The sequence below is a fragment of the Ambystoma mexicanum genome, chromosome 1q (assembly GCF_040938575.1).
Source record: "Ambystoma mexicanum isolate Mex_15411 chromosome 1q, UKY_AmexF1_1, whole genome shotgun sequence".
Taxonomy (NCBI): Eukaryota; Metazoa; Chordata; class Amphibia; order Caudata; family Ambystomatidae; genus Ambystoma; species Ambystoma mexicanum.
Genome location: NC_090922.1, coordinates 725,984,637 through 726,272,994, shown reverse-complemented (window position 1 = coordinate 726,272,994; position 288,358 = coordinate 725,984,637). Strand labels below are relative to the sequence as shown.

Here is a 288,358-nt window from a genome sequence, read left to right as displayed (position 1 = left end):
GAAGTTTCACACGTGATTCCAGCAGGGTAAGTGTATTTCAGGTGCGTGGGAAGTTTCACACGAGATTGTGCTGGGTACGTGTATTTCAGGGGTGCGCGGGAAGTTACACACACGATTGTGCCGGGTACGTGTATTTCAGGGGTGCGTGGGAAGTTTCACACACGATTCCAGCAGGGTAAGTGTATTTCGGGGTGCGCGGGAAGTTTTACACGCAATTGGGCTGGGCACGTGTATTTCAGGGGTGCGCGGGAAGATTCACATGCGATTGTGCTGGGTACGTGTATTTCAGGGGTGCGTGGGAAGTTTCACACGTGATTCCAGCAGGGTATGTGTATTTCGGGGTGCGTGGGAAGTTTCACACGAGATTGTGCTGGGTACGTGTATTTCAGGGGTGCGCGGGAAGCTTCACACGCGATTGGGCTTGGTATGTGTATTTCAGGAGTGCGCGGGAAGTTTCACACGCGATTGTGCTGGGTACGTGTATTTCAGGTGTGCGCGGGAAGTTTCACACGCGATTGTGCTGGGTACGTGTATTTCAGGGGTGCGCAGGAAGTTTCACACACGATTCCAGCAGGTTAAGTGTATTTCGGGGTGCGCTGGAAGTTTCACACGTGATTTGGGTGGGTACTTGTATTTCAGGGGTGCGCGGGAAGTTTCACACGCGATTGTGCTCGGTACGTGTATTTCAGGGGTGCGCGGGAAGTTACACACGCGATTGTGCCAGGTACGTGTATTCCAGGAGTGCGCGAGAAGTTTCACATGCGATTCCAGCAGGGTAAGTGTATTTTGGGGTGTGCAGGAAGTTTCACACGCGATTGGGCTGGGTACGTGTATTTCGGGGTGCGCGGGAAGTTCCACACGCGATTGGGCTAGGTCCGTCTATTCCAGGGGTGCGCGGGAAGTGTCATACACAATTTCATCAGGGTACGTTAATTTCGGGGTGCGCGGGAACTTCCACACGCGATTCCAGCAGGGTATGTGTATTTCGGGGTGTGCGGGAAGTTTCACACGCAATTCCATCAGGGTACATGTATTTCAGGGGTGCGCGGGAAGTTACACACACGATTGTGCCGGGTACGTGTATTTCAGGGGTGCGCGGGAAGTTTCACACGCGATTCGAGCAGGGTAAGTGTATTTCGGGGTGCACGGGAAGTTTTACACGCAATTGGGCTGGCTACGTGTATTTCAGGGGTGCGCAGGAAGTTTCACATGCGATTGTGCTGGGTACGTGTATTTCAGGGGTGCGTGGGAAGTTTCACACGTGATTCCAGCAGGGTAAGTGTATTTCAGGGTGCGTGGGAAGTTTCACACGTGATTGGGCTGGGTACGTATATTTCAGGGGTGCGCAGGAAGTTTCACACACGATTGTGCTGGGTACGTGTATTTCAGGGGTGCGCGGGAAGTTTCACATGCGATTGGGCTGGGTACGTGTATTTCAGGGGTGCGCGGGAAGTTTCACACGCGATTGTGCTGGGTATGTGTTTTTCAGGGGTGCGCGGGAAGTTTCACACACGATTCCAGCAGGGTAAGTGTATTTCGGGGTGCGCAGGAAGTTTCACACGCGAATGCAGCAGGGTACGTGTATTTCAAGGTGCGCGGGAAGTTACACACGCGATACGCCATGTGCGAGTGGGGTACATGTGTTTCAGGGGTGCGTATGAACATTCACACGCGACTGGGCATGGGAGCGCGGGGTACGTGTATTCCTGGGGTGGGCGGGAAGAATTACACACGATAGGGCTGGGTACGTGTATTTCAGGGGTGGGCGGGAAGAATTACACGCGATTGGGCTGGGTACGTGTATTTCAGGGGTGCGTGGGAAGTCACACACGCGATTGTGCTGGTTACGTGTATTTCAGGGGTGCGTGGGAAGTTTCACATGCGATTCCAGCAGGGTAAGTGTATTTCGGGGTGCGCGGGAAGTTTCACACGTGATTGGGCTGGGTACATGTATTTCAGGGGTGCGCGGGAAGTTTCACACGCGATTGTGCCAGGTACGTGTAGTCCAGGGGTGCGCGGGAAGTTTCACACACGATTCCAGCAGGGTAAGTGTATTTCGGGGTGCGCAGGAAGTTTCACACGCAATTGGGCTGGGTACGTGTATTTCAGGGGTGCGCGGGAAGTTTCACATGCGATTGTGCTGGGTACGTGTATTTCAGGGTTGCGTGGGAAGTTTCACACAAGATTGTGCTGGGTATGTGTATTTCAGGGGTGCGCGGGAAGTTACACACACGATTGTGCCGGGTACGTGTATTTCAGGGGTGCGTGGGAAGTTTCACACGCGATTCCAGCAGGGTAAGTGTATTTCGGGGTGCGCGGGAAGTTTTACACGCAATTGGGCTGGGTACGTGTATTTCAGGGGTGCGCGGGAAGTTTCACATGCGATTGTGCTGGGTACGTGTATTTCAGGGGTGCGTGGGAAGTTTCACACGTGATTCCAGCAGGGTAAGTGTATTTCGGGGTGCGTGGGAAGTTTCACACGAGATTGTGCTGGGTACGTGTATTTCAGGGGTGCGCGGGAAGCTTCACACGCGATTGGGCTTGGTATGTGTATTTCAGGGGTGCGCGGGAAGTTTCACACGCGATTGTGCTGGGTACGTGTATTTCAGGGGTGCGCGGGCAGTTTCACACGCGATTGTGCTGGGAACGTGTATTTCAGGGGTGCGCGGGAAGTTTCACACACGATTCCAGCAGGGTAAGTGTATTTCGGGGTGCGCGGGAAGTTTCACACGCGATTGTGCTGGGTACGTGTATTTCAGGGGTGCGCGGGAAGTTTCACATGCGATTGTGCTGGGTACGTGTATTTCAGGGGTGCGTGGGAAGTTTCACACGAGATTGTACTGGGTACGTGTATTTCAGGGGTGCGCGGGAAGTTACACACACGATTGTGCCGGGTACGTGTATTTCAGGGGTGCGTGGGAAGTTTCACACGCGATTCCAGCAGGGTAAGTGTATTTCGGGGTGCGCAGGAAGTTTTACACGCAATTGGGCTGGGTACGTGTATTTCAGGGGTGCGCGGGAAGTTTCACATGCGATTGTGCTGGGTACATGTATTTCAGGGGTGCGTGGGAAGTTTCACACGTGATTCCAGCAGGGTAAGTGTATTTCGGGGTGCGTGGGAAGTTTCACACGAGATTGTGCTGGGTACGTGTATTTCAGGGGTGCGCGGGAAGCTTCACACGCGATTGGGCTTGGTATGTGTATTTCAGGGGTGCGCGGGAAGTTTCACACGCGATTGTGCTGGGTACGTGTATTTCAGGGGTGCGCGGGAAGTTTCACACGCGATTGTGCTGGGTACGTGTATTTCAGGGGTGCATGGGAAGTTTCACACACGATTCCAGCAGGGTAAGTGTATTTCGGGGTGCGCGGGAAGTTTCACACGCGATTGTGCTGGGTACGTGTATTTCAGGGGTGCGCTGGAAGTTTTACACGCGATTCCAGCAGGGTATGTGTATTTCGGGGTGCGCAGGAAGTTTCACACGGGAATGCAGCAGGGTACGTGTATTTCAAGGTGCGCGGGAAGTTACACACGCGATACGCCATGTGCGAGTGGGGTACGTGTATTTTAGGGGTGCGTGTGAACATTCACACGCGACTGGGCATGGGAGCGCGGGGTACGTGTATTCCTGGGGAGGGTCGGGAAGAATTACACACGATTGGGCTGGGTACGTGTATTTCAGGGGTGGGCGGGAAGAATTACACACGATTCCAGCAGGGTAAGTGTATTTCGGGGTGCGCGGGAAGTTTCACACGCGATTGTGCTGGGTACGTGTATTTCAGGGGTGCGCGGGAAGTTTCACATGCGATTGTGCTGGGTACGTGTATTTCAGGGGTGCGTGGGAAGTTTCACACGAGATTGTGCTGGGTACTTGTATTTCAGGGGTGCGCGGGAAGTTACACACACGATTGTGCCGGGTACGTGTATTTCAGGGGTGCGTGGGAAGTTTCACACGCGATTCCAGCAGGGTAAGTGTATTTCGGGGTGCGCAGGAAGTTTTACACGCAATTGGGCTGGGTACGTGTATTTCAGGGGTGCGCGGGAAGTTTCACATGCGATTGTGCTGGGTACATGTATTTCAGGGGTGCGTGGGAAGTTTCACACGTGATTCCAGCAGGGTAAGTGTATTTCGGGGTGCGTGGGAAGTTTCACACGAGATTGTGCTGGGTACGTGTATTTCAGGGGTGCGCGGGAAGCTTCACACGCGATTGGGCTTGGTATGTGTATTTCAGGGGTGCGCGGGAAGTTTCACACGCGATTGTGCTGGGTACGTGTATTTCAGGGGTGCGCGGGAAGTTTCACACGCGATTGTGCTGGGTACGTGTATTTCAGGGGTGCACGGGAAGTTTCACACACGATTCCAGCAGGGTAAGTGTATTTCGGGGTGCGCGGGAAGTTTCACACGCGATTGTGCTGGGTACGTGTATTTCAGGGGTGCGCTGGAAGTTTTACACGCGATTCCAGCAGGGTATGTGTATTTCGGGGTGCGCAGGAAGTTTCACACGGGAATGCAGCAGGGTACGTGTATTTCAAGGTGCGCGGGAAGTTACACACGCGATACGCCATGTGCGAGTGGGGTACGTGTATTTTAGGGGTGCGTGTGAACATTCACACGCGACTGGGCATGGGAGCGCGGGGTACGTGTATTCCTGGGGAGGGTCGGGAAGAATTACACACGATTGGGCTGGGTACGTGTATTTCAGGGGTGGGCGGGAAGAATTACACGCGATTGGGCTGGGTACGTGTATTTCAGGGGTGCGTGGGAAGTCACACACGCGATTGTGCTGGTTACGTGTATTTCAGGGGTGCGCGGGAAGTTTCACATGCGATTGTGCTGGGTATGTGTATTTCAGGGGTGCGTGGGAAGTTTCACACGCAATTCCAGCAGGGTAAGTGTATTTCAGGGTGCGCGGGAAGTTTCACACGTGATTGGGGTGGTTATGTGTATTTCAGGGGTGCGCGGGAAGTTTCACACGCGATTGTGCTCGGTACGTGTATTTCAGGGGTGCGCGGGAAGTTACACACGCGATTGTGCCAGGTACGTGTAGTCCAGGGGTGCGCGGGAAGTTTCACACGTGATTCCAGCAGGGTAAGTGTATTTTGGGGTGCGCAGGAAGTTTCACATGCGATTGGGCTGGGTACGTGTATTTCGGGGTGCGCGGGAAGTTCCACCCGCGATTGGGCTAGGTCCGTGTATTCCAAGGGTGCGCGGGAAGTGTCATACACGATTTCATCAGGGTACGTGCATTTTGGGGTGCGTGGGAACTTCCACACGCGATTCCAGCAGGGTACGTGTATTTCGGGGTTTGCGGGAAGTTTCACACGCAATTCCATCAGGGTACATGTATTTCAGGGGTGCGCGGGAAGTTACACACACGATTGTGCCGGGTACGTGTATTTCAGGGGTGGCGGGAAGTTTCACACGCGATTCCAGCAGGGTAAGTGTATTTCGGGGTGCGCGTGAAGTTTTACACGCAATTGGGCTGGGTACGTGTATTTCAGGGGTGCGCTTGAAGTTTCACACGTGATTCCAGCTGGGTAAGTGTATTTCCGGGTGCGTGGGAAGTTTCACACGCGATTGGGCTGGGTACGTGTATTTCAGGGGTGCGCAGGAAGTTTCACACACGATTGTGCTGGGTACGTGTATTTCAGGGGTGCGCGGGAAGTTTCACACGCGATTGGGCTGGGTACGTGTATTTCAGGGGTGCGCGGGAAGTGGATAAAAAATTGTATTTAGTGCCGTGTGTTGGTGTGTAAGAGTGTTTGGGGAGGGTGGGGGAGTATGAGATAGGTTCAATGTTTTGTTTTTTGATGTGCTAGATGTTTTTGTTGCGTTTGATTTGTCCACAGAGAACACGGCTGTTCTGACATTTTGTAAATAAACTAAATGGTGGGGTGTTTAGAGGACGGAGTTTGTGTCATTTTTTGTTCGCAAGGAAGGTAAAAATGAGCTATGAACACTCGCGGTGTACTTAATTGTTTGTAAATACACAAACTGGGGGTGTCCTCAGGACGCTGTCCGTATTGTAATCTGTCTAGTTGAATGTGTTCTAAGAACACTCGCAGTGTCCCGAAATGGTTGCAATTACACAAAATGGGGGTGTTCTGAGAAAGTTGTTTGTATTGTTCGTTGTCAGGGTGAAAGTGTTTTAAGAGCACTCCTTTTGTCCGCTAATAGTACAATTTCCTAGGGGCGTCAACCGACTTTTTGTCCACTAAAGAAACGATAAATCCGGCTGGTGTGCGCCGACATTATGTGATAATCCTATGACTGGCGCTATTGACCTGGTTGACTTGCTTTTGCGACACTAAATCATATATCCCGCCCCTAAGCCTGATATTATCAAAGCATTCATATTCCCCGCCTCTCTCCGTGACATTACAGGGTGCGTAATCAAACGCGCCCAGTCGTCTCTAGTACTACGCAACTTTACACAGAACCCGGAAGACAACACACATTATGTCACAACACAGCGCGCCACAATTCGGAATATGAAACTGTGATTTAAAAGCAAACAGCAAGATTGTAAATGTTGTAAAGTACATTTATTTGACATCAAATGTTTAGAGAATATTCAGCAATTTGCATTTGTCTTTGTTGTCGATCCGCAAAAGTTCATGTTGAGACACGCGATGTTCCTTTGCGGTACAGAGAGTGTTAGATCAGCTTACAACTCAGTGCGCCACAATTCGGAATATGAAACTGTGGTTTAAAAGTAAACAGCAGGATTGTACATTTGGTAAAGTACATTTATTTCACATGAAATGTTTAGTGAATATTCAGCGATTTGCTATTGTCTCTGCTGTCGATCAGCAAAAGTTTATTTGGAGCCACGCGTTGTTCCTTTGCGGTAGATAGGCTGTTGGTTTATGATAAAAGCAGTAAATGGTCGCTCTGATAATCGGAAGGTTGCTCCAACAACAAGCCATTAGACCACCCTATTGGTTGGTATGTTGTTTGTAGCCGCTAGTACTTCGTAAGGGCATATTAGTCCTTGGCGATTGCCCCATAAAATGGTGAGGGTCATGAAGTTGCATATTTGGACCTGCACCTGGCAGTTGAAGACCCCATCCGCTGGAGTCTGTAAATCGTGACATAGGCAAAATGGAGCCACACACCTGTTTTAAAAAACATAAATTAGCATCACCAGCAGATCTTCATTAAAAATCATCATTTTATTTATTAGGGCGTGAAGATAGTGCAACAGAGTATGTTAATAATAAAATAATAATATTTTTCCATTCATATAGCGCTATGAACTGTGAGGTATCTAAGCAGTGCTTATTATTAACCACGGTGTGTGGTGCTCATTTATCGACCACGGAAGGATGAAAGGCTGAGTTTGGCCTTGCCGGGATTCAAACTTGCGTTAGCAAGCTGGGCACGGATGTCAAAGCGAGCGCTGTACTCGCTGTGCCACTTGACAGGCTACAGTGAAGTGGCACAGCGAGTAGAGCGCTTGACCGCCTATAGACCGGTTAAATTATTTCTATTAACCCACCTTGTGTCGTCTGCCTTTTTCAGAGCCCTCTAAACGACAGGGGATCAATTCGGCTGTGATAGTGCGCGGTAGAAAACATTATGCCACTTTCAAGGAACAAGTTCAACTTGAGCAGTCTTTAATGCTACGCTATTGTAATTATATTTGGTATAAAGTAATCTAAAGGGTAACTTACAGTACAATTGCAATTTCCATTGTCTACGAGTGGTGCAGTCCCAAAATACGACTCCGCGTGTGCCAACGATCTTTCGCATAGTGATATAATATATAAAAGTGGTTTCATTTCAGAAATTTCATCTTTATCTTCTCTTACGTTTTAGCAACACTCCTTCAAGAGAAGTCTTTCATCACAATCTCTGTCGGTCAAGTTCAAAACACAATACAACCTTATAGTCCGCTTCGTGGGCCTCTCCGGGGCCCGAGAAAAAAATGGAAGCAGCTGACCTTCACTGTGAACGAGCATAAATTCTTACTTTGCAACATCTGTGTAAAGCCATCTGTAGAAGTTGTTTTTTGCACGCCATGTTTGTATATTGTTTGCGTGATATTAAAAAAAGTTTGTTTAAAGGACGTTATGGTTCTAAGTACAGCCGAAAGACCCCTGAAAATCGCGTTATGGTAAGCTTTGAAAAATAACTGGCGCCACCACCATGCACTGCTAAGACTAACACCCAGGACATTAAAGATGACATCGCAAATGTCATTGATGAAATCACTGATGACATCATGTGTGTATGTACTTTTCATGGAATTTGTGTACTAGAGATTTTTATTATAATGTTGCGAAAAAAGTGTCAAGGATATTGCAATAAATATCATACCGTTATTAGTGCTTTGAACAATGCATTGATATAAATAGCATTGTGTTATGGGATTCTATCTAGTATACTGAGCTACTAATGGAGAAACATAGCATTGTGTGCAAAGTACAAGATGAAAGTATAATATGTGTAATGTTAATATGTTGAATAATGAAATAATAATTGTCCTGAAATGTTCGAAAATTCACAAAATGGGGTTGTTCTGAGGACGTTATTCGTATTGTGTGATTGCTTAGCTGTATGCAATGAGGGAATGGCACAGAGAGTAAAGTGGACGGTGTCCGCGGACACCGCGGCTGTTCGTGGACAGGATGTGCTACATCCGGGTTTTTCCAGGAAATCCAACATGGAAAGAAGACTGTACGGATCAGCCAATCAGATGTCGAGGTTGTGGATTTGTGTTGAAAGAGACTGTGTGTGGTGAAGATGGCAGAAGTGGAGAAAGTCAGGGTGTTGGTGCTCGGAGATATGTCTGTGCATGGTTTACAGCAGTACGCTGAATGCAGGCATGTTGCAAAGAACTTTGATGTGAAAGGAGTGGAGGTGGTGTGGAGCAGTGTGTCTGATTGCAATGTACAGCGAATTGTACAAGTTTGTGAGGATATGGCCACGATGAACAGTCCGCATGTGGTAGTTTTGCACTATGGTGCTTTCCATTTGGGCAACGTCAGTGCCCCTACTTTGTTGGCTGATTTGGAACGCTAGGTTCAAGCAGTCATGAAGATCCTTCCAAATGCAAAAGTAATTTTTTCTGGATTACTACCTAGGGCAATATGGGACAATAGTTCAGTTTTTTGTCCTCAGCAAAATATTGCTAGGTGTGTCATCAACCGAGGCATGTGTGCCTTCATGCTTAGAGCTGGTATGTTCTTCTGTAACAATGAGAATATTGATGCCAGTAATGCTGTTAATTTTAAAGAAGATGGCATTTCTTTATCTTTTACGGGAAATGCCTTTCTATTTTGGAATGTAAGGGTTGCTTTGGAGAAGGTTATGTGAAGATTTTAGGAGTAAAGTAAGAAAAAAACAAGAAAAAAAATACAAAATAACAGGCGTCTGTCTAGCACCTGTAAAAAAAAAAACGGCCAACTTCCAAGGGGAAATGGGGCACACTATTTAAATTTACATTCACCACGCTCAGATTTTCGATGTGTCTGCGGACATGGCGGTAGTCCGCGGACATGAAAATCACTACGAGGGGGTTAGTATGTTCTATGTTACATGTATATGAAGTCAGGGATATTATGGTTAAGTTGTGCACTAAAAACCTATGAAATTCAGTGAAAACATTTTGTTAAAGGGACGTTATGGTTAAGTTGCGCTACTAAAAACCTATGAAATTCAGTGAAAAAACTTTGTTAAAGGGACGTTTTGGCTCAAAGTAAAACCGAAAAACCCCTGAAATTCGGCAGTTATTGTAACATAAGCAACCATAACTCGCGCCACCGTGCACTGCTAACATTAACACCCAGGACATCAAAGATGACATCACAAATGTCATTGATGACATCACTGATGACATCACATGGCTGGCTCTCCCTTTTTATCCTTTACTGACATATCAAAGCCACATAGTTTTCTTCAGTATCAGTCAGGAAGTAAAAATTGAAAAGGTACTATATGTGTAGACTTAGGGTCCAGTCACATCATATGAAACATATACATAGCGGAAGATACAGGCTTGAAAGAGAGCAATCCTTTCTGTGCATGAAGATAATCATTATGGTTATCAGCACTTTCTCATAGTTTGATTTTTATTACTCTACCTTCCCTCTATATGCTCATATTTGTATACATTATACTCACTCTCCAGAGAGTGAATGGGAAAAAAATGTTGCTCGCGCCTACAGCCCAAACCGCTGGACGGATTTCCACCAAATTTGGACCAGGAGCAGCGGCTTGGTCCCGAAAGCGTGCTTTTGCAAATTTGGTGAAAATATGTCCAGTAGTTTTTTTTAAAATGACCAAAAAGTAGGTAAAAACAAAATAGTGATATCTGTGTTGGGTTTGCGGACACACTTCCCTGTTCGCTCCGTGGAAAGTGTCCTGATTGGCCAATCGTCTTGCGTGATGTTCGCGAACATGCAAAGTGTTTGCTGATTGGACGGCGTGGAGCGTGAAGCGCGTCAGATTTTTCGGTAGCGCCCGCCATCTTGGATTCGCGGACGTCCCTGGACAGCGCGGTGAAACTTTGTTCAAAATGTGTATTTTGTAGAGTGTGTTGGTGTGTACGAGTGTTTGGGGAGGGTGGGAGTGTATGAGATAGGATGAAAGTTGTGTTTTTTATGTGTTAGACGTTCTTTTTCCTCTGCCTCATTCTCATCATCCTATTCTTCCTCCTCTGCATCCTCAGTCCTGTTCCCCTCTTCAGGCTCTTGGGGAGGTGGTGATGGTGGAGGGGGTGGTGGTGGTGCTGACGCAGGTGCAGCACCAAGTGGCAGTTCAGCAGCCAAGGATGCCATCTCGGTGATGGTGTAGTCTGCAGGTGGCAGCAAAAATCACTGTGTTCTGAAGAATAGCCAGAAACACAATGGGAATAAGCTCTTGGGCGTGGTCTTTTATAGGGGTGCTTGTGCGCGGTCCGCAGACATGCGCACTGTGCGCAGACAGATCGAACACAAAAAAAGGATCAGAAAGTTTCAAAAGGTATATAGAAACTCAGGATTGCTATGTGGGACTTGTGGCATGGTGAGATTTTATTGAAAAATATTATGGATTAACTGAAAATGTACTTTTAAATTGTTTGGGGACACGAACAGTGTCCGCATTTCAGGACACACGATGAGCGTGGGCGCGGTCATATGATCCGTTTGCGAACTAGTCCGCAAAGGAAGCGCCTGTCCGCAGGACACCAAGTACACAGAGATTGGTTAGCGCATGCGCATTGATGTCCTACGGACACTGTTCGGGTTCTGAAGTAATTAAAAGTGCGTCACACGTGAAACAAACATTTCAGGACACCGCGTGTGTTCTTAGAACAGTTTAAACTTGGTAGCGAACAGTAAGGACAGATATAGTGTTCTTCAGGACACGTGTAATTTAGTTTATGTACGAACATTTCAGGACACCAATTGTGTTCTTAGAACAGTTTCAATTGGGTAGCGAACACTACGAACAGGTATAGTGTTCTTCAGGACACCTCCATTTTCGTTTACGTACGAACATTTCAGGACACCAATAGCGTTTCTAGAACAGTTTGAACTTGCTAGCGAACTGTACCGGACAGGTATAGTGTTCTTTAGGACACTTTAATTTTTGTTTGTTTACGAACAATTCAGGACACCGCGTGTGTTCTTAGTACAGTTTCATGTTGCTAGCGAACACTACGAACAGTTGTACTGTTGTTCAGGATACATCATTTTCGATTATTTACGAACATTTCAGGACACCAATTGTGTTCTTAGGACAGTTTTAAGTTAATAGCGAACATTACGGACAGATATAGTGTTCTTTAGAACACTTTAATTTTTGTTTCTTTACGAACATTTCAGGACACCACGTGTGTTCTTAGAACAGTTTCAACTTGTTAGCGAACAGTACGAAAAGGTGTGGTGTTCTTCAGGACACCTCAATTTTCGTTTATGTACGAACATTTCAGAACACTCGCACTGTCCGCAGACACTTTTATTGTTTAAAAAAAAAATGGAAACTATTCACAATACAATATAAAAATTAAACTTTATTTAACATATATTAATAATTTATGACAGAGAAGGTGAGGCAGAAACAGAAACAAAAACAGGAGAATTTGGGGTTTCAACATGATTGGTATTAGGTGAAGAAGGGATGGAAATCTCATCAAAACGTTTTGGATTATGGAGAGGGTTTGGGGATAATTGACTGGGATATGGTGAGGAGGGACAAGTACATGTGGGGCAATGGTATGACGTTTTTGTTTTAAAATGATCTTCAACAAAAGTTTTCAAATTATTAAAATTGGTCAACAGTAAATCAATTTTTTCTTTTATGTTGTCAAGCGTGTTTTCCATAACAGCTTCTTCAGAGGTAGTTTCTATTTTGTTATGCTCTGTACAAAAAAAAAATATATATGTTAAATGTATACAAAATAATAATATTTAAATGGTTTATATTATAAAGTGTTTACCATTAGTTTCACTATCTTGTGACATTTCTTCATGTGGGAAATTGTCCTCTAGCCATTCCAGAGTACTAGACATTTCTGTGAGAAAAAAAGGTAATATATTTTTAATCTAATACAGAAAGTTTATAAATATATGAGTAAAATGAAGTACACTTACTATTTCTGGTAAGATAAGTCCTATGTATTCAGTGGGTCTGGTCTTGTTCTCAGTTCTGTTGTGTCTGTGAGGTAATTATGTTGGAAGCCAATTTATGTTCTTTTGGTATATTCCATTTCAGAACATATTGTATTTGAATGAATGGTTAGTGTGTTACATATATGGGTTACATTTCTTATGTATTACTATATATAATGTGTTTGTGTGCTGCTTTTTGAATTTGTTAAATGTTCCTATATTATGATATAACAATCAAACATACCCCACCACCCCCACCAACAGTTTTTAGGTAGTGGTACTGTTCTCCGAACATGTCCGCGAACATTAAATAAGTTCACGGACATTACGTTCATAAGAAGAGATCTAGTCAGTTCCATATGACATGTATATAAAGTCAAAGTCATTATTGTTAAGTTTTGCTACTAAAAAACTATGAAATTCAGTGAAAAAACTTTGTTAAAGGGACGTTATGGTTAAGTTGCGTTGCGCTACTAAAAACCTATGAAATTCAGTGAAAAAACTTTGTTAAAGGGACGTTATGGTTCCAAGTAAAACCAAAAAACTCTTGAAATTCGCCAGTTATGGTAAGCTAAGCAACCATAACTCGCGCCACCACTGTGCACTGCTAAGACTAATACCCAGGACATTGTGTTTTGTCTATAGTAATGCAATTATGTAATACATGGGTTTTATTAGCTACTTATTACATATTTCACAGTACACAAAAATCTATTAAGAAAACAATTATCATTTCATTATTCAACATATTAACATTACGAATATCATACCTTCATCTTGTACGCTGCACACAATGTTATGTTTCTGTATGAGTAGCTTAGTATACTAGATAGAACCCCATAATAGGATGCTATTTATATCAATGCATCGTTCAATGCACTTATTAGGGTATATTTCTTACAATCTTGACACTTTTTTCGCAACATAATAAGAATCCCTTCTACACATATTTCATGAGAAGTACATACACTTGTGATGTCATCAGTGATGTCATCAATGACATTTGTGATGTCATCTTTGATGTCCTGGGTGTTAGTCTTAGCAGTGCACGGTGGTGGCTAGCTTACCATAACTGGTGAATTTCAAGGGTGGCTGAGCAGTCAGACTTCCCTCAAGAAGAGTTAGGCAGTATGTGGAGTATACAAAATAGGGCAATCTAGACAGTAGAAGAAGTAGACACGGAACAAGGCTTCGGTGTACAGATATAAAGGTATTTATTTATAACGACACATCTATGGAAAACACTCTGGCACTAATGCGGCAAACAACTTTAATCACAATTACTAATACGAAGAAAAGGATCAATCCCCCTAATAATAGTTCGACCAGTCAAGGTTCACCGGCATCACTTATTTGCAGACAGAGGTGTATGCTTTAACCTAGATGACACTCTAGTATTCGTTAGGACGTGAGAGAAAAATAAAGCAGGTCATTAAATCAACTCGGTACCAATACTTTACGGACAAATGCAAGGCAAGTAAGGCAGGGTCTACTGTAGATCACAAAGTTCAGAGGCCAACCCACTCGCAGAGAGGCAAGGCGATATGTCCCAAAAAGTGTCTCAGTGGAAATGCGCTTCAAGTCTTTATCGCAAATTGTTATGGAAAGATTGGACCAGTTCAGAACAGTAAGTTAAAGAAAGCTTGGAGGCGACCCAATGGACAAGCGAGGATTAAGACACCTCACTATATCCGGCAGAATGGGAAGCCAAACTCCAGAAATCCAGCAAAGCTGCTGGGGGACTCACTAAGTTAGGAAATTCAGCCTAAACAGAGAATTCTCCCTAACACTCTCCCCCCCCCAGACTAAGGGACAGGAGGATTTAATCCACTCCTGGATGAATCTCATACCTCTAGTCGATGACATGCATCCTAGAGAGACCATCAGCATTTTGGTGGTGACATCCTGACCTGTGCTCAATGGTGAAATCAAACCCTTGCAGGCAGATCGACCATCTCAATAGTTTTGGGTTCTCCCCTTTCATTTGCATTAACCGTCTCAAGGGTTGGTGGTCAGTCTGAATGACAAAAGTAGACCCATACAAGTATGGCCTAAACTTCTTCAGAGCCCACACGATAGCAAAGCACTCTCTTTCGATTGTTTCCCACCTTGTTTCCGGATCCTTCAGCTTGCGGCTGATGAAGCAAACGGGGTGCTCCCTACCTTTCCCATCCAGTTGACTGAGTACAGCACCTATTCCCACATTTGAAGCATCTGTCTGCACAATGAAGTATTGGCGGTAATCAGGAGCTCTGAGTATTGGGGCTTGGCAAAGAGCCTTTTTCAGGTTTCCTCGTTCCATCTAACCTTTTTAGGAAATGTGGGCGAGGAGATGACATTCAGTGGAGAAGCTATGGTGCCATAGTTCTCGATGAAATTCCTGTAATACCCAGTGAGGCCTAGGAAGGCTCTCACTTGGGTTTGAGTAGTAGGTGTTGTCCAATTTTGCACAGCTTAAATCTTACTGAGCAAAGGCCTTATTTCTCCACCTCCTAGCTCATGTCCAAGATAGACTACCTTACTCTGTCCAATTTGGCATTTACTCGCCTTTATGGTCAGATTGGCTCGTCCAAGAGCCTGCAAAACATCTCTCAGGTGGGTTACATGTTCTTCCCACGAATTGCTGAACACTGCTATGTCATCCAAGTATGCCATGCAGAAGTCCTCCATCCCATTCAGAACCTGGTTTACCATCCGTTGAAATGTAGCAGGTGCATTCTTCAATCCGAAAGGCATTACCTTAAACTGGTATAAGCCAACGGGGGTAGAAAATGCAGTTTTCTCCTTGGCGTGGTCTGTCAGGGCTATTTGCCAATAGCCTGACGTCAAGTCAAATGTGCTGAGGAACTTGGCGGCGCCAAGTTTATCCACCAACTCATCTGTTCTTGGCAAAGGGTGAGCATCAGTCTTGGTGACTGCATTAAGAGCTCTAAAATCCACGCAGAATCTAAGCTCTTTAGATCCGGCCTTTGGTACTAACACAACTGGGCTAGACCATGAACTAGTAGAGGGCTCTATTACCGCGAGATCGAGCATCTTGCTGACCTCACCTTTGATGTGGGTTTGTACGTGTTCTGACATTCGGTATCCTCTGCTTTTGACTGGCAGACAGTCACCAGTGAGTATGTCATGCTGGCCCCAAGGGGTCAAGCCTGGCGAAAGCGAGAACAGAGAGGCAAACTGATTCAACATAGATTTGCACACTTCTTGTTGCTCGAGTGTCAATTTGGAGGAGAGATTTACTCCTTCAATTTTTTCGTCTAAAGGTAAGCCTCTGAGGAGATCCGGAAGAGCTTCACTCTCTTCTTCTTCCTCGGATGATGCTAGAAGCAACGCTCCTACATCCGGTCTTGAGACATACGCTTTGAGTCGGTTGGTGTGGAAGACTGTCGGAGCCTCCTTGGGATTGCCCAAGTCCACCAGATAGTTGACCTCTCCGAGTTTACCGACATCTCTGAAGGGTCCCATCCATTTGTCTTGCAAGGCCCTCTGCCTTGTTGGGATCATAACGAAAACGAGCAGGTCTTGGCGAACTCAACCATGTTAGCTTTTTGATCGTGCCAGTGCTTGACCAATGCTTGTCCAGCTTTCAAGTTATCGCTTGCTTCTGTCATCATGTGCGACATTCTCCTCCGGAGACCTATCACGTAGTCAGTCACTCTGACTGGCTTGGGGGAAGGAGCACTCTCCAACCCCTCCTTAATCAGGGCCAATGGACCTCTGACGGGATGACCATAGAGTGGCTCGAAGGGAGAATAACCTACTCCCTCATGAAGGGACTTCTCTATAAGCAAATAGAAGGCATGGCAGTAGCAGGTCCCACTTACGTTTAAGGGGTTCCTCTAAAGCACCTATCATGCTCTTCATGGTTTGGTTGAACCGTTCTACCAATCCATTTGTTTGTGGGTGGTAAGCTGTTGAGAACTTGTAAGTAACTCCACAGGTTTTCCACATGGCTTTCATGTAGTGGGACATAAAGTTTGACCCCCTGTCAAAGATTACTTCCTTAGGAAACCTGACCCTAGTAAAAATACCAAGGAGGGCCTTAGCCACAGCCAGAGCTGTAACAGTCCTCATAGGAATTGCCTCAGGATACCTAGTAGCATGGTCTACTACAACAAGTATAAACCTGTTGCCTGAGGAGGTTGGAGGATCAAGGGGACCAACAATGTCAATCCCTACTCTCTCAAATGGGACTCCCACAACTGGGAGAGGCACTAAAGGTGTCACGTTCTTGGAGCCAACCTTACCAGAGGTCTGGCAGGTGTGGCAGCTCCTGCAGTGTTTTTCTACTTCGGCCCCCATCTTTGGCCAATAGAAGTAGAGAGAGAGCCTTTCCTTAGTCTTCTTAAAACTTAAGTGACCAGCCAAAGGAATCTCGTGGGCTAACTGCAAGAACTGTGGTCTGTTCCCTTGGGGTACTACAAGCTGCTTGCAGTCCCCAGGTGCAGACTCGGTCGGTTCACTGTAGAAGAGGCCATCTTCCCAGTGCAACCTGTATTTCCCAGGCTCTTGCCCTTCAGCCTGAGCTTCTGCCTGGTGGCGAAGACTTTCCAGAGTTGGACATTCTCTCTGTCCCTTACTGAAGTCTGCCCTGTTGGGTCCACCTTCTGCCAGTAAAGACCGCAGCTCAGGATGGTCAACAGGATCCAGATCTCCAATGAGTTCCTGGCCTTCCATTAGCTCTTCATCAGAGTCTAATCCTACCACACAGGGTTGTACCTCCCTCTCAGCCTCAGCTGGAGGTGGAGTTACGGGTGTAACTTTGGACAACCGCGGGGAAGTCCTTGTTGGCTGCACTGAACCGCTGGCTGCTGGTTTCGGGATAGAAGTCTTAGGTTTCCCTTTCACTTCTGATTTCTTCGAGATAGCGGCCGACAATTCTAGTGGAGCAGGAGTGATTTCTTTCTTCATCATCTCCGGGAGAGTACCGTGCATGGTCCTCTCTCTTGCAGGTCTGGTTAGCTCCTGTAACCGTTTACTAGGAGGTCTGGGAGTATGCGATACAACTCCAAGAGTTTTCAAATCGTTACACAACAGTACGCGTCCTGGTCCCTCACTCTGTATGCTGACAGGTATCTTCACAGTCATGTCGTTACACTGGATGAGAACTGGTAATTGGGGAAGCATCTGCACAGGCCCTCCCGCTAACTTGGTGAGGCATTTGGGTGCCTTAGCAACATCCTCAGCCTGAAAAAATGATGTATCCACCACAGTTATGCTGGCCCCAGTGTCCCTAAAGGCAGGAGTCTCCTGACAATTCACCTGGACACTGTCCTTATAATACTCTTTAGTATTATCGGGGGTGGAATTATAGACATCTAAATTCTGTTGGTCCCACAAACCCAGAGATACTAAAGAAACACTGGCTGAGACTCCAATGGGTTCATCAGCTGGCAGTAGAAAGTTTCCACTTGCCATTTGGACTTCCTCCTCTGGAGCGAAGGCTAAGGAGACAAGCTGGACCCCTGAAGGTTTACCTTTACATCTGGGATCTCCTTTCACGTGGTCAGTCGAGCCACAAACAAAGCATTTACCGAATGCTTTCTGAAATGGGGGCTTGTTCTGGCCCCCTTCCGGTTTGGCACCAGAAGACACACTATTCTGCTGCGGTTTTCCTTGTGGCTTACCCTTCTGGTTTTGTTTGGGGCCCTCTTTGGAATTTGACTTATTTGAATTCTCTTTTGAGTCTTTTTTAGGCTGTTTTCCCTCATCCTTCTTCTGAGTTGCCCCAGAATCCTTATGAGTAGCCCTGTTGGCAACCCATAAGTCAGCAGCCTTAGCCAGCCTACGGAAATCCAATTCCTTCGAATCAGCCAAGTGCTGTCTGAGCTCAGGAGAACAGGCATCATGAATCGACTCCAACATAAAAAGATTCTTCATACCCTCATAAGTGTTCACTTTGTAACCCTTATTCCATCCCTCTAAGTTTTTCAACCCTTCACTCACCCAGGTAGCCCAAGGGGTACCATCATGCTTTTTGAGGGTTCTAAACCTCTTAAGATACTGGGAAGGGGTCTTCACGAATCTAGCTATCAAAGCTAGCTTCACACTTTCGTAATCCGTCTTATCCGCCTCCCCCAACTCCATTACCACATCAGTCGCAACAGGGGGGAGCCTAGAGAACAACCAGGGAAGTAAATCACTCCCGGTGATGTCCTGGAGCCCATGATTGTACTCAAACAATTTTAACCAATCCAATACATCCAATCTCGGTTCATACATACCCACTAATTCCTTCGGCATCTGGGGTCTTTTGGGACTGGAGCTTCTAGAAGAGCCAGAGACAGAAGCAGTTTCGACAGACAACTTTTTCATTTCTAACTCATGCTTGAGCTCCATTTCTCGGAGCCTAAGAATTTGTTGCCTTTCTTGGTGTTTTTGTTCAGTTTGAGCAGTAATCCTTCTGAATTCCAAGTCTATTTTCATTTTTTCTAGTTCAAGGACTTGAGGACTTAATGTGGGACCTGTTCTAGGCCCGGTAGGTACTGCTGGTAAGGCAGGTAGAGGAGCAGGGGGGACCGTTTCGTTAGCCTCTCCCTCCTCTTCAGCCTCTTCATCACTATTGTCAGAATTACGATTTAGATCAACACCATCACTGTTATCTACATCTGCTGGAGAATTTGGTTCCTCTGAACCAGTACCCAGACTTTGGTTTTCCAGCAATCTCGCTATTAGTTCTAACTTCTTGTCTCTTACAGAAAGGTTCTCTTGTCTACAGAGAGCTCATAAACTCTCAGTATTTTCACCTGACAAGGATTCTTGACTGTAAACTTCCATAGTAGACATGTTTTTGAAAGTTGCTTTTTAGTGCTAAGCTTTGTGGTTAGTTATCCTAAAGTGTCGAAAAGCACTTTAGGATAACTAACCACAAAACTGTTTACTCGATACAAATCCGACCGCTGTACACCAGTGTTAGGCGGAAACCTGTGCAGTTCCCTCTGGGACCACTGCAAAAGATTTAGGACTACAGGTGTTTGGCAGTAAACCCACTTGGTAGCAGCCTGTACCACACAGATTCACTTGGTAGCTGTGGCTGAGCAGTCAGACTTCCCTCAAGAAGAATTAGTCAGTATGTGGAGTATACAAAATAGGGCAATCTACACAGTAGAACAAGTAGACACGGAACAAGGCTTCGGTGTAAAGATATAAAGGTATTTATTTATAACGACACATCTATGGAAAACACTCTGGCACTAATACGCCAAACAAGTTCAATCACAATTACTAATACGAAGAAAAGGATCAATCCCCCTAACAATAGTTCGACCAGTCAAGGTTCACCGGCATCACTTATTTGCAGACAGAGGTGTATGCTTTAACCTAGATGATACTCTAGTATTCGTTAGGACGTGAGAGAAAAATAAGGCAGGTTATGAAATCAACTCGGTACCAATACTTTACGGACAAATGCAAGGCAAGTAAGGCAGGGTCTACTGTAGATCACAAAGTTCAGAGGCCAGGCCCACTCGGAGAGAGGCAAGGTGATATGTCCCAAAAAGTGTCTCAGTGGAAATGTGCTTCAAGTCTTTATCGCAAATTGTTATGGAAAGATTGGACCAGTTCAGAACAGTAAGTTAAAGAAAGCTTGGAGGCGACCCAATGGACAAGCGAGGATTAAGACACCTCACTCTATCCGGCAGAAAGGGAAGCCCGGCGGACACGGTACCTTGTTTGTGGAGAGACTGCTCCGGCTGGGGCAGTTGTTCCTGGTGGTGGATGCACGTCGGGTCTTTGCCAAGAGTAGAGATGATCTCGTCGTCGAAGAAAAGTGAAGTCCGGTGCACCACCAGGGAAGAGACCAGCCGCGGAGTGCTCCGTCACAAGGCACGACCTTTTGGTCGCGGTACAGGGGTAGTGGCTATCCGGTTGCCGAGGTGCTCTGCACGGGCAATTCGACCACTTCGTCCTGGAGTGAAGAAAAAGCAAAGGTGACTGGTTGTTCCCACCAGTCAGGGGAAGAGACTCTCCGGCAGGGAGATCTCCTCTGTCGTTGGGAAGTGGTGAGTCGGTTCAGCAGGGTTCCACCGGAGGTGTCGTCGTTGCAGGTCGGGTCAGCTTTACCCTTGTCGGATTCTTAGGTCCTGTGGAGACTTCTGAAGATCCAGTCCCAAAAGCCCTGCTTTTATGCAGAAAACCCCCATTCAATCAGCCTAGCTGTCAATCACAACACGCTAAGTGGTGAGCGGGGAGGCTCACCACTTGGGCCAATCACACCAGAGTGCGACCGGAGTTGGCAAGGCAACTCGGTCCAGGGTGCCTAAACGCCCCCTTCCACACCCCTATGGTAACCCAGACAGAATGGCGCCACTTTGGAGGGTCTCTGTACAGAAGCCTGCCAAAAGTGGAATAAAGGGCTCAACCTTTGGTTTAGGAGTCACAGAGACAAACACAGACGCCATTTTAAAAACCGAGTTCTGGCAGAAAATACCATCCGATAGGCTTATTTAAGATAAGTAAACCGGTGGTATGTTAGAGATTAACGAGGAAAAGTATCAATCTCCAACAATGGGAAGAATCCCATACGGTTATATTCGGGGTCGAATATAACAAGTAGTTTCCACTGCCACCAGCCAAAACTCGACAAGGGGGGACGGGACAGTGCCCCCTCGCATAACAGACCCAGTAGTAATCAAATTACCCCTACTAGTACGTCCACAATAGGATGGTTTGTACTATTTCTGTTAGTAAATTTAGGTCTAGTAAAGCCAATGGTGACTTTACATGCCCGGGGAGACAGTAGTCAGTCCCCGGGTATGGAGTCTATGATGGAGGTCCGCTAGGATGCCCCAGTGCTACGGCATGGAGGGTGCAGTGTAACACACATAGCAAAACATATGAGACCCTATGGAGTAAAAGACCCCATAGCCCATAGAACACATTGATGGTTAAAGGAATTACACACATTCATGTCCAAGAGTGGGAGAAAAAGAGTCTCACTCTTGGCAGGATGGAAAAACCAAACTCCAGAAATCCAGCAAAGCTGCTGGGGGACTCACTAGGTTAGGAAATTCAGCCTAAACAGAGAATTCTCCCTAACACAGTGCGTCTGGCTTCAGAGACGCCCGCCATCTTTGTTTGTCGCCGCCTGCACAGTAAGTTTTGTGTCTGTCTCCTGTTCCTCCCACCCCCACTCATGCCCCGTGTATCCTTCTTGTCCTCCCCACCCCCACTCATGCTCCGTGTCTCCTCTGTTCCTCCAGCCCCCCGCTCACGCCATCGGCACATGGTGGCCAGCGGAGGGCCGAGGAGCAGGATCTGCCGCCTGAACACAAACGCTGTATGTCTCTCCCCCCCACCCCCCGCTCATGCCCCGTGTGTCTCTCTCCCCTTCCCCCCACCCACCGCTCATGCCCAGTGTGTCTCTCTCCCTCCCCCCACCCCCGCTCATGCCCCGTGTGTCTCTCTCCCTCCCCCCACCCCCGCTCATGCCCTGTGTGTCTCTCTCCCTCCCCCCACCCCCCGCTCATGCCCCGTGTGTCTCTCTCCCCTTCCCCCCACCCCCCGCTCATGCCCCGTGTGTCTCTCTTCCTCCCCCAACCCCCGTTCATGCCCCGTGTGTCTCTCCCCCTCCCGCCCACCCCCCGCTCATGCCCCGTGTCTCTCTCCCCTTCCCCCACCCCCCACTCATGCCCCGTGTCTATCTCCCCTTCCCACCACACCCGCTCATGCCCCGTGTGTCTCTCTACCTCCCCCACCCCCGCTCATGCCCCCTGTGTCTCTCTCCAAATTCCCCACCCCCTGCTCATGCCCCGTGTGTCTCTCTATCTCCCCCCCACTCCTGCTCATGCCCCGTGTGTCTCTCTCCCTCCCCCCCACCCCTGCTCATGCCCCGTGTGTCTCTCCACCTCCCGCTCATGCCCCGTGTATCTCTCTCCCCTTCCCCCCACCCCCCACTCATGCCCCGTGTGTCTCTCTCCCCTTCCCCCACCCCCTGCTCATGCCCCGTGTGTCTCTCTCCCTCCCCCATCCCCGCTCATGCCCCGTGTCTCTCCCCTTCCCCCCACCCTCCGCTCATGCCTCGTGTGTCTCTCTCCCTCCCCCCCCACCCCCGCTCATGCCCCGTGTGTCTCTCTCCCTCCCCCCAACCCCGCTCCGTGTGTCTCTCTCCCTCCCACCCACCCCCCGCTCATGCCCCGTGTGTCTCTCCCCCTCCTGCCCACCCCCGATCATTCCCCGTGTGTCTCTCCCCCTCCCGCCCACCCTCCGCTCACGCCCCGTATGTCTCTCCCCCTCCCGCCCCCCCGCTCATGCCCCGTGTGTCTCTCTCCAACCCCCCCACCCCCTGCTCATGCCCCGTGTGTCTCTCTCCCTCCCCCCAACCCCCGCTCATGCCCCGTGTGTCTCTCTCCCTTCCCCCCACCCCCGCTCATGCCCCGTGTATCTCTCTCCCTCCCGCCAACCCCCCGCTCATGCCCCGTGTGTCTCTCTCCCTCCCGCCCACCCCCCGCTCATGCCCCATGCGTCTCTCTCCCTCCTGCCCACCCCCCGCTCATGCCCCGTGTGTCTCTCTATCCCTCCCGCCCACCCCCTGCTCATGCCCCGTGTGTCTCTCTCCCTCCCGCCCACCCCCTGCTCATGCCCAGTGCCTGTCTCCTGTTCGCCCCACCCCCCACTCTTGCCCCGTGTCTATCTCCTGTTGCCCCCCACCCCCCTGCTCATGCCCCGTGTCTCTCTCCCTCCCACCCACCCGCTAATGCCCCGTGTGTCTCTCCCCCTCCTGCCCACCCCCCGATCATTCCCCGTGTGTCTCTCCCCCTCCCGCCCACCCTCCGCTCATGCCCCGTATGTCTCTCCCCCTCCCGCCCCCCCCGCTCATGCCCCGTGTGTCTCTCTCCAACCCCCCCACCCCCTGCTCATGCCCCGTGTGTCTCTCTCCCTCCCCCCAACCCCCGCTCATGCCCCGTGTGTCTCTCCTCTTCCCCCCACACCCGCTCATGCCCCGTGTGTCTCTCTCCCTTCCCCCCACCCCCGCTCATGCCCCGTGTATCTCTCTCCCTCCCGCCCACCCCCCGCTCATGCCCCGTGTGTCTCCCTCCCGCCCACCCCCCGCTCATGCCCCGTGTGTCTCTCTCTCCCTCCCGCCCACCCCCTGTTCATGCCCCGTGTGTCTCTCTACCTCCCGCCCACCCCCTGCTCATGCCCCGTGTCTGTCTCCTGTTCGCCCCACCCCCCGCTCATGCCCCGTGTCTGTGTCCTGTTCCCCACACCCCCCACTTCTGCCCCGTGTCTATCTCCTGTTGCCCCTCACCCCCCTGCACATGCCCCGTGTCTGTCTCCTGTTCCCCCCACCCGCTCATGCCCCGTGTCTGTCTCCTGTTCCCCGCTCATGCCCTGTGTCTGTCTCCTGTTCCTCCCACCCCCCGCTCATGCCCTGTGTCTGTCTCCTGTTCCTCCCACCCCCCGCTCATGCCCCGTGTCTGTCTCCTGTCCCCCCACCCCCCGCTCATGCCCCATGTCTCTCCTGTTGCCCCCCACCCCCCGCTCATGCCCCGTGTCTGTCTCTTGTTGCCCCCCACCCCCCGCTCATGCCCGTGTCTGTCTCCTGTTCTCCCCACCTACCCGCTCATGCCCCGTGTCTGTCTCCTGTTGCCCCCCACCCCCCTCTCATGCCCCGTGTCTGTCTCCTGTTTCCCCCACCCCCCGCTCATGCCCCATGTCTGTCTCCTGTTGCCCCCCACCCCCTGCTCATGGCCCGTGTCTGTCCCTGTTGTTCCCCCCACCCCCCGCTCATGCCCCGTGTCTGTCTCCGGTTCCCCCCACCCCCCGCTCATGCCCCGTGTCTCTCTCCTGTTGCCCCCCACCCCCCGCTCATGCCCCGTGTCTGTCTCCTGTACCCCCCACCCCCGCTCATGCCCCGTGTCTCTCTCCTGTTGCCCCTCACCCCTGCTCATGCCCCCTGTCTGTCTCCTGTACCCCCAACCCCCTGCTCATGCCCCGTGTCTGTCTCCTGTTCCCCCCACCCGCACATGCCCCGTGTCTCTCTCCTGTTGCCGCCTGCTCATGCCCCGTGTCTGTCTCCTGTTCCCCCCACCCGCTCATGCCCTGTGTCTCTCTCCTCTTGCCCCCCACCCCCCGCTCATGCCCCGTGTCTGTCTCCTGTACCCCTCCACCCCCCGCTCATGCCCCGTGTCTCTCTCCTGTTGCCCCCATCCCCTGCTCATGCTCCGTGTCTGTCTCCTGTACCCCCCACCCCCGCTCATGCCCCGTGTCTGTCTTCTGTTCCCCCCACCCCCGCTCATACCCCATGTCGGTCTCCTGTTGCCCCCACCCGTGCCCCATGTCTGTCTCCTGTACCTCCCCGCTCATGCCCCGTGTCTGTCTCCTGTTGCCCCCCACCCCCCTGCTCATGCCCCGTGTCTGTCTCCTGTTCGCCCCACCCCCGCTCATGCCCCGTATCTGTCTCCTGTTCCCCCATCCCCCGCTCATTCCCCGTGTCTTTCTCCTGTTCTCCCCACCCCCCCGCTCATGCCCCATGTGTGTCTCCTGTTCTCTCCACCCCCCGCTCATGCCCCATGTGGCCCCACCCCCCACTCATGCCCCGTGTCTGTCTCCTGTTGCCCCCAACCCCCCGCTCATGCCCCGTGTCTCCCTCGTGTTCCCCCACCCCCCGCTCATGCCCCGTGTTTCCCTCATGTTACCCCCCACTCCCCCGCTCATGCCCCGTGTCTCCCTTGTGTTCACCCCACCCCCGCTCATGCCCCTTGTCTCTCTCCTTTCCCCTCCACCCCCGCTCATGTCCCGTGTGTGCCCTGTACCCCCCCACTCATGCCTCGTGTCTCCCTTGTGTTCCTCCCCACTCCCCGCTCATACCCCGTGTCTCCCTCATGTTCCTCCCCACCTGCTGCTCATGCCCCGTGTCTCTCTCGTGTTCCCCCCACCACTGCTCATGCCCGGTGTTTCCTTCCTTTTCCTCCCCACCCCCTGCTCATGCCCATGTGTCTCCCCTGTTCCCCCCACCCCCGCTCATGCCCTGTTGTGTTCTTTATACACCCCGCCTTCCCTTTCCATGGTGGCCATCTTTTTGTTTTTTTCACCACCCGGCGTTCCTACTTTGAGGACATAAGATGTTAGTGGTCTTTATCTATTGAAAAGGATGTTATGGTGACGTTGCACTAATAAATACCTTTATAATTTAGTAAAAAAAAAAGTTACAGGGACGTTATGGTTAAGTTGCACTAAGAAAAACCTATGAAATTCAGTGAAAAAACTTTGTCAAAGGGATGTTATGGTTCCAAGTAAAATCGAAAAACCCTTGAAATTCGCCAGTTATGGTAAGCTAAGCAACCATAACTCGCGCCACCACCATGTACTGCTAAGATTAACACCCAGGACATCAAAGATGACATCACAAATGTCATTGATGACAACACCCGCTCTCCAGGGTTGGTATTTTGCAATATAAGTGACCAAATTGCCCTGAAGGTCAAATCACCCATGCAAAAATGATCAAATTGGTCATTAGGTCAACTGTTTTAAGTCAAATAGGCTAATACTAGGAGAGGGACATGTGGGAGGGAGTGGGGAGTGACTGCTGGGTGAAGCTAGCATGCAAGTGGAGGCGAGTGGGCACAGGGAAGGGGGGATCAAGAAGTGGGATGCCAGGTTTTGATGGCTTTGCCAAAGGTCAGGTGATCCCCAATGAGGCAGAGTGCGAAGTGGAGGGAGTTCCAGAAGGTGGGTGTAAGGACAGAGAAACAGTCCGAGCCTAGTCTGGAAAACTTGAAAGTGGGGACCACCAGGAGGTTTGCAGAGCCTGATCCGAGAATTTGGGTGCAGCAGTAAGGTGTGAACTTGTGGTTCCCTTTAATGTGGATGGCATTGTGGGTAATGCACATGGCTTTTAAAGAGGCCCATCAGCAGATGGGTAGCCAGTGAAGTATTATGAGTGAGGGGAGATGTGTTCTCTGGGGGAGATGTAAGAAGGAAACTTTCTGCAGAGTTTTAGATCCATTCGATATTTCTGAGTTGACATGCAGGTGTACCTAGGTAATGGGAGTTAGAGCAGTCTAGACATGAGGATGATGGCTACTATGGGGGTAGTAGAGATGTGGAAAGATCCACTTGAGAATGCGAAGGTGGAAGATGCCACATGAGGAGGGATAGTGTAGCCCTCACCCTTATGCCCTGGCAGCTAAGACACAGTTCCATCCTGCACTTGGAGGGCATGGAGGGTGTTAGGATGTCATGGGCAGGAGCTGGGACCTAGGATTGTGGTGGTAAGTACACAAAAAAACATGTAAATGCTATTCCTGCATACAAATGCATGCATCCACAGACAGAGAGTCCAACACGTGTCAGAAAGAGCAAATAGCCCATCAAAGACACATGCAAGGTCATGCGGTTAGTGGTAGTCTTGCCCAAGCAATGTTGCCAAAATGTACAGTCCCAGACATGTGTGCCAAACGGAGGACAGGACATGAATCATAGGCCCACCGCATGCACAACAACAGGCCTCATTGACAGACCAACATGCAATGTGCACTCCCACGACCCGCATTTAGATGCACATGTATATGTACACTCAGAGCCAAAAGACAAAAGAAGCCTCATGACAAGACCACTACACAAATGTGGCCTGAATGTAATGCAAGTCCACAGTCTTGAAAACCTGAATACTTACAGAATACTAATCTCTTCCCAACAGGCACACAGTCCTCCAACAGTTACGCCCCAGGACCGTCACCAGCCGAGCAGCTGCAGGCAGACCTACAAAGGCAAGCAAGCCCAGGCACCAGGGCAGTACAACTGCCATATCACAGTCATCATCAACCCCACGACCAGCACCATAGCCACCATTGCCACCCACTGCTGCCTGAGGCTCAATTGCAAACACCACACCTGTAGTCAGTGGCCCCACTGTCCCTCCTGTGCCCTCCACACTACCACTAGGTCATCATGGTGGGGCACCACATACTCCTCAGCTTGTTACAGCTCCACATCACCCCATGGCCCCCCCACTATTACCACTGCCCAGCCTCCGTACCATAGATACAAGCCTGCATGCAATAGAACCCCAGAAGGGAGAACTCACTGTGATAGCACAGGAACAATAGATTAAAATCATGAGAGAAAAGTATGCAAGTCTCCCACACAGGAGTCTGCCAAGAGCCCCATGGCTAAGAGGGCCTGCAAGTGACAATAACCATGACCGGGTGCTCCACTAGGTGTGTTTGGGGAGGAGGAGGGCTTAGGGTGTTTGGGGAGGGGAAGAGGAGAGTTTGGGGATTGGAAGGGGGTGTTAAGGGCAGGGGTTGTTTGTGGAGGGGAAGGGTATGTTTGAGGAGAGGGGAGGCCAGTGTTTGAGGACAGGGGTTACAGGTTGTCGGGTGCATTCAGGTTTCTCTCAAAAACATTCTTTTCACTTAAAGCAATGACTGGACAATACTTTTTTTTCAAATAAGTGTTTACTGTGATTGTGCATGATATACTGTAAGGTGCAATTAAAGTGCTGAGTTGAGGGGGAACTGAGAAAAAGTTCTCAATTAGTTATTGTCAGGTCCTGCCTCCATCCCTGGCCTCAATGCATTCAGTGTGCGAGTGTATGTGACTGACTGGCACAGCATCATCATACTCTGAGGGAGGAATGTCAAGATCAGAGGGCAGGGGTATGCTGTGCCTGATGCATATATTTTGCAACATTGCACATGCCAATACAATCTGTGCCACCTTATTTGGCCTGTACATGAGCGCACCTTCAGACCTGTGCAGGCACCTGAATTGGGCCAAAGCTCCACTCAAACACCACCCGGGTCCTCACATGGGGCCAGTTGTGCTCCACTTCCTGCAGCATCTGGGGACTCCCCAGAGGAGTCATCACCCACAAAAGCAGTGGGTATCCAGAGTCACCTACAAGGTGGAGAGACACAGGTGTGAGTACTGTAGATTGGTAACAGCATTGACCGTTATGTTAGCATTTCAATGGTCAGTCTATGCATGCATGCCCCATTTCACATTGTACTACACTGTTTCACATTCCAGTTCTTACATGCGTATTGCACTGCTAAGAGTGCTGTCCAGAGTCACATGGTTAAACGTTGATACAGCTCAGTGCCACGACTCATATTGCTAAAGGTATCTGACTGAGAGGGTGGCATGCAAGGTCGGTGGGGGGCTGAGCCTGTGAATGGTTCCCATGTATAATACCTGATGGCAGTCTGATTTGTAATTGTAGGTATTCAGTTGGCCATGATGGTGTGTGTAATTTCCAGTGTACCAAGTGCATGCCAGTCTGATGGCAGGGTGGTGTCACTCAGTAGTTGTTTTACTGTCTGTCATTCTCTGTAAGGGGTAGTCATTGGGTGCCTCATTTTACAGCCACGCCATGTGTGGCATTGTACTTTGTGGGCCCTGTACCTGGCCCTAACCTGACCCCCATAGCTTGCAACTAGTGTGTGTGCATGTGCTGCCTATTCATTATGTGTGTGTCATTGGATAGGCACTGCTACTTGTGCATGTTAGGGAGAATTCTCCAAAATGGCTAATTTCCCTTACCTACTGAGTCCCTCAGCAGCTTTGCTGCATTTCTAGGATTTCTTTTTTTCACCTGGTAGGAGTGTGAGCCTTTTTTCCCACTCTTACATGTGTTCTGCTGTATGTGTTTAACATTTTTTGTTTTCATAGACTGTGGAGCTTCACCTACTCCATAGCCACCATCGTTTTACTGTGTGTTACACAGCACCTTCAGTGCAGTGACACAGGGTTGTCTTTTTCAGACTTCCCAACTCCGACTCCATTTTCTGAGACTGACTACTGTCTCTCAGAACATGTAAATTTGCCATTGACTTTATTAGTCTTTTTAAACTCACAGGCCCAGTACAAACTACCTTACATAGAGTTCTGTAAAGGGTTAATACTAATCCCTTTTGTCTGTTTCTCATGGAACATTGTTTCGTTCCCTTTTCATTAAGATTTGGCTTGTGGCAGTGGTAACTACCCTATTCTTCCTACCGCAGTTATTTTAAATAGCCTTAGTATTGTTTTAGGCTATCTTGGTAGTCTCGAACTTAAACACGCTGGACCATATTTACTATCATACAGTTCCGGCTGGGTTTATTCACCATTTCTTTTTGTAAAAGTCTTTATCGTGTTTTACTCTGCGCGCAAACCAGGTTTGGTTTCTTTCTTCACTGGCCTTTCACGGGCTTCTGCACAGAAGCCCTCCTTAGGTGCCTGAATGTCTGAGGGCTACAGGATGTGAGGGAGGGGTTTGAGACTCCCTGCACAGGGTCTCCTTGGAGACCAATGTCGAACTCTGATCTGATTGGCTGAGGTGACTGTCCCAGGGGGACAGGCACCCTGCTGTGTGATTGACAGTCAGGCTGTGTAAATGGGGGAAAACTGCATAAAAAGCAGGTCTCTGGGGCTGGAAAGGCAGAGTCGCCACTGGATCGAGAGAACCGAACAGAAGATGACAGAAAAAGACCTCTTCTACTACTGCACCTTCCGGTGAAGCCCTGCTACGGGTCCGAATCTTCAAAGTTTGACGACAGGGAAGAACTGCAAGGAATCTTCTCCCCTTGAGCTGGTCGGAACAACCAGTTTACCAAACTGCAAGCTAGGCCTCCCTTCTCTGGTCAAATTTGCTGTATAGAGCTACAGTGAACCGGATAGCCAGGAGGAACAAACCCTGCTTACGTTTTAAGAAGCGCACCTTTTATTTGTCGCTTTGCTCCGCTGCTGGTTTTTTCCCCGAGCAGTGCATGTCCCTCCAATCTTCCTCCTTCTTGTCAGTCTGACAGTCGCTTCAGGAACCGTGACCCGGCAGGACCTGCCATGAACGTCTGCCGCAACTACAGCATTATTCTGTTCTAAAGGTACTGTGCTAACCTGGTTGTTCTTTTCGTTCAGCCATGGTGAAAGTGTGAAATCTTTCGCCAAACCGAGGGCTTGTCCTTCTCTCTTCTTTAAAGTAACTTTTCATCCGACCAACTTCGTTCTGAACTCTTGGCAAAGACTTAACCGCAAACTACCCTGAACTGTGTGATCCTCTGAAAAGACTTTGGGCCAGGCCCTTTTAATTTGATTTCCTCACTGTAGTTCCTTTTCCTAGATTGCCCTGCCTACTTACTTGTTTGTGCTGCTCAACCTCTGTCTATCTTTGTCTTTCCCTCCCTTTTTATTTATGGAGTGCCATTTTGCTCACACTTCATTTTGACCCTAACTTGTCCAGAACCTATTGGGTGTGGTGTAGTGTATTAGAATCGTTATTTTTCAACTGCTTGATAATAGTGAAATGTTTAATAACTGATGTGTAAATTAATGTATATTCTTTTACTCAGACACCTTGAGACAATGTGTGTTTGAATCATAGTAATTGCTGTCCTTTGTGCAACTATTGATACTGCTCACTTTAATCTTGAGATAAGTCTGGCTGCTCAGCCATCACTACCACTTTACTGTGTAGTACAGGCTTGTACCAAAGGTGAATTTGTACTGTCACGTATAGTCCTAATTGTGTGTGGTGTTCACAAAGGGTACTGCATATAATTCTGCCTAACAGTGCACCAATGGACTGTGTTGTTTCCTGTGTGTGTACCGTTGTCTTGGTCTTGGTTGTTGCCACATGTCATCTTCAGTCCCGCCCTATGCTCCTGGGGTTGCCCCGGGACATGCAATTGGTGACCCTAGGTGGCCATGTCTGATAATACACTGCCATTGCAATTGGGAGGGGGTGGTGTTGCATCCCTATACCTGGAGTGCATTGTGTGCGGCTGTCCTGTTGGGATTGAAATGGCCTGCTTAGTGACTGATACATCTCAAGTCATGTGCTACCCCTGTGAGTTGTGCCCTGTAAGTTTAGGGGTGTGCCGGTGGGTCCTGCTTGCATTCCTTACATTGTTACATCCCCATTGCCTGACACTCAAGCTGCAAGGTAGATTGGAATGTGCATGTACTCACTGTTAGGTGTCTCACCGGCTAGTTCCCGGGCATCTCTCTCTTAGATGGGCAGGACACGGCCATCACCTTTGGATCCAGACCCTGGCGGTGGATCAGTGTGGTAGGATCACCTGGGTGAGGGGTCTTCAGGGAGTTGGGTTGAGATAGCCGACGGCGAGATGCAGTGTTCCACCCTATTTTGCTTATCCAACCCATCCTTTATTTTAGGATGCTCTGAGGTCCCAACTCCACATCCCCTTTTTGCACAAACACTGGGCCGAGGAAGAGGGTGACAGAGAATAACCAGACTAACTATCCCCCATCGTACTGGCCATGTCATGTTAATCGGGTCAGGCAAATCCAGGAACTTTACACTAATTGCATACACCTGATACCAGTTAGCTATCCTCACATAATTAAAAGGCAACACCTAAAGACACACTCTGAGCAAAGTGGAACACGAGAATGAACAGAGCTTCTGGGATGAAGGAAAACCTATTGGAGCAGAGCAAAGGACCAAGGGGTGAGAGCAGCGCATCAGAAAATCCCACGGTTCGCTACTGCCGGTCATTGCTCTGACAGATTGTGAGAGACACGTGGAGAAGGCCAGATCCAGCAAGTTAAAACTGCATTGTGTTTCAAGAACACCAGCAACCCTCCAGGGTGAACATCAAGAGTTGGGGAGGCGAGGCTAAGCCTGTGGTAGTAACCTTGACTCATGAATTGGAAATCATAAAGCAAAGAAGAAACATACACAACCTGAAAGACCGGGGTGTATTCGAGCTTGAAATAGCAACATTTTATCACAAGTGAAGGTTGCATGCATGTGAATGAAATGCGAGGAAAGGCAGACCTGTGAATGAACTTTGAAGTAAAAGGCAGCTGTGAGTTCAGTGATACTAAGTAATGGAGTGGTCCGGCTAAAGGAAGTAGCCCTCTCGACTCTCTGTGAAAGGTACATTGTTTGAAGCGAAAAGGTGAATATACAGCAACAGTGATGTGGAAAGGTTTAACTCCTAGAAAGGGGAAAGTAAAAGTTGAACTGTACATTTTGAGTCGAAGTGGTCCTGCAGTGGTGTGAAAAGTAGGCGATGGACATTCGAAAGCCTTTGACATCCGAAAGTGCTCTGACCCATATAGAGGGGACCTTTCAGAATTTTTTGGTTGAAATGTTATTTTTGGAAGTCGAGAAAAGAGACATAAATGTGGACTTGATCCACGTTCAAGGACTGTATTTGTGTTGGAAGCCGAGCCAGGGTGTGCCATTCTGCCTACAGGGACAGCCTTACTCTATGAGGTCTAGTGTGAGGAGGAGAGCTGGTACAATCACATTTATTCATTTGAACACTGATCTTTCCTTTTGCATACATTTCTCCTTTATTCACTAGAGATAGGGCCGGCATTAGGTTTTGTTAACATATGCCATTTTGATTTGACAGACTGCACTAGGACTGCATTATTTATTATTTGATGGTCAAGATTACTCCCATTTTATAGGGCACACTAGGAGTTTCTCCAACCCCAACCATTTCAATAAAAGTTTTATAAATTGCAAAATTGCACCCATTGTGTCAGTGTCATACTTGTGATACCATGACTCCCCTATATCACCCAACATCAAGGATCCATGCCTCTGTGATGCTCCATGTACACCAGCAGAGTGCTGTTCCACAGGATCCTAGCATGGTTGGTTGATCCTGGGATTCGAGCACAGCAGTGAGTGATGGTCAGGTCAGCATCACAGGTCACCTGGACATTGAGGCAATTAAACTGTTTTTGGTTCCTGTAGACCTCCTATGAGGCGTGAGGGGACACTAGATCCCCTTGTGTGCAATCCAATGCTGCCACCACATTAGGTATTCCTTCAAAGGCATAGAACAGGGCCTTGTCAGTGTTGAGCTGTGCCAGGGTGGTAGAGAGGGCAATGTGTTTGCCCACATGGCTCAGGAGGGCTTCCAGCACCAGCGCCAGCCCTATAGAGCATGCATGCTGCGATATGCCCATGAAGCTTGTTCACAGACTGCTGGATCGTGCCAAAGGCCAGGAAGTCCAGGACCTACATCATCTTTACCAGCTGTGGTATGAATGTCCTGATGCCGATCCTGCTCCCCATGTGCTCCTGGATGTGGGTGAGAATTTCTCTGATGGTCTCCATGTCAAGGTTGTACAGGGTGAGGATTTGTGAGTCCATTAAGGTCCATGGTGTGGCCGTTGTATGAGGGATCCCTGCACACCTCTTCCTCTTCCACCTCCTCACCACCTGCATCCCCATCTGCATCCTCCTCCTCCTCGTTCTTTCCCTGGTCTCCTCTTGCCACTGCTGCTACTCCAGCCCTAGCAGCTATAAAGAAGCATGGAGCACCACCAAATCCATGTTAGCAGCAATGAGTGGCAGCATGTTCGTGTTGGTAAGTGTTTTAATGGAAGGAATGACTCTGAAATACTCTTTCTGTGTGCATTGGGGCACCTGGATGTATTGGGTCTAGCTTAGATTTGTCAGTAATACCGGTTAATTATTGCATTGTACGCTGGTAAATCCGTAATACCTTTGCCGGGGTCTTGGACATCTGATATTCTGGTGCCAGTATTACCAGTGACTGTAATTCCGGGAGTCTGGTATCCGGTGCCAGTATTACCGGCAACAGTGTATCTGCCTAGTTGTAATTTGTCCAAACGTTAAATACATTTACAGGCAAAGTTGAAATGAGGCCTGTTACCTAGCTCTAATAGAAGATAAGATAAGAACAGGGAGATATTAATGATGGATATGCAGGCATTGTCGCTCTGATTAGGGAAAATATAATTTCCACAATGCTACGCAAGCCAGAAACTACAATTAATAGGTTGCACTATCAGTCAGTCAACATGTTTATTCGGATAAAAAAAGGGTCCATCAAACACATACAATATACAATAATCAAATACAAGGTAACTTAACATTTCTGCTCATAGCTACATATCAAACCCTTTTCCTAGAAACAGAGACCAATCAAAACACGGCGCTCTGTAAAAAGAGATAAAATCACATAGCATACAGAAAAACATAAAGACATAAAAGCAGTGAAGATTAAATTCATACATTTTAACAAGTCTTTGCATAAAGTTTATATAAGCAGCCCTTTTCTTTGGTCCATAGCGCTTTTTGGAAATGTTAGTAGTGCCCATGCTGTAAAAACAGGATCTGCTATCAGGAAATAAATAACCGCCGTCCTATAGGTGCAGATATTGGCTGACCTAAGCACCGTCAGTATAGTAGACTGTCTGATGTTGGTATAAGCAGGACAGAACAATAAGAGATGTACCATGTCCTCTCTAGCAGTACCACATGCTGGACAACCAGCCTCATTGGGAAATCCACACCATTTTGCTGTGTTATCCCTCAGCTCTAGGCAGTAAAATCTTGCACCATTGATCAGCCAGCAGTCTCTCATAGTAGACAGCTGATCACTGCATGTGCTCTATCTGCAATAGTTACAGTCTCCATGAGCTCTCGTTGCCTCTTAGACATTTCTTGTAGAATCCCTTTGTAGGATTTCATTAGGCTTTTGGTCAACAGGCTCACTGGTGGTGAAAGTGCCTGAATATTTCCACTAGACAATGCTGTGTCAATGTAGGAGAGTCACAGCATTTTCCGCCAATTGTCCTTGACATTAGGGACTTAATGATAAAATGGCATACAGATGCATACTCATTCGCCCAAAGCCTAATCCAAAACATTAAAGGGGCCAAAGCCCACTGTTCCTCCCAAAACCACTCCCAGTTCTCTATGAACAGAGATAAAGGGAACCGCTCCAGGAAGTCCCAATAGCCTTCTAAAACATTATTTCTCTTTTACCTGAATCTCGGTGGCTGTCCCAGAGTGGTGCTCCATACAAGGTGACTGCTTTCGTCTGGGCAGAATACATTTTTTAGGACAACATCCAAGGGTTGTCCTTTACAGCGGACACAAATTGAAAAATCCCTCACACTTGATGGCTAAACTTGGCAGATTGTGGCTTAATATGTGCAATACTCGTGATTCATTCTGAGAATGTGACCCCCACATAATCAAATTCCTTCACTCTGGGAATAGCATATCCATTACAAATCATTACAAATCATCGGGAGCATCTTCACCGGCCTCCTTCGTCCCGTACATCCCATCACTGCAGAATTCATTGTGTTAATTGTGAGCCCTAGATCTGCCATGAAGGCTGCTTTAGCGGAGATCAGCACCTCGGTACCCTCGAGAACTGGAAAAGCCCTCTTCCCCCTCCCCCCGTACGGACAATCCACCCTTGTAGCCACCAAAGCCTTTAAAAGGCCATTTATATGCTGTGTCAGGCATTCAAGTATTCCTGCTTTTTCATCTTACAAAATACACTGAAACATTGCATATGGACGTAGAGCACCTAAAACAATGTATAACGATCTACGTAAGAGCAAGCTTTTACAGATTCACCAAAAAGCAAATGAAAAGTGAACACATAGATCATTTTTTGTGAAATGTGTGAGATTGGTTGTCCCAGGATATTTAATTTGCTCCATATACCATTTTAGTGTGCAGTGTGACTAATTATTTGCTATTTGAGTTAGATCAAGCTAGGTTAGCAACATGCAAATTGTGGAGGACAGATTCGAACTGACACCATTTTCAGTGAGCAAGGTATGTTACAGCAGATACCTGTAGAGGTAGGTCAAGGTTATGTTACATTAATGGTATTTATACGAGGCACCGCTGGCAATTGCTTGGTCTCCAGGCAGATCTTTAAAAAAGATAAAGGGGTGGGTATGTTAGTGGGGGGATGAGGGAGAGCACACAAGTGATTTTGCTGACATGTTTGTAGTTCCAGTTCAGAGCAAACAGGTCAATCAATGTGTGTGGCTTTGTTTCTAGGTGGTGTGGGCCAATGGGAATGCATCAGTTGAGTAACTATGGGTCTCTGTGTGTCTGCCATTTAGTGTTTGCTAGGGCATTGGCCATTTTGGGATTGTATGGGTCATTGCAAAGTGTAGAGTTTCGCTATTCGGTGTAGGTGTGGGTGTGTGTTTAGTGTAGTTTGTCAGTGTATTTCGCTGGGTATTGAGAGTTGTTGTTGGGTTAGTAGGGGATACGGGAGAAATTCCAGTACCTGCGTTAGGGTTGAATAAGTATTGTACAGGTTATTTGTTTTTTAAACAGAAACCCATTGTGCAAATGTTAGCTCTGTTAGGTCTCTCATTTCCTGATAATCCAATTTGCTTCAATCATGTGACCCTGGATTCCTGAGCAACGTCTTGTACTTTGTGCTGTACCTCTTTTAACAAAGCTTCACTTTTCTTAGTCCTTTTGGCCATAGTTTGGGGAGTTAGGTTGGCAAATCAAGAGCCATGATTTTAGTGTGTTCCAGAAGGCCACATATTCCTACAAGGTTTGTGTAAAGTTGGGGAGGGAGTTGCAGAGTTTAGTTGAGATGTTTGAAAATTTCATTTTCCAATATTGTTTCGGTTCAAAATGTATGTCATGGCTAGAACGTGAGGTATTTGTTGCTCTGTAGATGGAGATATATTCATGTCTTGCTTAATTTAACTATTCCGAATAGCATTTTGAAATAAATCCTTTCTTCACTGGTAGGATGTGTAGGAAACTTAGTACTAATGTGATATCTTCTCTCTTATCTAGTCTTAGATGGAGTCTTTTGGTTTAGGTAGTCAGGGAATCCAAGGAACATACTATTGGCAAAGGCTATGTTTAACATGATGAGAGAGATGATAGCATGTGTTTTGTTTGGGAAGGTGAGAAAGGGCTATATCCACTTTAAACTACGTAGGTGGAAGAAGCATTTCTGTACTACTGTGTTGATTTGAGGTTTCAGTGTTAGCCTATTGTCCAGCAAATTCTGAAATGTTTACTTATTTGGATGCTTCTGGTCTGCTTCCCATTTCATTAGGCCATTGTATATGCACTTGCATTAAAAAGGGTTCCATGCCATTTCATCGCCTGCCTGTTCATCCACGGCTTTTTAACGAGCACATTCCATCATTTTCTTTTGTGGAGTACCCCCGAAACCCCTTCCCACACTTATTTTTTGCTGTTGCCCACCCTTATCTGCCCTTTCCCATAGCCCCCTAAAAAATGTGAACGTTAAAAGCCTGGGGATGAACAGGCAGGCGATGAAAGGACGTCGTACCTTAAAAAGTCAGTGGGCGTGATCATGATTTTGTTTTTTTACAGTTTGAGTTTGAGGGTGTTCTTGCGCATCCATGTATTGATTTGTGAGAGACAGTTAAGAAGGGTTTTGTCTCTGTCCTTACTGGTTTCGATGTTATGGATGATTTGAGCATCATCTGCATAGCTGTAGCATGTTAGTCTGTGCCCCTTAATGGTTTTTATGACTGGGGTCATGTAAATGTAAAGGAATAGCTGTTAGAGGGATGAGCCTTGTTTTAGGTAAGTGTGTGTGTGTGAGTGTTTGAGCTGAAGGGTGGCATACAGATGGTTTCCTTGCTATCTATAAGGGAATATTGTATTCTTTGTAGTGCAGTGTTGCTTATTCCTGCTTCTTGTTTCCTTATGAAGAGGGTTGCATGGTTGGCTGTGTCAAAAGCCACTGAAAGTGGCAAAATATTGCAGCAGTGAACTTTCAAAGTGGACAAATATCACTGTGGAAGATTATTACATTATCAAAATGGAAAGTTATAGATGTTCAAATGCCACAGTCACAATTGGTAAAACGTCACAGTGGCAAACCGTCAAAGCAGCAAACCATCAGAGTAGCAACATTTCAAAATGGTAAAGAATGTCAGTGCCAATTTATTGGCAAAATATCAAAGTTGTCAAGTATCACCATGCTCAATTATCAAAGTGGCAAATTATCCAAGTATTAAAGTGGCCAAGAATCACAGTAGTCAATTGTCAAAGTAGCAAATTATCACAGTGTGTATGCTGTGTGGCACTGTGGATCTGGTTAGATGGTGCTGCAGAGCAGGGTTATGTCATCAGGAAAACAATAGGCACCTTACCTAATTGTCTTGATCTTCCATGGAATGCGATCAGGTGTGTTCTGGGAGAGGTACTGGAACAATTTGTGCATGCTTGATCAAATAGGGAAATCAAATATCTGGGTACTAATTGTGTGCATGGGGAGCCATTGGTTTGTGCCAAGGTGGCCTTGCTGTCATCATTGAAGAATTCAAGAGTAGGGCCTATGATCTGATAAATCTTGATATTAGCGTTCCGGACGTCTACTTCAAAGTATGCTAAACTCCCCTCAGGAACGAGCAAGAGAAGGGAAATTATTGCTGTGACGCTGGCTTGTTTTATTGTAGAAACAGCGGATATACGAGAGTACATAATAAAGATTGAGGACGAAGTGTAAATACAGGGCCCTTAATAAATAACATTATTTGACCTCATACAGTCATTTAACCCCATAAATCAATGAATACATTGGGAATAATCTGCAGGCTTGTTTATGGACAGGGCACTCTTGCAGGCTGCCAGCATCTCTACTTTATGAAACAAGCATGAATACATGCCAGGGCACAGAGTCAGTTAATGCAAGATTCGTTTTTTAGTTTTGCAGGTAGAAATGCAACGTTATGCCCTACACCACATCCACTGAGCTTCTCCAACAATTGCATTGTCCTATATATAAAAAGAAAATGTACGTCTGCAATAATTTGGAGTAACGTATTGAGAACACCTAGACCTATGGCATCTTACCTCACTATCTTCAAATCAATTGTGAGTTTAAAAAGAAAGTTGTTACATTGTAGACCAGGCGTCCCCGGCCATTTGTGGGCTATGGGAAACATTTGCGTATCAGATTAAATGGTGAGCAACATCTGACCATATCAGCGTTCAGTTGGTGGGAAAATTATTGCAACACAAATTGTAACTAGTAAACGTAATATTGCCAATGCAATAGGTCAATGTGTAGTTATTTAGAGTAGCTGAGACTAGATGCAATTCCAGTCAAGGGCGCTGACAACAGCCTTTAACTTATGTTGACACTAAGTGAGTATTTAAAGGAACGTTTAGGAAATTAAGCGGCAAGTATTGTATTTTTAGATACACGAGACACTCCATTTTTTTATTTTTTATTTTTTTATCTAGTAGCACTTGCAAAGCACTACAAAGCATTTGTGGTTCTCCCCTAAACATTTTCAGAATGTCAAAAATGATGAAAGTCATGATGAAGTGGAAGAAATAAAGAGCCAAATGAATGTTCAATCGTGTGGATATGACATTGTAAGAAGTCACAGCTTTAACTGTTTTTAGGTGATAGAATCACTTCCTGCCCAGCTAAGTGTCAATAATTTACCTTTTGTGACCCACATGGCAAGGTCATGCTGAGGTGGCCTTCATGGCTGGGACATAAATGAAACAATTGAATAATACATTGGGTGGACTTTACAAGGCTTTATTTTGAGAACCCATGTTTGGATCAATAAGAACATCAACTCCTTAGCCAAGTTGAACATGCCTTCCTACGCAAGGGTCTAGCTGACATGCAAGGAGCCTCATCATTGGTGCTGGGAATTAAATCCTTCCAATATAACCACTGGGTCCAACATCCACTAGCTTGTGTAGTAACCTGGCTCCCTTTTTCACCCCCATTTCGACACCAAGAACGGGGCAGCTTACTTCATCACATATGTGACATTGTCACACTCAGTGTTGTTGGGGTCCCACCATCCTCCGCATGGGTTCTCCTCCACTCAAGCTGATGCCAGTCTTGCCTGTGCCGACCTCCTGTCTGGGCTCAATGCAGGTCCCTTCTCCGGTGTCCTCTCGAGGGTCACACTGTCGCCCACTGCAGCCCAGAACCTTGTACCACTGTGCACCAGCTTAAAGGCACCTCTGCTGGCCTCCTGCAACTGGGGGGTCTCTAACCAGTGCTCCTCTACAGACCTACTGCTTCATGGCACACCCACAGGCAGGTTACCTGGCCCCAGCTTCATATTAATGCCACCAGTGATCTGGGCTGTCCAGGTTGCTTCACCTGATACACTTCACCCTGGGAAGTCCTCCATCTGGCTCCCCCCTGCTACATTCCTGACCACTCCCTGCTCCCACCTCTGAGGCGTACATGTGTGGTGGAACAGAGCACACGGTGCAGAAAAAGTGCAAGTGGGCTCCATGACAAGAAACATAGAGTGCAGAGGGAAAAGCAGTGTTTTGCAAGTGAAACTCCAAGATTCACCATAAATGACATTTACTTTGCTACTAAAACTCCAAAATGCCTGTACACAACACTTCCCAACACTCAAAATCTTGTCTGGCGCTAACATTCATTTAACCTAATGAAGCACTGTAAATGTACAAAGTTCTAAAATGTTGAGAGCAAAACCTCCTCAGCAAAACTGTATTGCATGCGAATGACAGATCCTGTCAAAAATCTGAGTGCAGCACACTGGGCAACCTCTGAATGACAGTTCCTGTCAATTGGGCTCTCCTGATGAAACTTTAAAGTTATTTAAACTAAAAGCCTGCCTGATTAGCAAATATAAAAGGAGTGTTGCTGAAAGAAACACAGATTTCAGTTGTTTTTGATCACACAGGTTTAAATCCAAGAAAGTAATTTACCTATGACATTTGATGCAACAAGTTTGTTTTCTGCTCATTTTTAAGTCAAGAAATTAAGAATAAATTAGCCTGGCTGGGCTGCAAGAAGTGGAAAAACAGGTTTCCCCCAAGGGGAGGGCATTCCTCTCAGCAGATACTCACTGACATATGATAAAAATGGGTTAGGACAGACTTTTGTCTGCAGCCAGAGATTGAACAATGGCAGATTCTCCAGGCCAGGAAATGGAGGTGTGAAGAGGTTGTAAACTTGGCTTCTAGAAGGTTCCCAAAGGTGGGGGCTACTCCTTGAGCTCCAGGGAGAGACAAAAGTTGGACCATTTGCTGCTAAGAACATGTAATGAACAATTGTTTAGAGACTTATAAATTGTTATGAGAAATGGTGAAAAATATCAAAAGGGCAGATTTGTTAGTCTAATTTTTGGCACCACATTTCAAAATGGGGTGTAACTGTGTAGCATATTCTGAACAGGAATGGCGATATATGTGATTTTATGCGAACTGAATTTATGCTAGAATTGTTAAACTTTACACACACATCCCTATGTTAAACACACATATGTGTGGCAATTTGGAGAAAGGTTAGAAATTGTCTTCATGAAGAAATGGACAAAATGCTGCAAAAAGGTGAAACAAGAACTCACAGCTGCAGGATTTTGATGAACAGATACTACATAAAACATGAAATCCTTGTGTGTGATTATTGTAGAGGTTACAAATGTATAAATATTTATTTAGGACAAAATTCAATTTTGATAATAGTGGCTAGGGGAGGCTTCTAAGGACTGTAAAAGCCAAACCATAAATGTGACAGCATCCGTCCTTTAGCCAATCACTTGGGTGCAAGGCGGAGATAAGGCTCTGATCCAATCCCCAACCGCAGGGTCGAGCTTAGTTAGGCCGGCCCTTACACCAATTTTTGTGATGTCATTTGAAAGGATAAATAGAGACAGCTGACAAAACATAGACACTCGCTCTTCTGATTCCAGGAAAGCACTCTGATCCAGCATTCAACATCCAGCATTCAACATACTTCCAGATCCAGATGCCAAGGACCAGGCCCAGCAGTAGCTGAACCATTTTCAGTTAGGCCTCAATCCTCAAAATAATCCTTACAACCCAGTGAAGTGCTGTGGTGTGAGAAAGCATCCTGAAACTAGCATCCTGAAACTATCTGGCTTGCTGCCCTAAATGTTTGCCTGATGAACTCGCCATCCTGCTGATTTGAAATACCCAGAAACAAGAAGGGCAGATCCTGTGCAGTTCCGGTGACCGGCCTAGCTGATCCAGTCCTGCGCCTGATGTGCTGTCTTTCCTTGATAGATCCAATCCATTGACCAGAACCGTGACTGTCTAAAAATCGTAAACCCCAGTGGATTGTGAGTATTAATAGGATGCTAGAGAACTATTGTATACCTTGCATGATCTTGATCCATTCTGATCTCTGAACTATCCCTACTTTCCCAGCCAGTAACAGTGTCAAAATCTGTAGTGCTATCTTATTCTGTCTAGTTGCTAAAGCGCCATTTTCATAGTCATCTTAATTTGTGTAACTCTGATCCATGATCCCACTTTGAGTGTTTGGACTGGTGCCGCCGGGGAAGGTGATGGGGATCTGTTACTGAAGTCATGAATCAGTCTCAGAACCTACTTCGTCCGGACTTGGTTGCCTCGGCTGAACGTGCTAGCCTTGAATGAAAGCATAAGCCATATTTTCTGATTCTAAACTTAAGTCTGTGACCAAATTTGTGATAGAAGCGAAATTTCAACTCCCACTTGTACCTAACATCCTTAGCTACCTCAACAACTCAAAATCAAAACAGTGCAATTGACCAGTTATATCAAAATCGCATAAGTTAAAGTTTACCGCAAATTGACATTTGGAAAAGTTTTACACGTGTGAATTACCTTTAAATTATTTCCCACTTGGCCGTTGAGATCCCAACTGTTTCCTTTTGATCAAATCATTGCTTGTGTTTGCTTGCATCTGTTCAAAGTGGCTCACATAGGAATTTATAATAATGTAAGCATTTTGAACATTTTTTGTGTTTTTGATCGATCCATTCCCAAGCTTGCAGAATCAGGGAGAGCCTAGAGGATCAGATAGCCACCTCCTGTAGCAGTGCCTCTGAGTCAGAGGATGAGAGGACAAGGTTGATCAAAACTAAAAAGGCCAACAAAATTAAGAGGGCCCTACTGAAAGATCCCCTGAAACAAATCAAGGCCATTAGGAGCATCATAACTCCTTATCATAAAAATGCCAAATATTCAGTGTGGGAGCACCTTGTGCTGTTTGAGCAAATGATGGATACTTTCCACCTGAAGGATAGCCAAAGTTGCATTCAATATGTCAAGTGGACATTTTCCCCTGAATACTCCAGCTTCTTTGCGGGGCTGGAGGATCAGAACCACTCAAGATGGTCCACCTATAGGGCGGCCATCTTAAAGCACTTCTCTATACAGAGAAACCCTCAGAAGGCCTGCCAGGTGGCCTACAATCTGCAATGTGGGGAAGACCAGGCCCCACAAGAATATGTACAAGACTTGAAACATGCCTTTGCGCAGACCACCAGGAGGGTGCTCTCAGACAGTAGAGAGCTCATCAATACCTTTGTTCATGCCCTCCCTAAATACATCATGACCCGGCTGGTGAGGGACTTTCATGAGAAGAGATCAATAGATTGGGTCATTGAACAGGAAACTCTTATTTATGAAGTGCAGAAACCGGTAGAAAATACAAGTACCAATAAAAACCCCAAACCAACCAACACCCTGCTGCTGCTAAGGTGGCAGGGGTGAAGGTTGCCCCCATGTTAGATTTGGAAATGGGGGGGCCTAAAAATATTCCTGTGCAAAATCCTCCTAACCAGAGACCCAGAAGGCCCTCGGGGCAATCCCAAACAGGTAGTCAGGAAGGTAACCCCAAAAATGGGACCCCTAACTCCCCTGACTACATCAGCCCCCGTTACAAGGGCAGCAGACCCATCCTGGGCTATGTGTGGTATCCCCCAGCCCGGGGGGTTGTCCAACCAGGCAGCTTCCAACCCAGGAAACTTCCCTCCTAACTTCCCCCAGGAGGGCATTAATTCCGCAAATGTCGGGTTGAGTTTCTTTCCCCGCTACCCGCCAAACATCAACCCCCAAAACAATCCTTCTTTCTTTACGCACTTTCCTGAGCACAGACAGCCCAATCCGGGAGAGGGGAGGCCAAGGGTGGAGGGGTGCCAGAACTATTCCAACCAAGGGTATTATGGGAGAAGGGATAGTTACCCTTCCCGTGATCAAACTAGGATAGACCAGAGAACCCCGTACCAGCCAGAGCAGGTGTCCCAAATGGAGCGCCAGGTCCAGAACTTGGCACAGGAACTGGGTCGCATGTTGAGGGCTCAGCAGAAACTTCAGATGAACATAGAAGCCCAGAACTCCTCAAATCAAGGGTCTGGTACTCCAGAGCAATGACAGGGAGAGAACCCTGACAACCCATCAGTTTCCAGGGAGGAGGCACAGGGGGAAGGGGGGTGTAAAGCCTTAGAGGAAGCTTCCTTCCCCACTTGTGAAAAGCCTCTGGAAACCCAGGAACTGGAACCAAAATCTCATGTCCCAAGAGATCCGAATCCAGACTGGGTAGATGTGGGGACTGAGTTAAAACCACCCACCATTGAACCCCAGAAAATCACCTTGCCCAAACCAATTCTGGTGACTGCCTCCAAAAAGAGGGGGCAGCCCAGAATCAGAACTAGGGGAGTCCAAAACTCCCCCAATATCTAACTGTCACCTTTTTCTTACAGGTTCACAAAATCCCAAATAAAATCCTGCCCAAACTACCCCTCTGTCAGAATCCAGAGCAAAGAAATTAACCCCCAATTGGTCCAAAATGCACATTATCTTTGCCCCCTTGAGGAAAAGGAGGGAAGATTTTATGCCCCGGTCCAAATACAGGGGCAATGTACTTTTTTGGCACAGGTGGAGACTGGATCGTAAGCCACCCTCCTGTCAAAAAGGGCCTTTGATCAGCTAAATTCAGGAAGGGGGAGAGATACCACATCCCTCTCACCCCTCTTCCTGGACAACTTCGGAACTTCGATGGGAATGAAATTCCTGTTGAGGGGACTGCAGATTTGAACATTAAGATTGGGTGATACAAGGTGAGACACCGAGTCATAGTTGTGACTCCAGAGGGTACACTATGTTTACTAGGGAATGACATCCTGCGTATATTCTCTCCCCTCATAGATTGTGTAAATAAGGTCCTCTGGACCCAGATTAACCAACCCAAAAAATTAAAGCATAGTGTCAACCATGTTAGTTTAAGTGGCACATACTGCATGGTTGAACAAAAACCTGGCCAAATTGAATTCTATTTCCAAAACAACCAAACCCCTGACGTGACAGTTATTGCAGTAGGACAACAAATTGGTGATGGGAAGTCCTCTCTATTTCTGAAAATAAACCTTCCTTCCAGTCTCAAGTGGCATTCCACAATGGAAGGGAATACTCTGAAATTCTACACAAATTCACAATCAGAAAATGCCACTACTATAGTCCAAAATGATGAGAAATCAGCTCAAAGCTTGGCTGACATTCAGAAAATTGGAGAACAGTTGTTCATCCCTATTCAGTTAAATGAGGGGAAGGACTCTGTTCTCGCCCGAGTGTGCGTGAACAACGGTAAGAGCTTCATTAGAGAGGCCATGTTCCGAAAACTCCCAAAAGATCCAGCCATTCCCACATTTAAATTGATAGACAAATGGGAAATGGACCTGGAAACACCCATTTCCAAACATCTCCTGCCTAGCCGGTGTATACTTAAGATTTCCATAGGCAGCAAGAGCATAGTCCATAATTTTTGGGTCGTGCGAGATGTCCCTGATGCATTTTATTTAGGCAGTGACATTTTCAATCGCTTTGCCATTAGTTTGGACTTAATAAACTTCAAAGCCTGGTCCCGATTAGCGGGTAATCCCATGGACTTTGATGACCCATAGAAAGCATTTTGGTCAGCTCAATTGCTGCCCTATGCAGTTGAAAATCAGATTGGAGAGGAAGTCACCATCCCAGAACGGACCTGACAATTTGCACTTAAAGTAAAAATTAAAAGAGGACAGAAACTGAAAAATCCTGACGCATATGTTCACCTCAATGCCCAACAGCAAGGGTTGGGGTTAAACCCAACACCACTAGTCAATACAGAACACAACACCATTCCAATAGTGGTGGATAACAGCGACCTTAGGAGTATCACTCTGGGCGCAGGCACCATTATTGGAATGGCGGTTGATGACCAACATTTTTTCATAGATTTCGGTAATTAACTGGTAGTACAAATCCCCAGTGACTGTTTTGACAGTGATAGCGACAATGACACAACAATAGACAGGATCTTCACCCGTCATGGGGGAAATATCCTGTTGTACTCCTCCTGCCCTTATGGTAAGGAAGAAGTGACCTGTGACTTCAGGAGGGATGAGGTGATCTTTCAAGTCCACCTGGAATGCCTTCCCAACCTGAAGCCATCAGTCCAAATAAGTACTTTAACCAGGGACTTCTCCACCCAGCTGGAGGAGGCTGCTGAGATAGCCAACCAGAAGTCTTTCCAGGCTTCAGGCAGATGGTTGAAGAGAGGGCCAACCTAGCTGATGCCTGTGAGACTCTGGAGCAAAATCAAAAACTGAAACACGTTTTCTTAGATTTTCAAGATCTCTTTGCGGTGGACTCATATGACTGTGGTTGCACCGAAATCCACACAACAACAATTCCCACAGACCCTGGCATGACTCCAGTGTTTGTGAATCAATATCGCTAGCCTCTCGCATCAATGGAGTTCCTTACAGAAATAATTAAGAACCTTGAGTCCCGTGGGATAATTCGTCCAGTCCACAGCACCTTCAATGATCTGGTGCTGGTGATTTTGAAACCAAACGGCCAGTGGAGACTCTGTGCTGACCTAAGGGAGCTCAACACATAGGTCCACATTTCCCGATGGCCTCTTCCCTACATTGAACAAGGGCTGACCCAGATCCAGGGATCAAAGGTATACACTGCCATCTATTTGACCAATGGGTACTGGACTGTACCCGTCAGTAGGGAGGACCAATACAAGCTGGCCTTCACCTTCAGCGGGCAGCGGTACACTTGGACCCATCTCCCTTCAGATACATCTGCTCCGGCAATTAATTTAAAATTCTGCTGCATAAGGCCATGCCCGACTTGGGTGAGAGGTGTAACCTGGCCTATGTAGATAATGTTCTAATCAAAAACTCAAATGGGGAGGAACACATAGCAGAGATCTGTTATGTTCTGAGACAGTTGAGGGCTGCCGGAGCAAAACTCTCTTTCCAAAAGGCACAGTAGTGCAGGACCCGTGTCAATTTTTGGGGGCATGAGATAACTCCTGAAGGTCTCTGTCCCCAGGAAAAGAAAGTATAAGCAATTAAGAAGCTAAAAGACCCCACAGCTCTGCGGAAGCTAAGGAGCCCCCTTGGACTGACTAATTGCAGCAGAAAGTTCATTGAGGACTACGCAGAGATCACAAGACCCCTGATCCATCTGTTGAAGCGGGGTGTCAAGTGGGAGTGGGGTACAGAACAAGCTGAGGCAGTAAAACAAAAAGAGCCTTGCCTAGCTTGCCCTGTCAAAAACAAGGAGTTATTCTTGGAGACATGGTTCTCAAATACATGCCTGACTCAGTATTATACCAAAAGCATGACAAGTACAATAAAGTAATCTCCTATGCGAGTAAGACTTTATCCTCTGTGGAGGAAAAATTCTACGATTATGAGAAGGCACTCCTGGCAATGGTGTAGGCATTGGAAAATTACCACCCGTTTATCCAGGGGGAACACATCATAGTGGAGACTCCACACCAGCCTCTGCAATATCTTCAAAGTGACAGAATCCGGGCCGGAAATGTGAGTAATTCCCGAATTACTTCCTGGATTCTGTCAATGCAAGGCTTTCTTGTGGAGGTCAGATATGGCCAAAACAAGAAGAATCCCCTCGCACAAGGTATGGCTGACTTGCATGATTGTGCCAGAGAAAACTGTCTCGAGGAGGAAAGTATTAAAATCAAGGACAACATGGAGGTGTACCTTAATTCCCCACACAAAGTCTACGAAGAAGACCAGTGTGAGGGAATGCCCACTGCCTACGTGGATGGGTGTTCCTTCCATGTTGACAACAACTGGGAAAAGGAACTTGTGGCCGGCTAGGGGAATGCATGGGTGAATGATGCCCTAGAACCCTCCGCTGGGTACAAAAGCGGTCCCCGTAGTAGTCAAATGGCAGAGCTGATGGCTGTGCATCAAGTCATCCTCACTGCTGTCCAAAACCAACTCCACAAACCTGTCATAATCATTGATTCGGATTATGTACCGAACGGGTTCGTGGAGCACCTGGTTAATTGGAAAAACAGAGGCATGATATGTGCTAACAATAAACCACTAAAACATGGAAAACTGATACAAAATATTGATGATCTGATCTCCTCGAATGGGATGACCATCTACTGGAAAAAGATTGAGGGTCCTTCTAAAGTAGAAGGACCAGACAAAACTGGAAATGACCTAGCTGATCAGCTGGCCTAAGCCAGAGCCATCCAAGGGGATCTACTTGAGATTGAGCCCCTGTTGGGGGAAATCCCAGTCACTGCTATCACTAGGTCCCAGACAAATGTTCACAAGGAATTCTCAACTGCCCAATGGAGTAAGGAGACCCCATATGCTGATTTGATTACGGTTCAAAAAGGGGATCCAAAAATTGGTAAGTTTTATCAACACTATGAGGACCCTGAGAACTTTCCCCTGACGGATACCGATTGCATTGGAAAAGAGGACCTCAGAGTATTTATGAAATGTCCAAAAATGTTCCGAATCCTAGATGGTTTGTTGGTGAGGAGATCAATATCTGGTCATGACCAGTGGTTGGTCCCTACCTCATTCTGAAGCGTGATGTTAAGTCATGCCCATGATGCGGCCACAGCCGGTCACCGGCGGTTTCATACAACATTAGAAATCTTGCAAGAGGTTGCATACTGGCCACACATGGGGCAGGACCTCAACCAATACTTGAAGGGGTGTCTTGTGTCTGCACAATTTCAGCCAACATCACTCACACACCGTGCTCCCCTCCAAAAGAGGGGGATGAGACTGCCTTGGTCAGATTTGCAAGACGATTTTATCGGGCCTGTGATTTTCTCCTCTAGGGGGAACAAGTACATGTTGACCGTAACATGCTTGTTTACTAAATGGGTGGAATGTCTCCCGGCCCCAAATTGCAAGGCAGAAACAGCAGCTGCCCTGATAATCAATCACATCTACTTGCGTTTTGGACTACCTCAAAGGATTGAGTCAGACCGAGGTAGCCACTTCACTAGCAAAGTGATGACAAAGATGTGGGAGATACTTGGGGTAAAAAGGAAACTACGCATTGCCTAGCGGCGGTCCTCTAGTGGTGGAGTTCAGAGGTACAATAAATCCATTGTGTGCATATTAAAAAAGTTTTTGGCAGATTCTGGGCCAAGTTGGGACTTTCCATTAACCCATGTCCGGATGGCCATCAGATCTACCCCTTCTTCTGCAACAAAAATGTCTCTATTTGAGCTGATGATGGGATGAAGGATGGTGCTACCCCAATAACTGCTCTACAGAACCCAAGAGCAGACCTTGATAAATGCCTCCACAACTCATAAGTATGTTGAGAATCTGAGAAAACACATTGAACATGATTTTGCGTATGCTCAACGGAATCTAGAAAGATCTGCGGACAGTATGAAGACCCGATATGACCTTAAGACAACTAAAAAGGAATATCAAGTAGGAGACCGGGTCTACTTGTACAATTTCCAAAGGAACCATGCCAAAGAGCACCCATTTTTGCCAATTTGTCGAGGTCCATTTGAAATTGTGGACAGAATCTCACCAGACGCCTAAAGAATATGCATCCCCAAGGGCAATTTGACAGAAGGGGCAGACATGTTGGTCCACATACACCAGGTAAAGAGTTGCCACCCCAGGCATACTTTGCAGCAGATGGAAGAGCATACAGGAAACCCAGAGGGGTACAATCTGGACAGTTAGAAAAAGTATTAAATATTCATTGATTACACCTAAGAAAATGAGTAAATGATCACTGAATAATACATAGGGAATATTGTCAATTGTTAAGGAATGCAAGTGTCTTTCCCACTGCTGACATCCCCTTAAAATGTGTGGACACAGTAGTGGGTAACATTTCCATAACCATGCTATGTTCTGTTTTCTAGCATTTGAACTAAGAATCATCCCAAGAATCACACAGGAGGACCACTCGGGGACCGGGAGAAAAAACCCAAGGAATCCGGAGTATCATCCCTGGGCCGGTTTTAGAACAGATTGCACCCCAGGCAGGAAACATCATTGGTGCCCTTGCTCCCCAAAATATATCCCTATATACAGGACCTAGATATCACATCTGCCAGTCACTGCCTTTCTCTAGCCTTGTGCCACAACCACATCTGTTGTTTCAAGGCATTTTGCATCACCCACAAGTCCTTGTGTGGCAATGGATGTGAATTCCTACTGTTCAAATTGTTCAAATTGTTGTGATATAAGGCACAGGCTCCATTAAACAGCCACAGACATGTGTCAATACCACATTTCATAAGCGTGCATGCAGTGTGTGGGGACCTCCTTCCCCATAAAGAACTGCTCTTTTGTTTTGCCTACCGTGTTGGTGCCAAATGCACCGCCTCAGTTATCATAAGTGTTGAAAGGAATGTTATTTTGCAACAGTGTTGAAGGGTTGAAATACCCATAGAGACGTGTTTGGTGCCCGGGGTGTGACATGAAAGCGTATGCTTAAGCTGTGACTAGTTGGTTTTGTATAAAGGCAGTGCACATTCAATTTAAGCCATTGCCAAACAATACCTGTACTGTTGGCCATGCAATGAGGCCAAGCAGAGGTGGTCTGAAATGTGCGGGTCATATTTGGGGGTAATCACACAAATGTGAAATCCGACGGCAAAAAAAAAAAACTCTTCCATGGTTTGTGTACGCACATGTGTTGCATGGTTCATGGTGTTATGTTGTGACCGAGAACAAGAATTGAGCGTGCTTTTGGTGCAATATGTTTCATAAAATGAGTGGCATGGCAAAGATTGTGGCCAGTAGAAATGGTTTTGTTTGTGCTGTAATTTTTCTCAAAACAGAGAAAGCCCCCCCCCCACCGAACTGGCACCCTCCCCTAGCTGCTATAGCAGCCCATTGATGAATCTCCTCCTGTTTCCTTTCCCTGCCACATGCAGTGTGTAGGGCGATGTGTCCCGAATGGGTATGAAAGAGGAGGGCGTCTGAGGGGTAGTTTGGGCATACCTAGCTACGAAACAATTAGGTAACTAGTTTATTTCCACAGCGCATTGGTCGCCTCCTCTTTGTTGGAGGCACCAGAGAACATGGCATGTTAACAGAGAAGTGACAAAAAAATAAAGTTCTGAAGTGAGCATTTTGAACTACAACTTTTGGTGTCTAAATTTACCCAAACTAGTGGAGAGCCACAAGAGTGGTCTTGGCACAGCACTGATATCTATGGATGGCAGTTAATATGTTTATAAAAAGATAATTGAGCCGGGCGTGAAGCAGAGCTTCCAGAACTATAGCACCCTGGGTACATTTCATAGCGCTATGTCGATGGCAGTGCCAAAAGTGTATTTTTGCAATCTCTGCTGTGGGCATTGTTTACACAGCAAAGCTGTTTTGTTTGTTTAGTGATGTTACCGGAATAGTAAAGGAATTTCTAGTGCTAAGTTCTGGGTATTTTTACAGCAAGCAGGGCAGGATAAGGGATAAGGCGCATACATCTAGCGTGAGAAAACAAACCATGAGCAGCATTCATTAGTAGGTAACCCCAACATGGCCAGAAATGCTCAAGCAGGCTTAGAGCCTGGCCATATGGGCTATTCAACATTTTCTCTGATAAGAAAGGCAGCATCTTCAGCTGCTGATAGAAACTGTGCAGGCATTTCTTGATGTATTATGTAAATGAGAAAATGCCAATATTTAGACCGAGCAATGGTGGCACAGGGGTTAAGTGCCGGGCATTAGCCATTTGCGTTCTGAGTTCTAAGCCCGCTTTCAGAACACCATTGATGAGCGTTTACATTGTATATGCCATTACTAATATGAACTTTCTTTTGCATTTGTGTTTTTTTATGGAAACCACACAGTAAAGGGGCTGGGGGTGCTAGTATGTTAATGTTAATGTTAATGGATATTTGTACCGCACACTTTCACCACCGGAGTGGTCCCCTGGTGCTCAGGTGGCTCTGAAAGAGGGGGAGGTGGGTGAGTTAGTGGGAATAGGCTGGAAAAGTGCAAGAGAGCAGTGATGTGCTGATGGCAGCCTCAGCCCGGTGGGTCCATCGGCTGGGCTTGGGGTGTTTTACGGTCAGTAGTCATTGTGTGCTGTTGTGCAAGTCTATGTGTGGTTTGTTTTGTTTTTGCAGTGTAGTGAAGTTTGTGCGGATTGCTGCTTTTTAGGCTCATGGTTGTGTTGGGTTAGAGTTTGAGAGGTGTATGCAGAGGGATGAAATTGTTAGTGGATTGGTTAGTTGGCATTGCTGTTATTGCAATTATGTCTAGGTGTGATGCTTGCTATCATTTACTATTCCATCGTTTCAGTTTTCAATCTTCTATCTAGATGTGAGGCAGGCTGGTGATCACGATTCCAATTGATTGTTGCACTTATCTTCATTCGCAGTTTCATCCAAGTGTGGTTCATGCTAACAACCACAGACCTGTCTACATGTGACACAGGTTAAAGTTAAGAATTCCATTTACGTTTGGTGAATGCTAACATTCACAATCCCATCTACCTGTGCCGTGGGCTAAAGTTAAGAATTCCAGCTAAGTGTGGTACATGCTAGCATTCACATTTCTATCTAGATGCGACGCAAGCTAAAGTTAAGAATTCCAGCTAAGTGTGGTACATGCTAAAATTCCCATTTCTATCTCGATGCGACCCAGGCTAAGTTACGAATTCCAGCTAAGTGTGGTACATGCAAACATTCACTCTTCAATCTAGATGCGATGCGGGCTAAAGGTAAGAATTCCAGCTAAGTGTGCTACATGGGTTGCCAGACATTTGGTCGAAAAAAATTGGTCGACCAGACAAATGGTCGAACCAATTTGGTCGAAAACCAAATGGTCGAATTTTTTTTTTTTATTATTTTAACCCTTTTTTATATTTTTTTTGGGGGGTCCCCCCGCAACCCCCTTTTTTCTCTAAAAACCTCTTTTTTTACTAAACGAAAACCTGAAAAATAAATATACAAATAAATAAAAAAATTCGACCAAATTGCGTCGACCAAATTGCAGTCGACCAGTTTTTTTTCGACCAATTGACTGGACACCTGCTACATGCTAACATTCACATTTCTATCTAGATGCAACGGGGGCTAAAGTTAAGAGTTCCAGCTAAGTGTGGTACATGCTAATATTGTTACACCTGTCTAAAGGTGACGCAGGCTAATCTTGACAGTTCTCTACGGTTGTGGCACTAGTTAACATTGGCTAGTGTATTAGTGCGTAATGCAATGCAACATTTACAGTGAGGCCAAGAATGGAGTTAGGCTGGTGATGACAAATCTCTCTAAGTATGCATGGTGTAATTCTATGGCAGTCTGCATTTTGACACCCCACCCATGCCACACCTACAGTTTTATTGGTGTCTGTTGGCTGCTGACTTCTTTTTGCTCCCCCTGTGGACACCTGCATACACTTTTTGTAGCCGCCCTTCGCCTCAGGGTCCTTAGCCGCATGGGCTTCCGGGCAGGGGGCTGATGCGTTGATGGTCTTAGCGGATGAATTTCAAGAAGCCAAATGCTGTCCCCTCCTGAGTAAACAAACAAAAAAATTTAAAAAAGGGGGTGTGCCGGCAGACTTGCTATCTGCAGATGTAAGAGACAATGCTAATGTGTACAGCAAAGCAAGGATCAAGTGCCTGTGACTTTTTAAAGAAGCCAATGTACCGTAAATGACAAAGGCAGCATCCCTAACTCATGAATTTGACTTCGGTGAATGTGTGCATTTGCTAGAAATTTTGCAATGAAAGATGGCTGTGATAAAAGTGCCAGTGATGGCACATACATTCTCCCCACAGCTTCCTCAATGTTCAATCATCATTTTGGTTTGGCCTTCTCATTTTGCCGTATATCTGATGCCCTCCTTGCTATTGTTATTGCCCCACTTCTTAATTTGGCATTCTGTTTAGCAAGGAATATGTTTATGCTGTTACTGTCTCTGCCTCCTGTTCTCTCTCTTGCTATGCACAGTTCTCTTTTTTCAGGGCCCCATTTATTCATGTATTTGAAGTGTTGTAGCATCATACGCCGCTCACACTCATAGATTCATTAGGACAAGGGGCAGAGAACCCTGCCCACGTACCTTCAATTTGTGCAATACACTGTCTGCAGCCAGCAGCAGGTCGGGTCAACCAGCGATCCATCTACCACTGGTAGGCCAGTTCAGTTTGTGGTAGCGGGTGACCATTGGCTTGGCAGTGGTTGGCCTGCCCTGCTGCCTGGACCTTGTTGATCTTCCCGTCAAACCTGATGGCAGGCTTAGGCTGCGTGCTTCTATAGAGATTCTAAAAGTAGTCCCTGTCCGACGACAGGGACTACCCAATCAACACAATGGCACCCAACTCTAGCACATGCGCCCAGGATGAGACACATGCAGTCAGGCCAGGGCTGGGCCTGGGAACCGATAAGCAACAGATGTTGCTTTTAAGTCTCGGTGCAGAGGTTTTGCAGAGACCCCAGGAGGGGGTAGCCTGGATTTGCCTGGACCACTGTGTGCTGACAGCAGACATGCTGCTCTGGCTGAATGAGAGTCTGAATATGATTTCATAGGTAGCATTTTATTTTTTGTGTGCATACTTTATTCCAATAATTAAATGGTGCATCATACGGCATGGCAGTGGTGTTGTTGGAATCTGACTGGCGCCCCTACAGGCTTGCACCTCAAGCAGCCACCTGCACTGCCTGATGCAAAGACCGGCCCTGTATCGTCCCATCCAAACATGACCGGCGAGGAGAGAATGTCGCCCCAATCACTGACGGTAACTGAATTTCTCCACATGGACAGAAAAGAACATCCCAATCACCTGACTCTCTCTTGACTGGAAGTCAAAATGAAGTCGTGAGGAGGGGATTTGTGCAATGTATTGACCCACTCTGCTATACTATGCGGCATCGCTCTGCTAGCTATGGTGCAAGAAACAGCAAAAATGGCAGCAAAACCTTTGTGCGTGACAAAACCTCCAAAACCGCGTTTTTCAACACACAAAAAGATGGCTGCACAACTTGCCACCCATGGTGCATGTGTGGTGGAACAGAGCACACACTGCAGAAAAAGAACAAGTGGGCTCCATGACAACAAACATAGAGTGCAGAGGGAAAAGCAGCGCTTTGCAAGTGAAACTCCAGAATTTGCCGTAAATGACATTAACTTTGCTGCTAAAACTCCAAAATGCCTGTACACAACACTTCACAACACTCACAATCTTGTTTGGCGCTAAAATTCATTTAACCTAGTGAAGCACTGTGAATGTACAAAGTCCTGAAATGTTAAGAGCAAAACCTCCTCAGCAAAACTGGATTGCATGTGAATGAGAGTTACTGTCAAAAATCTGAGTGCAGCACACTGGGCTAACTGTGTAAGACATTCCTGTCAATCAGGCTCTCCTGATGAAACTTTAAAGTTATTTAAAATGGAAGCCTGACGGATTAGCAAATATAAAAGGAGTGTTGCTGAAAGAAACACAGATTTCAGTTGTTTTTGATCACACAGGTTTAAATCTAAGAAAGTAATTTATCTATGTCATTTGATGCAACAAGTTTGTTTTCTGCTGGATTTTAAGTCAAGAAATTAAGAATAAATTAGCCTGGCTGGGCTGCAAGAAGTGGAAAAACAGGTTTCCCCCAAGGGGAGGGTATTCCTCTCAGCAGATACTCACTGACATATGATAATTGTGGGTAGGACTGACTTTTGTCTGCAGGCCAGGAAATGGATGTGTGAAGAGCTTATAAACTTGGCTTGCAGAAGGTTCCCAATGATGGGGGCTACTCCTTGAGCTCCAGGGAGAGACAAAAGGCAGACCATTTGCTGCAGAACATTTAATGAACAATTTTTTAGAGACTCATAACTTGTTATCAGAAATGGTGAAAAATATCAAAAGGGCAGATTTGTTAGTTTAATTTTTATCACTACATTTCAAAATGGGATAGAACTGTGTAGCATATTCTGAACAGGAATGGTGATATATGCGATTTTATGGGAACTGTATTTATGCTAGAATTGTTGAACTTTACAAAAACATCCCTATGGTAAACACACATATTGTGGAAATTTGAAGAATGGTTGGAAATTGTTTTCATGAAGAAATGGACAAAATGATGCAAAAAGATGAAACAAGATCTCACAGCTGGGGGATTTAGATGAACAGATACTAAATACAATATGGAATCCTTGTGTGTGATTTTTGTAGATGTTACAAATGTATAGATATGTATTTAGGACAAAATTCGATTTTGATACTAGTACTAGTGGAGGTTTCTAAGGACTGTAGAAGCCAAACCATAAATGTGACATTGCATGAGGTTTTGTGAAAAAGGCCATATGCTGGAAGTGCGTAATCCTTTTCTAAGTTAAGTAGACAAACCGTCATCTAGAGTGTGGTGCAGCAGTGGGGAAGATTAGGTGATTTTTCACTATCTCCTAAAGCAATGTATGGGAACTTGGATGGGTATCCTCACTAACTGTGCTCACTTGCTAAACATACAATGGAACAAACATTGTTAGCACATGAAAACACTTGGTGAGTGTTTAATGTAATCGTATTAGTGAACAGCACAAAAGAGGTAATAGACAACGATAATCTAGGAGTGCAAATTGGTATTAGAAAGTTATCATACCAATCGTGTGCATCACACCTTATTTTCAACATCTGTAAGGGTATACAATTTAGACCACGTAAAAACAAATGCTAAGCAAACCAAAAATATATAGTTTGCAAATTCAGATTGGTATTAATAGGTTGTCATACCAATAATGTGTATCACGCTGTCTTTCACTCGGACTCAATCAGGAACATGAGCTCAATGTCTTTCTTTAAATTAGTTGACAAATTCCTCAAATGTTATAACATTATAATGTTATAATGGCCCATACACCCATTTTTGTAATGTCATTTGAAAGGATAAATAGAGACAGCTGACAATACATAGACACTCACTCTTCTGATTCAAGCGAAGCACTCTGATCCAGCGATCAACATCCAGCATTCAAAATCCTTCCAGATGCCAGGGACCAGGCCAAGCAGTAGCTGAAAGATTTTCAGTTAGGCCTCTATCCTCAAAATAATCCTTACAATCCAGTGAAACCCTGTGGTGTGAGAAAGCATCCTGAAACTAGCATCCTGAAACTAGCTGGCTTGCTGCCCTAAATTTTTGCCTGATGAACTCGCCATCCTGCTGATTTGAAATACCCAGAAACAAGAAGGGTAGATCCTGTGCAGTTCCGGTTACCGGCCTAGCTGATCCAGTCCCGCATCTGATGTGCTGTCTTTCCTTGTTAGATCCAATCCATTGACCAGTACCATGACTGTCCAAAAATCTTAAAACCCCAGTGGATTGTGAGTATTAATAGGATGCTAGAGAACTATTGTATACCTTGCATGATCTTGTTACATTCTGATCTCTGAACTATCCCTACTTTACCAGCCAGTAACAGTGTCAAAATATGTAGTGCTATGTTATTCTGTCTAGTTGCTAAAAAACCATTTTCATAGTCATCTTTATTTATGTAACTCTGATCCATAATCCCACTTTGAGTGTTTGGACTGGTGCCACCGGGGAAGGTGATGGGGATCTGTTACTGAAGTCATGAATCAGTCTCAGAGCTTACTTCGTCCCGACTTGATTGCTTAGCCTGAACGCTTGTAGGGGAGTATATGTCAATAGGACCCCCCCTCCCACTGAATTTCCCACCCTGGTGAAGACTCATGACTCGTCGGCAGCCCACCGACCCCCGGGCCCGGGCGGCAGGGCGGCTGCAGACCGACACATGAGGCTGCACCACCACGTTATGTGACAGAGCACAGACGCCATCTTGTACTAAGCCAACTCCATTTTGCTAGAAACGGTCAGATCTAGCCCAGGCAGAGCCAACGTGCACACTGAAAGCTGCAGCTTGACCCCCACTTGACCGCGCTCACAGAGGCCCACACTTCCCCCACCGCATGGCAGATCCGCTGAGGACTCGTTCTCACGAGCCACCAGACATGAACAAACAACAAAATAAAACACTGTAGCTGTTAACCTTCCGCAGTACATCATTGCCCCAGCCATGAACAGGAACATCAGGAAGTAAATGAAACCAGCCCAAAACCTGCATGCCCTGACCCTGTACCAAGCCCCCAACGTTAGACTGTGTGGCAACTACACCCTTACCTACCCGGAAAACCCTTGTAATGTGCAGAAACCATTTATGTAGTATATGTTATGTTGACTAATGTTCGCTGCTAACGTGAAGAGGAATGGGTAAAGAGGAATACGCAACAGATATTATTTATAAATGTAAAGATGTGCGAAGACTGGCTAGCTGATGACAATATACAATAACATGTGTTACCCTCTTTATACATACACCTGCCTAACACTACCTCATGTTCGTATGTCAACTATAGATGTGAATTTTTGTGCTAAAGGGTATGGCCCCCAGGTAGTATCCCTTCTAATGCAAATGCATATGAGTCCTCTTAGAGACCCTGCGTGTTGTTATTCGCCCCTCCCCCATGGGACAGTATACCGCCTTGTGCAGGATGCCGCGCACAGAGCTGCAAGGCCATCTCTCCCTCCTCCCGCCCAGGCCCTCTAGAGATAGCTGGTGTTCAAACAGCACAGCTTCGCCTCCCCTCCCGACCCTGCTGGATCCATTTCAAGCATCCGCCTCCCCCATGTCAGAGGCCGCCACAGTCTGACTCCATGATTTACGGGCTACCTGGTCCTAAATCCCACCGTCTCTCAGGCACTAGTTCCATGCCCACCACGGGCCACTGGTATCTCCGCCAACCCCAAGTTAATGGCCCTCAAAAGGGGGACTCCCACCCTTGTACCAACAGATCGTAATACCATCCCTCACCAAATCTACCAAGACAGGATGGCCAAGTGACCCCTCCCATGCCCCTGACTATGCACATGGGACCAGATTGTTTGAACCTAAGGTATCCTCAGAACTGATGTATTGGGACATTTCAAATTGCATATTAATGTTCCTGTCTGCGTATTGATCTAAGGTCAGTTCAAACTAACAGAAGCATGAAGTGTGACAAATGGGTGTGAATGTGTGGCCAAAAGGGCACATGTTAGTTTAGTTACCAATCATCGTAACAAGGCATGTCCGGCCCGGCACTCCACCCCGATGAGCCCAGCTGACCTTCCAAACCCACGTGGCGCAGCACCTACATCAGCCAATCCTGAAAGAGAAGCTATCTACTGTGTATACCCCCTAGACATCACCACCCAATCCCCACGATTATGTGTCCCCTATAGCTGGTGTCACCCATGATGTTTTTTGGAAATAAGTAGGCCTGTCCTTGCTATTGTCAGACAGAGCGCTCTCAGAGTTTGCAGAGTCCTTTGCATGCCCTATATTGATCTATATAAAGCTCTTTTGATATCACCCGCACTTGGTCCTGGTCTCATTCCCCTCCTGGGATGTGTCCTTTATTGCCTCTCACTAAGGAGGGTGCATTTCTGGGGGCGCTTACATTCAGTGGTGACCCCATAGACGTGATTTGTTTTTTAACTTTAAACTGTCCCCTTGGCACGAGGCGGCCCTGGTCGCAGTGGAGACGCACGGCACGCCCGCTCAACAGGGCCACCCACCTTTGGCAACTGGTACACAGAGACGTGCGCACGCATTAAGGGTGAGAGGGTACGGGTCCCGTTTGAAAAAACCCTTAGTACCGCTCGCCGGAGCCGGGTGGGGCCATTGAGTGCGAGGCCGCGCTGCTTGGATGGACCAAGTCCGGAGAGTCTCGGATCAAGACGGGCACATGAATATTTAGTGCGAGTGATACTAAAAGGGGAAAAAATCTAGAGGACAAAGGGAAACAAGTCGGGGACATAGATGGCACTTTTAACTTCTAATACTTTCTCTTTCTTTGCTTATGGCCATTAGGATACAAAAGTGAAAAACGGAAAAGGGGACGGGAACCTAACTCTGCAAGGGGGTAGAAGACGGCACCGCGTAGTGCTATCTCGACTAGTGCTAGGAATAAGTAAAAACAGTGAAAGAATAAATTAAGTGTGTCTGAGTAAAGTGACACGGAAAATACGTTAGGACTAGCTTTTCTTTCTCTTATTCTTCTCTAATTCCTCTCATCTGGGGTAAAATCAGGTCTCAAAAAATAATATATATATATATATATATATATATATATATATATATATATATATATATATATATATATATATATATATACAAAAGAAGCTGTGTGAGGGTTAGAGGGGGTCGCCGTAGAGGGAGAAGGGTAAGACAGGGAGGGTAAATGCAGTATGTGTATGCTGAGGTATGATGAATGTCTGTTATGTGTTGTGCACATTGTGTGTTTATGTTTTTTTTGCAATCAATTGTTTCTATATAATAATACTGATTTAAGTGTTTTTCTAGGGGGTACGGTCAATGTGAGTGTGACCTGGTAAGATTTGTCAAAGCAGTGTCTTTTGTTGAGTAAAGGTGTAAATTAATTATTAGAACCTGAAAGTGACTAAAGCCCCATGCACACAGTTACCCACGCATAGTGAAAGAAAAGATTGACACAAGAGAATAGAGTAACACAGGTCTAGGCATGGGAGCGGAGACACCCTTAGCGCACATTTGTAAAGGTTTGCTGGGACATGCGGAAAGACTAACTAAGTACCATGACCAGTGGGTCACAGAACTAAAGGGGGAGGGTCTCCCCCAGGTTTGGCCACAAGAAGGGTCCTTTGATAAAAGTGTTCTGGACATGGTAGCCACCTGCATATTCCTAAAATACAAAAGGAAAACACTTTCATAACAGGAGAGAGATACTAGATCTATGGCGATTATTCAAGGAAATACCTCCACCAAAGAAAATAGATACCACACTTGATCAACCTGCCCTCACGGCTACCCCATCAGCACGAGCAGAGGGTGGCAAGGAGGACGGGGGGAAAGAAGAAGCGATAGAGGTGACTCGATTGTACCCACTTCTGAATAAGCCCCCACCTACTGAAGGATACAGTGATCCCACATACGTGCCCACTAGTACCCCTACCCCCACAGCACGGTCAACTGCACCACCACCATATGAGTGCCCCCGATCAAATGGACAGGTGAGTACCCCCTCAGTAAACATATGTAAACTAACAGAAGACTTAGACGCCAGGCTCTCGATAGCCAGAGAAGAGTTGCCGAGGATACAAAGCATATGTGACCAAGGTGAGCCCAGTACGACAAGAACAGAGCGATTGTCCCGGTCCCTCACCTTAGATAAGTCAAATGAGGAAGGGTGGAAGAAAGGGGAGATACTATTCAGGATACAAGAGGAGCCCACCCAGATAGTAGAACTGGGAGCAAACAATACAGGAGGAAGTGTAGAGGGAGGAGAAGTGGAAGGTGATGGGAGAGAAGAGCTGTGGTGTGACATAGAAGAAGACGAGCAGGAAGCTGGGAGATTGGGAATGGCGGCAGGAGGTAGTTTTGTGGAATTCGGGGAGACACCGCTGGGGAGGACAATGGAACAGGAGTGGACAGGGAGATTAAGAAACAGGACGGGAAGGATAGCTATGGTGGGGAAAAAAGGAACAAAGGTGAGTATTGGGAAAGGAAGTAAGGGACGATTACAACTCCCACTAATACATCGGGGGCGGGAAGACCAAATTACATACCCTGGGCACAGATGGACAAGGCAAACTTACTAAAATCACTGCCCCGCTATCAGGTGGTGCTAGCAAGTGGATATATGCCTTCGAGAAACACACCGCAGGGGTGCCCCTGGGCATAGGAGATGTTAAAAGTTTACTCGTGTCAGCAGTAGGTGACCAATCAGACCGGGTGCGGGCAAAAGCAGGTTTCCCGGGAATAACACTGGATAGTGACAGACATGATGGGGCTGCCTTCAATACAGTGCGCGCGTGTGTTTGGGACGCATTAAGGGAAACATTCTCAGACACGCCAGATTTACAGTCAGTAATGCAATGCACTATGAATGATGGGAAAGAGGTTATGGATTACATTTTTCGAGTACAGGTGATGTGACGAGCTGAAATGGGTACACCATATGACCAGTCAACATGTTATTTTACTTCATAATAAAGAGGGGGGTCCCAAAAGAAGTGCAAAAGCGCTTGACAAAATAGCAGGGATTGAAGTGAAAGGATGGCCAGAGATACAGAGCATAATAGTGCACCATTGCAAAAGAATCAAGGAAAGGGAGAAGGAGGTGGCACAAAAAAGGCTGGCAGACGAAGCCAAACGAAACTGGTGAAGGTCCCTGCAGCTGTGGCAGCACTCCCACACGATAGAGACACAGAGGAGGAGGAGGGACTGGTAGCGATACAGGGGAGGATGGCTGCAAATTGGGCAGACAATGGGCAAAGACAGTGGAATGGACAGGAGGAATACGGAGGGCAGCAGTGGCAATTGTGGCACCCCCGCAACAGGAGAGGTGGGTACAGAGGGCGACGAGGTGGTGGACAGGGATACGGAGGTAATGGCGGAAATGGGGGCCGGGACCCAGAGGGGGACAAGGAAACTGTTGGAATTGTGGGAGGTGGGGACAATTCTCGCGCGAGTACAGAAGCAGGCCTAACTCAAGTTACCAAGATACGGTTTGCCCCGGGTGGGAAGAGAACAGCAAGACCAACGGGGGCAAGAGCAATACAGGGAACGACCACACAACATTCAACAACATTCACAAAGCAGTGAGCACCTTCCCTACACTCAAAACAACCCCTTCACTACAACATCATACGATGCGCCTGCCCCATATGGAGGAGTAGCGGTAGTTTCAGGTAACGTTTTCAGCCAGGGGGGTACAACCAGGCATCCAGCATAGAACAGCCCACAGAGAACACTCGTGTGTCCAATCCTATCGACAACCTTCAATGCAAGCGAGGAACCATTAATAGGGGCAGAGATAGGAAATAAACAATTCATCTTTATGGTAGATTCGGGAGCCGAAAAATCATGCATACGTGAAGGTCGGGTTCCGCTATCTAATCGTAAATTGGAGACTCAGGGGTTCTCTGGGGCGGTGGTCGAAGTTCCTTACACACAAGATTTGGATGTGACAGTGGGGGAAAAACAGTAAGGGCACCCCGATTGTATTATGAGCAATCCCCTGTCAACCTGCTGGGAAGGAATCTTCTCAGCAAACTGAACATGACTATTTCATTTACCAAGAGAGGAGGGATTGAGAAATGGCCTCTGAATGGGCACATCTAAAATGTGTCCATTCCAGCTCACTATGTTGATTGGGCTGCCCCATTCTTGGTGCATGCGATGAGTAATTGATTATATTTAAAGTAGTCACTTTTTTAATGTTTCGGATGTGGTTTATGGTGGGTCCATCATTACTAGGACCAGATGCGCTAGGGCATCACATCTCGAAAAAGGTTTGATAAAAAAGGCTCATATTCTCCCACACAGCATATGCCATATACCGGAAATGCTAATGGACCACTTCAGTGTAATAAATAACACATCCATGAAAAATGCAGATAACTGAAGAAATCCAGTAGCAAGTGAACATAATGTTGGGATGCATGTACAGTGTCCCAGTCAGAGAAACGGGTTCAGGTTGAGGAAAATCTATTAGAGTGTAACATTGTGGGAACAGAGTGAATGGTGTGCCACAGACAACACGTACATTGTCTTAGTTAGGTCTGATAAATATCTGATACTCACATATAGCAACACAGAAAGAGCAACACATGTATTAAGGTTGTGATTGCAGAGGACATAGATAGGGCAGCATTATAGGCCCAGTGTCAGTTAGTTTACTGTAGTGATGTAGGAGAGCGAGATGTATGTGAAGTATTGAAATAAGCAGAAGAGGAGTTAGAAAGATTGTGTGATACAAGTCAGGCCTGTGCGTTAACTTGGCAGAATGTATCCATTTTGTTAAGTTAAGGCCTAGCACATGATGAACAGAAGTGAACACAGTCCTTGGTGTGGAGCTGTGGCTCTGGTAGTTCAGCTACAAAAAATAGTCTGGATTCACTGACTGAATGTGAATGTGTCCTGTCAGGGCCAAACACGAGTTAATGCGGCAGTAATAGCAGTACTGCTGCATTTAAGGTTCTTCCTGTCTGCCTGCCAGTCTGCCTGTCTGCCTGCCCTGACTGGTCTCCATGTACACTCAGAGTCTCACAGGGTATCAGGCCTCTCCATGACCAGTCTTCCTGCACTGCCCCCGGGCCTACTTCACACTTACGGCTGTAATTTTAACTCCTACTGACCTCCATGCACTTACCCAAAGCTGCATTGCTCTGGCTTCACTCATCCAGAAAAATGGTGCTCTGACTCACTTTCCCTTCCCTCTCCTCTGCACTTTCCCCCCTTCCTTTCCCACATTGCACTTTTTTGGCACTTGCGTGATCTGAATTACACAAGGACTAATAGGATTGTTTGTCCTGGTTCCCTCTGTCCCCCATCCCTTGTCTTGTGGCACCTATGATTACTTTTGTAGAGGCGTGTTATATATACTAAATCATATCTTATCATATGTTGCGTTAGGCATAGTATGTGAAAAATGCAAAATACAGTGGCCCTCATTACGACCCTGGCGGAAAGTGACTGACCGGACCGCCACAGCGTAAATAGCGTTTCCGCCATTGCACGAAGGAGCAAAGTGGGGCCCATTCCGACCCATCGGGCACGAGCACCACGGCATGGCGGAAGTGCAAAGTCCGCGATGGCGGAAATGACCCCAAAACGGCCCACACCGCCGCCGTACGGCGCCCTAGGTGCAATACCGCCACCCATCACAGCGGACACCGCAGTGTGCGCCTACCGGAAAGTACGGTGACCGGAAATATACGGAAACGGAAGTAAAAACATGGGCCCGGAACGGGAAACCTATAAAACCACTAAAACCACACAACCACCAAAAACACTACCCTGAGACACACCCCAACCCGTCAACCACCCTAGCGAAACCAAGAAAAATGGGAAAAGTAGCGAAGAAAGCGTGCGACCGCAAGCGGCAGGTCCACTTCTCCCGTGAGGAACTCACCGTGCTAACAGAGACCCTCCAGGAGAATGCAGCCGTCGTCTTCTCCACGCAAATGACCAGGACGGCACTTGCGAACAAGAAGGCCATATGGGCTCTGGTGGCACAGCGGGTAAGTGCGGTGGGGACCGCACCCCGCAACCCACAGAAATGCAGAAAGCGATGGGACGACCTGCGGATACGCGTCCGCAGCATACTCTCTGCCAACCGCAACATTGCCACAGCCACCGGGGGAGGCCCTGAATCACCCATCAAGTTGACCCCCTGGGAAGAAATCTGTGCCTCCACCATCGGAATGGAGAGCATAGAGGGAGTCGGAGGGATGGAGAAAGGAGTGCAGACATCCGAAGATTCAGGTAGGTGGGCCAGATAAAACAATGCCAAATCCACAAAGTCCAATCATGTGAAGCACCATGTGTCCACATAGTGCAACAGAAACACATGTCCAGGAGAACGTCCACACACATCGGCCTGATAGCGCACGTTAAAACCCACAATAAATACATAATTAATTAAAAACCCCTAAAACACGCACTACACGTGCAGCAGGCACACCCTAACTGCAGGCTGCCAAACAACTGCACCCTCACTCCACACACAAATGAAAGCACCTCCAAGGCCCCGACCCAAATCACCCTCAGGTACCACCCCAATGCATGTGATACAATGCCATTCCATTTCCCACAGACCCATTAATAACCCTCGCCCTCCTTTACTCCACCACAGGGTCCGATCCAAACGACGAGCATCAGGACACCCCTACCAGCACACCTGCAAAGAGGGCCAAGACCAACGGCCAAAGACCCTCCACCTCAGCTGCACGCATCAAGACACGGCAGCAGCACAAATCAGGTGGCAGCACAGAGGAGGGAACATCAACAGGCACCCCAGCAACCAGCATGCCCACACCACCACCACCACAGGTCCCCCCAACGGATGCCACAGAAGGCACTGCCTCTGGTGGCAGCAGCACCATAGGTGACACCCCATTGATGGCAGCATGCTCCGACACAGAAGACGGGGATGTCGAAGTCAGATCCATCCATGACCTGTCCCAATCCCCCTGTCTGTCCCATCCCGTACAACATGAGGATACCACGCAGGGGCACCCACAAGACGACGACTGGCCATCCCCCACAAGCCCTGTGGCAAGGCAACATGAGGTCAACAGCCCCTCTGTGACACCCCCGCAAATGGCCATGGCCCAGCAGAGGCAACAGTCCCTCGACCAGTTAATCGTGCAACAGCAGCAACTGGCCACGCTCCTCAAGGACCATGCCGATGAATGTGGGGGCACTAAGGCAGACATAGAAACATCAACTGAGACACTTAGGGCAGAAATGGAGAGAGGTACAGAGACACTAAGGGCACAAATGGAGAGTAGCACCGAGAGCCTGAGAGTCCAAATGGAGAGAAGCACCGAGAGCCTGAGGGGGGAACTGCATGCGACGTCCAAAGACGTATGTGCCGAACTTGCCGCAGTGCGCCGTGTGCTCACTGAGCTCTCGCAAACCCTTAGGGACATGCATGGACGTGAGCAGGCAGAGACATCATCTGTTGCAAGTTCCGTCCAGGGCAGCCCCCAACGTAGATCTGGGAGGAACCTGCGCTCCACAGGCAGGGGTGCCCCTGATACCCGCAGAGGGGGCTTGCAATAGCGACAGCCCACTGACAATGAGCATCTTTGGACACTGGTGTTCGGGGGGGAGGTAGGAGGGTGGAGGGGGTGTGTTGGGCTCACTTGGGTGGCGGGTCGATAGGGTGTTCAACATGATATCACATATGCCATAAACAGTGCACGATCAACCAATGAGATGTGTGGACATTGATCTTTGTGTACTAGGCCATCATAGGCGTACAGTCCATATTGTGCATGTCCCAGACACACACAGTGCCACGAGTCCCGTGTCCATGTATCAGCCACCAGGCGTGAGTGCTAGAAGCATGCATCAATGAGATGCTGACGAATGTCACGGCCCTCCGGTGCCTCGCAGACTCCTTGAGGTGCTGCCACATCCCCACCCTCATCATGACCATCATCAGGTGCTTGCAGTTCTGCGTCAGGGGGCATGGGCACATTTCTACGTACGCACATGTTGTGGAGCATGACACATGCCATCACCATCTTTGCAACCTTCTCATGGCGGTACAGGAGTGCCCCGCCAGACCTGCTGAGGCAGCGGAAACGAGTCTTCAGTAGGCCGAATGCCTGTTCTATGACTACACGGGTACGTGAGTGGTCATGGTTGTAGTCCTCCTCATGCTGGTCCCGTGGGTTCCGGACTGGTGTGAGGAGCCATCTCTTCAGTGGATACCCAGCATCACCTGTATGTGGACGAGAAACGTATGATGTGGAATGCCATTGCTACGTACGCACACCCCCCCCCCTTCCTGCCAGGTCATTGCCGCATCACATACCCCACATCATCATGCATGAAATGAGACACAACGAGTAGCCAGGATCTGTTCCCTGCGTTTCGCTCCATGTAGCGTGGTATAGTAGAGTTCCTCAAGACCATAGAATCATGGGTTGATCCAGGGAATCTGGCACAACAATGTGTAATGATCCTGTTGGAGTCACACACCATTTGTACATTCAGGGAATGAAATTGTTTACGGTTGCGGTACTGGGCCTCCATGGCATGTGGGACGACCAATTCCACATGGGTGCAGTCGATGGCACCAATGCAACCCGGTATGCCGGCAAGTGCATGGAATCCCACTTTTGTGTTTGTAATTTCCTGCTCCGAGCGTGGTAGAGAGATGTAGTCGTCTGCGTGCTGCAGGAGGGCATCGAGCACTTGCAATAGTGTCCGTGAGAACAGTGGCTGGGAAATGCCATGCAACTGTCCGACTGTGTGCTGGTAGGTGCCTGTGGCCAGGAAGTGGAGTACAGACACCACCTTCAGTAGGGGTGGGATGGCGGTTGGGCTATCTATCATGTTGACAAGGTCAGCCTGTGTCATGTCCACAATGGTGGCTATGGTGTCCCGGTCCAGACGGTAGAGGGTGTGGATCTGCTCATCAGTGAGGTTGAACGGATGTGCTCGGAGGCGTGGGATTGCGGGCTGCCTGCGTGGTGGTAGTGGCTGTGCTGGCGGCCCTTGCTGGCCCTGCCTTGCCCTCCTCCTCCTCCTGCGTCTCCACCGTGCGGCCGGTTGTAGTTGGTGTTCGTCTTCTTCTTGGAGTTGGAGTACTTGCAGTGCTATCAGGTCCCCCAGGGCCAACATCGCGAGTCCTGCCGGTAGCATTTCGGAGTGGGTGTGGTTGTGGGAGGAGACTGGGTGTGCAATTTATGTGTTTTCAGGCTGTATGGCCTCCACCTGTGGTGATTCATTCCACCTGTGCAAACTGCTCTCCCCTTTGGCCGAGCACGTCCCGCACACAACGCTGCAATTCGAGTAATGGCATCTTGCTATTGCAATCATGTATTTGTACCCGATGGCCGTGTAACATTGGTTGATATGTTCATTCTGCTATGGTCCCATTGTTTCACATACTATCTGTGCAGTCGCGAACAGACTTGTGAAGGGTCAGTGGAACGTAGTACTCGAGTAACGGTGGGCCCTCATGCATCACTGTACCGAGTTGCAACGACGGGCGGGGCGTCCCATTTGTGGGTGAAGGCAGTTGCCATTTTCACACACAGCCGCACTAGATGGATTAATTAGTGATTTCAAACGGCCACAGATGCCTCTTCGACGTGATGTTGCAAATGAGGAATTCGAAGGGCGGCGCTTTCGGTTTTCAGCTAGCGGCGAGGAAATGCCCACAGGTCTGACTGCAAATATAACGTTCTATTGTTCAATGTCCTTGAGACAGGGGCCATGGCGAGGATGCAATGATTGATATGAATGGTTTGGGATGCGCAATAGCGACTTGGGCGATGAGGCCGGACGTTCCCAAATACATGTTACTTCACTACACTGGAAATACGGGCTGGGGCACAGTGGATTTTGCAGGCTGCATAACGCACAGACTCAATGGATATTTCTAATGTTATGTGAGTAAATATTCAGGCGTTTTAATCCCGGGATGAGGGAATGATGAATGGATGCATGGGCAGGTGATTTGATACAGAGTTTGCCATGTACAGGGCTTCTTGGAATCTATCCGCCTCCCCTGCGCTATGTGATGCAGGGCTGCCATAGTGGGACCATCGTCTATCTGGCCTTGTTGAGCCCTCCCTGTCTCGACGCGCCCTCAGACACTTGTGTCCATGCACGTTACCAATCCCATCTGATGGATTCTGTTTTGACAGACGCATGCACAGGTACACTCGTTTGTGATGGTGTTTACACCTCGATATAGATGGTTATGAGTCGCAAGTGGTTTTGGGGTGGTGATGATCCTTTGGAGTGGGCTAGCATGCATATGGCTGTGGATTTAGTGTGATCATTGAAGTGAGTTGTTCGGATGTAGTTCTGATTGCCATTCTGTTCTTTTTCTTTTCTTTTGGTTGACAGGTATCTCCTCCCCTTTTGCCACTGCCATCTGTATGCCACTCCTGCAGATGGCTTTTACTCCCGACACCTGCTGCTTCGTGTTAATCAGTGGAGCAGCATTACGATCTTATGGGACGATCGCCAATGGGCCACATGCCCTTACGCAGTACTAGTGGCTCGGAGCAACATTTCGGCCTTTCAGCTGGACTAGTGCCTCCCCATTGGGACGGCCCTGCGGTTCTGTGCGCTTCCATGTTGCCTTTTCGTACGTGAATGTGGCTCTGTGTACCATGATGGAACAGGGCGTCACACAAGTAGTGGCTGGTCATTTCTTGCGGATGCAGCCCACAATGGTGAAATGTGTTTTGGAGTTAATGGCCTAATGGCTGTATGGGCTTGGTGATTTTGTTGTGCATTAAATTTCTATTCTGATTTGGCCCGTGTAGCGTTCTTCTTTGCAAGTGATGTGGCATATTCCTATTTGGGGAGCGATGTATTGGGAGGAGATCTGCATTGGGTTCCAGCTTCGGAGTTTAGTTGCGTGGTACTGTACTGGGTGCGTTTGCCTACGAAGCCCAGTGAGGCCAGGGATGGGGGCTGCCAATATGACTGTTTGAATGTTGTCATGCTCAGGGGCGGGGGATTGGGTTTGGTGTAACAGATGCCGGTCAGCCAGGTGGACTGGTGGAATGATGTGATTTTCGGAATATTGCTGGTCACAGGTGCCTGTGTTTGCGTGCGTTTCGGGGGGGGGGACTGTGGTCATGTCCATTGGATTGGCTTCTGTATTCGTGCCATCTGTGCCCTGCAGCTCCCATTGGCCCCTCTTGTGTTTCTTTTGTTCGTTGGCATGCATGGGTGACTTGTACATTTCACTGGTTGCATTGTGACTTCATTGCACCTACGGGGAGTTGTACTTTGTGGGCAGGGAGCGGTGTACAGGCACTCAGTGGGGCCGTTTACGGTTGATTCGCGATGCCGTACTTCTCACCATGGCGGAATGGTACATTCCGCCATGCTTGATGGCGTTAGGTACATGTCCGCTAGGGTCGGAATTAGCGTACCCTTGCGCCATGGTGGTATTTACGGTTTGGCATGGCGCGCGCGCGCGTGCTTGGTGCAGTTAGCGTTGGCGTTCACTACGGTGTCGCTAATGGCTTCGTACTTTGCGGTGACGGGTCATAGTCGCACCGAGCGCTATTCGATGGCGGTATTGCATTTCCGCCATCGTTTTCCGAATTCCGCCAGGGTCGTAATGAGGCCCAGTGCATTTAATAATTCAGACAAAATCAAAACGTTGATTTTTCGTATCCTTTTTTCTCTCCTCATGTGATTGTTCTCAATGAGAACACTTATTGGTTCTTGTTTTGGAATAAGCTTACAGGGTGTGTTTGAGAAATAACAGGCTTTCTGTCTACATACTGCAATCTGAGATCATTGATAAGTGCGCAGATAAGAGCTAATGCATTTCAGTAACTCTAATAGTTCAGTTCTTTCTTGAGATACTGTTTTGCCCTTTGCTAAACGCATTTGATCAGCATGTCACCTCTGTAAGTAGTACACCAATGTTCGGAAACCTTTCATGTGCTCTTGAGGCACAGTCATGAGTGTTTTGCTGCTGTGCCTTGAGAACAATCCAAGTCTCCTCTTTTTAGAGAGTGTAGCAATTATTATCATACTGTGCTTTAGCTGCAGAACTTGTTGAACAGATAAAGGGCACTTCTTGGCAAGAGTATCAGATTCTGAAGCTTTTTAGTCTGTCAATGTATATGTTCTTGGAGCATACACCATGTTTCATTTACTAAAAACTGACATTAACAATGTGATCAGTATAAATTAAAGTGCACACAGTTATCTATTTTCTATCAAAGTAATCAACTAAATAAAATAATGAAACATAAATCAATTTTTTGAATTTGAATAACAATTTAGCCTGAACATTCTTTTAGGTTTTCAACTTTTCCTCTTAATATTTCACATTTAAGACATATGTTAAAATTAGATATCCATTGATGATTCATTATCAGGAGTAGACCTGGACAAACTGTCCCACAATTAACGTGTATCACCTGCATGTGTTGGTGTTTCATCAAGGATGCACCTGTGTTACAATGGCACTAGGTTGGTTGGCAGTTTCCCTTTGATTACAGGGTTCTATGATGTAAAAAAAGATTCAAATGTTTGACGTTTATAATTTTATAGGAAACTGTGAAATGTAAAAATGTTTACGAGCTTGCTGGTCCGGGTACAACGGGACTGGTAATCTTGCCGGTATCATTGTGTTCGGACCAGCAAACTCTGAGTTGTGCTTGTGGGTGCCATTCATTCTGCCAGGTCTGACCTGGCAGAATGAAAGGCACCTGCAAGCACAGCATGCCTGTAGCACAGGCACCGTTATGAACAGTGCTGGGCTACAGGCATCCCCATTCCCATTGAGCCCTATTGGGCTCAAATGGGAATGAGGATCACCCGATTCCAGCACCCGCACAAGGGCAATTACCGGGTCCGGTGGGGCCGGAATACCCTGGTAATTGCCAATTCACAGGTGCCAGACTTTCTTGCAAATGTGGAGGTAGCCTTGCCGGTTTTACCGGCAAGGCTACCTCCACCTTGTAATGCGGCCCAGAGAATTCGTTATTCATTGGTGGAAAACACTGGATACTCGTGGCCTATTGGGAAAGTCAATCACCACATGAACGTTGATGTTTTCTCTTGCAGAGCAGTACTAAAAATGTACAACACTATTATGAATACATTGGGGTAAGCACTGTTTCAGCAGGTGGGGTAAAAAGTCCACTTTACCATGGAAACATCGATGAGTCATCAGAGCATTAACTATATGACCATCACAGCACAGCAAGGGTTCTTTCCTTCCACGCATATACAAGAAGTCCTTGAGTAATGCGAGAAGCAGGTGTGTGCAAATCTTCACCATCCAACCTTAATCATTGGAGGGATATAGGGCAAAAGTTACGGGGGATTTGACATCTGCGAAAAGGGGGGCTAACTTGGAAACATAGTGAGTAAGACCTTCAAAGTTGCAATTGGAAGACAATGAATGTCACCGGCTTTGCACATATTTTTCCTCTCATGACCATACATTTTATGAGCAATTGTGAGAATGTTGAATAATGTGTTGCTGTGGATAAGAAGATCAGCTCCCATTTCAGCCAGGTTTACCATGCCAAAATATAACAGTGTGAGCTTCAAGTGAGACACAAGTTGCCACTGCACAACTTGAACACCTGTTGGAAGTCTAGTATAGGTGATCAATGCAATGACATTGCTTAAGAGGACAAGACAGCAGAGCTCTAAATCGGGTATTTATAATATTGTGTCAACAGCGGCTGATGTCTAATGTCTGCTCCATCCTGTAACTTTTCGAGGAGGCCACCAAGCAGATTAGCCATCAATAACCATACATGCTTGAGGATTTCCATATGATCTACCTGCATGATCTTAACCTGACGAACATGGCGAGGACCCATGTTTTGGAAGTTGATGCCAATGTGTCATGAAGTAATGGACCTGATTACCTGATTTTAAATACAAAAAATGAAGCTGGTGCCTCTCTCTAGAATGAACACGGCATGATAACCTGGTATCTGTTTTTTTCCCACTTAGAGAGTCCACAGCCATCGCTTTTAGCTCACTGTGCCTTTCACAAAGGAGGAATAATAATTTGCAAATCAGTATTTGTCCCACCCACAAGGGTAGACCAGCACCGAAATGCCAGTCAAACCTCGTTTGCAACAAGCGTAACAACAGCAATCCCAGACACATGTTTCAGCTTTGTTGGGCCTCATCAGTGTTGAGGAGCTGTGCCTCTCTGAGCACAGTGAGCAAGGGATACACGTCTGGGTTCCCCCAGGTAAATTAGGGTGACCAACCTCAAGTTCCTTGCACAATACAAAAGAAAAGGTAGCAGACGCCCCTCTCTAGAAAGAACATGGCATGATAACCTGCTCTGTGGTTTCTTTCCACCTTGAGAGTCTGCAGCCATTGCTTTTAGCTCACTGTGCCTTTCACAAAGGAGGAATACACATCTGCATATCAGACCAGCACCCAAATGCCAGGCAAACCTCCTTTGAACAAGAGTACCAACAACAACCCCAGACACGTGTTTCAGTGATGTGGAGCTGTATCTCTCTGAGCACAGTGAGAAAGGGGTCCATGCCTGGGTTCCCCCAGGTAACATAGGGTGACCAATGCCAAGTTCCTTGCTAAATACAAAAAAAAGTAACGGGTGTCCCTCTCTAGAAAGAACATGGCATGATAACCAGTTCTGTGGTTTTTTCCCACTTTAAGAAGCTACAGCTTCACTTTTAGCTCAATGTACCTTTCACAAAGGAGGAATATCCATTTCCATATCAGTCTTTTTCCCAGCACTGAAATGCCGGGCAAACCTCCTTTGAATAACAATGCCAAGAGCAGACACATGTTTCAGCCTTGTTGGGCCTCATCAGTGAGGTGGAGCTATGACTATCTGAGCACATGGAACAAGGGGACCACGCCTGGGTTCCCCGAGGTAACTTAGGGTGACTGACCCCAAGTTCCTTGCAAAATACAAAAAAGGTAGCAGGCACCCCTCTCTCTCTGAAAGAACATGACACCTGTTCTGTTTTTTTTCCCACTTTGAGAGTCTGCAGCCATCACTTTTCGTTCTATGTACCGTTCACAAAGTAGGAATATTTTTAATGTGTGTAGTGTTTGGTGGGTAGTTTAAGGGTGGAGAAGTAAGGCTCATACACAAAGGTGACATAATTCTGGTTATGTAAGGAAGGCATGGTATCACTACACTACAGACACAATGGATACAAGTTTCGAAAACCATTGTTTGATAATTTGGTTTGGTTGGTAGTATTCCAAACTGACCTTAACTGTAGAATGGGAGTAATCTTGACCATTAAATACATGTCTTCATCAGTCTAGTCAAAATAAAAAGGTCTATAATAAGAAAACATATACTTGCCCTCCTTGCCAAAATGCCAAATGTTTTAAGGAAATACAAAAGGAAATTAGTCTCTCAAAAGAAATGTCAGATTGGCTTAAGATAACAACTCCCTTCCCCACCTGTAGCACCACAGGGTTTACAGAGTTTCTTAAAAAGTGTAGGTGGATGGCACATGCTTTTTTGCAATAGCTTGGTTTACCCTCTTACGAAGCATATGCGTTCTTTCTGACTGCCTGTTCCTCTCAGAGTCCTAGCCCTTTTTATTAGTTGGCTCTCATATGGTTGCATGTCTCAGAATCGCAATGTGATGTCACAATAACTTGGTTTACTCTCCTGCCAAGCATTTTTCCTTCTGTATGGTCACTGTTTCTTTCAGTACCAGACCCTCTGTTTCTCTGGCTCTCATATGGGTGCAAGTCCCATACCTGCATAATTCCTCTTGCCTGCTTGGTTTACTCTCCTGCCAAGCATACAAGTGTTTATTCTTTTATCTCCTGTTCCTGGGGTCTCAGATCCTCTTATCTTGTGCTCTGCAGCTCTTTCATAACTCCTGCCGGACCTCTTGCACCTCTTTGTCTGTCTGCGTACCTGTTTCTGTGGTTAGCATCTTTCGAGCACCAGTGCTTCACTGGGAGGCTCCAGCAGTGTTGTTTAGGTCTTCTCTCATGTCAGCAGTGTTTCCGTCAATCAATTCTTCTTCCTTGGGCTGGACCCTTTGTCTCAAGCTACATTCAGGTTTTCCTTTTAGTCAGTGTGCTCCGTCAGTTGCTGCTCCCACCCTGAGCTGTGTTCTTCCCAGCAGTGTTCTGGAGGATTGTTCAGGCAGCCAACAAAGTAGCTCCCTTTGTATGTGCTCCGGCTCGGGTCCCTGCACAGTGTCTACATGTGTTCTTCCCTGTTTACCCGTTTGGCGTTGCTTGGGATTCCTCATCGGAGGATGGCTCTCTCCATGTTTGTTTCCCTCTACATTTTAGTATTTCCTTTGACCAATCAAATGCCATCGGAGACTATACTGTTCACTTTGGTTCACTGGAGTGATCTTCATACTTCTGACATCTTCTTCATGGTATTTTTATTGGAGCAACATAGAAAGTAACTTGTATTTTATGGGCTACTTGTCAGGTCTAACCTACTAGTTTGGTTAACCTTACCATACAAAATGTTCCCACTGTTTTCAAATGGGGAAGGAGAGTTTGGCCTGCAGAAAGAGGGAGGGCCTAATAAAGCACAGGTATAGCATTTTCTCAGGGGATGGTCATCCCTAGTACCATAAGGGTTTTCTCTCTCATGAGATCCTCCCCGGTGCACCAACCACAGGGGGAATGTGTACTTTGGACACACAACCCTGGCCCCATGTTAAAGGACTCCCTCTAGGGGAGAAGGAACAACATCCATAGATTCATCATTGTAGTTATATTTAAATGTAACATTGAATAACTGCTGGCTTCCTTTAAAGTACAATGTCCAATTACATCTAGATGCCTCAAGGCAATCACAGTAAGGAGGAGACACTCTGCAAAGGTGCAGGTATGGTTTGCTGCAGGCTTGAACCCTCAATTGGCACAAGCATGCAGGCAGCAGAAAGAACACCAACCATCCCTCATTTTGCAAAGTGAACCAGGCATGTCAAGCTCATGAATGCTGTTGGCATCAACCAACAGACAGTACATCACTGACCCCTGTTGAACGCTTTGAAAAAGGTGTGGGCACAGCCTATGAGGTGGTGTATCTGTGAAACACTCTGATGCCTAGCTACTGGGCACTTCACCCAGGATAAGGGCTGAAGACATGTTACAATATTTGTACAGCAAAGTGGGGTGCCTGGCCAGAAACACTTGGTGCAATATGCTGCACATATTTCTAAGCTGCCTTCCTCTGCATGTATGCAGTCCAAGTTTTTAGTGCATTCATGGTTATTGCCTATAACTGTAGACAAAGCATTGCAGTGCTGCAGATCACACAATTGACATTTATCAAAATAAAAGAGCATTTCATTGCGGAAGACAATGACACAGCATCTACCCATAGCAAACACAAGAGCTCAGATGATGATATATTTACTATTTACTATTATCTTTCCTTAAGCCTAAAACTAAATTACTTCTGGTGGGTGATTTCAATGTATAATTGGGTTGTGCCACTTTATGTTTTAGCCAAAAATGTGGAAAATATCCTGACTCCCTTGATATGTCTTAACATATTCGAGCCCCGACTCATATCAAGGGACATACTCTTGATTGGGTTTCCACTCTAAACCTTAGTCTTGTCAATCAACAGGTGCTTGCGTGCCCTTGGTCTGATCATTTGTGTATTCATTTTTCAATCCAGATGGATTATTACGAAAAGAGAGCTCCTCTCCCTAAAATATCTATTAAGACGCGTAACCGCAGGAAGTTAAACCTTACACACCTGGTGGAATGAGCTTTATCTCTCAATAAGAAGATTGTCTTCCTGGACAATCTTGATGAAATGTCCACTACCCTCTCTGAGGCGATGGGCTCAATCACAGAGAACTTGGCACCACTGAAAAATAAATCAATACCTGCAGAGGTACGTAATGCATGGTTCAGTAAAGAACTTCAAACACTCAAATCTAAGAAAACTAACCTTCTACATGCCTGGTGAAAAATTAAAAACTCTGTGGACCTTGACGCTTATAAAAAAGCTGCTAAGGTCTATAAAACAGCTATTTATTTAGACAAGAAAGAGTCCTTTGACAACAGGATTATAGAGGCTAAATCGCACAGCCGGGAATTATTCAAAATCCTAAAAGAACAGTGTCAAGCCCCCAGATCTGCTCAAGTGACCTTTATTAAGGATGATTTAACAAAGGTAGCAGGCGCCCCTCTCTCGCAAGAACAGACATGATAACCTGTTCAGTGGTTATTAACCACTTGAGAGTTCGCAGCCACTGCTTTTACTCACTGTGCCTTTCACAGATGGGAAATATCCATTTGCATATCAGTCTTTGTCCTGCCCAGGGGCAGTCCAGCACCGAAATACAATGGCAATTCCAATCTGAACGAGAGTATAACCAGCAACCCCATACACGTGTTTCACCCTTGTTGGGGATCATCAGTGAGGTGAAGCTGATGCCTCCCTAAGCACAGTGAGAGGGAGACCACGTCTGGTTGCCCCCAGGAGACCTAGGGTTACCAATCCCAGGTTCCTTAACAAATAGTTTAACAAAGGTAGCGGGCGCCCCTCTCTCGCAAGAACAGACATGATAACCTGTTCAGTGGTTATTAACCACTTGAGAGTTCGCAGCCACTGCTTTTACTCACTGTGCCTTTCACAGATGGGAAATATCCATTTGCATATCAGTCTTTGTCCTGCCCAGGAGCAGTCCAGCACCGAAATACAATGGCAATTCCAATCTGAACGAGAGTACCACCAGCAACCCCATACACGTGTTTCACCCTTGTTGGGGATCATCAGTGAGGTGAAGCTGATGCCTCTCTAAGCACAGTGAGAGGGAGACCACGTCTGGTTGCCCCCAGGAGACCTAGGGTACCAATCCCAGGTTCCTTAACAAATAGTTTAACAAAGGTAGCGGGCGCCCCTCTCTCGCAAGAACAGACATGATAACCTGTTCAGTGGTTATTAACCACTTGAGAGTTCGCAGCCACTGCTTTTACTCACTGTGCCTTTCACAGATGGGAAATATCCATTTCCATATCAGTCTTTGTCCTGCCCAGGGGCAGTCCAGCACCGAAATACAATGGCAATTCCAATCTGAACGAGAGTACCACCAGCAACCCCATACACGTGTTTCACCCTTGTTGGGGATCATCAGTGAGGTGAAGCTGATGCCTCTCTAAGCACAGTGAGAGGGAGACCACGTCTGGTTGCCCCCAGGAGACCTAGAGTTACCAATCCCAGGTTCCTTAACAAATAGTTTAACAAAGGTAGCGGGCTGCGAACTCTCAAGTGGTTAATAACCACTGAACAGGTTATCATGTCTGTTCTTGCGAGAGAGGGGCGCCCGCTACCTTTGTAAAACTATTTTTTAAGGAACCTGGGATTGGTAACCCTAGGTCTCCTGGGGGCAACCAGACGTGGTCTCCCTCTCACTGTGCTTAGAGAGGCATCAGCTTCACCTCACTGATGATCCCCAACAAGGGTGAAACACGTGTATGGGATTGCTGGTGGTACTCTCGTTCAGATTGGAGTTGCCATTGTATTTCGGTGCTGGACTGCCCCTGGGCAGGACAAAGACTGATATGCAAATGGATATTTCCCATCTGTGAAAGGCACAGTGAGTAAAAGCAGTGGCTGCGAACTCGCAAGTGGTTAATAACCACTGAACAGGTTATCATGTCTGTTCTTGCGAGAGAGGGGCGCCCGCTACCTTTGTAAAACTATTTTTTAAGGAACCTGGGATTGGTAACCCTAGGTCTCCTGGGGGCAACCAGACGTGGTCTCCCTCTCACTGTGCTTAGAGAGGCATCAGCTTCACCTCACTGATGATCCCCAACAAGGGTGAAACACGTGTATGGGGTTGCTGGTGGTACTCTCGTTCAGATTGGAGTTGCCATTGTATTTCGGTGCTGGACTGCCCCTGGGCAGGACAAAGACTGATATGCAAATGGATATTTCCCATCTGTGAAAGGCACAGTGAGTAAAAGCAGTGGCTGCGAACTCTCAAGTGGTTAATAACCACTGAACAGGTTATCATGTCTGTTCTTGCGAGAGAGGGGCCCCCGCTACCTTTGTAAAACTATTTTTTAAGGAACCTGGGATTGGTAACCCTAGGTCTCCTGGGGGCAACCAGACGTGGTCTCCCTCTCACTGTGCTTAGAGAGGCATCAGCTTCACCTCACTGATGATCCCCAACAAGGGTGAAACACGTGTATGGGGTTGCTGGTGGTACTCTCGTTCAGATTGGAGTTGCCATTGTATTTCGGTGCTGGACTGCCCCTGGGCAGGACAAAGACTGATATGCAAATGGATATTTCCCATCTGTGAAAGGCACAGTGAGTAAAAGCAGTGGCTGCAAACTCTCAAGTGGTTAATAACCACTGAACAGGTTATCATGTCTGTTCTTGCGAGAGAGGGGCGCCCGCTACCTTTGTAAAACTATTTTTTAAGGAACCTGGGATTGGTAACCCTAGGTCTCCTGGGGGCAACCAGACGTGGTCTCCCTCTCACTGTGCTTAGAGAGGCATCAGCTTCACCTCACTGAGGATCCCCAACAAGGGTGAAACACGTGTATGGGGTTGCTGGTGGTACTCTCGTTCAGATTGGAGTTGCCATTGTATTTCGGTGCTGGACTGCCCCTGGGCAGGACAAAGACTGATATGCAAATGGATATTTCCCATCTGTGAAAGGCACAGTGAGTAAAAGCAGTGGCTGCGAACTCTCAAGTGGTTAATAACCACTGAACAGGTTATCATGTCTGTTCTTGCGAGAGAGGGGCGCCCGCTACCTTTGTAAAACTATTTTTTAAGGAACCTGGGATTGGTAACCCTAGGTCTCCTGGGGGCAACCAGACGTGGTCTCCCTCTCACTGTGCTTAGAGAGGCATCAGCTTCACCTCACTGATGATCCCCAACAAGGGTGAAACACGTGTATGGGGTTGCTGGTGGTACTCTCGTTCAGATTGGAGTTGCCATTGTATTTCGGTGCTGGACTGCAGGACAAAGACTGATATGCAAATGGATATTTCCCATCTGTGAAAGGCACAGTGAGTAAAAGCAGTGGCTGCGAACTCTCAAGTGGTTAATAACCACTGAACAGGTTATCATGTCTGTTCTTGCGAGAGAGGGGTGCCCGCTACCTTTGTAAAACTATTTTTTAAGGAACCTGGGATTGGTAACCCTAGGTCTCCTGGGGGCAACCAGACGTGGTCTCCCTCTCACTGTGCTTAGAGAGGCATCAGCTTCACCTCACTGATGATCCCCAACAAGGGTGAAACACGTGTATGGGGTTGCTGGTGGTACTCTCGTTCAGATTGGAGTTGCCATTGTATTTCGGTGCTGGACAGCCCCTGGGCAGGACAAAGACTGATATGCAAATGGATATTTCCCATCTGTGAAAGGCACAGTGAGTAAAAGCAGTGGCTGCGAACTCTCAAGTGGTTAATAACCACTGAACAGGTTATCATGTCTGTTCTTGCGAGAGAGGGGCGCCCGCTACCTTTGTAAAACTATTTATTAAGGATGAGGCATGGTGTACGGAGATTCAATCCGCCTTATCTAATAAACTTGATAAAATTAGAGAGGTTATTGAATTGAAGAAACTCGACCTACCAATTCAAGTTGTAGAGAATAGTCCTCTGCCCCCCGCTAAAAAATTGGAGAGTCAAGCTATATTCTCCAATTTAAAAAGTACAAGCTGCAAAGGAGATCCTTGCTCCTCTCTTATAATTAAGGAGTGCTCCCCTGTCCTCATTCCAGCCTTGACCAAGTTTGTTAATAACTCTCTTTTAGCGAATGAAGTTCCTGGCAACATAAAAAAGGTGTGGATTACTCCATTATTAAAAAAACCTAACCTCTGTCCCCTCACTGTTTCTAATTATAGGCCTATTACTAACACTCCTTTTCTGTTGAAGATCTTGGACAGAGTTGCCTACAATCAGAACGCCATCTTTTTGGAGCAAAACCAGATTTATCATAAATATCAATCAGGGTTTCGCTTGAATCATGGTACAGAGGCAGCCTTGCTGGCCCTTAAATCTCATCTCCTGTAGAGGATGGATGGTGGTTACATCTCACTCCTTATGATTTTAGATTTGTCGGCTGCCTTTGACCTGGTGGACCATACCATATTGTCCACCAGGCTAAAGAGGAATGCCAACTTCTCTGATGAAGCGACAAACTGGTCATCTCCTTTTTGAAGAACAGACAAAATAGAGTGGCCAGTGACATTGCCGAAGCAAAACCGACAGTACTTACGTATGCGGGCCCTCAAGAAGCCTGCGCGTCGCCTTGCTTTTATAATATATTCATGATCCCCTTCTTCCAGATGCTGGAGAAAGAGGGGATCATATTTGCAAATTATGCGGATGACACCCAATGTGTCATCCCTATATCTGGTTCCCATGTGGAAGATGAACAAAGAATTAATGAAATCTACAAAAAAATTCAGGATTGGATGGTGCTGAATGGCTTAGCCATTAATAGCTCCAAAACAGAACTTCTACTTATCGGCTAAGAGTCCAAATTAGAGAAGTTAGGACCTAGCTACAAGTCGTTTCTCATAGATAGCTGCCACATTGAGGTTGTGAGCAAGGTGAAAACCCTCGCCATTTATCTTGACAAATATCTGAATATGAATGCCCAATTGAAAAGTCTTGTTTCATCGGCCTCTTACTTCCTCAAGTTGTTTCGCTGCCTTAGACCTTTTATCTCAGAATCAAACTCCGAAACCCTGGCAAGGGCCATAATTGGATCTAAGATCGACTATTGTTGTAGTCTCCTTGTGAGGTTGCAGTTATCGGACGTCCATCGGCTACAGGTCATACAGAATGGCGCAGTTAGGGTAGTGAAAGGTCTATCTAGAAGAGACCATGGGCCTCATTACAACCTTGGTGCTAAGTGCACCAACTTTACCACCATGGTGTAAACTCCGTTTACACCATGGTGGATGGCGGATTTACCGCCCCATTCCAAGGTGAGTGGGACGGTAAATCCCCATTTCCCATTTTCCCTTCCCCATTCCCATTTTTGCCCCATAGAGCATAATGGGAGTGGGGAAGGCGCTAATTACGCCGCCGTAAATTACGGCGGCGTAATTAGCACCATGGCAGGTTAGCACCATGGATTTTAACGCCTGCTAAAAGCAGGCGTTAAAATCAGAATCAGGCGTTAAGGGTTAACGGTGGCGTTAACCCTTAACGCCTGAGTTGTAATGAGGCCCCATGTGTCTGAAGCACGGCGTAGTTTACACTGGTTACCTGTGCAGGCCAGGGTTGTGTTTAGGCTTCTCCTCATCACACACAAATGGATACATGGGCCCTCATTACGACCCTGGCGGAAAGCGACTGACCGGAGCGCCACAGCGTAAATAGCGTTTCCGCCATTGCACGAAGGAGCAAAGTGCGGCCCATTCCGACCCATCGGGCACGAGCACCACGGCATGGCGGAAGTGCAAAGTCCGCGATGGCGGAAATGACCCCAAAACGGCCCACACCGCCGCCGTACGTCGCCCCAGGTACAATACCGCCACCCCTCTTAGCGGTCACCGCAGTGTGCGCCTACCGGAAAGTACGGTGGCCGGAAATATACGGAAACGGAAGTCAAAACATGGGCCCGGAACGGGAAACAACCCGGCGTACACCTATAAATACACTAAAACCACACAACCACTAAAATCACTACCCTGAAACACACCCCAACCCGTCAACCACCCTAGCGAAACCACGAATAATGGGAAAAGCAGCGAAGAAAGCGTGTGACCGCAAGCGGCAGGTCCACTTCTCCCGTGAGGAACTCACCGTGCTAACAGAGACCCTCCAGGAGAATGCTGCCGTCGTCTTCTGCACGCAAATGACCAGGACGGCACTTGTAAACAAGAAGGCCATATGGGCTCTGGTGGCACAGCGGGTAAGTGCGGTGGGGACCGCACCCCGCACACCACAGCAATGCCGCAAGCGATGGGACGACCTGCGGATACGCGTCCGCAGCATACTCTCTGCCAACCGCAACATTGCCACAGCCACCGGGGGAGGTCCTGAATCACCCATCAAGTTGACCCCCTGGGAAGAAATCTGTGCCTCCACCATCGGAATGGAGAGCATAGAGGGAGTCGGAGGGATGGAGAAAGGAGTGCAGACATCCGAAGATACAGGTAGGTGGGCCAGGAAAAACAATGCCAAATCCACACAGTCCATCCATGTGAAGTACCATGCGTCCACATAGTGCAACAGAAACACATGTCCAGGAGAACGTCCACACACATCGGCCTGATAGCGCACGTTAAAACCCACAATAAATACATAAATAATTAAAAACCCCCAATACACGCACTACACGTGCAGCAGGCACACCCTAACTGCAGGCTGCCAAACAACTGCACCCTCACTCCACACACAAATCAAAGCACCTCCAAGGGCCCGGCCCAAATCACCCTCAGGTACCACCCCAATGCATGTGATACAATGCCATTCCAATTCCCACAGACCCACCAATAACCCTCGCCCTCCTCTACTCCACCACAGGGTCCGATCCAAACGACGAGCTACAGGACACCCCTACCAGCACACCTGCAAAGAGGGCCAAGACCAACGGCCAGAGACCCTCCACCTCAGCTGCACGCATCAAGACACGCCAGCAGCACAAATCAGGTGGCAGCACAGAGGAGGGAACATCAACAGGCACCCCAGCAGCCAGCATGCCCACAACACCACCACCACAGGTCCCCCCAATGGATGCCACAGAAGGCACTGCCTCCGGTGGCAGCAGCACCATAGGTGACACCCCATTGATGGCAGCATGCTCCGACACAGAAAACGGGGATGCCGAAGTCAGATCCATCCATGACCTGTCCCAATCCCCCTGTCTGTCCCATCCCGTACAACATGAGGATACCACGCAGGGGCACCCACAAGACGACGACTGGCCATCCCCCACAAGCCCTGTGGCAATGCAACATGAGGACAACATCCCCTCTGTGACACCCCCGCAAATGGCCTTGGCCCAGCAGAGGCAACAGTCCCTCGACCAGTTGATCGAACAACAGCAGCAACTGGCCACGCTCCTCAAGGACCATGCTGATGAATGTGGGGGCACTAAGGCAGACATAGAAACATCAACTGAGACACTTAGGGCACAAATCGAGAGTAGCACCGAGAGCCTGAGAGTCCAAATGGAGAGAAGCACCGAGAGCCTCAGGGGGGAACTGCATGCGACGGCCAAGGACGTATGTGCCGAACTTGCCGCAGTGCGCCGTGTGCTCACTGAGCTCTCGCAAACCCTTAGGGACATGCATGGACGTGAGCAGGCAGACACATCATCCGTTGCAAGCTCCGTCCAGGGCAGCCCCCAACGTAGATCTGGAAGGAACCTGCGCTCCACAGGCAGGGGTGCCCCTGATACCCACAGAGGGGGCTTGCAATAGCGACAGCCCACTGACAATGAGCATCTTTGGACACTGGTGTTCGGGGGGGAGGTAGAGGGGTGGAGGGGGTGTGTTGGGCTCACTTGGGTGGCGGGTCGATAGGGTGTTCAACATGACATCACATATGCCATAAAAAGTGCACGATCAACCAATGAGATGTGTGGACATTGATCTTTGTGTACTAGGCCATCATAGGCGTACAGTCCATATTGTGCATGTCCCAGACACACGCAGTGCCACGAGTCCCGTGTCCATGTATCAGCCACCAGGCGTGAGTGCTAGAAGCATACATCAATGAGATGCTGACGAATGTCACGGGCCTCCGGTGCCTCGCAGACTCCATGAGGTGCTGCCACATCCCCACCCTCATCATGACCATCATCAGGTGCTTGCAGTTCTGCGTCAGGGGGCATGGGCACATTTCTACGTACGCACATGTTGTGGAGCATGACACATGCCATCACCATCTTTGCAACCTTCTCATGGCGGTACAGGAGTGCCCCGCCAGACCTGCTGAGGCAGCGGAAACGGCCCTCCAGTAGGCCGAATGCCTGTTCTATGACTACACGGGTACGTGAGTGGGCATGGTTGTAGTCCTCCTCATGCTGGTCCCGTGGGTTCCGGACTGGTGTGAGGAGCCATCTCTTCAGTGGATATCCAGCATCACCTGTATGTGGACGAGAAACGTATGATGTGGAATGCCATTGATACGTACGCACACCCCCCCCCCTTCCTGCCAGGTCATTGCCAATTCACATACCCCACATCATCATGCATGTAATGAGACTCACCGAGTAGCCAGGATCTGTTCCCTGCGTGTCGCTCCATGTAGCGTGGTATTGTAGAGTTCCTCAAGACCATAGAATCATGGGTTGATCCAGGGAATCGGGCACAACAATGTGTAATGATCCTGTTGGAGTCACACACCATTTGTACATTCAGGGAATGAAATTGTTTTCGGTTGCGGTACTGGGCCTCCATGGCATGTGGAACGACCAATTCCACATGGGTGCAGTCGATGGCACCAATGCAACCCGGTATGCCGCCAAGTGCATGGAATCCCACTTTCGTGATTGTAATTTCCTGCTCCGAGCGTGGTAGGGAGATGTAGTCGTCTGCGTGCTGCAGGAGGGCATCGAGCACTTGCAATAGTGTCCGTGAGAACAGTGGCTGAGAAATGCCATGCAACTGTCCGACTGTGTGCTGGTAGGTGCCTGTGGCCAGGAAGTGGAGTACAGACACCACCTTCAGTAGGGGTGGGATGGCGGTTGGGCTATCTATCATGCTGACAAGGTCAGCCTGTGTCATGTCCACAATGGCGGCTATGGTGTCCCGGTCCAAACGGTAGAGGGTGTGGATCTGCTCATCAGTGAGGTTGAACGGATGTGCTCGGAGGCGTGGGATTGCGGGCTGCCTGCGTGGTGGTAGTGGCTGTGCTGGTGGGCCTTGCTGGCCCTGCCTTGCCCTCCTCCTCCTCCTGCGTCTCCTCCGTGCGGCCGGTTGTAGTTGGTGTTCGTCTTCCTCTTGGAGTCGGAGCACTTGCAGTGCTATCAGGTCCCCCAGGGCCAACATCGCGAGTCCTGCCGGTAGCATTTCGGTGTGGTTGTGGGAGGAGACTGGCTGTGCAATTCATGTGTTTTCAGGCTGTATGGCCTCCACCTGTGGTGATTCATTCCACCTGTGCAAACTGCTCTCCCCTTTGGCCGAGCACGTCACGCGCACAACGCTGCAATTCGGGGAATGGTATCTTGCTATTGCTATCATGTATTTGTACCCGATGGGCGTGTTGGATTGGTTGTTATGTTCATTCGGCTATGGTCCCATTGTTTCCCATTCTATCTGTGCAGTCGCGAACAGACTTGTGAAGGGTCAGTGGAACGTAGTACTCGAGTTACGGTGGGCCCTCATGCATCACTGTACCGAGTTGCAACGACGGGCGGGGCGTCCCATTCGTGGGTGAAGGCAGTTGCCATTTTCACACACAGCCGCACTCGATGGAATAATTAGTGATTTCAAACGGCCACAGATGCCTTTTCGACGTGATGTTGCAAATGAGGAATTCGAAGGGCGGCGCTTTCGGTTATCAGCTGGCGGCGAGGAGATGCCCACAGGTCTGACTGCAAATATAACGTTCTATTGTTCAATGTCCTTGAGACAGGGCCCATGGCGAGGGAGCAATGACTGATATGAATAGTTTGGGATGCGCATTAGCTACGTGGCCGATGAGGCCGGCCGTTCCCAAATACATGTTACTTCACGACACTTGAATTACGGGCTGGGGCACTGTGGATTTTGCAGGCTGCATAACGCACAGACTCAATGGATGTTTCTAATGTCATGTGAGTAAATATTCAGGCGTTTTGATCCCGGGATGAGGGAATGATGAATGGATGCATGGGCAGGTGATTTGATACAGAGTTTGCCATGTACAGGGCTTCTTGGGATCTATCCGCCTCCCCTACGCTATGTGATGCAGGGCTGCCATAGTGGGAACATCGTCTATCTGGCCTTGTTGAGCCCTCCCTGTCTCGAGGCGCCCTCAGACACTTGTGTCCATGCACGTTGACATTCCCATCTGATGGATTCTGTTTTGACAGACGCATGCACAGGTACACTCGTTTGTGATGGTGTTTGCACCTCGATATAGATGGTTATGAGTCGCAAGTGGTTTTGGGGTGGTGATGATCCTTTTGAGTGGGCTAGCATGCATATGGCTGTGGATTTCGTGTGATCATTGAAGTGAGTTGTTGGAATGTAGTTCTGATGGCCATTCTGTTCTTTTTCTTTTCTTTTGGTTGACAGGTATCTCCTCCCCTTTTGCCACTGCCATCTGTATGCCACTCCTGCAGATGGATTTTACTCCCGACACCTGCTGCTTCGTGTTAATCGGTGGAGCAGCATTACGATCTTATGGGACGATCGCCAATGGCCCACATGCCCTTACGCAGTACTGGTGTCTCGGAGCAACATTTCGGCCTTTCAGCTGGACTAGTGCCTCCCCATTGGGACAGCCCTGTGGTTCTGTGCGCTTCCATGTTGCCTTTTCGTACGTGAATGTGGCTCTGTGTACCATGGGGGTACAGGGCGACACACAAGTCGTGGCTGGTCATTTCTTGCGGATGCAGCCCACAATGGTGATTAGTGTTTTGGAGTTCATGGCCTGATGGCTGTATGGGCTTGGTGTCTTTGATGTGCATAAATTGCTATTCTGATTTGGCCCGTGTAGCGTTTTTCTTTGCAAGTGATGTGGCATATGCCTATTTGGGGGGCGATGTATTGTGAGGGGATCTGCATTGGGTTCCAGCTTCGGGGTTTAGTTGCGTGGTACTGTACTGGGCGCGTTTGCCTACTAAGCCCGTGAGGTCAGGGATGGGGGCTGCCTATATGACTGTTTGGATGTTGTCATGCTCAGGGGCGGGGGATTGGGTTTTGTGTAACAGATGCCGGTCAGCCAGGTGGACTGATGGAATGATGTGATTTTCGGAATGTTGCTGGGCACAGGTGCCTGTGTTTGCGTGCGTTTCTTGGTGGGGGACTGTGGTCATGTCCATTGGGATGGCTTCTGTATTCGTGCCATCTGTGACCTGCAGCTCCCATTGGCCCCTCTTGTGTTGCTTTTGTTCGTTGGCATGCATGGGTGCTTTGTACATTTCAATGGTTGCATTGTGACTTCATTGCACCTACCGGGAGTTGTACTTTGTGGGCAGGGAGAGGTGTACAGGCACTCAGTGGGGCCGTTTACGGTTGATTCGCGATGCCGTACTTCTCGCCATGGCGGAATGGTACATTCCGCCATGCCTGATGGCGTTAGGTACATGTCCGCTAGGGTCGGAATTGGCGTACCGTTGCACCATGGTGGTGTTTGCGGTTTGGCATGGCGCGCGCGCGCGTGCTTGGTGCAGTTAGCGTTGGCGTTCACTACGGTGTCGCTAATGGCTTCGTACTTTGCGGTGACGGGTCATAGTCGCACCGAGCGCTATTCGATGGCGGTATTGCATTTCCGCCATCGTTTTTCGATTTCCGCCAGGGTCGTAATGAGGGCCATGGAGTCATGCCACTCTATCTGAAAGAACTAGTCATGATAAAAAACAACATTAGATCCCTTCGATCGGACGAATTTAATACCTTGGCTATGCCGCGCTTGAAATAAAAAAAATCCAGGGACTCAGCATTCATCTCGGCAGCCCCCCTGAAGTGGAATTCGCTAGCACCTACACTGAGGATCACCTCTTCCACGGAATTATTTAAGAAGAGGCTGAAAACTGTACTTTTCGCATAAAATACTTCTGCCTCAAGCTTGTTCCTGTTCCTGATTGATTCCCTTCCGTAATCAATCTCAGATGTAGTTTTGTTTTTTCTGGCTTTGTTCTGTTTGTCTGTTTTTACGTTTTACAGCGCCTTTAAGCCCTAGGGTACCTGGTTGCGCTATATAAATGTTAAACATAAACATAAACATAAACATGTTGTCCAGTACCTGCAAGACTCTAAAAAGTAGAGCAGGGTTGTTTTGTTTTGGGTTGGAAATTGATATCTGTAGTAGGGACTTAAATTAAGAAGCCCTGACAAGTTGCTGCCTTGAACATTCCATTGCACTTACTGCATCAGTGATGCCATCCTTGCAAATTGTACTAATCTGGAAATCGTATCATGCCCCTTCTCCATGATGGATCTGATTCATTGCCTTTCTTCACCAGGTATACTCTACACAATGAGACCAAGAGATATTTACCATCCAATGATCTGGACAGACTGTGCAATACTCCTAACCCAACCTAACCTAATTGCATGTATCTACCAACGCCATGCCTGAGCTTGATTATTACTCCCTCCTGACATGCACTACACTATCTGTGCCTGAAATACCCATCCTTGCTAATCTTACTCATCTGGAAATCTTTCAGCAAAACTACATGACAAGGGCCTACTAACATTTATATCTTTGCTAATCCTACCAATCTGAGCATGTATCTAGCAGAACTACTGACCGGGGGGCTCTCTAGCACCTATTTGTATTTGTATTTATTTGTATTTGTTTTATTTATATAGCGCAGACCAGGCCCAAGGGCAACCGGGCGCATATCTTAGAAGAACGTTACAGGCATGACATATATTTGCAGTGGTTACAATAAATTGTGAACGAAATATACAATTGGCGTTACAATTCAGAGCAACACAGCACACAAAGCACTGGGCCAGCCATGATCAGAGGAACGATTGTTAGTGAGATGTGGCTAGCCACAGCTTGGCTTTGTGTTTCAATAGGTTAAATGAAGGTAGGGTTCTGATAGAAAGAGGAACGGTGTTCCAAAGCTTGGCCGCCATGACTGGGAAGCTGGTACCCCCGCAGATTGGAGCTTAAATCTAGGGATCGCAACACCTTGGGATTGTACCGATCTAAGTGCTCGCAATGGATTATGCTGTGTAAATCGTGAGGCAAGGTTCGTTGGGGCTTGATGGTTTACGCATTTGTATGTGAGGGCCAGTGCATTAAGTGAGATTCTTTGGGCGACTGACAGCCAATTGTGGTTCTTCATGGTTTCTGAGATGTGAGCAGAGCGAGGAATATTGAGGGCCGCTCTGATGGCATTATTTTGGGTAATATGAAGTTTATTTAGGTTACTGTGGTTAGTGCCTTGGTACAGAACATTGCAATAGTCCAGTTTGGACATAACCAAGGTCCTGGCCAAGGTGATGCAGTTCTGGGTGGTAAGGAATGGGCAACAGGCTGAGATCAATTTGCAGGTGTAAGCAGATGCGGTAGCTACTGCATTGGTTTGTCTAGTGAGAGTCAGGGGAGGAGTCCAGATAAATGCCCAAAGTTTTAGTGTCTTTGGATACTTTGATTAGGTTACCGTCAATGTTAAAGGAACTGAATAGAGGACTCAGTTTGTTGAGTCTCTGTTGCGTACCTAAAATGAGAAGCTCAGTCTTGCCATCGTTGAGGCACAACTTGTGTTGGGCCATCCATGCTTGGATGACAAGGTAGATGTCATTGAGGGCTTTGGAGTCGGCAATGTAGTCACCAGTGATGGGTAAGTATCTGGGTGTCATCAGCATAATTTGTGTAGGTTACGCCCAGATAGTCAAGCACATCAAATAGTGGTTTGGTGAAGACATTGTTGAGAGTTTGGGAGACACAAGACCCTTGAGGGACTCCACAGGGACTGGTGTGGGATCTGCGGATGAGGACAGAGAGAAAACTCTCATGCGCCTATTGTCAAGGAATGACCTGATCCAATTGGATGCATTGTCTGAAAAGTGGGCGGCGGACTTCAGATGTCGGCATAATATTTGGTGATTGACCAAATCGAAGGCCACAGATAGGTCCAGTAGAAGTAGAAGGGCCAGTTTACCGTTGTCTTTAATGTCCTCAATTTGGGTTCTGAGGTCTAAAAGGGCTATTTCAAGACCTATATCAAAAAAATATGATCTTGTCAAAAGAGACATTATATCGTACCTCCTATTGCAATAAATATATGAATATTGGCCTACGCCAAGCTGCTCGAAAGTCGCTTGCGAAAGAATCCGTGTTGCAAGGTCCCTAAATCAATGTAAGCCGTCATTTTAGGCCAATCTGCCATTTTAGGATTCGCTTTGTAAAAGTCACCCTGTGAGTTAAAATGGTGGACGATGTCATTCCAAAATACAACATGGCAGTCTTGACCTCTGTACATAGCTAATATGTAACTTGCCTGCAGGCCACCTGTTGAGGTCGCGAACTGAGACCTTGTCCTTCGTTGACCTGTGTGTAAAAGGATTACTCGTGCAACAAAACGAATCCACGAGCATATGTTGAAAGAATGTATTCAAATACTGAACGTAGAACACTTGTTTAACTACATTGTATTCATGTTTGAGAAGGCCTGCATGGAAAATCTTAGAATACACAGTTATTGCATAGGCTTGTTGATACATGTATTAAAGGCAAACCAGTTGTATGCAGTTGTTCGAGACTTGGCACGAACCCTAGATCGGTGATGTATTAAGTGGAGTATTAACCCGAAGTGGGGCTGGACATCGTGCCCACCAAGTGTATAAAAAGCTAATACATTCTAATGTACAACGTCTCTCACTGAACCATGCTGGAGTTCGTTGTGTTTTACTGAGGGCCGATAGCTATCTGATTTTGCTCTGTTTTTGTAACTGGATTCAGTATAAAATAAAGTACTTTGGATGTTCCTTTGTAACCCGTGTTCGGTGTATTTCCTTTTGGGGTACTCAGCCTCGATATTTTGATTTTGTTTTCACAGTTGGCGCCCGAATAGGGACCCTCAGGATTGATGCCGGATTGTTGAAGGTTGACGCAGGCTATCGGACCAGGATCGGACTGTGTGACAAAAAGGGGCCCCACTGAACGAGACGCGACACCTCAGCAGCGCTGCACGACCCGATCCTTGGACGATTAGCTTGTGGTCTGAGACGGCATCTTGACGAGTGTCCACTTATCGAGGCGGGCAGATTTGCCGAAATCACCATATACGAGGTAAGATTAGTTAGGTAATATTCTTTGAAATCCGATCGGACCTCCTTAGGTTTGTTCAGGTGAGTCGTGACCCGACTCTTAATTCAACCCTGAAAATTTGAATTTGGCGCATTGTATCTGCAGACACTATTATTGACCAGGTAACACCAATAATTTGATATGCCTGGGAAATTGTCTACTTGCTGCAGGGCATTGTTCCGCAGCGATAGACAATCTTTGGAATTTAGCCGTCCGGCACCACAGGAGGGGTCCCCGGCATGTACTATGTACTGTAAGCATGGCATTGGAAGTATAGTATTTAATGACATTTGGCACAGACAAACCAGACATGACTCCGAACTTCAGTGGCCACCCAATGGTAGTTTCGAAATCCCTCATATTGAGTATTTAGAGCCAATTCTATTAAAGAAAAAGGCTAGACCTGCAGCATTTGATGTTTTGCAGAATTGGAAAAAAGAAGCGTTGCAACAACTTAAAAGTAGAGAGAAGCATGCGCGCCGTCTTAAGACGAACGCCGAAAGAGCCTTATTGTATGACCAAGATAAACATTCTGAATCGACTAGAAATATGGGCAGGGCTTTCTCGCTTGGAATTCAAAAAATATATCCATCCAAAGACCTCCATGCTTCCGATGAATTTATAGATAAATTATTAAATGAACGAAGGCCTGGTGCCTCTGCGCCACCTCCGCATGTTCCTCTTTCTGCTGCATTGCCTCTTCCTCTTGTTATTTCTACTCTACCTGCTGTTGTTCCTGTTGTTCTTGCTCCTTCTAATGTTCCCCTTCCTCCAGCTCCTCCACCTCTTCTTATCGCACCACTTACAGTACCTCCATTGAATTTGCCTGCTCCCCCTCTTCCAAGTGGTCCTGAGCCGCTTGTAATCGATCGAGGTGCAGGGTCAAAGGTTGTCACTCGCAATACTGTACCACCAGAGAAGAAACATGAGTTAATTGGATGGGCTAAGCATTGTATGGAGAAGGACGATCAAGCTAGTGTTTTTGCCACACTTTGTAATATGGATAATTTTCCTGAGAAAAATGTTTTTATTGAAGGTTTAGGGATTCAGTTATGTATAATGTGGGGAAAATTACATAATGCGGATCTCCCACAAGGGTTAAGGGATCTAAATACTTTAGCGTTTTCTAGAGACACTGTGGAGAAGGTAAATGAGCATGGTGAGTGGTTATTTGGCTATAGAAAGGAGTTAGAAAAGTTACAGAATGAGGATGACGAGGAGGAAAATATGTATTTACAGAAACGGTTCCTTCCTTGTCGTAAATCGATGTCTGAGGAAGCACGAATTTGTAAGAAAGATGCACTTAGATGGATTTCGGATATGTCGATAACTCCAGTTGAAGTATATGACACGTATAGTCAGTATACACCAGAAATGCAGAGGAAAGTGATACAGGTAACGATAGAGTACCTACAGGATGATTGTGAAAAAAGAAAGATTAGTTGTCCCACAGAGTTATTGAGTATTTACAAGAGAGCTTTTTCACTTGACACTTCTTCGAACTGCTTTAGCGCTCGATTTAGCTCTGTTGCTTAGTAAGCGTTCGGAGTCACCTACTTCTCAGTTGCCTATGAAAGAGGTTCCCCCGACATTTTTCCCAAAGGTTAAGGTTGCGGCCGATGCTGCACAGGGTATAGTTGCTGTGAACATTCCTGCACATTATGTATCACAGTTCGTTCACGTCCCGTTCTCAAGACAGGAAGTGAATACTATTAGGTAATCCATTCCTGATATTAGGAAAAATCCGACCGGATTCTGTAAAGAAATCGAGTCCGTCTTGCAATCCTCAGTGTTCACTTTAGGCGATATTGATCTGTTATTTCCTGTAGATTTGTGGAAACAAGTTAGAACTATTGACGACGTACCACGGTTGGGAGGTACATGGGTGCATATGAGAAAGGCCAGCTGGTGAAAGACCGCCTCAGGTGATACTAACTTTGCCTGATAGAATTATTGCAAAATTTTAAACTATAATTCCAGAAAAAAGAATTATATGGGACAAACTTACGGCCAGTGTCCAAGGAAAGGCTGAGGGTGCTACCGAGTTCTTTAATCGGTTTGAACAGGTATTCTCGGATTTCAGTGGACAAGACCTGGGCACAAAGTCTGGGAAAAGGTTGTTCTTGGACAAATTTGTGCGGGGATTGCTGCCTGACATACAGTCACAAATGATGTCTTCTGAGAGCTCTTGGCAGGCGAAAACACAATCAGAAGTACTGCACATGGCCCAGTACTATGAGAACCGTGCCAATAATGAAAAAGATAGGGTTGAAAAACTAAAAGGCGATTTGAAAACTAAAGTGTTATTGCAGCAAATTGTTAGAGGCCCCAGGGGGGGTAGCTCTCAGGTTAGAGGTCATTATGTCCCGCAGGGGAATGTGCCCTTGGGTCCTGTGAACATTAACCAGTGCGCTTATTGTCGTTGAGCGGGTCATTGGCGAGCACAATGCCCCGTCCTTCAACAAAGGTCAAATAATACATTTGGAAATATGGGTAGACGATCCAGAGGTCGCCCGGGTGTGGGGGGGCCTGTTAGAGGTCAATTTGGACAGGACCCTCAGCAACCTTTCTCGCAGGACAATCAGACTTCAAGTGTGGACAACAGGAACATATCTGATCATCCTTCCGCTGCCTATTTATCTGAAGAGCTTCCTTTTGATGACATTCTGTTGCGCTAGGATTGCCGAAGCATAGTTTGGAACCTTCACCTATTCCCGTCAATCAGAAAGGTCCCTACGTTGAAATGGTGGTGGGAAATAGGAAACATAAGTTTTTGATAGACACTGGAGCACAGAAGTGTTCCATTGATCATTCACGGGTTCCAAACATTCCACTGTCAGGGCAAACCAATGTTTCTGTAGGGTTTTCTGGCACACCAGTTGTTTGTCTGGTTTCTTTGCCGGTACCTATTTCTTTCGGTCCCTTTACGGATCACTGTCCATTTCTGTTGACTTCGAACTGTGGAGAGAACTTGCTGGGGTTGAATATGTTAAAAGAATTAAATGCAGTGATTTATTGTTCTTCTGATGGAGTACGCTTGACGATTTCACCACAGCAATTTTCTGTCTCGCAATTCTTGACTAGACCTTTGCCTCCAGAATTCATTAATGTACCAGAGAGCTTGTGGGCTGTCGACGACAATGATGTCGGTGTTTTACAGATTGAACCTGTCAAGATAGTTTTGAAACATAGAATTGAGCTGCCACGCATTCCCCAGTATAAGATTTCAGTTGAGGGCGAGCGAGCTTTGAAATGCATTGTTTCGGATTTTGTGCATCGCAGGGTGATTGACAAAAAATTCAGGAAATTTGTGTAATAGTCCGATTTTACCCGTGTACAAAAAAGGCAATAATGCAATTCCATTCCGTTTCATAATTTATTTACGTGCCATTAATAAAGTCGTGGCTCCACAATTTACAATTGTGCCTGATGTAACGACAATCCTAACCATGATTCCAGCTACAGCTATTTACTTTAGTGTGGTGGATCTAAAGAATGCTTTCTTTAGTATTCCTATACACAAGGATAGTAGATACTTGTTCGCGTTCACCTTAGGGGGACGCTCGTTCACATTTACTTGTGCACCTCAAGGGTACACAGAGAGTCCTAGCATTTATAGTAGGGCTTTGAAAGAACAACTTGATACCCTTGAATTGCCCTCTACCTGTACTTTGCTTCAGTACGTTGATGATTTGCTTTTAGCTGCTGACTTTGAGAGTGCCTGTAAGGAGGGCACTGTGTTATTGCTTATCCATTTAGCTAAGCATGGTCACAAAGCTTTGCTTAAAAAATTTGAATATTGTTGTCAGGAGGTCGCCTATTTAGGCTATCTCCTGTCAAAGGAGGGAAGAAGATTGGCACCTGAAAGAATAAAACATATTTCTTGTATGTCTGTCCCAAATACACAGAAGGAAGTTAGAGCCTTGATAGGTATGGCTTCTTACTGTAGGTTGTGGATTCCACATTTTTCACGATGTTCGCTTTGACGAAGAAGGGCATTTCTTCGCCATTAACATGGAACGCGGAACACCAGCAATCGTTTGACTTGCTTAAGACTGCATTATGCTCTGCACCAGTTTTGGGCACACCAAACTATGAAAAGGCCTTTGTGTTGTTTGTGCATGAATGTGATGGATGTGCTTTGGCTGTGCTAACGCAGGAACATGGAGGGAAGAATAGGCCGTGCAGTTACTTTTCTTCCGCCCTTGATCATGTAGCATGCGCTTTGCTAAGATGTTTGCGAGCTGTCGCTGCTGCTGCTACGTCTGTAAAACAGAGTGAGGGAATGGTCCTAGGCCATGATATAACCCTGATGGTGCCTCAATCTGTAGATGTTCTACTGAACCGAACTCAAATGCAACACCTCACTTCTGCGCGGTGACAAGATATGAATTGATCTTGTTTGCTCCTCACATTCAAATTAAGAGGTGTTGTGTTCTTAATCCGGCTGAACTCCTACTTTTCCCGCAAGATACTACTTGCGGTGATGAAGTGCCACATGATTGTTTGTATACGACCGAACAAGAGACAAAGGGTAGAATTGATTTGAACGATACTCCTTTGGATAATCCGCAAGGAGAGCTGTTTTGTGATGGCTCCTGCTTCAAACTTCCGGATGATACATCCACAACTGCTTATGCAATCACTACATTAAGCACGGTTGTGGAAACTAAGAGAATCATGCATAATTCTGCGCAGGCCGCAGAGATTATAGCATTGACCCGAGCTTGTGAACTTTCCTAAGGGCTTGCAGTAAATATGTATACTGATAGTCAGTATGCCTTTGGGGTGGTTCACAACTTTGGGAGACTTTGGTCAGAGAGAGGGTTCCTAACTTCACATGGCACCAAAATCCAACATGGCTCCCTAATAGTACAACTACTCTCAGCACTTGCGCTCCCTACTCAGTTAGCAGTTATGAAATGTGCAGCACATCGAAACATTACAGATGATATAGGGAAAGGGAATTTCGCTGATCAGATAGCTAGACAAACTGCTACCGATCTCCTTACGGAGATGTATATTTCAAGGGAGACTGTAAATGCTTATGCAATGGATGAGCGTGTTGGGTCTGTACGGGATATCCAAGCTGATTCCACGTTAGAAGAATCCAAAAGGTGGGCTGAAGGCTTGGGGAAACTTGATGATGACGGGTGTTGGGTGGATATAGTGGAAGGGAAATGGCTACTCCCTGACGCGTATGTAATGATGATGGTCATCATGGCCCATGGTCCTACGGATGTATGTGCCCAGAAGATGACAAAAATGTTAGAGAAAGCTTGGGTAAATGACAAGATTTCGAAAATTGCCCAGCGCTACGTCCAAGATTGCATGATTTGCCGACAACTTAATGCGGGAAAGGGGACAGTAACTCCCAGGGGAAGTTTTGGGCCACCCTCTGTCCCCTTCGAAGTGATCCACTTTGACTTTATTGAAATGGAACGATGCAGTAATAAAAAATATGTGATGGTGGTTATCTGTGCTTTTAGTAAATGGGTTGAGGCTTTCCCTGTTAAAGATGCTACAGCTATGACTACTGCAAAAATCATGTTAAGGGAATACTTCCCGCGGTTCGGCCTACCAAGAGTTATCTGGTCGGACAATGGTCCACATTTTGTCGCTGCTGTAATTCTGCAGATATGTACTTCATTACGAATTGACAAACGGTTCCATTCGGCCAGACATGCTCAGAGCGCCGGACTAGTAGAAAGACACAACGGTATCATTAAGAACAAGCTCGCTAAGACGTGTGCCGACACCAAACTAAAATGGCCGGACGCCTTACCAATCGTGTTGTTATCCATGCGTACAACCCCTCAAACTAAGACTGGGCTCTCACCATTTGAGGTGGTAATGGGGAGACCTGCCAATATTTGGAACCTTCCTAAATGCAATTAATTGAGAAATGGTGAAAATGTATTACTTTCAGATTATTGTAGCCAGTTGACTAAAAACCTGTATTTGATTTATCACCAGGTACGAGAAGCTTTACCTGTGCGATACGAGGGCCCGGGCCACAGCATATGGCCTGGAAGCTGGGTGCTCGTCAAATCGTTTGAGCGCTCCTCCTGCCTTGTGCCTCGCTGGCGTGGGCCATTCCAAGTCCTGTTGGTCACCTAGACAGTGGTGCGGGTCGCTGGGAGAAAAAACTGGATACACGTGTCCCACGTCAAGAAACTTCCTCACCCTGTGCCACACATTACAGAAGAAACAGAACCCCTCGCTGATACTGCAACCAACAATCCCAAAGCTGTGAGTAGCACTGAGAGTGTGTCAGAGAATCTCTCTGAGCCAGTGAGGTTTGGGGAATTTGCCATTTTCTCTCCACACTCTCCAAAAGTTTTGCATCCAGAAACTGCTATTTCAAATTTGGCATCTTCACTTGCTTCCGACACGTTGCTTCCAGCAGGAAGTAACGACATATTGTTTCCAGATCAATCAGCACCGGGAAAAGTAAGGTAAATCTATGTCCAAGAAAATAGACTTACGGCACGGTTTTTCTGTGCATCTGACATACTTACGGCACGGTTCTGCTGTGCATCTGATAGACTTACGGCACGGTTTGGCTGTGCATTTGAAGAAGAAAAGGATTATTGAGGGGTTGTTTTTGCCCAAATTTGAAAAAAGGGGATTCTGTTGGCTAGGGTTGTGGAAGAACTAAGAAGTCGCTCGACCGGGAGGTCGCCAGCAACGAACATTGGAGTATCCGTTTGAAGACTACAATGCCTGCTACCGCTACCGCTCGTGTGGGACTTGTAAATAAGGGGGTGACCAACCGGGACAATGGACAAAATGCCTGGGCCCCGAAAATGTATTGCTGTATTTTTATAAAGATATTTGGGTTTTTAATAGTCGCTGCCTTAGGATTGTGGTACCTTGAGGAAACTCATTCTTTAGAACTTTTGTTGCCTACTGAAAGTGCACCTATTGTTCCTACGCCCTTTGTACATTTGCATACTCTATCCCCTAGGGATTCTCAGCACAGACAAAGGTATCACAATAACACTCTACTGCTTATCATGAATGCTACGCATGCCATTTTTAAATAAATCTAACTGTTGGGTCTGCTCACATTTACCGCAAAATGGGCATAAGGGGCTAGGTTGGTATATTCATCCTTTACCTTCGACAACTGCTTGTTATGCTTCCCTTAGAGCACTGTTCTTTGGCCGATGGAATGATAGCATCTCGGGGAAGTTTGATGGCACCAATGTGAATAGTTTTGAGAAACGTGTTTTGACTCCCTTGGGATGCTCGCTTTTTGCAAACAGGAGTAAACCTAACGTTGCTTCTATTAGGCCTTCTGACAAACTGTCTCGTCCCTTTCAATCTTTGATTTCCTTTAAGATGGCTCCAATAGGCAATAAGGATGCCATGCCTTCTTCTTACACTGTTAACCATAGCCCCGATTCAGTTTCTTTTTGCATACAGAGGAATGGAACTCAGTCAATGGGAAATTTTCTAGGTTGTGCCAACGTTGCAAATTTGACTGGTGAAAACAGACCTTTTTATGTAGGCGAACCTGTCTACTTTGTCTGCGGTAATGTGGCATTCCCATGGTTGCCCAGGGATTGGCAGGGAACCTGTTAATTAGGGATCCTGTTACCTGGGGTGTTTATAGCTAGTACAAGAGAAGTTTCAAAGGCTCGTCCACGGCGGGACGAGAATGGTGACACCCCTGCACAAATCTTGGGAGATATAGCTAAATCAGTTGTGCCATTTTTGGGGCAGATAGCAAATTCAGAAGATATCAGAAAACTAGCGAGAGTACTGGAGAGACCCATCAACCTGACCACGGACATACTCTATAAAATGACTCTATAAAAAAACTCTTGCATTCAAATAACTCAGTTAAACTGAAATTAGATCAAGATGGCCATACAACTCAAAATGTTATGCAAAACAGGGGTGTCAAGCAAGGATGCGTAACGGCTCCTTTAATTTACAACCTATATACCTACGACATCCCTGAAGCACTAAATAAGGTGAGAAACTGCCCGCCGAAAATTGGGAAAGATAGCTGCCCAGTACTAGCATACGCTGACGACTTGGTGATATTTGATCACACCATCAGTGGGATGCGAAGATCTGCGGTTGCACTATGGGAATATGCTGAAGAGAATGGCTTAAGCATTAATCTAGGAAAAACAAAGATTATGAGATACACAAGAAAAAAGGTCTCCCGCGTGCAACTCTCAGTAGGGACAGTGAATATTTCATATGTCCCTCAATACCGTTATTTAGGCATTGACTTTGAAAATACTGGGGATTATTTGGCATGCAAAAAAACACGCTGTATTACAGCTGCACAGTTGACTGCCTTATTTCATAGATTTACGATCAGCCATAGCGGCTTTACTCTATGGGGTATAAGGCAACTCTATATAAAGGTGTTCGCTCCGGCGATAATATATGGCCTGGAAGCACTATTAGAGTCTGATCTTAGATGGCTTCAGATATTAGAGGGTAAATTCTGGCGTCGTGTGCTTGGTCTACCTCCCTCAATTCCGATGGCCATCCTTAGATTAGAATTGGGTTTAACCTCCATAAAGGGATTGGTGTTAAAGAAGCGAGCCGCGTTATATCTCAGAATGGTTTGAGATACAAGTAACAACATATTACTAGCGGTACACCAGGAAATAATAAAGGAAGGAACAACCTCTTCAATTGTTGATCAGATGAACAATCTGTTCTCCGAAATAGGCTGGCAATCCAGAGATGGTAAATACTCAGATAAAGTAAATAGAGCATTGAGTAAACGTATCGACCTTTGGGATTGGCTGGAGAATTTTGAACATCTTAAGAGTTTGAGCAGCTACCAGTATGTGCAATATAGACTATTTGAATTTAGGAAACCCCAGAGATACCTGAATATCTGTCCATCTATCAAGCTTAGACGGTTTATATTACTGCTTCGCCTAGAACAACTACCTACCCTTAGCAATACGGGGAGAAAAGACTGCATGGCTGCCGAGGCACGTATCTGCCGATTATGTAAAGTCCATAAGCATTTGGAGACTGCAAAACATTTGCTGACTGAGTGCTCGGAGATGGTTGGCACTTTTACCCTCCTTCTCGGCAGTTATGTGCATGAAACTACATTTATTGGGGAAGCTCTGTTTTGGCATTATTGCCTCAATTCCAACAGTCTACGTCTCTTAATAGCTCTGTATGCTGTTTGGTTGCAAATTGAAACAAGATTGGGTATAACTCTGTAGAGGAATAGGTTTTATGAAATAATTTCTCATACAGATGCTATGAAATTTTATATATATCTGAGTATAATGTGAATTATTTGTTCTTTTTAACATAGTATTTTGTATTGCAATTCATGTATATTTAAAAATTGTATTTGAAGTATGTTAGACTTTTTATCATGTTAGTTGTGTTAAATTTGTGTAAAGTTTATACTTTAAACTATAGCACAATAAATATTAAAAAAAAAAAATGACGTTAGAACAAAAGGCGATAAGATTAGTAGCACTTCAAAACCGAATGGCATTAGATGTCATTCTGGCTGAGCGTGGTGAAGTGTGTAAATTAGTGGGGTCCGCTTGCTGTGTTTTCGTACCAGATTCCTCCCCAACTATCTTCAAGGCAATACAGAATCTGCACGTCCTTAGTTACGAAGTGCATGTTCCCGAGGGAAACTGGGATCTAAGCGCTTGGTTCTGGGACTTCTTGCGATCTTGGGTTTGGAAGGTACTTTCGGTCTTGCTAATTATTTTTGGAATCCTGTTGTTTCTTTGTTGCTGTATTCAGTGTCTACCTGATATGTGTTCGATGCTAGGGGGATGTTGCGCACAAGCGATAGGTTCGATAGGACATAAAGTGTATGCCCCGGATAAAACTTCCAAAGAATATGTGTTGAAAGAAATTTTAGCAAATGACCTAATGGCAATAGATATTTCCGACGGTGATTCAGGGTGCATGGACGATGATGCACAGAGTTATTTGCAGGGAGATCCAAAGTAGTTTTAGCACTTGGCATAGGCCAAAAGGAGGGTTTGTCAAAAGAGAAATTATATCGTGCCTCCTATTGCTCGTAAGTCACTTGCGAAAGAATCTGTGTTGCAAGGTCCTGAACTTAAATCAATGTAAGCCGCCATTTTAGGCCAATCCGCCATTTTAGGATTCGCTTTGTAAAAGTCACCCTGTGAGTTAAAATGGTGGACGATGTCATTCCAAAATACAACCTGGCCGTCTTGACCTCTGTACATAGCTAATACGTAACTTGTCTGCAGGCCACCTGTTGAGGTCGCAAACTGAGACCTTGTCCTTCGTTGACCTGTGTGTAAAAGGATTACTCGTGCAACAAAACTAATCCACGAGCATATGTTGAAACAATGTATTCAAATACTGAACGTAGAACACTTGTTTAACTACATTGTATTAATGTTTGAGAAGGCCTGCATGGAAAATCTTAGAATACACAGTTATTGCATAGGCTTGTTGATACATGTATTAAAGGCAAACCAGTTGTATGCGGTTGTTCGAGACTTGGCACGAACCCTAGATCGGTGATGTATTAAGTGGAATATTAACCCGAAGTGGGGCTGGACATCGTGCCCACCAAGTGTATAAAAAGCGAATGCATTCTAATGTACAACGTCTCTCACTGAACACACTGAACCACGCTGGAGTTTGTTGTCTTGTACTGAGGGCCGATAGCTATCTGATTTTGCTCTGTCTTTGTAACTGGATTCAGTATAAAATAAAGTACTTTGTATGTTCCTTTGTAACCCGTGTTCGGTGTATTTCGTTTTGGGGTACTCAGCCTCGATATTTTGATTTTGTTTTCACAATCTGAGCAAGATCTTACTGTTATTGTCCAACAGAAAATGCCAATAAGCAATTGCAGACACAACCAGACACAAGGATGACCGTAGAATAATAGCCCAGCCCCATATGGAGATAGCATCCCCTCGACAGGCACTGGAAACTCACCAGGAACAAGGTCCCCTTCAAATCCACACAGACACTCATACAGAACAATATGCTAACTCTTCCCTCTGCACCAACAAACAAAAGAATGTGGCTATACTGCTTGCTTAATTCGGCCTAGCTGCACACATACTTATATACCACCATGATCACCTGAACAGTCTTTAGAACGTGGCTATACCCACAAAAATTGGTCTAGCTGCACACATAATCCCACTCACAAACTCTGCTGCTGCCAGATTGCAGCTACACATGTCCAACTGACCTTAATGAACACATTCTACTCATCTCACACAACCACAGCACCATGCCTAACACTAGAATGCAGCTACACACCACTTAATCCGCTCTGGCTGCTGTGAAGGCATCTTGGAGTAAGACACAGACAACATTTTCTGAATTAATAATACAACTTTATTAACTTAAAAGTCAGGATGGAAAAAAAGTCTATCTTGGCCTATACTATGGTGGGATTTCCCTACCAAACCAAAACGAAGGACAACCAAAGTCCAAGATTTAAATTATGGAATTTGTCTGTGTCCAAAACATATACGTGCCGTCACAACTAATCTATACAATGTGTAGTGATGTCAGAGGGATGTCAGAGGCTAACTAAACAGCGTCCACAATAAAGTTCTGAGCTCTGGCCAGCTCGCAGCTTTCATGCAGCTCCTTTTCCCAAGTATAAAGCAGCTCCACCAAAGTGTCAGGGTTGCCTTAAATTCAGGATGATATTGAATTAAGCAGTACTCAAGGTTCCCATCCCAAGGTTTTAAAACACAGTTCATGATGGTGTAGAATTAAGCAGTGCTCGAGTTTCAAAACACAGTTCAGGATGGTATAGAATTAAACAGTACTCATGGTTCCTGTCCCCAAGTTTCAAAACACAGTTCAAAACACCAAATATCTTGAGATTATGCCCTCAAGTCAATAAGTAGTTCAAACCTCAGGGCTCCTTTTCCCAAGAGGCACTTTACAATGATATATTGATATTATGCTGTGTCCCAATTCTGCGCCCCACTTGCACCTTCTACATATGGTTAGTCTTTTCAACAAGAAAAAGTGTCTTGGCTGAGAATTGTAGTTTGTTTTGGTTCCCTTAAGTTCCTGTCCAAAGTTCCATTCACGTTGGAGCCCAATATACATTGGGTTCACTTGGTTGGTATAAGATTCTATTCACTTTAAGATTGAATCTGTATTGGTTTGTTTGGATCAAAGTCTGATGAATTTGTAGATTCAACAACTATGAATATTGCTTGCTTTTAAAGTTTCATTCACTTTAAGTTTGGCACACAGTGGGCCTCATTTATGAGACTGGCGGTAGCAATGGCAACAAAACCAGCAAAACCAACAAAACCAACAGGGCCGCCGCCGGTATCATTTTTTTCTGGCGCCCGCGAATGTGCAATTACCAGGTCATTTTGGCCCTGCCGGACCCGTTAATTGCTCATTTGCGGGCACCGGAATGAAATGCTCCCCATTCCTATTTGAGCCCCATAGAGCTCAATGGGAATGGGGAGGTGGATGCACCAGCACCATTCAGAATGCATCTGACATGCTCTGCTCGTGGGTACGACCTGACGGCAGGAAGGCACCCGCAAGCAGAAGTCGTAGTTTGTCGGTCCAGTAACAACGGTACTGGCAATCTTACCAGAACAGCAAACTTATAATGAGGCCCAGTGAGTTTATATGATTTCAAAGCTTAATTTCTTTACAATCTTCATAAGTGACAGTTGTCTTTCACTGCAGTATTTAGTAAATATGAAGATAGTTTTATTGAGATTTGCATGCAGTTCAGAATTCAATAATTGTCAAAGGTTTTCATTTAAATGACTTTGTTGTTATATTCAATTCATTTTGTTGTGATATGCCTTTGTACTTTTGCCTATAAACGTGCTTTCATGTACACGCGCCCACTCCGTAACAAAGTATTCTCAAGTATTCAATGATGAAGATGTTCCATTGTTTGCTGGTTAACCTTCGAAAACGTGTCTCATCATTCACACAACCACTCCGATACAAAATAACCTTGCAATTAAGATCAAACACTTGCATACCTGGTTTCTGCTTTCATAGAAACTCACTGGTTGCTTCATTGAGACTTTCCCCACCGCAGATCTTCACCCTTCTCTTCTCCGCCTCAGGTCTCAGCCTTCCGCCCCTCAGGCTCTCCGGGGTTGGCTTCTGTCCCCAGGTGAATAAGCACTTTGAATACCTGCAAAAGGGGCAGCATCTCTGAACGGCTCCCCTTTCAGTGTTACTTTGGTCTCTCGGAGCTCCAGCTCCTGGCCACTCTCCCCTGTAGCGTTGTCATGCACTACACATCTCCTGCTGCTTCTCTTGGCCTCTGTGCTGCCTGTGCCACTCCACCATCACTGCCACTACTTCTCTCGCCACTGATTCCCCCCTAACATCATCTGATTGGGCCTTTTGTAGACCTGCAGCCCTTTACGAGGCTGCAGGTGCGAATGTACAATTGGTCCTGCCTGACCATGATTAAACGGTCATGCCTGACCCCTACTACTCTCAGCAGGCCCCTTCCTCGTTCCAGTACCAGAATTGTAAAAGCACCTAATCTTCAGTACTCCTGGTTGCCTCTTCTTTGTCCCATTACTGTTAGTAGATATATAGGAGGAAGTCAGGGGAGTTGACTCATAATAACCCATGAAGATGGGGAAAGGGTTGGGTTGGTCATTAGTAGGAAATGGGGGATACCAAGCCACTCCCAGTCCCCACAGACCCTCCTCCCTCGCATGTACACCCATATGGTTGTGATCCAAAAGCGATGGCCATCTGCGTAGAGGACCCATTGGGAATATGAGTGAGAATACCCTCATACTGAGTGCACCTAAGAATTTACTTCACTTCACTACTCACTCCACTGACCTGGAATGCGGTACCCGGTCAACCCACAATGCTTTGGAATCATACTAATGGTAAAGGCGCTATACAAATGCCCAATTACACAGCATAACATTGCCAGTAATGTTTTTGAATCCTTATCACGCACTTGTCAAAATATGTCATGTTCTCTCAGTGTGCTCTTCCACCCACTAACGTTATCAGGCTGTTCTCACATGGTCATTTGCTTTCACATGCGTACAGCCACCACTTAAGGTGCTCTCATTTTTTTTCACAGAATGCAGGCACCTCTTCCGGTTCTTGGGGTTTTTCGTATGGCGCAGCCAAACAATCTGTTTCTCTGATATATTCACAGGTAACAGGCCCCAGTAACATGCTCGATTGTTTTGGTAGGATGCACCCTGCCCTAATGGTATTTTGCCCTTCTCGTGGCTCAGGTACAAATCCAAATTAATTCCTTTCCACTGCACAATGCACTGCAGGAGGGAATAGTGGTAGGACACTTTATGCCTCTTTACTGCCACTACATGGTCCAGCACTCTGTCTGTATCCATCAGCCTGCAGTAAAGTGAGTATACACCCTTTGCCACATGATTTCATCCGGCCAGTCCTGCTTCAAGATATGTGCTGTAAAATGTAGCATGACACCCCAAAGGTGTTTGTGGGACTGCACTAGCAACAGGAGCTCTACAATAGTTTGTGCCATTGATACCAATTGGGCAGGTAAGATGGGTGTGGTGCTTTGGTCAAAGCATGCCCAAGTCACTGCTATGCTGCATCCTGTCCATTAGACATGCTAGTGCTCTGCTCCTCACCTCTGGAGGTAGCGGATGTGGAGGTAACCCATCACCCACACGTGATTATGGGGCTGCAACAGCAACAGGGGCCTCCGACTAAATATGGTTTCTTGTGTCATTGATACCAATTGTGCAGGTAGGATTGGTGTAATGGCCTGGTCACAGAATGTCCAATGTCACTGCTATGCGGCAACCTGGCCACTCAAAGTGCTTTGGTCCACCTCCTCAGCACCACTGGTGGTAGCGATCATTTTGGCTTCACGAAAACTACCCTCTGAGTACACATGTTCCTCGAACACCATCCTGTGCATTTGGTGCACATGACTTCTCAATGTGATGGTCCCCAGTCCACCACTTGATTAACGTCTCACAGCTGATCACTCTTCAAAATACATCAGGCTCTCTCCCTCAATGGCCTTTGATTGTTACAGATAAAAACAGTCCAACAAGTTGGACGCTCCGAGATGTGTGGGGGAGTTGAGGTCACTGCTCCCTGGGGACCCTCCTGGCTTTCCCGCTCCACAATGGCTGTAAGAGGGTCGTCTGCCCCTCCTCCAGCCAACTGAAAATTCCTCCTCTTTCTGTGGTACCTGCAAAGGTTGTATAGTCTCTTTATCCGAGTGCTGACACTCATCCCCCTCATCCTGAGCAGCACCCAGGTGCTGTTTTGTGGAGAAAAATTCCTTCAATTTGCCAATCACCTGCCAGTACCAAAAACAACATCTCCTCCAGGGTGCTTACTCCAACCACTTCGCTCTCCCATATGTTGTAGATGCCTACCTGCTCCTTCAAGTCCTCAGTCGGTGCATCCACATGAAATTCTCCCTCCGCTGGCATTCTGCTTGTTTCTGAAGCACCTTCTCTGATGACCCCACTTGCTCTTCTAGTGATGAGGCTTCTCCCAATGCCATTGCCTCTGTTTCCAAAACAGACAATCAGCGGTGCAATGAAGCGGCTGTCAGTGAACCAGTCACCCTACCCAACATTCTTTGCTCTCCCCTCCAGGCATTGCAAGCATGCCATGACTGCCACAAATGCAAAGAGCTCTGTACGCATGTGTGAACCTGCACAATCCGCAGTGGACAAATAATTAGGGATGCAAGACAACGATCCTTTTCCTAATACTACCACTACAACCTACAATGTAACCCACATACTACAACTACAATTTACAATAACAACAATTATTGCAATTCAATATAATTCAATAAAATAATCCATAACAAACACACCAACTGGAAAGTAATTTTATGCATTTTGGGGGAATCAAATAGATGCGTGAAACAATTGTTTGCCTTTTTAACTTAAGGTTTATCTGCTGCAGCAAGTATATTTTATAGATGTTTGTCCAGGCCTAACCAGGAATAGGGTCCTATCAATTATATATGAATGTTCTGATATATGCATCTTTATAAAAAGCAACAAAACTACTTAGTAGACTTAAGAGATCTATTAAGGTTGCTATGTTTTATTATGTTAAATGTGAACATCAATACATGTGTAAATAATTAGATACTCTTGGGAAGGATACTCTTGTATCTATTACACGCAACATATATTTATTATATTTAACTCTTCAGTGGCCACTAACATCTGCTTCAGTGTTTTCAGCTAGTGTCAGTAGTGTCAGACTCTCTCATACAGATGACACATGCAGCCTATCACAAATGTTTAGATGTACTTCCAGATTTTGCAGACTTCCTAAAATTGCGAATGGATGGTCAACATCCAAGTTTCCAGTCTCCTTTAATTTACTCTGTGTTTCTCCCCTTGCAATCTAGGCCCTGACCGAGTGTTCAGTGATAATTCCACTCAAACTCAGCTAACAGATGAATACCGAAAGCCCATCACTCTGATGTGGAGAAAACATAAGTATTTAGATGCATCCTTTTGTGATGTATAGATTTAGAATAACAATTGTGATGAATCCCAGGGAATGGTCACTGCACCAATGAGGGGGGGGGCATTCCCATGAGGCCAGCAAAGTGAAGCCACTACATGATAGTCCCCCTAGGGGGTGGTGCTCAGTGGGTGGGTCTCATGGGGAGGGAAACCCTTCATGGAACCAGTGATAACTATCCTAGGAGAACATGGTATGCACCTCCTCCTTCTCTGTCCCCTCACTACTCTCCCCCCACTTCACCCGGCATAATTCGCCACAAGTCCATCTATTGCTGTAAGATAGAAAACCCCAACCACTTTGAACATACTGTGATGAGTAAGAGTAAGAACTACCCAGATGGGGTCCCCTTTTACTGCTATTGTTCATGTGTTCCATTTATGCCAGCTTTCAGGTGAGGAGTCTTTAGGTACTAGGTTCTATGTGTTAGATGTTGTTTTACAACTCTTAACTGAGCAAGTATCCTCAGGCCTGGAGTCACCACAGTCAGTATTTACATGTGCAAATATTTCTTATACAGAAGTGGTTATATAGATGTTTTGTTTGTCTGCATAGATTTCACGCTAGTTGAGCAACATTCACAGCAGTAATATTCTTTCCTTGTGATTTACTACACTCTAATAAACCCTGTAGGATCTTAGTGAACTTCCCAGTCTGATATTCCCACACATGAAACAAACTGATGTAGCTATTCTATACATATGAGGTAGAAACATGCTATGAATTACAGCAATTCACCCTTCTACATTTTAAATCACATGGTGTTCAACAGTTGAATATTCAAGTGGCAATGGGACAGATTCTCAAATATGTGTACAACAACTTCATTTATATACCCAGATTGCCATACTGGCTTATTCACTTTGATCACAGTTGACAATGTTGACTTGACAACAGTATATTTGTAGTACATTGTCAAGGCTTTCTTTAGATCTTTAAGGGCTGGTTCACATGCTACATCTATGGGTTAAATATATACTGTGTCACTTTCCAGAACTGAAAATAGGCATAGACACAAACTATTTCACAGTCAACTCACAGCAAATATATAACACATCAAATATATAACACATAAAATCGGAATTGTCAGTTGTACCAAACCCATCTTGCAAAATTCTTCATTGGGCATCTACAATGCCAAATTGTCCTCGGCTGACAGTCCTTTGGTTTTTGGACACAGTCAGTCACCAATCCTACAATGTGTATTGAACCAACTGCTCTATTTAGCATTTCTGCACATCAATACAGACAGATAACTGCTCGCTCACTGATTATATTCTAATAAGATACAATGCTTCCCAAAGGTGGATTTCATAAACATAAACTCAAAAACCAAACTGTAGTTTATTGAACCAACTGCTCTATTTAGCATTTCTGCACATCAATACAGACAGATAACTGATCAATGATTATATTCTAATAAGATACAATGCTTCCCAAAGATGGATTTCATAAACATAAACTCAAAAACCAAACTGAAGTTTATTACCAACTTTACAATAATGCATCAAAATCAAACACAAGGAAATATTGTGCCCGCCAAAAAATGAACATCATCCAAAAACTGACTTGTAACCATTGTTAAAATAGGAATACACATTGATAATCTTAGATCTAGGCATGGACCAACTTTCATGCAAATAACTTGAATCAACAAAAGTTCGGACGGATCCTACAGGTGAACATCATCCATGTATATGAAAGGTTTGGCTGAGACATGAAACACTGAATGACACCTTGGAAGAAGAGCAGAAGAATGTGTGAATCCCTGGCATCACCTTGTTGGAGAGGCATGCTGACCTGATTTTGCTGGGAGAGTGGAAGCAGAGACTCTGTGATGTGGTGAGTAAAATAACAGTTAGTGGGCCTCATTACGGGTCCGGCAGTAACTGTGCCGATGATACCGTCGGGTTGCCGCCGGACCTGTGAATATTAACCTGCACCTGACTTCCCAGTAACACCGGGGGATTACACCCTGGCGGACCAGAAAATCAGGCGCCGGTAAATTGTATGTCCTGATCCCCATAGAGTTCCAGAGGACTCTATGGGAGTGGGGACCACAGAAACACTGGCACTGTTGTTACTGTTGCTGGTGCTTCTGTGAGGGTCTGCCTACCATGGCTGCTGTGCCTGGCAGGGTCTGACCAGTTGGGCACAACGGCTCCGGCATGCACACCTGCAATATGTCGGTCCAGAAACAACGGTACAGGTAAGCTTACTGACACTGTCATTTCAGAACTGGCAGGCACTCTTGAAGTGACTCGAAGAAAGACTTTGGGTGAAAACTGTGAGGAAGAGTAGGTGGAGTTGGAAATACAGAAGGGCAGTTTATGGGAGTAATTTTTCTGGTTTGGAACATCAGAGATTTTGGGAGCAACAGGTGACACAGCAGACCAAGTTTGTCTTTTGATATGAGTAGTTGAAACATGCTATCATGTCACACATCGGAGGTGGAATGGGATGAGCTGTAAATCCTGATCACAGCTTGTGGGAAAGTCAGGCTCACATGATTCTACTGGAAGGGAGGTGATTTAGGGAGGAGGCAGATATCTATCTCTTTTGGGTGAAGGGAGCTTAACTGATTTTGGTAGAAGTGACCAGCAGGGATTCACAGAGTAGGATGACAAACCAATCACAATCTATCTCTTGAAGTGAGTGGAAGAGAGATGTACAGTCAGGTGACATATGGGCGAGTGGGTGGAAGGAACTCAGAATCCCGGAGGGCAGCTTTTGGAAGAGGCGCACTCACTTGATTTTGCTTGCAGGGTTGCAGCAGAGATTTGCAGTATTGGGTTAACACATATTTGTAAATAATGGGAACAACATTTCAGCACTCAAACAAGCAAGAGCGGGGATTAAAATGATGTATGTGCTATTTTCTCTGCTGGAGCAGCACTTGTCATGTCCTCAATTAAAGGAATCTTCCAACTCACTTTTAACACCTTCTCATACAAATCACTCTATGGCACATGTACCAGTACAAGAAAAGACAGAGGACACGAACCTCAAAAAATGACATTCAATGAGAACAACAAAGGAGGCAGCACTTTCAGTTCCTTTGAACATCTCAGGAGGAGAACAATGAGGTGTACATATCTTATCTAACAAATACCAGGGCCGAACAAGATCCCACTCATTACAAGTTGGCAGGAGTTTGACAGTAAATCTGCCAAATAACTGTCGTAATCGATTACCAACACTGCCACTCTGTTCTTTGGACTTACAACCGGATAATGAGTAATGACAAGGCAGTGTTCATCCCCATTTCAGAGTCCATGGGGATTTTGGCTGACTTACTGCAAGTGAAAATTCTGCTGTGGTGTTTCTGCAGATGTGTGCTCTTAAAGAGGAAGATTTACCCCCATTGTGGAGCTGCAGGAAAAACCTCTTGTTTTAAAGTCAAACTCAGAGCTTGGCGGTGTGATAAAAATAGAGATAATTCCATTACTGACAAAAAAGGGTGTTAATGGAATACCACTACTTTTTTACCACACTGCCAAACTTGTAATGAGGCCCTACTTAAACAGCGGTAGGAGAATGAAAATCTCAGGTCATTATCTCTGATGCCCCCATCCACAGGACAGGCCGTAATGGGGATGAGGAGACTGATGATGAGAAAAGAGAGTTTATTCCATCATAGTGCATGCAGGAACAATAGATACAGTTGGAATACAGTGACACGTAGAAAGAATATTAGAATGACAACACAGATGCAGAGGCCATATTTATAGAAAGTCAGCACACCTGTATGTAGTCTTTTAAGAAAATGAATGACATTCACAGATCGCATCACATCATTTTGTGGAAAACAGAACATCACCTCCACCATCGCTGGCAGCGCCATCACCCCCACATGAATTCAGCCTGTGTGCAAACCTACTATGAAAGTGAAAGGTGTGGCAGTAATTGACATAGAATAAACAGCAGCCAAATATGTTCACCGTCAAACTGTGCAGGAAGACCATGTGCTGAGGGAAGACAAGGATAAACTCAGATAAGAAACCAATGTGGTCCTATATCCATCAGCACCACGAACAGACATGGGGGAAAGTCAACATAACTGAGGTGCATCCCTCGCTCTACCAACAGACATGCAACATACCTCCACCAGTCTGCACAGTTACCCCTGCAAATACGTTTGCTCTATCAGTGCTTGGCGATTGGAAACAAAGCTGTATCCTTTGTGTTATAGTGGCGCATAGCAGTGAATCTCCATTGCATACGGGCAGTGTTTTGGAAATATTTGAGCTTGGACATAAATATCACAACTGCCAACTCACCTGCTTGATGCCAACCTGGCTGTAATGTTGGTGATAGACCTCTTGCTCAACACATTTGTGGAATACCTGTGATTTCATAACCATAGTCGAAAGATCCATAAGGAAAAGGGTCTATTTTCCCATCGACACGTGGACCAGAGGTCAGAACATTGTCTACAAAGCAATTACCACATGCTTAGTGAACTTTCTTTTCTTCAACAGTCAAGGTGGGTCGCTGAGTAAATGAAGAGGGTGCTAGCTGAATGCAGTTAGGCACCAGGCATTGCTGTTTATGGCCGATTTCAGGGCAAACACCACATTGGATTTGACATCTGGGGCTACATACACAGTGCGATGTTGTCAAAGGTTACTGCAGCACTCACAGAAAATATCTAAATGTGATATTTGTAATGCTGTGTCAGAGGCAGCGTTTCTAATGTCTACTCTGCACTACACCCTTTTGAGAACACCATTAAGTGGGTTAGCCATCACACAACACCCCTTTGTTATGCTATCCCTCTTGTGCACCTGCTTGAACTTAACCTCACCAACATGGCAAAGACCCATGCAGGTGATGCGTATGTGGAACAGCGTGTGAGGTACTTTGGTACATCCTTGTTTTGTGATCAAGCAATTGATTTTGAAGTAACATTGAGTACCTGTTTGATTCCTTTGTTGTCCCATATTCTAAAGTAAAAGTGAGGACCTTACATACACCTGTCTCTGGGGATGAGGAGTCGGTACACACAACACAAAATGCAAAATGTGCAAGTGCTAGCAACATAAGCTGAAGAAAAACACATACAGCCCCCCAGATACTGAAAACTGCACCATGGATGGCAAGCTCATGGATGATGAGCAAGTACATTACTGATGCTAGATGAAAGCTGTGTAAGCAGTGCAGGTACAGCCTTTGTGGAGAGAAATATGTGGGACACGCTTCTAAGTGACTTGAATGCAGAAAGGACATCAACAAGAACAGATAGTGGCACATCAGCGTCACATATAATTGAAGACAATGTAATGGCTACTTTACCCATGAGAAGTGATGATGACCTGTGGGTGCATCAAATGGCCCATCTTTGCTGTAGAATTCTTAAGCTTCCCCATCCACCACACAAAGATAAAGTCTGGTGGAGTGTTTAGTGCAGCCTGGTTTATTGTCTCTAACTACAGGAGAAGCCTACCTGTGCTGCATGTCGAACAATGGAGCAAAAAAAAATCTCAGACTAAACTATGGATTGAAATCTACCCATATACGACTACCTTGGAAGATGATGAATATGATGATGATGACAAGACTATTCTCATTTGTTAGTAAGCACATCTCAGACGCTGAAAATCAGAAGACCTTGTTTTGTGGTGCGTTTGGTTGTACAAGGCATAGCTGTATTAGTGACTGTGACTGAAAGACCTCGACCATTGCTGTGTTACACATGCCACTGCATTGACTGTAGTGCAATAATGTTTTCAAATCTCGATCACACAATTGACAGAGGTCATTATGATATCCCATAGGGTGCTGTTGCCCACTCATATGGTTTGGGTTCTTGCACAAAGGAACAGAGCCCACTTCTATCTTGGTCTTTTTCAGAGTGTGCATCTGACCACTACATTTCTCTGAATCTTTGATAGGGTAAAGCCACCCATCAAATGTTGCTGGCTCATTCACAGGGCACACCAAAACACTAGGGTTATTAGGCTCCTTCACAGAGTGCAGCCAGTCAATACATTTCTGGGGCTCTTTCCAAAACCCAAGCAACCCACTGAGGGTCTCGTGCTCTCTCACAGGGTGCAGCTGTTTAGTAAATCTCAACAGTTCTTTCACATGGTGCAGCCACCAACTGAAGTTCACCATCACTTCCACAGGTTGTAGCCACCTTTCACGGATCCTGAGCTCTTTCACGGGTGCAACTAACCAACAACATTATCAAGCTCCTGCAACGCACTTTTCAAAAGTTCTTAAACTATCCAACAGACTCCTTCCACAAGTGCAAGAATCTCCCAAGGAGGCTAGTCCCTCTCTGTTACTGCCTCTTTCTTTCTCACTGCACACAACCCTATAGGTTGAAAGGCCAGTAGGGCTCCATAAGCTTCCTTGGATTGTCCTTCACTACTATACTGTCCAACTTCCACCGGCTAATGAAGGCACACAATAAAGGCAGTCATTTCCTCCCTCCCTCGAAATGTAGTTGAGGGGGTCAGACCCAAAGATGTGTGCTGCCAGTGGTGCACTGACACCAACCACTTTTCAAGGTAGTACCCGCAAAAGAGACTGTCATTAGCCACAGTTTCTGGTGGCTCTCATGCCATGTGGGAAGACTGGATACGTGAGGATATTGTGTATGATATCTCCAATGTCACTGCCATGCTGCATGCTGCCAATTGCATGCATTAGGAACCTCTCCCTCCTCCTCACCTTTCCTCGATATTGCATTGGTGGTTTCATGTTTACTAGCAGCCTCCACGGACACGTGCACTGGTACAACTGTTAACTCCACCAGGAGATGCAGGTACTCGGGTCTGTCATCCCTAGGGTGTGGCCCTTTTTCCTTCTGTCCGGTTTGACCCTCATCACACAGCCCTCCAATGTGCAGAAAACCTCTGGTTCTTCGCCTGATGGTCTTCACTGGTAGCAGGGCAAAGGATGCATATATTTAAGACCCTCTGGGCTGTGTAGAGAGATTATTTTAACACTCCATTGCACTTCTCTTGGGCATGACTAACCTCATCTGTCATGGCAGAAGCTGTGATAGGCTCCTATTCCTCCATCACCTCCTCCTCTACCTGCTCCTTCTCCTCCCCCTCTCCAGCTCCACTGCAGGATGGTACTCCCCTGAACCTCTCCTGATGGACATCACCCTCAGTTGCAGCAGTTTATTGCGAGAATGAAAAACACATTGTGCCAATGAAACATGTTTTATAGTCAATTTGTTATCACAAAATGTAATTCTAATCGATTTGAATCAACGGTTTCTGGTATTGATGAGCTCTTATTGCCATGGATCATGTTCTTAAACAAATGATGTCGTATTACATAGCATTCTAAAATTGATGTCCTCATTACAGTTATTCATTTCTACTCCATCAGTTAGTCATTCATTAAATGTTGTTTTGCATACATAATTTCCTGAGTGTTTTATTTCATTGATTCCTTTGAATATACCAATTATTTATTATAATTTTTTGTTCTCTGTTTCTTTTTCTCCACTTGTTCATCTTCTGTATTTTAGGAGTTTAGGTTTACCTTGTGTGATAGGCCCTGTCAGGGAAGGGAGGGGGCGCTGTAGGTACCTGCATGCATGTGTGCAGGCCCTCCTTGTTTTTAGCACAGACAGTGCTGAAGCAGGATGCCAGGAAGGAACAGAAGGCACCAGCACCACAATGGGAAATGAGAGAAGTGGGGCCATGCAATCTGCTCTGGCACAGCAGAAGCTTGGATGAAACCACACAGTAAGACTTATGCCTCACACAATAGAAAGGGGTGGCAACCCAACCAGAGGAGGACGTTGCGAGAAGCCCCAGACCAACACAGAAGAGAAAATGGCATCTCATGGTGCCCAATCATAAAGGAGGAACCAGGGTGTATAGTATATAAAAAGACTTGCTGATGGGCCATAACAACGGAAAGGTACTGCTTTTTATGGGTCATGGAGTGACCCATGTTAGAAAAGCAACAAAACTGCATAGAAAGAAGGCAGAGCTCAGAAGACCCTGTGAAGCCCTTTCATGCCATGCCCCGGCCCACCGCATTCTAACCCATTGAAGATATTGTTAAGGGGAGTTGGAAAATCTTGGAAGGGAGAGGGTTATTAAAGAGTAACTTGTGGATAGTTAGGTGTCGGTTAGTTGGGTGAGGACAGGAGCTGGACAAAGGATATTTGAGAAACTATAGGAAGAGAATGTGGAAGGAGTGTGCAGGTTGTTGGAGGAAGCGTTCTGTGGAGTGGGTGTGTGTAAGTGGGAGGAATGAGTAAATTAGTGGCAGAGCTTGAGTAGAGGGAAGGTGGAAGTGATTGCACGTAATGGCAGTGGTATTGTAAGTAGTGCAATGCCAGTGGGAGTGGGATTGAGTAGTTGTAGTGGCCATAGTAGTGGGTGGCAGTGAGAGGAGAGAGAGGGGAGAGGTAATGGTTGGAGAAGGAAGTTAGTAGTAGTAGCGCAGATAGGCAAGGGGCGTGATAGCAGAGTATAGCATAAATGGTAGTATCAAGAAGTGCTAGTGAAGAACTAGGGGAGTAATATTACATAGCTCTTAGGGCCACATCATGAACTAATGTGGACCGTAGTTGCACACAAAACAAAACAATTCCCCAAACATCAAACCTATGGATAAAGCACCACTCTGATAGTCACAAAAACAGTTTTACTTTATTCTCAATATAAGATGTATCATATCCTTAAAGTGTTCCATAACAGCCCATTGCACATGTTCATAATTCTGGCTTCACAAAGAAAATCCATTCCCAGAGCAGCAGATAACTGCTTTGTGTAGATGACCAGCAAGATGTTTTCTACTATTCCAACGCGTTTTGAGTTGTAAAGTCTCTTCTGCAGGGATCGCCATCTACATAAATCAAATACTGAGAGTGAAGAAAGGCTACCATTGCATACCTAATTAAATTTAAAAAAAAGTATTGCTGCACTAGTAATTCAAGTGGTAAACTACAGGGCATAGTAAAACAAGTGGGGACATCCCATCGACCAAGTAAGTTATCTTTACTAATGCCAAACGTTTCTAAACTCAATAGACCCATGTCTATCTATAAAATAGAAAAGCTCATACCTTGTGCCAATAAAATAAAGAAGCGATTCAGCCCTGTTCATATTAGTAAACCCCAAAAAAATTTGTTATCCAAGAAAAATTAACATGCAGTGATATATCAAACTGATTCCAGCAAAGCAATCCCAAAACGGTCTATGTTAACATACCAATAAACAGAAACTTACCAATGTTCCAATAATTAAATAGAAGAAAAGAAGACATCCAACTTTAACATCAGCACCTAAAAAGTGTCAAGTAATAATAGTATTCTTGTGAAGTAACATCAGCAGCCGCACAAGCAGTTCACACTGCTATGTCATTTTTTGAATTTATTAAAAATATTCAAAATTGTATAGGTTGTCACATATGTTCATAATTCCAGTAAATTACCAGCGTATTGACAAATTCCATTTTCATAAATCATTGTTGCTAAACATCTTAAAGGTCTTTTATTTCTCAAAGACTCTTTATCAAAGGAAACTTTTTTAGTTCCTCGGACCACTTGCTCTAAGAAAAAAACGTCTTTTTTTCTGGGATATACCTCGCAAATATGTTGTCGGTTGTGTTCCACAACAACCACAAAAATAAATCGAACAACAATGCGGTTAGACATACAGCCATGAGCCATTGCATATTACTAAAAAGCTTCAAATTCATGAAACAATCTACAATAATGTATGGAAGAAATGTTTTTAGCAATTTTGGTGAAACATTGAAAATCGATTTCTAAAGGAGACCGCCTAACGTGTGTTTAGTGTTGATAATACTGGAGGACAAAGAGAATTGACTGTAACATGCTAAATCACTTAAATGAAAGAAAAATCGATGTGAAAATAGACAAGGAATGCTGTGAAGAAGCTCATTACAGATATGACACTACTTAAGATCACAATGAGTGAAACATGTGTTGGCCTACTCTGTGATAGAAAAACTATAACATTGGAGACGTGATATTGGTAAATTGTGGGATAAAAACCACAAAATTTAAGCAGCAGTATTGGTTAGAGAAGACCTTATTTTATGTTGTTACACAAACATGTGGAGCCCTTTCTGTGTGTGCTGGGAGCTGTCTTGTTGTCTCTTGAGTGACTCATCAGTGACCCCACTAACCTGTCAGGGAGGGACATTTTATGCAGGTGGATGAACTGAGTCAGTCAAGATTCAGAGGGGAAGAGCCAGGTCTTTTGTCCATTCCAGTAGGCAATGTGATCCTGTATGCGGCGGAAGCTGGAATGGAAAGAGTTCAAGATTGTGAGAGTTGGACGGAGAAGGAGCTTCCCCCTATTCTGGTCGATTTAGCATGACAAGGAGGAGAGCTGTGCCTGATCTCAGTTTTCTGGTGGGCCATGTTAGGCAGAAACCTGTGCAGTTCCCTTGGGGAACACTGCAAAAGATTTAAGACTACAGGTAGAGCAGTAAACCCCTTTGGTAGCAGTCTGTACCACCCAGATTTACCTGGTAGCTGTGGCTGAGCAGTCAGACTTCTCTCAAGAAGAGTTAGGCAGTATGCAAAGTATACACAATATGTACCAACACACAATAGCACAAGCAAACACTGACCAGAGCTTGGTTTCAAAAGTATATAGTTATTTATTTAAAATACATATAAGTTGAAAACACTCTAGCAAAATATAGTAAACACTTCAAACACAGTTATAACGAAAGTAGATTCAATCCTTTCTCCTATCTAGACAACTCTAGGTTAACACCACTTAATTAAAACAGAGGTGAGTGCTTAACGTTAGATGACACTCTAGTAGTTTCCAAGAAAGGGAGAGAAAAAGCAGAAATGGGTTAAACACACCACTCTAAGGTCCAGAACACTTGCAATAGGCTCAAAGAAGCACAAAGTCACAGGTGAGCAAAAGTCACTAGGCAGGGCCCACTCTTAGAGTAGCCGGAGCGAAAATGTGCCCAAGATCACACTGTTATTAGGGATTCAAAGTCTTGCAAAGAGTTAGAAAGAGGTTAGAGTGGCTTAGAAAGTTTAGCCAGGGTGTTCCAGGCACTCCCAGGTTCGAAAGCCGGGGGCTAAATCTACCCCGTACAGTCGGTGGCAAGGGAAGCCAGGCGGAACACGGTACCTTAAGCGAAAAGGGTCCTCCAGCGGTGGCAGTTGTTCCAGGCAGTGGCAGCAAGGCTCGACGTCGGTCAGGGAAGAAGAAGTTCTCGCTGAAGAGTAGAAGAAGAGGGTCGTTGCACTGCCCGGGAAGAAACCAGCCGCGGAGTCCTCCGGTTAAAGGGTTGTACCGACTTTCGTGGTTGGGGTAAAAGTGGTGGGGTTCCGGTTGCCGGGGTGCTTGGCACTGGCAAGGTGGCCACGAGATACCTCGAGAAGCGAAAAGAAGGCGAAAACTGGTTGTCCCCACCAGTCAAGGGAAGGAGCCACTCCGTTAAGAGTTCTCCTCGGTCGTCGGGAAAAGTGGTGAGACGGTTCAGCAGGGCTCCACCGGGTGGTGTCGTCGAAGCAGGTCGGCTCAGCTCTTCCCTCGTCGGATTCTTGGTCCTGTGGCGACTTCTGAAGTCCCAGTCCCCAAAGCCCTGCTTTTATGCAGCAAACCCCCATTCACCCAGCCTAGCTGTCACTCAAACATGCTAAGTGGTGAGCCGGGCGGCTCACCACTTGGGCCAATCAGGACGGAGTGCGACTTGAGTTACCAAGGTAACTCAGTCCAGGGTGCCTAAATCCCCCTCCACCCCTCCTAAGTACCCCAGACAGAGTGGCACCACTTTGGAGGGCTTCTGTGGAGAAGCCCGCCAAAAGTGGAACAAAGGGCTCCACTTTGGGTCAGAGTTACAGAGGCGAACGCCAACGCCATTTTAGAATCAAGTTTTGGCAAAAAGTCCCAACCGGAGTTATAAAAATAAATATATAAACCGGCGGTATGTTTAAGGCTACCGTAAATAAATAATTAAATGTGTTAGCCTAAAACAATGGGAAATCCCATAGGAAAATATTCGTGGTCGAATATAAAACGTAGTTTCCACTGCCACCAGCCAAAACTCGATCAGGGGGGACGGAGACGTGCCCCCTCGACTAACAGACCCTGGGGCAATCGAATTGCCCCAGCCAGTACGTCCACAATATGATGGTTTGTACTGGTTCTGTTCAGGATTCAAGACTAGCAAAGTCTTTGGTGACTTTACATGCCCTGGGAGACAGTAGTCAGTCCCAGGGTATGGAGTCTATGTTGGGGAGTCCCTAGGACACCCCTGGGTCACGGCACAGAGGGTGCTGTGTAACCCACATCACAAAAATACATGAGGCCCTATGGAGTAAAAGACCCCATAGCCCATTCAACACAAGGTTTGTCCAAGATAACACAGTTCAACATGTCCAGGAGTGAGGGTAAAAGAGTCTCACTCTTGGCAGGAGAAAAAATTAAACCCCAGAAATCCAGCAAAGCTGCTGGGGGACTCACTAGGGAGGGAAATTCAGCCTAAACAGAGAATTCTCCCTAACACTCGCCCCCCCCAGACTAAGGGACAGGAGGATTTAATCCACTCCTGGATGAACCTCATACCTCTAGTCGATGATATACATCCTAGAGAGTCCATCAGCATTTTGATGGTGACACCTTGACCTATGTTCAATGGAGAACTCAAAGGTTTTCTTTTGCAAGCTAACGGACCTACAGACCCTTTGAGGAACATCAGTCTTTTTGTTATAGGGGATCTGGTTGACCAGTCCCTCAGAAGTTGGTACAACTTCTGAACCTATGTTAGGCTTTTTCAAGGGGTCCTTATAAAGGATTCCCTTAGATCTAGAGGGGCCTCCAAGGTTCCTCACCACCTCTCTTGTGGGAGCAGGTTGGGTCTTAGGCCTCTTGGTTGGAGGGGTTGGGGTTAGGCAATGTACCTGCTTCCCCTTCCTCTTAGATCTACCCTTACCTATTTTAGGAGTTTCCCCCCTAATATTAGGATTTGAGTTGGGGTCTTCAGTAGAAGGTCCAACAGTCTGAAGGTTTTTGGCCTTAGACTTTTCTTTTCTGGTTTTCCACCAGCACTGAGAATTACCAGTTCTCTCAGGTCCAGATAGGGGCCTAGTTGGTCTATCCACCTCTTCCTCAGAAGCAGGGGGAGTCAGAGACTCTGAGACTAGGGGAACAATGATGGAGCTTGGTTGGGGCGCCCATGTTCCTAGCATACTATCCTGCAATGTGCCTGGGTTAGAGGTCAACTTACTAACACCAGGGCTTGTAGTGGGGTTCTCAGTAGAGGGTCCCACAGGCTTAGAAGGGTCCTTCAAGGTAGCCTGTCTAGCCAATTTGGTTAAGTTCTGCTTCTCCATACTGGGAGGCCTGGGGGTATGTGACACTACTCCTAGAGTTCTTAGGTCATTCCCTAACAGGACCTTCCCAGGCACCTCAGTCTGAACACTGACAGGGATCCTCACTGTCATGTTGTTACACTGAATGAGGGCTGGTAGGATAGGAACCATTTGGACAGGGCCTCCAGACATCTTAGTGGGACCTTTGGGTGCTTTGGCCACATCCTCAGGTTGAAAGAAGCTTTCATCCACTACTGTTCTGCTGGCCCCAGTGTCTCTCCTGGCAGGAGTATCCTGGCCATTGACAAGAACACTGTCCACATAATACACCTTAGAGTTTACAGGTAGGGAGTTATACACAACCCTATTCTGGGGACTAACCAGACCCATAGGCTCTAAGTTTACAGTTGCTTGAAGACCCAAGGGTTCTTCAGCAAAGAGTTCAAAGTGGGCACTAGCCATCTGTACTTCATCCTCAGGAGTGAAGGCTAAGGAGACTGTGCTGATCCCTGCAGGTTTACCCTTGCACTTGGGATCTCCTTTGATATGGTCAGTACCCTGACAGACATAGCATTGTCCAAATGCTCTCTGGAAGGGTGGCTTGTTCTGACCTCCTTCTGGCTTGTGGCCAGAAGGTACAGTAGTCTGACTCGGTTTCCCATGTGGCTTACCCTGGTTATTTTGTGGTTTGGGGCCCTCTTTGGGATAGGAATTATTAGAATTCTCTTTGGAGTCCTTTTTGGGCTGTTTCTCCCCATCCTTCTTCTGAGTGACCCCAGAATCCTTGTGAGTGGCCCTGTTGGCAACCCACAAGTCAGCAGCCTTAGCTAGCCTCCGGGAATCTAATTCCCTGGAATCAGCCAAGTGTTGTCTGAGCTCAGGAGAGCAGGCATCATAAATAGTCTCCAACATAAACAAATTCTTCATACCTTCATAAGTGTTCACCTTGTAACCCTTAATCCATCCCTCTAAGTTTTTCAAACATTCACTCACCCAGGTAGCCCAAGGGGTACCATCATGCTTTTTGAGGCTCCTAAACCTCTTAAGATACTGGGAAGGGGTCTTCCCAAACCTAGCTATCAAAGCTAGTTTCACACATTCATAGTCCTTCCTATCCTCCTCCCCCATCTCCATTACCACATCAGTTGCAACAGGGGGAAGCCTAGAGAACAACCAGGTGAGTAAGTCATTTCCTGTGATGTTCTGGAGCCCATGATTATATTCAAACAGAGACAACCAATCCAACACATCCAACTTAGGCTCATACATACCAACCAATTCTTTAGGCATCCGGGGTCTTTTAGGACTGGAACTTCTAGAGGAGCCAGAGAGAGAAACATTCTCAACAGATAATTTCTTCATTTCTAAGTCATACTTGAGCTCCATTTCCCTTAGCCTTAGTTCTTTGTCAGTTTGAGCATTAAGTTTCTTATACTCCAATTCTAGCTTCATTTTCTCCAGTTCAAAGTACTGAGGACTAAATGTGGGACCTGGTAAAGGTCCAGTAGGCACAGCAGGTAGAGCAGGCAGAGGCCTAGGGGGGATAGTTACAACAGCCTCACCCTCCTCTTCTGACTCTTCCTCAGAATCATCAACATTTTGCTCCATGTTAATTTCAACACTGTCATCTACAGTTGCTGGAGTGGTAGGTTCCTCTGAACCATCACCCAGACTTTGGTTAGCTAACAATCTTTCAATCAGCTCCATTTTCTTGCCCTTAGTCAGGAGATCCTTATGTTTACAGAGCACTCTTAAACAATCAGCAGTTTTGGCTGCAAGGGACTCTTGACTATAGCTTTCTATAACTGACATGTTAGAGGTTTTACTTTTTCAGTGCTAAGCTTTGTGGTTAGTTGCACTAAGGTATCTAAAGCACAATAAAATGTATACTCAATACAAATCCCACCGCTGCCACCAGTGTTAGGCAGAAACCTGTGCAGTTCCCTTGGGGAACACTGCAAAAGATTTAAGACTACAGGTAGAGCAGTAAACCCCTTTGGTAGCAGTCTGTACCACCCAGATTTACCTGGTAGCTGTGGCTGAGCAGTCAGACTTCTCTCAAGAAGAGTTAGGCAGTATGCAAAGTATACACAATATGTACCAACACACAATAGCACAAGCAAACACTGACCAGAGCTTGGTTTCAAAAGTATATAGTTATTTATTTAAAATACATATAAGTTGAAAACACTCTAGCAAAATATAGTAAACACTTCAAACACAGTTATAACGAAAGTAGATTCAATCCTTTCTCCTATCTAGACAACTCTAGGTTAACACCACTTAATTAAAACAGAGGTGAGTGCTTAACGTTAGATGACACTCTAGTAGTTTCCAAGAAAGGGAGAGAAAAAGCAGAAATGGGTTAAACACACCACTCTAAGGTCCAGAACACTTGCAATAGGCTCAAAGAAGCACAAAGTCACAGGTGAGCAAAAGTCACTAGGCAGGGCCCACTCTTAGAGTAGCCGGAGCGAAAATGTGCCCAAGATCACACTGTTATTAGGGATTCAAAGTCTTGCAAAGAGTTAGAAAGAGGTTAGAGTGGCTTAGAAAGTTTAGCCAGGGTGTTCCAGGCACTCCCAGGTTCGAAAGCCGGGGGCTAAATCTACCCCGTACAGTCGGTGGCAAGGGAAGCCAGGCGGAACACGGTACCTTAAGCGAAAAGGGTCCTCCAGCGGTGGCAGTTGTTCCAGGCAGTGGCAGCAAGGCTCGACGTCGGTCAGGGAAGAAGAAGTTCTCGCTGAAGAGTAGAAGAAGAGGGTCGTTGCACTGCCCGGGAAGAAACCAGCCGCGGAGTCCTCCGGTTAAAGGGTTGTACCGACTTTCGTGGTTGGGGTAAAAGTGGTGGGGTTCCGGTTGCCGGGGTGCTTGGCACTGGCAAGGCGGCCACGAGATACCTCGAGAAGCGAAAAGAAGGCGAAAACTGGTTGTCCCCACCAGTCAAGGGAAGGAGCCACTCCGTTAAGAGTTCTCCTCGGTCGTCGGGAAAAGTGGTGAGACGGTTCAGCAGGGCTCCACCGGGTGGTGTCGTCGAAGCAGGTCGGCTCAGCTCTTCCCTCGTCGGATTCTTGGTCCTGTGGCGACTTCTGAAGTCCCAGTCCCCAAAGCCCTGCTTTTATGCAGCAAACCCCCATTCACCCAGCCTAGCTGTCACTCAAACATGCTAAGTGGTGAGCCGGGCGGCTCACCACTTGGGCCAATCAGGACGGAGTGCGACTTGAGTTACCAAGGTAACTCAGTCCAGGGTGCCTAAATCCCCCTCCACCCCTCCTAAGTACCCCAGACAGAGTGGCACCACTTTGGAGGGCTTCTGTGGAGAAGCCCGCCAAAAGTGGAACAAAGGGCTCCACTTTGGGTCAGAGTTACAGAGGCGAACGCCAACGCCATTTTAGAATCAAGTTTTGGCAAAAAGTCCCAACCGGAGTTATAAAAATAAATATATAAACCGGCGGTATGTTTAAGGCTACCGTAAATAAATAATTAAATGTGTTAGCCTAAAACAATGGGAAATCCCATAGGAAAATATTCGCGGTCGAATATAAAACGTAGTTTCCACTGCCACCAGCCAAAACTCGATCAGGGGGGACGGAGACGTGCCCCCTCGACTAACAGACCCTGGGGCAATCGAATTGCCCCAGCCAGTACGTCCACAATATGATGGTTTGTACTGGTTCTGTTCAGGATTCAAGACTAGCAAAGTCTTTGGTGACTTTACATGCCCTGGGAGACAGTAGTCAGTCCCAGGGTATGGAGTCTATGTTGGGGAGTCCCTAGGACACCCCTGGGTCACGGCACAGAGGGTGCTGTGTAACCCACATCACAAAAATACATGAGGCCCATGGAGTAAAAGACCCCATAGCCCATTCAACACAAGGTTTGTCCAAGATAACACAGTTCAACATGTCCAGGAGTGAGGGTAAAAGAGTCTCACTCTTGGCAGGAGAAAAAATTAAACCCCAGAAATCCAGCAAAGCTGCTGGGGGACTCACTAGGGAGGGAAATTCAGCCTAAACAGAGAATTCTCCCTAACAGGCCATTAGTGTGTGAATTGATTTGTAGATATTCTGGACCTGTGTTGAGCAGAGCATGGTGGGTGAAGCACATAGTCTTGATGGTGGATTGTCTCCCGATGGCAAGCAGTACAGAACATGCAGGGCGGATGTGATGTGTTGTATGGGGCCTAAATCCAGAAGGAAACTTTCTGCATAGAGTTTAACCTGTTGGAGTTTTCTAAGTTGTGATGCAGGGGCACCCAGGTATAGGGTGCTAGCAAAGTCTAGACGGGAGAGGACAATGGCTGTAATCACAAGGATTTTGTGTGGGAAGGTCAGGTAGGGGATGATGCATCAGAGAATGCACAGGTGTAAATAGCAGGATTTTGACACTAAGGGGGTAATTCATAGAATTCAGCGCACAAGTGGCGCACGCGGCTGGCGCACAGTGTGCACGTGCGAATCCCTGCGCCAGCCGCGTGCGCTAAAATCCATTTCCGCGCACAGCGTATTCATGGATTCCAGCCACGAAAACCAGCAGTGGCGCACAGTGGCGCAGCGACCCTGCAGCAGCGCCAGTTACGCCCCCAAGAACACCTCTCGCGCAGGGAAAATCCATCAATATACCCAATCCAGCGCAAAGGGCTGCGCTAACCCTGTACCAGCACTGCAAGCGGGCTACGTGTATCACTGGGGTGCGCGGGAAGTACCTAACGTGATTGGCCCCGTGCGAGCAGGGTACGCGTATTTCAGGGGTGCGCAGGAAGTTCCACACGTGATTTCCGCAGGGTACGCGTATCTCAGGGGTGCGCGGGAAGTGCCACATGCGATTTCAGCAGGGTACGTGTATTTCGGGGTGCGGGGCAAGTCTCACACATGATTTCAGCAGGGTACGTGTATTTCAGGGGTGCGCAGGAATTTCCACACGCAATTTCATCATTGTACATGTATTTTGAGGTGCGGGGGAAGTTTCACACGCAACATCAGCAGGGCACGTGTATTTCAGGGGTGCGCGGGATGTTCCACACGCGATTACATCAGGGTACGTGTATGTCGTGGTGCGGGGGAAGTTTCACATGCGACATCAGCAGGGTACGTGTATTCCAGGGGTGCGCGAGAAGTTCCACACGCGATTGGGCCCGTGCGAGCTGGGTACGTGCATTTCAGGGGTGCGTGGGAAATTCCACACGCGATTCCATCAGGGTACGTGTATTACAGGGGTGCGCGGGGAGCACCACACGTGAATTTCACGTGTGGGTCCTCCCAGGTGTTCCCTCTACACCCTCCACGGCCCCTGCAGGTGGCTCACACCACAGGGGCCTACCCTGCACATGTCCTGCAGGCACACCATCCACCATGGCCATGACCCCCAGCCAACCCACATGTCAACTTGCACTACTGCCCACCAACGCATGTCCTAGCCACCAGGGGCACCCTCCACCAGGCCCCCACCCATGTCTCCCACCACCCCCACCCCCCAGCAGTGCAGGGGCACCCTCCACCAGGCCCCCACCCATGTCTCCCACCACCCCCACCCCGCAGCACTGTGGGGCACCTGCCAGCAGGCCCGCACCCATGTCCAACTCATGTCTCCCACCACCCCAACCCCCCAGCACTGTGGGGCACCCTCCACCAGGCCCCCACCCATGTCTCCCACCACCCCCACCCCCCAGCACTGTGGGGCACCTGCCAGCAGGCCCCCACCCATGTCCAACTCATGTCTCCCACCCCCCAGCACTGTGGGGCACCTGCCAGCAGGCCCCCACCCATGTCCAACTCATGTTCCCCACCGCCCCCACCCCCCAGCACTGTGGGGCACTTGCCAGCAGGCCCCCACCCATGTCTCCCAGCACCCCCACCCCCCAGCCACCAGGGGCAGCCTCCACCAGGCCCCCACCCATGTCTCCCACCACCCCCACCCCCCAGCCACCAGGAGCAGCCTCCACCAGGCCCCCACCCATGTCTCCCACCACCCCCACCCCGACAGCAGTGCAGGGGCAGCCTCCACCAGGCCCCCACACATGTCTCCCACCACCCCCACCCCCCAGCCACCAGGGGAAGCCCCCACCAGGCCCCCACCCATGTCTCCCACCACCCCCACCCCCCCAGCAGTGCAGGGGCAGCCTCCACCAGGCCCCCACCCATGTCTCCCACCGCCCCCACCCCCCAGCCACCAGGGGCAGCCTCCACCAGGCCCCCACCCATGTCTCCCACCACCCCCAGCCACCAGGGGCAGCCTCCACCAGGCCCCTACCCATGTCTCCCACCACCCGCCCCAGCAGTGCAGGGGAAGCCTCCACCAGGCCCCCACCCATGTCTCCCACCACCCCCACCCCCACGCCACCTGGGGCAGCTTCCACCAGGCCCCCACCCATGTCTCCCACCACCCCCACCCCCCCAGCAGTGCAGGGGCACCCACCACCAGGCCCCCACCCATGTCTCCCACCACCCCCACCCCCCAGCAGTGCAGGGGCACCCTCCACCAGGCCCCCACCCATGTCTCCCACCACCCCCACCCCCAGCAGTGCAGGGGCACCCACCACCAGTCCCCCACCCATGTCTCCCACCCTCGCCAGCCCCCAGTAGTGCAGGGGCAGCCTCCACCAGGCCCCCACCCATGTCTCCCACCACCCCCACCCCCCAGCACTGTGGGGCACCTGCCAGCAGGCCCCCACCCATGTCCAACTCATTTTCCCCACCGCCCCCACCCCCCAGCACTGTGGGGCACCTGCCAGCAGGCCCCCACCCATGTCTCCCAGCACCCCCACCCCCCAGCCACCAGGTGCAGCCTCCACCAGGCCCCCACCCATGTCTCCCACCACCCCCACCCCCCAGCCACCAGGAGCAGCCTCCACCAGGCCCCCACCCATGTCTCCCACCACCCCCACCCCCACAGCAGTGCAGGGGCAGCCTCCACCAGGCCCCCACACATGTCTCCCACCACCCCCACCCCCCAGCCACCAGGGGCAGCCCCCACCAGGCCCCCACCCATGTCTCCCACCACCCCCACCCCCCCAGCAGTGCAGGGGCAGCCTCCACCAGGCCCCCACCCATGTCTCCCACCGCCCCCACCCCCCAGCCACCAGGGGCAGCCTCCACCAGGCCCCCACCCATGTCTCCCACCACCCCCACCCCCCAGCCACCAGGGGCAGCCTCCACCAGGCCCCTACCCATGTCTCCCACCACCCCCCCCAGCAGTGCAGGGGAAGCCTCCACCAGGCCCCCACCCATGTCTCCCACCACCCCCACCCCCACGCCACCTGGGGCAGCCTCCACCAGGCCCCCACCCATGTCTCCCACCACCCCCACCCCCCCAGCAGTGCAGGGGCACCCACCACCAGGCCCCCACCCATGTCTCCCACCACCCCCACCCCCCAGCAGTGCAGGGGCACCCTCCACCAGGCCCCCACCCCCACCCCCAGCAGTGCAGGGGCACCCACCACCAGTCCCCGACCCATGTCTCCCACCCCCGCCACCCCCCAGTAGTGCAGGGGCAGCCTCCACCAGGCCCCCACCCATGTCTCCCACCACCCCATCCCCACAGCAGTGCAGGGGCAGCCTCCACCAGGCCCCCACACATGTCTGCCACCACCCCCACCCCCCAGCCACCAGGGGCAGCCTCCACCAGGCCCCCACCCATGTCTCCCACCCCCCCACCCCCACAGCAGTGCAGGGGCAGCCTCCACCAGGCCCCCACCCATGTCTCCCACCGCCCCCACCCCCCAGCCACCAGGGGCAGCCTCCACCAGGCCCCCACCCATGTCTCCCACCACCCCCAGCCACCAGGGGCAGCCTCCACCAGGCCCCTACCCATGTCTCCCACCACCCCCACCCCCCCAGCAGTGCAGGGGAAGCCTCCACCAGGCCCCCACCCATGTCTCCCACCACCCCACCCCCACGCCACCTGGGGCAGCCTCCACCAGGCCCCCACCCATGTCTCCCACCACCCCCACCCCCCCAGCAGTGCAGGGGCACCCACCACCAGGCCCCCACCCATGTCTCCCACCACCCCCACCCCCCAGCAGTGCAGGGGCACCCTCCAAAAGGCCCCCACCCATGTCTCCCACCACCCCCACCCCCCAGCAGTGCAGGGGCACCCACCACCAGGCCCCCACCCATGTCTCCCACCCCCCCACCCCCCAGCAGTGCAGGGGCACCCTCCACCAGGCCCCCACCCATGTCTCCCACCGCCCCCACCCCCCAGCCACCAGGGGCAGCCTCCACCAGGCCCCCACCCATGTCTCCCACCACCCCCACCCCCCAGCCACCAGGGGCAGCCTCCACCAGGCCCCTACCCATGTCTCCCACCACCCCCCCCAGCAGTGCAGGGGAAGCCTCCACCAGGCCCCCACCCATGTCTCCCACCACCCCCACCCCCACGCCACCTGGGGCAGCCTCCACCAGGCCCCCACCCATGTCTCCCACCACCCCCACCCCCCCAGCAGTGCAGGGGCACCCACCACCAGGCCCCCACCCATGTCTCCCACCACCCCCACCCCCCAGCAGTGCAGGGGCACCCTCCACCAGGCCCCCACCCCCACCCCCAGCAGTGCAGGGGCACCCACCACCAGTCCCCGACCCATGTCTCCCACCCCCGCCACCCCCCAGTAGTGCAGGGGCAGCCTCCACCAGGCCCCCACCCATGTCTCCCACCACCCCATCCCCACAGCAGTGCAGGGGCAGCCTCCACCAGGCCCCCACACATGTCTGCCACCACCCCCACCCCCAGCCACCAGGGCAGCCTCCACCAGGCCCCCACCCATGTCTCCCACCCCCCCACCCCCACAGCAGTGCAGGGGCAGCCTCCACCAGGCCCCCACCCATGTCTCCCACCGCCCCCACCCCCCAGCCACCAGGGGCAGCCTCCACCAGGCCCCCACCCATGTCTCCCACCACCCCCAGCCACCAGGGGCAGCCTCCACCAGGCCCCTACCCATGTCTCCCACCACCCCCACCCCCCAGCAGTGCAGGGGAAGCCTCCACCAGGCCCCCACCCATGTCTCCCACCACCCCACCCCCACGCCACCTGGGGCAGCCTCCACCAGGCCCCCACCCATGTCTCCCACCACCCCCACCCCCCCAGCAGTGCAGGGGCACCCACCACCAGGCCCCCACCCATGTCTCCCACCACCCCCACCCCCCCAGCAGTGCAGGGGCACCCTCCAAAAGGCCCCCACCCATGTCTCCCACCACCCCCACCCCCCAGCAGTGCAGGGGCACCCACCACCAGGCCCCCACCCATGTCTCCCACCCCCCACCCCCCAGCAGTGCAGGGGCACCCTCCACCAGGCCCCCACCCATGTCTCCCACCACCCCCACCCCCCAGCAGTGCAGGGGCACCCACCACCAGGCCCCCACCCATGTCTCCCACCCCCCACCCCCCAGCAGTGCAGTGGCAGCCTCCACCAGGCCCCCACCCATGTCTCCCACCACCCCCACCCACCAGCACTGTGGGGCACCTGCCAGCAGGCCCCCACCCATGTCCAACTCATGTTCCCCACCACCCCCACCCCCCAGCACTGTGGGGCACCTGCCAGCAGGCCCCCACCCATGTCCAACTCATGTTCCCCACCACCCCCACCCCCTAGCACGGTGGGACACCTGCCAGCAGGCCCCCACCCATGTCCAACTCATGTTCCCCACCACCCCCACCCCCCAGCACTGTGGGGTACCGGCCAGCAGGCCCCCACCCATGTCTCCCACCACCCCCACCCCCCAGCCACAAGGGGCAGCCTCCACGAGGCCCCCACCCATGTCTCCCAGCACCCACACCCCCCAGCCACCAGGAGCAGCCTCCACCAGGCCCCCACCCATGTTTCCCACCACCCCCACACCCCAGCAGTGCAGGGGCACCCACCACCAGGCCCCCACCCATGTCTCCCACCCCCCACCCCCTAGCAGTGCAGTGGCAGCCTCCACCAGGCCCCCACCCATGTCTCCCACCACCCCCACCCACCAGCACTGTGGGGCACCTGCCAGCAGGCCCCCACCCATGTCCAACTCATGTTCCCCACCACCCCCACCCCCCAGCACTGTGGGGCACCTGCCAGCAGGCCCCCACCCATGTCCAACTCATGTTCCCCACCACCCCCACCCCCCAGCACTGTGGGGCACCTGCCAGCAGGCCCCCACCCATGTCCAACTCATGTTCCCCACCACCCCCACACCCCAGCACTGTGGGGCACCTGCCAGCAGGCCCCCACCCATGTCCAACTCATGTTCCCCACCACCCCCACCCCCAGCACTATGGGGCACCTGCCAGCAGGCACCCACCCATGTCCAACTCATGTTCCCCACCACCTCCACCCCCCAGCACTGTGTGGACACCTGCCAGCAGGCCTCCACCCATGTCCAACTCATGTTCCCCACCACCCCCACCCCACAGCACTGTGGGGCACCTGCCAGCAGGCCCCCACCCATGTCTCCCACCACCCCCACCCCCCAGCCACCAGGAGCAGCCTCCACCAGGCCCCCACCCATGTCGACCACCACCCCCACCCCCCCAGCAGTGCAGGGGCAGCCTCCACCAGGCCCCCACCCATGTCTCCCACCACCCCCACCCCCCAGCCACCAGGGGCAGCCTCCACCAGGCCCCCACCCATGTCTCCCACCACCCCCACCCCCCAGCAGTGCAGGGGCACCCACCACCAGGCCCCCACCCATGTCTCCCACCACCCCCACCCCCCAGCAGTGCAGGGGCACCCTCCACCAGGCCCCCACCCATGTCTCCCACCACCCCCACCCCCCAGCACTGTGGAGCACCTGCCAGCAGGACCCCACCCATGTCCAACTCATGTTCCCCACCCCCCCCACCCCCCAGAACTGTGGGGCACCTGCCAGCAGGCCCCCACCCATGTCCAACTCATGTTCCCCACCACCCCCACCCCCCAGCACTGTGGGGCACCTGCCAGCAGGCCCCCACCCATGTCCAACTCATGTTCCCCACCACCCCAACCCCCCAGCACTGTGGGGCACCTGCCAGCAGGCCCCCATCCATGTCCAACTCATGTTCCCCACCGACCCCACCCCCCAGCACTGTGGGGCACCTGCCAGCAGGCCCCCACCCATATCTCCCACCACCCCCACCCCCCAGCCACCAGGGGCAGCCTCCACCAGGCCCCCACCCATGTCTCCCACCACCCCCACCCCCCCAGCAGTGCAGGGGCAACCTCCACCAGGCCCCCACCCATGTCTCCCACCACCCCCACCCCCAGCCACCAGGGGCAGCCTCCACCAGGCCCCCACCCATGTCTCCCACCACCCCCACCCCCCAGCCACCAGTTGCAGCCTCCACCAGGCCCCCACCCATGTCTCCCACCACCCCCACCCCCCCAGGAGTGCAGGGGCAGCCTCCACCTGGCCCCCACCCATGTCTCCCACCACCCCCTCCACCGAGCCACCAGGGGCAGCCTCCACCAGGCCCCCACCCATGTCTCCCACCACCCCCAGCCACCAGGGGCAGCCTCCACCAGGCCCCCACCCATGTCTCCCACCACCCCCACCCCCCCAGCAGTGCAGGGGCAGCCTCCACCAGGCCCCCACCCATGTCCAACTCATGTCTCCCACCACCCCCACCCCCCAGCACTGTGGGGCACCCTCCACCAGCCCCCCACCCATGTCTCCCACCACCCCCACCCCCCAGCACTGGGGGCACCTTCCAGCAGGCCCCCGCCCATGTCCAACTCATGTCTCCCACCACCCCCACCCCCCAACACTGTGGGGCACCTGCCAGCAGGCCCCCACCCATGTCCAACTCATGTTCCCCACCACCCCCACCCCCTAGTACTGTGGGGCACCTGCCAGCAGGCCCCCACCCATGTCTCCCAGCACCCCCACCCCCCATACACCAGGGGCAGCCTCCACCAGGCCCCCACACATGTCTCCCACCACCCCCACCCCCCAGCCACCAGGGGCAGCCTCCACCAGGCCCCCACCCATGTCTCCCACCCCCCCAGCCCCCCAGCAGTGCAGGGGCAGCCTCCACCAGGCCCCCACACATGTCTCCCACCACCCCACCCCCCAGCCACCAGGGGCAGCCTCCACCAGGCCCCCACCCATGTCTCCCACCACCCCACCCCCCCAGCAGTGCAGGGGCAGCCTCCACCAGGCCCCCACCCATGTCTCCCACCACCCCCACCCCCCAGCCACCAGGGGCATCCTCCACCAGGCCCCCACACATGTCTCCCACCACCCACACCCCCCCAGCAGTGCAGGGGCAGCCTGCACCAGGCCCCCACACATGTCTCCCACCACCCCCACCCCCCAGCCACCAGGGGCAGCCTCCACCAGGCCCCCACCCATGTCTCCCACCACCCCCACCCCCCCAGGCAGTGCAGGGGCAGCCTCCACCAGGCCCCCACCCATGTCTCCCACCACCCCCACCCCCCAGCCTCCAGGGGCAGCCTCTACCAGGCCCCCACCCATTTCTCCCACCACCCCCACCCCCCCAGCAGTGCAGGGGCACCCTACACCAGGCCCCCACCCATGTCTCCCACCACCCCCACCCCCCAGCAGTGCAGGGGCACCCTCCACCAGGCCCCCACCCATGTCTCCCACCACCCCCACCCCCCAGCCACCAGGGGCAGCCTCCACCAGGCCCCCACCCATGTCTCCCACCACCCCCACCCCCCAGCCACCAGGGGCAGCCTCCACCAGGCCCCCACCCATGTCTCCCACCACCCCCACCCCCCCAGCACTGTGGGGCACCTGCCAGCAGGCCCCCACCCATGTCCAACTCATGTTCCCACCACCCCCACCCCCCAGCACTGTGGGGCACCTGCCAGCAGGCCCCCACCCATGTCCAACTCATGTTCCCCACCACCCCCACCCCCCAGCACTGTGGGGCACCTGCCAGCAGGCCCCCACCCATGTGCAACTCATGTTCCCCATCTAACATGTCATCACAATCTAGATCCCTGGTCCCTATGGTCAGCCTCCAAATGCAAAACACCCACCCGAGTATTGCATCCACCCACTCATAATTTGCAATTACATCACAGAACACCAATTGCAAGTTCCAAAACAAACACATTTCCCTCACATACACCCAATGGGTGTCAGTGAATCTCAAAACCCATATCATGAAATGCATGAAACCAATGCGATACCACACATTGAAGTTCAACAAAAAAATATGTATTAAAGGAAACATAAATAGAATCAAAAATGAAGAAACAGAAATGTGAATGTAAAAAAATTAAAAGAAGCATGTCCGTGAAAAAAAGCGAAACCAAAAATAAAATTCCAAAGTAATGGTGTCCAAAGTCAATGTCCACAAAACAAAATCCAATGGGAAATAAAAAAGAAAGCCATTGCTCCATGGTTAAAATGTGAAAAAAAAATACAATCCAACAGTGAACTATGTACATGGGAACAAGCCAGGGTCCATTATCACAAAAAAAGAAAGGAAACCTATCTAACTACACTAACTAATAAAATAAACTATATACAAAAATGTGGCCAATGTCCGAAAGGTCCAAATAAAATCAAAACAAAAATGAAACCTAACACTACCTACATAACTATGTACAAGGGCAGCGGGCTAGTTTCACGGCTCACTTGTGGATGTCCCGGGCCAGGGCATCATCGAACTCCTGCTCAATGTCCCGGAGGCGGTCCTCCTCCATGGCCCCGAGGGTCCGCAGGGCCGTCGCCGTGTCCACCTCCAAACCCCTGCGGATTGCCTCGAGGCACTCGGCCCGCCTCAGGGCCCTCCGCATGGAGTTCTCCGCCCTGACCATTGTGAGCCGTGCCTCTTCCGCCCGCTGCCGCTCCGCATCTATGGCGTGGCCCAACCACTGCCACACGGAAGACACTCTCTGTCCTGGGTCCTCCTGCCCTCCGGCCGATGCCTGCCCCTCCGATGTTGAAGGCCCCGAGCCTTCATGGCTCCCACCACGTTGCTGCTGCTGCTGTGCCTCTGCCCGTGCACTGCCTCCTGCTGCCTACACATTCTCCACCGGCTGGGGAGCAGTCGTAGATGTGGCCACCCCTGCTGGACGTCCGACTCCCGACTGTGGCAGGGATGCCTCCTCCACCAGGCTGGCCGCACCATCAGAGACAGCTCCACAGGGCACCCAGGTGACTGATGGGTGGGAAGATGGCACGGAGGACGACTGGCGTGTAGGGGGTCCAGTTGAGGATGGGGTCGTAGCAAGCCCCTTCATACGGAGGAATCCAGCCTGGGTGACCTGTCCCAGCAGGCTGACGTGGTCAACGAGCCATTCGAGATGACGTGCAGTCTCCTCATGAAAAGACTGCAGGTCACCTCGCATGGCCCGTTGACGCAACGCCACACCAGTCTGGACAGGCTCAACCCGGACCCGGATAGCCACGTCCGCAAGCAGAGGAAGGCCAGTTGACGTGAGCTCATCCCCTGCCTGAAAACGGGTCTGGACGTAGGCATCCCTGCTGGTGCAAGATGATGCAGGGACAGGATCAGGGACAGGATTGCACACAGGCACCTCCGCGGCGGCCTGTGCTGCCTCCTGTCCCTGGTCCTGCACTGCACCACTAGCACCAGTGGGATCCCCAACTCCAGACCCCGTCTCTGGTGCTTGCACGGCCTCCTCCTCCACCAAACCCTCCACCAACCTGGATGACTCTGTGCCATCTTCCCCTGTTGGGCCCTGTGGGGTTCCAGCTGCCCCTTCTGCTGCCGAGGAGTCCAACTCCAACCTCTGCCTCTTGGACCTCCCCCCGGCAGCTGCGGCCTGGGACGCGGCACCGGACTCCTCACTCCCCGATGAGATGACAACATGGGAGGGGAGCCGGGCCTTGCGTCTCCAGCTGGCGGTGGGATCCCCGCCTCTGTGCTCCACAGCACCTTCTCCGCCCTCTTCATCAGTTGACGCTGCAGACAGGGAGAAACAAAACACAGGCATCAGGGCACTGTACAATGGACACATACAAACATAGCAGTTGTACATGAGTGGCATTGGCAAACCTCAGACATGTCATCAGAATCCCCAACACACATGTCATTTCAACTCGCACACATGAGCCATACCACAGCCATATCACAACTGCCAGCACCATCCATACACATACAACAGCATGAGCAGGCAAAGGTGAGCCAGACATCACATGCAACACAGGAAGTGCACCACACATGTATACACACCACCACACTTGCATGCATCTGTACACCCCTGCCAAGTGTCGCAGTGTTCAGACGGGCATCCATGTCACATCTGCCAATCAGGCTTCCACATACCGCTGTCACATGCATCCATGTTGCATCACTGTTGTCAAATGCACACACATGCACATGTACACAGTGCTGATACATGCAGCCGAAAACAACATACATGCGTGACATCACGGACATGTCTAATTACATACACATTCATCCAAACATGTGTGCCCACACAACTGCATTTGGCATGCAAGCCTACACACACAAGCACCATCCATGTCTCACACATTCCAGCAATCGCATGTGTTAGCCCCACGGCCCTGTACACCCCCACCCATACTCGACCCCACACAAACAGATGTGCAACCTGCACACTACTGAAAAATCACCACACGCACTGCTCACAATCAGGATGCATGTACACTTACCGCTCGGCTCCAGACGGGTCTGCCTCTCAAGGACCTGGACGTGGAGCGCTGGGGATATGCGTTCCAGGACCCTCATCTGTTCTTCCGACAAGTGGCCCCGGCGCCCCTTGGCATCCGCTGCCTTCAAGAGGCGCCGGGCCTTGTTCAGGGTCCTGGACCTGAAGTCCTCCCAGCGCTTCTTGACATGTTGTAAGTCGCGGACTGCCACCCCCTCCGCGTTGATGGCAGTCACGATGTCAGTCCAGATCCGAGTCCGTCCTTCCTTGTCGGCGCGGGAACTTCCGAAGAGGGCATCATACTGCCCCAGGACTTGCTCCACCAGGACACCAACTTCGGTGGCACTGTAGCTGGTGCCCCTCTGCCTCTCTGGCCGGGGGTTGTCAGTGGTCTCAGATGGTGTTTGCCCCGACATGACAACCCCAGAGGCAGGAGTGGGTGGGCAACTGGGTCCTGGGGCTGGGCTGTGGAGCGATGGAATCCCAGTCAGGAATCTTCGGTTCCAGCAGGGGTGGTCACAGCAACAGCACCCCTGGCTGATGTGCAGGCAGCAAATGGCAGGGCACGTGGGCAGCAGGCAGTCAGGCAGCAGCAGATGGCAGGTGGGAGCGTGCTCGGGGCTCTGGGGGGCAGTAGTTCGGCCTTCTGGGCAGGAGCGTGGTCTTCCGTGTGCTTACGTGTGGCCAGCTTGATACGGAGTGATTTGGCACGTGAAAAATCTGCACGTCAGCGTGTAATTCAAGGAAAGGCCCTTAGCGCGTAAGCGCGTCTGCACGCATACGCATTTTCATTGGACAGAAGGCCCCTCAAGCGCAAGCGCCCCTGTGACGTGACGTGTACAGACGTGCATAGGCATTTAAGCGCGCGTGAAAAACTGCATGTTCGCGTGCAATATGAGGAAAGGGCCCAGGCGCGTAAGCACGTGTGAAAAACTGCACATCCGCATGAAATACGAGGAAAGGGCCCATGCGCGTAAGCGCGCGTGGAAAACTGCACGTCCGCGTGCAATACGAGCAAAGGGCCCATGCGCGTAAGCGCGCGTGGAAAACTGCACGTCCGCGTGTAATACGAGGAAAGGGCCCATGCGCGTAAGTGACGTGACACGCGCGTGCGTTTCCCTCAGCACGGGTTAAAGGTGAGCGGGCCCAGCAGTTCGCTGTACGTGCCTTTCGTGGAGACTGACGTGTGTTGCTGCTTCCTGTTGTTTCGCGCGCCATCACAACTTCACAGCTATCAAGGACGTATCTCTTCTTTTGGCGGGGGTATTGGCTACGCGTGTTTTTCTGCATCGCGCTAGTCAGACGGTGAGTCGCACACGCTCTTTTTCCCACTGCGGGTGCCCCTGTGTATCGTCCATTTTCGATGTCATAGTAGCCTGCGTGTCCCACGCGTACGCGTTATTCATGTTACTGGGTGCCACCGCGTACTGCGGGAGGTTGAATCCACGCACGTAGGCTGCAGGGTTATGTGCACGGTTTTATTGCAGTTTTGGGGTGCCTGAGCGTTGCGTGACCCGTCACCACATCACCGGGGTCACATACAGCCTTGCAGGTGCAGGGGGGCTGCTAACATCTTGCTTCCCACCCCCTTCACCCCAATTGCCCAGGTCAATTGTGGTGTACACCTCGCATTGGCACCAATCCATCTGTGCCAGCACTACTACATCTGTGCCATGGTTGGGAGGGCACCAAAGGTGAGGGGCGCCTCAGCTGGGCGTCCTCCTCGTGGCGGGCGTGGTCGGGGACGTGGCCGTGGTGACCAGGGAGTAGGGGGACTCCAGGGTGTCCAGGGCAGCCACAGAGGGGGAAGAGGCAGGGGTGCGCCACTTGAGCACAATGTTGTGCCATGTGTCGGTGCAGCCATGCCACCACCCCCTGTGGTTACGGGGGATGCAGCTCCTGCATCTGGCACTGGCACCCGTACGACCCGGCAGTCCGTTCCATCGACTGCCACGGGCTCAAGGGTAGTGGTAGCTGCAGGTGCAGCTGTGGACACCGCCACCCAGGCTCAGGGTCTGCCAGTGCAGGCTGCGTTGGCACTTGAAGAGCCCTTGGTAGATCTCCAACAGGCCAGGGGGGAAACCAAAGGGGCAGGCTGGGCTGCTCAGACCAAGACACGTGTCCCTGGGGCAGTCATGTCATCTGATGCCCCGAACAGCCGGGTGTTGGCAAGTGCAGGGGCAGATGCACCCAACAGCACCCCGGTTGTGAGTCTGCCAACCAGGACCGTTGCGGTCAATGACCCTGCCACAGCTGATGTTGCTGCGCAGGGTCCATTAGTGGGCACCCAGCTGCCACTGACACAAGTCAGGCCTTTGGTCATCCCTCCACCTGCCACTCCCGTGGCTCAATCCACCGAACCCACTGGCCATACTGGTCAGGGCGGCATTAGCCAGCCAGGGTCTGCGCCACAGTCCAAGAGGAGGAAGGTTGCACCTGCAGCACAGGCTGGGACCAGACACACAGCCACGACCTCCTGCACGTCGATGAAGAAGCCTTTCTGTAAGCAGGAACTGGACTTCCTCGTGGACTACGTGCGGGGCCACAGCCGTGACATGCTAGTGGGTGCCAATAGTCAGACTACGGCTGCCCAACGTGACACCCACTGGAAGCATGTTGCGGAACATGTCAGTTCATTCGGCCATGAGGTGCGCACGGCGCAGGAGTGCAAAAAGCGTTGGAATGACATCAAGCGCAGCACTAAGGCTAAGCGTGCCTCAAATTACAACTTGACTCTGGTGACTGGCGGTGGGCCTGCACCAGAGGAGGAAGAACTCACTCCGCATGAGGCTCTCGTTGCGGAGTTCATACCACCTGAATTGGTCGAAGGAGTGGGAGAGATGCTGGACTTTGATGCCCAGTCCAGTGAGTGTTGATGCGTGTTTGTTGAGGAAGTGTGTGTTTCACTTGTGTGATGTGTTGTGCATGATTGCTGCTACATGTGACGTGTACATGGTTCTGATGTGTAAGTAATGCAATGCTTCCGTCATGCATGTCTCCTCTGCCTGCATGCGGGACTCCATGTGGGCATGCTCCCTTGCCCCTCCTCCGCCACTCTGCACCCCAGTTCCACCTTTGCACTGGTCTGCTTCAATCTTGCCAATGTGTAGTTTCTTGTTCATGTGTCCTGTGTAGAAACTAACTAACTTCCAGCGTAGAAACTGCCAGACATATGCCGTGTGGTACAGCCTTAGTACTCGATGCAGGGTATCTCACTTGTACTGTGCCCATTCATGCTCCATGTGCATTGCACGCATGCCCCTATGTGTCCTTGACTGGATGATCACTGTAATATGAGTCCTTGGTTACATACTTTGCCTGCCATCTCATCGGCCTCCCCATGTCAACTGTGGCTCAGTCCTGCATTGCACACATGTTTAGGCTCTGACAATCTGTGTGGCTCACAGGCCTCAGCCTGTTCAATGGCCAATGACTCTGTCCAACTCTTGTTGTGTCTTCTTCACACGTGGGCAGCCTCCGGAGTTTTCATCATGTGTCCTGCCCACTGTCCCAGCATCATTTGCAGTGTTGTAATTTGAATCACATTAAGCTGTTGATGCCAGTCAACACTGCCTGTCAATACACAGGTGTATGGTCAGCCTTTTAATACCATGCTAGGCATCCCTGCTTTGGTACTGGGGTGGAGGGGTGCTTGGCTTCTAGACATGGTACACATTGAATGCACAATGCACATGATGTGTGAATTTGACATTGCACTGCCTTCACATTTCCTGGCACACACCATGGAGTGCTTGTACATGTAGGTAGTGAGTGGCGTACACATTTTCTGCACTGCATAGACCCACTTCCATGGAAACTGCCACCTTTCAACAGGTCTGATCACAGAAGCTATTCAAAGTAGACCCAGCATGCATGCCAGGTCATATGTTGTGTGTCACATGTCTGCAGATGCCTTTGCTGTCAGTTTGTGTGTGTGTCGTGTGCTTCTGACATGTGTAGTGACCTTTTTTCTCTCTATTTTTCAGGTGATGACGCAATGGAGGCGGAGGATGGTGTTGTCATGCCAGACACAGGGTTGGTAACACCACATCAACCCGGCACTAGTGGGGGTCGTGGGGTGGTAGGCCACGAAAACCCCCAAGTGCTGCAGTCCATCTTGTCTCTGGCTGCCTATGAGTCCAGCCTTGATGACGACTCTGACGTCCATGTTGAGTTGGATGAGCATCAAGTCCATGTGTCAGGGGTGAGTGATTCTGATGTGGACACTCCTCTGTCTGCGAAACCTGCACTGAGGGATCAGACATTCTTGGTTCCTCCGCCCGTGGTGGATCGGGACGAAGGGTCACCCTCCACACCAGTCACTGATGTGCCTGGGACATCACGTCGACGGGGGCATGTAGTCGTGCAGCCGCAGGCGGTGCCAACACAGCGAGGACCCCCGGTCCTTGGGTCCCGCAGAGGTCAAGCCCGGCAACGCGGTCGCCGCGCGCAACCGCTGTATACTGAGTGGGAGCAAGACATGACTGCCAATTCAGAACGGCAGGGGGCAGCAATGGAGAACATTGCTGAGAGCATGCAGCGTGTGGCCCGATCTGTGCTCCCCCCTGCTAGGCAGGTGCTTCTCCAGCAGCAGGCGGCACGGTCCATGTCCCGCTCGCTCAGGCTGGGCATGGCGGCCTCAGACAGGGCACGCCAGGCTGAAATGTCGTCTCTGCGTCAAGCAATTGCTGCTCACGCAGAGGCGCACATGGATGCCCTGAGGGAGGAGTATGCTTCCCTCAGATCCACTCTGGGTGTCCTTATGATGTCCCAGAGGCAGCAGCCAGAGGAGAGGTTTGCACAGCATGAGCGTACCATCTCGGCTGAGCTACAGGCTTGCCGGGAGGTGCAGCGGTTGTCCAGCCAGGCCTTGCAGGAGGAACTCTGTGTTACACGTGCTACCTTGCAAGAGGAAGCACGTGTATCACGTGAGGTTCTGCATGCAGACCTATGTCACATCGCCACACAGAACCAGGCTCACCCGTCCGGCAGACTTGCTGCAGACGAGGGGCAAGCTGCGGCTAGGCATGGCCAGGCTACTGTGCCACGTCCTCCTTTCCAGGATGAGCCAGACTCGGACAACCATCTATCTCCCACATAGGTTGGGCTGTGCAGGCGTTGAGCCCATGGAGGTTTTTTTTTTGGCTCAGCATCATCGCATGTGGATGTTGAGCAGCACCCTGTACCTCCCCCATCCTGGGTGCCTCCCCTCCCCCCCGGGTCGTATGTGGCCATTTTTGATTTTTCTTTTAGTTAGTTTAAATAGGTAATGTAGGTTTTCCATTGTTAGTGCAATTAGTTAATATTTGATTTAGTTTAAAATTGCTAGTCTATTGTGCTTTCATGTGACGGTGTGGTGCTTTGTGGCTTTTGAAGGCATCCACTGTCTGTTCCAGCTGGGCCCTTTATGGTTGTCTTGTGTATGTGTTTGCTGCTTGGGGTCCTTGACTCACATATGACACTCCTGCCTCCCTTATCCATGGGCTTGCAAGGATGGTTCGGTGTTACAGAATATTACACAAGGGCTTTGGACTGTCATATCTGTGGCATGTCTGGTGCTGTGTGAATTGTGTTGACACCACTAGTGGGGATGATTTTGGTGTCATTGTCCACTGTTTGGCTTTTGCTAGATGGGGTGTGTCATGAATAATGTGTACATTGATTGCTATGCATTGTGTAGTATGTTTCATATCTTTCCTGTACACATGCTTGTTGCAGTTCATGCTGTAGATAGTGTACCACACTTTGGATGTGAAAGACGGACTGATGGTGTGATTTGTGATGTGACTCTCTGACATGGTCAAGTAATGAGATGCCTGATGAGACACACACAGATGACTTTGAAGCATTAATCATGTGTTTCATGCCCTTTCTGCAGGGGGATGAGCCTCCAGAGCACCTTTGCCAGCAGACATGGCCCATTGGACGACGGAAATCTGGACCCGTTTGTTGGTGCCCACATGCACATGTGTGCACAAGCAGAGGCACAGGGATTGCAGACCCACATCCTAGAACTGCTGACATGTTCCAAGGAACTCCAGGCAAGGTGAGCATCACAGGGGGGCCACGACACAGCAAAGCTTGCACCAGGCGAGTTGCACATGCAGGCTTAGTCACAGCACTGAGGGTGAGCTTAGACGAATATTGGTGTTGAAGCACACAATGCAGCTCAGATGTGTTTGTGGACTGATGGCTGTTGATAGTAGGATTGTCTGGGACACATGCAGGGGCAGTGGCACATACCCTCCGGTACACCAAGGTCCATTGAGGCACTTGCATCAACCATGTAGCCTTCCGAGACATGGAAAGGGGCAGCTCACAGGGACATACAGCAAGGGACATACTAGGGTGCAGTGCATTTCATTTCCATGTACTTTATGATAAATGCACTGCAAACTTTGTTTCGGTCATGGTGGTACGCAACTTGCACTGAAGTCATGGCTTGCTATATGGGTCTGTCTGCTTACCCAGGGAACATTGCATGTTGTGTGAATTGTGACACATTGGTGTTCCATTTGCCACGCACCCACCTGCGGCTGATTTACTGCATTGACTGTGTATGACCCGTCACAGGGGTACTGATATATATGGGTACGAAGCATCTACACCAGATTGTCTGTTTGTAGAGTACTCTGTTGCTATGGGGCATGTTTGGTGGTGTGTTTTTGTGTAATTGGCACGTACTGGTTGTTGACTGTGGCTCTCTTTGCAGCATTGCAGTGCTCCTGTAACCGGACCTGAGAGTGCGCAGGCAGGAGGCCAGCACTCAAAACCAGAGCTAAGTGTCTTGTTGTTTTTCTTTCAAACTGCTCTGCATAGGCTTGCTGGGGGGGTGCACTAATGCATGGATGTATGTGTGATTCAATTTGGTATGTTTTTTTCCCCCTAATCACCCGGAATCATATGCAATTTTGAAACCTGTACCCTCTACCCGGTGTTCCTGCTTCCCGTACCTATCCAAGCAACATTCCCTAACCCTCTTTCCCCGCTGGGGTTGCGGATGCCTGTGTAAGCCCCGAACTTGCAGGCGCCAAAACCCTAGAGGGGGTGGTTGGTTCGTACCACTCCTAAGCCTGGACTATAGAAGGCCATAACAATGATGTCCAAGTTCGTTTGGATTGTGTATGTGTTCATGCAGGTAGTACATTTTCGTGCATTCCCTACTTTCATGTGTCATTGCTCCTCCCCTCTCCTGCCACTCATTCCAGTTATCCAGTGTGCCAACACCTGTCCCGACTGCATATCCCTGAACCTCCTTCCCCACCAGGGTCTCAGGGGCCTGTGTGAGTTTGACCTTGCAGGCACCCGGGACACGGTGGGGGTGGTTGTTTCATGACACTCCCGCGCCTGTACACGGGACCTGTGACAATACACATCCGTTCATGATACATCATCCTATGTTATGTACCACACATGGTTCACATCCTGTTGTGACATTGTTTTACTGTGCTACCTTGGTTGTTGCATCATTGTGGTAGTACTTGGCCTTTGTGAAGTACTGCTACGTCAAGTCATCTACTGGAGGGTGTTCGGGTTCGTTTTTATGCATTGGATTTTGTGATTTTGGAAATGAGTGTGGATTCTGAGGGTTCAGGCATCTTTTTACACACAAGGTGGGAGATGGTGACGAAGGGTAAAGGTGATCCTGTGGCCAGGTGGAATTGAGGGTTGGAGGCTCCATGACCCAGGTGCAGTTGTTCAGTGGGTCATGGTCATTTGTGAGGGAGGGGGGGGGTTGTTGTTGATAGTTGCCTTGCCCTGCAGTGTCATGGGAACCCTGACATTGTAATGGTGGTATCCTATGTACATGTTGTGTTCTGCTGATCAATGCCTGTTCATGTGTTGTGTTTTCCTTTCAGGTGCGAGGGGATAGTTGTGGTTTGACATGCTGGGGTGTACACATGGTGAATGTTCACATGTGATGTGTATGGAACACCGATGGTCACTTGAGTGCACATGCATATGTGGAGTGCATGTCCTTGCAGAACCACAGACTTGAACTCTGATGCACTACATGTACTCCCACCCTTGCATATCCACGTGTACACTGTTTGCCTTCTGGTGCCCACTGTGTCCCTGCAGCACATGTTCTGTGACCGATTATGGATCCAGTACATGCCTAATTTGATGTTTGATGTAGTCTGTCACTTAGATGTGATGCTCAGGGTGTGCATCACACACAATGGCTGTTCACTGTGCTGTGCGCTGAGCAGTGTGTTGCAGGAGTAGGACACTGCACACATGAGCTGAAGTGTTGATTTTGCAATGCATAATGTGCATGTAGACAGGCATTCATTGTTATGTTACGTCTACGACTGTTGTAATGCATTTGGAAATTACTTATTTTGGGTGGGAGATTTTGTTGGTCTGTCATTTCATCTGATTCCGGGTCAGGCATCATTGTCTGATGCCACTGTACATTTAGGACATGGCAATGTGTACCTTATCGTTACTGTGTTGTTGTATGGGTATTGCTTGCCATGTCATGTTGTGGTTTGGGAGGGTTTGAGTGACATGACAGTGATGGCCAGGGCCTGTTTTGCAGGTCTGTGTGATGCACACCTTGCATGTCAGGGTCATCCGCTTCTCAGAGCAACTAGCTGGGGGTAGATTTCTCTCTGCGGCAGGGCCCTCCCCCTGGAAGAGACTTCCTGCCTGACTTGAACCTGAGGGGAACCATCTCCAGTTCTGGAAGCACCTCAAGACCTTCCTCTTTGCTTCTGCTTCTCTCTGCCTCTTCCTTGCAGAATTCTTCACTGGAACTGCACAGGAGCTGCAACTGGGCCACTCTCACCGACCTCGGTCCCTGGCCCAGCCACTCTACACTTGCACTGCCTCCCTGGCAACCCCTGCACTGCAGTACTGTCTCTCTATCCCTACAGCCCTCCCTTCCCTGCACGTGTCTGCAATTGCCTTTGCAGTTGCCACCAGCCAACCTATGTATTATTTTTTTGGGCTACTTCCCCTGTACTGGACTCCCCCCCACCCTTCCCCTTGCACCTTTCCCTTCCCCCTACCCCTGCACTTGCACGATCTCAATGACACCTGGCCTAGTAGTACCGTTGTCTGTCTTCCCTTGTTCCCCCCTCCCTGCCTCATCGCGCCTTGAAATACTTGTGTATGGGCCATATCATGTCATATGTCAAGTGTGCCTTTTGGTCACACAGGATAGCTTGTGTTTAAGTAGCTAGGGATGCAGACGATGTGGCACTTCCATGGCAACTATCTCAGGGTGGTAGGGTTGTGACAGTTGACTGTCTCTTTGTCATCATCGATTGTCACCTGGTATGTGCCAGGCCTGTGTGCACTCCGCAGGGGTGGGAGTTTAGGTGAAAAATGTGGCCACAAGCTGGGTCCGGGCTTCCTCGCCACGTGCCCTGTCCCCTCCCATGGGCAGCGCCTGTGCCTGTGGTTGGGGATGTGGGGGCACCACCAAGTCCACCGGGACGCCCTGCCGTGTTGCAACATTGTGCAGGACACATGCTGCCACAATGATCCTGCACACTACTGGTGGTGCATAGAGTAGTTGCCCACCAGAGCGGTCAAGGGAGCGGAAACATGACTTGAGCACTCCGAATGTGCGCTCCACTATGCCCCTGGTTGCAATATGGGCAGCGTTGTATCTTACCTGGGGTGGTGTGGTGGGGTTCCAGATTGGCGTCATCATGTGGTTGATCAGAGGGTAGGCACTGTCCCCTGGGGAGGTGATAATAGTTGAGATTATTAGGGTTTGGATATTTGTCTGTGTGTGACTTGCATGGATGTGCAAGGGCATTTGTACTGACCTAGGAGCCATGTGTCGCCATGCTGCCCAGCTTCCAGGGCCCGGCTCAGGGCGGACATTCTGTATATGAAACTGTCATGGGTGGAGCCAGGTTAATTTGCATAGACAGAGGTGATGATTCCCTTTGCATCACATACCACCTGTACATTGATGGAATGCCAGTGCTTGCGGTTTCGGTAGATATGCTCAGTGGCCCTAGGTGGACGTAGGGCCACATGGGTGCAATCTATGGCACCGAGCACTTTGGGGAAGTGTGCCACCCTGAAAAAATCCAGGACAACGGCCTGCCTTTCTGCGGGTGTTCTGGGCATGTATATGTGCCTGTGGACTGAGGGGCGCGCTGTCATGATTGCCAGTACCTGGTGTAGGCAGCGTGACTGCGTGGCCTGTGAGACCCCCCCACTATGGCAGTGGTCCGCTGAAATGACCCAGTAGCCAAAAAATGCAGGACATTGAGCAGCTTCTCCGAGGGGCTCAATTCTTGGGAGCAAAGGGTGGGGGATGTAAGGTCATCTTCCCACTCCCTGACCAGGTCTAGGATGATATGGGGTGGAAACCTATACCTGCCGTAGACCTGGTCGTCAGGCATCCCAAAAAGGTTTGTCCGTGGTGCGAAAATGCGTGCCCTGGCTATTCTCCTCCTCCTGCGGTGTCCCACGATCAGTGCAGCGACAAATGGGCCATTCATCATAGCTGTATATACGGGTTTGTTGTTTGCGCGCAATTTTATGCTGTGTGCGGGGACACTTCCGCCTGCCTTTGTGTGGGCGGACGCGTTGACGCCTGTGCATGTCTTTTGCCGTGCGCGGGTTTCCCGTATTCGGATATGTGGTAAGACTGTACGTCCGAGTGTCATCGCGTGTGATCGGAGGGGAGTGAGCGTACACGCGATTGGCCTGGGTACGTGTGTTTCGGGGTGCGCGGGAAGTTCCACACGCGATTAGCCTGGGTATGTGTGTTCCGGGGTGCGCGGGAACTTTCCCACGCGATTGGTGGAAATCCATGTGTGTTCTGTCATCACGTGCAATGAGGGAAACACCCGCGCGCGTCACGTCACAGACGCGCTCACGCGCTAAGGGCCTTTGGTCCAATGAAATCGCATATGTGTGCTGCCGTGCATACGCGCTAAGGGCCTTTCCTCGAATTACACGCTGACGTGCAGATTTTTCACGTGCCAAATCACTCCAAATCACTCAAGCTGGCCACGCGTAAGCACACGGAAGACCACGCTCCTGCCCAGAAGGCCGAACTACTGCCCCCCAGAGCCCCGAGCACGCTCCCACCTGCCATCTGCTGCTGCCTGACTGCCTGCTGCCCACGTGCCCTGCCATTTGCTGCCTGCACATCATCCAGGGGTGCTGTTGCTGTGACCACCCCTGCTGGAACCGAAGACTCCCGACTGGGGTTCCATCGCTCCACAGCCCAGCCCCAGGACCCAGTTGCCCACCCACTCCTGCCTCTGGGGTTGTCATGTCGAGGCAAACACCATCTGAGACCACTGACAACCCCCGGCCAGATAGGCAGAGGGGCACCAGCTTCAGTGCCACCGAAGTTGGTGTCCTGGTGGAGCAAGACCTGGGGCAGTATGATTCCCTCTTCGGAAGTTCCCGCGCCGACAAGGAAGGACGGACTTGGATCTGGACTGACATTGTGACTGCCATCAACGCGGAGGGGGTGGCAGTCCGCGACTTACAACATGTCAAGAAGCGCTGAGAGGACTTCAGGTCCAGGACCCTGAACAAGGCCCGGCGCCTCTTGAAGGCAGCGGATGCCAAGGGGTGCCGTGGCCACTTGTCGGAAGAACAGATGAGGGTCCAGGAACGCATATCCCCAGCGCTCCACGTCCAGGTCCTTGAGAGGCAGACCCGTCTGGAGTCGAGCGGTAAGTGTACATGCATCCTGATTGTGAGCAGTGCGTGTGGTGATTTTTCAGTAGTGTGCAGGTTGCACATCTGTTTGTATGGGGTTGAGTATGGTTGGGGGTGTACAGGGCCGTGAGGCTAACACATGCGAGGGCTGGAATGTGTGAGACATGGATGGTGCTTGTGTGTGTAGGCTTGCATGCCAAATGCAGTTGTGTGGGCACACATGTTTGGATGAATGTGTATGTAAGTAGACATGTCCGTGATGTCACGCATGTATGTTGTTTTCGGCTGCATGTATCAGCACTGTGTACATGTGCATGTGTGTGTATTTGACAACAGTGAAGCAACATGTATGCATGTGACAGCGGTATGTGGAAGCCTGATTGGCAGATGTGACATGGATGCCCGTCTGAACACTGCGACACTTGGCAGGGGTATACACATGCATGCACGTGTGGTGGTGTGTGTACATGTGTGGTGCACTTCCTGTGTTGCATGTGATGTCTGGCTCACCTTTGCCTGCTCATGCTGTTGTATGTGTATGGATGGTGCTGGCAGTTGCGATATGGCTGTGGTATGGCTCATGTGTGCAAGTTGAAATGACATGTGTGTTGGGGATTCTGATGACATGTCTGAGGTTTGCCAATGCCACTCATGTACAACTGTCATGTGTGTATGTGTCCATTGTACAGTGCCCTGATGCCTGTGTTTTGTTTCTCCCTGTCTGCAGCGTCAACTGATGAAGAGGGCGGCGAAGGTGCTGTGGAGCACAGCGGCGGGGATCCCACCACCAGCCGGAGACGCAAGGTCCGGCTCCCCTCCCATGTTGTCATCTCGTCGGGGAGTGAGGAGTCCGGTGCCGCGTCCCAGGCCGCAGCTGCCGGGGGGAGGTCCAAGAGGCGGAGGTTGGAGTTGGACTCCTCGGCAGCAGAAGGGGCAGCTGGGACCCCACAGGGCCCAACAGGGGAAGATGGCACGGAGTCCCCCCAGGTTGGTGGGGGGTTTGGTGGAGGAGAAGGCCGTGCAAGCACCAGAGATGGGGTCTGGAGGTGGGGATCCCACTGGTGCTAGTGGTGCAGTGCAGGACCAGGGACAGGAGGCAGCACAGGCCGCCGCGGAGGTGCCTGTGTGCAATCCTGTCCCTGATCCTGTCCCTGCATCATCTTGCACCAGCAGGGATGCCTACGTCCAGACCCGTTTTCAGGCAGGGGATGAGCTCATGTCAACTGGCCTTCCTCTGCCTGCGGATGTGGCTATCCGGGTCCGGGTTGAGCCTGTCCTGACTGGTGTGGCGTTGCGTCAACGGGCCATGCGAGGTGACATGCAATCTTTTCATGAGGAGACTGCACGTCATCTCGAATGGCTCGTTGACCACGTCAGCCTGCTGGGACAGGTCACCCAGGCCGGATTCCTCCATCTGATGGGGCTTGCTACGACGCCCTGCTCAACTGGACACCCTACACGCCAGTCGTCCTCCGTGCCATCTTCCCACCCATCAGTCACCTGGGTGCCCTGTGGAGCTGCCTCTGACGGTGCGGCCAGGCTGGTGGAGGAGGCATCCCTGCCACAGTCTGGAGTCGGACGTCCAGCAGGGGTGGCCACATCTACGACTGCACCCCAGCCGGCGGGGGATGTGCAGGCAGCAGGAGGCAGTGCACGGGCAGAGGCACAGCAGCAGCAGCAACGTGGTGGGAGCCATGAAGGCTCGGGGCCTTCAACATCGGAGGGGCAGGCATCGGCCGGAGGGCAGGAGGACCCAGGACAGAGAGTGTCTTCCGTGTGGCAGCGGTTGGGCCACGCCATAGATGTGGAGCGGCAGCGGGCGGAAGAGGCACGGCTCACAATGGTCAGGGCGGAGAACTCCATGCGGAGGGCCCTGAGGCGGGCCGAGTGCATCGAGGCAATCCGCAGGGGTTTGGAGGTGGACACGTCGATGGCACTGTGGACCCTCTGGGCCATGGAGGAGGACCGCCTCCGGGACATTGAGCAGGAGTTCGATGATGCCCTGGCCCGGGACATCCACAAGTGAGCCGTGAAACTAGCCCGCTGCCCTTGTACATAGTTATGTAGGTAGTGTTAGGTTTCATTTTTGTTTTGATTTTATTTAGACCTTTCGGACATTGGCCACATTTTTGTTTATAGTTTATTTTATTAGTTAGTGTAGTTAGATAGGTTTCCTTTCTTTTGTTGGGATAATGGACCCTGGCTTGTTCCCATGTACATAGTTCACTGTTGGATTGTATTTTTTTTTCACATTTTGACCATGGAGCAATGGCTTTCTTTTTTATTTCCCATTGGATTTTGTTTTGTGGACATTGACTTTGGACACCATTACTTTGGAATTTTATTTTTGGTTTTGCTTTTTTTCACGGACATGCTTCTTTTGATTTTTGTACATTCACATTTCTGTTTCTTCATTTTTGATTCTATTTATGTTTCCTTTAATACATATTTTTTTCGTTGAACTTCAATGTGTGGTATCGCATTGGTTTCATGCATTTCATGATATGGGTTTTGAGATTCACTGACACCCATTGGGTGTATGTGAGGGAAATGTGTTTGTTTCGGAACTTGCAATTGGTGTTCTGTGATGTAATTGCAAATTATGAGTGGGTGGATGCAATACTCGGGTGGGTGTTTTGCATTTGGAGGCTGACAATAGGGACCAGGGATCTAGATTGTGATGACATGTTAGCTGGGGAACATGAGTTGCACATGGGTGGGGGCCTGCTGGCAGGTGCCCCACAGTGCTGGGGGGTGGGGGTGGTGGGGAACATGAGTTGGACATGGGTGGGGGCCTGCTGGCAGGTGCCCCACAGTGCTGGGGGGTGGGGGTGGTGGGGAACATGAGTTGGACATGGGTGGGGGCCTGCTGGCAGGTGCCCCACAGTGCTGGGGGGGTGGGGGTGGTGGGAGACATGGGTGGGGGCCTGGTGGAGGCTGCCCCTGGTGGCTGGGGGGTGGGGGTGGTGGGAGACATGGGTGGGGGCCTGGTGGAGGCAGCCCCTGGTGGCTGGGGGGTGGGGGTGGTGGGAGACATGGGTGGGGGCCTGGTGGAGGGTCCCCCTGCACTGCCGGGGGGTGGGGGTGGTGGGAGACATGGGTGGGGGCCTGGTGGAGGGTGCCCCTGCACTGCTGGGGCGTGGGGGTGGTGGGAGGCATGGGTGGGGGCCTGGTGGAGGGTGCCCCTGGTGGCTGGGGGGTGGGGGTGGTGGGAGACATGGGTGGGGGCCTGGTGGAGGCTGCCCCTGGTGGCTGGGGGGTGGGGGTGCTGGGAGACATGGGTGGGGGCCTGGTGGAGGCTTCCCCTGGTGGCTGGGGGGTGGGGGTGGTGGGGAACATGAGTTGGACATGGGTGGGGGCCTGCTGGCAGGTGCCCCACTGTGCTGGGGGGTGGGGGTGGTGGGGAACATGAGTTGGACATGGGTGAGGGCCTGCTGGCCGGTGCCCCACAGTGCTGGGGGGGTGGGGGTGGTGGGACACATTTGTGGGGGCCTGGTGGAGGCTGCCCCTGGTGGCTGGGGGGTGTGGGTGGTGGGAGACATGGGTGGGGGCCTGGTGGAGGGTGCCCCTGCACTGCTGGGGGGTGGGGGTGGTGGGAGACATGGGTGGGGGCCTGGTGGAGGGTGCCCCTGCACTGCTGGGGGGTGGGGTGGTGGGAGACATGGGTGGGGGCCTGGTGGAGGCTGCCCCTGGTGGCTGGGGGGTGGGAGTGGTGGGAGACATAGGTGGGGGCCTGGTGGAGGGTGCCCCTGCACTGCTGGGGTGGGGGTGGTGGGAGACATGGGTGGGGGCCTGGTGGAGGCTGCCCCTGGTGACTGGGGGGTGGGGGTGGTGGGAGACATGGGTGTGGGCCTGGTGGAGGGTGCCCCTGGTGGCTGGGGGGTGGGGGTGGTGGGAGACATGGGTGGGGGCCTGGTGGAGGCTGCCCCTGGTGTATGGGGGTTGGGGGTGCTGGGAGACATGGGTGGGGGCTTGGTGGAGGCTGCCCTTGGTGGCTGGGGGGTGGGGGTGGTGGGGAACATGAGTTGGACATGGGTGGGGGCCTGCTGGCAGGTGCCCCACAGTGCTGGGGGGTGGGGGTGGAGGGGAACATGAGTTGGACATGGGTGGGGGCCTGCTGGCAGGTGCCCCACATTGCTGGGGGGTGGGGGTGGTGGGGAACATGAGTTGGACATGGGTGGGGCCTGCTGACAGCTGCCCCACAGTGCTGGGGGGTGGGGGTGGTGGGGAACATGAGTTAGACATGGGTGGGGGCCTGCTGGCAGGTGCCCCACAGTGCTGGGGGGGTGGGGGTGGTGGGACACATGGGTGGGGGCCTGGTGGAGGCTGCCCCTCGTGGCTGGGGGGTGGGGGTGGTGGGAGACATGGGTGGGGGCCTGGTGGAGGGTGCCCCTGCACTGCTGGGGGGTGGGGGTGGTCGGAGACATGGGTGGGGGCCTGGTGGAGGGTGCCCCTGCACTGCTGGAGGGTGGGGGTGGTGGGAGACATGGGTGGGGGCCTGGTGGAGGCTGCCCCTGGTGGCTCGGGGGTGGGGGTGGTGGGAGACATGGGTGGGGGCCTGGTTTAGGCTGCCCCTGGTGGCTGGGGGGTGGGGGTGGTGGGAGACATAGGTGGGGGCCTGGTGGAGGGTGCCCCTGCACTGCTGGGGGGTGGGGGTGGTGGGAGACATGGATGGGGGCCTGGTGGAGGGTGCCCCTGCACTGCTGGGGGGTGGGGGTGGTGGGAGACATGGGTGGGGGCTTGGTGGAGGGTGCCCCTGCACTGCTGGGGGTGGTGGGAGACATGGGTTGGGGCTTGGTGGAGGCTGCCCCTGGTGGCTGGGGGGTGGGGGTGCTGGGAGACATGGGTGGGGGCCTGGTGGAGGCTGCCCCTGGTGGCTGGGGGGTGGGGATGGTGGGAGACATGGGTGGGGGCCTGGTGGAGGCTGCCCCTGCACTGCTGGGGGGTGGGGGTGGTGGGAGACATGGGTGGGGGCCTGGTGGAGGCTGCGCCTCTTGGCTGGGGGGTGGGGGTGGTGGGAGACATGGGTGGGGGCCTGGTGGAGGCAGCCCCTGGTGGCTGGGGGGTGGGGGTGGTGGGAGACATGGGTGGGGGCCTGGTGGAGGGTCCCCCTGCACTGCTGGGGGGTGGGGGTGGTGGGAGACATGGGTGGGGGCCTGGTGGAGGGTGCCCCTGCACTGCTGGGGCGTGGGGGTGGTGGGAGGCATGGGTGGGGGCCTGGTGGAGGGTGCCCCTGGTGGCTGGGGGGTGGGGGTGGTGGGAGACATGGGTGGGGGCCTGGTGGAGGCTGCCCCTGGTGGCTGGGGGGTGGGGGTGCTGGGAGACATGGGTGGGGGCCTGGTGGAGGCTTCCCCTGGTGGCTGGGGGGTGGGGGTGGTGGGGAACATGAGTTGGACATGGGTGGGGGCCTGCTGGCAGGTGCCCCACTGTGCTGGGGGGTGGGGGTGGTGGGGAACATGAGTTGGACATGGGTGAGGGCCTGCTGGCCGGTGCCCCACAGTGCTGGGGGGGTGGGGGTGGTGGGACACATTTGTGGGGGCCTGGTGGAGGCTGCCCCTGGTGGCTGGGGGGTGTGGGTGGTGGGAGACATGGGTGGGGGCCTGGTGGAGGGTGCCCCTGCACTGCTGGGGGGTGGGGGTGGTGGGAGACATGGGTGGGGGCCTGGTGGAGGGTGCCCCGGCACTGCTGGGGGGTGGGGTGGTGGGAGACATGGGTGGGGGCCTGGTGGAGGCTGCCCCTGGTGGCTGGGGGGTGGGGGTGGTGGGAGACATAGGTGGGGGCCTGGTGGAGGGTGCCCCTGCACTGCTGGGGTGGGGGTGGTGGGAGACATGGGTGGGGGCCTGGTGGTGGCTGCCCCTGGTGACTGGGGGGTGGGGGTGGTGGGAGACATGGGTGTGGGCCTGGTGGAGGGTGCCCCTGGTGGCTGGGGGGTGGGGGTGGTGGGAGACATGGGTGGGGGCCTGGTGGAGGCTGCCCCTGGTGTATGCGGGTTGGGGGTGCTGGGAGACATGGGTGGGGGCTTGGTGGAGGCTGCCCCTGGTGGCTGGGGGGTGGGGGTGGTGGGGAACATGAGTTGGACATGGGTGGGGGCCTGCTGGCAGGTGCCCCACAGTGCTGGGGGGTGGGGGTGGTGGGGAACATGAGTTGGACATGGGTGGGGGCCTGCTGGCAGGTGCCCCACAGTGCTGGGGGGTGGGGGTGGTGGGGAACATGAGTTGGACATGGGTGGGGCCTGCTGGCAGCTGCCCCACAGTGCTGGGGGGTGGGGGTGGTGGGGAACATGAGTTAGACATGGGTGGGGGCCTGCTGGCAGGTGCCCCACAGTGCTGGGGGGGTGGGTGTGGTGGGACACATGGGTGGGGGCCTGGTGGAGGCTGCCCCTCGTGGCTGGGGGGTGGGGGTGGTGGGAGACATGGGTGGGGGCCTGGTGGAGGGTGCCCCTGCACTGCTGGGGGGTGGGGGTGGTGGGAGACATGGGTGGGGGCCTGGTGGAGGGTGCCCCTGCACTGCTGGAGGGTGGGGGTGGTGGGAGACATAGGTGGGGGCCTGGTGGAGGCTGCCCCTGGTGGCTCGGGGGTGGGGGTGATGGGAGACATGGGTGGGGGCCTGGTGGAGGCTGCCCCTGGTGGCTGGGGGGTGGGGGTGGTGGGAGACATAGGTGGGGGCCTGGTGGAGGGTGCCCCTGCACTGCTGGGGGGTGAGGGTGGTGGGAGACATGGGTGGGGGCCTGGTGGAGGGTGCCCCTGCACTGCTGGGGGGTGGGGGTGGTGGGAGACATGGGTGGGGGCTTGGTGGAGGGTGCCCCTGCACTGCTGGGGGTGGTGGGAGACATGGGTTGGGGCTTGGTGGAGGCTGCCCCTGGTGGCTGGGGGGTGGGGGTGCTGGGAGACATGGGTGGGGGCCTGGTGGAGGCTGCCCCTGGTGGCTGGGGGGTGGGGATGGTGGGAGACATGGGTGGGGGCCTGGTGGAGGCTGCCCCTGCACTGCTGGGGGGTGGGGGTGGTGGGAGACATGGGTGGGGGCCTGGTGGAGGCTGCGCCTGGTGGCTGGGGGGTGGGGGTGGTGGGAGACATGGGTGGGGGCCTGGTGGAGGCTGCCCCTGGTGGCTGGGGGGTCGGGGTGGTGGGGGACATGGGTGGGGCCTGGTGGAGGCTGTCCCTGGTGGCTGGGGGGTGGGGGTGGTGGGAGACATGGGTGGGGGCCTGGTGGAGGCTGCCCCTGGTGGCTGGGGGGTGGGGGTGGTGGGAGACATGGTTGGGGGCCTGGTGGAGGCTGCCCCTGGTGGCTGGGGGCTGGGGGTGGTGGGAGACATGGGTGGGGGCCTGGTGGAGGGTGCCCCTGCACTGCTGAGGGGTGGGGGTGGTGGGAGCCATTGGTGGGGGCCTGGTGGAGGCTCCCCCTGGTGGGTGTGGGGTGTGGGTGGTGGGAGACATGGGTGGGGGCCTGCTGGAGGGTGCCCCTGGTGGCTGGGGGGTGGGGTGGTGGGAGACATGGGTGGGGGCCTGGTGGAGGGTGCCCCTGCACTGCTGGGGGGTGGGGGTGGTGGGAGACATGGGTGGGGGCCTGGTGGAGGGTGCCCCTGGTGGCTGGGGGGTGGGGGTGGTGGGAGACATGGGTGGGGGCCTGGTGGAGGCTGCCCCTGGTGGCTGGGGGGTGGGGGTGGTGGGAGACATGGGTGGGGGCCTGGTGGAGGGTGCCCCTGCATTGCTGGGGGGTGGGGGTGGTGGGAGACATGGGTGGGAGCCTGGTGGAGGGTGCCCCATATTGCTGGGGGGTGGTGGTGGTGGGGAACATGAGTTGGACATGGATGGGGGCCTGCTGGCAGGTGCCCCACAGTGCTGGGGGGCGGGGGTGGTGGGGAATATGAGTTGGACATGGGTGGGGGTCTGCTGGCCGGTGCCCCACAGTGCTGGGGGGTGGGGGTGGTGAGGAACATGAGTTGGACATGGGTGGGGGCCTGCTGGCAGGTGCCCCACAGTGCTGGGGGTGGGGGTGGTGGGGAACATGAGTTGGACATGGGTGGGGGCCTGCTGGCAGGTGCCCCACAGTGCTGGGGGGGTGGGGGTGGTGGGACACATGGGTGGGGGCCTGGTGGAGGCTCCCCCTGGTGGCTGGGGGGTGGGGGTGGTGGGACACATGGGTGGGGCCTGGTGGAGGCTCCCCCTGGTGGCTGGGGGGTGGGGGTGGTGGGAGACATGGGTGGGGGCCTGGTGGAGGGTGCCCCTGCACTGCTGGGGGTGGGGTGGTGGGAGACATAAGTGGGGACCTGGTGGAGGGTGCCCTGCACTGCTGGGGGTGGTGGGAGACATGGGTGGGGGCCTAGTGGAGGCTGCCCCTGGTGGCTGGGAGGTGGGGGTGCTGGGAGACATGGGTGGGGGCCTGGTGGAGGCTGCCCCTGGTGGCTGGGGGGTGGGGGTGGTGGGAGACATGGGTGGGGGCCTGGTGGAGGCTGCCCCTGGTGGCTGGGGGGTGGGGGTGGTGGGAGACATGGGTGGGGGCCTGGTGGAGGGTGCCCCTGCATTGCTGGGGGGTGGGGGTGGTGGGAGACATGGGTGGGAGCCTGGTGGAGGGTGCCCCTGCATTGCTGGGGGGTGGGGGTGGTGGGAGACATGGGTGGGAGCCTGGTGGAGGGTGCCCCTGCATTGCTGGGGGGTGGGGGTGGTGGGAGACATGGGTGGGAGCCTGGTGGAGGGTGCCCCTGGTGGCGGGGGGTGGGGGTGACGGGAGACATGGGTGGGGGCCTGGTGGAAGGTGCCCCTGCACTGCTGGGGGGTGGGGGTGGTGGGAGACATGGGTGGGGGCCTGGTGAAGGGTGCCCCTGCACTGCTGGGGGTGGTGGGAGACATGGGTGGGGGCCTGGTGGAGGGTGCCCCTGCACTGCTGGGGGATGGGGGTGGTGGGAGACATGGGTGGGGACCTGGTGGAGGCTGCCCCTGGTGGCTGGGGGGTGGGGGTGGTGGGAGACATGGGTGGGGGCCTAGTGGAGGCTGCCCCTGCACTGCTGGGGGGTGGGGGTGGTGGGAGACATGGGTGGGGCCTGGTGGAGGCTTCCCCTGGTGGCTGGGGGTGGGGGTGGTGGGAGACATGGGTGGGGCCCTGGTGGAGGGTGCCCCTGCACTGCTGAGGGGTGGGGTGGTGGGAGCCATTGGTGGGGGCCTGGTGGAGGCTCCCCCTGGTGGGTGTGGGGTGTGGGTGGTGGGAGACATGGGTGGGGGCCTGCTGGAGGGTGCCCCTGGTGGCTGGGGGGTGGGGTGGTGGGAGACATGGGTGGGGGCCTGGTGGAGGGTGCCCCTGCACTGCTGGGGGGTGGGGGTGGTGGGAGACATGGGTGGGGGCCTGGTGGAGGGTGCCCCTGCACTGCTGGGGGTGGTGGGAGACATGGGTGGGGGCCTGGTGGAGGCTGCCCCTGCACTGCTGGGCGGTGGGGGTGGTGGGAGACATGGGTGGGGGCCTGGTGGAGGCTGCCCCTGGTGGCTGGGGGGTGGGGGTGGTGGGAGACATGGATGGGGACCTGCTGGCAGGTGCCCCACAGTGCTGGGGGGTGGGGGTGGTAGGGAACATGAGTTGGACATGGGTGGGGGCCTACTGGCAGGTGCCCCATATTGCTGGGGGGTGGTGGTGGTGGGGAACATGAGTTGGACATGGATGGGGGCCTGCTGGCAGGTGCCCCACAGTGCTGGGGGGCGGGGGTGGTGGGGAATATGAGTTGGACATGGGTGGGGGTCTGCTGGCCGGTGCCCCACAGTGCTGGGGGGTGGGGGTGGTGAGGAACATGAGTTGGACATGGGTGGGGGCCTGCTGGCAGGTGCCCCACAGTGCTGGGGGTGGGGGTGGTGGGGAACATGAGTTGGACATGGGTGGGGGCCTGCTGGCAGGTGCCCCACAGTGCTGGGGGGGTGGGGGTGGTGGGACACATGGGTGGGGGCCTGGTGGAGGCTCCCCCTGGTGGCTGGGGGGTGGGGGTGGTGGGACACATGGGTGGGGGCCTGGTGGAGGCTCCCCCTGGTGGCTGGGGGGTGGGGGTGGTGGGAGACATGGGTGGGGGCCTGGTGGAGGGTGCCCCTGCACTGCTGGGGGTGGTGGGAGACATGGGTGGGGGCCTGGTGGAGGCTGCCCCTGGTGGCTGGGGGGTGGGGGTGGTGGGAGACATGGGTGGGGGCCTGGTGGAGGCTGCCCCTGGTGGCTGTGGGGTGGGGGTGGTGGGAGACATGGGTGGGGGCCTGGTGGAGGGTGCCCCTGCATTGCTGGGGGGTGGGGGTGGTGGGAGACATGGGTGGGAGCCTGGTGGAGGGTGCCCCTGCATTGCTGGGGGGTGGGGGTGGTGGGAGACATGGGTGGGAGCCTGGTGGAGGGTGCCCCTGCATTGCTGGGGGGTGGGGGTGGTGGGAGACATGGGTGGGAGCCTGGTGGAGGGTGCCCCTGGTGGCGGGGGGTGGGGGTGACGGGAGACATGGGTGGGGGCCTGGTGGAAGGTGCCCCTGCACTGCTGGGGGGTGGGGGTGGTGGGAGACATGGGTGGGGGCCTGGTGGAGGGTGCCCCTGCACTGCTGGGGGTGGTGGGAGACATGGGTGGGGGCCTGGTGGAGGGTGCCCCTGCACTGCTGGGGGATGGGGGTGGTGGGAGACATGGGTGGGGGCCTGGTGGAGGCTGCCCCTGGTGGCTGGGGGGTGGGGGTGGTGGGAGACATGGGTGGGGGCCTGGTGGAGGGTGCCCCTGCACTGCTGGGGGGTGGGGGTGGTGGGAGACATGGGTGGGGGCCTGGTGGAGGGTGCCCCTGCACTGCTGGGGGTGGTGGGAGACATGGGTGGGGGCCTGGTGGAGGCTGCCCCTGGTGGCTGGGGGGTGGTGGGAGACATGGGTGGGGGCCTAGTGGAGGCTGCCCCTGCACTGCTGGGGGGTGGGGGTGGTGGGAGACATGGGTGGGGCCTGGTGGAGGCTTCCCCTGGTGGCTGGGGGTGGGGGTGGTGGGAGACATGGGTGGGGCCCTGGTGGAGGGTGCCCCTGCACTGCTGAGGGGTGGGGGTGGTGGGGGCCTGGTGGAGGCTCCCCCTGGTGGGTGTGGGGTGTGGGTGGTGGGAGACATGGGTGGGGGCCTGCTGGAGGGTGCCCCTGGTGGCTGGGGGGTGGGGTGGTGGGAGACATGGGTGGGGGCCTGGTGGAGGGTGCCCCTGCACTGCTGGGGGGTGGGGGTGGTGGGAGACATGGGTGGGGGCCTGGTGGAGGGTGCCCCTGCACTGCTGGGGGTGGTGGGAGACATGGGTGGGGGCCTGGTGGAGGCTGCCCCTGCACTGCTGGGCGGTGGGGGTGGTGGGAGACATGGGTGGGGGCCTGGTGGAGGCTGCCCCTGGTGGCTGGGGGGTGGGGGTGGTGGGAGACATGGATGGGGACCTGCTGGCAGGTGCCCCACAGTGCTGGGGGGTGGGGGTGGTAGGGAACATGAGTTGGACATGGGTGGGGGCCTGCTGGCAGGTGCCCCATATTGCTGGGGGGTGGGGGTGGTGGGGAACATGAGTTGGACATGGATGGGGGCCTGCTGGCAGGTGCCCCACAGTGCTGGGGGGCGGGGGTGGTGGGGAACATGAGTTGGACATGGGTGGGGGTCTGCTGGCCGGTGCCCCACAGTGCTGGGGGGTGGGGGTGGTGAGGAACATGAGTTGGACATGGGTGGGGGCCTGCTGGCAGGTGCCCCACAGTGCTGGGGGTGGGGGTGGTGGGGAACATGAGTTGGACATGGGTGGGGGCCTGCTGGCAGGTGCCCCACAGTGCTGGGGGGGTGGGGGTGGTGGGACACATGGGTGGGGGCCTGGTGGAGGCTCCCCCTGGTGGCTGGGGGGTGGGGGTGGTGGGAGACATGGGTGGGGGCCTGGTGGAGGGTGCCCCTGCACTGCTGGGGGGTGGGGTGGTGGGAGACATGGGTGGGGACCTGGTGGAGGGTGCCCCTGCACTGCTGGGGGTGGTGGGAGACATGGGTGGGGGCCTAGTGGAGGCTGCCCCTGGTGGCTGGGAGGTGGGGGTGCTGGGAGACATGGGTGGGGGCCTGGTGGAGGCTGCCCCTGGTGGCTGGGGGGTGGGGGTGGTGGGAGACATGGGTGGGGGCCTGGTGGAGGCTGCCCCTGGTGGCTGGGGGGTGGGGGTGGTGGGAGACATGGGTGGGGGCCTGGTGGAGGGTGCCCCTGCATTGCTGGGGGGTGGGGGTGGTGGGAGACATGGCTGGGAGCCTGGTGGAGGGTGCCCCTGCATTGCTGGGGGGTGGGGGTGGTGGGAGACATGGGTGGGAGCCTGGTGGAGGGTGCCCCTGGTGGCGGGGGGTGGGGGTGACGGGAGACATGGGTGGGGGCCTGGTGGAAGGTGCCCCTGCACTGCTGGGGGTGGTGGGAGACATGGGTGGGGGCCTGGTGGAGGGTGCCCCTGCACTGCTGGGGGTGGTGGGAGACATGGGTGGGGGCCTGGTGGAGGGTGCCCCTGCACTGCTGGGGGATGGGGGTGGTGGGAGACATGGGTGGGGGCCTGGTGGAGGCTGCCCCTGGTGGCTGGGGGGTGGGGGTGGTGGGAGACATGGGTGGGGGCCTGGTGGAGGGTGCCCCTGCACTGCTGGGGGGTGGGGGTGGTGGGAGACATGGGTGGGGGCCTGGTGGAGGGTGCCCCTGCACTGCTGGGGGTGGGGTGGTGGGAGACATGGGTGGGGGCCTGGTGAAGGGTGCCCCTGCACTGCTGGGGGTGGTGGGAGACATGGGTGGGGGCCTGGTGGAGGCTGCCCCTGGTGGCTGGGGGGTGGGGGTGGTGGGAGACATGGGTGGGGGCCTAGTGGAGGCTGCCCCTGCACTGGTGGGGGGTGGGGGTGGTGGGAGACATGGGTGGGGCCTGGTGGAGGCTTCCCCTGGTGGCTGGGGGTGGGGGTGGTGGGAGACATGGGTGGGGCCCTGGTGGAGGCTGCCCCTGCACTGCGGGGGGTGGGGGTGGTGGGAGACATGGGTGGGGGCCTGGTGGAGGGTGCCCCTGGTGGCTAGGGGTGCAGGGGGACATGCGTTGGTGGGCAGTAGTGCAAGTTGACATGTGGGTTGGCTGGGGGCATGGCCATGGTGGATGGGGTGCCTGCAGGACATGTGAAGGGTAAGCCCCTGTGGTGTGAGCCACCTGCAGGGGCCGTGGAGGGTGTAGAGGGAACACCTGGGAGGACCCACACGTGCAATTCACGTGTGGTGCTCCCCGCACACCCCTGTAATACACGTACCCTGATGAGATCGTGTGTGGAACTTCCTGCGCACCCCCGAAATACACGTACCCCGCTCAATCGCGTGTGTAACATCCCGCGCGCCCCCGAAATACACGTACCCCGCTCAATCGCGTGTGTAACTTCCTGCGCACCCCCGATGTACACGTACCCCGCTCAATCGCGTGTGTAACTTCCCACACACCCCCGAAATACACGTACCCCGCTCGATCGCGTGTGTTGCTTCCCGCGCAACCCCGCAATACACGTGCCCCGCTCGCACAGGCCCAATTGCTGTATGTTGCCACTTTTGTGATGCGCTGGGACTCTACCGCCTGCCTTTGTGTGGCGGACGGGTTTCAGTTTGTGCGTGTCTTTAGCTGTGCGTGGCTTTGCCCTATTCGATTCCATGAATACGTGTGGTTCGAGTGCGTGTGGGCGTTCCGTCTGCTTCCCTGCAGTACATCCCCAGTTACGCCCTTATTTTCGCGCGTTGTTCCCCATTCCGCATGTTACGCCCCGTGTCCCGCCCACTTTCTGGTGTATGCGCCGAGGTTGTGTGCTTTCACTGTGCGCGTCGCGCATGCCTTTCGGGATGTTGCAGTGACTTGTGCGCCATGCACGGGTTTGGCGCACATCCCAAGGTAAACACGCGCAGGGATTTCCATGAATCGCACACGTGCGCCTGTTTTTTTGCGCTTGCGCCTGCTTGCGCAAAGATTTTCGGCGCATGTTTGTTCCATGAATCGGCCCCTGAGTTGATGTGATGTTAGAGTGTCAGATCTGAGTCCATTGTGCATCCAAGGTTCATTACTGTGATGGACGTAGGGGGGGTGGACCTAGAGAGGGCGAGCAAGTGGTGGGTTATGGGAAAAGGGCAGTCTTCCTGCATGTCATGATTTCTTTTTTTTTTAAACTCTTTTTTTATTAATGGTCAACACAGATTTAACTTTTTGAACATTGGATTTCACAGTACACACATTTCTCACATTGTTAGATACATATTTCACCAATTGCATTTCCATTACATAAAGGTTTCCTCGTCCGAGGCCATTTCACAAAGGTATATCCGGAATGGGGACAATATATCTTTAGGGCGATTACTTGATGTTACCGTCAATGTATAGCGTTCCTCGCATTCATTCACATCGGTTAGATCACGAAGAAAATGTTCAACCTTAGGTGGAAAAGGGTTTGTCCAACATTTCAATATAAACCTTTTTGCTACTGCACAGCAGACATTGAACAGTCCCCTGGTGGTTTCGGACTGTTTACCAATATCTCCGAATGGGTATTTTTGCGGGGATAGGGACGCCAAGATCTGCGTTATCTCGTCTAATGTTTCTGCCACTTCTTTCCAATATGTAGCAATCAAGGGACATTCCCAATACCTGTGGTATGACCCTGCCTTGGCTGTCTTACATTTAGGGCATTACCCCGATTGTCCCATTGAGAATTTAGCCATCTTGGCTGGGGTATAGTGTTGCCTGTTTAGGACCTTGAATTGAATCAGCCGAAGGCCTGCGTTCAATAATACCGATTTTGCAAGTGTGCAGTATTTGGCCCACTGTGTTCAGGTGCTCCTCTCATTTAGCTTTAACCGTGTTTATTGTAGGAGTGTGTGATTGTATTGGTGAGTATAACTTAGAGACTCCCAATCACGTACCAGATGTCGCCGCCTGTATGCATGGATGTGAGGGTGTTCATTGGAAAGAGTGGCCATTGTGTATTGAATGCTGACTTCATCCTGTGATACTGAAGTGTTTTAAGTGGTCCACACCCAACTCCCCCACCAAATTCTTCTCTGATCATAAATTTCCCATTGGGGAACATGTCACGCATTCAAACTTCTTTATCTGGGTCCCAGTGTCTCTGTATTATTTGATCTAATGTGGGCGGTATACCATGATATTTCCAAAGCGGCACGTCCGGGTCATATGGGGTATCTATCTTTAGTTTTTTATATAGTGTTATCCATGTGCAGACCGTAGTTCCCACTGTGTCATAGGGACAAGAATCTTTGTATTTAAGGTTGAATATATTGGAACAGAGGTCTATGGGGGCTGCGGCAAATTTCTCAAGCCATATATGGGGTGAGCGGTCTTCCAGGTCATACCAGTGTTTTGCAAATAGCGCTTGCGCTACCAAGTGATATAATTCAAAATCCGGTGCCGCCAGTCCCCCTGTGCTATAGGGTTCGGTCAACTTTTCCTACTTCATTTGAGGGTTCTTCCCATCCCAGACAAACATCACTACCATTGATCTTACTTTATCAAAAATGGTCTTCCCGGTCATATGGGTTTCTTTGTTTGTTTGTTTAATTTGGTAATGCGCTCCAAGCCCGTGGGCAGCTGGGCGCAACAATACAAGTAGACTCGAAACTTAGTTACAGTGCCTGACACAGGCTGTTACAAAAACAGTGGTCACTTACAACAAATGATACAGGGTGTTACAATACATATAGGATAAGATGGGTTAAGCGCATAAGAATATCGTCTTAACAGGTGTATGACGTTTTCCGCTAGGTAAGGGTGAACATCATTATATATCGTTGTTGTGTGCAGCCATTTGAGAGCGTAAGATCTAAATCTAGTGTAGGGTAGAGAGCGTCTAAGGTCAGAAGGGAGTGTGTTCCATGATTGTGCAGCTCTGACTGGGAAGCTAGATCCACCCGCCGTGGTAAACTTGAATCTAGGGACTTCAAGTAAGAAGGTGTTGGCAGATCTCATCAGTCGGTTAGAGGGTCTCCAATTGATTCTTTCCGCTAGGTATGGGGGTGCTTGATTGTTGAGGCATTTGGAAGTGAGGGAAATGGTTTTAAGGAGGATTCTGTCCTTTATCTTTAGCCAGTGGGCCTCGGTCCGGTGTTTGGAGATATGCTCTCTGCGTGGGATGTTCAAAGCTGCTCTGAGAGCGTTATTTTCTAATCTCTGGAGTTTGTCAGTGACCGACTTATTTGCACCTGAGTATAAGGCGTTGCAATAGTCCAGTCTGGACATGACAAGGGCATTGGCCAAGGTGAGGCAGCTGGCGCTGGACAGGAAGGGTCTGGCAGCACGGATGAGTTTAGACGTGTAAGTGGTAGTTGAGGCGAGGGAGTTGACTTGCTTTTTGAGGGTGAGAGCTGAGTCGAGGTAAAAACCTAGGGTTTTAACCTCTCGCATAACCTTGATAGTGTTATTATTGATGTTAAATGAGGCATAGTCCGGTGTGAGTTTAGATAGGCTATGGTCTGATCCAAGGAGCAAGATTTCAGTTTTATCGTCGTTCAGGCAGAGGCCATGGGTGGCCATCCATGCCTGAATGAGGATGCAGATTTTATTCACCAGAGCCAGGTCCACTCCATAGTTGCCCGAAAGGGGTATGAGGATCTGGGTGTCATCTGCGTAATTAGTGTAGGTGACGCCCAGTCTGTCCAACTTGTCGAACAATGGCTTGGTGAAAATGTTGTACATGGTGGGTGAGACACAGGAGCCCTGTGGGACTCCACATGTAATTTGGATGGGATCGGCACAGGTGGAGGTGGAAAACACTCTCATGGTCCGGTTGGCTAGAAAGGATTGGACCCATGCTATAGCTTCTCCTGTGAAATTGGCAGCGAGCTTGAGGTGGTTGCATAAGACTGCATGATCCACCAGATCAAAAGCTGCTGACAAGTCCAGTAAAAGTAGCAGCGCTGTTTTCCCATTATCCTTGAATTCCTCCATTTTAGTTTTAAGATCTATCAGGGCTGTTTCAGTGCCATGGAGAGGGCGGAAGCCCGATTGGCGCGAGCCTAGTAGATGATTGGCTTCTAAATAATCTTGAATTTGGAGATATGCTACTCTATCGATAATTTTTAGTAGCAAGGGTACCGTGGTGATAGGCCTATATTTGGTCGGGATGGATGGATCGAGGGTTTGTTTTTTAAGAAGAGGGAGGACCCAGGATTCTTTTAGGTTAGCTGGCACTGTGTTGGATTTGAAGGATGAGTTAATGAACTTCGAGATGAATGGGGCTAAATCTCTGGCAGCGTCCTTTATTATTTGAGCTGGGCAGCTGTCGGCCTTACAGTTGGAGGGCTTCAGTGAGAGGATAGCCTTTTCAGTGTCAATGATGCAGATAGGTTTAAAGCTAAAAGGGGGATAGTATTGGGTTCAGTCACTAGAGGCGTTTGTTGATCGGTAGGAGAGAGGGTGTCTTTTTTATTAATTATTTTAAGTTGGAGGGTGGAGATTTTGTTCGATAGGGCATTCTGTATATTAGTGCACCATGTCTTGTCCTTGGGGACCGTGTCAGTTGGTTGGATAGGGGATTCCATTTCCCAGAGGATGGCAAAAAGTTCCTTGGTATTGGATTTGGCATTGGTAATTCTATCATTGAATACGTTTTTTTTGTATTGATAATTTCTGACTTGTAATGTTTGGTAAATTGGATGAGCTTAGCTTTGTTGTCGTCGGTAGGCGAATTGCGCCAGATAGTTTGGAGTTTTCGTTTCTGTTTTCTAAGGTCCTTAAGCTGGGGGGTGAACCAGGCATTGAGGTGGGCTTCTTGCTTAGCTTTGCGTAGTTTTGTAGGTGCAATAGTATCTAGTGCATGAGACATAGCTTTATTAAAGGTGTCTACTAGTATGTCTGGGTCAGTGTTGTCCTTCAGGCCGTTGATAGTAGGCAGGAGGAGGGGGATGAGTTTTTCTGAAGTAATGTCTTTTTTACTTCTGGTGGGGAGTGGTGGTATCATTTTGATAATTTTAGGGCTGGGGAGGTCAAGTGTGGCAGTGACATTTATTAGGTAGTGGTCAGTCCATGGTTGAGGGGTGATGTCAGTAATGACTATGTTGCAGTTAAGTTCAGATACCGAGTCAAGGGTTCTGCCTTTAGCATGTGTGGGGGAGAGGACATTTTGGGTAAGTTTACAAATAAGTAGAGCAGCTTGGGAGGACCACCATCTTGAATACGGCCACGCGGCCATTCAGGGATATGGGCAGCTTAGCCCAAGTCTGGAACCTGACACTGAGCGCCTGTATAAATTGGTCATAGTTATCTGTGTACAATGTCTGCCTATGTCGTGATATCATTATGCCTAAATATCGTATATGACCAGTTGTAGTGTGCGGCGTCAGCGGGAGGATTTCTGATTTTTCATTATTTATTTTGTACCCTGAGTATTCGGCAAATGTATGAATGTCTTGCATGAGCGGTGTCAGGTTAGTTTCGGGGTCTCGGACATACAGTAAAGTATCATCCGCATACAGTGAAATCGATTGGGGTGGGCCCGACATTCGTATCCCCCTATCTCCATGTTTTAGTCTGACCATTATAGCCATGGGTTCAATGGTTAATGCAAGCAATATTGGAGAGAATGGGCAGCCCTGCCTGGTGCCTCTGCCCAGCTCAAATAAATCAGAAATGTTATTGTTCGTAAGCACTCTTGCGCCTGTTTTTGTGTATAGCAATTGAACATATTGGACAAAATTGGGACCTATTTCGACTCTTCTAAGTACCTCTAGAAGATATATCCATGACACTGAATCAAATGCTTTCTCGGCATCAATGGATACCGCCACTGTCTGTGCTTCTGGGTTTATTTGCGCCATTATTGCAAATAACCTGCGTAAATTCAATGCCGTGGATCTTGTGGGAATGAATCCATTCTGATCCGGGTGGATCTGTGTTGGCATGTTTGGTAATAACCTGCCAATCGGAAGTGGGCAGAAAGTGGCTGTTGGGGCTGATCCACGCTCTTCAAATCTTCCTTGGACTGTTTTGGGATTTGCTGATCACAAAGCGCCGTCGCCGTTGGCAAGAGGAAGCCGTTCTAAGGTGAAATGCGGTGATATGTGATAAGTGTTTGCTGAACCCGCCTCCCACCACGCCCCTGTCTGCCCCTGCCTCACTTCCTACTTTAGGGCTCGCGCACGCGCATCGCGCGTGCACATCGGAAGTGGGCAGAAAGTGGATCTTGGGCTGTGCCACGCTCTTCGAATCTGCCTTGGACTGTTTTGGGATTTGCTGATCACAAAGCGCCATCGCCGTCGGCAAGAGGAAGCCGTTCTATGGCGAAACGCTCCGATACGTGATAAGGTGAGCGTCATTGGACTCGTTTTTTGTTGACATTGGACTACTCACTATTACTAGTAACTTATGTTACTAGCCGCGGCTCTACCGCGGCTTTTTGTGTGTTTCATTTAATCACACGCTACTTACTTACACGCCCCTGTTTTCCCTTCGCAGTGTTTGCTGAACCCGCCTCCCAGCACGCCCCTGTCCGCCCCTGCCTCACTTCCTACTTTAGGGCTCATGCACACGCATCGCACGCGCGCATCGGAAGTGGGCAGAAAGTGGCTGTTGGGCTGTTCGGCTGGCAGGGGAAGGGGCAGGCAACTAGAGGTACTTGTATTATATTGTTTGAGTGGGATCTATTACAATTGTAAAAGCACATTATTTGGTACAGGGTTATAATCTGCTTCTGTGTGACTTGAATATGGTGAAAGAGAAAGTTTCCATTGCAATGAAAGATATTAGAGCAGACTTGTTTAATGTGGCTAGCACCCGACGCGAGAGCCTGGCGCGGGCTGCGGCTTTTCCACTTCCTGTTATTAGTGATGAGGAAGAAGCCTTGCTGCAATGTGCGCAGGATTGCTCTCCTAACCGCAAGACTATAGAGGACCCAATTGATCCCTCGCAACCCCTCTTTGCTGAAGTGGAACTATCTGAATCTAACTCAGGGAAGGTTATTACCTCAGAGAAAGAGGATGCTCCGAAGGAACCTAATGCTCTGAAAGAAAGCAGTTTTTGTTATGATAATTTTGCTGACTCTTTATTTAATCCACCTTTGGAGGCAAGTCTTATGTTAGACTCAGATGTTGCATTTAAAAATGGTTTGACCCATATGGGAGTAGGATCAGATTTTGCTGCAACAATGAGCATATTCAATAGTCTACTGCTGTCGGAAATGAGAAAACAGACAGCAGTTCTAACAAATTTAGCCACAGAGTTTGTGACGATGCCTCAGTATTTACCTGAGTCTTTCGCTGCGGCATTGAATAAAGAAACCCCTAATATTCTGGCCTATGTGCAAGCATTTCTAAGGGATAATGTAAACACTGTTCTGGACAAATCTCCCAATGATGAGATAATTATAATCTCACCAACCCAAGACAACGTAGTGGGGGGGTATACCCTCAGAAGGTGTACTCACTGAGTCACAGGCGGAGGTCTCAGGCATTGGTAAAGAAATAAATGGCTTCTCGAAGACTTCTGCAAATGATGTCTTTGAGGTAAAAATATCTAAACGACAGAGTAAGAAATTGGCCAAACAAAATAAAAAAATAAATAATAATGCGGCAAGAAACAAAATGTCACAGAAATGTATGAGAAAATTGGATATGCAACAACCCACCTATGAAGGGGACACTGTGCTCTCTGAGCCCACACTAAACAACACAAGCATGGGGGTTAATAGTTCGACAACGGCCATCATGACAGGACAAATAATTGATGTGGAATGTGCTCAAAGGGGTGCTTTCACTGAAGGGGAGAACACACTGGGTGAAGCCCTGAAATGAAAGCCTGATGTTATGTATCACATTTTTAAAGGTGCACATTCCTTAGACTTTAGTAATGACAACTCAAACCCTAAAGTTGTCTGGGCGCAAAAACTGCACTATGGCTGTATTAATATCAGTGTGCCCAAAGTTGCACAAGTGCCTCACCCTGTACCAGCAGGATGTGTAGGTGGTGTTTGGGAAACAACCAATGAAATGCGACCCAAGGGGACTACTCGTGTGAAACAATCTGAAATAACAGTTAATACTGGTCTGGGTAATGCGGAGTGGAGAAGTAACAATGATGTTCAGAAGACTGATAAACACTCTATTGCTAATAATGAAGTGAATGGGGCACGTGAGCCTTTTCATTCCAACTCTGACTGTGAGAAACAATCTGAAATAACAGTTAATACTGGTCTGGGTAATGCGGTGTGGAGAAGTAACAATGATGTTCGGAAGACTGATAAACACTCTATTGCTAATAATGAAATGAATGGGGCGCGTGAGCCTTTTCCTTCCAACGCTCACTGTGAGATAATTGTTGGTGCTCAGGGTACTGACAAAGAGGCAAAAGAGAATGACTTCAGGCGTGTTATTTTGATGGTGATTGGGGAGAATGAAGTCTCTATAAACAATTGTACCTTGGGAACAGCTCATTCTAGATTGTTACAAGAAAATGTCCCCAACTTATCTCTGGGGAATGTATCTAGAGGGCTGGGAAGAGCTGACCATGATGTAAAATCTAATGAGTGTGAACCTGATAATATGGGGCTTTTCTCTGGTAACCAGGGCACTGATCTAAGACAACCAGTGTTTTCAGAAATCCCGGGCTTCATTCTGAAAGCACTATTTAATGACAGAGGTCATATCTCATTAAATCGACCATACATTCTATCCTTATTAGCTACTATACCCGAGCTTAGCTTGATTACTACTGTGGCCATCACCCTGGTTGACTTTATTCATAGATACAGATATGACTGTGTAAGACTTGTTATTCCCTCTCCTCTGGTAAGGTCTCTGCTATTAAGGGAGGCTGAATTACTTCAAAAATGAGGTTTTGATATTTTTTAATACAAACTCCCTGTGGTATAACAACAGAAACCTAGGCTGTATGAAGCAGACAACAAGAATCCAGCCAAGTTAACACGTCTTCCAATGTTGAATCGGATTTGAATAAACAGGAATGGAGATGGTTGGCCTTGACTCTGAGGGAATCTATTGATTCACTCAGAAAACTCGGCAAACCCCTCTAGCTCCTGTCCTAATCTCAAGTTGGTGAGCTGGAACTCACGGGGGTGCTTGAATATTTTGAATAATGAAAAAGTTATGAGCTACTTATCCCAATTAGATTTTTTTCTTCTACAGGAGACCTGGTCAAAGGAGCAGTTGTGTTGGGAAGGGTTTACTGTGGTTATTGTTTGTGCACATGGTTCCAATAAGGGTCGCCCGAAGGGTGGTCTACTTAGAGCTGCCAAACAAGCAAATCGCTTCTCTAAAATGAGGGAATGGTGTCTGGAACACCACTTTCTTGCGGCTGCTTTTAAACTGGGAGTGAATACGGATTGTTTTTCTATCCTTCTTATTAATATCTACTGGAACCCTAGCGAATTGACTGACCAGCAACTTGGAAAGGAACAGATCAAATTGGGAACAATAATTGAATCCTGGCGGGAGACAAATGTGGGAGGTCACATCGTGATGGCAGGTGACATGAATGCTAATTGTCTCTGTGATCAGCTATTGGGCGATGATATGTTGGCAAATACTGATTTGCATTCACGGGTGGGAGGTAATAGTATTTTACGCGGAAGGCTGTGGATGCACTTTGCAGAATCCTTGGGGTTAGAACTTCTAAGAAGTGGTCACTATACTTGGAAAGCCAGAGGTCTCAAATCAATTATAGATTATATTTTTGTTTCATCTGGCATCTCTAGGACTTTGTGTAATTTTGAAGTTTTGGATTCTAGCACTAGTGATCATTGTGTTCTCACACCTAAAATGGCAGCTGGTTATCAAAATCCTGGTACTGTGAAATATACTCATGGGGTGAGGTTGAATCAGCAAGGGAACAGAATCAAGTGGTGCCACAAAAAGAATGTTAAATTTACCTCTACAATGATTAATGACTACCTGCCTATGTGTGAGTTCCACCGTGAGGATTGCTATTCATCTTTAAATTTCTCTGACTACATTAAAAACACCATTGATAAGTTGGTTCCATTCCCTGATACGAAAAAAAAACGAATGTCCATCATAGACATCATACGGATACAGTTGTTCATGCATGTACGATTCTATATAGAAAGGAACTTAGACAACTAAAACAAGTAGGATTATTGCCACTAGAATATATGTTGAGAAAAAATAAAATCAAAGAATCCTATAAAAATTGGCAAATTCACTATAGAGCTTCTCGCATGCAGCAGGATGGTGAGCTGATGCTGAAAGCCTTGCGTGGATATGGCTGCACTAATTTTTGGAATTTAATAAATTACATTGAAAAACCTCAACAGGACATAGCCATGAATGTTATTAATGAGGACGTTTGGCTGTGCCATTTTTCCAAATTATACACTGCTAACAAGGGGTTGTGCAACCTGAAAATTGCCGAAAGTCAGCTTTGGTCTTTGAAGGCTTCAGGGAAAGACATTATAGCCCTTATTAAGAAATCTAAAAACTTGGGTGCCACTGGACCGAACAATCTATCTAACAAATTGCTGAAAATGGGCCCGGTAATATGGGCAAACATTTTGTCAACACTATATGCAAACATCCTAGAGACCAAGATTATTCCACAATCGTGGAAAGTCTCTATTGTCATACCGGTTTTCAAGAAGGGGTCTCGCATTTGTCCAACCAGCTATAGGCCTATAGCAATTGCTGACCCAGAGTCAACAATATTTTGCTCCTTGGTTTTAACGGAATTGCAAGAATGGATTAAAGCTAAATCCATTCTTGATCCGAAACAAATAGGTTTTAAAAAAAATATTGGAACTGACTGTGGGGGCCTTGTATTAAAAACTCTAATAGCTAAATCTATGAAGCAGGGGGAGAGACCTCTGTTTGTGGCCTCGATGGATCTAAGCTCTGCCTTTGATCTTGTCGATAGGCAACTTCTATGGCTAAAGTTAAAAGACCTTAGATTTCCTGCTCACTTACTTCAAATTATTATTGCCCTGTACACAGACACCAGGTTGAAGGTACGCTTAACGACAGAAGGCCTACTCTCTAAGGAAATCATTATTTCTTCAATCTTTATGTATGTAGTGCTCACAATGCCCTTGGTAGTAAAGGTATGGTTCGTCCCAAATTGAACGACTGGTGCATAGCCTGGATGGCATACGCCGATGATTTTCTCCATATGGATACAACCAAAATTGGACTCCAAAGGCTACTCAGAGCTTTTGAAATATTCATAGACAACCTTAAACTTAAAATCAATCCATCTAAAACGGTTATTGTCCAGTTTGGTAAATATAACAAAAGAGAGAATGCTTTCTCTTGGGTCTGTGAAGGAAGGAGGATTAAGGCAAAACCTTAATTTAAGTATCTGGGCTTTTATTTTTCTGGGCAGGATTCTACTAATCTGATAAAAATCAGTTGAATTTGAAATCAGAAATAGCCATTAGACAGCTGAAAGCCATCAACAATAAATTTGGAAAATTCTATATGGTCCCGTTGAGGGAATTTTACAAAAAAAAAATGTTATACCACGTTTAACTTATGGAATTGAATTATTCACAAGTGGATTACACGCATATTTGACCTGCATTGAAGGAAAAATCTGGAGAGCTGTGATGTGGTTTCTGCCCAAATGTATACCATAAGACCTAATAAAATACAAACTGGGTTTGGAATCGCTTTCTTCCTATGCTACATGGAAGAGATTATGCCTATGGAAAAAATGTAAAACATCGCTGGATGAAACTTTGTATGCCTGTGCTTATCAAGAATTATTGAATCCTTTCATGTACGTGTTAAAAGTTGAAACTGAGAATTGCCTGAAGGAGTTAGGTTTGTCTATGGTTTCGCTATGCAACAAGCCGGAAAAAGTGAAAACCAGCCTTATGGGCTTTGATTGGCAAAGAACTAAAGGTAAAATCTTAGAATCAAAACTTTATAAATCTACCTGTTCCACTTGGAAATGGCAACCTGTCATGGAAGACTACTTGATCCAAAATCCGTGGAAGCGCCTGCGTAATGATTTTATGCACTTTCGCTTTAATGTTCTATCTACAAATCAAATAAAATGTATTAGAAATCATACCTCTGAAGGAGGTATTGCCGATTCTACAATATTTCTGGCGTAGTGGAAACCATACATTTTATTGGTATGCCCTCACTTGAAGACTCAAAGATTAGAGTACTTTGCTAAATTTGTAGTCTCAACTGAGGAAGTGAACAGGGACTTTATATGGTACAGAATGCTACATGATAACTGTACACGTTTAAAAATGTGTGTAACAACTTTTTAAAGAAATGTTTGTGATTTGAGTTGATGAAGGTAAAGATATTAGGAATATGAAATAGTTACTCATCTTAAAGTTTATTGAATGTGAACTTGGAATTTGTTTAAAAAGCTAAAATTAAATTCTGAATTGTGAGTTTGATGATGAAATGTGATTGTGATGTTGAAACTCTTTTATATAACATGTACATTTTTGATTGATTTGCTTATATAGTTTGTTATTTTCTGTATCTTCTTCTTTTTTTTTACTGTAACTTTTGATACTTTTTGTGATTTTGTAAAGGTTTGTAAATAAACCAAAACAATAAAAGAAAATGTAAAAAAATAATAACCTGTTAGCAAGTACCTTGGCGAACACCTTGGCATCTACATTTATGAGTGACAGTGATCTATACGATGACATTTCCTGTGGCGGGCGACAGGGTTTTGGTACAACGGTTATGATTGCTTCCCTCAAGTCGGGAAGTTTATTTAGCTCCAGTGCCTCCTCCCATACTTTCAACATGATTGGGACCAGTTCTTTTCCAAAATTCTTTATACAATTCAACTCCCAACCCATCTGACCCCGGGGCCTTCCCCGAACTTAATGCTCTTCTCGCCTCAGTGATCTCTTCCTCAGTAACCAGGCTTTCGAGGGCTACTTTAGCTTCTAATGAGAGTGTTGGGAATTCCAGGTCATTTAGGTATGTTTGTATTTCCGGTAACGATTTCTTGTCATTATTTGAGTATAAGTTCTGGTAGAACCTTGAGAATTCGTGGTTTATGGCCCTTCCCCCCCATTAAAACCCTACCCTCCCTATCGTGGATGCTTGTGATTGGGGTATGTTGGCGATCTGCTCTGATGATTTTGGCTAGGGACCTTCCCGCCTTATTACTTTCCCCATACCTACGTGATCGGGTTGGGGCTGCTATGTATTGTACTTCCCTCGTGGCCAGCCTGTCAAAGTCCTTAAGGAGTCCATTTATCTCTGCTAGGGTATCTGTGTCTCACTATAGGAGTTTTCCAAATTACGGAGTTTTGTTTCTGTCTCAGTCAGCTCGTGTCTCACTGACCTCAGCAGTCCCGTGGTTTTGGAGATCAATGCCCCCCTCAGCCAGGCCTTAAACGTCTCCCAGAGTGTCGAGTATTTGTCTACTGTTCCCATATTGTTATTAAAGAATTCTTCCATTTCTACGTGTAGGGATTCAGCCATATTTGGATCTTTAAGGATATTCGCAGGCATTCTCCAACTCTTTTGGGGTTTTGGGGTATTCCTGAACATTAACTCTAGTGCTATCGGGGAGTGGCCTGATGGTGTTCTGGGATGTATCATGCAACTCTCAAGTGCGCCCAGTAGATCCTCAGACAGGAGCCAGTAATCGATCCTCGATTCCGAGTCAGGTACACTCGAGTAGTATGTGTATTCTTTTGTACATGGATGCAGTGCCCTCCATGCATCGCTCAGTGTCAATTGTGGCATTATCTGTCCCATTGTAGTAGATGCCTTGGTTGGGTTCTCCTTACTATAGAGGATCTATCTAGTTCTAAGTCTAAGACCAGGTTGAAGTCTCCTCCCCATATGATACTAGAGGTATCCAATGTTGCCAGTATTTCCAATATGTTAAAATAAAAGTCTGGGTCATCTATATTTGGACCATATGTATTGACTAGTGCCACTGATTTTTCTGCAATATCTCCCTATAGTATTACATATCTACCCTGGGGGTCTATTCTTTTCCCTTTAGTCTGGAATCCCAGTGACGGATGTAAGAGTGTTATAACTCCCCTGGCCTGTGTGGAGTATTCCGTGTGGTATCTCTGCTTACCCCAAGAGGCAAGTATGTGCGCATTATTGGGCACTTGCGTATGTGATTCTTGTAGCAATACTACATGAGGGGAGTGTCTGTTTACATATGCCACAACTTTTCTGGTCTTTGAAGGATTATTTAGGCCTCTAACATTCCATGACAGAAGTTTAATCTTTAGTCCATTCCACATGTTAGCGTTACTCATCTTTGTTTCTGTTCGTTAAAATGTTCCTGTACAGGTACTGTTTAGCATGCTCAGTGCACTTATCTGCAAGACCACCATTAAAACAACTTTTGTAACTTCTTAACAGTCCCTCCCCTCCCCATTCCACCCCCATCATCTGCCCCAACTTGATGATTGTGCTTACAAATTCTTGGAGATCTCCTGGGGTTGCCATGTTGTCGCCACATGGCCACCGGTTAAAGGCTCACAGCCCGACTTTCTCATTCACGTGCAGTGCACCCCACATCAGTCTATGTCATAAATTTCCTCCATTGTGTAGGGTCTTTGCGCAGTTTGTTCCAATCCCCATACCTTTTCAGTCCGCTACAGGTGGGGGTCTGCTGTTTTCATCAGGTCTACGGCCCTCAGGGGGGAGGGGTATATGAGCCTCGATATAGGTCATGGCTGCTGTTGGGGTTTCAAAGAAGTGTGCTCTCCCTCCATGTTGGATTCTCATTTTAGCTGGAAATATCAATGCATATTGGACCTGTCGTGCTCTTAGTATCCTCTTTACTGGTTCATATGATCTTCGGTTGGCCTGATCCCCCGCAGCAAAGTCCGGGTATATGTGGATACGGTTCTCCTCGTATTGTAGTGTACCTTGTTCCCTGGCCTTCCTAAGTATTGCATCCCTGTCTCTGTAGTTAAGTAGACATGCTATAATCGTGCGGGGTGGTACCCCAGGTTTCGGTATTGGAGCCAGAGTGCTGTGAGCTCTTTCCACTAGGAATTGTTCGGAGAAGGCCTCAGTTCCAAAAAGAGTTTTTAGGAGGGATTCAACTTGTTGCTCCATTGCTCCTTTGCCAAATTTTTCACAAAAGGCGACAATCCTTATGTTATTTCTTCTGGATTGTGATTCAAGATCCTCACACTTATTTTGTATCTTGATAAAATCTGTTTTCAGTTGTGCGATATCTCGGTCATGGTTGGCAATGGTATCTTCGTTGGAGCTGATTCTGCCTTCCGCTTCTGTGATTCTCGAGCTCTCTTTGTCCACCCTTGCTTTTAGTGACCCGATAGTTGAAACTATATCATCTAGCTTGACATTTATCGCAAGGAATCCATTTTGAAATATGGTGGTCAGCCTGTCGACTTTGTCTTCGCTTTCCACTTCATTCCGGTTGATGGATTTTGTCGGTGTTCCTGGCACTGGGTCTGCAGCCTGGCTGTTGGTGAATGAGTCCATTGGACCTTTCTTCCTGGCCCCTGCCCCTTTTGACATATTCCCGGGTGTTAGCAGAACACTTATCAGTTTTTTCTCAATCTACGGATCTGGGGTTTCCCGCAGATGTAGGGTATTTTCCACACCAGTCGTGCTTGGAGGTATATTGGTTCCTTTAATGAATTTCTGGGTTTAAATCCCAAGGGTGATCGCCCCTCTCAGGGCTATTTAGGGATTGTTCGGTTGTCGACTTTAGGCGATGCAGCGATGGTGCCCTTCAAGAATAATCGTTTTATGTTTTTCTTCGGTACGCCTTGTGTTCATTAAAGTGTTGTTTCTCTGCTGCTGGTAAGTATACTGTTACAGATACTCGCAGCAGTCGACAACACTATCCGCCCATGTAGGATCAATCCCTCTGGTTTGCAAGTGTGTATTAGCCAGATACCTGCGTTGTAGCGTTATATAGACTTTTCCTGTCTCTCAATTGGTTGTTTTGGGCCATTTAGGTTCTTGCTTCTCACTCTTTGCCCCCTTATTTATTGTAATTTCACTTAGGTAGTCCACTATATCCATCTGCACAACGATAAGAGTTCACATGCCCTGTGCACTCATGCTGATTCTCCAGGGACGGGATCCTTAATTTTGCTGCCTTTTTTAACTCGCCTTTTGTACTTTACTTGGGGGATTTGGAACTGGAGTTAGTCTTTGTTCCTAACATTTGTCCACGAGTGGACTGCGCTCTCCCACGTACAATTTTGATTTGCCCAGTTCTAGTTTTCACCAGCGTTCAGTTCTTATTGCGGTCCCTTTGTATTCAAGTTCTCTCCTGTGGCTTCCACCCACCCTTACTCCGTGGGTCGATGGTTGCTTGTGCTGCGTACAGATTTTTCGTGTCCTGATTCCCCAGGGGTTGGATCTTTGTTGTCGCTGCCTGTGTCTGCTCAGGGGATCCAGAGCCGGATCTGGCGGCTGTTTTAACGTTTGTCTGTGGGTGGGTTGTGTTCACCCCGTACACTGTGGCTCTTTGCACAATTTCTAATGTTTTAGCAGGTTCCCTGGTATCTTGGCGTTCTTTTTAATGTAAAGTTCCGACACACTTTTCCCGATGGCCTGCCTCTGTACCGTCTGTCCAGTTAGTTGCCGTGTGGTGGTGCTCCAACTGTCCCCCGCTCGACTGCGGCGCATCTCCGCCAGTTGTGACTCCTACGTGACCCACCACCGCATGGGCCCTTGTTTTCACTTGTTATTTTCACTTGTTACTCAAGTTTTATGCAGCCGAGTTTGTCTGGACTGGGACTGGAAATGTCGCATGATGGGGTCCTGCTACAGGGTAGAGGCACTTCCAGTGCCTATCGATGGGGCTTCGGACACGTCTGCTAACTTGACAAGGGTGGGAATTTGAGGGAGTATATCCTGGATTACTTCTTTGTGGCTAACTTGCCTTCTTTTGAAGTTGACATGGGCGTGATCCATGTTGGTGTCTCTATCACTCCAGGTGCCATTGCCTGACCAGAGCCCTACTGGACGACTAACGGTGAACTCCAGTCTGAACTGCACTAAGTGGAATGACCGGAATTTGGAGAAAGCTTTGAAGGCTGCATGGTATGTCTTGGCCACAGCAATTATTACAAGGCTACCTAATGCTGCGCTTTCTCCCACCATACGTGCCCAGTCAGTCATTGATCGGTTTGAGACCAATATGGCTACTATGCAGAAGTGCTCTCTAATAACTTCTCCTTCTCTGGGTGTGATGGGTCATGGCCTTAAGAACAAGCACCGGCATCAGCATGTGGAATGATACAGAATTTCAGGAATAGAAAAAGGTTGCTGGGGGGGACTGAGGGCCATCACCAAGTCTGTGCAACAACCTGCAGTCAGGAACTGAATATTGCTAGACTTAAATATCACAAGTGACTAAATAAGCATAGATATGTCCTTGATTGTCGCTGTTGGCACACTTTGGTGCAGGCATCCCTGTCTAGCAACATCACAGAATTTTGGAGGATTGTTGACAGCAGATATGCAAGCACCAGAGATCTAAATGGCATATCAAAATTGGGCTGGGTTGAATTTATTCAACAGGGGCTAGGAGGCCCTGACATAGATATGTTGGGCCAGGTGAATGGCCTGAATACCTAGGTGTACACCCGTGGCCCATAGACATCCTTAGGATAAATCGGGTCAGTAAGCAATCACGGGCCCCAGGCCCTGATGGGATTTGCAGCATAATCTTAAAATTGGACCCGCTAATCTGGTTGGCTGTTTTACATCAGCTTTTCTGTTCCATAAGGATCTTGAAGAACATTCCTGCCACATGGAAGGATCCATAATAGTGACTGTTTTGAAAAAGGGGAAGCATTATGATCCCCAAAAATACTGTTCGCTTTCCATCCTTGATGTTTCCTCCAGAAATGTTTGCCCGGGTAGTGCTTAAAGAACTTGAAGACTGGGATGATGACATGGTTCTGCAAGCAATCGAGCACCACCATAAATATCCTTGACCTGTCCACTGCAATCCAACAATTGGGGATTATCAGAAAACTTCTGGTATATGTGGCGTACATTGATTTGAGCGCTGTGTTAGATATTGTGGATCGGAATAGGCTTTGGGGGAAGATGAACAGTCTAAACATTCCATTGGGCCTGCTAAAGATGATCATCCTGTTCTATTCACAGGCATGGGTTAAGATAAGACTGGACCAGAAAGGGTGGGTCTACGGCTTGGATCCCGACACAGAAAGGTCTCAAACAAGGCTGCATTTTGGCCCCTTTGTTATTTAACATGTATCTTGCATACCTGCGATAAGCAATAAAGATCCTACCGTCATCCCTCTTAAACTGGGCTCCACTCCGATTCAGTGGCTTGGCTACGTGGACGACCTCGCAATTTTGGGCCTCACCCCTGGAGGATTACAAGATTCATTGAATAACCTGAAGGCATATCTCAATGTTAATTTGCTTCTCCTAAACACCAATAAATCCAAGTGTGGAGAAGGAAAATATAGAAATGTGAGGGAGATAAGCTGGAAGTTGTGACATCGTACTAATACCTGGGCATATACCTGGATTGTACATTAAGCAGTAACACACATATGGAACAAGTTAGCTTGAGGTCCTATGCTACCTTGGGTGGTATTTGTTAATTTGCGCAGAGGGTAGGGGGGTATTTGTTGGGAGCACTGGTATAGTTACATCAGGCCAAAATAGCTTCTTATTTACTATATGGAGCGGAAAGCTAGGGCCTGGGAAATCTTGTAGAGGTAAACAAATTAGAAAGATCCTTGCTGAAATGCATGCTACGCCTCCCCCCGTGGACTGCAATTTAAACAATCTTGTTGGAATTTAAAATTTTGCCCATTCAGCATAAAATATTCCTAAGCTGTCTGACCATGCACTGGAAGTTAGTAAATGCCCCGGAAGGTTCCATTCAAAGTTTGATTCTCAAGACGTACAATTCTCCAGCTACCCTGATGCCACTAAGTAATCTCTTGAAACTAAGCTGTGTGGCAAATAAATGGTTAGCTCTAGCACCCAAGAATGTTCTGGGTCTTTCAATCCAGAGCTTCAAGAAATCTATGAAAGCAATCCTTTCAGCCTCTGGTCCTGTGTTAACTTATGTACAAAAAGTCATGCTTTGTTATTTGCATGTTATATTCAGGAGCAGAACAGCATTCCCACATAAATTAAACAGGTTGTGGGTAACTACCTGGTCTGTGACTACTTAAAATTGAAATTCGACATCGCCAGTGTCGAACCGGATATTAAATTATGCCTCTTATTACAAACGATTTGTATGTATATTGGCCTATGCCAAAATGCTTAAAATTGTACGCGAATAACTCTCTACAGCAAGGTCTTGACCTTAGAAATTGATGTAAGCCGCCATCTTGAATAAAGCCTCCATTTTAGGTTAGAAACCGCCATTTTGGGGTTTTATACAAAGTCACCCTGTAATCTAAAATGGCCGTCTCATGTGTCCTTGTTCTTGCCTTAACCTCTCCAACCTCTGTAGGGGAGTTAATGTCCAACCTGCCCTCAGGCTATATGTTAGGGTCATGTAGACCTTGTCCTTTGTTGACCTCGGGAGCAGGGGTTTACTTGAATTAGCAAAATTAAAGTGTATAAGGACAGTAATGCTATCCCAAAATATAATAAGTGAAACATTTATTTGGTCTGTATTAAACCAGCATGTAAAGAGTGTAAATGTTAAATTAAAGAATAGTGGACTGTGTTAGTAAATGTATTGAAATAAATGTATTGAAAAGTAAACCGCATACACGAGATATGTAAATTAGGAAAGTGAACCTGGCGCGACCCTAGCCCAGTGTATGATTAACCTGTAAGAGGGCTGGACATCATTTTACAAATTGTATAAATGCGTCGATGTCCAGCTAGGAAATTCTGTCACTGCTCACATTGAACCCTGCAGGTGGTCTCTGTGATGTATTGACAGCTAAATAGCTAGTTGTGTACTTTTTTGAATACTGTTCAGTTTTATAATAAAGATTCTGGGAATCTTTATAAGCCTGTGTCGGTGTATTTTCCTTTGCTCGGTGTAACTGCCGTAATATTGTATTTGTTCTGATTCCACAGATGGCGCCCGAATAGGGACCCTCAAGATTGACTTCGTCTCGTTGAAGGTTGGCTCGGCTATCGGACCGGGTTCGGACGGTGCCAACAGAACCGGCCACTCTAGACGAAAAGTGAATTCCTCAACGAAACTGCACGATTCGATCCCTGGACGGTGAGCTGAAGCCCGAGACAACGTCTTGACGAGGGTCCATATATTTGAGGTGGGTAAATTTGCCGAAAATCACCAGACACGTGGGTCCTTTGCATTGTCCTTAGTAATCAGATCGGGCCTCCCAGTCCTTTTGTCAGGTGAATCGTGTCCCGATTCTTAATCTAACCCTGACAAATTTCAATTTGGAGCATTGTACTCGCGAGCACAATTATTTAACCAGGTAACACCAGAACTTTGATATGCCTGGGAAATTGTCTGCCTGCTTAAGGGCATTTTTCCGCAGCAACAGACAATCTTTGGAAGATAGCCGTCCCACACCACAGGAGTGGTCGCCGGCATGTACTATGTACTGTAAGAAAGGCTTTGGTAGTATAGCATTTAATGACATTTGGCACAGACAAACCAGACATAATTCTAATCTCCGGTGGCCAACCAATGGTAGTTTTGAAATCCCTCGTATAGAATATTTAGAGTCTGTATTAGTAAAGAAAAAGACTAGGCCTCAGCATTTGACGCGTTGCACAGTTGGAAAACAGAAGCTTTGCAGCAACAAAAGAGTACAGAGAAACATATGCGTCGACATATGACGAGTGTCGAAAAGGCACGGTTATATGATCAAAATAAACAATTGGAGTCAGTTAGGAACACGGACAGGGCATTTCAATTAGGCATTCAGAAAATCTACCCTTCAAAAGATTTTCATACGTCAGACGAATTGATTAATAAACTTTTGCATGAACGAAGGCCCGATGCCTCCGCACCACCTCCATATGTCCCTCCTCCTGGCGCTTTGCCCCTTCCTGTTGTAGTTCCCCCTCCTGTAGTTCCTCCGGTCATCCCTGTTGTTCTTCCTGTTGTTCTTCCAGCCGTCACCCCTTTGCCTGCCCCCTTGCCTTCACCTGTTGTTATTCAGAATGTGCCTACTCTTCCTCTTCCAAGTGATCCTGCATCGCTTGTAGTAGACCAGGGAGCAAGACCAAGGGTTGTGACTCGTAATACTGTGTCCCCAGACAAGAGGAGTGAATTGACTGCTTGGGCTAAACATTGTATGGAGAAGGGTGAACAAGCTGATGTTTTTTCCACACTCGAAAATTTAAAAGATATGCCTGAGAAAAATGTTTTTATCGAAGGATTAGGGACTCATTTAAGTATAATATGGAATAGAATAAATGATGTAGATTTCCCACAAGGGTTACAGGATTTGAACGCCTTAGCGTTGTCCAGAGATACTGCGGAGAAGGTATATGAGCATGTTGAGAGGATTTTTGAGTATAGGAAGGAGTTGGAAGAGTTACAGAACGAGGAAGTAGATGGTGATAGTTTAGGTATTATGTACTTACAGAAACGGTTTTCTCCTCGTCGAGAATTAAAAGGTGAGGAAGCACGAATTTGTACAAAGGACGCGATAAGATGGATTTCGGATATGTCGATAACTCCAGGTGAAGTATATGACACATATAGTCAGTAAACGTTAGAAATGCAAAAGAAAGTGATACAGGTGATGGTAGAGCACCTGCAGAATGAGTGTGTAAGAAGAAAGATGTGTTGTCCCGCAGAATTGTTGAGTGTTTATAAGAGAGCTTTTTCAATTGATACTTCTTCGACTGCCTTCGCGCTTGATTTGGCTCTGTTGCTTAGTAAGCGTTCGGAGCTGCCTACTTCTCAGTTGCCTATGAGAGAGGTCCCTCCGACATTTGTCCCAAAAGTTGAGATTGCGGCTGATGCTGCACGAGGTATAGTAGCCGGAGAAATTCCTGCACATTATGTTTCACAGTTTGTTCACGTCCCGTTTTCAAGACAGGAAGTGAACACCATAAAGCAATCTATTCCTGATATAAGAAAACATTCGACCGGATTCTATAAAGAAATAGAGCCGGTCTTACAGTCGTCGGTATTCAATTTAAGTGATATTGATCTATTATTTCCAGTACTCCTGCCAGTTGATTTGTGGAAGCAGATTAGGACTATAGATGACATACCTAGGTTGGGAGATACATGGGATAACATGACTACGCTAGACAGAGAAAGACCAGCTGGCGAACGACCACCTCAAGTGATATTAACCTTGCCTGATAGAATTATTGTAAAATTGAAAACTATGGTTCCAGAAAAAAGAATCATTTGGGACAAGCTTACGGCCTGTGTCCAAGGAAAGTCTGAAGGTGCTACTGATTTTTTCAATCAGTTCGAGCAGGTATTCTCGGATTTCAGTGGACAAGACTTGGGCACAGAGTCAGGGAAAAGGTTGTTTTTCGGCAAATTTGTACGTAGATTGCTGCCTGGCATCCAGTTACAGATTGTGTCCTCTGAAAGAGCTTGGCAAAGTCCCAATCAGAAGTATTGCATATGGCTCAGTACTATGAAAATCGTGTAAATACTGAAAAAGAGAAACTTGAGAAAAAAAAAGGGTGACTTGAAAACTAAAGTTTTATTGCAGCAGATTGTTAGAAACCCTAGAGGGGGTAATCAATTTAGAGGTCAGTACATTCCACAGGGAAGAGCGCCCTTGGCTCCGGTAACCATTTACCAGTGTGCCTATTGCCGGCAGGAAGTCCACTGGTGCGCACAATGTCCAACCTTACAGCAAAGGTCATTTGGGAACATGAGTAGACGATCCAGAGGTCGCCCAGGTGCAGGGGGCCCTGGCAGAGGTCAGTTTACACCAGAATAACAGCAACCTCCTTCACAAGATAAGCAAGTTTCAAATGTGGATAATAGAAACATTTTTGATCACCCTTCTGCCGCGTACCTCTCTGAAGAGCTTCCTTTTGATAATATCCTGTTCCGCTAGGATTACCCGAAGCAGGATTTGGAACCTACGCCTATTCCCGTTCATCAGAAAGGCCCCTACGTTGAGATGGCAGTGGGAAATAGAAGCATCTATTTTTAGTAGATACGGGAGTACAGAAATGTTCCATTGATCATTCGCGGGTTCCAAATATTCCCCTATAGGCCAATCCAACGTTTCCGTAGAATTTTCAGGCACACCTGTAGTTTGTCCGGTCTCTTTGCTGGTACCGATAATACTGGGTCCCTTCACGGAACAGTGTCCATTTCTAATTACCACAAACTGTGGGGAGAACTTGCTGGGGCTAAATTTGTTGAAGGCATTACACTCAGTAATTCATTGTTCTCCGGATGGAATTCGGCTAACAATTTCACCTCAGCAATCATTCGCCTCTCAGTTTTTGACTCGACCTTTACCGCCAGAATTTAGTAATGTTCCAGAATGCTTATGGGCAATTGATGATAATGATGTGGGCATTCTCCAAATTGAACCTGTTAAAATTATTTTGAAACATGGAGTAAAATTGCCTCGCATCCCGCAGTATAAGATCTCAGTTGAAGGTGAACAGGCTTTGAAATGTATAGTTTCTGATTTTGTGCATCGTGGAGTAATTGAGGAGATTACGGGTAGCATATGTAACAGCCCTATTTTGCCAGTATACAAAAAAGGTGATTATGCGATTCCCTTTTGTTTTATAATTGATTTACGTGCTATTAACAAAATTGTGACTCCTCAATTTCCTATTGTACTTGATGTCACAACGATGTTGATCTTAAAAATGTCTTTTTCAGTTTTCCCATACACAAGGATAGCAGGTATTTGTTTGCGTTTACCTTAGGTGGACGCTCATTTACATTCACTCGTGCACCACAAGGGTACACTGAGAGTCCAAGTATTTATAGTAGGGCATTGAAAGAGCAGCTTGATACCCTCGAGTTGCCTACTACTTGCACGTTACTGCAGTACGTAGATGACCTACTCTTGGCTGCTGATTCTGAGAGTGCCTGTAAAAAAGGTACCGTGTTGTTGCTTTGTCATCTAGCAAAACATGGCCACAAAGCTTCACTTAAGAAATTCCAATATTGTTGCCAGGAGGTCGCCTATTTAGGCGACCTCCTGTCAAAGGAGGGAAGACAGTTGACACTGAACGAATAAAGACCATTTTTGGTATGTCTGTCCCAAATACACAAAAGGAAGTTAGAGCCTTGATAGGTATGGCTTCTTATTGTAGATTGTGGATCCCTAATTTTTCGTTAACGATTAAACCAATGCTGGCTTTGACAAAGAAGGGCATTTCTTTGCCATTGCCATGGACCTTGGAACACCAGACAGCATTCGATTTGCTTAAATCCGCGCTGTGTTCAGCGCCGGTTTTAGGAACTCCGAATTATGATAAGGCCTTTGTATTGTTTGTGCATGAACGTGATGGATGCGCTTTGGCTGTGTTAACGCAGGAACATGGAGGGAAGAATAGGCCGTGCGGCTATTATTCCTCCGCCCTTGATCCTGTAGCATGCGCTTTGGCAAGATGTTTGTGCGCTGTTGCTGCTGCTGCTGTGTCTGTAAAACAGAGTGAGGGAATGGTCCTGGGTCATGCGTTAACCCTAATGGTACCTCACTCTGTAGATATTCTATTGAATAGAACTCAAACGCAACACCTCACTTCTGCACGATTGACAAGATATGAACTGATCTTGTTTGCCCCCCACATTCAGATTCAGAGGTGTTGCTTATTAAATCCGGCTGAACTTTTACCTATCTCACAAAATACTGTTGGTGATGACGATACATCACACGATTGCCTTTATATGACAGAACAAGAGACTAAAGGCAGAATCGATTTGAAAGACACGCCTTTGAATAGCCCTCAAGGAGAGCTATTTTGTGATGGCTCTTTTTTTAAACTTCCAGATGGTACATCCACGGCTGTTTATGCTGTCACTACTTTAAGGGCGGGTGTGGAAACTAAAAGAATTATGCATAACTCTGCGCAGGCCGCAGAAATTATAGCGTTAACTCGAGCTTGTGAGCTTTCTGAAGGGCGTACAGTGAACATATATACTGACAGACAGTATGCCTTTGGGGTGGCCCACAATTTCAGTAGACTTTGGAAAGAATAAGGTTTCTTGACCTCGCATGGAACAAAAATCCAGCACGGCACTTTAATAGTGCGATTGCTTTCAGCACTTGCACTCCCTGTTCAGTTAGCTATCATAAAATGTTCAGCACATCAAAAAGTTATAGATGATGTAGGAAAAGGGAATGCCTTCACCGATCAGATAGCTAAACAAACTGCCACTGATTTCAGTTCAGAAATGTACGCTGTAAAAGAAATTGTAAATGTTTGCACTTTGGATGAAAGTATCGATGCTGTAAAAGATATTAAAGCAGATGCTACCATAGAGGAAATTAAGAGATGGATCGAGGGTGCAGGGAGATTGGATGATGATGGGTGTTGGGTAGACAATGTTGAAGGGAAATGGTTACTCCCTGACGCCTACATTACAATGATGGTTATTATGGCTCATGGTCCGATGCTACACAGTGTATGGGCCAATGATAAGATTTTCAAAACTGCGGAGCGTTTTGTCCAGAACTGCATGGTTTGCTTGCAGCACAATGTAGGAAAAGGTACCTCGACTCCTAGAGGAAGTTTTGCTCCACCTTCCGTCCTGTTTGAGGTTATTCACTTTGATTTTATTGAAATGGAACGGTGTAACAATCTTAAATATGTATTGGTTGTTATTTGTGCCTTTAGTAAGTGGGTCGAGGCCTTCCCGGTTAGGGATGCAACGGCCATAACCACGGCAAAAACTGTTGAAAGAGTTTTGCCTAGGTTCGGGAAGCAGAGAGTCATCTGGTCTGATAATGGGCCACACTTTATTGCCACTGTAATCCTACAAATTTGAAAAGGATTACAGATTGACAAGCGGTTCCATTCAGCTAGACATGCCCAGAGTGCCGGATTAGTGGAAAGGCACAACGGCATTATAAAGAACAAACTCGCTAAGACGTGTGCTGGCATCAAGCTTAAATGGCCGGACACCTTACCGATCGTGTTACTATCTATGAGAACAACCCCTCAAACTAAGACTGGGCTCTCTCCCTTTGAGGTGGTAATGGGGAGACCTGCTAATATTTGGGGTATGCCAAAAAGTCGCTCACTACGGGATATAGAAAATGTGCTTCTTTCAGACTACTGTAACCAGTTGACAAAAAATCTGTTTTCAATTTATCACCAGGTGCGAGAGGCATTACCTGTGCACTACGAGGGTCCTGGTCACAGTCTATGACCGGGGGACTGGATCCTCATGAAGGTTTTTGAGAGGTCGTCTTGCCTTGCACCTCGGTGGAGGGGTCCCTACCAAGTCCTGCTGGTCACTCAGACTGCCGTACGGGTAGCGGGACGTAAACACTGGATCCATGCGACGCACACCAAACGGATCCCACAGCCTGTGCCTCACGATACAGAAGACACAGAATCCATTCCCACTGCTGTAACTAGCGTGCCTGAAACAGCAACAACCAACAAGGGAGAATTGGAGACCATTTCAGAATCCACAGGGCCGGACAAAACGGCCATCTTGTCTCCACACTCCCCAACAGTGGAACTTCCGGATCAATCCTTTCTTGATCCCATTTCCAGGAGTAAGTGATGACACTTTGTTCCCACCAGAAACTGCAAAATATAATTTGCGCCCAAGGAAGTAAACATACAGCATGGTCTGACTGTGCGATTGAGAAAATCATTTGAGGGCTTGCCTTTTGGCCCGATTGTACGGGAAGATTCTGTTGGCTAAGGGTTGTGGGAAAGACATTAAGAAGACACGCGACTGGAGTCGCCAGCAAACAAACAATTGGTGTTTTTTCAAATGAAGACTACGATGCCTGCACCCGCTACCGCTCGTACTGAGCTTTTATATAAAAATGTGACTAGCAGAGACAATGATCAAGTATGTAAGGGGAACCCCAAAGTGTATGGTGCCTTCTCGTGATAATTACTGGATTTGTAATGACTTTTGGGTTTGGGTTATGGTATCTGGAAGAAGCATATCCGTTAGAGGACTTTTTACCTATTGAAAATGTATCTGTGATTCCCACTCCTTCTGCGCAATTGCATACTTTGTCGCCTAGAGATTCTTTGCATAGACGGAATTATCAGAATAATACCCTTTTGTTAATAATGAATGCCACTCATGTAATTTTTAACAAGACCAATTGCTGGATCTGTACACATCTACCGCAACATGGGGATAAGGGGCTAGGTTGGTATATATACCCTTTGCCTCTGACAACTGCCTGTTACGCTTCTCTTAGAGCACTATTTTTTGGTCGATGGAATGACAGCATCTCAGGGAACTTTGATGGTACAAATTTAAATAGTTTTGAAAAAAATTTTTTGATGCCCCTGGGATGCTCGCTTTTTGCAAATAGAAGTAAACCAAACGTTGCTTCTGTTAGGCCCTCTAATAGATTGTCTCGTCCTTTTCAGTCTTTAATCTCTTTCAAAATGACTCCTATAGGTAATAAGGATGCCACGCCTCCATCTTATTCTGTTAATCATAGCCCTGATTAAGTATCCTTCTGCATACAGAGGAATGGAACACGGTCAATGGGTAGTTTTAGAAAATGCACCAACGTTGCGAATTTGACTAGTGAAAACAGACCTCTGTACGTAGGCGAACCTGTCTATTTTGTTTGCGGTAATGTGGCATTTCCATGGTTGCCCAGGGATTGGCAAGGAACTTTTCATTTAGGGATTCTATTACCTGGGGTAGTTATTGCCAGTACTACAGAAATTTCAAAGACTCGTCCATGACGAGGTGTAAAAGGGGATACTCCAACGCAAACTCTAGGAGATATTATGAAATCCTTTGTGCCTTTTCTTGGGCAAATTACGAATTCAGAAGATATTAGGGGACTAGCGAGAGTATTGGAGAGAACCATCAATCGGACCACTGACATACTCTATAATATGACGTTAGAGCAGAGAGCGATAAGATTAGTGGCTCTTCAGAACCGGATGGCATTAGATGTCATCCTGGCAGAGCGAGGAGGAGTATGTAAATTAGTGGGGTCCGCTACCTGCGTTTAAGTTCCGGACTCCTCTCCAACGATCTTTAGGGCAATCCAAAATCTACATGTTCTTAGTTCAGAAGTACATGTTCCTGAGGGAAACTGGGAACTTGGTACATGGTTTTGGGACCTCCTACGGTCATGGGGATGGAAGTTGTTCTCGGCCCTGCTGATTATCTTGGGAAGTTTTCTGTTTCTGTGTTGTTGTATACAGTGTCTCCCTGGTATATGCTCAGTATTAGGGGGATGTTGCGCGCAAGCAACAAGTGTATTAGGAAATAAAATATATGCCCCAAAGGAGCTCTCCAAAGAGTATGTGTTGAAAGAAACTCTGGTATCAGACCTAATGGCAATAGATATGTCCGACAATGATTCGGGGTGTATGAACGATGACGTATGGAGTTACTTGCAAGCAAATCAGAAGTAGTGTTAGCACTTGGCATAGGCCAAAAGGAGGGTTTGTCGAACCGGATAATAAATTATGCCTCTTATTACAAACGATTTGTATGTATATTGGCCTACGCCAAGTTGCTTAAAGTTGTACGCGAATAACTCTCTACGGCAAGGTCTTGACCTTAGAAATTGATTTAAGCCGCCATCTTGAATCAAGCCTCCATTTTAGGTTAGAAACCGCCATTTTGGGATTTTATACAAAATCACACTATAATCTAAAATGGCCGTCTCATGTGTCCTTGTTCTTGCCTTAACCTCTCCAACCTCTGTAGGGGAGTTAATGTTCAACCTGCCCTCAGGCTATATGTTAGGGTCATGTAAACCTTGTCCTTTGTTGACCTCGGGAGCAGGGGTTTACTTGAATTACAAAAATTAAACTACAAGTGTATAAGGACAGTAAAGCTATCCCAAAATATAATAAGTGAAACATGTGTTTGGTCTGTATTAAACCAGCATGTAAAGAGTGTAAATGTTAAATTAAAGAATACTGGAGTGTGTTAGTAAATGTATTGAAAAGTAAACCGCATGCACAAGATATGTAAATTAGGAAAGTGAACCTGGCGCGACCCTAGCCCAGTGTATGATTAACCTGTAAGAGGGCTGGACATCATTTTACAAATTGTATAAAAGCGTCGATGTCCAGCTAGGAAATTCTGTCACTGCTCACATTGAACCCTGCTGGTGGTCTCTGTGATGTATTGACGGCCAAATAGCTATTTGTGTACTTTGTTGAATACTGTTAAGTTTTGTAATTAAGATTCTGGGAATCTTTATAAGCCTGTGTCGGTGTATTTTCCTTTGCTCGGTGTAACAGCTGTAATATTGTATTTTTTCTGATTCCACAGCCAGAACAAGGGAAATCGAGGGGGCTTTGTTACCAGGTACCCATGACAGACATGGAATGCAGATTGTGTGGGAGTGGGAATTGGAATGGGTAAAGCATCTTCTGTACATCTCTGGTAGACTTAAGAGCAGGAGCCTTTTGCTCGGTGGGAATGGTGAGCAGCTTGCCCCCGGAATTGTTGTGGGAGGAGTTTATGTGTGGGAATAACCATGCCTGTATCATATTCCTATCTGTGCTCTGGAGGAAAACTGTCAATGTATTTGAACCCTTAACTTGAGGAAATTGACTGAAGGTTGTGGTCTCAGGCCAACTATTAAAATGTAATTGAACCCTTAACTTGAGGAAACTGACTGAAGGTTGTGGTCTCCTGCGCAACTGTTTATATGTAATTGAGTTGTAGCGCAAGGTGCTGGGTTGTATTAAATGTGGAAGGTAGTGGTTTAATGTTTTATTTGTCTGTGACAAGTTGTATTCTTGTAATTAACTAACGCACAATAATTACACAGCCACATTAGTGGCTGTGTAGTTATGGTTAAGTTGCCATTTCCATAGGAAGAGCCCTTTTTGGGTGTCTCACCAAACTTTGCAAATAAAGTATATGGGTCACTCAAAATTACTTTGCAAAGTTTGGCGAGGTTTGGTCCAGGGGGGACAAAGTTATAGGGGGGGTCCCAAAACGTATTATTTCCCATAGACTGAATGGAGAAAAAACTTTGCTCACGCCTACAGGCCAAACCGCTGGACGGATTTTCACCAAATTTGGATCAGGAGCAGTGGCTTGGTCCCAAAAGCCTTTGCAAATTTGGTGAAAATCCGTCCCGTAGTTTGATTTAAAATGACCAAAAAGTAGGTCACAAAAAATTAGTGATATCTATGTTCAGTCCGCGGACACACTTCCCTGTTCGCTGCGTGGACAGTGTCCTCATTGACCAACCGGCTTGCGTCGTGTCCGCAAACATGCAACATATTCGCTGATTGGACGGTGAAGAGCGTGAAGCGCGTCAGAGTTTTGGGAACGCCCGCCATCTTGGATTCGCGGACATCCGAGGACAGCGTTGCAAAACTTGGTGGAAAAATACTATTTAGTAGAGTGTGTTGGTTTGTAAAACTGTTTGGGGAGGGTGGGGAGTAAGAGATGGGTTAAATGTTGTATTTATTTAGGTGGTAGACCTCCCTGTTGTGTTCGCTTTGTCCGCGGACAACACAGATGTTCTGAAATATTCTAAATAAACAAAATGGGGGTGTCTGGAGGACACTACGCCTGTCCGTTTTGTTTGCAGGCAAGTTGAATCTGTTCTAAGAGCACATCATGTGTCCTGGGATGTTCATCAATAAACAAAATGGGGGTGTTCTGAGGACACTATGCCTGTACGTATTGTTCGCAAGCAAGTTGAAACTGTCTAAGAACACTTGCGGTGTCCTGAAATGTTTGAAAATAAATTAAATGGGTGTGTCCTGTGTAACTTTGGGATCCAAGAACAAATTTATAAGCAATGAAGTTATAAGCCACTATGGGTGTGATATGCTGTGGTGGTTGTGGGCAGGGCCTATAGTCTTGGGTGCATGGACAAGACCAAATTTATAAGCACCAAAGTTATAAGTCACTATGGGTGTGATTTTCTGTTATGGTTGTACTTAATTTAATATACTTACTGTTTGGTTTAGTAACTGTAGTACATGTATTTCTTGTTTATTTCTGTGATAAAAGAAAAGATCATGTTAGTATTGGTATTTTTTAGTGACTTACATTGAATAATCAACATTTATTTTTTTACCGTCATATTTAGTAGATTACAAACCAGTGTACTGTGCAATTTGCTCAGTTTCTGTGTTTGTTGCTAAAACCATTTTTTTGTTATAATGAAGTGGTATTGATTTATCTGTTTGGCTATTGTAAAATCTTGGGGCAGTTAGATACCAGTTGGCGTAATCTAATTATCTATTTTTAGATATAATTTTGTAGTATTCATTTATCTGTTTAGTTGTAGAATCTTGGGGCAGTTATATAGCTGTTGGCATATTGTGACCGTTCATAGTTTTTTTAATAGAAGTTCAGTTAATGTTTAAGTACAGTTTAGTTAATAAATGTTGCTTTTAAGAAGATTAAATAAGCGTTTGTAAGATGTGCAGGTAATCTCTGCTTTAGAGTAATGGTACTATCATTACGCTCAAATCATCCACATTCTTTTTTTATATGCTGTATAGTGACCTGCATTGGTTGTGGCCCCTGTGCGGTCGATTATACCTATTGGTGTGATGGTGTTCTTACCAAGTGATACTTGACCATGTGTAAATCCAGTCAGCTTGCAGTTGTTTTTGGTACCATCTGCATTGTAACGTAGAATCATTAGTATTACGTATTTACTATGTGTTTGTGTTAGTAAGGTGGAGCGATTATCCAAATTGCAGGTAGTACATAATCTACCATGGTTTGCATTTTGTACAAGTTGCTGAAATGGAACGGATTCACAATTAGGTATTGATACATACACAAAGCGCTCATTGGGGATTTGTTCTTGTGTCACATTGTTGCAGAGAGTGCATGTATGTTTCCACATGTATGAAATCTGGAAGATTTCATTTATAGGTATGTTTTTGTTTTCCAGTACTTGTAGTAAGTACATTAGACATTCTTGCGGATATTCCTGTGATTTTATAGTGAATTTCACCGTTCCAGCACAGTAGTCCAATTGTTGTCTTTTTCCATAAACACTATACGTGTTGTTAGGATTGTTTGTTGCGTTTCTATGAAGTACTAACATTTGCAAACACAATTGGTCTGTACTGTGTAAGTAAATATTGTCAACAATTGGTGGTAATTGAAATAGAATATTCATTGCTACATTTGCATAGCAACTTACACCAATTACATTTGAAAGTTTAAATGGACCAGGTAGTTCTGTAGTTTGTTTTGGAGTTTGTCTTCCTTCTTCTACCTGGTTTACTTTCCCTAATCGGTTCTTTTTTGATTGTGGTACTTGATGAAGTATTAGTTTCTTTTAATCTCTTTGGAGGATTTGCAGTGACATCCTGTTGCATTTCTGTTTGATTTAGTTTTCTTTTAGAACATTTTACTTTTTGTGGAATATGATATGTTTTTAGATGGGGGTGTATAGTGAACAAAGTCTATTGTATTCTGAAATGCAAGGAATATCAGCGTTTACTTTACTTGCATCAAAATTGATTAGAAAGTTGATTAGAAATAGACTGTCAAGTGTATGTAAGCGTGATAGTGCTACGTAGCTCATGCCTTCTTTAAAGACTATGGCCCTCATTACGACCCTGGCGGAAATCGAAAAACGATGGCGGAAATGCAATACCGCCATCGAATAGCGCTCGGTGCGACTATGACCCGTCACCGCAAAGTACGAAGCCATTAGCGACACCGTAGTGAACGCCAACGCTAACTGCACCAAGCACGCGCGCGCGCGCCATGCCAAACCGCAAACACCACCATGGTGCAACGGTACGCCAATTCCGACCCTAGCGGACATGCACCTAACGCCATCAGGCATGGCGTAATGTACCATTCCGCCATGGCGAGAAGTACGGCATCGCGAATCAACCGTAAACGGCCCCACTGAGTGCCTGTACACCGCTCCCTGCCCACAAAGTACAACTCCCCGTAGGTGCAATGAAGCCACAATGCAACCATTGAAATGTACAAGTCACCCATGCATGCCAACGAACAAAAGAAACACAACAGGGGCCAATGGGAGCTGCAGGGCACAGATGGCACGAATACAGAAGCCATCCCAATGGACATGACCACAGTCCCCCACCAAGAAACGCACGCAAACACAGGCACCTGTGACCAGCAATATTCCGAAAATCACATCATTCCACCAGTCCACCTGGCTGACCGGCATCTGTTACACAAAACCCAATCCCCCGCCCCTGAGCATGACAACATTCAAACTGTCATATTGGCAGCCCCCATCCCTGACCTCACTGGGCTTCGTAGGCAAACGCGGCCAGTACAGTACCACGCAACTAAACCCCGAAGCCGGAACCCGATGCAGATCTCCTCACAATACATCGCCCCCCAAATTGGCATATGCCACATCACTTGCAAAGAAAAACGCTACACGGGCCAAATCCGAATAGAAATTTAATGCACATCAAAATCACCAAGCCCATACAGCCATCAGGCCATGAACTCCAAAACACCAATCACCATTGTGGGCTGCTTCCGCAAGAAATGACCAGCCACTACCTGTGTGTCGCCCTGTTCCCCCATGGTACACAGAGCCACAATCACGTACGAAAAGGCAACATGGAAGCGCACAGAACCGCAGGCCCGTCCCAATGGGGAGGCACTAGTCCAGCTGAAAGGCCGAAATGTTGCTCCGAGCCACCAGTACTGCGTAAGGGCATGTGGCCCATTGGCGAACACCAACTACAGAAGACGAACACCAACTACAACCAGCCGCACGGAGGAGACGCAGGAGGAGGAGGAGGCCAAGGCAGGGCCAGCAAGGGCTGCCAGCACAGCCACTACCACCACGCAGGCAGCCCGCAATCCCACGCCTCCGAGCACATCCGTTCAACCTCACTGATGAGCAGATCCACACCCTCTACCGTCTGGACCGGGACACCATAACCGCCATTGTGGACATGACACAGGCTGACCTTGTCAGCATGATAGATAGCCCAACCGCCATCCCACCCCTACTGAAGGTGGTGTCTGTACTCCACTTCCTGGCCACAGGCACCTACCAGCACACAGTCGGACAGTTGCATGGCATTTCTCAGCCACTGTTCTCACGGACACTATTGCAAGTGCTCGATGCCCTCCTGAAGCACGCAGACGACTACATCTCTCTACCACGCTCGGAGCAGGAAATAACCAACACAAAAGTGGGATTCCATGCACTTGCCGGCATACCGGGTTGCATTGGTGCCATCGACTGCACCCATGTTGAATTGGTCGTCCCACATGCCATGGAGGCCCAGTACCGCAACCGAAAACAATTTCATTCCCTGAATGTACAGATGGTGTGTGACTCCAACAGGATCATTACACATTGTTGTGCCCGATTCCCTGGATCAACCCATGATTCGATGGTCTTGAGGAACTCTACAATACCACGCTACATGGAGCGACACGCAGGGAACAGATCCTGGCTACTCGGTGAGTCTCATTACATGCATGATGATGTGGGGTATGTGAATTGGCATTGACCTGCCAGGAAGGGGGGGGGGTGTGCCTACGTATCAATGGCATTCCACATCATACATTTCTCGTCCACATACAGGTGATGCTGGATATCCACTGAAGAGATGGCTCCTCACACCAGTCCAGAACCCACGGGACCAGCATGAGGAGGACTACAACCATGCCCACTCACGTACCCGTGTAGTCATTGAACAGGCATTCGGCCTACTGAAGACCCGTTTCCGCTGCCTCAGCAGGTCTGGCGGGGCACTCCTGTACCGCCATGAGAAGGTTGCAAAGATGGTGATGGCATGTGTCATGCTCCACAACATGTGCGTACGTAGAAATGTGCCCATGCCCCCTGACGCAGAACTGCAAGCACCTGATGATGGTCATGATGAGGGTGGGGATGTGGCAGCACCTCATGGAGTCTGCGAGGCACCGGAGGCCCGTGACATTCGTCAGCATCTCATTGATGTATGCTTCTAGCACTCACGCCTGGTGGCTGATACATGGACACGGGACTCGTGGCACTGCGTGTGTCTGGGACATGCACAATATGGACTGTACGCCTATGATGGCCTAGTACACAAAGATCAATGTCCACACTTCTCATTGGTTGATCGTGCACTTTTTATGGCATATGTGATATCATGTTGAACACCCTATCGACCCGCCACCCAAGTGAGCCCAACACATCCCCTCCACCCTCCTACCTCCCCCCCGAACACCAGTGTCCAAAGATGCTCATTGTAAGTGGGCTGTCGCTATTGCAAGCCCCCTCTGCGGGTATCAGGGGCACCCCTGCCTGTGGAGCGCAGGTTCCTCCCAGATCTACGTTGGGGGCTGCCCTGGACGGAACTTGCAACGGATGATGTGTCTGCCTGCTCACGTCCATGCATGTCCCTAAGGGTTTGCGAGAGCTCAGTGAGCACACGGCGCACTGCGGCAAGTTCGGCACATACGTCTTTGGAGGTCGCATGCAGTTCCCCCCTCAGGCTCTCGGTGCTTCTCTCAATTTGTGCCCTTAGCGTCTCTGTACCTCTCTCCATTTCTGCCCTAAGTGTCTCAGTTGATGTTTCTATGTCTGCCTTAGTGCCCCCACATTCATCGGCATGGTCCTTGAGGAGTGTGGCCAGTTGCTGCTGTTGTTCGATCAACTGGTCGAGGGACTGTTGCCTCTGCTGGGCCATGGCCATTTGCGGGGGTGTCACAGAGGGGCTGTTGTCCTCATGTTGCCTTGCCACAGGGCTTGTGGGGGATGGCCAGTCGTCGTCTGGTGGGTGCCCCTGCGTGGTATCCTCATGTTGTACGGGATGGAACAGACAGGGGGATTGGGACAGGTCATGGATGGATCTGACTTCGGCATCCCCGTTTTCTGTGTCCGAGCATGCTGCCATCAATGGGGTGTCACCTATGGTGCTGCTGCCACCAGAGGCAGTGCCTTCTGTGGCATCCATTGGGGGGACCTGTGGTGGTGGTGTTGTGGGCATGCTGGCTGCTGGGGTGCCTGTTGATGTTCCCTCCTCTGTGCTGCCACCTGATTTGTGCTGCTGCCGTGTCTTGATGCGTGCAGCTGAGGTGGAGGGTCTCTGGCCGTTGGTCTTGGCCCTCTTTGCAGGTGTGCTGGTAGGGGTGTCCTGTAGCTCGTCGTTTGGATCGGACCCTGTGGTGGAGTAAAGGAGGGCGAGGGTTATTGATGGGTCTGTGGGAATTGGAATGGCATTGTATCACATGCATTGGGGTGGTACCTGAGGGTGATTTGGGTCGGGGCCTTGGAGGTGCTTTGATTTGTGTGTGGAGTGAGGGTGCAGTTGTCTGGCAGCCTGCAGTTAGGGTTTGCCTGCTGCACGTGTAGTGCGTGTATTAGGGGTTTTTAATTATTTATGTATTTATTGTGGGTTTTAACGTGCGCTTGCAGGCCGATGTGTGTGGACGTTCTCCTGGACATGTGTTTCTGTTGCACTATGTGGACGCATGGTACTTCACATGGATGGACTGTGTGGATTTGGCATTGTTTTATCTGGCCCACCTACCTGAATCTTCGGATGTCTGCACTCCTTTCTCCATCCCTCCGACTCCCTCTATGCTCTCCATTCCGATGGTGGAGGCACAGATTTCTTCCCAGGGGGTCAACTTGATGGGTGATTCAGGACCTCCCCCGGTGGCTGTGGCAATGTTGCGGTTGGCAGAGAGTATGCTGCGGACGCGTATCCGCAGGTCGTCCCATCGCTTGCGGCATTGCTGTGGGGTGCGGGGTGCGGTCCCCACCGCACTTACCCGCTGTGCCACCAGAGCCCATATGGCCTTCTTGTTTGCAAGTGCCGTTCTGGTCATTTGCGTGGAGAAGACGACGGCAGCATTCTCCTGGAGGGTCTCTGTTAGCACGGTGAGTTCCTCACGGGAGAAGTGGACCTGCCGCTTGCGGTCGCACGCTTTCTTCGCTACTTTTCCCATTTTTCTTGGTTTCGCTAGGGTGGTTGACGGGTTGGGGTGTGTTTCAGGGTAGTGATTTTAGTGGTTGTGTGGTTTTAGTGTATTTATAGGTGTACGCCGGGATGTTTCCGGTTCCGGGCCCATGTTTTAACTTCCGTTTCCGTATATTTCCGGCCACCGTACTTTCCGGTAGGCGCACACTGCGGTGACCGCTAAGAGGGGTGGCGGTATTGCACCTCGGGCGCCGTACGGCGGCGGTGTGGGCCGTTTTGGGGTCATTTCCGCCATCGCGGACTTTGCACTTCCGCCATGCCGTGGTGCTCGTGCCCGATGGGTCGGAATGGGCCGCACTTTGCTCCTTCGTGCAATGGCGGAAACGCTATTTACGCTGTGGCGCTCCGGTCAGTCGCTTTCCGCCAGGGTCGTAATGAGGGCCTATGTTACCACTGTCTATCAATGCTTGTCTAGGGTAAGACATGAATGGTGACTTCGTAGGGGTGCACTGTTTGAATTATGATGCTCTCATATAAATTGAGTTGTTGTAGGGGTTTTGGTAGTGGAAATAATTCCAAATTATTTGTGATAGCACATGAAGGAGTTCGGTTGTTGTCAAGTTTTACAGTGCAGTAACTGCAAAGTATTAAGGGATCAGGTATTTGTTTTTTTGTTTTCTGCTATAAGGTAGAGAGCTAATTCAAACCATTTTGAATCTTGATTGTCTTCTATTTTATATGTATGGTCTACAGTTTTTGTGTTACTTTTATAAAAAGTTCTACAGCAACATACACACACATGGTTTGGTACTTCAGCAGATTTACTTTTAAATTTCAGTATTTCTTTTTTGTATGTGTGTAGTAGAAGGTTGCCATGCATAGAATTGTTGCTAATTTGCTTTAAAGCTATTTCATTCTGTAAGTGGCTTTCACTTCCAAAATATTTTTTCTGGATATAGTCGATTTCCTCAAGTAGGTCTTTTGCTGTACCATGTAGAAGAATGTTATTTAAATTGGCTAGTGCTAAAGCAGGACTTTAGCATAATACAGTTTATAGACTAGATTTCTTATAGTTGAATGATGTGTTGATATCATTTTGATATAATGGAAGAAGGTCCTGAAATGCAGGCCAATGAATGTCCTTGTAGTCCTGTGTATTTGCGCACTGGACAGGGATCCATATTTTGCAGTAGTTTAATTTTGATTTTGTCTTTGCCTTTCACATATTGATTGAGGAATTGGCGTAAAGACATTGACGTGCATGACCATTTGTATACTAGAGGTTCTGAGGTTCTGATTCAGTTGAATGGAGAGGTAATTCTACATTTTCTGGGGATATTTTTGTAAGCAGTATTTCTTGTTCCATTATGGTATTATTAACTTTTTCATAACCTCGTCCACTGCTATGTATGGCAATTGTATTTGTTTGCTTTTGTTTGTATGCTTCTTCATTAAAATATGGTTCTGTGCTTGTAGTGTGACTCCACTCACCTCCACAGATACTTAAGAATTTATTTCTGTTGACATTTTGTTTATTGAGAAGTCTTTTTTGTAAGTTAATCATTAGTTTTGTTAGTGGTTTCATTTTGTTTAACACTAAAATAAATAACTTTCTTTTGAGAAGGATTGCACTGTCTATCAACGCTTCTATGATTATTTTACTACGATAGGTTTTAAGTGTTGTGTCTGATTTCTCTCCTGTTTTTATAAGATTTTGAAGGACTCTGTGACAGAACATTTTTGCTAAAATACTTTTTTTGGTATGCTTACTTTTCACTATATCAAAATGTATACGAGCAGATTTATCTGTAGTGGTAGCTGAATTTTTGTTAATTTCTTTCTGGTTCGTTTTACATTTTGATAGAGGCGGCAAAGTTTCTGTACTTGAAGCTTGTTTTGTTTCGCTAAATGACTGTATTAGCTGTTTTGTTTGAACTTTTTTTTACAAATTCTGCTAGAGATGGATGCTTATTTTGGACACTTCTATTTTCATTTGCTCTACTTCTGCGTTGCTTTCTACGGACTTGATTTTTGGTAGGCATTCTTTAGGGTCTGTTGAAAAGAATAAAGATGGTCTGGGTTGGGGTGTTCTGCAATGTATGTGTGCTGTGTGCATGAGCGTCTGATTAAGATAATAAAGATGTATGTGATGGTGTGTTTTTATGCATTGGGCAAATACAACTCGTTGGGATGGGTATTCTTGAATTTATGTGCTACTAAACTGGGGTTCAGATCACAGTAGAAAGTAAGCTAGTGGTGTGGAGAAGTACAAATAGTAAATCTAATGATATACAATTAAATCAGTTGTTTGTTCTATAATATCAAAATTCTAGGGGCTGAGTTGGGTCATTTGTGTGTCGAAAAATAGGAATTTGTGTGCCATTCTGCTTGTAAATCTCTGTTTAAGAAATGGGGATTTGTGGACCTAATGGTGCACAATCTCTATTTTTAAGGGCAGAAATAGCATGAATTAACCTTACAGTGTGTTTGAGTAATAGTACAAATATTATGGTGGTATTCAACTTACTTTTTTTCTGGAATGAGCAGGTTTCTTCTTAGTTGTTCTTTGTACTTCAAATTCGGCTTCTTCTTCTCAGGAGAATGGTCTTCACTGCAATTGAGGAAACAAATTAGTAATTTTGTTTGTATATAGCACTTTTTTAAATTTACACATTGATTTTTTTAATTGACATTGACCCTCAGCGCCTTCCGCAAAACCATGAAAACTATCTTATTCACATAAGATGCATCGCACCAGTTGAATACATATCATATGTTCTTAATGCATAAGCTGTATTGTAATTACTAACTGTACCAACCAAAATATCAGTTCTATGCCTTGTGGAATTCATAATGTACCACTGAATGCCACTATTCCTGTAACTAAGCTCTTGCAAGTAACAGCCCCTCAATGCCCATGGGCTGCTTGCGCGCTATATAAATATATATAAATAAATAAATACATTTTCATGTTTTTATACAAGTATTGTTGTTTGATATTTGAACATACTGTGTTCATGCAATTTTGTTAGAGTATGTTAACTCATTATATTGTACTTTAAATATGTTAGTTCATCATGCTTCGCAAATGTGTGTGTAAAAAGAAATTAAATAGCAGATAGGTTTTGAAGTCACAGTTGATTATAGGAGATGGAAAAAATGACAGTAAGTTCATTTTATAGATTATACAAGCTAAAAGTCAGTTAATCTGTTTATATGAATCTATAAGAATTGTACATGTACTATGCATGCAGCTGCAAGTAGAAATCTTGGAGACTTGTACAGTATTTCTTGTAGAAGGTGCTTTCCAATGATATGACACTTGTACTCAGAGAGATTAACAGTACATTTGAAGTGCTGATCTATGATGATGCTGTTAGATGTAGAGGTCTTGGAAGTGATTGGTGGATGATCGTGTGACTTCTTAGCTATATCCAATGAGGGAATGGCACAGAAAGTGAAATAAAAATGGTAGAAGGACTGTCCATGTTACGATATGTCCACGGACATGGCGGTAGTCCGCGGACATCGCGTGTTACATCCGGGGATTCTGGGGTGGGGAGGCATGCAAATGAGAATGAGCAGAGCAAGGGATTGGTCAGTAAAGTTTAGTGGGTGTGTTGTGCCAGGAGAGAGTTTCTCAGATACTCTTTTTGCTGAGAGAAGAACAGATAGCTATAGCTGTGTGTTTCAGAAAAAAGATTGTTTGGATTTTGGGAGACTCGTGGATACATTGGTTGAAGGTGCATGCAGAAAGCTGTGGGGTAGCTGTATATTTTGGATTCTCAAATGTGGAAGTGCACTGGCATGGAGTACGTGGAATGAAGTGGTTGGACTTGCTACCTCTCTGTGCTACTTTGGAGACAGAGCAACATCCAGACATAATTGTAATTCATTTTGGAAGGAACAGTTTAGGAGATGAGTCTGGAATTTCTTTGCAATTTGCAATGAAAGAAGGACTTGGGAAGGTCATGGACATGTTTCCAAGTTCTCAAGTAATTTTTTCACGGATTTCGCAGGGTCAAATGTGGCTTTGTTCTTCTTCATTTGGTCCACATGCCTTTCTAAGAGATTTTGGCATGTCCTCCTTTCACAATGAAAATATTATGTTTCGTAGCACAACATTTTTTCGCAGAGATGGAGTCCATCTTACTTATGCTGGCAATCAGATTTTTCTGAAAAATGTACAAAATGCATTGCAACATTTTTTGGAATGACAGCATCCATTTTGTAGTAGGTGTTGAGCATTTCAAATTTTTCAAACACAAACAAACACCACCAAAAGGCTCCTTTCAGAGCCACCACTTTCTCTCAGACAAAACTGCAATGGTTATGATAGGGCAGCACCACAAAATGTTAGATGTTCCCGGACTGTCTGCGGACTTCTAAAAAATACGCAGGGCTCTGCTTCATTTATTTTCACTTCTATTTTTAAACTGTGAAAGGTGGCTGTGAAAAGAGCCTTTTTTTATTTGTGTTGTTTTATTTTTTTTGGTTTTTTATACACGACACACTAGGAGAGGAGGGACAGTGAGGGCAAGGGGGGACACCAACCATGAGGATAAGAAAGGGCGGGTGGAGAGAGGAAGATGTAGAGTGGGTTTTACTTGGGTAGTGAGCAGATCTTCTCATGCTCTGAGACCAGAGCCTCAAAAGCACTTTGAAGTCTCTCCCCCCTGCAGAGTACTGTGTCGCAGTACATACACAGAACTGTAACCCTCGAAAGGTAAGGGTCATCAGTATTGCGTATGGCCTGTGAGGCAGTTTGAGGAATACGATGTCCCACAGGAGTGTTCCTTGTGGTGACAGGATCAGAAACGGAGGATGAAGTAGAGGAAGTCAACCTACTACGCTCCTCGCAACCTTGCGAATGGCCCCAGTGTGGAATGACTTTAGGTGTTGCTTCATGGTAGTTGTCCCAAAGCTGTATGTACCATTTTGCACTCTTTGCAGGTGACTTGGTTTGCACGCGCCTCAGGAACATTTCCATGAATGGTAAATAACCGCCACACCCAAGACTCACGCCGAGTGCTGGTAGTAGGGAGTTCCTCTACCTTATTCTCGTCATCCTCTTCATCCTGCTCTGCATCCTCACTCCTGTTCCCCTCTTCAGGCCCTTGGGGAGGTGGTGGTGGTGGAGGGGGTGGGGGTGGTGCTGAGGCAGATGTAGCAACAGGTGGAAGTACTGCAGCCATGGATGCAATCAGGTTTCAGATGAAAAACTGGAAAGTTGGCAGCAAAATGCACTGTGTTCTGTAAAATAGTCAGAAACACAATGAGAATGACCTCTAGGGTGTGGCCTTTTATAGGGGTGCTTGTGCGCGGTTTGCGGACATTCGCACTGTCCGCAGACAGATCGAACACCAGAAAAAGGTTTAAAAAGTCCCAAAAAGTATGTAGAAACTCAGGATTACTATGTGGGACTTGTGCTATGGTGAGTTATTATTGAAAAATATTGTGGATTGCTTGAAAAGGTAGTTTTAAATTGTTCGGGGACACGAACAGTGTTCGCAGTCAGAACACACGCTCAGCATGGGTGCGGTCCTATGATAGCTTTGCGAACATGTTCGCGAAGGGAGCGGATGTCCACAGGACATCAAATGCACTGAAACTGTTTTGCGCATGCGCGTTGGTGTTCTACGGACACTGTTCGGGTCCTGAAACTAATTAAAACTGTGTCACAAGTGAAACGAACAGTTACAGACAGGCGTTTGTTCTTAGAACAGTTTCAACTCGCTTCCGAACAATACGGACAGGCATAGAATCCTCAGGATTCCCCTATTTTGTTTATTTGCGAACATCCCAGGACACTTGATGTGTTCTTAGAACAGTTTGTACATGCTTACGAACAGCACGAACAGGTCTAGCGTCCTCAATGTTGTTTATTTATGAATATTTTAGGACACCGTGTGTGTTCTTAGGATAGTTTCAGCTCACCTGAGAAGAATACAGACAGATCTAGCGTCCTCAGGACACACCCATTTTGTTTATTTACGAACATTTCAGGACAGCGCTTGTGTCCTAGAACAGTTTCAACTCACCTGCGAACAATACGGACAGGTCTAGCGTTCTCAGGACACCCCCATTTTTTTTATTGAAGAACATTTCAGGACACCGGGGGTAATTCATAGAATTTAGCGCACAAGTGGCGCACACGGCTGGCGCACAGTGTGCGCGTGCGATACTCTGCGCCAGCTGCATGCGCTAAAATCCATTTCGCTGCACAGCGTATTCATGGATTTTAGCCAGCAAAAGCAGTCGCGGTGCAGAGTGGCGCAGCAACCCCCAAGAACGCCCCTCGCGCAAGGAAAAGCCATCAAAATCCCCAATCCAGCGCAAAGGGCTGCGCTAACCCTGCATCAGTATACAGGGCCGCCACACAGCACACGGCAAGCGGGGAACGTGTATTACTGGGGTTCGCAGGACGTTTCACCCGCAATTTCAGCAGGGTACGTGTATTTCTGGGGTGCGGGGAAGTTTAACACGTACATGTATATGACATCAGCACCCATTCCTCATCCCCCCTCCATGTCCAGGAACAGAAACTGCCATGTTTTCAGGTATGCATTCTGCATAGAGGTCCCAAGTTGCATGAAAACACATGCACCTACCATGTGCGTCACACATAACTGGTCCCACATGCATGACCATGATGTCCCGGCACACACACATATCCATACATGGCCTATGTCACAGATACAGGCAAGTATCAGATTACCAGCACACTGCAACATGCCCTGTCTCACACAGCAATGCTTGGCCACTTACCGCTCAACTCCAGACGGGTCTGCCTCTGAAGGATCTGGGCGTGGAGCGCTGGGCGTACGCGTTCCAGGATCCTCATCCGGATGTTGCTCAGGCTGACCCTTGAGGGTCCTGGACCTGAAGTCCTCCCAGCGCTTCTTGACATGATGGAATTCGTGGACTGCCACCCCCTATGCGTTGATGGCAGTCACGATGTCCGTCCAGATCCTGGTCCGTCCTTCCTTGTTGGCGCGTCCTGTTCCGAAGAGGGCATCATACTGCCCCAGGACTTGCTCTACCAGGACACCAACTTCGGTGGCAGTGAAGCTGGTGCCCCTCTGCCTCTCTGGCTGGGGGTTGCCAGTGGTGCCAGATGGTGTAGTGCCCGACATGGCAACCCCAGAGGCAGGTGTGGGTGGGCAACTGGGTCCTGGGGCTGGGCTGTGGAGCGATGGTATCCCAGTTGGGAGTCTTCAGTTCCAGCAGGGGTGGTCACAGCAACTGCACCCCTGGCTGATGTGCAGGCAGCAAATAGCAGGGCACGTGGGCAGCAGGCAGTCAGGCAGCATCAGATGGCAGGTGGGAGCGTGCTCAGGGATCTGGGGGGCAGTGATTCGGCCTTTTGGGCAGGAGCGTGGTCTTCCATGTGTTTTCGCGTGGCCAACTTGATACGGAGTGATTTGGCATGTGCAAAATGTGTACGTCAGCGTGTAATTTGAGGAAAGGCCCCCAGCGCGTAAGCACGTCAGCACTCGTACGTGCTTTCATTGGACCAAAGGCCCTTCAAGCGTAAGCGCCTCTGTGACGTGACGCGCGTGGGCGGGGCGTTTCCCTCGTGACGTTAGCATAGTGGTTCAGCGTGCAGGAAAAAACTGCACGTCCGCGCGTGAATACGTGTAATCTGAGGAAAGGGCCTATGCGCATAAGTGACGTGATTCCCTCGGCACGGGTTAAAGGTGAGCGGGGGCAGCAGTTCGCTGTACGTGCCTTTCGTGGAGACCGACGTGTGTTGCTGCTTCCTGTTGTTTCGCGCGCCATCACAACTTCACAGCTATCAAGGACGTATCTCTTCTTTTGGTGGGGGTATTGGCTACGCATGTTTTTCTGCATCGCGCTAGTCAGACGGTGAGTCGCACACGCTATCTTTCCCACTGCGGGTGCCCCTGTGTATCGCACCCATTTTTGAGGTTATAGTAGCCTGCGTGTCCCACGCGTACGCGTTATTCGTGTTACTGGGTGCCACCGCGTACTGCGGGAGGTTGATTCCACGCACGAAGGCTGCATGGTTGCATGCATGGTTTTACTGCAGTTTTGGGGTGCCTGAGCATTGCGTAACCAGTCACTACATCACCGGGGTCACATACAGCCTTGCAGGTGCAGGGGGGCTGTTAACATCTTGCTTCCCACCCCCTTTACCCCAATTGCCCAGGTCAACTGTGGAGTACACCTCCGATTGGCACTACTCCATCTGTGCTGGCACTACTACATCTGTGCCATGGTTGGGAGGCCACCAAAGGTGAGGGGCGCCTCAGCTGGGCGTACTCCTCGTGGTGGTCATGGTCGGTGACGTGGCTGTGGTGACCAGGGAGTAGGGGGACTCCAGGGTGTCCAGGGCAGCCACAGAGGGGAAGAGGCAGTGGTGCGTCACTTGAGCACAATGTTGTGCCATGTTTCGGTGCAGTCATGCCACCACCCCCTGTGGTTCCGGGAGATGCAGCTTCTGCATCTGGCACTAGCGCCTGTGTGACCCGGCAGTCCGTTCCATTGACTGCCATGGGCCCAAGGGTAGTGGTAGCTGCAGGTGCAGTTGTGGACACCGCCACCCAGGCTCAGGGTCTGCCAGCGCAGGCTGCGTTGGCACTTGAAGAGCCCTTGGAAGATTTCCAACAGGCCAGGAGGGAAACTGTAGGGGCATGCAGGGCTGCTCTGACCAAGACACGTGTCCCTGGGACACCCGAACAGCCGGGTGTTGGCAAGTGCAGGGGCAGATGCACCCAACAACACCCCGGTTGTAAGTCTGCCAAACAGGACCGTTGCGGTCAATGACCCTGCCACAGAGGATGTTGCTGCGCAGGGTTCATTAGAGGGCACCCAGCTGCCACTGACACAAGTCAGGCCTTTGGTCGTCCCTCCACCTGCCACTACCTTGGCTCAATCCACCGAACCCACTGGCCTTACTGGTCAGGGTGGAAGGTTGCACCTGCAGCACAGACTGGGACCCCACACACAGCCACGACCTCCTGCATGTCGAGGAAGAAGCCTTTCTGCAAGCAGGAACTGGACTTCCTCATGGACTATGTGCGGGGCCACAGCCGTGACATGGTAGTGGGTGCCAATAGTCAGACTACGGCTGCCCACCGTGACACCCACTAGAAGCAAGTTGCGGAACATGTCAGTTCATTCGGCCATGAGGTGCACACAGCGCAAGAGTGCAAAAAGCGTTGGAATGACCTCAAACGCAGCGCTAAGGCTAAGCGTGCCTCAAATTACAACTTGACTCTGGTGACTGGCAGTGCGCCTGCACCAGAGGAGGAGGAGCTCACACCGGATGAGTCACTCGTTGCGGAGTTCATACCATCTGAATCGGTCGAAGGAGTGGGAGAGATGCTGGACTTTGATGCCCAGTCCAGTGAGTGTTGATGCGTGTTTATTGAGGACGTGTGTGTTTTACTTGTGGGATGTGTTGTGCATGATTGCCACTACATGTGAGGTGTACATGGTTCTGATGTGCAAGTAATGCAATACTTCCGTGATCCATGTCTGCTGTGCTCGATGGTGGACATGTGGAGGAGAGGGGGAGTGTCCACTATCTCACCCTACTCACATGCTGGTTACCAGCATACCCCTCCGGTCCATGTTCCAGCTCACTGGCCCTTCTGCATGTAGTGTGGGGTGACCTTCCTCCAGCCCAGGCACAATGTCATAGCATGACTGACGTGCATGTGTCCTCTGCCTGCATGTGGGTACTCCATGTAGGCATGCTCCCTTGCCCCTCCTCTGCCACTCTGCACCCCAGTTCCACCTTTGCACTGGTCTGCTTCAATCTTGACATTGGGTACTTTCCTGTTTATGCGTCCTGTGTACATGCTAACTTCCAGCGGACAATCTGAGAGACATATGCTGTGTGGTACAGCCTTAGTACTTGATGCAGGGTATCTCACTTGTACTGTGCAGAGGTCAGATGCCCCGCAGGGACAAGAGTGCCCATTCATGCTCCATGTGCATCCTATGTGTCCTTGACTGGATGATCACTGTAATACAAGTCCTGGTTGACATACATTGCAATGGCATCTCATCAGCCCTCCCATGTCAACTGTGGCTCAGTACTGCGTTGCACACATGTTTAGGGTCTGACAATCTGTGTGGGTCACAGGCCTCAGCCTGTTTAATGGCCAATGACTCTGTCTGACTGTTTTAGTGTCTTCTTCACACGTGGGCGGCCCCCAGAGGTTTCATCATGTGTCCTGCTTACTGTCCCATCATCATTTGCAGTGTTGTCACTTGAATCACATTAAGCTGTTGATGCCAGTCAACACTGCCTGTCAATACACAGGTCTATGGTCAACCTTTTGATACCATGCTAGGCATCCGTGGTTTTGCACTTGGGTGGAGGGGTGCTTTGCTTGTAGATATGCTACCCATTGAATGCACATTGCACGTGATGCCTGAAATTGACCTTGCACTGCCTTCACATTTCCTGACACACATCATGAAGTCCTTGTACATGTAGGTAGTGAGTGACATACACATTTGCTGCACCGCATAGACACACTTCTATGCAAACTGCCACCTTTCAACAGGTCTGATCACAGAAGCAATTCAAAGTTGACCCAGCATGCATGCCAGGTTCTATTTTGTGTGTCACATGTCTGCCTGATGTGTTTGTGGTCGGTGTGTGTGTGTTGTGTGTTTCTGACATGTGTAGTGACCTTTTTTCTCTATATTTTTCAGATGATGACGCAATGGAGCAGGAGGATGGTGTTGTCATGCCAGACACAGGGTTGTTACCACTACATCAACCCGGCACAAGTGGGGGTCGTGGGGTGGTAGGCCACGAAACCCCCCAAGTGCTACAGTCCATCTTGTCTCTGGCTGCCTATGAGTCCAGCCCTGATGACGACTCTGACGTCCATGTTGAGTTGGATGAGCATCAAGTCCATGTGTCAGGGGTGAGTGATTCTGATGTGGACACTCCTCTGTCCGCGACACCTGCACTGAGGGGTCAGACAGTCTTGGTACCTCCGCCCGTGGTGGATCGGGACGCAGGGTCACCCTCCACACCAGTCACTGATGTGCCTGGGACATCACGTCGACGGGGGCATGTAGTCGTGCAGCCGCGGGCAGTGCCAACACAGCGAGGACACCCGGTACTTGGGACCCGCAGGGGTCAAGCACAGCAACATGGTCGCCGCGCGCAACCGCAGTATACTGAGTGGGAGCAAGACATGACTGCCAATTCTGAACGGCAGGGGGCATCAATGGAGAGCATCGCTGAGAGCATGGAGCGTGTGGGCCGATCTGTGCTCCCCCCTGCTAGGCAGGTGCTTCTCCAGCAGCAGGCGGCACAGTCCACGGCCCGCTCGCTCAGGCTGGGCATGGCGGCCTCAGACAAGGCACGCCAGGCTGAAATATTGTCTCTGCGTAAAGCAATTGCTGCTCACGCAGAGGCGCACATGGAGGCCCTGAGGGAGGAGTATGCTTCCCTCAAATCCACTCTGGGTGTCCTTCTGATGTCCCAGAGACAGCGGGCAGAGGAGAGGTTTGCACAGCTTGAGCATACCATCTCGGCTGAGCTACAGGCTTGCCGGGAGGTGCAGCGGTTGTCCAGCCAGGCCTTGCAGGAGGAACTCCGTGTTACACGTGTTACCTTGCAAGAGGAAGCACGTGTATCACGTGAGGTTCTGCATGCAGACCTACATCACATCACCACACAGAACCAGGCTCACCCGTCCGGCAGACTTGCTTCCGTCGAGGGGCAAGCTTCGGCTAGGCATGGCCAGGCTACTGTGCCACGTCCTCCTTTCCAGGATGAGCCAGACTCGGACGACCATCTATCTCCCACATAGGTCGGGCTGTGCAGACATTGAGCCCATGGAGGTTTTTTTTTTGGCTCAGCATCATCGCATGTGGGTGTTGAGCAGCACCCTGTACCTCCCCCCTCCTGGGTGTCTCCCCCCCGGGTCGTATGTGGCCATTTTTGATTTTTCTCTTAGTTTAGTTAGTTAAGTTTCTGTTTGATAGTTAGTTTAATTAGGTAATGTAGGTTTTTCATAGTTCGTGTAATTAGTTAATATAGTTTAAAATTGCTTGTCTATTGTGCTTTCATGTGACGGTGCAGTGCTTTGTGGCTTTTGAAAGCATCCACTGTCTGTTCCAGCTGGGCCCTTCAGGCTTGTCTTGTGTATGTGTTTGCTGCTTGGGGTCCTTGACTCACATATGCCACTCCTGCTTCCCTTATCCATGGGCTCGCAAGGATGTTTTGGTGTAACAGCCTATTACACAAGGGCTTTGGACTGTCATATCTGTGGCATGTCTGGTGCTGTGTAACTTGTGTTAACACCCCTAGTGGGGATGATTGCGGTGTTATTGACCACTGTTCTGCTTTTGCTAGATGGGGTGTTTCATGATTAATGTGTACATTCATTGCTATGCATTGTGTAGTATGTTTCTTATCTTTACTGTACACGTGCTTGTTGCAATTCATGCCGTAGATAGTGTGTTCCACACTTTGGATGTGAAAGACGGACTGATGGTGTGATTTCTGATGTACGTCTCTCACATGGTCCAGTAATGAGATGCCTGAAGAGACACACACAGATGCCTCTAAAGCATTAATCATGTGTTTCATGCCCTTTGTGCAGGGGGATGAACCTCCAGACCACCTTTGCCAGCAGACATGGCCCATTGGACTTCTGGATTCTGGACACTTTTGGTGGTGCCCACATGCACATGTGTGCACAAGAAGAGGCACAGGGATTGCAGACATACATCTTAGAACTGATGACGTGTTTCAAGGGACTCCAGGCAAGGTGAGCAGCAAAGGGGGGCCACAACACAGCAAAGCTTCCACCAGGCCAGTTGCACATGCATGCTTAGTAGCAGCACTGACGGTGAGCTTGGACGAATATTGGTTTTTAAGCGCACAATACAGCTCAGATGTGTTGGTTGACTGATGGCTAGTTGATTGTAAGGTTGTCTGGGGCACCTGCATGGGGCAGTGGCACATACCCTCCGGTCCACCATGGGCCATTGAGGCACTTGTATCACCCATGTAGCCTTCCGAGACATGGAAAGGAGCAGCTCACAGGGACATACAGCAAGGGACAGACTCGGGTGCAGTGCATTTCATTTCCATGTACATTTTGAAACATGCACTGCCTACTTTGTTTTGGTCATGGTGGAACACAACTTTTTCTGAAGTCATACCTTGCTATATGCGTCTGTCTGCTTACCCAGGGAACATTGCATGTTGTGTGAATCGTGACACATTGGTGTTCCATTTGCCACGCACCCACTGGCACCTGACTTACTGCATTGACTGTGTATGAGCCATCACAGGGGTAATGTTACGTATGGGTACGAAGCATCCACACCAGATTGTCTGTTTGTAGAGTAGTTTGTTGCTATGGGGCATATTTGGTGGTGTGTTTGTGTGTTATGGGCACACACAGATTATTAACTGTGGCTCTCTTTGCAGCATTGAAGTGCTCCTGTAACCAGACCTAAGAGTGCGCAGGTAGGAGGCCAGCACTCAAAACCAGAGCTAAGTGTCTTGTTTTTTTTCTTCCACACTGCTCTGCATAGGCTTGCTGGGGGTGCACTAAGGCATTGATGAATGTGTAATTAAATTTGGTATGTTTTTTTTTCCCTAATCACCCCGAGTCCTATCCAATTCTAAACCCTGTACCCTCTACCCGGTGTTCCTGCTTCCGGTACCTATCCAACCAATGTTCCCTAACCCTCTTTCCCCGCTGGGGTTGTGGATGCCTGTGTAAGCCCCAAGCTTGGAGGCGCCAAAACCCTAGAGGGGGTGGTTGGTTCGTGCCACTCCTGCGCTTGGACTCCGGAAGGCCCTGACAATGATGTACAAGTTTGTTATTATTGTGTATGTGTTAATGCAAGTACTACATTTTAGTGCATTCCCTACTTTCACGTGTCATTCCTACTCCCCTCTCCTGCCCCTCATTCCAGTTATCCAGTATGCCAACGCCTGTCCCGACTGCATATCCCTGACCCTCCTTCCCCACCAGGGTCTCAGAGGCCTGTGTGAGTTTGACCTTGCAGGCACCCAGGCCACGGTGGGAGTGGTTTGTTTCATGCCACTCTTGCGCCTGTACACGGGAGCTGTGACAGTACACATCCGTTCGTGGTGCATCCTTCTATGTTATGTACCACACATGGATCACATCCTTTTGTGACATTGTTTTACTGTGCTACCTTGGTTGTTACAGCATTGTGGTAGTACTTGGCCTTTGTGAGGTACTGCTACTTCAAGTCATCTACTGGAGGCTGTTCTGGTTCATTTTTCTGCCTTGGATTTTGTGTTTTTGCAAATGAAGGTGGACTCTGAGGGTGCAGGCAACTTTTTTCACACAAGGTGGGAGATGGTGACGAAGGGGAAGGGTGATCCTGTGGCCAGGTGAAATTGAGGGTTGAAGGCTACATGACCCAGGTGCAGTTGTTCAGTGGGTCATGGTCATTTGTGAGGGAGGGGGGGTGTTTTGTTGTTGATAGTTGCCTTGCCCTGCAGTGTGATGGGAACCCTGACATTATAATTGTGGTATCCTATGTACATGATGTGTTCTGCTGATCAATGCCTGTTCATGTGTTGTGTTTACCTTTCAGGTGTGAGGGGATAGTTGTGGTTTGACATGCTGGGGTGTACACATGGTGAATGTTCACATGTGATGTGTAGAGGACACTGATGGTCACTTGATTGCACATGCATATGTTGAGTGCATGTCCTTACTGACCCACACACTCGCACTATGATGCACTACATGTACAACCACTCTTTGATATCCACGTGTACACTCTGTTTGCCTTCTGCTGCCCACTGTGTCCCTGCAGCACATGTTCTGTGACCAATTATGGATCCTGTACATGCCTAATTTGCTTTTTGATGTGGTTTGTCGCTTAGATGTGATGCTCAGGGTGTGCATCACACACAATGGCTGTCCACTGTGCTGTGCGCTGAGCAGTGTGTTGCAGGAGTTGGACAGAGCACACAGAAGCTGCAGTGTTGATTTTGCAATGCACTATGTGCATGTAGACAGGCATTCATTGTTATGTTACGGCTACAATTTTTGTAATGCATTTGGGAATGACTTATTTTAAGTGGGAGGTTGTTGGTCAGTCATTTCATCTGATTCCATGTCAGGCATCATTGTCTGATGCCAATTTACATTTTTCACATGTCAATGTGTACCTTATTGGTACTGTGTTGGTGTATGGCTATTGCTTGCCATGTCATATTGTGGTTTGGGAGGGTTTGAGTGACATAATAGTGATGGTCATGGCCAGTTTTGCAGGTGTGTGTGATTCACACCTTGCATGTCAGGGTCAGCCGCTTCTCGAAGCAACGAGCTGGGGGTAGATCTCTCTCCGCGGCAGGGGCCTCCCGCTGGAACAGCCTTCCTGCCTCCCTGAAACTTGAGGAGAACCATCTCCATTTCCGGAAGCACTTCAAAACCTTCCTATTTGCTTCTGCTTTCTCTCTCCCTCTCCCTTGCTAATTTCTTCACTGAAACTGCACTGAATCTGCAACTGGGCCACTCTCACTGAGCTCGGTCCCTGGCCAAGCCACTCTCCACTTGCACTGCCTCCCTGGCAACCCCTGCACTGCGGGACTGTCTCTGTATCCTTACAGCCCCCCTTCCCAGCACTTGTCTGCACTTACCTTTGCACTTGCCACCAGCTGGCCTATTTATTTATTTTTTATTCTACTTACCCTGTACTGAACTCCCCCCCCTCCCCTTCCCCTTGCACTTTTCCCTTCCCCCTACCCCTGCACTTGCGCGATCTAAATGGCACCTGGCCTAGTAGGATTGTTGTCTGTCTTCCCTTGTTCCCCCCTCCCTGCCTCGTCGCGCCTTGAAACACTTGTGTATAGGCGCGTTACAAATGCCATATCATATCATATATCATATGTGTGCCTTTTGGTCACACAGGATAGCTTGTGTTTAAGTAGCTAGGGATGCACACAATGTGGCACTTCCATGGCAACAAACTCAGGGTGGTAAGGTTGTGACAGTTGACTGTCTCTTTGTCATCATCGATTGTCACCTGGTATGTACCAGGCCTGTGTGCACTCTGCAGGGGTGGGAGTTTAGGTGAAAAATGTGGCCACAAGCTGGGTCCGGCCTTCCTCGCCACGTGCCCTATCCCCTCCCATGGGAAGCGCCTGTACCTGTGGTTGGGGATGTGGGGGCACCACCATGTCCACTGGTACGCCCTGCCGTGTTGCAACATTGTGCAGGACACATGCTGGCACAATGATCCTGCACACTACTGGGGGTGCATGGAGTAGCTGCCCACCAGAGCGGTCAAGGGAGAGGAAGCGTGACTTGAGCACTTCGAATGTGCGCACCACTATGGCCCTGGTTGCAATATGGGCCGTGTTGTATCTTACCTGGGGTGGTGTGGTGGGGTTACGGATTGGCGTCATCATGTGGTTGCTCAGAGGGTAGGCACTGTCCCCTGGGGAGGTGAAAATGGTTGTGATTATTGGGGTTTGTGTATTTGTGTGTGTGTGTGTGACATGCATGCATGTGCAAGGGCATTTGTACTCACCTAGGAGCCATGCTGCCCAGCTTGCAGGGCCCGGCTCAGGGCGGACATTCTGTATATGAAACTGTCATGGGTGGAGCTAGGGTAGTTTGCATAGTCAGAGGTGATGATTCCCTTTGCATCGCATACCACCTGTACATTGATGGAATGCCAGTGCTTGCGGTTTCGGTAGATGTGCTTAGTGGCCCTAGGTAGAAGTAGGGCACATGGGTGAAATCTATGGCACCAAGCACTTTGGGGAAGTGTGCCACCCTGTAAAAATCCAGGACAGCGGCCTGCCTTTCTGCGGGTTTTCTGGGCATGTATATGTGCCTGCGGACTGAGGGGTGCGCTGTCATGATTGCCAAGACCTGGTGTATGCAGCGTGACTGCATGGCCTGTGAGACCCCCCCCACTATGGGTACACTTACTAGCTTCTGGTCTGTAGATCTGCTGTTGCTCTTAGTTGTGGAGTTTCTGTGAGGTAATCATGTTGGAAGACTATCTTTCTTCTTTTGATATATTCCATTTTAGAACATATTGTATTTAAATGAATGGTTAATGTGTTATATATATGGGTTACACTTCTTATTTATTACTACATATAATGTGTATGTGTGCTGGTTTGTGAATTTGTAAAATGTTCATATGTTATGAACATACTCCCCAGACTTTTTGGGTAGTGGTGCTGTTGTCCGCATATGTTTGCGGACATTAGAAGAGTTTGCGGACATCACATTCAGTAGAGGGGGTTCAGTATGTTCTATGTTACTTGTACATAAAGTCAGAGATATTATTGTTAAGTTGTGCTACTAAAAACCTATGAAATTCAGTAAAACAGCTTTGTTAAAGGGACGTTAAGGTTAAGTTGCGCTAGTAAAAACTTATGAAATTCAGTAAAAAAAATGTTGTTAAAGGAACGTTATGGTTAAGTTGCGCTACTAAAAACCTATGAAATTCAGTGAAAAAACTTTGTTAAAGGGACGTCATGGTTCCAAGTAAAACCGAAAACCCCCTGAAATTCGCCAGTTATGGTAAGCTAAGCAAATATAACTCACGCCACCACCATGCACTGCTAAGACTAACACCCACGACATCAAAGATGACATCACATGTCTGTCTCCCTCTTTTTTCCTTTACTGACATATCTAGGCCACATGGTTTTCTTCAGTAACAGTCAGGAACTAAAAATTGTAAACGTACTATATTTGTAGACTTATCCTTCAAGTATGTTCTTATAGTAATTCCCTTAGGGTCCAGTCATATCATATGAAACATATACATAGGGGAAGACACAAGCTTGAAAGAACAGCAATCCTTTCTGTGCTTGTAGATAATCTGTAAAGTTATTAGCACTTTCTGATAGTTCTGTTGTTTTTTTATTACTGTACTTTCCCTGTATATGCTCATATTTGTATACATTGTACTCACACTACTTTCCTTAGGTTCCAGTCACATCATGTGATACATATAAATAGGGTAAATAGCAGCTTTCAAACAGAGCAATCATTTATTTGCATAAAGATAATCAGTTAGGTTATGAATTGTTTCTGCTACTACTGCTGCCTTTTTGCTTACTTCACTTTCCCTGTATTTACCCATATTTGTATGTGTTCTTGTCTCTTTGTGATTTGTTTGTAATAATGCAATTATGTAATACGTGGGTTTTATTAGCTAGTTATCACATATTTCACAGTACGCAAAACTCTAATAAGAAAACAGTTATCATTTCATTATTCAGCATATCAACATTATGACTATTGTACCTTCATATATGCTGCACACAATGCCTATATTTCTGCATAAGTAGCTTAGTATACTGGATAGAACTTCATAATAGAATGCTATTTATATCACTGCATTGCTTAATGCACTAATTAGCTCATCATATTTATTCCAATGATCCTTGACAGTATTTTCTCAACATTATAAGAAGAATCCCTTGTACAGACATTTCATGAAAAGTAAATGCACATGTGATGTCATCAGTGATGTCATCAATGACATTTGTGATGTCATCTTTGATGTCGTGGGTGTTAGTCTTAGCAGTGCACGGTGGTGGCGCGAGTTATGGTTGCTTAGCTTACCATAACTGGTGAATTTCAGGGGTTTTTCGGTTTTACTTGGAACCATAACGTCCCTTTAGCAACGTTTTTTCACTGAATTTCATAGGTTTTTAGTAGCACAACTTAACGATAACGTCCCTTTAACAAAGTTTTTTCACTGAATATATATATACATACCTTTAAAGCTCACCACACTATGCCACTATGTGTTTGATGCCATCTTGGCAAAGGCATTGAGTTCATACTCTGCAGCAATGTGTATACGTCTCCATGTTGGGGATGGCTGACAACGTTTACCCGTTTCAGGGTGTTTTGCATCTACTTTCTCTCCATGGACATGGACTATTGGTTTTCTATTAGAGATTGGGTAAATAAATAAATGTGTTAGTGTCTGCTTGCCAAGACAAAGGGTATAATATCACACTGAGGGTATAATGCGTGGCAGCTGATATTGCAAATGGTGATGGTTAATTGTGTGCCCCTTCTTAACACAAACTGCCAGACTTGTGCCCTACATTGTAGCATCACATATTTTTTTATATCGCATTCTTTATGTTTGACCAGGATAAATAGATCTCTCAACATGGTGGGCTCTGATGCAGGACCGGGCTGATGGATACATCAGGTTATTCCTCACTGCCAACTTGTCATTGGTATGTTTGAAAAGTATGCAATGCTACTTTCATGGATTTAAAATAAATGAATATAGAAATACCAAATTCTGCCTTACATTTAGAAATACGGGTCGGTATGGTTGTCTTTATCTATTCATAAATTCAGGAAATGAATTCATTTTTCTTTACTAACCTTTCAGTCTCTATGTTCTGACTGTGGCATCGTAGGACCTATTTTTCATGGACAGCATTTTGGAATGGTAGCCACATTTCTGAACAGCAGGGCATGCCAAATGTAATGGAATTCTCCTCACTAGCTCTTTTTATCCCGATATCCCAGCTGTCGTTAGTTGTGTAAATATGTCCAGACCCGGAATCACCCGTGTTATCGGGGTGTTTGGAGTTCACGTTATCGGGGTGTTTGGAGTTCAAAGAAATGATTGCTCATTTAAGATACAGAGGTTTTAGATTTGAGTTACGTTTATAACTGATTCAGGATATGGAAACTGTTTGTAAACAGTGAGTTAACAAAGTATATTATTTCTCAATGATGGAAATAAACTGTCAGTTTGAGGCACACAGACTTGCAGCTAGCACACTGTTTCCCATAGTAAACGCACATATATGTTCTCTGACCAAACAGTAACGCTCAAACAATCCTCGTACTTGGTAGCTATTAGTTCATATCACTACACCTATACATTGTAATTAAAGTGGTGTCAGAGGACAAATGGCTGCATTAGGCACGTCTGATGTATTCTGACACAGCCCTATTGATATTTCTGAGGTTATTGTGCAATAGACATACATTATTCCGATTTCAGATTTAGTAATTGCACAACCTGATAACAGTGAAACACATCTCACAATGGTGAGCAATAGGGAGTTCAGTAGATGTATTATGTTGCTGAGGTTCAATAAGCTACCTTGTCTAGAATATGTTGGCTCTTGGAAGAGAATACCCTGAGAAGATTATGTAGATTCTGTAAAGTGGAGGTGGAAACTACAAGAGATTTACTCACGGCATGTTATACATTGAGTGTTTGGTATGAAGCAGGGTATAAAGATCTAGTAGGGGACAATAGAATGGTTCAATCTGACCAGTTTTGGTCTTGTATCTGTATGGCAAATCCATTGGTGTATATAAGGGCTGCCTTTTATATATGGAAGAGAATTACATGAGAGTGGGATAAACTGGTATTTTTGTGATGAACTATGCGTTGATTATATCTTTTAAAAATGAAGTCTTTTTCCTTTTTAACTTTGATAGTATAAAAGCAGATTATATGTGAAGTTAAATGAATTTTAGATTGCATCAGAAGGAATGATGCTTTTAAACAATGTGTATTTTACAGTTATATAAGAAACGTCTGTATGATGTTACGTTATATTATGTATTACTCACAAAGCGTTTAAGGTTTTTATTAACCAATATAGACTATACATAAATAAATAAATAAATAAATAAATAAATGCATCTCATGTTTTGCTCTACCAACTTTGGAGAGGTTTGTGTCGAATGTTAACTTCCATTTATATATTATTGCACATATCACTGATTCTCATTATACTTATCTCTAAGCATTTTACTCACCTCTAATTCTTTAGTTCATGACCTAGCAGAATTAATGGATTTGAAGGGAATTCCTGAATTTAAAACCATGGCTCTCTTTTGTTGTAATCATTTTGATGAACTTCAGACATCAGTTTATGTAGACAAAACTAATATAAAAACGAATACTATATGATTTGTGTCAGACTAGAGACATCACTTGTACATTCTCTCACTTTAGATGCGTTCATACGTTTGAAAATCCCTTTGACTTTCGACTTTCTTCTGCCATATCTTAAAAGAATTACCAACTCTCATTGGAGGAATGGATTCTTTAAACTTTGCTTCAATCTGTTTGGCACTATGGTTTGTTTAGAGACCCTATCACATCTATTTACTAATTGCAAACCTGTAGACGAACAGAGAACCAACATCAACATCTCAATCATGTCTTTTTACATAATGTTACCTTTTTTAATTCTAAAGACGTTTTACTTAAACTCCTTTATGGCAATCAAATGTTGTAAATTGTAGCTGCAATCCGTTTGGTTAAAACGCATGTCCATGATTTTTTTATTTTTTTTATTAATATTTCTTGTTGCTTATAATTGAGTAAGGTTTGATTAAAACCATATCAAATAATACATCAAATTAAAGCATCACAATAAACAACTTGAACTGGTCTTATTTTATAAACATTAGAAGGATACAATTACCACTGGTTACCCCTTTCCTGAACACTTCGACATATTTTTCTCTGATTTTTTAAACAAACAAGCTTTTATCTCTGGAGAACTTTCAAACGTTCCTGAAGCATTCCTCGTCAATTGTGAGCAACGACCACAGGAATAAGCATCTACTCACTTGGAGATTAGGGGAAGTCCTTGTTTAATGTATAAAAAGACTCTCTCTGGAAAAACCCTTAACACAGTTATGGACATGCCCGACCATTGGTTTGAATGTGGGCATGTAACTCAAATCACTTCAAACTCTGAAATGTAAGGCCTTTTCTCACCCTCTACAAATGAGTAGAGTACAGAAAGGAGACACAGATATCAGTATTAAGTGATAGTGAATGTTATTCGAGCCCTCTTGATGTGACTACAGAACTCTATAACAAGCTTTCCCATACTGTAGATTCCATAATACTGCTGTGTAACCAACTGGATCCAAACATTATCTGTTGATCATGTTAAACTATCTTATTAAAACATTTGGAAATGTCAAATAAAACCAAGCTATACGATAATTTCCTCACCTAACTCTTTCTAACTAACTTGTTGCTGAAATGTATACCACAAACAGTTGTTTTCCAAAAGCAATGCAATGAATTATGGTATTCCTAGTTGTCATGATTCTATTAAGACGTTATCATTGCAATAACTGCATATGCCTTACAATAATGTCAAGCAATTCTGAAAATCAAATAATAAACACTGACAAATCACATTATTGCAAGGGATAGCCAATATATGAAATGTTTTATGTGAAGCAAAAACATTTCTTTCACCTATTGTTATCTCAAGATTCTGTGGTATTCCTAATTAAGAAACAGTGGTCGGTAAAACGCAATGTTAAACTGCAACAGCAAACATGGTGTGACATTGAATTTGAATTCAACTTGGTAATAGTCCTTCTGGCAATGTATATGCCTCTATGGAAGATGAGACTGTAAGTATTAAATAACCAAGTATGTTGGATCCAAGAATGTATGATCAAGCATTATGTTTCTTTGGTTTGATATGTCCCATAGTTTATGCCCTTTGGATGGAAGAGCATTTCCTGATAGACTAGTAGCCTAACATTTCCCAACTGCTAGTTGGGAAATGTTAGGCTAATTGTGTTTGCCTTTCAGTGAGTCCTTCGTCTTTAATCACATCTTTTGAAGTCATGCCAAGACTCCATAGTGACCACTGTGGCATATTCGGAGACATTCGGGGGCACTGTGAGCTCTCGAGCATGATGGAAGCTGGTGTTTGAGCTCTGTCACAGAGCTGTCGGAGGAAGGGGCTGTACTACGGTGCACTGGTCTGTTTAGCTCGTAAAATGCAGCAAGTGCCTGTTATGCCTGCCAAACTCTGCCAAACTTGAGAGACACGTATCTGTCAATGCTCTCAAACCCTGCAGCAACGACATAATGTGGGAGGCCACACCCCTCTGCCGAGCACCACCGAACTAAAGGCACAAACGTGTGCTCTGGCACACGCGCCCTAATGAAGTTCCCTTACAAGTGCCTGTTACGCCTGCCGAACTCTGCCAAACTCGTGAGACACGAGAGACACATATCTGTCAACACTCTCAAACCCAGCAGCAACAGTGTGTTTTGGACTATTCTAGATTGTAATATAATATTGCCTGAACTATGAGCATTTACTGTGCTATATAATATATATAGCATACTAAAAGGCTTTGCTTTTCTTTATATTAGACATAATCTGTGAGGCCACGTGCCCCTGCCGAGCACCACCGAACTAAAGGACCAAGCCTTACGCCTGACAAACTGTGCCAAACTCACGAGACACAAGAGACACGTATCTGTCAACGCTCTCAAACCCTGCAGCAATGGTGTTTTTTGGACTATTCTAGTCTGTAATTTAATATTAACTGAACTATGTAGCATTTACTGTGCTATATAATAAGTATAGCATACTAAAAGGCTGTGTTTTTCTTTTTAATAGACATAGGGCCTCATTAGGAGTCTGGCGGTAGCTGGACCATGGGGCAATTACCGGGTCATGACGACCTTGGCAGACCCAGCAATTGCCCATTTCATGGGCCTGGTAAAAATTGATCTCCATTCCCATTTGAGCCCCATAGGGCTCTGATTTTACTAGATGTCCTTTCCGAGTCCTGCCCGGGACCTCGTAATAGGGCGGAGTGAGTTTAATGCCACCGGACCATTACCGGTGCCTTTAAATCCATTCCGCTTGCCTCGTAATGAGGCCCGTATAATCTGTGTGGCCACGTGCCTCTGCCGAGAACCACTCTACTAAAGACACGAGTGCTCCTCCCTGTGCACACACTCCAAGGAAGTGCCCTTGCAAGTGCCTGTTACACCTGTTTGGCCCGGGTGACGGGGTGAAGGAGGTGCATCTATATACCGTACAACTTAGATCAATTACAGACGCATGGACTGCCTTCTATGACTTCATCAGTGTCCAATGGTCACGAGGTTAATGGATTAGAGGTGATTAAGCCTCCACTCCTGGCACCAGCACAGACCAGCACAGTTCCCCGAGCAGCCAATTCCATTGAACTATGCCCTGCACTAAGTGGAAGACAAGGATAGTGCCTCGGAGTTTGGATTCTGATCCACCTGCCAATTCTAGGTCTCCCACATCTGCATATTTGACAGATGGCTTGCCTAATCATATATCACACGTTTCAATTATGTCTCCAGCCATAAAGGCCGAAGTGGGGAAACGAATTAGAGTCTCACTCAGTCCTGCAGCTCCGGTCTCACTTCTTCCTCCAGACGTTGAAGACGTATGCTTGTATAACCATTCCCATGCCAAGCATTCTGAGCAATGAAATGCACATTGAAAGACGTACGCTAGGGCAAATCACATTTTAGCTGCTAGTACTCTGTTCACCCCCATTAATGAGTTGCTACTAAATGAAAGTACAAGGAGCCGAACTTATCACAACAACTGGCGAAATGTCTCGCTATCAAACACGCAACAACATAGTGCAGAAACCAAGTTCCACATATTGAAGGACAGCAGCACTCAATCACTTGATCTCAATGAGCCTGACAATTTTTCCTTTCCGGTTTTAACATCTATCCTAAATCTTCATGATAAAGGACACAATTTATCGCATCTTGAGTTAAGACACATAAAGTCATCTATATCTGACATCACTGGCAAACTCAACAAGCTAGAGGGCTTTATGTACGCACATGAAAATTGTCACCTACACAAACTTGGCAGAATAATGGTAACAAAACTCCTGAGATAGTGTGTGAACCAATTAAAGCCAACATTATAGGGCGCAACACTAAGGCTACTCAAACTACGCAGAATAATTCATCACAAGCAGCTTCAAATAAATCTTACGCTGATGCAGTCAGAAATGTAACTTTTTTAACGAAAGCATGGCAGAGGTTTAAACCAGCTCATTACTACAAGCAGTTTTGTGCAATACGGAGCAAATAGCTGTTATTGTTACTAATCTATAGAACATAGAGGGATTGCTGCAGCAAGAAGGTGAGAAGTCTTACTTAATTGGCAAAATGAATACAATGGATTTTTTGGCAGAAAATGATGCACCAAATAGTCCTACTCCACTCACTGACATCATAGAAAGTAACAACAAGGCAGGTTCAATTTCGTCTGAAAAATTGCCAACGTCTTCTGTTAAGGAAGACCATGAACTCGCCAACTCACACTTCTCATGCAAAATGAATCGCGCAGAACTAAGAGCTTCAAAAAAGGTTAAATAGGAAAAAAAATCCAGGAAAGTCTGGGGAAATAACAAAAAAACAACCTATGCAAACAATCTTGGGGCATAACTCAAACATGAAAAACGTATGTAATCTTTGCAACAATGACAAGATAATTGATTTAAATCAACTAGATGAGGAATCAAAATCACTTCTCGATATCAAAGAAAACAAGATCAAGCAGAAAAACATATCTACATTATCAGGCAATCAAGCTCCTATGCTTGTAGAACAATGCGTGAGCTCGCCACTGCTTACTAAGCCTGCACATAAGCATCTGATTGATGCTAAAATAATCAATTCCATCTCTATCCTCTACCATCTTTTAATCAATGAAAATAAAATGAAACAATCACAATTATCTCAATTCATTCCTATAATATGTAACAAAAAAGTAAGGGGTCTTGATGCTAGTATCACACTAGCATCATGCAGTAAAACCAAAGCCACTTCCACTGACTCTAATAACTTAAGCAAACAGGGGACCGATATCTAGACGCCTGAAAAAGGCAGAAATCACTTTAGCCCTAAAGATGAAACCCAAGCTCAGTCCGAGTGAACCAAGGAGTCCCAATCCCACCGTAATAACAACTATACAACCCCAAAAGATCCAGAAGAAAGTAGTGTTAAAACCGCTAATCAGTTGCAAAATCAGCCTAACAGCCCTCTGGCAAACAAGCTGTTACATGTTGAGTTTACTCCTGAACTGCCCAATACTAAGGGGTAGTTGAGTGATCCCGCAGTAAATGGAAGGCAGAGGCTAAATCAAACCTTTATGCTAAACACTTTTAGAAATAGTCTGCCATTGCGCACTCTCATCTCTGATGATATAGATAACCTTGCATAACAAAACAATAATCGCATGAAACTCATAAGGGAATTTAAATCTGACCTAGCACATCTGGGACTCGTGACTAAAGCAGAAGCGGAACAGTTTGTAGGAACTGAGGAACCCTTGCTTGATACGGCCCAAGAGCAGCCTACGTGTGGTGATATCAATAAATCTCAGAATATGGAGCTGATAGCGAAATTCTCTACAATTGCTAGTATGGTCAAAATCTGGTCCTGGCTAGAACCGCTAATGAATAGCATTTTACAAATCCAAAAAGCAAATGCACAAGCAAAGACAGATAGGCTTTGCAATACAATCCTGGAACTCGTGTGGCGTTTCCAATCTATTCTCTTGGCTCAGCTCCCTAATTCCAACTAAAAAGCCTGCAATAATTCTGTTACAAGAGACAATGAAATTGGACCATTTTCACAAGTAGCCAAGTGTGGGTCTGCTGATAGACCCACACTTCAATAATGTTGAAGTCTATGAAACTATTGAAGCCAACCTAAACTAGTTTTTATGATCATTTCCATTTATTGGAATACGGCTAAAATACCAATTGACTTCATCTTGTCACATATGGATACCTTTAGGCCAGCCTATTAATTAGACTTCGCAACAGCTATTTTATCCTTGGAGGAGACTTCAATGCAGGGTGCCTCAACACCACAAACCCCTTGATTCCGTCATCTATAGTTAAAAGTCAAAACATCTCGAAAAAAAGAAGGATTAAGATGGCGGGTATATTTAGAGGATTGGCATCTGCTGATGGTAGAAATGTAAGTGGGTGACCACAATTGCACTTGGCAACGAGGTATGTCGATCTCCTACATTGATTATTTCTTTGTTTCTTCCAAATTGTGTGGTTTTTGTGAACTTGTCATAGTGGAAAATGTGAAGATGGGCCGAATACCCAACGTATGGAGAAATAGAATACCGATGTAATTAAATTCCATCTGAACAATATGATACATACTGAATGTAATCAATATTGACCTCACACACACTCCTTCAATGCAGAAGTGGCTACTTTGAAACATCAAAAAAATAAACAAATAAGAGAACTCAAAACTCAATCCCTGTCCTGCTCCCAATTCAAAGGCTCGAAAAATCACATTTCTCAAATTTACAGAAATAAACTTAAAGCTCTTAAACGGCAGTTACATATTGCAGATAACCAGAGGATGATTGCAAATGCATGCAAATGCAATACCAAGAACATCTGGGCAGCTTTGAGAAGTTCAACTACCCCTCATAACAAGCCTCTTAACACATGATGGCAAGCCTTCATTCTTTAAAGATTTCAGATGCCAAAACAGCATGAGGCCGTAATTTTTAGCATCTCAAACTTACCTCTCTTAGAACAGTGTCCATGGACTCTTGTAGATATTCAAGGTGCAATTGATAAACTCAAAAATTCCAAAGCTGCAGGAACGGATGGTATCCCTGCTTGTATTCTAAAAGCGGATTTACATTTCTGGGCCTCCCTGCTAAAATCCATGTTTGAGCATATTTTTAAGTCTAAGCAAATACCTGAGTCTTAGCTTAGTGCAATTATTATTCTCATATATAAAAAAGGTAATCCCAATGATTCCGGTAAGTTTAGATCAATTGCCTTAATGGATGCCTCATCTAAGGTCTTCTCAATTCTTATTCTTGCCCAACTTGAACAATATTTTCGGGCACATGACCTTTTATCTCGATTTCAGGTAGGATTTTGTAAGTTCATGGGGACAGCCCTTAATGCTCCTATCATTGCCCACATCTTGGAGCAATCAAAGCAGTCATACTCTGGACCTATTTACATGGCCTCTTTGGACATGACCACTGCTTTTGATTGGGTAATTAGAAACCATCTGTGGAATAAAATGATGATACTGGGTGTCCCCCTTATCTTGGTTCGCTTAATTGTAATGCTTCACCAAAACACCAGTTTTGGGTACAAATTAATAAAAAAAGAGTGCTTACCCTCATACCTACATATACAGGGTAAAGCAGGGATGCAATTTGGCATCAACTCTATAATTTTTACCTATATGATGTTAACAAGATATGGCAAAAGGACAACATCTTCGCGATAAGTCTAGGCCATCTCCATCTCCAGTGGATGGGATTCGAGGAAGATTAGAACCTTTTTGATAAAACCGCATTTGGTTTTCAAAACAAACTTCACCAATTCGCTCTTTATTCTATTGACTTTAATCTCCAGGTCAACCCTTTCAAATCTTGTATTATTATGTTTACTAACAGGAAGAGGAGCAAAACATTCAAATGGCCGATTGCAGATTTAGTGATTGAAAGGACCTTTTCCTTATGATATCTTGGCTATTTTATATCTGACACTGCCTCCTTATGTAACTGGGCCACTACCGTCAATCAGAAAATGAGACCCTTGTTGTGCCAGCTGAAAATTATACCAAGGATGCATTGCAAATACTCTTTGGTACCTGTCATTGAATTCTATATCTTAAAATTCGAACTCATTTTATAATATGGCCTGGACATATGTTGGTTGAACCTGAACAAGATAGTTGATAAGGTACAGGGGACCATGTGGAAACAGACCTTAGGCCTAGATATGTCTCTTCCGAATTCCATCATACGACATGAGCTAGGCTTGAGCTCTCTATCCGCCAAATTCCAATGGTGCAAGCTGACCTGATATGCCAAAATGCTGAATCCACCGAGCAAATCGCTGTATCAAGATCTAGGCACGATGATTCAAGAGTCAAATCCAAAATCACTGGTGCGATTTGAGGCGAACATGAAGAATTAACAAGAATTAACGCAAGTAGCAAAGATCTTGATTTTGGTATGCTTCAAGTTAAAAAGAAACACTTTTATTTCGATTGGGTCCTGACGATTGAATTCATAAATGCCCTATAAGTCACAGAAGGAATATGCACGATTTATTAAAAAAAGAAAACCGCTTGCAAAATATCTATTATGTTTTCCTTGTGATAAAGCTTGTGCTTTATTTCTTTGATTTTGCCTCAATCAATTTTATACTCAAGGGCGTGTTTATCATTGGCAGAGAAATAGTGAAAAAGGTGAAATGGGATGCTGCCAGTTTTGCTCTGAGCACACTGAGCGTAAAACTCTGAAACACCTGGTTCTCTTATGTTCACACTTTGAACGTGATAGAATTACACTTCTTGATAAATTCAATGTTGGTAACACCTTATTTTCTAAAGAACTGGTGTGTAATTGTTGTATGTGGGGGAATAACATTTCTCTGGTAATAGCACTCACTAAGCTACTGATTTGAATCAATGAGCTTTTATATTTGTCAACAAATGTTTAATACTCTAAAATGTTATATTATAGCAGTAACTATAAAGGGCATTCCATCAAGAATTTAGGAATAGATCGCTTGCTCTTCATATACTGTTTGAACATTTACTTGTTTTGGGGTTATTTGAATCTGGAACTTATGCAACCATGATAAAAAATGCTTGACCTATTGTAAGAAATATTTTAATTCTTATAACGTAAATATGGTTTATATATTTTAGTGACACAGTTTATATTATATGATGAACTTTTGTAGATAACTGTATAGCATAAATTGCATATCTGCTATTTTGCACATAATTTATTTCTGGAATTTGCACACAGTAATATGTCTCAGGGACCAATTGGGCAACTTGTATTTACCACACTTTATGTATGATTTGGTGACGAGCTCGAAAATGATGTGTTGTTAAGTAGTTTGTCAAGGTTTTTGGGCATTTGTCTTTAAACCAAATACAAATAAAATAAAACATGCTGCAATAACGGTCGGCTGCATGACATTTTGGCCAGATTTCCTGTCATGATAGTTAGATGTTGAGGACTTTGGAGGAGACTCTGATCTGTGGGTTGCACAGAGATGCCTTGATGAATAACTAGTATTAATTTACGGCAATGAACAGATGGCAGGTCACAATGTTTACCTATTTAATGGCAAGGTTAGGGAACTGTTATAGGTAGATCATTACCTTCAACAACAGACAACCATATTGTCACTGCAGCTGTCACTGCAGCTGTACTGTGGTCCCTTGATGTTCAGGTGACATTGTCCACATGTGGGGTGTGTAGCCCAGTGAATCAGAGTAAGACTTTGTCCCTTCTCGTCATCCCCAACAACAAGATATACCTGTTTAGGTAGTGCAAGTACATCCACAGGGAGAACCAAGTCCCAAAGGGATACCTACACAGCTGTGGTAGCATGAAGGCGCACAATGTACACGAATATGAAACCTTCAGAAGAGAATAGGTAGAGGTGAAAGAGCTGCAATAGATACCGCAAATCTTCCTGCTCTGATGACCATCTTGGGACACACCTAACCAAATGAGTACCCATCCTCAATAAGGGACACAAAACATCATCATGAAACATACCTCTCTCAAAATATCTCCCCACATCGCCACCATCATACACACAATCCAAATCATACTCAAGCAACACTGATACAATGAAAACAAACAAGCAATAACCCTGCACAAGGAATGGCATGAGGCAACCACCCCTTGCTACCCCTACACTTCGGATGGTCCCTTTCCCACTCTTGAAACACATTTCCAAGTGGCCACATGGGCAAGTCAATAAAATAAATGACACCATGCCTACCTCAAACAACCCCCATAATGACCCAACAACCATGAACCCATGTACATAGGAAGTGCCATGCCAAACACAACATGCATGGTTGACACACCCATGCACACCATCTCCATTAATAACCAACATGCCTGTACTGCAAGGCATGGAAGTAGCCAAACAGAAAAACATGAAACACGTGCAACTCCAAACATGTAATCCAAACATGTAATCTCCCCACATCTACCATTGTCTGCATATCTACATTGTAAATGAAGGCATCACACTAAACATCACACTCACATGAAGCATGCACACATGTCCCACAGCAAATAGGCCAGTACCAATATGACCCACAGAGTATGGCCAAACACACATGACGACCATAGGACATAAGTAGTTGGAAACCATGTTCAAACAAAATGAACACATGGAGAAAGAAGCACAAAAGCGTGCATACACCATCAAGCAACACCATGGTGTTATTGGCACAAATTGACGACAAATGGTGCTGTTGAACAGTAAAATAAAAAATGTATTGATGCAAAACTATGTACAATGATGGTAACAGTAACATTGTACATGAATAAATAAATAAAACAAAAAGAAACATAACACTAGGGAACAATGTACATGAGTCAGTGGGCTAGTCCATGCCTATCTCAGGCAATGCCTCAGCATAGGCTGAATCACAATCCACATTCGCTGTTGTTTTCCCAGAGGGCTTCCAGGGCCTCCCATATCTGAGACTCATTCTCATCCACTGCCCTGCAAGAATTCTCTAAGATGGCAGCCTGTGTCTGCACCAGCCTTTCCTCAACCTTAGCCCTGGAACTGGCAAAAGCCACCTCATGTGCATGCTGCCTCTCTAGCTCCTGCTGCCTCACAAATGCCACCAGTGATGAAACCAGTGCCTGCAAGTGCTGTTTTGCCTCCTGGCTCACTTGCATCATGTGTGCACCTCCCCTCCTGCTGCTTGCAAAGCCTTCAACAATTTGCCTCCTCGCTGACAACATCTCCTGCTGCCTGGCAATGTGTCTGCAGTGCACGTACTCCATCTGAATGGATGACAGTCTGTGTTGCGGGAGTTCAGCACCTGCATCACCATCAAGTACCTGCTGTTCCTCCACAGCCTGTTCCCTTGAATGTCCTGGGCAGGCTCAGTGACCACCTCATCTACCATGGTATGGACTTCCACCTCAAGTAGGCACAGAGGCACATCCAGACTGGCATTGGGACAGGGTCACATGAGGCCATCATGCTAGCTGGTACTGAGGCCTCAGTTGATGTTTATTGGGGCACAGATGAGGCAGAGGAGAAAGGGGCCACTGCATTGGCCTGTCCAAAATGGCCACTGGAAAGCAGTGCTGCTGCCAGTTGGGACAAGAGGTGGCCCATCTGCTTGTGATGCTCCACAAGAAACTCATTGCTTGCACAGCATCACACATAGACACCTGCAACCTCAGGCCACCCATCAGCAGTGGAAGCACTGTATCCTGGATGGCCGCATTGGCAGGAAGTACAGGCTCTGTCTGGGTAGAGCCATCACTGAAGGTGGGTAGCAGATAGACCTGGGACAGGAGTTTGTGCTGACCTGTCCATGGTGGACTGCACATCCTTCTGACCCCACCTAACACTTTGGGCAGGCCTGCAATGGCCTCCTCCTCCATTAAAATTAACACCTCTAATGAGGTCTCCATGGCTTGGAGCCCCTGTGTGTTAACGTCACCACCACCACCCTGTCCCTCTGCTGCTGAGGTGCCCACCAATACAATAGAATCTGGGGCCGCCTCCACACCAGCATTTCTATCAGAATGGGACTTTTTTTCCCCAGGCACATCGGCCTCAGAGGAGATGGTTAAACTGTGCTTACCTGGTGTCTTCTCCTTCTAAGAGGGGAACTACATGGGCTGACAGTAGACCCCTCTCCAGCAAGGCTCTCTTTTACCTCGATTTTGATCCCCAATGTTTTATTATTGCAGACATAAACCATATGTTTATTCGCTGCAGGGCTCTCCTTATGTGTACATGGCAGCCCGGATTGGCATTTGTTGCTTTTTTCCATATATCACACACTCCTGCCAGCCCAGCAGTCGCCTGAGCAACTTGAGTGCGAGGATTCAGAGGAAGCGTTCACTCGACAAGATACAGAACAAGGGGACAGAGTGAAGTTACACAGCCCCAGTTGCAAAGCAGACCTACTCAAATGTTATTTATATTTGTCCCCACAGCCCGCAGACGACACAAGATTGATTCTACCAAGAATCATGAAATATTTGTCAATCCTGGAGCCGGCAGCATGCACATCACAGCAGTCACACTATAAATGGAGGGATTATTTGCAGAACCCAAAACCAGCAAAAGTCTTCTGGGCAGGAGCGTCCCCTTGCACTCACCACCAGGCATATAGTGTTTTTTTGGTCCCCCCATCGCAGCTCAGCTCCGTTATCATGGGACTAGTGCTGCAGGTCTGGCCAAATTCCCTGCTGCAGGGTCTACATCCATGAACTATGCACCACGCTCCACTCAGCCCCTGTAGTCTGCAATGATCGAAGCACCAGTTCCACAGAGGGTCTAGAAGCTGGGCGCACCTAGCACAGCGTCGACACCAAGCACAACGCAAGAGCTCTTTGGGAGATGTGGGGTGGAATATAGGCTCCCAAGTCAGTGGAGGCTTCCGAGGCTGTGTGCACCTTCTGAGCACTCACCGGTGCTCACACGGCACTGCCTCTTCACATTCATTCATCAATCATCTACAGCAATCCTGGACCAGAGAAAGGCTTGTTCTTTTGGTTAGTGCTTCCCTATTTACTTTTACTCCTTTACTTCTGCCCTATCAATATAATCTTTTGTCCTATTACTCTGTGTTAAACCAGCCCAGTGAATTAACAGACCTGCTGATGCAACTTTCTGGGTGCTACTTTGCAGACTTAAAACAAGAGTGTGGGAGCCCCGCTACTGAGAACGAACATGAGTCAATTACACTGTTATATGGAATTTCTTCAATTCAGGAGGGTCTAAAAACAGGGTTTAGCTTACTGCACCCTTCTTCAGCACCAAAATGCTAGGCAATTCTCCTCTGAACAAGAGTACCATAAGCAACCCCAGACACGTGTTTTGGCCTTGTTGGGCCTCCTCAGTGAGGTGAAGCTGAGCCTCCCTAAAGCACAATGAGCAAGGGGTCAAGGTCTGGATTACCCTTGGTTACTTAGGGTGAAACCCCAAGTTTTACAAATAAAACAAGGCTGTGAATGTGTAGAAACAAGCTATCCTGTTGGTGCTCTTCATCAGAGGTGGATTGCCTAGCATTTCAATGCTGGACTGCTCAAGCGGGTGGGACCAGACTGATATGCAAATAGATTGTTCTCTTCTGTGAAAGGGACAGTATGCTACAACATGGTTGTGGAATCTCCAGAGTAGCCACCATCCCTAAGATTATTTGGCCATGTTAATTCTCAGTAGAGGGGCTCCCAGACCTTTCTGAACTTTATAGACTATTTTGTGATCCTGAGGAAGAGTTCAGCTGTTTAACCACCGGAAGTTAATGCAATGAGTACCATTCAGATTGAAAGAGTAAACCACGATTGACATTGTTAATCGACTAAATATTGGAATATTGTTCCATATTGAATGGTAGACAAGTTTTCAACTTCAGCAAGGTGAAAAGCAAAGTCGGCCCTGTCTGCATTCTAAAATATGGTCTACCCAAGGCACTTAGAAGCCTGCAGCAGGTATGTTAACCCACTGAGGTAATTTATTGATTTTTTGGCTCCTGTATTGGTAATTGAAATGTCCTTTATGACAATCATTCATCCTAAAACTCTCAGTTGCCATGAAATTTCATTAAGTTAGAGGATTCTGGGGAGAGCCATGTCAATATGAGGGCAGCCGCAAAGGTTCTTCCAACCCTCTAATGATTCGCCCTGCTTCTTATTCGATAGTATGAGGCACCACATTAACCACTTAAATATTCCTCTGATAAATGGGGGTATCTTATAAAGGTAGCTAAATAATATTACCTAAGCCACTGCATGCAATTCCTCAGTTCGCGAGTGGCTTCCTCTCTCTGTCAGAGGGCCCGGATCCCATAGAATGCAACCATGACCGGCAAATTAGCAACTTGATAGGCAATTTTAACCAGTTGAATGGGAATTGTACACTGCCATTTGCACTGAAGCGTAAACATAGTTTCAAACTTAAGGGCCATTAAAGATACCAATGCATTGTAATCACTGAAGAGTGAACAGATTACAGTTTGCATTGTTGGTCTGTGCAAATATTGGTGTTCAAGGGCCCGACACTGGTGCAAATGTGCCCATTAGCGATGCAATTCATGTGATCATGCCTTAGGTTCTCTCCTGTTCATTAGAATTAAACATTCCAAATGCCTTTGTTTACAAGTGGCTGAAATGTAACGGGCTTCCAGCGACTTTATTAGAGAAAACTATTCCAAGTTGTTAGACTTTATTGGACCAAGATGCAGAATCATGATGAAACAATTAAAATAAAGGAACATTGTACTTCCTCCTGCTTTAACAGACCTAGAAGACACTCATTTCTTATACCGATTATTTCGTCTCTTAAGTCATGCCACTACAAGCACTCTGGTTGATAAACGTTTACATTCTAATGAATAAACCAGCGAAGAATGCGTTAGGAGATACTGAAGTATTCTGCCCAAATGAAGGAAAGCATGGACGGTTCTGAATGGCTTTTGAACAGATACACTAAACACTGTCTTCTTCCATTTCAATGTAATAAAGCCTATACAAACCATGATCAATGCAACAAAGACAAAAGTGACACGTTTCTTCCTGAAATACCTCTACTGCAATAGCATAGTGACCCGCAGTGGCCAATTTAATTGACAAGTAAAGAATTGGAGATCACCAGACACCAGAAGGAGGTGTTTACTCGATAAGCATCAAGTGCCCTGCTCAACATAAAGTGGAATGCGAGGAGGCTACAGAAGCGGATGTGGTCCAATCCGTCTAAGGAAGCAGAAGCAATGCATTATGCAAGCAGTAAACAGGGGGCCACAGAACCGGCGGGCACTGCAAAAGTGACAGTATACACGGAAAGTTGATTGTGCCCATTGGATATCGGCTACTGTGCTTTTTCCTCAATATGTTATTCAACGCGTCAATTATTGATTTAACACACGCTCTTCAGCACGAACCTGCTGAAGATCTACTGCTTCTCCAGACTAAAACTATCACGTGCAAGTGGAGTTCATCTTATCAGGGCTCATTCTTTTCATTTCAACATATCAGCAACTGCTACAAGGTGGATGAGCATCGCTTTCTTAGATGGATTTATTGTTGAGAGGAAAAAGACTGGCTATCCGGTTTATATTAAAGGGGTACAGTACACACAACTTTTATCTCCTTCGGGGGCAGAATCCATAACAACTTCCTGAATATGGTTGATTTTGGAGAGTATCGGGTAAATTACAAGTAGCATGTTATGGATTGTATTGGTTTATCACTAGAAGTAATTATGTTATTACAGATTAGATATTGACATTTTTCAATAAGGTCAGTCAAGGGAGATGCTGCCATGATCATGCATGCCGTGATGTCATTGTGTTATATTTGATGACGGCATAATGTTCTTGCGCGAAGATGTTATGTGTGCGTTCTTGCCATTGCCAATGGATATACCGGCGTCATGAATTATCGAGAATCTTTAGTTAAGAAATAAGCCCTGAGCCGGGGGGCATTACCGCGTCTGGTAATGGGGCCCATAGTTACAGGTCTGAGCAAAGCCCCCCAGCTCAGAGCTTATTGTTATTAGTACCCCAGCCCGCTGGACCGGGGTATTAAATGCTTCTTCTTCAGTTGCGAGATGCTTCATGGCTGCCATGGAAAGGGAGAACAGACTTTGTTTTACATTCCACGGCTTGACATTTTCGTTGTTTACTTTTCTCCCTATTTTTTAAATGGCTGCCCCCTTCTCCCTATCCATGCCAGTCATTTTATGTGTTTACTTTTTTGTTTCACTTTTCAATGGCTGCCATGGAAAGGGAGAACAGACTTTTATTTCCATTTCATTGCGTGACCATTTGTTTTTCAGTTGTAAAACGTTGGCATGTCAGCGTAACGCAGATCGGGAGCAGGTGCGCCGGCGACAGAAGTGTACGCACTGCATCCGGTCCCGAAAAAGGAGAATGTAATTGGGGCAAAGGAGGAGGGCAATCTGCGTAAAAGAGGGGGGCAGGGGCAGGGCACTTACCTTGATACCCAGCATGGAAGATAGCTGCCTCCAGTCATGAGGAGGCTAATGGCAGCGCAATTACTACCTGCTAATGCCCTTCATTGGCTGTGAGGCCACCACATCCCTCTCGCTGGTTACTAATAATACTTTGGAATCCTCATTGCATTGTTCTCCATGGATATCCCCAAGGTATAAAACTATATTCTTGTACAGTGGAATGGGGCCTTTGTAGAATTAACATGCAGTTTGTCATTAGTAGAACTTGAAAGCTAACCTTTTAAGTTCATTAAGGTTCTTCTTCATTTGACTACTTTTGCATTTCTGCATTTAAATGGCAACCACTTGTTGATATCCAAGTAATGTCTGAGAGAATTAGCAAACATGATCCCATCATTCCAAGAGTTAAATGCCTGTCCAAGGATTTGTATGGAAAGCATATGAAAGGAATCCATAGGGTTACCCTATCATCATCTAGAAGTGGGATTAGATAGGATGCATCGAGCGAACTAGCAGTTCAGAAATGGATAATTAAATCCAAATGCAATTAATGTATCATTTAAAAAAAATAGAAGTTGATCTAGTGGTTGCTCTTAAAACCTCTGATTACTTGATGAATCAGGTGTTTTTTCCCTTTTTGAGCAATATAGAAAGGGTATTGTACGGTAGACCCAAAAATCAATCCATAAAAAACAATCTAAGGGGCCAATAAGTACTGCCCGGTTAGCAAGAAAAACAAGTTTCATTACATACAAAGTGTCAGTCAGCCCTGTAAAATTGAAAATTGAAAGCCCAATTGACACGCCGATTTCAGTTGCAAGATTTATAGCATTAAACCACAAGATCTACATATACAACATTAATCAAACCCACATTAAGTATTGGCTAGCTCCTATACAACAATATAAAGATCACCTATATTGTACTACCCCATTGATCAATAACCTATCTGTGATGATATAAATAAAACCCCCTGAGAATGACTTAATTGTGCAGGCAGCCAGCAAAAAATGCTTTGTTCTAGTTGCCCAATTATATTCAGGTAACTTGTTGCAAAAATGGATCTTTCTCATTGGCCAAACAACTGCAATAACTGGCGATGTGCATGCTCCCAGAGATGGACCAATCACCAAACGTATGTGAAGAGTGAAGTCAACACTCTGTCAAAACAAAATGGGCACAATACTCCTTTCTCGTGTGACGAGGCAACTTGGCAAACCCAAACAGGTTTTGACCTTGCATCTGTACGTTTTGGCAACACCTTTTGTGACTCCCATCTTGAAACATGTTGCGTTCCTATTGCGCATCCTTCCCTATCTTTCTTGGGAAGCAGGTGGCTTTATAAAAAACAGACCCGTGACACTGCTCTTAGGGAATTATTTCTTGCACATATTTTCTCCATTTAAATTGACACCTGTAGCTCCAAACAACCTGCCATTTATCGATGGGGACAGTTTTTTCCAAAACATAGCTCAATATTCTGGCAATATCTCAACACCATGTCTTGTTCACACCAGACTGCCCTTCGCAACTGCTGCACCTATCTAATCATCAGGAGATAATGTATTTCGTTATTATATGATATGATATGGCATTTATAATGCGCCTATACACAGGTGTTTCAAGGTATGACGAGGCAAGTGTTACGCTCACCGGGCTCCCACAGAGGCGTCAATCTGAACTGGACAGCTGCAGTCTCCACCAATGTGACGCGTAGGGCCGAAATGACGGACTGGACTGGCCCACCTAGCTTCGTTTGCTTAGCCCGTAGGAATATTCTTCTGTAAATGGAGAAAGGGAATTAACCATCCGTGGGGTTGAGTGTAAATCCCCGCACCCCCGCTGTTCTCCCCACAGATCACCTTTGATGTCCCCTCTTATAGTCTCACCTGATGGTTCGAAAAGATGAGCTCTCCATCCTGCATTGAGCGCAGGGGCGCGTTGATAACCAGTTGCTTCACTGGCTCGAAGGAATTGGTGAGTTCCAGAACAATATTGACTCTGAAAAGTATGTAGTTCGTAAGAGTTCACATGTCTGACTTTCACTCTTGTCCGATTCCTTGCAGTTTGCAGCTTGACCCCAGCGAAGAGTTCCTCGTGGTAGCTGACGAAGTTCAGGTAAGGATTTGGCTTATCCTACACAGTTCAATAAAATGAGGCCAGAATGTAACCTGTGGCTTGCTCCCTTATTCAGGTGTGGAGAGAAAATATGAAGTTCGGGGAATAATGCCTCTGGCGGTAAAATTAGGTAAGTCTATTGTGGTGAGAAGAGTTCCCCTTGTTTGTCCCTTCGTCTCACCTTGTTGTCCTTTTGTTTCCCTTAGAGGCCGGGGTACGGCGAGGATGTAATGGAGACTGCGCCGACCCGTGAAGAGGAATAGTACCCCCGGCGGTAATCAGGTAAGTCTATGGGGTGTAGTTACTATTGCTTCTGTTTATTCCCTTGGCTCACCTTTGCTGTTCTTGTGTTCCCTTTAGGTGCCAGAGTGCGGCGGGAACGTGTAGAAGGATGCGGTGGATCGTGAGGATGCTGCGAAGGCCGGTGAGTTCAACGCAGCGCTGCAGCAGGCGAGGTGGCATGCATAAAATGCTTTTTTCTTCCAGCTCGAAGGCGCAGTGGATCTGGAATTCAAGTAAGGATCGAAGGTTTTGCTCTTATTCTAACCTCTTTTCCTTCTGTTCCACCCTTTTTCTAGGAGCTGCAGACTCGAGGCGGGCGTGGCAGAAAACTGGATGCAGGCTTGCAGACACAGTGAGCATTACGCTGCTGGATGCGGAATAACGTGAAGCGTGTGCTGCTTTTCGGGTGTGATTTAAATAGCCTCCAAAGTAGTCCCAGGTAAGTATTCCTCCCCAGCCCCACCTGAGTAAAAAAATAGTCCCTAGGTAAAATAGTCCCTTCCAAGGCTCATTTGGCTTGGAGCTCTGCAGCATGGTCTGCATCAGGTAAGTTTTACTCTATGAGCCTGGCGCCATAGGCGCCAGGACTGACTCTCCATATGAGCCTGGCGCCATAGGCGTCAGGACCGCACCCAAACAGCCCCTAGCAGGGGTTTTTGGGCTTGCTCAAAATAACTTGATGCCTGCTTCCGGGGTTGCTGGACCGGGTCTGGTTCCCTGGGGGTAGGCATCATGACAGCAAGGGAGGGGGAACAGAGGGAAGAAGGGACAACGATCTTACTAGGCCATGTAAAATTGAGATTGCACAAGTTGAGGGCAGGGGTAAATGGAAAGTGTGGGGAGAGGGGGCAGTGCACTACATAGGATCAACAGTAATACATAAATAGAATAAATAAACAATAGTTAAAAAGTGCAGCCAGCATGTGGCAAGTGCAGGGACATCAAGGGTCAAGGCCCCGTAGGGGCTGTAGGAATACAGAAACAGCCCCCAAGTGCAGGGATTGCCCGGGAGTTAGGGAGAATTCTACAGAATGGCTAATTTCCCTTACCTACTGAATCCCTCAGCAGCTTTGCTGGACTTCTAGGATTTATTTTTTTCACCTGGTACAAGTGTGAACCTTTTTTCCCCACTCTTACATGTGTTTTGCTGTACGTGTTTAACCTTTTTGTGTTCATAGACTGTGGAGCTTCACCTACTCCATAGGCATCATCTTTCTACTGTGTGTTACACAGCACCTTTAGTGCAGTGACACAGGGTTGTATTTGTCAGACTTCCCACTTCAAACACTATTTTCTAGGACTGACTAGAACATGTAAAGTTGTCATTGACTTTATTAGTCTTTTTAAATTCACAGACACAGTACAAAATCTTACATCGAGTTCTGGAAAGGGTAAATAGTTATCCCTTTGTGTCTGTTTCTCGTGGAACTTTATTTCGTTCCCCTTTCTTTAAGATTTGGCTGGTGGCAGTGGTATCTACCCTATTTTTCCTACCGCAGTCTATTTAAATAGACTTGGTACTGTTTTAGGCTAGGTTAGTAGCCTCAAACTGAAATCCGCTGGACCCCATTTATTTTTATTTGGTTCCGGCTGGGTTTATTCGCCATTTCTTTTTGTAAAGGTCTTTCTCGTGTTTTACTCTGCGGGCCAAACCAGGTTTGGTTCCTTTGTTCACCGTCCTTTTGCGGGCTTCTGCACAGAAGCCCTCCTTAGGAGCCTGAATGTCTGAGGGAATCAGGATTGAGGGAGGGGTTTGAGACTCCATGCACAGCCCTGGAGACCCTTGTCGCACTCTGTATGATTGGCTGAGGTGACTGTCCCACCGGGACAGCCACCCTGCTGTGTGATTGACAGCCAGGCTGTGTTAATGGGGGAAAACTGCATATAAAGCAGGTTTCTGGGACTGAGAAGGCAGAATCGCCACTAAATCGAGAGAACCGAAGAGAAGCTGACAGAAGAGAACCTCTACCACGACTGAACCTCCCGGTGAAGCCCTGCTGCGGGTCCAAATCTCCAAACTTCAACGACAGGTAAGATCTCAAAAGAAATCTTCTTCCCTTGAGCTGGTGGGACCAACCAGTTCGCCAAACTGCTAGCCAGGCCTCCCTCCAACTTCATTCTGAACGCTTGGCAAAGACTTAACCGCAAACTACTCTGAATTGTGTGATCCTCTTCAAAGACTTTGGTCCATTGACTTTGGCCCAGGCCTCTTGATTTGATGTCCTCACCGTAGTGGCCATTTCTAGATTGATCTGCTTACTTATTGGTGCTGCTCAACTTTTGTCTAACCTTGTCTTTCCCTCCCTTTTAAATTGCTGGAGTGCCATTTTGCTCACACTTCATTTTGAGATTAACTTCTCCAGAATCTATTGGGTGGTGTGTAGTATATTAAGAGTGTGATTTTTCTACTGCTTTACTTTGGTGTATTGTTTTACAACTGGTGTGTAAATAAATGTATATTCTTTTACTCACAAACCTTGAGTAACTATTAGTACTGCTCACTTGAGATAAGTCAGGCTGCTCAGCCATCACTACCACTTTACTGTGTAATACAGGCTGGTACCAAAGGTGAATTTGTACTGTCACATGTAGTCTTAATTGTGTGTGGTGTTCCCAAAGGGTACTGCATATGACTCTGCCTAAAACCGGGAGGCAGTGCAGGTATGCAGCTGGTGGGGATGGAGACCTGGGCCAGAGAACAGAGGGTAGCAGGGTGACCAGTGCAGTTTTAGTCAAGAGTTCAGCAGGGGTTTTGGGGGCATGGCCAGCGGGCGTACAATGAAGACGTGATCCTTCATCGCTCCCGTGCCGCCAGTCAAATCCTGCACGCATCCTACTTAATAAAGGATTGTGAGAAGATATGAAACACTTCAGCGGCGTATGAAATTCTACTGCACCAGTTCATGTCACAGCAGACGGAAAACGGTGCAGGGTTCCGAGGATACGGCTGTCGGAAGACAGAGACAGTGAATCAAATGAGGCACCTGAAATGGCCACCGAGGACAAGCAATAGGTGGAGAGCGCGGCACATCTGCGAGGAGGCCAGCCTGAGAGGGAGGGCCGCACCAACGGCGGGATAGTGAAGGGTGGATCGCGCGCAGCCTCCAACCTGGTGGCAGCAGAGAGACCGTATGGTCGATCGGGGCCAACCGACGCTGGGCACTAAGAGAAGGGTGAGGTCAACCGAAGCATTTTCAACAGCCCAACACAACAAACTCCAATATCATGTGCACACGAGCCAGAGTGGCCAATTAGTGATGCCCAGAGAAGCGCAAGACAAGACTCATTAGCAGCCCAAAGAAATCAAAGTGCGCCAGAGAGACAGCACACAGAAGCGTTTGATGTTGCCCTAAACAAACTGACACAACTCACAGCGAAAGCAACAAAACAGCAACCGAGGCTGCCATCCCCCTGGAGTGGTGTACACGAAAGAACCCCACGTCCATCAAAGACCCAATACCAGTGCTCAACTCGTGAATTGGATACCCCTCTGTAACCTGCTGCCGCAAGCAACCAACCAACATACTCGCTCCACAGCAAAAAGAAGGAATTGCACCGCATCTGTGAACAAGTAAGACGACCACAGCAGACGAAGCACACAAATGTGCATGATCACAACAGATACAACTGCACATGGAGCCCTGCAGCCGGTGGTCACTCCTGTCAAAAGCCGGAAGTAGTGTAACAGGGACTCATCTCATACAGCCCCACAGGACTACCATCCACGGGGCGCCACGATCCAGTGAATATCACTCCCAAATTTATGGAAAACACTTGCTAATCCGCTTTGTCACCACCCCCCCTCCACGAAACGAATGAATCTCCAATGCCATTATGAAGAATAGGCAAAATGGGGAAAGACAAACACAGGAAAACCCCCACACAAAGCAGAATAGAACAATACACGACCACACCGCTGTCTCGCTCCCCGGAGCCATCGGCATCAACAGAACCAGAGTGCATGGAGGATGACATCTCCCTCAGGGACGTGTTGAGTGCCATTGCCAGGTCCAGAACATCAATGGAGAAAAAGATGGACAGTATTGGCGCCGATGTGTTTCTATTGAGACACGACCTACAAAAACTAACCTCACGCACTGGGGATGCCGAAGCACGTATCTCGGAGACTGAAGACAACCTACGGGGGGGTCAATCGACACTTGTATGGCATTCTAGAATGCATTAAAATCCTGGAAACAAGAGTGGATGAGAGTGAGGGCAGATCCAGACGCAATAACATCTGCATACTTGGCCTCCCTGAGAAGGCAGAAGGGGCAAGCATGGAACTATTCCTTGAAGAGTGGCTCACAAGAACATTTGATGCAGAATCCTTTTCCAGGTTCTTTTCCATCGAGCGGGCGCACCGCATCCCAACTGGTAAAGTTGCGCCAGGTGCACCACCGCGCACAGTCATCGCAAGATTCCTAAACTACAGGGATAGAGACGCCCTGCTACAGATGGCAAGATCGAAAGGGGCTGCCACATACAATGGATCTAAAATAGCTTTCTTCCCTGACTTCACCAGGGAGGTGCAAAAAGTGTGCCAATCCTTTGATCCACTCAAAAAATGCCTGCAATCAATAGGAGCTAAATACGGCCTAATTTTCCCTGCCCAACTCAAAATATACCACAAGGGCATGACGGTGCATTTCACAAACCCTAAAGAAGCGTGGAACTAGGCTGAAAGACATATAGAAGGTGATTGGAGCACCAGGGGGAAAAAGAAGGGAGGTGAGCGCAACAGACCACTCCCAGAGCGAACACCAGACATAGGCCCCCAACAACAATAACAACAAGGAATGCCGCAACAAGGAAATGAATAATAAGGAACAGTAACACTCAAACTAACGTAACTGCCACACGCAAAATACAAAGGAGCCCCTGCTCCACACTGAAACATGAATCACAAAGCATGTAATGGATGGCGGCCAACCTAGAAGCCGCCCCCCCGACAAGGGAACAAACTCATAGCATCAAACGAGGATGCTAAACTGCCTAGCTCCAGAGGTTACGCGCAAACTCCGAAGCCTGGCTAGCATGGAGCGGGCATATGCGATTTGAAGTTTAACTGTTCACGAGTTTATGATGGGACGACAGATGCTTCAGTTGGGGTTGGAGTATAGGGAGGGGATAGCTGGGGGAAAATTTTGTATTCAATTTTCAGCATACAGTGGCACTGCGAGTGCGACGAACAAGATGAAATCCAAGGTATATCACACCTTAATAACCATGAAACACTCACGTCCTGTGAGACACACCCGTAAAGGAAACATCCAGACACCCGATGGCACCTGACACTGGCTCAACCAATGAACATCTAATGCTTATGACATGGAATGTGAATGGGCTAGGGTCCAGCATTAAAAGAAGACTAGTGTTGCAATATATAAACCGGCATTCACCAGATATAGTTCTTGCTGGAACGATGTGTAACCTCTTCAAAAGATCCAACTACCTCACAGCAATACATGCAGGCTTCTCCATGGGGACAAGAGGGGTACTAATATTAATTCACAAAAGACTTCCACTGGAGATCTCACACATAACGCAGGACAGAGGTGGACGATATGTACAAATACATGCAACGCTATGGAACCAAACCCTAGTGATTATGGCAACATACTCCCCACCGTCTCTTCTAAATGCTCTGCTAGCCCATATTAGCCCCATCCTCTCCGCAAATACGGCTAACACCTGGGTGATAGGCAGGGACTTCAATGAAGTCATGGATAACACCCTAGACCGCACACACATGAGAGGGAGAAACCCCGCCACCAACACCAAACTGGCCACCTTTGCATCTGCACTGGGGTTGCGAGATGCTTGGCGGGATTTGCACAGTGACATGCGCGAATATTCCTTCCATTCAGGCGTGCATGCCTCGATGTCTAAAATAGACTACTTCTTCCTACCAAGCCAGAATATTCATAAAGCACGTAGCATGTCCCTCTTTCCTCGGGGAGTATCTGATCACTCCCCATTGTTACTTGAGCTTGAAACGGAGAGACCACATCCTTCTTCCACTTGGCGGTTTAACTCCTATTTCCTGGGGTTCCGTACCTACAGGAAAGGATAGAAGCAGCCACCTCCAACTATTTCGAACTCAATACAGACTCGGTCGATGACCCTGGAACACTATGGGAGGCTTACAAGCCAGTCTTGCGGGGCGAAATACTCTTGTGGACAACAGCCAGAAAAAAGGCCCAGCGTGAACAGATTGTAGAAGCTGAGAAGGAAGTTAGGATCAAAGAATCAGAACACATTACTAGCGACACTCCCCAAACAATCAGAGCTCTAATACTAGCACAGAAGAGGCTGCATAATCTGGCCCTGGACTGTGCCAAAAAAGCACACAGTGCCATAAAGGCACGCCTATATGAAACTGGGGAAAAAGCTGGCAAACTGCTTGCATGGCTGGAAAAACGAGATGAAGGTCACCAGCAAGTGAAAAACATTAAAAATATGAGTGCAGAAACAGTCTCCTCTGATGGAGAGATAGCAGAATGTTTTGCTAACTTCTGCGATGAGCTATATAAACCTCCCAGTAGCACAGCGGACAGTACCATACTAGATGGAACCGATCTTCCAACACTCACCACAGAACAGATCACTATATTAGGTAATAAAATAACATTACCCAACTTCAAACAGGCAAAACCCCAGGCCCTAATGGCTTCCCACTTGACATCTGAAAAAAAAATAAAGCATCTAGATATATTTACCCACCTACTTAACATGTTCGAACACTCCCTAGAAGTGGGTACACTCCCACTGGACCTACCCAAGGCCACAATAATAGTGATTCCAAAAAAAGGCAAACCCCCAGATGAATGTAGCTCCTATAGGCCCATATCCCTAATTAACAGCAAAGCCAAAATACTAGCCAAAGTACAAGCTACAAGACTCCAAACGGTTATCACAGCACTGATTCATCCGCACCAATGCAGCTTTATGCCTCAGAGATCCACGAGGATGAATATCCGCAGGCTGCATTTAGCACTAGAAAGAGCACCCGCCATACAACAATCATTGGCGTTGCTGGCCATAGACTTTGAAAAAGCCTTTGACTCGGTCCATTGGGAAGCTCTGTGGACAATTATGAGGAAAATGAATTTTGGAGAACAATTCATGAAATGGGTCCGGCTTCTATACAACACCCGAAAGCAGAGGTGAGGGTGAACGGATGGTCCTCTCGTAACATTCAACTAGTGAAAGGTACTAGGCAAGGGGGCCCGCTATCGGCAATGCTGTTCGCACTGATCATTGAACCATTAGCCGTTGTCCTGCGGAACACAGCGACATGGTCTGGTTTCCGTTGGAACTCAGTATGGGAAGATAAGGTATCCCTCTATGCAGATGATCTCCTGGTATATCTAGGCGACCCAGCAATTTCCTGCCCTATAGTTACTGAAATACTGATAAACTACAGGGCCTTCAGCGGCCTCAGAGTGAATTGGTCTAAATCAGTGCTTTTTCCAGTCAAAGGAATAGACTGCATACCACCACAAGGCTCCCCATGCGAAATCAAACTCAACCAATTTCGATATCTAGGCATCCTGATTGCAAACAGGCTGGACGGCTACGTGACCCAAAACCTACAACCATTAGTTAAAAAACTTGCACAAGATGTGGCCCACTGGGAAGCACTGCCATTAACATTACTAGGCAGAACAGCGCTCTTCAAAATGCTTGCCCTACCTCGTTTGTTATACATTCTACAAAATGCCCCCCTTTACGTCCCCACAACGGAGTTTCGCAAAATAGACAGAATAATACGAAAATTACTATGGGGAGGGAAACACCCAAGGATAGCTCTCAAGACCCTCCAACATTAGGGTGGGAGGGGGGAATAGGGCTCCCAAATATCCAAACCTACTACTGGGCGACCCAGATGGCGACGGTAAATAACATACTACATGGTAACCCCCGAACTTCCACACATACAGGCTGAAATAGCAGCAAGGCACGGCATGTCACCGATTGAAAGCCTCTACAACACGAAGGGTCACCCCCCCCGAATGCATGATAATAGCGCACACAGTCCAAATCTGGATAGAAACACACAGGAATATCAGGTGGGAAAATAAAATCACCCCAGTGCAGCCCCTCTGGAATAATGCCCACCTCATGGAACTTAGTAGACTCCCTAAATGGCCAAACTGGGAAACAGCCGGTATATGGACCATTCAGCAAATGTTTGCAAATAACCAAATTATACCGTTTGCCGAGATCTCGGCCACATACAGTCTTCATTACCAGCAAAAATGACCACTATGGCCACTACATCACGCACTCACCAAACAAAGGGCCAAATTGGTGGACATGCCGGAATGCACACCCATAGAGAGGAACGTAGTCATAGATAGCGTGAAAAGCAAGGTTGCATCCACCATGTACAACGCAATCTCCTCCTTTGCCAAGAAAGAAATGCCTAGCCTAAAGGTGAAATGTGAAAGGGATGTGGGCCCGATACTTCCTGAGGAATGGATCTCAACCCTGATGAATCCCAGCAATATCTGCCAGAATCTGGCTTGTCCAGCTGAAAATACTACATAGAATATATTATCCCCGAGTAGCACTATGCAACTGGGGTAAAACAACCATTCCCAAATGCCTATGTTGGAAACAGGAGGAAGGAACCTTTTACCACATCCTATGGCAATTCATACAAATACAACCCTTTTGGCTAAAATGTAGTGAAAGGCTCTTGAGGGTCAAGGGCGACCAATCCCAAACAAACCCAAACTCCTTCTCCTAGAAATCGAAGAGGATGGAGAAATGACTCGCTTTGAAAAACTTCTACTCTCAACGTCCACAGGGATCGTCAAAAGGAATATCGCGCAACTGTGGGGTTCAGAGATCACTCCCCACTATGACCAATGGATATAGGATGTAGATGCCGGCATTCTAATGGAGCGCCGAGTCTATCAGGCAAGAGGCTGCCCAGGCAAGGCAGACAAAATATGGGGAAAGTGGGAACAAACTATGTAAAGAATGCATAGACTGAACCAACTGACCCTTTTGCATAACCTTGCCAATACCTCAACGAGTCGAATCATGACCTGTCATAACTCAAACAGAACAAGCGTACCCAATATATATATATACAGTGTCTGATCGTACTCCACCATCTGTATGCAAAGTTTTTATGTTTGTGTAATGTATGTCATTGAATATTAGTATTAAAACTCAATAAAATGTGTTATTATAAAAATAGTTCAGCAGGGGAGAGGAGGAGAGAAAGCAGAAGGAAAGAAGGTCTTGAGGTGCTTCTGGAACCGGAGATGGTTCTCCTTAAGTGTAAGGGGGACAAAGAGGCTAATCCGGAGGGAGGCCCCAGCCAAAGAATGAGATCTACTACCAACTTGTTGCTTCAAGAAGCAAATTACTATTTACTTTTTACTGTGTTTTCCACAGCACCTTTAGTGCAGTGACACAGGGTTGTCTTTGTCAGACTTCCCACTTCAAACTCCATTTTCGGGGACTGACTTCTGTCTCCCAGAACATGTGGGCATGGTGGAATACATGCCATCATCTGCATCCCTTGACATGGGGTATTGTGTCACTCAGGGTAACACTGCTCCTGGTTTCAATTGTATTCTAATTGCCCCTATGCTCTTCAATAATCCCACATCGTGGGGGTTACTAGTCCATAGGTGATTGGGTACTTTCTCCATATCCTAAAGTAAGTGTGATGGTACTGCCTTAGCAATGAGCATAGATTGAGATACTTCTCTGTGTGTTATCATTATCTGAAATGGTATGCAAATTGCAATCACCATTTCTCCCACATCATCAGCATCTGTTCATTAGACAATCCTCTAAGTGGCTGGCTTGTGTTTATGCATACAACTGTGTGCCATTTCTCCCCTTGTTAGTACAAGACAGAAAAACGTTGTCTTTTTTTTTTATATTACCGCTTCTAAATTTAAGGTAATAATGGTGCCTGATGCCTTCACCTGAGTATCAGCTGTTACGGAGAAATCTCCAAAATGGCTAATTTCCCTTACCTACTGAGTCCCTCAGCAGCTTTGCTGGATTACTAGGATTTTTTTTTTCATCTGGTAAGAGTGTGAGCCTTTTTCCCACTCTAACTAACTTGTTGGTGCTGCTCAACTTCTGTCTAACTTTGTCTTTCCCTCCCTTTGAAATTACTAGAGTGCCATTTTGCTCACACTTCATTATGAGCCTAACTTGTCCAGAATCTATTGGGTGCAGTGTAGTGTATTAGAAACATGATTTTTCAACAGCTTGATAATAGTGAAATGTGTTATAACTGATGTGTAAATAAATGTATATTCTTTTACTCAGAAACTTTGAGTCAGTGTTTGTTTGAATCACAGTAATTGCTGTCCTTTGTGTAACTATTGATACTGCTCCCTTTACTCTTGAGATAAGTGTGGCTGCTCAGCCATCGCTACCACTTTACTGTGCAGTACAGGCTTGTACCAAAGGTGAATTTGTAGTCCTAATTCTGTGTGGTGTTCCCAAAGGGTACTGCATATTATTCTGCCTAACAACAATTGATTGGAAACAAATCTCAGCGGGTATGAGGAGTGTCTTATCCTTCATCCCCGGTACCCATCGTAGCAGAACCGTTACCCCATAGAGAAACACATCTGGTTTAAAGGCATTCCTCGTATATTGCTTGCGTTATTGCTGCAGCCCTTGCATGGTGTCCGCCTGGTGTGGAGCACACTATACCTTCCTCTGTGAATAAAATAGCCATGATCAGTTTACTCAGGAGATCCTGCCCAGAAGATTAACTTGGGTATATTTTAAATATAATATGGGTGCTGACAATTATTGCATACCTACAGTGATGGGTAACTCTTAATTAAAGGAACAGCTACAATTGCCCCAGTGAATCCATGCATGTCCATTATTTTATCTGACAAGTGAAACCTTCCTGCCCTAATACAACACTTTGTAACTCCTGTGTCAACCATAAACATGAATGTTCAATCTCTTATCTTCACTCCTACATAGGGTTCCTCTTCGATTTGGCAGTGACAGACATAACTGGGCATGTCAGAGCTCTCTCTAGGCTGTCCTATTGGGGATAAGCATGCATGCCGGGAAGTGGAAATGGAGGGTCCCCTAAAATCCTAGCTCCGGTGTAATGCATTACTCTGCCTTGTAGGTCTGTATAGGGGCCTGAGTAGAAGGCTGCTGGATGTATATATGTGTGTTATTTGGCTCTGGGTACTGAATTGGTTGTGGCTGCGGTGGGCTTTGGGCGTGCATGGTATCTGGGGCATACAAGAGTACTGAGGGCTGCATTTGAGATATCGGATGATAGGTGGGCATGAACACTGGACTGCTGGGTTATTTGTGGCGATTGCAAGAAAAAGGTGGTTTGCTTCTGCATTCTTGTGCACAATGTCGTATCCTCCTACAAGGCCAACACAGCCCTACAAACCTGGGCCTCATTCCTCTGGATCCACCCCCTGTGCCTCTCTGAAAACCTCACATCTCCCTTCAGTCATCTGCATGCCCCTCAACCCATCCCTGTGTTGGTCTCGGGTCAAGCTGCCCATCTGTGGTGCTATTAATCGTTGCTCCTCCCACGCTTAATGTAGCCAATCTCTTCTGGACTAGTTTTGCTTCTGCTTTTTGTGCTTGCTCCACAATCTCTTTCCCCATCCCTTGTCTCCTTCTACAATGATACATGTGTGCCTGTGTTTCAATCCATCCATTCTCTTCAATACCAACCACCTATCCAAATCATGTTATAAGTCCTTGGGAAGACCCTTGCATAGCATTTGATACAATGTAACTATGTTCTTGGCCCATGATTCCTCTGTCTCTGTTCCACAATTACTCTGCTGTCTCTTTTCCACAATTACTCTGCCTAGTCCTTAACTTTTTCCCTTTTCAAGTGGTTGCCTAATATATATATATATATATATATATATATATATATATATATATATATATATATATATATATATATATATATATATATATATGTGTGTTCTAATATAGCCAATATTGACAATGTCTGCCTTCTGTCCCCTGAGCCCACTGGAGTACCCATACTCATTCTCAATCACAACCTTATTTAATACAAAAAATTCACCGACCACTGATCCAGCCGTGTCTTACCTGAAAACCCACAAAACTTCAATGAAACAGGTCCACACTCCCATAACGAAACTTCAACACCCCAGGCACCTTGACACACATATTCTAATGTAATAACCACAAAAACCCTATACACACAACAGGCTACTACTGCTCCACACCACACCCTCCTATATACTCTACCATTAAATAAATCATCACATAAAATACAATTTTTTACACAATGGTGTAGACCCTTTCTCTGTCTCCTTCTCTCACGATGCTGGAACTCAACCCTCCTCATGCCTATTTCACTCTAGGACTAAGGGATCTGGGTCCTTTCTCTATAGGACTGTCATTTTAACCACAGCATTGTATTTCCACATTCTAAGAGGAGATACCCCACATCTATTCTTCATCTCTACTACTACTTATGATGTCATCTTTACCCTTGGTAAACGTATAACATATGATGACATATAATTAAAAACGACTCATATAACATCACAATGTTATCTTCTTCCTCTTGGAAGGCTTCCCCTTCCCATTCTTCACCTCCTCAAACTCACATAAACAAGCCTACTAACACCCCTTGTTTTTCTCATAAGAGTGCACTCACGTTCTAGGCATCCTACCAAGTTCCTCCGATGTGGTGTCCCTCTTCATGTGCCTGTACACCTGTGTGCAGCATCCCGCTCCAGACTTCACGCAGGCTCTCTGGAAACCACTGCCCCTGCCGACCTCCTCTTGGTGAGCACACGGACTCGTCACTGCAGATGGGCCCCGCGACACAGGATGTGTGGCATGGTAGCCTCCAAGCTCTCAGGGGATCTGAAAATCATGTCAGGGTCCCCAAATGTTGTATCGGAGACCCAAAAGCTGATGAATAAAAAAGAATCCAAGTGGTAAATAAGGAGTGCACACTATTCAAGTTGTATTACATCACAAAAAAAAACGTCTGGGTGCGTCATTCAGCACTGCAAAACCGAAAACTGAAATCTCCATTGACACGCCCATGTCAGTTGCAAGTTTTATAACAGAAAACCACAAAATCTACATTTACAACATTTATCAAATGCAAGTCAAACCTGCATATCCAATTGGCTAGCTCCTATACACAATTCTAAACATCCCCTATATTTTACTACCCAATTGATTGATGACCTATTTTTGATGACATAAATGCAACCCACTGTGAATGACCTAATTATGCAGTCAGCAGAACATACTACATTCTAAGTGGTCAATAATATTCAGGTAACTTGTTGCAACAATGTATTGTTCTTATTGGCCAAAGAAAACTTGAGATCACTGGTGATGTGCATGCTTCCGGAAACTCTACCAAAAACGCAACTGATGTGAAAAGTGAAATCAATACCATGTGATAACAAAATGGGCACAATGCTGCCTTCTCATGTGACCAGGCAACAGGGCAATTCCAAATGACTCCTTGAAATTGCAGCTGTATTCTTTGGCAACACCTCTTGCGACTCCCAACTTGAGACATGTTGCTTTCCTTATGCTCATCCTTCCCTGTCTCTCTTGGGAAGCAAGTGCCTTTATAAAAAAACACAGCCAAGTCACTGCTCTTGGGGATTTATTTCTTGTATTTATTTGCTCCATTTAGCTTGACACCATTGTTCCAATGAACCTGTCATTTCTCAATTGCGGGGCAGTATATCCTCAACCAAGCTCAATATTCTGGCAATATCTCAAGATCATGATTTGTTCTCACCAGACTACCCTTCACACCATCTGCACTCATCTAATCTTCACTAGATAAAGCATTCTGTTCCTAACTTATTTAGACTGCTTGGCTTTACAACATTAACTACTATCTGTGCAGTGCTCCCTCTCCCTCCAGGGACCTTGGCTTTCCAAACACAAACTGGGGAGAAGCAAGCACAAAATGTAAGTAAATGGACAAACAAATGCTCCAAGATGCAGCCTAATATTCTAAATAACAAACGTTACAACCTTTAACAGGGCTTAGTCCAAGACGGCAGAACTCTTGCTAACACATCCGTCAGCCCTTATGTCACTAAACATCAACATCTATCCTACTAAATATCACCTGAGCCACCCTTTAAACACCATATTCTAAATTATCCTAAATGTAAACACAACACCATGTAGTGCACTAGCACTAGCTACAAAGCCCTTAACTAGTGTAATTCTCACTTCACCAGGTTATATAGTAATACACATGAAGGAAACCCAAACCAATTTGATTCACTAGTTAATGGGGGAGCATATTATATCTGATAATACCACGCAAGGCAGAGCCAATCAGGTTGCTCGGATCGCAGGCTAAATCCCACGATCAAAGCCTGCATTCCAAGCAATCTGATGACCGTTTCCCCACCTCACCATCTTCCTCTCACAATTCCATCCCTTTCCTTCAGGTCTCTTGTCCCTTCTCACCCCTAACCCCAGTTAACAACCACTGCCACTGCTGCCACTCCGTGTCCGGCCACCATGGAAATTGAAGAGGGGCTCTGCATTTAGCCCCGCCTTACAGGTCACCAGCGACCATCTTAAGTAAGTATTTTGTTGGAGTTAATGGGATGCCACGAGAGTTCTCCTTCATTCAAACAAAATACAGTGCTGTTAGCACCATGGGTTTCCGGATTGAAAAACCAGAGTGCTAATAGCGATAACATCCAATCTGGCCCACTGGTTTGGGTGGTAATGGTGCCGGGGCCATTGTTGATACCCATGCTGTGCTTGGGGTCATTAACTTCGGCCCTGGTCATTAGCATTCCCAACTGTCTTGCCGGATTGGGCATTATAGCTATATTCAAGCCTCAACAATTTGTTTTCATGTGAATTAAATTTTGATGGCTATTTATAAACACACATTCAAATGAAACCAACAATCTGATTGTATACTGGCTGATCTTTTTAGAAGACGTTGGGTAATTTGGGCCCTGATTGCTGACAGGGGAAGTTCCACACATCCTGGAAACATGGTGTTGTATTTCCTCCCTTTAAAGAAAGGTTCAAGGCAGGGCCCAGGTGCCTATCGTCATATTTCTCTACTTGCCTCACAATTTAAGATTTTTATTAGAGCCATTCTGGCAAAAACACAATCTTGGGTCGAAGAAGAGAATATTCTCTTTAACATACAAGTGAGATTCCTTGAAGGTTCTGGCATGAATAACCATGCTCTACATTTGTACCTTATTTTACCAAGAGAATTGAACATAAAAAGGCAAATTATTCATGTTTTTAAGCACACTATTCGTGAAAGGTAATGTAACAAAAATATGACACAACTTCAAAGATCTGAATTGTCATACTGTTTTACCATTTACAGTGGGTTCAGGAAGGGTTTTGTACTCATACCACTGCTTTTCTCATTGTACATCAATGCCCTGTGTGAAAGTCTAATTACTAGCAGTGCAGTACAGTGCTTGATTAAAGTTTTATCGGAATTTAATTGAAACGTTGATCTGTATGTGAATGGAGCAAAATCAGTTGTAATGTTCTGTCAAATGGGGAATAAGATGATTAAATTACCAACTTTTACAGTGGATCATAACGTAATCGTGGGTACCTCAAATTTTGATTAACTGTGTATTTTATTTTCGACTAAATTTAACAGTACCTCACACATAGAAAAACACTTCCGAACATTTCTCAGCCCTTTGGAGATATATCAAGATTTGAGAACGTGTATAAGGATTATCCATTAGAAATAATGTTACAGATGTATGCAGTGAAGGGAAAGGTGTTAGCAAAAAATGTTGCCAGATTTTGGGCATAGTCTAAGATTTCCACAATACACATCCACACAAACAATGAAAAAAATATGCTTGCAATGCCAAGTTCTACCTAAACCTTCACAGAACATAGTGAACTTGAGATGCCATTCCTTGAAGGCAAATTATTAATTGTGCTGGTATTATTGTGGTTAAGAATTTGGGCAAACAAAAGCCAAGCCTGACCTGACAAATATTAAAGGTCATATCGTTTTCTGCTAGTAAATCATCCATCCCATGGCAAACAGGTGTATATTAAATTAATACCTTCAACTATTTTAATAATTAAGAGAACTGTGAGGGTTTGTCCCTACAAATGATTGAAAGCAAATTCATGTACTTTTTGGTAAGAACATGGGAGAAACGGGAACTCATGAAAGTGACTAAAGGTTTCAACAAACATTTAGGGCCTGATTCATGGACGTGGTTTATAATGGCACAATCCCATAGGAAAATGTTCCATGAATCAGGCCGTTAGTAACTTGTAACATACAGGAATACTTGCTCTGGAGTAAATATCAATAGGATTATTCATCACCTGAGCAAGATGTGTGAACATTTAAGAGCAGTTCCAGCCAAATTTCACACTAAACAACATTATGTGTTTGCTATTTACTGCTCTGATAGAGAACTTTCCCTTTTTTATGCTTCATACTGCTCAGTTAAAAAAAACACTTGAGTATTTGATGTATTTTTATATATTTAAATGGATATGGACAATTTTCTTCTGAAATAAATGATTGATTGAATATGTTTAGGGGGAATAATTGGCAGTATGCTCAACATACACCAAATGTGTAAAGACACTGCAACTACTGTATGGCTGGATTAGTAGCAGGGTTATAGCGTGGGACTATCAATATCTCTTGGTGAACCAATCCTATTTGGCACAATAGAATCATTCAAGAGTGTATGGATGCATGGTCTTGGCCCGATGACCCCCCAAAAACTCTTCATCTCGTCCTCACCAGATCACCATGTTTTTGATTGTATGGAACTTCTTCTTCTGCCCCTCCCATTGCCTCAGTTCAAATTTGTCATTTGTACCTCTTCAATACTTTCCACATGCTCATTCCACCACCATGCTACCCTGTCTTAGTTTCAGGATTCACCCTTAACAATGCTATTCCCTTATGCCTCTCGAGGCTAGAAGTTGCCCACTTTATGACTACCTTCACTCTCTCATACCCACATACTATTCCTCATTTTCTCCCCTTTCATCCCCCTCTACCCCTCTACTTTCACCATACTCCACTGTCTAATCCCTCCCTCTTCTATCCAACTGCTGATGTGTTACTTCTCCTCTCTCCTCCTTTCACTATGTCTGACTGCATCTACAGCCTCTTCTTAATAAACTCCCACTTCAAACACCCACACATATCTGCCAGACAATAACAACATCCAGGTGTAGGAAATGATGGCCTTCTTAACTTGGAGCCCCTCAGTAGATGTTCTGTTCCTCAATGTGCCATTCTATATCTCACTAGCAAAAAGTGCCTGCACTTTGCACAGGTTCTATAGACACACACGATAACACTCTCATCAATTGTTGACAATGATGGCGCAGACATGGAGCAGAGGTGAGAATTGATGTGCTGCAGCATAATGGGACCTTCTGTGCACTCTCCCCACCTGTCACCTCACTATGGCACAGTGCAGGTTGATTCCTCTGACTACAAGTGCCTGCCGTGTACATGCACGCTGGTGCTTTTAAAACACTCTCTAGTTTTGGCCTTACTGATTTGCATATATTAATTTGCTCTACAGTGTCACACGGTTTTATTGAGAATGTTGTGCTTTTTAAGCATTATTGAATCTTGAAACATCTTGTGTGCTTTGTGATCTGTGGAAATCCTCTTGTAATCAGAGGTGCTCACAGTTTCACACTCCATTATTATCAGGATGTACACTCCATTACTGTGTTTCTCTTCTTGATTCTTCTAACTGCAAATGCATGTACGCTGGTGCTTTTAAAAAACTCAGTAGCTTTGTCCTTTCTGATTTACATATGTTAGTTTGTTCTACATTGTCACGTTGTGTTATTGAGAACACTGTACACTCTTGCCGCTCAACCTTAGACCACACCCAGCATCCTATTACACTATGCTATTAAGAAACACACCCTTTTCATCTCCTCTATTCCTACCCTTGACACCCTCGCATCCTCCACCTTGGACACCCTTTCTCAATTTGACCCCCACACTGGGACTCTACCTAGAAACCTATCATCCAGGGCATGCAGTCTTTTCCCCCTCTAGAACCCTCCCTCTATATTCACCAGGTCCCACCTACCTTACCCACTCTCTTTCATCCTTATTAAGGCCTGATCTGTCACCAAAAACAAACACATCATAATCGACTGTATCTCTGCTTAAAACCCTGACATCCTCTTTATCCCTAGAACCTGGTTCTCTGATGACTTCCAACCTGTCGAGCATGAGGCTTTCCCCAATGGCTGCTACTTGATCATGCACAATATATCCAGCAGGGCGGGGGTAGCCATCATTCACAAACTACACCTCACAGTCTTACACTCTGAGAAACAGCCTCTTTATGCTGACTGCAAATCATTTCTAGTGAAATTCCAATCACCCTCTCCCTCACCAACAGCTTAATACTCCTTCACAGACCTCTGGGCTGAAATATACACCCCTCAGACAAACTTGGAGACTCCTTAGTGGCCATCCAGATCTCTCACCCCTCCCTCACCATGTTAGGGGATTTCAACATCTGGCTTGATGCCCCTATCAACCCTATGACCCGTCCGCTTATCGACAACATGGAAGCCCTCAACATGACCCAACTGATATCAAGCCCCACTCACATATCAGGGCACACCCTTTACACAATATTCAGCTCTACAAATATAATCTGAAAACTCCCTCCCCATCCACTAATCTGGATGACCACACCGCCATCTGACTGCCAGCATGATCCCAGCTTGCTTCACCAGCTCCCACCCTTCCTCCTGTGTACCTGTTTGGAACAAGATCATTGTAAACCCTGACTTGGCTGACTCTGCTTTCGTCACTTCCCAACCTCCCTCTCCATGGAGGAATACCATCTATAAGTCATTTCAACCTATCGCTCCCTCATGCCCTCATCCCACACACCCCATATAGATAAGCCTCTCACCTACTAGGCCCTACTCCCAAGTTGTTCACACCCTCCCTTTAGTCTAACTCCAGGTCTCGAGGGCTGGATCCATCTTGGATTTTCAGGATCCGCATCATTAATATTCATGAGGTAAATGTGCATAGAATGATTCTAAATGTATGCACATTTTTGCCCAGGAATAATAATTAGGGATTTTTTGAAAACCTATCAGGTTTCCAACCCTCAATGCTTAGAGTTGGACATCCCTTAAACTTTGCATGGAGCATAAATGGCAGGCCCAACCAACCCCCAGAACAGAGAAACTCATGCCAAGCAGATCAGGGCCTACAGGACAGAAATTCTGAAAGCCAAAAAGTCCTTCTGTGGAAAACAAATCACCAATTCACCAACAACCATAACTCCAGCAGGGAAATTCTACAAGATTATCGCAGAATTCAAGGCCCTGCCTCTGCTCTACCTCCCACCACTCACTCCCAAGCACTCTGCAATGCCCTGTCAGATCACTATTACAACAACACTATTAAAAGACACCACACCATCGGCACCAAACTAGGAACCTTTGTTCTTGACTTATCTTCTCCTTCTCCTGACACTGTGCTTCCTACCCCTAAAGCCCCCCTTTTCTCCTCCTTCTCCGCTGTTACCTATCCAGAATTCCAGAAGCTACTAACGAGTAGCTGCCCCTGTCGATCCGCTGGAGACCTTTGTCTGCTCTCCCTACTAAAGAACATACTATCCTCAACCTGTGCTGGCAGCATCTCAAGATTAACGCCTTTTGGACATCAGGGATCTGCCCTCCAGCTTTCAAAATCTCTCACGTCAAACCCTTACTCAGAATGTCCTCCCTTGTACCCCTCCTACCATCCAACTACCACCCAATCTCAAACACCTGCTTCATTGCCAAACTCTTAGACCACACAGCATACTCCCAGCTCTGTCTCTACACAGAATCTACTTGCCTACTTGACCCTGCCCAATCTGGATTCAGACCCCTCCAAGGAACCTCGTTTCTATCTGGTATGACATGAAAAGAATGGCAGACTCAGAAGGCTGTGCTGCACTTATCCTCCTAGACCTGTTGGCATTGTTTGACGCTATCAACCACACCATCCTCACAGACAGTCTCCCCTCTGCAGGCATCACGGACTCTACTTTAAGTTGAGTCTCCTCTTTCCTCTTGAACCGCTCACAAATCACCCTCCTTCCCCCCTTCTATTCTCCCCCACCTGGTGTCCAATGGGTTCCCACATGGGGCCTCTTTTCCCTCGTCATCCTCTCAAATGACCTTACCTACTTCAACTATGCTATGCTATGATATGACATGAAAAGTGTTTCAATTTTCACCAGCTTTACAAGGCCCACAGCATCCAATTCAGTAAAGAACCTGGGATGCATCTTGGACTCGGAGCTAACACTCTCTCACCACATCATGCCATTTCTCGATCATTTCACTTCAACCTCTTTATCCTCAAACAAATGTTCCCTTATCTCCCCTACCCTCACAGAGTCAAAGCAATTTTGGCTATCATCTTGTCCCGCCTAGACTATGCCAATTCCATCGATCTGGGAAACACGGCCTATCAGCTTAGAAAGCTAAACAGACCCAAAACTCCACAGCTAGGCTCCTCATTGCCCTCTTCCCTAAAGAGCACATCACTCCTGCCCTCAGGGTGCTCCAATGTCTTCCTCTCGGCCGTCGGGCCACTTTCATGGACAAGTGCATTACCCATAGTGCCTTACACAATACAGGCCCTGAATTCCTCCAGCACAAATGTGCACGTTACCAACACATCAGAAACCTTAGCTCTGGCTCGGCACTGCTCCTTGTGATCCACCATTCAGTTTCACAAAAATAGGAGTATCCTTTTTCTCCGTACATGCTTCCACTCTTTGGAACTCCCTTCCACTCAGCATCTGTCACGTAGAGGATCACCACATCTTCAGGAAGGCACTCAAAACCTGTCTTTTCCCTCCTGCAACCTGATGAACCTTCCACCACCTCACACTTACTTCCATGACACGTAGGCCATGAAATGATTTGCTTTACAAGGATATCCCCAGAGCAAGGTAAAGAATAATTCGAAGCAGACCGGACAAATAGATTCCATGGCCACATTGAAAGCAGAGTAGCAACTGGGGCCCAAGCATATGTATTACGCACCACGTCATTGGACTCTAGCCACAGACAAGGCCACCCGTCCCTGCGCATTTGCATCCTTACAACAGTCTATATACAACGCACAACATCTCTGCCATCAGAATGCAGCTAAATCCCACAAAAATAAATGGGTCTAGCTGGACACGTACCAAGTCTCCTTCACTTGTGTACTCTCCTGACCACCTCACAGCACCCATCCACATTCCTGACCAACAAGAATAGCTAACTGGGGCACGGCCATCCCACCCAACTTCGATTCCGCCAAATGCAGACACACATTCTAACCTATCTGACAATTGTCCCATACCTTGGGCTTTGGACCCCAGAGGGCCTTGTCCCAACAAGTGCTCTGAGGACATAGCAATGGGATGAAGGCACTTTACAAATGGCAAACTAGTACTATTACTACTATTACTACCACTACTATGCCTTGAAGGACCATTTCCTGTTTTGCAAATTCCCTCGGATAAGAAGGAATGCTAAATATATCCAAGATTAGGAAGTTTCATACTCAAGATATTTTCTTCACTCAGGAATGAGGGATATTCGCAATAGTTATCTCTGATCGCAAGAAGAAGGAAAGATGAAACTGTAGAGTTCATCTGATGAAACCTCTCCACCAAACATGGCTAATTTAATTACATGCATCATCTCACCTAGTGGCTGTTCAAAATAAATGGTAACCAGTGATAATTTTACATTAATAAACACAGATATAATATTCAGGGGTGAATTAATAACGAAAACCATTATTATCAACAATTTCATCTGCAATGTAGTTAAATGTAATGTCATTTATCATTATAAATATATGTTTAATTTTAATTGTCCAATATGCTACAGTTATTATAATATATCAACTTTAAAAATTAATTTTAGTTCCCATTTGACAACACTGGAGGTTGTTTCACCTGGATACTCCCCTGTAGTTCCTTTCTTAGTCACTGGGGGCTTTAGCTTCTGTTTCTGTTTCCAGTTTCCAGCCTCAAACATTTTGAGTATTCGTTGTTTCTAGCGATGGCTTCAGGACAAAACAGTTGGATTTTTGTCACGCTTAAAGACAGTGGATCGATGAATTTTCCTTTGGATCTTTGCTTTTTTGGGTATTTTTTCACTTGTTTGGATGCGTTGGTTTTTGGATTCATCACTTTGGACTCTCGTTAGGCAAGACGGATGGATTTTTCACCAGCTCAAAGACTTTGGATCAATGATTTTTCCATTGTATCTTGGTTTTGTGGGATTTATTTTTTACTTTTTTGGATGTATTGGTTCCCAGATTCGTCGCTTTGGACACTTGTTTGGAACCATGTAATATTTTCTGGAAATGTTTCTACATAGTGTGTCTCATGGAATTCTTGTGTTTTCTTGTTATTCTTTGAGCCACTGTTTTTTTGGGATCATGGAGCTATTTTTTGTATATTTTCCAAGCTAACTTTGGTAAGTTTCTTTTTTTTTCTTCAAATATCAACTGTGCTTTCTGTAGTTTTAAACGTATTTGAACTGTCAACATATTTTACCGTTTTTTTTTGTATTTTAAGTTGAATCCTGAACATGTCAATTTGTCTGCCTTTCCATAGTTCGGCACACAATCCTTGAGCCTGTCTGCTGCATCCCTGTATTGCTTTTTTAGAAAAAGTTGTTTTCTTCTTTAAGATTTCTTGTACTATTTGGGTGAATTCACTGTACCCAAAATGACAGCAGAAGAAATTACTGAATGTCATTTGTTCGAAAATAACATTTGGTTTTCATTCCTGTGGCCATTTCGGATAACCCAATCCCACCTACCTATACCCAATCGGTAGCACACTCAGTTGCGTGCCGGTTAACTGCTGTGTCCCTGCACGGCAGTTCCAATCACGAAAGTGATTGGGAATAGGCATTGCAGGTTCCATTTAATTTCTTTTTACTTTCTGCTGTTGTACCACCCCTCTAAGGCGTTGTTGGTTTTCGGTGTACATTCTAAACTTGCCCTACAGTAGGTCCATATTATTTTTGTTTTGTTTAAATATAGCCCGACGTCTACTGCCACTTCTTGTTAATTGCCTCATCCAGTTACTGTCAAAGTGATATAGTAGTGGTTCTAAAATGTGCTTGTTTTTTGTATAATATTCACACTGGGTTATTCTCTCATGGTAATGTTCCACCTCATCTATCGGAACAAAGGCTAATGCGAATAATAACTTTATGCTGTTCTCAAATTCTGTGTCATTGGCATATTAACTTTTGAGGCCATTTGTTTTTAACTTTGCCAAATTGGCCCGGTAAAACTGAAGAAACAGCCTTGGATATTCGTTGCTAGCGATTTTTGCTTAATTGCCTTCAATGCCTGTATTTCGAAATCAGTAATAATCATTTCTGGCTTCATTGGAGTGACTGCACGCAAAATAAACTAGAAAAAAAATATGTGTACACATTGTACGATTGTATAGGCAGTAATGTGTAAATAAAATGTATTTTACTGCCATTTATTTCTCCGTGTAGGTTATACATTTGCATAAAAAGTGATGGGCATCCTTTAGATATTACTTCTGCCTGCCATGTTGTGGAGTTTTTTTAAGAAATCTATCCCTTCACGCGTGCCAAACACTAATATTCTCGCTTCACATTTACCATTGTCGTACAACAAAAATGGGTCGATATTGATTCTCAAATATCTCAAATATCTGTGTGGGAGGTGGATGAATTTCTTTCTGTTGCCATTTTTTAAAAATATTTTACAAATTCTGTGTTGCAGCAATTTAACATTTGACATCTGTCCTGCGATGTGAAATAGCATTTTTTGTCATAGTTCCTCCACTATAGTTCCACCTGCCGATTCACCCTCTGAAAGTGATTTCAATGCTGCAATTTTCTTTTTTATTTCTACTGTACTTTCTGAAGTATATTTTCACTTTCTTTTAATAAACGTCCTCTACAACCACGCAAATAATATTTTGTACATTTCCAGTTAATTTGGCTATTTCTCTGGTTCTTTCTTGAAAATATATCCCTTGTATACTAACTGCCTCTTTCCCTTCTGTGATAAAAACAAATTCCATTCCTTTCATCTCCATTTCACAATCTGTAATAAAAATGCCCCCAAATGGTATGAATTCCATAACTTACAATTCATTTACATTTATGTACTTGTTCTGTGCCAGCACTAATCCATTACTGTGTTTAAAATGCCTTTCTTACCTGCTTTGATTTCTTTTCAATTTCTCTTTTTGCCAAACCTCTTGTTTCCACGAGCATTCAGACGTTAATGGATTTTTACAGTTGACCCTGACATGTTCGAATCTTCAGAGGCACGAGAACATTTGCACACATGACTCAGGTTCTTTTCTCTTCATGGCTGACGTATTAGTGTTTTCATCACTGGCAACACTCTGAGAATTACGCTCTGAGAATTACACACTGTGATGTTACCACTTTTTTTTGTTTTTGTGATTTTAGGAACAATTAAATGACATATAACCAAATAATGGTACTATTCATTAGATACCACTCATCCATGTCACATTCAAAATAAATACAGAGGAACTCATATATTAAAGGGAACATGTTACATCACAGTAGACTAGTACATCTTGTGGAACTCATTTCATATAACAGGACTGATTTGTTGTGGAATGTGCTGAGTACTTTTTTTTATGGTCAACACCATGCAATTTGTGTGAAATAATAAACCTTTACTTTACATTTATTTATTTTTTATTTTAATTCTTCATAAAGCGCCAAATCACCCACAGGCCTCAAGGCGCATAGAAAACAAAACAAAACGGGCACACAGTCAAAGACAGACGGAGCTCAAGAATCAAAAAGAGAACAAAGCTAGGAAGCGGTGAAAAGAAAGATCTTCAGATTCTTTTTTAAGTCAACCAGACAGGTGGAGTGGAATAGAGTTCCACATGACAGGGGCAATAACATCAAATCTGGTTTTCCCAAATTTGTCAAGACAGAAATGAGGCTGTCAGAGCCTGGCCTGTTCCACTGACCTGAGAAGTCATTGTTAACGTATCGCTGAATATGTTCCATGAGAACTGGGTGCAACAGTGTTCAAACTGTAAGTGTGAGGATCTTAAAAGAGATCCTTTGCCTAATAGGTAGCCAGTTCAATTTTTGCTGGGCTTCACTGAAGGGATGCCACCGTGGCAGACCCAGCACAGCTCTGACTGCACCGTTTTGCGTGATCTGAAGGGCAGCTATGTTGGATAGAGCCCTGCCTGCCAGGAGACTGTTACAATAGTTTAGCCATGAGTTGAGTTTACAAGTGCAGAGGCAAGTATAGACATATTGTTGACAGACAGAAAAGGGCGCAAAAAGCAGAGCTGCTTGTTGATCCAACCACATGAGGCACGAGTTTTGGTCACATGAGATCTCATGGTGAGTTCAGCATCAATGATGACACCAAGCGTTTTTACACTTTGGACAACAGGGATGTAAATGTTAGCAATCAGAAAAGAAGCATAATCATAAGAAACATTGTTTAGCATATGACTGGAGGTGGCTATGAGAATCTTCATTTTGTCCGTATTCAAGGCCATGGAGTTGTGAGTCATCCAGGAGTGAATAACAGAGTAAATAGCAGAGATAGCCTGCAAGGGTAAAAGCCAGATAGCTCAAAGATGAGCTGGGTTTCACCAGCATAGTTTGTATACAAGACACCCAGGTCATCAACCAGCAAAAGAAAAGGGAGGATATACATGTTGAAAAGTGTAGGAGATAAGGAGGATACATGGGGATGCCCCGTGTCAGCAGGGAGGGACTGGAGGAAGAGTCATGGATGACAACACAAGCATTACAGGGGCCCAACAAGGAGATGGCCCATTGTGTGGTTAACACATTTCAGACAGCAAGGGAATGCAGCCTGGATGCCAAGAGCTCATGGTTGACCAAATCGAAAGTGGCCGAGAGATCCAGCAACATAAGAAGTGCTGGATGGTCGCGATCGATAATGGACGCCAAATTATATTTTGTTGACGGGCATGATAGCCTGATTGGGGAGGCCCAAGGATTGAATTTTCCTCGATTAATTTTTGTAATTGAAGGTAAACCACCCGATCCATTACCTTAAGTAAAAAGGGGACAGTTGGGGGCATGGCCAACTGTGAGGCAATGAAGATGTGAGTTTCCTCGGCTTCCGATACTGCCTTATACATCCTGTACTAACAGCCCCTTTCTTCGAGACTGCCAACACTCCAAAAAAGACCTCCAGGAAGCAGAATTTCTGCAGCACATGCGGGAGCAATCTGAATATTGAAGGGGCCGGCTGCACTGAACCCTGGCGCTTCAAAACTGAGACGTGAGGCGCGAGCTTAGCCCTCGATGCAAGATGGCTGCCAGTGGACCAGCGTGCCTGCGACTGGGGCAGTGAAGCAGCGCCGGTGGGGAGTCGGAGGCGCGTCAGGAATCTGGTGAGGCCGGGCGACTGTGACGGAGACCGCCCCCGGCGCTTGGTGTCTGGCGCCTGCAGGGACGGCCCGGACTGGAGACGAGGATCCCCCAGCCGTGAAAGACAACTACGCACACGCGGCCAGGAGAAACAGCTGCTAACCTGCCACACGATAGACCGCATCGGCAGAGACCTGTGGCTCTGAGAGGCAGTCCAGGAAGAGGACTGGTGACCTGTGTTGCTTGAGACTGCGCTTTCGGGCCACCCCGGCCCCGGGGGTGTGCCGCCTCTGCAGGCTGGGCCTGATACACCGCTTGGCAGGACTGCTGTGCCTTGGGCAGGACTGATTGAGAGTGGGTCGTTGGCGGCCTCCTCCCCGATCCAGAGATTGGAGGGGTGATTGACTGTCTGCACACAACCAAACAACTGCCTACCCATGTATGGCGGGCGAGACTCCCTATCATAAGGCACGGACCAGCGCTAATCCTGACCTCGAATACTCCGTCACACAACATCACAGAGGGGCCTCCACGAGCAATACCCAGAGCAGACTGCAGGAGATCACGGGCATCCGGCGAAGCCGGCGAGTTCAGGATAGGCAAAACGTTGGCTACCATACTTGCGAGCCACGGCCCGGCCTGGGGCCTGCGGATATCCACGGTCCAAAAACAAACAATATGAACTTTTATCTGCCCCGTCTACCTGCCGGCCTTACATCGCACTAATTGACTGGGGCTCGATCCGGGACGGATTGGTGAGTCCAAAAGGCAATCACCCCACCATAAGGCCACGGCCGCGGAGCAGAGTGGCAACCATGGGCAAAGAAAAATCGAGAAAACCCGTCTTGCAGAACAGGATTGAACAATACACTGTTCAAACGTCACAAATCGCCGACCCCCAGCCGCAGCCCTCAGGAGAAACAGAACCCATGCACATGCTGTCCCTCAAAAATGTCATGGCTGCCATAGCAGACTCGCGCTCATTATGGAGCAGAAGATAGACCGAATCAGTGTGGACTTGTCCCTCCTCAGGCATGATCTGCAGAAATTGTCCGCGCGTACTGGGGAAGCGGAACACCGCATCTCAAAAAACAGAAGATGACCTACACAATGTGCAGCAGCAACTCCAAGGGGTCTCGACCAAGCTCAAGACTTTGGAAGGAAGAGTTGAGGAGGGCGAAGGTAGGTCCAGGCGTAACAACGTCCGCATACTGAGCATCCTCAAAAGGGAAGAAGGCCCATGCTTGGAACTTTTCCTCGAGCAGTTACTAACAGACCTTTTTGACCTGCAATCCTTTTTGAAATTCTTCTCCATAGAGAGAGTGCACCGCATGCCTGCCGGGAGACCGCTCCCCGGTGCTCCTCCACGCACAGTGATTGCAAGGTTCCTAAACTACTGAGACCGGGACGCCCTTTTACAACTGGCGCGGTCCATGGGCACGATCACCTTCAATGAGTCCAAGCTAGCATTCTTTCCCAACTACACGCGGGAAGTACAGAGAGCGAGGCAGTCCTTGGGAAAGCTGAAAAGACAACTGCAGTCACTTGGTGTCAAATACAGCCTGCTCTTTCCTGTGCAGTTGAAAGTCTACTACAAAGGGACTATGGTCCACTTTGATGACCCCGGCGAGGCATGGTGCTAGGCGGAGCAACACATTGAAGGGGACTGGTCGGCTCCCCGAAATACCAAGAAGAGAAACCCTGGACCACTACCGGAGCAGCAGCAAATACCAAACCAACTGCCGCCACCGGACCTCCAGGGTGAAGAGGGAGACAGGGCCCCACCCTGATACCTGATCAGGGCCCACTTTCCTGCCATCATGCAAATATTTTACGGACAACACCACAACGGGCCCTCCGGGGCCTGCACATGGCGTCTCACACATCCTCAAGGCGGTAAGCGGGGGATGCTGCCCTCATGTCTGAGAGCCAACCACCCCCCCGGAACACTTATTTTTGTCTGAACTACAGTTGGGATTGTTAAAGCTGGCACTCTACCTTTTTTAATTGTCAGCAATGTAAGGGTGACAGGTACTTCAAGTTGGGGTCGAGTATAGAGAGGGGAAGGAATGGGCTAGTTGGGGAAAATTTTCTGTTACCCCAGGACCAGTTTGTTTTTTCAGGTCATTTGGGAGAATAGGGTTCCTGATCAGATGGGACGACGGCACTCTTGAACAGCGTTCAGTCACCAATCTTTTTCTGTACCACACCAGATCGGCACACACCGGGGTTGCGCTCCTGCGGGTCATCTGCCCACCCCCTAATAATCTCACTAGATGACACCTAACCAAAATCAAGTCTCAATGACTGCACGTCCCAAGTCCCTTAGGATCCTCACCTGGAATGTGAACGGGATGGGTTCCACGATCAAACGAAGGTTGATCAAGCAGCTACTTAATAGGCACTCTCCCGACGTGGCTCTGCTTACTGAGACACACCTGGTGAGTTCACACTGTAATTTCTTCTACCACACCACCTATAGAGTGGCCTTTCATGCAGGATATACCATGGGATCTAGGGCCACTCGTATTCTTGTACACAAGCGCGTCCCGTTTGCCCTGCAGGAATTAGAGCAGGACCCTCGGGGTCGATATGTGTTAATCACAGGGCCACTCTGGGGGGAAACCTTTGGGTTCATCTCGATTTACTCCCCACCCGGTCTGGGCCAAGAACTACTAGATGATCTGACAACCCTTATGGGCAAATACCAACCTGATAAATGGTTTCTGGGCAGCGATTTTAATGATGTTATGTGTACTACAATGGACCGCTCCCACCTAAGGCAACGTAATCCTAATGTCCCCACGAGGCTGTCCAACTTCACGTCTGCCCTTGGCCTTTGCGATGTATGGAGGGAACTGCATTTGGGAACCAGAGGTTATTCATTCCATTCCGAGGTCCATGGCTCCCTCTCCAGGCTAGACTACCTATTTGTCCCGCACACAGACCTTTTTAGAATGCTATCGGCAGAATTGCTGCCCAGAGGAATCTCGGGCCACTCACCCTTGATGGTGGAATCGCGGATGCAAGGTACAACTCCCCCCAGAACGTGGCGGTTGAGCACTTATTATCTGGGCTGTCCGGAACTGGTGGACCACCTTACGGAGGTCTCTACTGAATATTTTGAGATCAACGACACTGGGTTAAATAGCGCAATGGTGATATGGGAGGCCTATAAAACCGTGCTAAGGGGAGAAATAATCTCCTGGATGGCAAATAGGAAGGGGGAGAGGCTGCAGGAGATAAGGGAAGCAGAGACGGAGGTAACCCACCGTGAGAACGATCACATTCTCGATCCAACCCCCCAGACCCAACTGGCCCTTAAACGTGCCACTGAATACCACCGGAATCATATGTTGAACAACGCCAAGCAAGCCCACTGGGAATCCAGAGCTAGGATATATGAGCTGGGGGACAAAGCTGGGAAAATGCTGGCCTGGCTAGAGGAAAGGGATGAGGGACAACGCTGTGCCCGAGAGATCATCACCCCACTGGGAGAAAGATGCCGGTCAGACACTGAGATTGCGGAGGCTTTTGCCCAATTATATGCTGCACTATATCAAGCCCCAGCCTTATCACTTGACCCTACACTCCTTGACGCCATAGTAATACCTACCATGTCGGAGCAGCAGAGGGTGGCACTGGAGTCCGATCTCTCGGAGGCCGAAATATCAGAAGCCTTAGCACAACTGCTACTGGGGAAAACTCTGGGCCCGAACGGGTTCCCGGCTGAAATCTGGCAGAAACAAGGAGGTAACAACATATAGCGCCTCCCCTTCACCAAATGCTGCTGAGCGCCCACGAACAAGGCTCCCTCCCCCCGGGCCCCTGCAAGGCTACCATCGTAGTCATCCCTAAACCCGACAAACCCCAGGACAATTGTGCCTCCTACAGGCCGATCTCGCTAATCAACGGTGAAGCCAAGGTTCTGGCCAAGCTCTTGGCCAACCGGCTTCAACAGGTGGTGGACACATTGATACACCCGGATCAATGTGGCTTCATGCCACATAAGTCAACCAGAATGAACCTACGTCGGCTCCACCTGGCACTAGAACGGGCTCCCATTCTCGACGCCCCACTGGCCCTCTTGGCAATCGATTTCGAAAAGGTGTTTGATTCGATCCGCTCAGATAGCCTCTGGGAAATCATGACACATATGGGGTTTGGAGAAGGTTTTTTGGGATGGGTAAAACTGCTGTATACAAATCTCCAGGCCGAGGTCAAGGTAAACGGGTGGACTTCCCGATCCTTTCCTTTAGGTAGGGGTACACGACAGGGGTGTCCCCTTTCCCCCTGCTCTTCGCCCTCGTGATTGAACCACTGGCCTTGTGGCTCCGCCAGAGCGGGGCCTGGATGGCATTCAGATGGCCCGAGGGACACGAAGACCGGACTTCCCTGTACGCTGACGACCTCCTGATATATATGGCTGAACCGACTCGAAACTGCCCAGTAGTGACCCAGATGATTGTGTGTTACGGGGAGTTCAGTGGGTTGAGAATTAACTGGAAGAAATCTGTACACATCCCGGTGAAAGGGGGTGAGCAAGCCAGCCCGACGAACTGCCCGTACCGAATTGGAAGGCAGGGCTTTAGATACTTGGGAATCTGGATAGCTAATGATCTTAACAATTATGCCATACACAACCTTCAGCAAATTATGGATCGGTTTGTCAATGACGTCCATCTCTGGAAGCTCCTCCCTCTGACTCTCATGGGTAGAGCTGCACTCTTTAAAATGATGGCACTTCCAAGGTTCCTCTACGTCAGGGGTCTCCAAACAGTCGATCGCGAGCGACTGGTAGCTCGCCAGAGCCTTTGAAGTCGCTCGCGTTTGACTTTCAGAAAAAAAAAAAAAAAAGATACAAGGAAGTGCTCTGACCAATCACAGGCCTGCAAATCTGTACAGCATATGGAATGGATCCTGTGATTGGCCAGAGCAAGTCCCTTGCTGTGCAAGCTGTGCTCCTATTGGCTGAATGGTTTCCCTTTCTGCTGTGTAGGAAATCCCGGGCTTTCTCTTTTAAAAGCACTGTGGCGCACATTTTTTTTTTCTTCGTGTTGTGGCTGCCCTGGCGTTTGGAGTGTGGATAGAGGTAAACAGAGGCTGCCTAAGGTGAGTTTGAGGTGAGGTGAGGTCGGGTGGGTGGGGGGAGGTGAAATGTGTGTGTTTTTCTTTGTATCTGTGTACCTAACTGCGGCCCCTCCTCTCATGTGTCCACATGCCGTCAGAGGAGGGGTGGGCAGCTTGGCAGAAAGGAGCCCAGGGTGAAATGGAGATGATTACTGTCTCCGCTCACCCTGGGCTATTTTACAGTCATGCAAGTTATTTTTAGAAGGCAGGGCTCTGGCGAGGAAGCCCCCCTCGGGACTTCCTCGCCAGAGCCCTGCGTTTCTTAAAGTAACTTAAATGACTGACCCAGAGCGAAACGGAGACATTCAGCATTATAGCTGCTTGTCTCCGTTTCGACCCTGGGCTATTTTGCAGTCATGCAAGTTATTTTTAGAAGGCAGGGCTCTGGCGAGGAAGCCCCCACTCGGGACTTCCTCGCCAGAGCCCTGCGTTTCTTAAAGTAACTCATATGACTGAAAGTGAAACCTGGACAGTTTCACTTTTAATGGCACTTCTCAATAGGGCTTCTATACTTCAATAGGGAATTGCATACTCTGATGCCATGGAAGCAGCACTTCCGCCCACCAGAGCTTCTTTATTTTTAATGGCACAGTGCGTGTACTTCGCAGCCACTCTGCTTTAAATTTAAAGAGAACAAATTGTCATTTCTCAGCAGGACTGCAACACTATACCATTGTGTTCTGTATGTTGTTTGCTTCTTCACCACCAATGTGAGTTCATGGCACTGGCCCCATGTCTCAATAGTAGATCTGGCTACATTCAATTGGCAACAGGCATGTTCACTCCTGAATGAAAGAATGAACTCTCTCAGACACAAGTTATCACCCCTGCACATATAATGAATTAATATGGTATGGATCTATAGATCGAGAAAACTGGAGTGAGAATTTAGAGTGTTTTAACCGAAATATAATTGTCTTCCCAGATGGGAGACTGACTCCTTTAATATACATGGGGTCACTGAGATGAGCAAGAGTCAACCTGTATGTTTGCAGTCATGTATTGGCTGGCGCAATATTTGCTGAGGAATTGCATGCATCATTCGCCCGCATTCAAGTATTGAATTGATGAAACTGTTGTGCATTTATTTATAAATGTCGGGACTTGCAAATGCAGTTTAAAGAAATTCATATATTTCCATAAAATGGTATTGTCCTCTAATACCTAGCACGGCACTGTATATTAGGTTAGCAAACCCTTTTAAGTGAACTATCCTTGGTGTTTTACTGGGAGAGGGTATTGAAGCTTGTTTGCTTTCAATCTGTTTGAAGGATCACCACTTGATCATAGTCAAATGCGTACCTGACATAAAAAAAACTCATGCTTTTCCCTTTCCCAGCCTTCACCTTTGAGGACTCCTCTCTGAAGTCCATGCTCTGTGAACCTGCCAGCATCCTTTATATCAGTGTAATGACAGACCTAGCTGCTTATTCAGTCTCCCTTGTCCACTAGGGTGATGTCTCTTCATGTTTACCACTGAACACTGACAGGTAGCTTAGGCCTTGCTTGAAAATGTACCATAGTGAGGTTAGTAAACGCTGACAATAACGCATCGGACGTATGGTCCAAAATTCTATGATGGCCAACAGCACATCACTGCTCTCTTGCACTTTTCCAGCTTATTCACAATATGGATGTTTTTAAGTTAAATAACCTGTGGTGAAATTCACTTTTCAAATATGAATGGACTAATAACAAGTTTCAGCAAGTAGAGTTTTAACAGCAACCAGTTCACTTTTTTGGGATGGAATTGAGTGGTGAAAAGAATGAGACTTTGTGTACCAACCTGACATAGCGGTCTTAATTGGATTGACCTGTTTCCCATGGGTTATAAACACATGCTATCCTTTTTCCTCAATGCTTCACTGCACTGGGCAACCTAAATGCAAGTAGCCCACAACTAAATGTTTTTTAGAAGAAACAATGATTTTTTTCTTGTAATTAACGAGTGCTTTGCATTCGAAGTTCTGTGCCAAAACTAGCTAAAGATTACAGTTCTGAGTTGTTGAATGACCTTGCCAAGACTTTGCACGGCAAAAATACACTTTGCACAGTTCCATGAATCAGTTTGTTTCGGCAGTACAGTCACTTTTCAGCAGCGCAAATTCACTTTGAACCGGGCTAAACCGGGCCCAAAATCAGCAAGTGCACCAAAGAAAAAGTGGTGCGCAAAGGCTTAGGAGAGCAGAGAGCACAGCAGAGGGAATATTTAAGCTTAGTTTGAACTACAGCACGCCAGTGGGTTCGCTAGGAATCAACTTTAGGGGGCCACTGACAAAGGTAGGGGGACAACAGACAAAAGTAGGGCTCGCTCACGTACTTTCATGCTTATTTTCCACTATGCGGAAAGTGTTATCTGACTGGACCACACTATGATTTTGTGTTTTCTATTTTTGGACTAAGCATAACTAAGCATAACTTTGTGCTCAATTATTTTTAAAACCATAATAACACATTGAAATCCTCCTCAGATTACATTGCGCGTGCAGTCCCAAAAGAAACGTACAAACGAGAATTGTTGAAATCATGGATGCAGAAGTAGGCGGACCATCCAACAAAAGGCAGAAGACTTACCATTTTCATCAGGAGTGGGAGACCAATTTCTTTTTCGCAAGTGTAAAAGGGAAGTGTGTGTGTTTAATCTGCAGTGCCAAATTGGCAGTGGGAAATAAGAGTAATGTCGAGAGGCATTTTGTGACAATGCATACAAATTATGAAAAGAATTTTCCTAAAGGAAGCCGTCTGAGAACCCAAAAAGTAGCTGAACTAAAAGCTGCCCTGCAGATGCAACAGTCATTTTTTACTCAACCAGCAAAGAAAGCAAATGCTGCAACAGAGGCATCCTTCAAAGTTGCTAATTATTTGGCAAAACACAAATGTACTTTTACAGATGGTGCAGTGGTGAAAGGTGCAATGGCTCTGGTGGCAGAGTCAGTTTTAAAAGATTTTAAAAACTGCCCTGAAATTATGTCTGCCATTTCAGATGTGCAGTTGGGGGCAAACACAATGGCAAGGAGGGTATCTGCACTATCTGCCAATGTGATGGGGCAGTTAGAAAAAGATTTGAGGATATGCAGTTTTTTTTCCATTCAGTGTGATGAATCAGTTGATGCGAGTGATACTGCTCAGCTGGCACTGTTTGCTCGAATGGTGTTTGAAGACTTCACCAACAAAGAGGAATTCTTGACCTTGCTGCCTCTGAAATCCACAACCAGAGGTGTTGATATCTACAATGAGGTCAAGAATTATTTTGTCAAAACAAAGATTCCATTGAACAAGTTGGTGGCAGTAACTACTGATGGTGCACCAGCAATGACCGGGCGTCATTCTGGTTTTGTTGCGTGTTGTAAAGCAGACCCTGATTTCCCTCCATTATTGCACTACCACTGCATCATCCACCAGCAGGCAATTTGTGCAAAAGTGATGGGTTTTGATCATGTGATGGCCCCTGTTGTGCGAATTATTATTTCAATTCGTGCAAAGGCCAAACAGCACAGAATGTTCAAAATATTCCTGGAAGAACTATCTGCGGCACATGGTGATCTATTGCTACATACAGAAATCCGATGGCTTAGCAGGGGGAAAATACTACGTCGCTTTCTTTCACTTTTGCCAGAAATCAAAGACTTCATGAGGTCAAGAAATGAAGACATCGGCCAATTATGCAGCATTTCTTGGCTACTTGATTTGGCATTTCTGGCAGATGTTACTGAACAATTAAATACCCTGAACTGTGAACTGCAAGGCAAAGGTAAAACCATTGCTGACATGATAAGCGCAGTAAAGACATTTAAGTCCAAACTTAACCTGTTCAGTGAACAAGTGGTGAAAAAGAAAATGCATCATTTCCCTTCTGTTACCCAAATGCTGACAGACAATAAAGCTAGTCCTGAACTCCTGAACATTGACAAATATAGCAGTCTCCTGAGCAGGCTTAAGGAGGAGTTCAGTGACCGGTTAAGGGATTTCGAGAGGATTGAACCGTGTGTGATGTTCATCGCAAACCCATTTCTGGAAGTCGATGTTTGTGAACTTGCAGAACAAATGGGTGAGCTGTTTAATCTGAACAGTTGTGCTATGGAAATGGAGATTGTCAGCCTGCAAGGGGACATTCAGTTGAAAAGCAGGCAATCTCACACCAATTTCTGGAGCCTTGTTGATTACAAGGAGTACAGTAACCTTTGCAAAGCAGCATTAAAAGTGACTTCTCTGTTTGGTTCCACCTATCTCTGTGAATCTGCATTTTCAGATATGAACTTCCTCAAATCGAAATTTCGAACCCGTCTGACTGATGAGCATTTGAGTGACTCCATCCGAGTAGCTGTATCAAGTTATACACCTGACTACAGAGCACTGGTGGACGGCATGCAGTGTCAACCTTCACACTGAATGTCCCAATCATTTTCCCACATTGTGAAGTCTTTTTATAAGATGGCTTCTAATAAAAAAGAATGCAATAAAGAGGTTTTTGAACTTTATTAACGTAATCGTGAAGCACTATTATTCCCTCTATTTATAAAGGGGAAATTAACAGCAAAAGAAAATAGGTACAAGTTCCAATGTTTATGAACATCCCCCACCCCCGATCGCTCGCAAGTAGCTCTCCACTGTTAGCCCTCCACTGAAAGTAGCTCACGCCAATGAAAAGGTTGGAGACCCCTGCTCTACGTCTTCCAGAATGCCCCACTCCCGATCCCCACCTCTGAATTTCACCGTATAGAAACCCGTCTCAGGGAACTCATCTGTGGAAGAGGCCAAGGACGGATAGCTCTGTCCACCTTGCAGAGGTCCATTTGGGAGGGGGGATTAGGGGTACCCCACCTTCAAACCTATTACTGGGCCTCACAACTGGCGGTGGTCAATGATCTGCTACATGGAGACTGGGCTCTACCTCACATCAAGGCCGAGGTGCATGTCATACTAGACACTGACCCGCTACGTCTACTATCCCAGTCCCCACAACGCTCCCCCTCCCCGACAACTAAGACCCATACTACCACCATTTGGAAACAGGCACACGTGTTTGTCGGGTGGGGAAATAAAATTACGGCAGAACAGCCCCTATGGCGAAATGGTAACCTAAAGGAAATTGAGAATCTTGAACCATGGCCACGCTGGGTGAGAGCGGGAATTCTAAAGGTGGAAGATATCCTTAGGGACGGGAAACTAACCTTGTTTGAAGACAACCAGAGCAAATTCCAACTGCCAAATTCCGAACTCTATCAATTCATGCAATTGACCCATGCCCTGAGAACCCACACACCCCCAGGAGACACGATCCTCGACTACACACCGATAGAACGAAACATGCTGCCAGCATACATTCTCACCAAATGCACATCTACCCTATATAACGCCATTACCTCCTTTGCTACCCCTGAACTGTCGGAACTAAAGGCCAGATGGGAAAGGGATGTGGGGGAGATAGACCCGGAGGACTGGATCCAGGTTCTAATGCACCTGCGTGAGGTTGCCATTTCCTCCAGGCTCAGGCTGGTGCAATTTAAAATCCTCCACAGAGTGTATTATCCTAGGACCATGTTGTATGGCTGGAAGAGAGCAACAAACTCAAACTGTCTCTGGTGCGGAGAGGAAGAAGGAACATTCTTCCATACCCTCTGGTCACGCCCCCCGATCCGCACCTTCTGGAATGCTTACTGTACGGAATTATCCAGGGCAGTTGCTCGACCTATAGATCTCGACCCGAGGGTCCTAGTTCTGGGAGTACCAGACGAGTCCGACTCAAATAAATGGGAAAAACTGCTTGTCAACACAGCGGCAGCCCTAATGAAGTGTAATATCGCACAAAAATGGGGAGCACCAGACCCCCCCTCACTGGATCACTGGGTATTGGATATGGACTCATGTGCCATGTTGGAGCACTGTATATATGCTGCAAAGGGCTGTCCGACCAAAGCATCTAAAATATGGGGGAAGTGGGAAGAAACTGGGCCGTGACGACCGGGTCAAGGTGACCGAGGGATGGACAGGGGGAAAGGGGGCCGAACGAGAAGATCTTGGTGGTCGGTGATATGGATACTGTGCCAATTCCGATTGGGGAGGCTGTCCTAGAGTGCTTTTGCGTTCACTTTTGTTTTTGTTGCCTTGTTTTGTGGCTGTTTTGATTATGTCATGAAAAACCAATAAAATGTTTTATTAAAAAAAAAGGGACATTTGTAATGGCCGATAATGCTTGGGCTGAAGCGGGTCGATTTTGGCTTTCTTGAGCAAGGGAGTAATATAAACCAAAACTGCTCTACCGAAAGACATATCCAGTCTGAATATGTGGCCCTATGCATTTTAATAGGTATTTACATTGCATTGTGTTAGTGAAATATTAGGCCAAATACGTTCATAGCATCACACATTGCTGTAGGAAGATTTGCTTGTTTCTTCCACCTTGTCAATTTGTTTTCTTAAATGGGCCCCCATCTAGTAATTAACAGACCTAGTACTATGGTATAATAAAATCCTTTTAGTCGTTGCACGTGGCAAATGAGATACCCACACACTCTCACAATTATGCCATTTTATAGTATTGGTATGAATTCTCATCAACTTGAAACAGTAATTTTTGGTATTATAAATTGTACGCAAATGCTCCAACGCATATGAAACTTTTATTTTAAACTACATGTTTGGCACAACATTTAATTTAGTAGGGAAATCATAATGTGATTGATTTGTTAGATTTTTTGCGTTCGTTAGTGCATCAAAATTGACAAACTGAAAAACGTTGTGCTTTAGAATCCCTGTATCTCACTATTTGCTCACAACCCCATCTATGGTCAGATGGCTATTCATTAAGGTTTTGGTACTGTAAAGGTTAATAAAACACTGTCTTGTTTCAAACTTGACACCTCTTGACAATTATTCATAACTCGCCATACAAAATTATTCTCTTGCCTCCATGAAGATTGACATCGGATCGGATGTCTCTCTCTCAGAATTGCATCTTCCCACACTGACTGCTAGGTCAGACTCCTTGCAATACTGCTTTCCCACGACAGGCCTCAGCTCATCCTTTTCAAACCAATGCCCACGAGCCCAATCTCACCCACCGAAAACAGTCAGAGGGCCAAAAAACTCCACCTTGCACCTTCACCTTCTCTCTTTCCTTCCTTGTATTTCAACTCTCTCTCTCTCTCTCTCTCTCTCTCTCTCTCTTTCTCTCTCTCTTTCTGCTCTTCTGTACTTTATTCTCTATATTTTGCCAACCCTTTCTATGCAATGTCAATGTAGCATTATTGCATTGCTTTATATGCCTAAGTAGAATGTAGAATGTTTCTGAATTAAATGGGAATGTGAGACAGTTCCAGTCAGTTGTAAGAACCTGTGCACAAGAACGGTGAGACATACAGTAGATCAGAAGATTACACTAATAAATGATCTCCACAACCTACCTGTGTAAGAGAGATGATTTCACTGGCAATGAGGACTTTGTGTTGCAGTGTCCCACCGAGTAATTGTGACACAAAAACCAAATTGAAGAAGAAAGAACATTATCAGCTGAGCGAAACAGACTGCCCAGGATCATATCACAGGTCAGAGTGCACATTGGCATTGCGGAGAAATATAACTTTTGGGAGCGGAACAGGCGTTGCAGGGTCCAAGCGCAAGCTTTTGATCATTGGGTCCCCGTGTGAACTGTGTTGCTTAGCAACCCTAAGCAATACAGGAAGTGTTTATCGTAATGACTGGATACCTTACTAACATCACAGCGCACACGCGTTCATGCTATTCAGTAACTGCACGCTTCAAGGAAAGACGAAACATTCACAAGGTTTTCTTTTCACTGACATGCCAGAGGAAAGGACCTAGCGCCGTTGGTGTATGTGAATCCATTTGGTTTGCTAAGACAACCACAACAACAATTCAGCCAACGGCAGCCAAAGCACGGATAAACATTACAGTGCCGTGAATAAACATCACTGTGCATTTCAAACCACACAGTCGGTTTATTAAGACATTGACAAACAAACATAAAGTAACATTTAGTAAAAGTAAACCCCAACAGTCTCCTGATCAAAGGGAACAAACATGGGCAAGCACAAGCAACTCTGAAGAGACTGTCCTATCATATATAAATTAAAAAAAGAACATTTCTCAATATAAATGTTGCATTAACACATAGAGAAAAGCTGTCCAACCATAATACAAAGTGTATATGTGGCAATGCAACTAGCTTTACAACTACAATTAGTGCAATGCACACAATACATAGGTGAATAAGTGAGATGCTGAATAAAAGATAATCACAGCATCACAGCAAAAGCCAACACAGCAGTCAAAATAGTCAACCCAAACAAAGCCAGCTCCACTATTTTTTGCAATGTCTCACGGCATTGTAGCTGAATATTGGGGAAAAAAACTGTCAGTGTAGCAGCAGTAAAACAGAACCATTGCATCACTGCACAGAGTGCAAACAGAGCATTTATTCAACTTCACTATCGTATCTTTTTTTTCTCAAAACACAGCAAGTGCCTCTCACTCCAATTAGAAGCAAACGTATCAGATAAAGTGTTACATCAATACACCAAACTCCAATGATGGCTATACAGGGAGTACCACCTACAAACTACTTTCTGGAGATACAAGGAGAACAAGCATAGCTTGGAAGAGGTGGAATAAGAGGTTCAACCATTATGTTCTAGCCATGCATGGAGTAGACTTTGCTGGGGAGAGAAAGAAATGCCTCCTTATGCACTGTCTTGGGAATTATGGCCAAGAGCTATTTGAAAACCTACCATCGCTATCTGAGGAAGAATGTGATGGTCTATCAGAACATGAGAAATGCATCGGGATGTTGGACAAACACCATGAAAAGGGCACAAGCATTATATTAGAAAGATGTCACTTTGGAAAGAGGATAAAGGGATAGGATGAGTCAGTGGAACAATACATCACGCCCCTGCAAGGTTTAGCTGCTTCATGCAAAATTGGTAATATGTTGAATGAAAGGTTATGTGATCAATTCATGCTTATATGTTGCAAGGAAAAAGTGAGAGAAATACCATGGACTAAGAACAATCCAACTATTTATGAAGTCATAAGGGTAGCAAAGGAAGTGGAGCATACCCACAGATATGTCCAGGAGTTGGAGAACAGGATCGAAAGGGTTGAGAAGCAACCAGTAGAGGACCAAGTAATGACTAGTCAAACAAAGAAATACACCAACAAAACAAGAAACAAAATGTTAGGAGGGATACTGGAAAAAGGATAAATATAAAGAACAGAGGTAGCAAGTATGAATCCAACAAGAACATATGTTTCCGTTGTCATAGCCCTTCTTTTTTTGCAAGCAGTGACAAATGCCTGGCAATTAAACTATGTGCACCAGATGCCACAGTCATGGACGTTTTACCTCATGTTGCAGGAGAAAAAGTGAGAATAGTGTTCTCTTGGTTAACTATGTGAAGGCATGGAAGACTGCACTTGCCTCGTTGATTTTACCTTGGATGAAGTCACCATGGTTCAGGACGACGATGCTAACACCGAAAAGACCATGGCCACCATCGACCTTGAAGGAATGAAATTGGATATGGTGATAGATTAAGGGGCAAAGTACACTTTGCTTCCCACACATTTGTTTGAAAAGGGATTACAAAATTCTATACCTCTCAATTTAGTTGCTATACGTCCAGTTGCTAATGGTGGTAAAACAATAGATCTGGAGGGTTGGTTTTGGGCTGGATTGAAATTCAAAGACCGGTCAGCAAAATGCAAAGTGTATGTTTCTAAGAAAGGTAGTAATCCATTGATACGTTGGTCTCATCATAAACGGATCAAGATTAAGTTAGATCCTAATGCTGAGGAATCTGTTCATGTCGTAGAAGGTAGTCATTGTTTGGTCCACCATGCAGTGTTTGGTGATGAGCTAGGCAGTCTGAAAGGTTTTATGCACAAGATAAGATTAACACCTGACTGCATTCCTGTTGTACATAAATTTAGGAGTGTACCATTAGCTATCAGGGATGAAGTTAAGGAAGAATTGCTAAAAATGGAGAAAAATGGAATTATTGAAAGAACAGATGCAGATCAATGGGTTTCTCCTTTCATGGTGGTACATAAGCCCAATGGCAAACTCAGATTGTGCATTGATTTAAGGTCTGTAAATAATTGTATAATTCCAGATAGACATCATTTAACCCAACATTTGTGAAATGCTGGGTACCATTAAGGAGTCAACGGTTATGAGTATGTTCGATTTGAAGTCTGCTTACCACCAGATTGTGCTTCATCCATCCTCCCGGAATATGAGAGCATTCACTATGCCAAAAGGTTTATTTCAATGCAAACACATGCCATTTGGATTAATTTCAGCTGCCTCTGTTTTCCAATGTATTATGTACTAGTTATTTCATGATATGGAGGGTGTTTTGTTCTTCCAGGATAAGGTATTGGTTTATGGAAAAGACCATGGGGAACCTAATAAGAGGTTGAAGGAAGTATTCAATATTATTTTATGGAAGCAGGATTAACCTTGAGTACGGATGAATGTACATTTTGCAAAACATCAATCCAGTATTTGGGGCACACTATATCTGAACTAGGTATTGAACCTAAGGCTGATCTAGTGGACAACATTGTGATTTTTCCCAGTCCCTCTGGCAAAGAAAACAATATTATTGTTTTGACACGTGGCAGAATATTATTCTAAATTTGTGCCAGGTCTAGTGTGTAAATCCACTCACATGAGGGACTTAGTAAAACAGAGGGTAAGAATCCAATGGTCTGAATAGTGTCAAAGGAAATTCCAGGAAATCAAGTGTGCTCTCACAAAGGCACCCACACTGAAGAATGTTGATCACAGAAGGAGTACCATAATCACCAATGATTCCAGTAACCATAGTTTGGGTGGCGTCTTGTCACAAAGGGGTGAGAAAGAGGAATACACCATTGGATTTGCATCTAGGGTCTTGAGAGCTGCTGAGAAAAAATACTCCACGATAGGGAAATAACTATTAGGTGTAAAAGGGCAATAGAGAAATGTTGGCCTTTTCTGTGGGGGATACATTTTGTTATTAGATCAGATCATAAACCTTTGAGGGAAATTCTCACATGAAAGGGAATGGATAAGGTGTCATAGAGGATACACAAGTTGTTATCTGGCCTACACGATTTTAATTGGTTTGAGTACCTACCGGGGTTAAGAATTAGGCAGCGGATTGCTCATCCAGACTAACAAATGTAGTGGAAGATGAGAAAGAGGATGAGGGCAAAGATGAACACATTTTGATTATTGATCAGGCAATGGCGACACATGAGGAATGGTGCAAAAGCAATGTTGTCTGATGTTGTTCTCATCAATATTAAAGAAAGAGTGGAGCATGGCATTAAGGGCTATGAGATGAGAAAGGGGTGGTTCTTGATCCCTTTAAGCATGTCTTCAATGAACTATGCACTAAAGGGGATTTGATTTAAAGGGGTAAAAAGAATACTGCCTCTGACAAGTGTTAGGAGGAATATTATTGAAGTGACACATGAAGGCCATCAGGGAATGACCAAAACAAAACAATTGGTTACACAGGACTATTGGTGGCCAGGGATGGATGTGCAGATAGAACTGATTATCAGGGAGTGTGCTGTCTGTGAAGGAGCAGCCAGAGTGTGTGTTTCTAGAGTAGAACCAATGACTCTTATGTCTATCCCTTTTCTTCCTTGGGAAAGAGTAGGATTGGACATAGTTGGTCCTGTGAAGTCTCACTCAGGGAGCCAATAGATATGGTATAGAGCTAGTTGACATGCTGTTTCATTGGGTGGAATTGTCTAGGGACCAAAATGTGTGTGCCAAGGTTGTGATTGCATTTTTGGATTGAATCTTTAGGAGGGAAGGTTATCCCACTTCTATTATCACTGACAATGGAGTACAATTTGTAACAGATGAGATGAGAGAGTATCTCAGGATCAATGGCATTGAGCATAGGAATAGTTCAATTTACCACCCTGAAACAAACAGGATAGTCGAAAGGTATAATGGAGTGATTAAGAACAGTATAAGAGTGGCTATCTCAGAAAGTGAAAAGGACACAGTAGTAGCATACAGATTCACTCTCCATGTGACAACAGGCATTTCTCCATTTGAAATGTTAAGAGGAAGAAAGCCCAATACAAGAGTTTTCCAAGGTTGGTTGGGTAGGCCATGTCAGAGGAATATTGATTTGGATAATGTCAAGGAGAGAATAACTGTTAGACAATTAAGCAACAAATATAAATTTGATTTGAGGAAAGCAACTAAATAAAGTGTAGTTAAGGAAGGTGTGTGGGTGCGTATACAACTTCCTGATAATAGAGTATAAGGAGATCTGAGATGGTCAGTGCCAACAAGGGTTATCAAGAAATTACATAGCACTGTAAAGGTGTCAGATGGGCGAGTGTGGAACATGAATAGGGTATCAATAAGAATAGCATGGATGTGCAGGAGAGTGAAATGGGGAAGGATTCAGTAAGGAGTATGCAATCTTGTATGATCCACAAAAGGACAAAATGGAATGTTCCTGTAGGAGGGAAGTTCCCAGTAGAAAGAGTGGGAGACCTTCCTATTTAAAAGATTATGTTGAGTAATGGGTTTTTACTTTCTTTCTTTCAATTAGTTGGGCACACTAAATTTAAGGTACAAGATGTGTTATACTCACCTGTCGTATTCAACATGTATGATATGTCACTTACATATAGCAGTTACTCAACTGCAATAGTTTCCTCTTAGATCGTTTTTTAGTTAAACAAATGTATTGTTCCCTCATTTGTGTTTCATTTTCTGTTGTGTGTTAATACATTTTACAGTTTTGTGTTATGGGAAAAAAGTGAGATGTGTAGCATTCTTGCATTGCCATATAGGCTGGCATAGAATGTAGAATGTTAAGCATGAGAGGGTTTCAGTCAGTTGTAAGAAGCTGTGGACAAGGCGTTGGGACATACAGTAGATCTGAAAATTGCACTAATAAATGATATTCACAACCTGGTTTGCAAAGGTAGCGGGCGCCCCTCTCTCGACAGAACAAGGCCTGATAACCTGTTCAGTGGTTATTAACCACTTGAGAGTTCGCAGCCACTGCTTTTACTCACTGTGCCTTTCACAGATGGGAAATATCCATTTGCATATCAGTCTTTGTCCTGCCCAGGGGCAGTCCAGCACCGAAATGCAATGGCAATTCCAACCTGAACGAGAGTACCACCAGCAACCCCATACACGTGTTTCACCCTTGTTGGGGATCATCAGTGAGGTGAAGCTGATGCCTCTCTAAGCACAGTGAGAGGGAGACCACGTCTGGTTGCCCCCAGGAGACCTAGGGTTACCAATCCCAGGTTCCTTGAAATTTAGTTTGCAAAGGTAGCAGGCGCCCCTCTCTCGACAGAACAAGGCCTGATAACCTGTTCAGTGGTTATTAACCACTTGAGAGTTCGCAGCCACTGCTTTTACTCACTGTGCCTTTCACAGATGGGAAATATCCATTTGCATATCAGTCTTTGTCCTGCCCAGGGGCAGTCCAGCACCGAAATGCAATGGCAATTCCAACCTGAACGAGAGTACCACCAGCAACCCCATACACGTGTTTCACCTTTGTTGGGGATCATCAGTGAGGTGAAGCTGATGCCTCTCTAAGCACAGTGAGATGGAGACCACGTCTGGTTGCCCCCAGGAGACCTAGGGTTACCAATCCCAGGTTCCTTGAAATTTAGTTTGCAAAGGTAGCGGGCGCCCCTCTCTCGACAGAACAAGGCCTGATAACCTGTTCAGTGGTTATTAACCACTTGAGAGTTCGCAGCCACTGCTTTTACTCACTGTGCCTTTCACAGATGGGAAATATCCATTTGCATATCAGTCTTTGTCCTGCCCAGGGGCAGTCCAGCACCGAAATGCAATGGCAATTCCAACCTGAACGAGAGTACCACCAGCAACCCCATACACGTGTTTCACCCTTGTTGGGGATCCTGGGGGCAACCAGACGTGGTCTCCCTCTCACTGTGCTTAGAGAGGCATCAGCTTCACCTCACTGATGATCCCCAACAAGGGTGAAACACGTGTATGGGGTTGCTGGTGGTACTCTCGTTCAGGTTGGAATTGCCATTGCATTTCGGTGCTGGACTGCCCCTGGGCAGGACAAAGACTGATATGCAAATGGATATTTCCCATCTGTGAAAGGCACAGTGAGTAAAAGCAGTGGCTGCGAACTCTCAAGTGGTTAATAACCACTGAACAGGTTATCAGGCCTTGTTCTGTCGAGAGAGGGGCGCCCGCTACCTTTGCAAACTAAATTTCAAAGAACCTGGGATTGGTAACCCTAGGTCTCCTGGGGGCAACCAGACGTGGTCTCCCTCTCACTGTGCTTAGAGAGGCATCAGCTTCACCTCACTGATGATCCCCAACAAGGGTGAAACACGTGTATGGGGTTGCTGGTGGTACTCTCGTTCAGGTTGGAATTGCCATTGCATTTCGGTGCTGGACTGCCCCTGGGAAGGACAAAGACTGATATGCAAATGGATATTTCCCATCTGTGAAAGGCACAGTGAGTAAAAGCAGTGGCTGCGAACTCTCAAGTGGTTAATAACCACTGAACAGGTTATCAGGCCTTGTTCTGTCGAGAGAGGGGCGCCCGCTACCTTTGCAAACTGATATTCACAAAACTACCTGTGTAAGAGAGATCATTTCAGTCAACTTTTAGCGTTTCATGTGCTAATGTGTGCAGCTGTACACTCTTTGCTTCCCTCCATGGTGACTTTCAAACAGCATTCCATTTGGCAACAATCTCCCGCTGCCTACGGAACTTTTCAGATACATCCTGTTTGCTTCGCTTCTGTCCTATCTATACAAACAATTGAGCTTTCTCTTGGTACATAACTGTTGTGTTTCTCTCAAGATTCATCTTTCACTGGCCATAGTACCTGTGAGAGCATGGGTTGGCTCAAGAGCACAGCTATCGCAGTACAAAAGAACGGACATGGGAATCACTCAATACATCCTTCTTTATTAACCATCTACAACATTCTAATGCTTTTCCTCCCCGACCCCAACCCATCACTTCCCATGCACACGTCAATTCCCTTTTCTAATGTCCGCCTCCCGTTCCCAAGGCGACATCAACGTGACATCCCCCCGTTTTAAACAGTTACCAGACTCTTCATAACCAGTGCCGGTCTGGTGGACCTCACTAGTCCATTTCCATGATCCATCGGCGAGGCTTGTTCCGGGCTCTCTGTGGGTGTGCACTGACGGTCACTGGAGACTGCACACCACCCTCACTCTCCTTCTGAGATTCTTGATCAGAGTCCTCCATGTCCCATCGGTCTCCTTGATACAGGTCATCTTACTCATATTCCAGGGGCGCTTACACCCGCCAACTCAGATGCCTCGATCCCAGGGCGGGGATCCCCTTGAAGTGTGAGGAATTTCGTGTAACTGACCCCTCCACACCTTGGGCCGTTACCATGGAAATTTTCTTTTGCATGAAAAGTAAAGGTTCTTCTCGAAAGGGAGACGTGTGCTTGTGCGTTATGGGCTGTTGGACTGCGACCACATCTCCCACTTTGATCCGCAGCATTTGTGCCCCACGGCAGGTGTCTGCGTCCGCTTTCATGCAAGCTTTTGCAACCTCATCCCTCTCCCGCACCTCCTGGTCTAGTGCGGGTGGGTGGCTGATCTGGCTGGCTTGTGGAATTCTCGTTTGAGTCTTTCGTCCAAACATCAGCTCCGCAGGGGTCCTCCCCGTAGTTCTATGGGTGTTCCCCAGTAGTCTCTCATGAGCTGAATCAACACTTGTTCGTACGGTTGTCCAGTTAACTTGGTGATCCGCAATGCTCTCTTTAGATTGGCCATGGAGCCTTCTATCATGCCATTTGCTTGGGGCCAGAGGGGAGTTATCTTCCGATGGTGAAACCCAAGCTATTCTGAAAATTGGGCAAACCGATGCCCACTGAACGGGGGTCCATTGTCCGTCTTGAGCACTTTGGGCACTCGGTATGCCGAGAAGATGTGGTCCAGGGCTGGGGTGACATGATGAGCTGCGGTCGATGATATTAATTGAATTTCCGGATACTGTGAATATTCATCCATTACCGCTAAGAAGTACTTCCCTCCTTCAATGGGCCCAAAGAAGTCAGCGGCTACAATGTCCCATATTCCCTGTGGGAGGTCAGACATGATCAGTGGTTCCGGGTGATGATTTGGGGTGATAAGGCTACACGTGCGACAAGCTTTTAACGCAGCCTCCACCGTGGAGTCCATGTTGGGGAAGCAAACTTTCTGGCGTAGCATGTGCTTTGTGGATACCATGCCCCAGTGATTTTCTTGGGCCAATTCGATGATCTCTGTTCTCAGGGCTGGCGGGATTACTAGTTTGCAGTCTTTTAGCAGGAGATGGTCCTCAGACAGTGCTAGCTTGTTCTTCACTTGTATCAGGCGGTACACATCCGCTTGCATTACGTCCCCTGCCACTCTCCCTCTTTCTTTTGCCCTTCGCCACAGTCCAGACTCGAGTCCCTTGCATATGATTCAGTAGGCTAGGTCTTTTTCTGTTTCCCTCGCTAGTATCTCTGTATTGACTCCCTCCGGGGTGGTCTGATGTATGCGATATCTGAGATACCTGTCTGCCATAGAGGGTGCTGGCTTGCAACCCTCCCGGGGCCTTCTGGACAGAAAGTCTGCAGGGTTTTCGCCTTTCCCTGGCCAGTGGACTATTTCGAATGCATAGTATTGTAGTCTCAGTCCCAATCAAGCAATGTGTGGTGGCATCTTTACCTGGGGATTTCCGTACAGGAACAAGAGGGCTTGATGATCAGTGATGACCCGGAACGGTTTCCTGTATAAAAACAAGTGAAAATGTTTGCACACCCATACGACTGCAAGACCTTCCTTCTCCGCTTGAGAGTACACCTGCTCTGTGGTGGAAAGACTCCTGCTGGCATATGCAACAATGTGGGTTTGGGAGGGGTTTCTCGGGTCTACTTGTGCTAGTATGGCCCCCAAACCTACACGACTTGCATCCACGGTCAGTTCAGTTTTCTGGCTTGGGTCGTAGTAGGCCATGTTTTCTGCTTTCACAACTCTCTCTGTGATGATCTTGAATGCCCTCTGACAGTCATCTGTCCATCGAAATGTCACATCTTGATGCGTCAGTTGTCTCAACGGCTCGCTGACGGACGCAAAGTCTTTGATGTAACGGTTGCAGTAACTGGATGCCCGTCACCGAGAATATGTGTCCGAAGAAGTTCAGTGTCCTTTTGCAGGACTCACACTTGTCTCGGTTCAAAGAGAGGTTTGCGTTATTTAGGGCTTTGCAGACTTTCATCAATGTCTCGTCGTGCTTGTTTATATCAGTGCTGAAGACTAGTATGTTGTCACTATAATTGAGACAGTTCGGGATATATTTGATGACATTGGGCCTCATTAAGAGTCTGGCGGTAACCGTGCCTGAAATTCCAGCAGGTTTCGCCGGACTCGTATTACCATTCCGCCTCCGTGATTCCTGGAATTACCGTTGCATTATGACCCTGGTGACCCGGGAATTCCGGAGGCGGATTTCGGTAAATCTTGTGATGGTGCGGTGTTTCCACGTCCGCCTGCAGGTGGGTGGTGTTAAACCCGTCAGGTCAGACCTGGCGGGAATGACACCTCCCGCCTGCAGAACTCGAGATCAACCGTTCCGGAAACAACGGTGGCGGCGGGTTTACCGCCACCGGTATTTCCAGACCGGGTGACTCGTAATGAGGCCCATTGTGTACCTCGGCCTGGAATATTTCTGCGGCCGAGGACACTCCAAAGCTCAACCTCTTATACCTGAAGAGGCCCACGTGAGTGACAAACGTAGTGATTTTTCTACTTTCGGGGCTCAATACCAACTGGTGGTATCCTTTCTGTAGGTCAATCTTGGAGAATACCTTGGCTCCGTTTAGTAGGTGGATCATATCCGTGGTGCGGGGCGACAGATGTCTCTCCCACTTAATGGCTAGATTTGGGCGCCTCATGTCCACGTGCAGTCATGTGGCTTCCGATCCTTTTTTTGGCATGGGCACTATTGGGGAGACCCAAGTGGTAGGGCCCGTGGCATGCTTGATGATGTCATGTTCTAGTAGTTTGTGCAGGTCATCCTCTACGCACTTCTGGATGTTGACTGGGATTCCTCATTATGGTTGTGCTATACGGCGTATTGAGCCATCTATGTGAAGTTTGATTTGTCTGTTTTTTAGCTTACCAATGCCTTTGAAAATCCAGGGATACAAGTTGTTGACCATTACGACTGGGTCAATGTATTTGTGAACCATTTTATTATTCAGGATGTGAATGATTCCCATGCCGGCAGCAGCATTGAAACTCAGAACACAGCCGCTGTCTGTCTCGGTGGCCAGAAAATGTATAGGTATTTTCCTTTTGTGTCCTTTGTA

At 47.6% G+C, this 288,358-nt stretch overlaps 1 protein-coding gene and 1 long non-coding RNA gene across 2 annotated transcripts; one reads left to right on the top strand and one right to left on the bottom strand.

Moving 5' to 3' along the window:
* Positions 1-117,391: 117,391 nt before the first annotated feature.
* Positions 117,392-262,758, bottom strand: LOC138521822 (uncharacterized). Its single transcript, XR_011283136.1, has 3 exons — positions 262,655-262,758; positions 251,058-251,317; positions 117,392-117,606 (listed from the first exon to the last, which is right to left on the bottom strand). It is a non-coding gene; the product is annotated as an uncharacterized lncRNA (long non-coding RNA).
* Positions 262,759-272,986: 10,228 nt separating this feature from the next.
* LOC138558424 (general transcription factor II-I repeat domain-containing protein 2B-like) lies at positions 272,987-274,369 on the top strand. Its single transcript, XM_069642670.1, has one exon. It carries the CDS (start codon positions 272,987-272,989, stop codon positions 274,367-274,369), a length of 1,383 nt encoding a protein of 460 aa, XP_069498771.1.
* Positions 274,370-288,358: the final 13,989 nt, after the last annotated feature.

Coding starts and splice junctions, on each gene's coding strand:
- LOC138558424 (XM_069642670.1), top strand. CDS start 272,987: ATGGCAAGGAGGGTATCTGCACTATCTGCCAATGTGATGGGGCAGTTA.